At 43.5% G+C, this 288,358-nt stretch overlaps 3 protein-coding genes across 6 annotated transcripts in view; 2 read left to right on the top strand and 1 right to left on the bottom strand.

Moving 5' to 3' along the window:
• LDLRAD4 (low density lipoprotein receptor class A domain containing 4) overlaps positions 1-10,936 on the top strand; it is a 388,238-nt gene extending 377,302 nt beyond the window's left edge. Inside the window, exon 7 of the transcript XR_005779168.1 lies at positions 10,927-10,936. The gene's annotated coding sequence lies outside the window, so the exon portion shown is untranslated. The remainder of the gene's footprint in view (positions 1-10,926) is intronic.
• A 22,733-nt stretch (positions 10,937-33,669) lies between these two features.
• On the bottom strand, positions 33,670-112,813 carry FAM210A (family with sequence similarity 210 member A). Of its 3 annotated transcripts, none has more exons than XM_040431861.1 (5): positions 112,706-112,813; positions 79,055-79,165; positions 70,320-70,757; positions 63,811-63,922; positions 33,670-35,246 (listed from the first exon to the last, which is right to left on the bottom strand). In XM_040431861.1, exons 3-5 carry the CDS (start codon positions 70,742-70,744, stop codon positions 34,977-34,979), a joined length of 807 nt encoding a protein of 268 aa, XP_040287795.1. In that variant the 5' UTR covers positions 70,745-70,757; positions 79,055-79,165; positions 112,706-112,813; the 3' UTR covers positions 33,670-34,976. The 3 variants fall into 3 exon arrangements, with proteins under 3 accessions (XP_040287795.1, XP_040287793.1, XP_040287794.1); XM_040431859.1 differs by lacking the exon at positions 112,706-112,813 and adding an exon at positions 112,338-112,460; XM_040431860.1 differs by lacking the exon at positions 112,706-112,813 and adding an exon at positions 112,332-112,451.
• Positions 112,814-112,842: 29 nt separating this feature from the next.
• RNMT (RNA guanine-7 methyltransferase) lies at positions 112,843-192,529 on the top strand. Of its 2 annotated transcripts, none has more exons than XM_040431858.1 (12): positions 112,843-112,967; positions 114,905-115,012; positions 117,115-117,243; positions 129,929-130,064; positions 133,071-133,196; positions 160,697-160,809; positions 163,668-163,849; positions 170,857-171,021; positions 174,078-174,195; positions 188,632-188,733; positions 188,817-188,850; positions 192,030-192,529. In XM_040431858.1, exons 3-12 carry the CDS (start codon positions 117,169-117,171, stop codon positions 192,065-192,067), a joined length of 1,089 nt encoding a protein of 362 aa, XP_040287792.1. In that variant the 5' UTR covers positions 112,843-112,967; positions 114,905-115,012; positions 117,115-117,168; the 3' UTR covers positions 192,068-192,529. The 2 variants fall into 2 exon arrangements, with proteins under 2 accessions (XP_040287792.1, XP_040287790.1); XM_040431856.1 differs by having other exon boundaries at positions 117,144-117,243.
• The last annotated feature ends 95,829 nt before the right edge of the window (positions 192,530-288,358 follow it).

The raw sequence follows: 288,358 nt of genomic DNA on the forward strand, positions 1-288,358 counted from the left end.
ATTTTCCTCCCCTCTGTATTCCAACGGTCATAACGTTTTTCTTTTAATTTAGCTGTATGAGACCTTTTTTTTAATTTTGTGGGACAAGCTGTAGTTGTTTTTAGGAACCATTTTGAGGTACATATAGAGTATTAAATAACTTTTATTATTTTATTTTTAGGGGCAATGATAAAAAAACAAATTTTAACATTGTTTTGTGGGATTTATTTTTAAGAAGTTCACTGTGTGGTATAAATAACATGATAACGTCATTCTGTGGGTTACTACAATTATGATGATGCCAAATTTATATATTTTTTTAAAAATATTTTCTTCTTGTTTTTTTTTCCGCCTGCTGGCTGTCAGCTCCCCCAATGCCCCCTCCAGAGATTACAGCCAGCTGAAGGGGCAGGGCTGTTTTAACTCTACACATCTTCGGCTGGGTAGCAGCTAGAGATATGGGCCTGGTCAAGTTTGAATCATCTGAGCGTTAAAACAAGAATCGCAGCACTAGCTCCACGCCATCGGAAGATGGTGAAAGAAACTGAAACCTGCTTTCACTTTCTGCTGCTGTCACTCCCGACCTCATTACTAACAGCTAGAACTGCTGAAGTAGAAGAGATGCTGTGATTCTGGACTTGTTTTAAAGCTTAGATTGTCAGCTTTCAAAAAGGACCAGGCCCGTATCTCTAGTTGCCACTATTCCCCCTTACCCTGCCACGCAGCTTTGCTGTTAAGTCCTTTTCTCAAAGCCCGAGCAGAGCTCTGGCAAAAGTGTTAAGTGGTTAAAAGAATGTTTTTAAGATCTCCTACTCGCACTTTAATCTACTTTATACCCATTCCAATAGGCAATTCTTCATAATTAAATAAAATACTATGATTAGCATTTAGTCTGTAAGGGTTAAGTATTCCAGTGAAGTCTTAGAAGAAATGTATTAAATAAGATGGTGTAAGATGCGCCAAGTTTATTAAGAGGCGTTTGCTTCTTTGTCCGTGATCACTGTTATAACAGATGTTTTAAGGAGGCTCCATTTTAAGTTTCTTTTTGCCACATTAAAGAAGTTATTCAGAGATTTTCAATATGTGTGTGTCTGAGAGCTGAAGGAAGGGCTGGTGTCTGTTCCAGCTACCAAAGGAGAAGTGGCCGCGATGTGCTGTCCCTCTACCTTAAAATTGGTGTTACCCAAGCCCCTTATTTTGCACAGTGGGACCAGCCTTTATTTAGTATTACTGTTTCATCCCCTCAAAAAATTTACTATTCTAGCATGTTAATTTTACATATATATTCCATGCATTTCAATTCTAAAAACTATTACACTGTGACAGCAGACCAGCCCTGCATAAAACAATAAGTGAAGGGGCTGTACACCCACGGCTGCAATATATTAGGCTACTTTCACACCTGCGTTCGGGTGTCCGCTCGTGAGCTCCGTTTGAAGGGGCTCACAAGCGGCCCTGAACGCATCCGTACTGCCCTAATGCATTCTGAGTGGATGCGGATCCGCTCAGAATGCATCAGTCTGGCGGCGTTCAGCCTCCGCTCAGCAAGCGGACACCTGAACGCTGCTTGCAGCGTTCGGGTGTCCCCCTGGCCGTGCGGAGGCAAGCGGATCCGTCCAGACTTACAATGTAAGTCAATGGGGACGGATCCGTTTGAAGATGACACAATATGGCTCAATCTTCAAACGGATCCGCCCCCATTGACTTTCAATGTAAAGTCTGGACGGATCCGTTCAGGCTACTTTCACACTTAGAATTTTTTTCAAACTATAATGCAGACGGATCCGTTCTGAACGGATGCAAACGTCTGCATTATAGGAGCGGATCCGTCTGTGCAGACATCAGACGGACCCGCTCTGAACGCTAGTGTGAAAGTAGCCTTATGCTGTTTTCTACCTTCACTTCAATGTGTCCAGATGCGTTACAACTGCTCACCATGTTTCGTTGCTGTATATAATAGGAGGCAAATACTTGATCGCTAAGATTGTCCTTTCTTATATAACAAATGTAAAAACGAAAGCAAAAAAGTCTAAACGTGTTTGGCCATTGTATGTGCTACATTACAGCTGCTGCGTTTGCTGCCATATGTTGAAAGTGCGGGCTATGTACTAGATGTGACCTTAACACCAGATCGTCTAGTTCAGTGTGTAGAGAGACCTGCGCATGCGTTTCTCTGGAGCCAGGGAGACTCTCCGCTCGCCTCCACTTCTGCTGTGCCTCATTTGTAAAGGTGCTTATTTTCCACTTCATCTTCTTGTAAGTCTTATATTTTTTTTATTTTTTATTTGTAACTCTGTATAACTTGAATATTATGCACATATCCTACCCAATGGGTAGAACCGAAAACAAATATTCATTGTTAATACTGTAATATAATGTATAGTTGATATGAATTTTAACAAAAAATGGCATAGAATTTGTGAATGCCTAACCTGTCTAGTCCTTTTTTTGTAAGATTTGCAAATGAATGCAGAATACAGATGACAGAAATCTATGTATTTTATTTTCCTATTAAATATCAATATATCACATAAGGAAAAAAAAGAACAAATCTATGTTTTTAAGTAACCTCTTTATATTGTTGTTGGCGTGACTGTGCTGTCTGAGTGATCCCCTCCCCCCTTTAAGGTCAACGCTTGTTACGCTCTTGTTGTGTTGGACCAGTATTATTCTTGCACCATGTTCAAGAAATACTTTTTTAATTTATCTCTTGCCGGCCTAGTATTGACTAAAGAACCGGATGACCTGATATTTGTCATATATGAATATAAAGCACTGTATCTTTGCAGTATTTTAGATGCTTTTTTGTAGATTATCTCTTTATGCCACTGTAGTATGATTGTGCTGTTTGGTAGTTGAGATCTTAGAAGGTGAGCTCAGTTTTGGCTGTGATGCTCTATAACTTCCACCGTGCGGTCATTTTGATGTGTCTAGTTTTTATTTTTTTTCAACAGAGAAGTAGAAGTAATAAAAGTATTCTGGGTCAAACCGCTACCAGCATTCAGGAATTAACATCGATTTTTTTTTGGGCTATTACATCTATTGTACTTGTAAGACGGTTTACAAGGAGTAATGAAGGTTCAAGTGAAATTGACAACTGGATGACTAGTGGACATTGATCTGAAGTTTCTATTCACCAATATATTGTGTTAGGACGAGAACATGAACGAGTGTTCCTATCCCCAAAAAAAAATCCTGCATTTCCACTTTCAACTAGGATCATGGAGATAGAAATGATCTATGTAAGCTAATGATGGGCTCTGCCAGAACATTGTGACCATCTAAACTCACTTCATAGCTAGAGCCTTCTGAAAATGTAAACCCAGCCATTCATACACACATGCAGTTTATTACATTCTCATTTCATAAATGCCTTACACCATAGTCACCAAATGTTGTAGAAGGATGTATAGAAGTATAATTCCGCTTGTTATAAGGAACCTGTCATGTTGAATATGGTGTCTGAGCTGAAGACAGTATGTTATAGAGCAGGAGGAGCGGAGCAGGTTGAGATATATGGCTCTGTGGGAAAAGGTTCTGGAAAACTTGTATTTCATTATTTTAAATTCTTGCTCATTCTTGGCTTTGAAGTCCAGGAGGCGGCCCTATCAGTGATTGACAGGCTTCTCTCTATGACTGTGTATACAGATATAGCTGTCAATCACTGGTAGGACCGCCCCCTTGACTTCAAAGCAAAGAATGAGCAGGAATTTAAATGAATACAATACGGGTTATACTGAATCTTGTCCTATAAATCTATATATCAGTCTGCTCAGCTCCTTCTGCTCTATAACATGCTGCCTTCAGCTGAGACATCATGTTCAAAGTGACAGGTTCGCTTTAACATAGTCTCGGTTTTGTTTTCTGCTGACTCTGGGATCAAGTTATTCCATTTGTCTGTAATGCCATAACATGATAGAATTTAGGATTATACTTGAGAACCACTGCATATGCAGGCTCAATGACTATATTGGAGGTCTACTGTCCCCTCCATATTCTGAATTGACCTCTGAACCTGTTCTTGATGTCTCAGTAGGACATCACTCTCTGACACTTTACAGGATCAGAACATTACCTAAAAGACTGTGACCCGTTAATTGTGCTGATCACGACATGTAAACCACACTGCCCAGTACTTAGAAACTAGATGAAATAGATGGGAATTTGGCAAATTATTATCTAGTTCTGTGTCTACTGCCGGATTATTTGGCTTGCGCGTTCTGGATAATCCAGGAATCCACATTCTATGAAATACACAGACCTCACACAATCCAGACAAATGGCAGCCTCACATAAATATCTTCCAGACAAAATACATTTTCCCTCAATAATAACAAAAATCTGTTGCCCTATTCTCATTAGTGAAGCAATCTATGGCTACAAGCCCTGAGAAAATCGACGTCAAATCTTTCCAAGTACAATATGGAGAATGTTATATCTGTTTATCTGGGCATAGAGTAGTGAAAGCGGGTCTAATGGACATCCTCTATGGTCTCATGCAGATGGCTGTCCTCACTTATCACATGGATCCCAAATTTGCAACTCTGATGTTTACTTCACCAATGTATGCACTCTATAGGTGTACAGTGGAGTACTTCGTCCACTGGTTCTCATTGTAAAGGTCGCATACTGCACAATACACGTTTTTTATTGTGTCCCTCTGCATAGAAAAGTGTAGCAAACTATACTTCCTGTACAATGAAAAAAAATGGTATGCCAACATGTTGGCCCTGAATGTTTCAAAAGAACTAGTGTTGGCATCTGCTAGATGCATAGGGACCTTTTGGATAAGTCTGGAATGTGCATCGGGAGCTTTTCCAGCGCATATGCCAAATTCCAGATTATGGCAGCACCACATGGAATGCCTATGATTCTGTACTGCGCTTGAGGCCCTAAAGGCATTCATTAGCAGACTGACTACTCTGGATCACCCTATTATTGGACCTCCAGTGAGACGTCTTACCTCTAAAGCCTGGTACATTTTCATTCTCTTTAACCATAACAAATTAGAAGGATTGTGTTGTTCCCTGGCTGTATTGTTAGTTTGGACCTTAGACTAGGTCTATGTCTGATCAGCATTACCTTCAGCTCTGCTGATATTTTGATTATCAGACGTACATATAGGAATCACAGCTGAAGGGCTAGCTGTTCTCCTGCACTATTCATATCATCCTGTGTCCATTAGTCATATAGGATTGCATCAAGACCATATGATTTTCAGTTTAAGGAAAGGAGCATTTAAGTTCCTCGCATTACCCCTGACTTGTTTCGATGGGTTTGTAGATCAGTGTGTGTATAGGTGACTTCCCAGATGTCACCTTAAAGATGGCATGTTGAAGTAGTAGCTAGCCTGCTGCCTATCTGCATATTTATTGCTTAGTTGCCCAGTGGAATGGGTGTGAGAGTGGATGAGATGCGCCATATACCATTTTATAGCACTTACTAGAAGCACTTGACATGATATAACTTGGCACTTATAGGAGTTGGCTTTACCTTTGTTTAACCTTTTCAGTTTAGTACTGTGTTAATCTCTGTTTCTGTCATCCAGGTTTAGGAAAATATTCCTTCATTCAAAGCATTTTTGAAGTCAACACCCATTTTGTTGGTGGTACTTCATGGCGATTGCAATTTATACCAGCTAACCTGGTTGTAATCCCCTTCTAAATGATCTAAGCACTGTGGATACATCTGATAGAACTGATATCTGCTGTGTCGTTGCTGTAATATTTATTCCCATGCTTTGTGTATGATCTGGTGAGGTCCACAAAGCAGGTAATGCTTTCCATAGCTCTGCCGTTGTGCCAGCAGGTTTAGACCTGTAGACACACTTCATACTCCTTGCTCAATGTCTTTTGCTTGAGGGAACTTTTCTTAAACATTAAACTTGTTCTGTAATGATGGTAATTATGATACTGTTAATTAACACAATCGCTTCTTCCGTCTACTCTGTGTTGTTTATGAAGCTGTATCTCTGTGCGGACAAGATGGCCTCCACCTTGTCTTTAAATCAGTATTATTGTGTTTAGGATGCGGTGTAATATGTATCATTTACATTAAACTTAGGTTTCTGAAGACATGTGGACCAAAAAAGATCTCCCGTTAAGAGTCCTTGCATCTTATGGATGTACTAGTAACAACATTCAATGGGTTGCAGAACAGGACAGTATTCACAAGTTGTGGCACAAGCCTTTCAGAAAGAGCCCACATTGTATACCTGCATACCATACCACATTGCTTTATTTATATACTACCAGAAGCATTTCAAGGCAGGCTTACTGTATGTCATTTTTCTAAGCAGGGATGAAAGGCTTACACTACCGCTTTTAAAATTTTAGTTTTTATATTACCATCTAATTCCTAAAGTATCAGGGAATTAGATTACAATTACCCTCGTAGCAGGTTACAACAGCTCCTCTACTCTCTCAAATTTAGAAAAGAAGCCTCCAGAAGCCCTTAGACAAGATTGGGTATGGATCGTCCAATAGTCTAAATCATTCTTTATTACCAGTATCCCTTAGAGTAAAGAATAAAATCCTTCATGGGGCTTCATTTATCTGGTAGATGTTAGAGAAGACTATGATAATAACGATGGCCAAGGACCACCTAAGAACTTCCTACGGTATCAAGTGCAGTTAGAGATGAAAATATGCCCTTGAGTGAAATGTGTAAGTGTAGATCTGTCCCTAACTGAAATTGGTGTCTCTAGTCCCTGATGAAATTAGTGTCCTTGTTCCTTCTTTTAGGATCGGTTCTTATTTTTGGTAAGAACTAAACGATAGGAAGAACAGATCTTTCAAACCCTAAAGTGAAGCCAGTCTTGCCTATGGCTTTAGCCATCTAAAATTACATAATAAAATCTGTTACACACCATACATTACTTAGGCGACACTCTTCACATTGGTGTTAATGGGGTCTTTTGCAGTAGCCATCAGACATTCTGGTAAACGGAGGCCATGACACTAATGTGAACAGATCCTAAACATGACATGATTAACATCAGGTATGGTCAGCACAGTTGGTGCTGCCCACGGTTGGTATGAAGATTTGGTTCTATTTGTGTTTGCTAATGATCATGCCCTCTTTACTGCCATGACTGACTTAATTACGGTATATTACTGCAATGAATGAAATGTATCTGTATACCCATCTATCTCTTAATTGAAAAATGGTGGTCATTTTTTTATGAGTTTTGTTTAAAAGAAATCTGTTGTTCTAAGTGCTGTTGTTAGTTATAAAATAAAGGTTTTATGCTTGTTCTTAATTCCACTGTGGTCATACTACAGTGATAAAACAATAAAATTTGAGAATTACTTTTGCTTCCTGTTGTTTTTTAATTTTATTTCAATATTGTAAAATTATTGCTTAAAAAGTATGAACTCACAACGGCATCTCAATGAGATGAAGTGTAAATGGCGATTAAAAGGATTATAAGGGGAGGCAACCCAAAAATGACTTGCAATATTGACAAAAATAGAATAATAATGTCACATCCCCCGACGTTTTTGGTCTTCCATTCATTGCAAAACAAGAAAAAATGGGTGGAATTGCATAGTCTGCTTTATCTCCAGGGTAGAGGCAGAATCCTTTTACCAACTGCTTTTTGCCTTTTGCAGTCCACTACCTGCAGAGCCACAAAATATGGATACCGTATGTGTGCCATCCTAATTTTTTTGCTCACCCGTTGACTTCAATGGTTTCGTGGACCGCATTTTGCAGATCAGAATAGGACATGTTCTATCGTTTCTGAAACAGACATGATGATGATATCTATGTGCTGTCCACATCTGTATGTTTCACAAAATTAGAGAACGTGCCCTATTCTGGTCTGCGGGATGTGTGCATGAGGCCTAAATTGAACATTCCTCCTTTAGCTAAGTTTCCACAACTTTCAGCAAATAATAAAGGTGATGAGTAGGGATGAGCGAATTTACTTCGGATGAAACATCCAAAATCGATTCGCATATAACTTCATTCTAATACTGTACGGAGCAGGAGCTCTGTACAGTATTAGAATATTTTGGCTCCGATGAGCCGAAGTTATTGCTTCGTGAAGTCTCGTGAGACTTTGCGTAATAACTTCATAAATTAATATCTACTGTAAAAAAAATTTTTTCCTGAACTCTGGTTCGGTTCCACGGTACTTCGGGAAATGTTTTTTTTTTTTATACAGTAGAAATTAATTTATGAAGTTATTACGCGAAGTCTTGCGAGACTTCACGAAGCAATAACTTCGGCTCAACGGAGCCAATACATTCTAATACTGTACGGAGCAGGAGTTTCATCTAAAGTCGATTCAATCATCCCTAGTGATGAGGACTAGATGAACCCCATTTTTCAGAAGCTTGTATAAAGTCTGAATGAGTGATAATGAGTCGTTTGCCTTCCATGGTATATTTGTGAATTAATACTACATCTCAGGTATATGGGTAGCAGTGCATGAAGAAAACAGCTAAGGCAGTAGTTTCTATGTGACTGCTTTCCAGGCTGGTCTTATATTACCACCAGTGGGGTCTCTTGGTCCATTCGAAGCCCGGTTACTGTTGCTAGGCAACTACACAGGAAAAATTCACTGAGAACAGGAATACAGAGCTGTTCACTGATGACAAGGAAGACGCGTCTCCGTAAACTGGAAATATTCAGAAAAAGTAGAACATTTACATTCGCTGGAGAGTGGCTGCACGTGTGACCTAATAACAGTATAAATACATGAAAAGTCATTAACAATCTCTCTCATTATCTATTTATACCCAGGACTATAATGGTAACATGGGGACATCCTCTATGTCTAGAGGAAAGAAGGTTTCTACACCACCATAGAATGGGATTCTTTACTGTAAAAGCAGTGGTTGTGATGGTGAACTCACTAACAAGAGGGGCCTAGATGAATGTCTTGAGAGTCACAATACAAATTACAAATGACAATTACTAGATCTCTGGGGATGGGTTGCTGATCCAAGGTTTTATTCTGATAGGCCAGAATTCGGGTTGGTAAGAAATTGAGTGTTTTATGCCGTTCTCTGAATCAACTTTGCAGGATAATAAATGGAACTGTATGGATGTATGTCTTTTTCAGCCAATGTATATACAGATGTGTTCAAAATAATAGCAGTGTGTTTAAAATAGTGAATAAAGCTCAAAATCCTTCTAATAGCTTTTATTTCCACTCACACAAATGCATTGGGAACGCTACACATTGTATTCCAAATCAAAACATGAAGAAAAATATATCATATTTGTGTTGTTCCTCAAAAATTGAAGAAAAGTGAATATTAGACTGTTAAAAAAAAAAAGCAGTGTTTGTATTCTTTACAAACTTAAACATTCACTATATAAACTGAAAAATGTTTGAAGATTTTGCTTTCCTTTCGAATTACTGAACTAATATTTAGTTGTATAACCACAGTTTCTGAGAACTGCTGTAGATCTGTGTTGCATGGAGTCAACCAACTTCTGGCACCTGTGAACAGGTATTCCAGCCCAGGATGATTGGACTACATTCCACAGTTCTTCTCTATTTCTTGGTTTTGCCTCAAACTGCATTTTTATGTCACCCCACAAGTTTTCTATTGGATTAAGATCTGGGGATTGGGCTGGCCACTCCATAATGTCAATCTTGTTGGTCTGGAACCAAGATGTTGCATGTTTACCGATGTGTTTGGGGTCGTTGTCTTGTTGGAACACCCATTTCAAGGGCATTTCCTCTTCAGCATAAGGCAGCATGACCTCTTCAAGTATTCTGATGTATTCAAACTGATCCATGATCACTGGTATGCGATAAATGGGCCCAACACCGTAGTATGAGAAACATCCCCATATCATGATGCTTGTGCCACCTCGCTTCACTGTCTTCAAAGTGTACTGTGGCTTGAATTCAGTGTTTGGGGGTCGTTTGACCAACTAGACCCAAAAAGAACAATCTTATTTTCATCAGTCTACAAAATGTTGCGCCAATTCTCTTTAGGCCAGTCAATGTGCTCTTTGGCAAATTGTATCCTCTTCAGCACATGTCTTTTTTTCAACAGTGGGACTTTGCGGGGGCTTCTTGCAGATAGCTTGGCTTCACATAGGCATATTCTAATTGTAACAGTACTCACAGGTAACTTTAGACCTCCTTTGATCCTCCTGGAGCTGATTGTTGGCTGAGTCCTTGCCATTTTGGCTATTCTTCTATCCATTCGAATGGTAGTTTTTCGCATTCTTCCACGTCTTTCAGGTTTTGGTTGCCATTTTAAAGCATTTGCGATCATTTTAGCTGAGCAGCCTATCATTTTCTGCACTTCATTATATGTTTTCCCCTCTCCAATCAACTTTTTAATCAAGGTAGGCTGTTCTTCTGAACAATGTCTGGAACGACCCATTTTCCTCAGAATTTCAGAGAGAAATGCACTGTAACCAGCATGTACAACATTTGCTGCCTTCCTTCCTTAAATATGGGCAATAATTGCCACCTGTTTTTCAAAGAATGAATGACCTCACTCATTGAACTCTACCATAAACAGTGATTGATCAGGTTAGTGATGTCTGACTGCTATTATTTTGAACACAACTGTAATTTGTTGGGTATATAAAGCAATTGCTTTATATAAAGATAAAAATTTTACGGATCAAAAGAAAAATTATGCAAACGATATTGACCCGTGAGATGGACATAATCATCTCAAAAAGAGTTCGATCAAGAACCTGATTATTTTGTGTAATCAGTAAAACAGGGTACAAGCGTCTATGCAAAAATATAAATGGTTTATTATACAATACAAAGAAAAAGACACAAATGCAATGGCACTCTGCAACCAGCATTCTGCCCTGCCTCTATTCTGGATGAGGCATTGGTGTACATTTTGGCCAAAGCATAATAAGCCACTCACCACGTCAAGGTCGCCTCTATGGAGTGGTCCCTAACACTAGTTCCTACCTGTTTGTGGGCCATGACAGCCACACAAAGTCCAGGGAATGCAGGTGCAGCATGCACGCCAAGCACACTCTGCTGTTAACCCCGTCCGGTGCCATTACAGCTTTCATCGGATCCAGGGATGCAAGTACCAACATGCATGCTGGCTCCAGGAGAAGTATATAGTGGGCTCAGCATGCATGCTGGTTGCAGAGTGCCATTGCATTTGTGTCTTTTTCTTTGTATATGTATTTCGCCATAGCAATGTGCACCTACGTATAGGGTTGTGCTGATTGAATCCCCCACATTTTTCTTTATTATACAATAGTTTAAAATACAATCAAAAATGAATCAACATAAATTTCAATAATATACAATGATATGCAGTACCCAGAATTCACCACTATATGATGCCAACAAAACAATACTCAACCAACACAAGAATATTATGCAATACAGCTTTAAATTTGTGAGAGATATACAATCAATGGATTATGCAGGAAACTCAATCAAGAAGATGACAGATACGAGCCCTTGCTCCGCCCAAAAATGATGACCAATCTCAGATATGGGGTAGTATTGCAACAAAACTTATAAATTATTGGCTTGATATCAAACAAGGGAATATAAAAATTCCCAACAGAGAGTTTCTCCAATTTTATCCCCTTTATTCAGTTATATGCATCGTAACTGAAACAAGAGAGAATACTGATGCAGCTACTAACGTTACACATCCGCAAATGAGCGGGTATCTGGCTAAGTATCAAGCCAATTAATTTAGATCAATACTACATAAAACAAAAATATACATTACCCAAGGGTCAAGTGATGTGCAGAGTCTTGGGGCAGCCAGCTCTCAAGAGTTTTTCCCGATAATCCAAATGATTCTCCAGAGATCTATAATCCAAATGTTTCTTTGTTTGTTTGTTTTTTTTTTCTCCTTTTTTTTTCTTTCTCCTGGTAACTGGTTTCTTAACCCAAAACTTATCAGATGAACACGCCCTCCGAGTTTGGAACTTTCCAATCATTGTTGGATGGGTGTGTGCATTGATAAGGAGCATGACGTCATAATACTACCAATTATATTACTATACCTTTTGGCTTTTGTGGTGTAGTCCTGAGTTTGGATGAATACATTTTGCCTGTAGGCTAGAGTCAACGTTTTTTACGGCATTTTTGACAAAAAAATTTTGCGGAAAAACAGACTCCCTATATTAACTGAAAATCTATGGTAATTTTTAAAGGCAGGACACGCATGCATTTTTTTGTTTGTTACAACGGCCGGTGCCCAGGCCCCTGGGTCATTTTCATACGAAGGCACTCCCCCTCCGCCGCGTCTGTCCGCCCTTTGTCTCTGTTCTAACCTACCATCCGTAATTCCGCGCATGCGCACGCTAAACTGCGATGCCACGACCCGACAGTGCTCATTCAATGCGCACGCGCCAATATCTCGTTCATCGGCGCATGCGTGGGATTACGGACGGGAGGAGGGAGGTTAGAACAGAGACTAAGGGCGGGCAAACGCGGCGGAGGGGGAGTGCCTTCGTATCAAAATGACCCAGGGGCCTGGGCACCGGCCGTTGTAACGCCGCCCCTGGGGACCTTCACACACACATTTGCATGCGGATTAAAAGTGTTTTTCTCCACAACAATGCTAGCAAGGATCAAACTGTAAGCACCGTTTTAATAGGGGGGATGCCGTGGACATAACACTGTTTTTAGGTTAATAGGGTGAATCTGCGTGAAAGACTCCCTTTAACATTGAATTACCAGATGCTGAACTGTTTCATGGATCAGTTTTGTCTGGCATTGTTTTGGGATTAAAAATAGCAGTAAAAATCAGTGTTTTTTGTTTCTTTTTTTTGCATATTGTGTTTTTTTGTTTGTTTTTTTGTTTGTTTTTTTAAATACTTTTTGGTGGTCATTTTTAGTAGTGTTTTTTTTTAACACTTATCTATTTAATTTTTATTGCAGCCTTTTTTTTTTTTTTTTTTTACTATATACTGAATTGAAAGGAAAATGCCTGAAAAAAAGCTATCGCTACAATATGCTGCATTTAATTTTTTTTTACCCACAACAAACAAAAAAAAATGCATGCGTGTCCTGCCTTTCAAAATGACCATAGATCTTCAGTTAATATATGGAGTCTGTGTTTTTCCGAAAAAAAAATAAAAATGGTGTAAAAAAACGTTGACTCTAGCCTACAGGCAAAATGTATTCATCCAAACTTAGGTGTACACCACAAAAGCCAAAGGTATAGTAATATAGTTATATACTTTGGATGAAAAAGACCTACATCCATACAGTTCCATCTATATTATCCTGCAAAGTTGATTCAGAGAACGGCATAAAACACTCAATTTCTTCCCAACCCCAATTCTGGCATATCAGAATAAATCCTTGGATCTCCCCAGAGATCTAGTCTAAAATAAAACTAAAATGTAGGTGTTCGCGCTGCCAGAAATTGTCAAGTCCAATCAGGAATCGGTTCTCCAGGTCAAGAGTCCCTCACAATGCAACCGCACAATCAGAATCCAGACGTAGGGCGCTCTTTCAAACGCCCAAATGCTAGAAGGAAGTTAGGTGCACAATAGTGAAGTTCCACAAGGGAGCAATTCAAAAACGTATTTATTGTACTTACAAGATGGACAATTAAAACTACATAAAAAAATACATTTTCTTGTGCATCCACCCGACCTAGGTTTCGTCGTTCAGCTTCGTCAGGGGCGATAATACCACCCCTCTCAGGTGTGGTATTTAAAGGCAAGGCATCACATTAAACACCTGCCCTCTTACTGAGCGTGCGTCACTTCTCACTATTAAAACCTTTTCATAAAACAATCTCAATGCATAAACCATACTCTTTTTAAAAACATGTGCAGCATGAAACAACTTATTAATCATCTCCCTTGTATGCGCTTTCACGCTACAGTGGACCTACTAAGTATACCTCTTTTTCATTCATAAAATTCCCACATGACCCCAATTCCAGACTACAACTGCTTCATTCATTCATCGACTCAGCTCTTCACGTGGTATAAACATAAGTGACATGGCGAAACTCAACCAAATGCTTTCTACACCAGTTTAAAACAAGTAATGCCGTTTCAGCTAATCCAACTTTTCTTATTCAACCAACCAGACAAGGTTTCAAATCAAAATCTATGCTAAGCCCACTCGGTTTCAATGTGTCCATTTTATATATCCACCCCACTTCTGGTTGATGTTAAGTGTCGGGTCTCCACCCCTCCAATTTTCCTTAACCCTTTCAAGGCCACTGAACTTCAAGCCAGCGGGATTTTTACCATGTGCTATTTTGAAGTGAAGGGATACACTATGATCTTCCCGGCCCTTCTTAATATTACCAATGTGCTCCTGTATTCTAGTTTTCAATTTGCGCAAAGTTCTCCCCACATACTGGAGCCCTCAAGGGCATTTCAGTAAGTATACCACCCCCATTGTTTCACATGATGTTTCTCCTTTAACCTTATGGATCTGTCCTCCTCTCGATTTTACTTGTAGATTTTTTATCTTTTTATCTTCTCTGGAGCGGTTCCTGCAGGCAGTGCAGAAACCGCACCATGTGAACTGGTCTTTCTCTTTTTTCGCCACTTTAGTTGACAGATGACTGAGGACCAAAGAATCTCGTAGGTTTGGTGCTTTTTTTATACAACACTGTGGGGCGGTCTGGGAGAACCTGACCCAACACAAGATCATTCTTCAAGATGGACCAATTTTTATGCAAAGAATTTTTTAAAGGGCCGACCAATGTATTAAACTGAGTCAGGAACATAAATTTCTAATCTTTAGTTTCCTTTACTTTATTTCTGCTACTTTTATTGTCCCACACTTCCACTTCATTTCTCACCTTTTCTACATTATCTCGATCATAACCGTTTTCCACAAAGCGATTCTAGATCAATAAACTCTGTTCCCTATAGTCACTAAGTGAGGTACAGTTGATACGGATAAATTGTCCCTTAGGGATATTATTCTTCCAAGGGACATGATGACAACTAGCCATATCTATGTATCCATTAACATCTGTCGGTTTGAAGAATGTTTTTGTCTTTATTAGGTTGTCCTCTGCAAATATCGTGAGAGCCAAAAAATGTATACTAGTGGTCATCTAGTAACTGTCATTTGTAATTTGTATTGTGACTCTCAAGACATTCATCTAGGCCCCTCTTGTTAGTGAGTTCACCATCACAACCACTGCTCTTACAGTAAAGAATCCCATTCTGTGGTGGTGTAGAAACCTTCTTTCCTCTAGACATAGAGGATGTCCCCATGTTACCATTATAGTCCTGGGTATGAATAGATAATGAGAGAGATCGTTAATGACTTTTCATGTATTTATACTGTTATTAGGTCACACGAGCACCATGCAGCCACTCTCCAGCAAATGTAAACTTTTTCTGAATATTTCCAGTTTACGGAGACGCCTCTTCCTTGTCATCAGTGAACAGCTCTGTATTCCTGTTCTCAGTGAATTTTTCCTGTGTAGTTGCTTAGCAACAGTAACCGGGCTTCAAATGGACTAAGAGACCCCACTGGTGGTAATATAAGACCAGCCTGGAAAGCCGTCACATAGAAACTACTGCCTAAAAACTGCTACCCATATACCTGAGATGTAGTATTAATTCACAAATATACCATATTTGTTCCGTGGGCTCTAGGAGACAAGCGATACCAGCGTAAAACATACAAATCCCGTACTAAAATCTCTGGTACAATTCAGTGCTATGTTTGACACTTTGGGGAAGATTCATCACTCAAACTAGTGTAAGGAAAACTGGCTTAGTTGCCCATAGCAACTAGTGTTGAGTGAATCCGGTTTGGATTGCTGTATCCAAACCCGATTATTTGAAAACTTCCTTAACAATATAGCTTCTTACAACTGTAAAATGTATGGTTTCCGTGGAGGTCTTAGCGATCTTGAGGCACAAAGCTGAGTTTAGCTTCGGATTTTGACACTGTAATTTATGCGCATAACCGAAGTGTCATGCCATAGATGCAAGAGGAAACAAGTCTTGCAATATTTGCAGCAAGATCGCTAAGACCTCAGTAGAGCCCATACATGTTACGGTAGTAAGAGGCTATATTGTTAATGAAGTTTTCAAACTAATCAGGTTCGGATACGGCAATCCGAACCCAATTCACTTAAGGCCTCGTGCACACGGCCGTTGTGCGGCCGTGCCGTGCATTTGGGACTGCAATTTGCAGTCCCCAATGCACGGGTCCCATCCGTGCGGCAGCCGCCACGGATCCAGACCCATTCAACTTGAATGGGTCCATGATCCGTCTGCAATGTAAAAAATAGAACGAGTTCTATTTTTTTGCTGTGCGGATGCACAGACAGAAGCACGCCCTAGTGGTTCCGTGCCTCCGTTCCGCAACGCATCTCGGGATACGGACCCATTCAAGTGAATGAGTCCGCATCGGTGATGCGAGGAGCACACATCTGGTGCCCGCATTTTGCGGGCCGGCAACGGCCGTGTGCATGAAGCCTAACACTAATAGCAACCAATCAGATTCCACATTTCATTTTCTAAAGGAGCTCTGAAAAATGAACGTTGGAATCTGGTTGCTACTGGCAACTAAGCCAGTTTTCCTTACACCAGTTTTGATAAATCTTTCCCAAAGTGTCAAACATAGCACTGAATTGTTCCAGAGATTGTAGTAGGGGATGTGTATGATTTACACTGGCATTGCCTATTTTCTTGGACGATTATATGGATTTGTTTTAAAACTTTTTAAGCTGTCAAATATTTTACGCTTATTTTGAATCGCTTTATATCTCCTATCCGTCTTAATACCTGGAAGGTGTGGTCTATCATTAGATAAAATGAGTGATGTAATTTACTGACTTCCAAGAACCTTTTAGTATATAAAAGAGCATTGACATAATTGGGGGAAGACAATAAACCTATGTTTATTATACTACACTATAAATTGTGCAGTAAAAATTACGTCTATAATAAAATACTATTTTCATCTTATTGTCCCTTTAATCTAAACTTTGAAATCTGTGGTGAATTACAGCAAGCGTGGACCCTTGGTTGTTGCTCAAACCATAGACACCCACTCCACATACTTGTTTCATGCCCAATCACTGTCCCGGAAACTATTGTCTAACGTCCATTCAGGATCACTTATGATACAAAGCAGGAATCGTACACAAAATAATTGCACTAAAACAGCAAGAACGTGCCACTATCTTTATTCGAATATACTGGAAAGAGCTCACTTTATCTCTTGTCAAGGTCATAATTGTACCATTAAGAGTGAATACAGCAGGACTGGGCCTCTGTGCTTTGTCAGGCCTAATAGCAAACCGCTATTCTAGGTCTTTATTTCTTTTATGGGTTTTTGTTTGATAGCTTCTATATAAGCAACTAAAATAGAAAGTTAAGATAAAAAGCAAGAACAACAATAATGTCCAGAATGAGTTCATAAGTACATTGATACAGTATGAGATTAGAGATTGATCCTATACTTGTATTATTACACATACTGTATATGGACAGAAAAAGCACTTAAAAAAATTTGAAGAAATAAAGTTGTTCTGATGCTACATCGTATTATACACTGCTCAAAAAAATAAAGGGAACACAAAAATAACACATCCTAGATCTGAATTAATTAAATATTCTTCTGAAATACTTTGTTCTTTACATAGTTGAATGTGCTGACAACAAAATCACACAAAAATAAAAAAATTTAAATCAAATTTTTTTAACCCATGGAGGTCTGGATTTGGAGTCACACTCAAAATTAAAGTGGAAAAACACACTACAGGCTGATCCAACGTTGATGTAATGTTCTTAAAACAAGTCAGAAATGAGGCTCAGTAGTGTGTGTGGCCTCCACATGCCTGTATGACCTCCCTACAACGCCTGTGCATGCTCCTGATGAGGTGGCGTGTGCTCAGTGTGAACCTGCTTTCATCTGTGAAGAGCACAGGGCGCCAGTGGCGAAATTGCCAATCTTGGTGTTCTCTGGCAAATGCCAAACGTCCTGCACGGTGTTTGGCTGTAAGCTCAACCCCCACCTGTGGACGTCGGGCCCTCATATCACCCTCATGGAGTCTGTTTCTGACCGTTTAAGCAGACACATGCACATTTGTGGCTTGCTGGAGGTCATTTTGCAGCGCTCTGGCAGTGCTCCTCCTGTTCCTCCTTGCACAAAGGCGGAGGTAGCGGTCCTGCTGCTGGGTTGTTGCCCTCCTACGGCCTCCTCCACGTCTCCTGATGTACTGGCCTGTCTCCTGGTAGCGCCTCCATGCTCTGGACACTACGCTGACAGACACAGCAAACCTTCTTGCCACAGTTCGCATTGATGTGCCATCCTGGATAAGCTGCACTACCTGAGCCACTTGTGTGGGTTGTAGACTCCGTCTCATGCTACCACTAGAGTGAAAGCACCGCCAGCATTCAAAAGTGACCAAAACATCAGCCAGGAAGCATAGGAACTGAGAAGTGGTCACCACCTGCAGAACCACTACTTTATTGGGGGTGTCTTGCTAATTGCCTATAATTTCCACCTGTTGTCTATCCCATTTACACAACAGCATGTGAAATTGATTGTCACTCAGTGTTGCTTCCTAAGTGGACAGTTTGATTTCACAGAAGTGTGATTGACTTGGAGTTACATTGTTTTGTTTAAGTGTTCCCTTTATTTTTTTGAGCAGTGTATATTTTAAAACTACAAAACACAGTTTTTGTAAGGATTCAAGATATCTATGGACTCTAAGGAATGTATCCACACAAAGTGAGCGCTAATAGGGGTTGCCCAAAATGAAATAAAAAAAGGTTAACTTTTCCAGAAATAGTGTCACATATATTCCTGGTACTGCAGTTTACCAACATTTAGGCCTCATGCAAACGACTGTTGTATTGGTCCGCATCCGAGCCGCAGTTTTTGCGGCTTGGATGCGGACCCATTCACTTCAATGGGGCCGCACCGTTCCATGGTCCGCAAAAAAAAAAATAACCTGTCCTATTCTTGTCCGTTTTGCGGACAAGAATAGGCAGTGATAACAAAGGCTGTCCGTGCCGTGCCGTGTTTTGCGGATCCACAATTTGCGGACCACAAAACACACAACGGTCATGTGCATGAGGCCTTACTTGAATAGGGATGAGCCTCAATACTTGACACATCCCATGGACAGACATGGCATTGTTTCTGGAAAATCAGCAGACCCTTTTTGTAACCCCTTTACATTTAGGGTCCATTCACACGTCCGTTGTTTCTTTCCTGATCTGTTCCGTTTTTTGCGGAACAGATCTGGACTAGTTCTGTACCCATTCATCCTGACATTGAGCTGTCCGATTTTTTTCAGGACCCATTGAAAATTAATGGGTACAGAACTGGTCCAGATCTGTTCCGCAAAAAACGGAACAGATTAGTAAAGAAACAACGGACGTGTGAATGGACCCTTAAAACAATCTTCGGGGCTCCCGTTTACTAAAGGCCCCCATACACATTAGACTATGGTCTGCAGGACCAGCCTATAATCTACTGTGTATGGGGAGCACCTGACTCCACTAATATAAGATACAGTGGAAAGAAAGATCAGGCTTGTTGAGTTTCAATGCCCCGTCCTTTCCATCTACAGCCTCCCCACTGAAAACCTGTCAATGCTATTTTATTGATCTGTACTTTATAATCATTCTGCTCTTTTAATAGAAATCAGCTCTGTATGCCCTGACTTCCTGATGAGCCTGTGATAGACTTGTGTTTATACAAATCAGGCAATCTGAGGAGGCAGATCTGCAGGGGAGGGAAAGAACAAGAGCCTGAACCAATGATGAGACAGGGGTGTGTCTCAGCCTACCACAGACTCCCTGTAGGAACTGTAGCTGAGCTGTAGTCACAGATCACAGCTCTGCCCCAATGGAACTGAGCTCAAAATATCCCATCAGATTGAGAAATATAAAGAGCAGGTAATACTCTCTTATAGGTACTGACTTTCCTATCATTTTTGCCCTCAGTCACTTTAAAGTCTACAGCTAATTACAGCAGAGCACAAATCTCTTATGTCCTGGACGCCAGACTGATAACCCTGGCCTTCAGATTTGTTTCTATAATATAGGGCAACTCCTTTAATAAGAGCTAATGTAAGTCAACAGCAAAACAGAATTTATCTGGTCATATGCATTTCTGTTATGATCAACAAATGTAATCAACTGTAGCACATTCGCTGACTCCGTTTCATTCTTTTGGTTCACTAATCCTTACAATTGCACAGATCACTGTTCCACACACGTTGAAGCTGTGCACAGAACCTACACAGTCACACATGGAGTTCCAGAGATGATAATGTATTGCAGGATCAAACTGGTTTCCGTAATTTTGATGGAGCAATTAGCATTGTACAGTACACATCTACGTTGTTCCAATTAATTCTGCATCAAATATTTGAACAGAACCCCCAACTCAAATAAGAACATACCCTTATTCTGGGGGGAAACCTATGAAAAGCTGAAATTAATTTACTCGATCTCACTGATGCTCATCAAAACATTACTCTACCTCATTTCTACTCTAAACAGTTTAATCAAGCACATGGTATGATTCTTTCTGACCAGTGTATTCCAGCCTCAATTATTAATATACAAAAAATCAAGCCTTGGTGATTTTTTTCTTACTTTCTTAGTTTAGATTTTTAAAAACAGACTTGACAAATGAGGTGTTGAAGAGCATAAAGGAAGGCACACCTTCTATTCGTGACCCACTATCGACCGACTAAAAATTAGGATAACAAAGGCCAGGGGGAACCTCTCCATTAAACCCATCTTGAATGAATAGCATCTTTTATGAGTTAACCCATAACTATGAATTTGTTTACTCAATGGGTATATTTCAGCAGATTTCACCATTATAGGAAAATAAACGGAGCCCAGAGAGTTATGAAGGGCTACCAAGGTCAATCTATGAAGAACATGGCCTTTCTCAGCCTGTATCTCCTGCCGCCATGTCTAAAGATGAATAATTATTAACAGCACTGAAGGGAGCAGGACTCCCCATGCCCTAGCTCCAGATGCCCAATAGTCCCAGCTCTTATTAGAAATTCCATATCCCCGGCACTTACAAGGATCTTGCTTCATGTGTGTTCTAATGAGAGTTTATTCTGCTAAAATTCATTACGCATCTCTCATTATCGTTATATTCAAGCGCAGCATTTTACATTTTAATTAAAATGCACATTTTAAAACAGCCAAGTTGAATGTATTCCAGCCTTTTTCATAGTGTTTGCTTCCGCAGGATGATTTTATTAACAAAAGATTTTGCTGTTCCTTAGCTCCCACATGGCTTGAATGATAAATAATAGAATTTATGGGGAATTTCCAAGAATCGCTCTCTCATTACTAACCTGTTGCTTTTACTTGCAGCCTAACTAGAGGCTAATAATGTCTTGCCTCTATGGAGATACAATGAGGGCAGGTTGGTGCAATTATTGCAGTCCAGATTACATAATGAGATAGAAACAGGACTGAAATCCTTTCTCTTCTTGGAGGAGTCGTTTACAATGCTAGATGTATGGCATTGTACAGAAATTGTGAAACAAGACGGCAACAGCACGAACAGTTTTAATATATGAAATGGGATGAACTGAGGTTGTCTCACCTCTTTAGCACAGTCTTATCAAAGGCATTTCAATACAATGAGCATTATGCAAAAGGCAAAATAATATGGGGGGTAAAAAGTAGCCCTTGGGACCCTGGCTGACAAAATTTTCCTTATATGATACATATGGTATGGATTGGAAATTCAGTACAGGTGTTCCTGGTTATGGAGTGATGTAAACAATTAAGAGACCACATCACTCTTCTGAGCACCTTGGCCTCCTGGATCAGCTGGCTGGCAGGGGTACAGAGAGTTGGACCCCAGCAAATTACTGTTTATATTCTATGCTAAGCATAGGCCATCCATATTTTTTATCTTGAAAAAACCCTTTCAGTCCTATAACTTGTAAGTTCCCACAGATGCTTTAATGGATTGAGATCTGTGAAATTTGGAAACAAAGTCAAAAACTTAACCACTTCACATCCGGGCCATTTGCCCCCTTCCTGACCAGGCCTAATTTTGCAAATCTGACATATCTCACTTTATGTGGTAATAACTTTGGAACACTTTTACTTATCCAAGCCATTCAGAGATTGTTTTCTCGTGACACATTGTACTTCATGACATGCAATTTTCAACATTTCTATTTCTCTGCTTTTAAAACAGAAAGTGATACCTCATAAAATATTTATTACTTAACATTCCCCAATATGTCTACTATATGTTGGCATCATTTTGGAAATGTCATTTTATTTTTTTAGTACATTAGAAGGCTTAGAATTTTAGAAGCAATTCTTAAAATTTTTTAAATTGCCCAAACCCACTTTTTAAGGACCAGTTCAGATCTGAAGTCACTTTGTGGGGCTTACATAGTGGATACCCCCATAAATTACCCCATCGTAGAAACGACACCCCTCAAGGTACTTAAAACTGATTTTACAAACTTTGTTAACCCTTCAGGCGTTCCACAAGAATTAAAGGAAAATGGAGATCAAATTTTTAAATTTCACTTTTTTGGCAGATTTTCCATTTTAATCAATTTTTTTCTTTAACACATTGAGGGTTAACAGCCAAACAAAACTCAATATTTATTACCCTGATTCTGCGGTTTACAGAAACACCCCACATATGGTCATAAACTGCTGTATGGGCATACAGCAGGGCGCAGAAGAAAAGGAGCGCCACATGGTTTTTGGAAGGCAGATTTTGCTGAACTGGTTTTTAGATGCCATGTCCCATTTGAAGCCCCCCTGATGCACCCTTACAGTAGAAACTCCCAAAAAGTGACCCCATTTTGGAAACTAGGGGATAAGGTGCCAGTTTTATTGGTACTATTGTTGGGTACATATGATTTTTTGATCATTTATTATAGCACTTTATGGGGTAAGTCATGTGACATTTTTATAGAGCAGATCGTTACGGACGTGGCAAAATCTAATATGCATACTTTTTCTTATTTAAGTTTTACACAATAATAGCATTTTTGAAACAAAAAAAAATTACGTTTATGTGTCCATGTTCTGAGAGCTAAAGTTTTTTTATTTTTTTAATGATTTTCTTATGTTGGGGCTCATTTTTGGCGGGATGAGGTGACGGTTTTATTGGTACCATTTTGTGGCACATACACCTTTTTGATCACTTGATGTTGCACTTTTTGTGATGTAAGGTGACAAAAATGGCTTTTTTTGACAGTTTTTTTTGATGTGATGGCTTCTGTAGCACTGCTCCTACCCGGCTGTCAGCCAGCTATATGCTGGTAATGCCGCGAGGTGTGATGTGATAGCTGCCGACCACAGAGAGAACAGACTGCTGAGAAAGGGACAGAGGCAGGAAGAGTGTAAGCTGGGTAAACCCCTCTCTGGACCGAACTTGGCTGCCATTAATGCCAAATAAAGAACTATATATACAGTATATATACAGTGCAGGTGCCACTTTGTGCTGCAACAATACAGTGCTCTGGATTTTTTGTCATTGAAGCACAATTTCTGTTAGTGCCAAACCAGTTTGGTGAATTATAAACATATAAAAGTGTTATTTGTCCTGCAAGTAGCTGCACAAATTTATTCCTTGGAGTGTAAAAGTTCATTAACCCTCTGTTGACGCATTTATGTTATCCCTGAGAAATTAGCACGCTGGAGTTTTGTATGGCCCATGAACGATATTATAAATATCCAAATGGCCCTTGGCAGCAAAAAGGTTCCCCACTCCTGCTTTAGGCCTCATGCACACGACCGTTGTGTGCATCCGTGGCCGTTGTGTCGTTCTCCGTTTTTTTCGCGGACCCATTGACTTTCTATGGGTCCGTGGAAAAATCGGAAAATGCACCGTTTTGCAGCCGAGACCGTGATCCGGGTATCCTGTCCGTCAAAAAAATATGACCTGTCCTATTTTTTTGACGGACAACGGTTCACGGACCCATTCAAGTCAATAGGTCCGTGAAAGAACATGGATGCACACAAGATTGGCATCCGTGGCCGTGATCCGTGGCCGTAGGTTACTTTCATACAGACGGATCCGAAGATCCATCTGCATAAAAGCTTTTTCAGAGCTGAGTTTTCACTTTGTGAAAACTCAGATCCGACAGTATATTCTAACACAGAGGCGTTCCCATGGTGATGGGGACACTTCAGGTTAGAATATACTAAAAGAGCTGTGTACATGACTGCCCCCTGCTGCCTGGCAGGTGCTGCCAGGCAACAGGGGGCAGGCCCCCCGTTGCCTGGCAGGTGCTGCCAGGCAACAGGGGGCAGGCCCCCCCTCCCTCCCCTGTAGTTAACTCATTGGTGGCCAGTGGGCCCCCCTCTCTCCCCTGTAGTTAACTCTTTGTTGTCCAGTGTGAAAGGCCCCCCCCTCCCCTGTAGTTAACTCTTTGTTGTCCAGTGCGGCCGCCCCCCCCCCCCTCCCCTGTAGTTAACTCGTTGGTGGCCAGTGGGCCCTCCCTCCCCCTCCTAATTAAAATTTCCCCCCCTATCATTGGTGGCAGCGGAGAGTACCGATCGGAGTCCCAGTTTAATCGCTGGGGCTCCGATCGGTAACCATGGCAACCAGGATGCTACTGCAGTCCCAGTTGCCATGGTTACTTAGCAATTTGTAGAAGCATTATACTTACCTGCGAGCTGCGATGTCTGTGTCCGGCCGGGAGCTCCTCCTACTGGTAAGTGACAGATCATTAAGCAATGCGCCGCACAGACCTGTCACTTACCAGTAGGAGGAGCTCCCGGCCGGACACAGACATCGCAGCTCGCAGGTAAGTATAATGCTTCTACAAATTGCTAAGCAACCATGGCAACCGGGACTGCAGTAGCGTCCTGGTTGCCATGGTTACCGATCGGAGCCCCAGCGATTAAACTGGGACTCCGATCGGTACTCTCCGCTGCCACCAATGATGGAGGGGAGATTTTAATTAGGAGGGGGAGGGAGGGGGGAGGGCCCACTGGCCACCAACGAGTTAACTACAGGGGAGGGAGCGGCCGCACTGGACAACAAAGAGTTAACTACAGGGGAGGGAGGGGGCGGGGGGGGCGGCCGCACTGGACAACAAAGAGTTAACTACAGGGGAGGGAGGGGGCCCACTGGCCACCAATGAGTTAACTACAGGGGAGGGAGGGGGGCCCACTGGCCACCGATGAGTAAACTAGTTAACTACAGGGGAGTAGGGGGCAGTCATGTACACAGTTCTTTTAGTATATTCTAACCTGAAGCGTCCCCATCACCATGGGAACGCCTCTGTGTTAGAATATACTGTCGGATTTGAGTTTCACGATCTAACTCATATCCGACAGTATATTCTAACATAGAGGCGTTCCCATGGTGATGGGGACGCTTCAAGTTAAAATATACCATCGGATTGGAGAAAACTCCGATCCGATGGTATAAAAGGGACTCCTGACTTTACATTGAAAGTCAATGGGGGACGGATCCGTTTGCAATTGCACCATATTGTGTCAACGTCAAACGGATCTGTCCCCATTGACTTGCATTGTAATTCAGGACGGATCCGTTTGGCTCCGCACGGCCTGGCGGACACCAAAACGACTTTTTTTTCATGTCCGTGGATCCTCCAAAAATCAAGGAAGACCCACGGACGAAAAAACGGTCACGGATCACGGACCTACGGACCCCGTTTTTGCGGACCGTAAAAAAAACTGGTCGTGTGCATGAGGCCTTAGAGGAATAGTGGAATCCTCCCATCCAGCTGCATGTGCAATCTAGTTTTCCTTGTTTAATATGGCTATAACTCTGGTAGCTTTGGCCCTGCACTGCCCACTCCCTGTCCCACCCACTTTCTGGAAAAGTGGTGAGTAGAGTGCTTACCTACCAAAAAAGTTGCTAAATTTTTGAGACCAGAAACCCAGGAAAACCAGCAAAGGAGTATGATAAATGTGGGCCAGAAATGCACAAATGCATTATATATCATCATTATTAATGTATAGTATGGGGAGTCATAAGGGAGAGTATATTTAGGCAGGTGCTTTTTATGTAACTCTTAAAACCAAACCCCAGTGGGATAGATTTCAGGTGTAATCTTACAAAGATTAAAGAGGTTTTCCAACTGGTTTATGCTGATGACCTATCCTCAGGATAGATCATCAATATCTGATTGGTGGGAGTCCGACACTGGGGTCCTCCGCTGATCAACTGTCTGAAGAGGCTTTGGCACTCCGGTGAGCTTACCCTAGGCCAGTGATGTCACATTCATCAGTCACATGGCCTAAGCGCAGCTCAATCCTATTCAAGTGAATTGGGACGAGGTGCGATACCAAGCACTGCCACTATACAATGTACGGTGCTGTGCTTAGCAAGGTGATCATTGGGGGACACGGGTGTTGGACCACACCGATCAGTCTAAAAAAGTTGGAAAACTCCTTTAAAAAAAGACATAGGTCCATCGAGTCCAACCTTTGGATTTATGGTGCACATATTGGTCAATACCCCAAGGTGGCGAGGTTGGTGGAAAAGTGCAAAACGTATCATATTTTGGTGCAAAACAACCCTTGTGCCAAAATGTGTGACTTTCGTACGTTTCTGGCATACAGGAATGATATATCCCCCCCCTCCCCATTGTCATTTAGCCTCACCCTGGCTATTATTTGCTATGCCAATATCGTGCCTGCATTCAAGCCAACAGGATTTACCCCTCATGAGTAGAAAGAAGGGTACTGGACTTTCTTTTGAGAAACACTAAACCCCACTTTGGAAGATAAAAAAAAATCCCCCCCCCCAAAGCTGCATCTAAGGCATCTCTTCCAGAAGAACATGGAGAATCCCAAAACAGTGCTGTCTACAGTAGGTTGTATCTCTGGTTGGGGTGGTACGAGCTAATTTGCATATTGCCTGAAAAATTTGTGTTTCCTAAAAATCTTGACTTTTTATCTTCAATGAGAAACACTGCCTTCCTGAAATCCACCCAATCATAAGTGGCATGGTCTTCCTAGCAATCTAGATATAGGTACTATCTTAGGGTAATATTGTTTACTTATACAGTGCCATACTCCTCTCTGCAGGTACCTGCACACACATCCTATGGAGATGACATACTAGTGGACATGTGGACGCAAGTTTGAAGGTGATTGAAACCTTTAAAATACAGTAGGGCAAGTCTTAATTTTAGATTTACTTACAAACTTTGGATAATAAAACATAGGGTTTATAAAATAGGGTGGAGAGAACTATATGCAACAGATCTTTTAGATTTAATTACATACACTACTAGAAAATGAAAAAAGAACACCCAGAAGGAGTTAAGATAAAAAGCCCCTTTTACAATATAGCAATGTTGGAGGTTGTTACATTTAGTGATCAAAGTTCGAAGATCCTTACTTTACATACAGATGCTCCACAGACTTTTTTTTTTTAGTCTTGCATCATTGTTGTTGTTTTTTTGTCTGACAGCACTGTTTTTAGTCTTCTCTCTTACAGGACTGTTGATTTGCTGTTGTTGAAGTGTTCACTATGCCTGCTAGAGAAAGGCATGCAGCATTTGTGCAATTAACAGACTTTGAAAAGGGCTGAATAGTGGGACTTTGAGAAGCTGTATGGTCTATCCGTCAAATCTCAGAAAGAACTGGACAAGAAGTTTCTGTAGTGCATCTGTGTTGTCAACAGTGGTCAGAAGAGGGTACTCACACATGTATAGAGGGTCCTTGGATGGGCAAGACAGCCAGTTGCATGCCAAGATTGCCGTATAAGAAGAGCTGCTGTATCTCAAAGGACAGCTATAGCATCACATACTGGTTTTGTAGTAGCCCCTCCAGTGACCGTCTGGACCAAAAGAAACTGTCTACCTGAATTAGGACTGCATTCACACACTCCACTAGCTTGTTTGCCACTGATCTCTCATCATTGCCAAGAGTACACTGGTGTCCTGATAGAGCCCATTGGAGGCATGAATGGCAAATAATAGTGTTCAGTAATGTGGCCATTACTAGTACCGGGACCTGGTTTGGTACTAGTGGTGGCCATTAGAGTACGCAGGAGGGCTGGATAGTGTCTACTTCCATCATGCATAGTGCTGAGACACCCAGTACCAACAGAAGTTAAGATGTTGTGGAGCACCATTAGTTACCATGGTTGTTCCCATCAGGTATTCATGGAGAGAACATTGGCTGGCCTTCAGTATGTCTGTCTAGGACATTGTGAAACCAGTCATTTTTTGACTCAAGAGATGTGGGGTTTCTACAAGATAACACCCACAGACACACTGCCTGCGCTACACAATGTGCTCTTAAGGGTATCAAACATCAACTCTTGCCAGCTTGACCACCGGATCTCTTCCTCATCGAGATTGTCTGGGACAGATCTCCCATGCACACCAGCCCACAGCCACCTTGGCAGAATGGGTCCAAGTTGAAAGAACTTGGAATTTCATACCACAGGGGATGTCCAGCATCTGTATGACCGTTACTATACTAGAGTGGCAGCCTGTATCGCAGCAAGGGGAGATGCCACCTATATACTCTGCTGCAGAACCCAAAATAAAGGGTGCACCACCTTAATTGTGTGATTATTGATCAAGCACCACTAGCAGTTTATACTTTGTCAATCTCAGGTCAACCACAATAAATTTTCCAGGTGGTGTTTTTTTCATTTTCTGCCAGTGTATTATGGATGATAATATACAGTATATTGTCTATAAAACTGGGTCAGGAAACTATATGCAAAATATTTTATTCCTTGCATTTTCTCCATGGTTTAGTGATTGACACTGGGGAGCTGCCTGCTTAATATTCACATGGAAGAGCTGCAAACGCAAATGAGGAATTATCATATCAATATTATTTACGCATTCCACACCAGGATACTGCAATTCCATCATAATCATGCAGATCAGTACTTTCTAACTATATTTTATTTTTACTGAAATAAATGGTTAACACTTGATTTACTAATTTGCATTATTAACGTTAGTTTATAGTAGAGCGGAGAGTAGATAAATGAAGCAAACAAAAGTTCAAATTAATCAAATTAACAAAAGGTACAATTCTGAAAAGGCTAGCAAATGTACTCGCAGCATAAAATGATTAAGTTTGTACCCAGTAGGTCCCCATCCATTCCATTTTGGAATGAGTCATTCCAGCACGTCTAGTCCTTGGCTTGTGTCCAACCTATTTTGATACATGTCTTGAACTAGTCAACCCCAGGTTCAAATGCAACTGTTCAGATAAATTCCTTCTTCAACTGAATGAGCTGCGCTATTGGAAGTGAAGTGGGATGTGGGCTAGAAACATGCAGAAGGGTATTATTCACTGTCTTCAATCTATGAAAGCTGGAGACAATTCATCCCTCAGGGGGGATACCAGTGTGGAGGTCCAAGAATGTGGAGAAATGAATGATGTCACTCTATGTAATGACAGTTGGTATTTGTACCCCGGCTCGGTGTAAATGTGGCCACTGGTTCACGTGCAGGGGTTTGTGTACGATATCTGGTATAACATATCTTTCACCATTTCAAAGCAGAATTTTTATTTCATGGAGGTTTAATTAGTAGGGAAATGTACAAGACACTGGAGAAGTGACGCATCATTTTAATGTATGTTCCTTACGTGTGTTCTATTCTCTTATGTTCTTCATTTATTATATTTTATATATATTTTATATATACTTTATAATCATTATTATATAGCTGTACATTTCAGTTTTGCACTCATCAGATGTTTATCTGCTTCATTACTAGGTTATCTTTGGCATTAAAAGGGGTTTTCCTGCCTTGGACATTTATGTCTAATAGATGTAGGTCCAAACTCTGAGACCCTTACATATGTGAAAATGAGTGTCCACCAGCCTGCCAGCTGAGGCGGTCTCTGACAGTCACAACTAGCTGGATAATTAATGGAGAGATGGCTTTCTCCATTCATTATATGCGGGTTATGGGAAAAGCCGTGCTGCACGGTTCATATATAACGAGCATCATTTTGTTGGCCTTCAGTACCCACAGAAATTAATGCAAGCTGCATACAGGTCCCTCTTTTGAGATAAATTAATAGGGACCTTACTATGGACAGACTGTGCTACAAAAATCAGGTCCAGAAGACGTTACATTAAACCTCTCCATAAATAGTTATGGGGGACAACTTGGCGAGCTGTATGTACCATATCTCTGGAGTTCATGAGTTGTCATCTGTTAGAAATTTAATTAATTTCTGGGAAAGCTGGGTCATACATTTCTGAACTGCCCACTGGCCATGTTATGCAACGACGAAAAGTAAGAGATAAGTCATTGCATTAATAGGCAGATTTATCCTTTCAGAATCTGTGACAACCAATATATTTATAGGGGTAGTCAGCTAAAGGTTTTGAGTTACATGTATAATGAAAAATACATTTTTTTAGTACTATAGTTATAATACAGCATTTTGGTGATTTTGCCCAACAAGCTCACAAAATATATTCATATAAGCAATAATTAAGAATACAGAGGTTTGCTTACTAAGTGCCACTTGAGAAAATCTTCAGAAAAACACGCATAAAGATTGAGAGAAAACAAATCAACTTTGATTCCAATCTCTATGAAAACATAAAAGTTACTGCTGTCCAAGTAGGAACCAGGATAACTACATATCCCAATAGAAGAAAAAAAAAACTACAATGAGTAGGGACTGCTTAAGAAAGTCTGGGGCTGACATACAAGTAATGTACTATATTCCACTGGATAAACCACTTCTGTGCTCTTCATTGAGTGCCTTAAAGGGGTTTTCCTGTAAAAAAATAAAATAAATGTTTAACAAGTTCCTGCAGCATGGCCCCTGAAACAGAAGGTTCACGTCTATCTGCTCCATTCGTCCGCGCTGCCTTCACTCTCTCGATATTCTAGTCCTGGCACTGTTTACATCCAGCTGGCTATGGGCATGGTCACATGCACTGCTGCAACCAATGACTGGCTTCAGCAGTGACATGCTGCTTGTGGCCACATCAGCACTGAAGTGATTAGCTGGAGTGGTGCATGTGACCATGCTCTTAGCCAGCCGGATGTAAACAGTGCTGGGACCGGAAAATGGAGAGAACAGAAGTGGTGTGGGGCCGTTTTGAGATGGTAACTATGAATCTTCTGTTTCACGTGTCATGCTGCAGCAACTTGTTAAAACATATTTTTTACTGGAAAAACCCATTTAAAGAAGTTGTACCATAAAAATAGTCTACATTTTATTTCAAACCAGCACCTGGATCTGAATGCTTTTGTGATTGCATGTAATTTTGTAAAGCGCTGAGTTATTCTATAAAATGTATCTGTATAGCACCACCTGCTGTGTATTTCTTTTATTTTTCTGTCCACCTCCATAACATCGCTGAGCTGGTGGACATGCTCAGTTCCATTCTTCAACTACCACCAGCCAGATCTTCTTTTTGAACCTGTGACACCTATAGGGAGAGAGCTGCAGCAGAAAGGAAATGTGAACTACCAGCCTGAAATAAACCTAGCAAATAAGTGAGGGCAATGAATGGGGAGTGCTCTGGATCCATGTGAAATACAGGGTTGGTGCTAGCTTTCTTGGAATTGGACTGTCATGTACTAAATTTGAGTTCAGTTGTCCAAGTGGGCGGCCTTAGTCATTAACAGCTATCTATATATACACATACTTGGATAGGGATGGCTGCCAATAACTGATAAGACAACCCACTTGGCTACTGAGGTCAGAAATCACAGATATTTTAATGAATAAATTAAATTGGCAGAATCTTAAAAAAATAAATAAATAATAATAATAAATATATAAATATATATATATATATATATAGACTGTGTAGAATCAGGGCAGCACTCCTTGTAACAAACCGATGGGTGCCAGCGGTGTAAACACCTTACCAAGGTGTGTGATATAAAACAAGAAAAGACACCGCAGCACATCCGTTGGTGAAAAGTAGTGGATCTTTATTCACCCTTGCGACGTTTCAGTCCACTTGCTGGGACTATTATCAAGCCTTGATAATAGTCCCAGCAAGTGGACTGAAACGTCGCAAGGGTGAATAAAGATCCACTACTTTTCACCAACGGATGTGCTGCGGTGTCTTTTCTTGTTATATATATATATATATATATATATATATATATATATATATATATATATATATATATAATATATTAATCTGCTCGACTCCTTATAACATGTTAGCTGTAGATTGCATAGCATTTTGTAGTGACAGGTCCTCTTTAAATTGTCACTGTTGTTTCAATAAACTTTGCATAAATCATTACCACAGGTGAATATAAGAAATTTACAATATATCTTAATAGGAGAAAAATGCTTCTTTCTCTCCTGACCTAAACCTACACTCTCTGCTATCTTGAGAAACAACGGTTATTCACCAAAGAATCAGATTACATGCTGACCATAGAAGACTATGGAAAGGGGAGGGGTTAGGAGGAGAGAGCCGCAGAGAGAGCCAGCAAACATTGTGCCCATAAAAGACTATGGAGAGGGGAAGACGAATGAGCTACTAGATGGAGAAAAAGACAGACATTCTCTAATAAGCTATATTACAAATTTTTATATTCACCTGTAGTATTGATTTATGGAAAGCTTGTTGACACAGCAGGGACCCTTTCACTTTGGGGACAATATAAACTAAACACAACCAATAACAAAAGCAGTTTTTAAACGACTTTATTCACCTGTCAGCAGTAATAAGGAATTGAAATCATAATCATAGGCTAACAAATGCACACATTTAATTATTTTAGCAATAATAATTTGATCTGCACAAAATCTTCTAGGTCTGGACATGTCTGCTATACAATTAAACCTTTCCAAAAGTTCATCTCTTTATTACTCAGACCAGAGTTCCTCTAACAGATTGTCAGCCCCATTATATATTACTCAAACTAGCCATCTCCCCCTAAAAGACCCATTTTCAATGGTAATTCTGGGAGGTCGTCTCAGAGGTTTCACTGTATCTGTAAACCAGAGGATTCCAGGCAAGAACATAGTGAGTCAGTGTACTGGGAATATAATTGTGTGAAAGGTTAGTGCTTGTACATGGTCACAAGGTACAGCCAAGTATTCTGCAGAAAAGCTGGAGACGGGATACATAATCATGATTTACAGGTCTATAAGCAATGAAGACTAAGCTAGAACGCAACAGAAGCAAATACACACAGATTAAGGGTCCATTCACACATCCGCAGAATGGGTCCGCATCCGTTCCTCAAATTGCAGAACGGGTGCGGACCCATGCATTCTCTATAGAGCAGGAATGGACGCGGACAGCACACATAGTGTGCTATCCGTATTTCCGGAGCGCACCCTCAAATAGAACATGTCCAGCAATTCCAGACAAGAATAGGCAGTTCTATAGTGGTGCCGGCCGGGTGTATTGCGGATCCGCAATACACTACGGACGTGTGAAAGGACCCTAAAACTGGGTTTTGGTATTGAAATTTAATTAACAAAATTATGATTAACAATATAATAGAATCAGCACTAAGAAAACGTAAACACAACTTTCCCCAAAAGCTTTATAATAGAAATCTAATAATTTTGTCAAATTTTGGTAGCCATTTTGTGGCGATAAGTGTTTCGTACCATGCTATGAAAGATATCTATATGTACACATCTTACGCCATATATAACTAACTAGTCTTTTCTTGAAAAATGTCACTGCTTCAGTAGTGTTTTATGTCGTTTTTGGGAGTGTTGCCAACCTGAACCCACAGGATCTTAGGGCTCTATGATGCCCTTAGTTAAAGGCTATGGCCACCTTTGGGGCATTTTTATCATTGCATTTTACTCATTTTAAAAATATTTTGTTTTCACACTGAATCAGTCAGGGAGCTGCTCTGACAGTTCAATCTGTAGCCTTCTTCTTTGAACTCCTGACAGCTCATAAACACTCCTTATAAGAATTTAGCTTAAATGAATATTTATGAGTTTTCATGAGTTCAAAGAGGAGGGCTTCAGATCGAGCTGTCAGAGCAGCCCCTGGACAGATTCAGTCTGAGGTAGAGAAGAATAGTCCGTAGGGGCAGTGAAAGTGAAAGCTGTAGAAGAAAAATTATGGACCATTTTTAATAAAGACCAATTGAAAGAATGATTTTTTGCCCAAAAGAGTAAAATGTAATTATAAAAAATTGCCCCTAAAGATGTCCAAAGCCTTTAAACTTGTGATCAGGCTGCATCACATGCATGTAATACGAAAACACAGTATATCCAGGAACATGGAAATGTTCATTTGGTAAAGGCCAGAAATGGATCAGGTACAAAAGGAGATTTCCTTCATTCATATTTCACATTCCTTTTGCAGCTTTGGCTCAAAAAACACCACCAAATCGGTAGCATTTTTAGAAGAAAAAAAAAGGCTGGAAACTCCTCTTAGGGTGGAATCAGCAACCTTCAGCACTCCAGCTGCTATGAAACTACAACTCCCAGCATGCAAACATGCTCGGCTCTCATAAAAGTGAATGGAGCATTCTGGGAGTTGTAGTTTCACAGCAGCTGGAGTGCCGTAGGTTGCTGATCCCTGCTCTAATCAAAGCACTTTATAATGGACAATTAACAATTGCCACCAATATATCTATAAGTCATCAGTTATAATATTAAAACTTCTTTGTGCTTTCAGATTGCAAAGTACCTTAGAAAACTATGTAAAACAGTTTTCACAAAGTACCGGGTGATACTATGCTGGGTGAACAGAAATGGATTATATGTAAAATTGCAGTGATGGGGGGGGGTTCCTACTTTAAACCTCCCTCCCACCCCGACATGCTTCTGACCCATTACTAGGATGAACCAGCGGCTTGCCCGGTGTGTTATTACAATTTGCTGTAGACAATAGGAAAAGCTTCTAATATTACGTCTAACTTTACATGGATATGAAAATGTGCCAATAACTGTAAAAGCCATAGACAATGTTAACTTGTAATATATATGTGATTTCTAGGAACACGTTCCTGTGCAGACTAAACAAGTGTATCGATGTGTTCAGAGTACGGTAACTCCATGCAGACCTCATATAACAAAAACGGATAAAAACAAATGCAGTTTTCTCTGCACAATTCCAGGAAATAGATAGTCTGCAATGATGTTAAGATGCACTCATCATCTTCTCATTCCTCCTTCTTCTTCCTAAAAGTGAAGGACTCTTTGGTTTCTTGGAGCTTTCCGGAGATCCTGTCTTTTGTTACTTCCATCTTCTCACTAATAATGTCTCTGGTTTCCTCCATTTTCTCACTAAAACGTTCTTTAGTCTCCTCCATTTTGTCCTGTATATAGTCTTTCACTAATGGTGGTGTGGACAAGTAGCCATATTTTCGGAGATATTTAACACTTACAGAAGTCCCTCCTAATGTTACAGTATATCGGATTGGGGTGGCAATCTGAATGAGAAACAAAAACAGAGGAAAGAATATGGTTTATTGTAGTTATTTCTGCACTTCCACCTGTATTTGTACCGTTTGTACACCCCAAACAGCGCAGCGTTCCTCTCGCATTGAAGAGAACACCATTCAATGGAATGAATGGGAAAAATGCAGCTTGCATCACTGGAGAAAGAGCAACACAAGTCACACAAGAATGACTTCGCACCCATGTAATTTTTATTGTTTCCTTACACTCTAGAATGAAAACAAAATGGAAAATAGGAGACGTGGATTTCTATGGAGCCATTCAGGAAAAAGGGCGATAAGAATGTTCTTTGTGCCCAATTAATACAACTGTCAAGACCAATCTTCCCGCTAATGTCGCACAACACTGATCTATTAGGATGAAGTTCAAATATCCACTAGTGTTTAAAGGGTAATAAAAGATAGATGGTCCATGTATTGATCAAGGGTTCTGAACATGGACGCACTTGCAGGTCAGAGTAGTGCAGTTCTAGAGTGGGGGGGGGGGGGGCGGAAAAAAAAGCATAAAAGAAGCCTCAAATTAAAGTTATTTGAAAACATATACGTTTCAGACCATAAATGCTAGACTTAAGGTGCATTCACATGACCGTATCCATTTTGCGATCCGGACATGGATGGCATCCTTGTTCTGTCTTGATCTCGTATAAAGCTCGTCATACTCTGTGTGGTAATTTTTGAGCTTACACCACATATATGTACAATGAGGTTGATGTAGATTTCCTGCACCACTTATTTTCTGTGCTACTCTGCATAGACAAGATCCAACCTAACAGGCCATTATTTTATGAGGACAGAATAAACGCTAAGCTCTACTGGTATCTCCGGTACCTTGGATCTCTTCCATACCACGTATGAGGACCATTGAGCAATACTGATGAGGAGTCACTAGGTTCAGGGTTCTACAAGGATATTTTCCAAAATCCTACTTTCCTATTCCCACTGAACAGTTGGCGGTTTGTAGATGTCTCACTCTGACACCCCTGCCAATCAGCTGTTTGAAGGGGCTGTAGCGCCTGTGTCATCTACAATGGTCACCAGCATGCCGTTTACATTGTAGTGGCAGCGCAGGGTAATTAAAACTTCTCTTATTCAAATGATTTGGACGAAAAGCTGTAATTAGCCTGCACAACCGCTACAATTTAGATGGCGTACTGGTGAATGCTAAAGAGAACACACCGCTTGCCTCTTCAAACAGCTGATCTACAGTGGTGTGGCAAGTTGGACCCCCCAACAATCAGATACTGATGACCTGTCCTGAGGATGGGCCCTAAAATGTTAAAAGGACCTGCTAACTCTTTTATCCCATGTATTGTTAATTTTTACAGCTAACATCCCTCAATTCTTCAGAAATGTCCCATGTAAAGTATTTTAAAAGCTTGTTCGCACAACTGTCCAGTTAGCCAGTAATAGATTACGCTTTTACTGCAAAACATTTTTTTTTTACTTCCAGCCTTCCCACAGTCCTTTTTTTTTTTCCATTCACGTAGCCTTATGAGGGCTTACATTTTGAGGGACAAGTTGTAATTTCTAATGGCACCATTTACAGTTGCATACCATGTAGTAGGAAGCGGAAAAAAAATTCCAAATACGGTAGAATTGAGAAAAAACGCAATTCTGATAAAGTTTTTTTTTTTTTTACACTGTACACTATGCGGTAAAAATTAACCTGTTATCTTCATTCTCCAGGTCAGTACGGTTACAATGATACCACACTTGTATACTTTTTCTTGCGTTTTAATACTGAAAAAAAAAAATTGAAACCTTCTAATTTTTATAAACATATTCTGACCCCTATAACTTTTTTGTAGTTATATGTACTGGGCTGTGTGAGAGCTCATTTTTTCCGGGACGGTCTGTTCTTTTCAGTGATACCAATTTGAAGTGTGTGCGACTTTTTGATAACTTTTTATAAAATAATTATTGGGCAATTGAAGTGACAAAAAATGGCAAATTGGCATTTTTTTTTTCCTGTTACGCCATTTGCCGTATGCCATTAATATTGTTATATTTAAATTGTATGGGCATTTTCGCACACAGCGATGCCCATGATGTTTATTTTTATTATTGGTTAAGTATTTTTAGGAAAGGGGGGTGATTTGAACTTTATTTTAAATTTGTAAAAACTTTTTTTTCCTTTTAAGTCACCTTGGGTGACAATAACTGGCAATTAGAGTTGAGCGAACACCTGGATGTTCGGGTTCGAGAAGTTCGGCCGAACTTCCCGGAAATGTTCGGGTTCGGGATCCGAACTTCGTCCCGAACCCGAACCCCATTGAAGTCAATGGGGACCCGAACTTTTCGGCACTAAAAAGGCTGTAAAACAGCCCAGGAAAGAGCTAGAGGGCTGCAAAAGGCAGCAACATGTAGGTAAATCCCCTGCAAACAAATGTGGATAGGGAAATGAATTAAAATTAAAATAAAATATATAAAAATAAACCAATATCAATTGGAGAGAGGTCCCATAGCAGAGAATCTGGCTTCACGTCAGCAGAGAAACAGTCTTCATGCCATAGCAGAGAATCTGGCTTCACATCACCCACCACTGTAACAGTCCATTGTCATATATTTAGGCCCCGGCACCCAGGCAGAGGAGAGAGGTCCCGTAACAGAGAATCTGGCTTCATGTCAGCAGAGAATCAGTCTGCATGTCATAGCAGAGAATCAGGCTTTACGTCACCCAACACTGGAACAGTCCATTGTGAGATATTTAGGCCCAGGCAGAGGAGAGAGGTCCCGTAACAGAGAATCTGGCTTCATGTCAGCACAGAATCAGTCTTCATGTCATAGCAGAGAATCAGGCTTCACGTCACCCACCACTGGAACAGGCCACGGTCACATATTTAGGCCCAGGCACCCAGGCAGAGGAGAGAGGTCCCATAACAGAGATTCAGGCTTCATGTCAGCAGAGAATCAGTCTTCATGTCATAGCAGAGAATCAGGCTTCACGTCACCCACCACTGTAACAGGCCACTGTCACACATTTAGGCCCCGGCACCCAGACAGAGGAGAGGTTCATTCAACTTTGGGTTGCCCCGCAATATAATGGTAAAATGAAAATAAAAATAGGATTGAATGAGGAAGTGCCCTGGAGTACAATAATATATTGTTAAGGGGAGGTAGTTAATGTCTAATCTGCACAAGGGATGGACAGGTCCTGTGGGATCCATGCCTGGTTCATTTTTATGAACGTCAGCTTGTCCACATTGGCTGTAGACAGGCGGCTGCGTTTGTCTGTAATGACGCCCCCTGCCGTGCTGAATACACGTTCAGACAAAACGCTGGCCGCCGGGCAGGCCAGCACCTCCAAGGCACAAAAGGCTAGCTCTGGCCAAGTGGACAATTTGGAGACCCAGAAGTTGAATGGGGCCGAACCATCAGTCAGTACGTGGAGGGGTGTGCACAGGTACTGTTCCACCATGTTAGTGAAATGTTGCCTCCTGCTAACACGTTCCGTATCAGGTGGTGGTGCAGTTAGCTGTGGCGTGGTGACAAAACTTTTCCACATCTATGCCATGCTAACCCTGCCCTCAGAGGAGCTGGCCGTGACACAGCTGCGTTGGCGACCTCTTGCTCCTCCTCTGCCTTCGCCTTGGGCTTCCACTGGTTCCCCTGTGACATTTGGGAATGCTCTCAGTAGCGCGTCTACCAACGTGCGCTTGTACTCGCGCATTTCCCATCACGCTCCAGTGTAGGAAGTAAGGTGGGCACATTGTCTTTGTATCGGGGATCCAGCAGGGTGGCAACCCAGTAGTCCGCACACGTTAAAATGTGGGCAACTCTGCTGTCGTTGCGCAGGCACTGCAGCATGAAGTCGCTCATGTGTGCCAGGCTGCCCAGAGGTAAGGACAAGTTGTCCTCTGTGGGAGGCGTATCGTCATCGTCCTGTGTTTCCCCCCAGCCACGCACCAGTGATGGGCCCGAGCTGCTTTGGGTGCCACCCCGCTGTGAATATGCTTCATCCTCATCCTCCTCCACCTCCTCCTCCTCATCATCATCCTCGTCCTCCAGTTGTGGGCCCTGTCTGGCCACATTTGTACCTGGCCTCTGGTGTTGCAAAAAACCTCCCTCTGAGTCACTTCGAAGAGACTGGCCTGAAAGTGCTAAAAATGACCCCTCTTCCTCCTCTTCCTCCTGGGCCACCTCCTCTTCCATCATCGCCCTAAGTGTTTTCTCAAGGAGACATAGAAGTGGTATTGTAACGCTGATAACGGCGTCATCGCCACTGGCCATGTTGGTGGAGTACTCGAAACAGCGCAACAGGGCACACAGGTCTCGCATGGAGGCCCAGTCATTGGTGGTGAAGTGGTGCTGTTCCGCAGTGCGACTGACCCGTGCGTGCAGCAGCTGGAACTCCACTATGGCCTGCTGCTGCTCGCACAGTCTGTCCAGCATGTGCAAGGTGGAGTTCCACCTGGTGGGCACTTCGCATATGAGGCGGTGAGCGGGAAGGCCGAAGTTACGCTGTAGCGCAGACAGGCTTGCAGCAGCAGGGTGTGAACGCCGGAAACGCGAACAGACGGCCCGCACTTTATGCAGCAGCTCTGACATGTCGGGGTAGTTGCGAATGAACTTCTGCACCACCAAATTCAGCACATGCGCCAGGCAAGGGATGTGCGTCAAACCGGCTAGTCCCAGAGCTGCAACGAGATTTCGCCCATTATCGCATACCACCAGGCCGGGCTTGAGGCTCACCAGCAGCAACCACTCGTCGGTCTGTTGTTCTATACCCCGCCACAACTCCTGTGCGGTGTGGGGCCTGTCCCCCAAACATATGAGTTTCAGAACGGCCTGCTGACGTTTACCCCGGGCTGTGCTGAAGTTGGTGGTGAAGGTGTGTGGCTGACTGGATGAGCAGGTGGAAGAAGAGGATGAGGAAGCTGAGTAGGAGGAGGAGGAGACAGGAGGCAAAGAATGTTGCCCTGCGATCCTTGGTGGCGGAAGGACGTGCGCCAAACAGCTCTCCGCCTGGGGCCCAGCCGCCACTACATTTACCCAGTGTGCAGTTAGGGAGATATAGAGTCCCTGGCAGTGCTTACTGGTCCACGTATCTGTGGTTAGGTGGACCTTGCCACAGATGGCGTTGCGCAGTGCACACTTGATTTTATCGGACACTTGGTTGTGCAGGGAAGGCACGGCTCTCTTGGAGAAGTAGTGCCGGCTGGGAACAACATACTGTGGGACAGCAAGCGACATGAGCTGTTTGAAGCTGTCTGTGTCCACCAGCCTAAATGACAGCATTTCATAGGCCAGTAGTTTAGAAATGCTGGCATTCAGGGCCAGGGATCGAGGGTGGCTAGGTGGGAATTTACGCTTTCTCTCAAATGTTTGTGAGATGGAGAGCTAAACGCTGCCGTGTGACATGGTTGAGATGCTTGGTGACGCAGGTGGTGGTGTTGGTGGTACATCCCATGTTTGCTGGGCGGCAGGTGCAAACGTTCCTCCAGAGGCGGAGGAAGAGGCCGAGGCAGCGGCAGCAGCAGAAGAGGCCGAGGCGGCAGCAGCAGAAGAGGTAGCAGGGGGAGCCTGAGTGTTTTTAAGGTGTTTACTCCACTGCAGTTCATGCTTTGCATGCAGATGCCTGGTCATGGAGGTTGTGCTAAGGTTCAGAACGTTAATGCCTCGCTTCAGGCTCTGATGGCACAGCGTGCAAACCACTCGGGTCTTGTCGTCAGCACATTGTTTAACCACCTCAGCCCCCAGTGCTTAAACACCCTGAAAGACCAGGCCACTTTTTACACTTCTGACCTACACTACTTTCACCGTTTATTGCTCGGTCATGCAACTTACCACCCAAATGAATTTTACCTCCTTTTCTTCTCACTAATAGAGCTTTCATTTGGTGGTATTTCATTGCTGCTGACATTTTTACTTTTTTTGTTATTAATCGAAATTTAACGATTTTTTTTGCAAAAAAATGACATTTTTCACTTTCAGTTGTAAAATTTTGCAAAAAAAACGACATCCATATATAAATTTTGCTCTAAATTTATTGTTCTACATGTCTTTGATAAAAAAAAAATGTTTGGGTAAAAAAAAAATGGTTTGGGTAAAAGTTATAGCGTTTACAAACTATGGTACAAAAATGTGAATTTCCGCTTTTTGAAGCAGCTCTGACTTTCTGAGCACCTGTCATGTTTCCTGAGGTTCTACAATGGCCAGACAGTACAAACACCCCACAAATGACCCCATTTCGGAAAGTACACACCCTAAGGTATTCGCTGATGGGCATAGTGAGTTCATAGAACTTTTTATTTTTTGTCACAAGTTAGCGGAAAATGATGATTTTTTTCTTTTTTTTTTTTTTTCTTACAAAGTCTCATATTCCACTAACTTGTGACAAAAAATAAAAACTTCCATGAACTCACTATGCCCATCACAAAATACCTTGGGGTCTCTTCTTTCCAAAATGGGGTCACTTGTGGGGTAGTTATACTGCCCTGGCATTCTAGGGGCCCAAATGTGTGGTAAGGAGTTTGAAATCAAATTCTGTAAAAAATGACCTGTGAAATCCGAAAGGTGCTCTTTGGAATATGGGCCCCTTTGCCCACCTAGGCTGCAAAAAAGTGTCACACATCTGGTATCTCTGTACTCAGGAGAAGGTGGGGAATGTGTTTTGGGGTGTCATTTTACATATGCTGGGTGAGAGAAATATCTTGGCAAAATACAACTTTTCCCATTTTTTTATACAAAGTTGGCATTTGACCAAGATATTTATCTCACCCAGCATGGGTATATGTAAAAAGACACCCCAAAACACATTCCTCAACTTCTCCTGAATACAGAGATACCAGATGTGTGACACTTTTTTGCAGCCTAGGTGGGCAAAGGGGCCCATATTCCAAACAGCACCTTTCGGATTTCACTCGTCATTTTTTACAGAATTTGATTTCAAACTCCTTACCACACATTTGGGCCCCTAGAATGCCAGGGCAGTATAACTACCCCACAAGTGACCCCATTTTGGAAAGAAGAGACCCCAAGGTATTCGCTGATGGGCATAGTGAGTTCATGGAAGTTTTTATTTTTTGTCACAAGTTAGTGGAATATGAGACTTTGTATGAAAAAAAAAAAAAAAAAAAAAAAAAAAAAAAAATCATCATTTTCCACTAACTTGTGACAAAAAATAAAAAATTCTAGGAACTCGCCATGCCCCTCACGGAATACCTTGGGGTGTCTTCTTTCCAAAATGGGGTCACTTGTGGGGTAGTTATACTGCCCTGGCATTTTCCAGGGGCCCTAATGTGTGGTAAGTAGGTAAATGACCAGTGAAATCCGAAAGGTGCTCTTTGGAATGTGGGCCCCTTTGCCCACCTAGGCTGCAAAAAAGTGTCACACATCTGGTATCGCCGTATTCAGGAGACGTTGGGGAATGTGTTTTGGGGTGTCTTTTTACATATACCCATGCTGGGTGAGAGAAATATCTTGGCAAAAGACAACTTTTTCCATTTTTTTATACAAAGTTGGCATTTGACCAAGATATTTATCTCACCCAGCATGGGTATATGTAAAATGACACCCCAAAACACATTGCCCAACTTCTCCTGAGTACGGCGATACCAGATGTGTGACACTTTTTTGCAGCCTAGATGCGCAAAGGGGCCCAAATTCCTTTTAGGAGGGCATTTTTAGACATTTGGATACCAGACTTCTTCTCACGCTTTGGGGCCCCTAGAATGCCAGGGCAGTATAAATACCCCACATGTGACCCCATTTTGGAAAGAAGACACCCCAAGGTATTCAATGAGGGGCATGGCGAGTTCATAGAAATTTTTTTTTTTTGGCACAAGTTAGCGGAAATTGATATTTTTTATTTTTTTCTCACAAAGTCTCCCGTTCCGCTAACTTGGGACAAAAATTTCAATCTTTCATGGACTCAATATGCCCCTCACGGAATACCTGGGGGTGTCTTCTTTCCGAAATGGGGGTCACATGTGGGGTATTTATACTGCCCTGGCATTCTAGGGGCCCTAAAGCGTGAGAAGAAGTCTGGAATATAAATGTCTAAAAAATTTTACGCATTTGGATTCCGTGAGGGGTATGGTGAGTTCATGTGAGATTTTATTTTTTGTCACAAGTTAGTGGAATATGTGACTTTGTAAGAAAAAAAAAAAAATTCCGCTAACTTGGGCCAAAAAAAAGACTGAATGCAGCCTTACAGGGGGGGGGGGGGGGGGGGGGGGGGGGATCAATGACAGGGGGGTGATCAATGACAGGGGGGTGATCAGGGAGTCTATATGGGGTGATCACCCAACTGTCATTGATCACCCCCCTGTAAGGCTGCATTCAGACGTCCGTATGATTTTTACGGATCCGATCAGTCTATCAGTGGATCCGTAAAAATCATGCGGACATCTGAATGGAGCTTTACAGGGGGGTGATCAATGACAGAGGGGTAATCAATGACAGGGGGGTGATCAGGAAGTCTATATGGGGTGATCACCACAGTCATTGATCACTCCCCTGTAAGGCTGCATTCAGACGTCCGTATGATTTTTACGGATCCGATCAGTCTATCAGTGGATCCGTAAAAATCATGCGGACATCTGAATGGAGCTTTACAGGGGGGTGATCAATGACAGAGGGGTAATCAATGACAGGGGGGTGATCAGGGAGTCTATATGGGGTGATCACCACAGTCATTGATCACTCCCCTGTAAGGCTCCATTCAGACGTCCGTATGATTTTTACGGATCCGATCAGTCTATTAGTGGATCCGTAAAAATCATGCGGACATCTGAATGGAGCTTTACAGGGGGGTGATCAATGACAGAGGGGTAATCAATGACAGGGGGGTGATCAGGGAGTCTATATGGGGTGATCACCACAGTCATTGATCACTCCCCTGTAAGGCTGCATTCAGACGTCCGTATGATTTTTACGGATCCGATCAGTCTATCAGTGGATCCGTAAAAATCATGCGGACATCTGAATGGAGCTTTACAGGGGGGTGATCAATGACAGGGGGGTGATCAGGGAGTCTATATGGGGTGATCACCTCCGTCATTGATCACTCCCCTGTAAGGCTGCATTCAGACGTCCGTATGATTTTTACGGATCCGATCAGTCTATCAGTGGATCCGTAAAAATCATGCGGACATCTGAATGGAGCTTTACAGGGGGGTGATCAATGACAGGGGGGTAATCAATGACAGGGGGGTGATCAGGGAGTCTATATGGGGTGATCAGGGGTGATCAAGGGCTAATAAGGGGTTAATAAGTGACGGGGGGGGGGGGGGGGGGGGGGGTGTAGTGTAGTGGTGCTTGGTGCAACATATTACTGAGCTGCCTGTGTCCTCTGGTGGTCGATCCAAACAAAGTGGACCACCAGAGGACCAGGTAGCAGGTATATTAGACGCTGTTATCAAAACAGCGTCTAATATACCTGTTAGGGGTTAAAAAAATCACATCTCCAGCCTGCCAGCGAACGATCGACGCTGGCAGGCTGGAGATCCACTCGCTTACCTTCCGATCCTGTGAACGCGCGCGCCTGTGTGCGCGCGTTCACAGGAAATCTCGCGTCTCGCGTCTCGCGAGAGGACGCACCGGCGCGTCCACCCAGAACAACAGGACCGCCGCAAAGACGCAATCCTGCGTACGGCGGTCCTGAGGAGGTTAAAGAAGTGCCATGCCAGGGAACTCCTTGAAGCTGCCTTTGGGGTGCTCGGTCCCAGATGGCGGCGGTCAGTAGCAGGCGGAGTCTCTTGGCGGCGGGTGTTCTGATTTTGCCCACTGCTCTCTCTTTGTCTTTTGCTACGCTGTTGGCTCGGTCTCACCACTGCCTCTTCCTCCGAACTGTGAAAGTCAGTGGCACGACCTTCATTCCATGTGGGGTCTAGGACCTCATCGTCCCCTGCATCGTCTTCCACCCAGTCTTGATCCCTGACCTCCTGTTCAGTCTGCACACTGCGGAAAGACGCAGCAGTTGGCACCTGTGTTTCGTCATCATCAGAGACGTGCTGAGGTGGTATTCCCATGTCCTCATCATCAGGAAACATAAGTGGTTGTGCGTTAGTGCATTCTATCTCTTCCACCCCTGGGGAAGGGCTAGGTGGATGCGCTTGGGAAACCCTGGCAGCAGAGTCTTCAAACAGCATAAGAGACTGCTGCATAACTTGAGGCTCAGACAGTTTCCCTGATATGCATGGGGTGATGTGACAGACTGATGGGCTTGGTTTTCATGCGCCATCTGTGCGCTTTCTGCAGAAGACTGGGTGGGAGATAATGTGAACGTGCTGGATCCACTGTCGGCCACCCAATTGACTAATGCCTGTACCTGCTCAGGCCTTACCATCCTTAGAACGGCATTGGGCCCCACCAAATATCCCTGTAAATTCTGGCGGCTACTGGGACCTGAGGTAGTTGGTACACTAGGACGTGTGGCTATGGCAGAACGGCCACGTCCTCTCCCAGCACCAGAGGGTCCACTAACACCACCACGACCATGTCCACGTCCGCGTCCCTTACTAGTTGTTTTCCTCATTGTTACCGTTCACCACAATAAGAAAAATATTATTCGGGCCAATGTATTGAATTAAAATTCAAGCCTTTTTTTTTTACAGACACCTAACACTGTCTGGCTATCTATTTAGGTACCGTATTACACTAATACAGGCACACCAGTAATGACAGATTTGGTTGAATATAAATGTGAGGCCTATTTTTTACGCGCTGTGTGACAGATATACGTTTAATCACAGAATTAGACTTGTATCTGCACTGTAGCGTGTGTGTTAAGTTTTTCTGAATGACACTATCAGCACCTTCAATCTAAGATATCCTTTTTGGGATAGATTTAAAGTAGGCCTGATATAGCAGAAACTACTAATTTTGAGAATGGCAAATTTGGGAATAGTTTTTCAACCCAGAACAAAAACTGTGCTTTTACGGTCACTAAATATAACTTGACCAGCTAAAACAGTACTGATTTGGAGGAATAGAAATGTCAGGCCTATTTTTTAGGCGCTGGGTGACAGGCTCAACTTGCACCTGATGTAGTATATGGCCAAAAAATAACCACACTATTGATGGTTAAATGCACTTGGGTGACACAGGCTCAGACTGCACCTGATGTAGGATATAGCAAAAAATAACCACACTATTGATGGTTAAATGCACTTGGTGGTAGCTTGTGCTGGCGCACCACAAGCCACAAAATGGCCGCAGATCACCCCAGAAAAAAGTGATATAAAAACGCTCTGGGCAGCCTAAAAAAAGTGAGCAATTCAATATCAGCACTTCAATGATCCACAGCTGGAGATCGATCACTGAATTAAGTCTTTTGGAGGAGTTAATCTGCCTAATCTCGCCCTAACATCGCAGCAGCAACCTCTCCCTACGCTTGTATCAGCAGAGTGACGTGCAGCGCTACGTGACCCAAGCTTATATAGAGCCTCGGTCACATGCTGCACTGGCCAATCACAGCCATGCCAATAGTAGGCAAGGCTGTGATGGCCTCTTGGGGCAAGTAGTATGACGCTTGTTGATTGGCTGCTTTGCAGCCTTTCAAAAAGCGCCAAGAAAGCGCCGAACACCGAACCCGGACTTTTACGAAAATGTTCGGGTTCGGGTCCGTGTCACGGACACCCCAAAATTCGGTACGAACCCGAACTATACATTTCGGGTTCGCTCATCCCTACTGGCAATCATTAGATTGCCCATAGTGTTCATTGATGGCTATATAGCCATCATTGAACACTTCATTTTCAATATAACAATACAATGCTGCCACCTAGTGGCCTGTATTGGTATATACATGAAATAGGCACCAAAGCCTGCTTGAGACTTCGGGCTATTTCGGGAATGTAACAGGTTCCCTGATCTCAGTCGGGCAACGTTGTTACTGGAGCGGAAGTGCGCGACTTCTGCTTCCGAACTGATCAGATGTTGTGGTCACATTTGACCACGGCATCTGAAGGGTAAAATGTATGCGATCAGCCTTATGGCTGATCGCATACATGTGCCGCGGGTCTCTACTATTTAAAATAGCAGAAACCCGACGAACATCGCGCCCACTGCACCCGCGTGGGCGCCATGTTCAGGGTCCGGACTTCCGCTGTACATATACGGCAGAAGTCCTTAAAGGGTTAAAATATATATTTTTAGTGGTTTTGCATTGCTACACTTTTCAGTACTTAAAAAAAAAATAATAATCTAGATGCCATCCCGGCAAAATGGACGCTTTTGGCACACATCTGTCGCATAAAAACCGCAGGTGTATATGAGTAATATGTCATATATACCTGGTGTGAGACAGTGACAGGTCTCACTCAGGTTAGAGGCATGGAAGGGGTGGATAGTGTGGTCCACACCCCTGTTCCACCTCAGGTGAGACAAGCTGGAGGTAATCAGCCTGGCATAAGGCACCTCCCAGAGTGTCAGAAAGGGGGTAGTGTGTTACCTGTGGACAGAGGCCTGGAGGCTCTGTCTGTGTGGTCTCAGCTGGGCAAGGCTGAGGGACCACAAGGCTGGGAGATAGCCTGGAGTTGGGGGACGCAGCGACGCCTGGGAGGGTCGCAGGGCCATAGACAGGCAGACTACTGAGCCCCAATCCCCCACAAGAGACACTGAACTGGAGACAGTGGGCGTACTGTGCTCTGTACAGCCAGGAGGCTGTGGGACATTGGCTGACAAAGCCGCATGTGTTCACAGGGTGTGAACTGTGACTTTAGGTGAGTCAGGATATTATATGTTTAGTTAGAGCCCAGCCGGGCAGGTGTTTATTTTGTACCATTTATGTTTGGATTGCTGAGGAGCCAAATAAAGTGATGTTTGGACCAGAAACTTGGTGTCTGGCGACGATATTTGTGTGAATCACCCCCGGAGAAGAGCTAACCCCCCACAATTGGTGTCGGATGCGGGCAGGTGTCCCTGCTGATAAGTAAAAATGCTGGAAGCCTGCTAGTTTGCAGAGCAGAGACTGCTGGTGTTAAACTGGACATTTTTTTTTCTGTGGTGCAAACAGTGCAGGATTTAAAGGGCCAGAAGCCCAGTACAAGAGACTGAGCAGTGGAAATGGCTGCAAAATGGTATAGCCCGTGGGAGAAATCCTGCGAGTTAGTGATCGGCGGAATCCCGCTGGGGGTCAGTCTAGACTCCCGCCAGCAAGTGTCTCGGGTCCTGCCTGGAATTCTGGACTTTGTAACAAGGGGGCCAGAGACAAAAACTACGGTGTCACTGACCTTTGTGACGGACTATGGCTCTGTGCAATGGGAGCTGTTAAAATGTGAGACACTGGAAGTGGAATTTGTACTGGGCAAGGACTTTCCATTGTTTGGGCAGTTGTGGAGCGGAGTTCCTGATAAAAGGCAAAGATATGCCGTTGCCAAGGGCAACCGTCGGGAAGACAAAGAGGTGGAGAGCGGCGCGGTTCTCAGGAGTGCATATCTTCCCTGCGACTGTGTCTGGAGTCCTGGAGAGGAAGTGCGGAGGTGCAGTAAAGCTGTTGCTAGGAGCAACCACAACCTTGATGAGTCTGCGGGAGAGAATGTCACTGCTTTACCAGAATGGTTGATTATAAAGGGTAAGACTGTTCCTGTTATTAACTATGTGGCAGACCCAGTGACAGTGAGCCGGCGGCAGGGGATACCTGCTGGGCCGGTAGGTAATAAGTCTTTGTCTGGACAGGCGGATAAGCCTGCTGTGATTGCTCCCTCGCAGAAATCTACAGGGGAGAAGGTTTCTGTGTTCCCTCAGTTGCCCATGACCAAAGCTAGTTTTGGGATGACAAGGATCCGGGATCCCATGCTAGCCCGGGTAAGAGAGAGCACAATATTCAAACCTGAGACTGGTAAAATATTAAAGGTGCTGGACAGTCGTGCGGATAAGGACTATCCGCTGATTTTCACTGAGCGTGAGACTCCAATGAGAACAGAGACTGATGAATTTGATGTTACAGATACGCTCATGCATGAGGGAGTGTTGGGCCGTGATATCGGTCTGTTGCTGTGGGGTAAGGTAGACACTTCTGCAGATAGTGACGAAACTCCTGCAGAACCTGTACCTGTCCCTTTAAGTGAGGATCTAAGGGAGCTGCACTTTGACCTGCATGGGGAAAGAATATTGACCATTGGAAACAATGGTGCTGGTCAAGTGCAAAGTGATGGTAAAAAATGTGCGGAAATGCATAAGGAAAATATGATGTCATATGAAATATGTGGTGACAGTGATATAACTTTTCCGTTGCAGGTTGTGGTCAGGGGAGAAGCGCCCCCTGGTGGTAAAAATGTAAATGATAAAACTTTATTTTCTGCATCTGCTATGTTTCATGAAGCGCGATATGACGTAATCAAAAAGTTTGAAGACATGCCTATAACTAGTGTGGAGCAAAGCCCAGCTCCAGCTCAGTGTTTGAAGGTGCAGGAGAATATGATAGGGTTAGAGGGTGTACCGCACGTACCAGAGGGGGAAATGCAGTCTCCACAATGTTGGTTGGTTACTAAGGAAGTGTCCCAGGTGGGGATTAGCTCATCGGTGCCCCTAGAGGTCAGAATTAATAATGACACGAGCGGTATAGGTGACGTATGTGCTGTGACCGATAGCAACCCAGAGAGTGAAGCTACCATGTCAAGGTCCTGTGAAACAAAGGTGGTTACTAGTAGCGACCAGACAGTTATATCTGACGAGATGAGAATTAAGTCGGGTGACGTCAGCCTAGGGTCTGAAGCCCATATCCAGACAGTTGTAGGTGACCTGACACGACAGTACAGCTGCAAACAGGAGGATGATCTCTCTCTCTCCTCACGCTCCCTAGAAACGTTAGAGACGGGACTAGCTGTCTTCACAGAGCAACTGAAGAAGGCTTCAGAAAGGGCAAAGAAGGAGAGCCAGAAAGAGAATGGTGATACTCCTACATCTGCTGCAGCAGAGCCGAGCAAGGAGCAGCTGGAACCGGAGGCCAAAAAGCGGGGCACTTCCCACAAGCTTGTGCAAAAAGCTGAAAAGAAACTGCTGAAAAACATGGAGTTGGTGGTTCAGCGCCTGGAGAAACAGGGTGTGACATACAAAAAGGGGGAGAAAACCAAGAACAAACTTCAGCGAGGATTGGATGATCTGATGGTGGACCTGGACCACCAGAAGCAAGTTATGTCTAATCCAGCGAAGAAACAGGAGAAGTGTGACTGGCTCCTAGCTGAAGAGAAATACATCTCGGCTCGATATGGTGAAAAACGTGACCAAACAGAGACTGATGCTTGGGAAAAGGAGACCAAGGCCCTCTCCTTGGCTAAAGCCATGGAAGAAGCGCTTGAGGAGCATGCTGAATTGGAGAGGCTGAACAAGCAACTCAGAGCAGAGAATGAAAATCTCATGAGCTTAAAAGATGAGTTGGAGAAATCTAAGTGTGCTCTCAAACAGCAGGTGGAAGGTGAGAAACCTGAAGAGGAGAGTTCTCTGGAAGATGTCAAGAAGCCAGAGCCTGTTAAAAATGGGACTGGAGAGGGTGGCACTGTGGTGCTGGCTGTGGCAGAGAAGATGGAAGATGCTTCTGCTAAACCAGATGATGGGGCTGATGTGGATGCCGAAGACCACAGACCCGTGGTAGCGTGTAGCCTAGGCCTGGAAGACATCCCCTCTGCATACAAGGCCTTCCAAATAGCCAGCAGCCTGCTGGGGAAGAAGTACGAGGAGGTGAACGATCAGTTTACGGATCCGGGCTATTACAATGGGCTGTATCTCCTGAATCCTCCACAAAATGAGAACGGGGTCCTGGGTGAGCCTCTGGAGAAAATGACAGAAGACGAGGAGTCTGCTGAAGACCCTGGTGCCTCCTGCCTCGATGAGGGGGAGGGGTTAACAGGGCAAGTGTATGGTGCCATGTCCGAGAAGGATGAGAAGGCGGTCAAAGAGACTGGAGACTTCAAGAAGACAAAGACTGAAAAAGTTAAGGCCGATATGTTGGTTGACATGAAGTCCCCATGTTCTACAGAGACCAAAGTTAAGCCAAAGGGAGCCGCGGCCGAAGTGGAAAAAGCCGCTAAAGAAGCAGAGGTCTCTAAAACTGTCATAGTAGCTAGCGTAACTACTGTTGGAAAGAAGGTAGAAGTGACCCAGATGCACGTAAAAGAAGCGAGTAGAGGCAAGCATGCTCTGCAGAAGGAGCCCTGCAAAGCAAAGGAGAAAGTGTCGGGATATGACCATGACTCGGAACAGTTCAGGCAAGAGCTGCAGCAGTCCAAGAAAGGACGTGAGGTGCATGTACAGGAGCCAGAGGATCTAAAAAGAGAGAGAGATCAAAATATACGACAGCGCATCATTATCACTCGGGAAAGAGTAGGAAAAGAATATCTGGCCATGAGATGGGCACATGAGGCCTTTAGGCAGTTTCGGTTAGGCAAGATGTTGGTTTTGGTGATAAACCAAGCTCTGCTGGCGTGGATCTGGCAGAACAAAGGGAAGGTACGTGTCACTGAGGTTCCTGGCCTCGGTGAAATAAGAATCGGTAATTTTCTGTGTCAGCGGCAGCTAGTGCTCGCTGACACTGGGTTACTTAGTGTGGCTGTAAAGCCAATCTGGGCCGGTTCTTATTGGGAGCAGCCAAAGAGCAGGGTGGGTGGCTGTTCCCCACGTCCAGGCCAGGTCGATACCCTCTCACCAGCCTCCCGTGGTTATGCAGGTGTTCACCCTCACGGGCTTGAACAAAGGGGGGGGATATGTGAGACAGTGACAGGTCTCACTCAGGTTAGAGGCATGGAAGGGGTGGATAGTGTGGTCCACACCCCTGTTCCACCTCAGGTGAGACAAGCTGGAGGTAATCAGCCTGGCATAAGGCACCTCCCAGAGTGTCAGAAAGGGGGGTAGTGTGTTACCTGTGGACAGAGGCCTGGAGGCTCTGTCTGTGTGGTCTCAGCTGGGCAAGGCTGAGGGACCACAAGGCTGGGAGATAGCCTGGAGTTGGGGGACGCAGCGACGCCTGGGAGGGTCGCAGGGCCATAGACAGGCAGACTACTGAGCCCCAATCCCCCACAAGAGACACTGAACTGGAGACAGTGGGCGTACTGTGCTCTGTACAGCCAGGAGGCTGTGGGACATTGGCTGACAAAGCCGCATGAGTTCACAGGGTGTGAACTGTGACTTTAGGTGAGTCAGGATATTATATGTTTAGTTAGAGCCCAGCCGGGCAGGTGTTTATTTTGTACCATTTATGTTTGGATTGCTGAGGAGCCAAATAAAGTGATGTTTGGACCAGAAACTTGGTGTCTGGCGACGATATTTGTGTGAATCACCCCCGGAGAAGAGCTAACCCCCCACACTGGATACAGTTTTTTATCTACTTATGTATACAGCCATATACCATTGATTGTCCAGTGCCGTAAACCTACACTTCACCGCTTCTGGCTTGCATGCAAACAGCTGACCAGGGCTGCAGTGCAAACTGCACAACGCAGGAGGAAGTGGTGGGAATAGGATTTTTATTTTAAAGGCTTTTAGTTGGGGGGATTTTTAGGATAAATTTGGCGACCCCTTTAATGGCCAGATGTCTGAAATTACCCTTAGCTCGTTATTAGATGGCTCAATCTGCTGAATCCCTCATTTTTATTTCAGTGGGGAAAAGAGAACAAGTAGTTGCCAGAAAATAGACTGGGCATGTTACGCTGCCCATAAACGGATTAGATAATTAGGTGATCTCACCAGAACCACCATAGAGATGGCCAATTTAAATGGGTATTACAGGACTTAAAGGCTATGTATACCTTCGGATGCAATTTTTTTTTGATTGCATGTTACTTATTTTTGGCAAATTTTTTCTAGCCGTGTGACTGGTACTTTCACTTTGTGCAGGTTCATCTCATAAACCTTACTTCTAAACTACTGAGTTCATAAACACTTATTTAAGCCACACACTGAGCTATAATGAGTATTTATATTGTCAGAGAGCAGAGATAAGGAGTCCGCCTGCTCTTGGTCTGACGGAAAAGACACAAAATTCAAAAGGGGGCTACTAGAGCATGTCAGCTCCGTACTGAAAAAAAAAAACTTCATATTTTTAATAAATATCAATTTAAATATATATTTTTTTTGCTCAAAATGAGTACAATGCAATAATAAAAAAATTGCATCCAAAGATGTACATAGCCTTTAAATAGTGGCCAGGGTATGTGCTTCATACCCAGTCCCATTCACTTGTAAGGGGATATGCTAAGTTCTAGTGTGCTGCAGCTCCTTGTATCAGAAGATAGTGGGTGTTGGACCCTCACAGATGTATCCTAAAGAAAAAAAAACTTTTTAAAAACACCACTGAAGTAAATGTCCTGTAGAAAAACAGGCCATTTCAAAGCCAAATCCTAAACTTTTTATTTTTATGAATCTTTATTCTTCTTAAAAAATTAATTACAACTTCACAGTATTATTTATACATTATAAAGCAGAATAAGTACAGTTTACATATTGCCCAACCCAATTTTACCCCAATGCCTGTTGCTACCTTCCCAGAGGCAGAAGAAAAAAAATAAAAAATCCTAAACCTTACTTAGGAAATGTTTCATCAGCTCTAAAAGCCTTACACCACCCATCTGCTCCTGGACATATTGATCTGTTTCTTGAGTAATTTTATGATATTGGTTAAAAGGAAGACAGATGCAACAGGAGGAGGTAGTGACTAGTACTTGTAAGCATCCTACTGGAGCGGACATGTCAGTCACCAGGGTTTCCCATGAAATCTATAAAAGACTCCTATTTTCCTTTCATGGCAGCAAAACTTAGTCTCTGGCAAGGAAGAACTTGACACATTCCCTTCATTAAAGATTCAGTTGCTGCATTTGACATATACATTCTTCAATTCCCTTTACCACAATGGTCTAATTATCAAGGTATCCAAGTATCTAGTGGAGCGCCAAGGGAAAAATAATCACATCCTCTGTCAGAAATTTTGAAGCAGGATGTTATTCAGAGGAAGCTTAACAGAGACGTATTGTGACAGATTAAATATGATGTATGAGAAATTCAGTCACAAGATAACCATCGTAAACACCAACTGCAAAAGTAATAAAGAAATAATCAAACAGTAGCTCCCAAATATTCCAGTCCAGGGAACCTCCAAAGCACCAAACCCAGCAGAGGAACCCTTACATGTCCGTAGAGACATCAGATCCAGCTGGATATAGCCAGATAAGCTATGGAGAGTCCATAGGCAAGTAAAAAATAAATTGGCATTGGATGACGGCTATCTCTGAATTGAACTGCCCATTGGACTCTCAGGCCTCATGCACATGGCCGTATTTTTCATATCTGTGCTATCCGCATTTATCCCTTTAATTAAAGATTGCACGTGTTCCATCAAGCTTTTCCTCATCCATCTGCACTCAATCCCCCATAATGACAAAGTGAAAACAGAATGTTAGAAATCTCTGCTAATTTATTGAAAGGGAAAAACTAAAATCTTGGATTGACATAAGTCTTCAGACCCTTCACTCAGGATTTAGTTGAAGCACCTTTAGCAGTGATTACAGCCTCCAGTCTTCTTGAGTATGATGCTACAAGGTTTGGGATCTTCTGCCATTCTTCTTGGCGGATCCTCTCAAGCTCTGACAGGTTAGATGTGGACCGTCGGTGGACAGCCAGTTTCAGGTCTATCATGAGATGTTATAATGGATTCAGGTCAGGGCTTTGGCGGGGCCACTCAAGGATATTTACAGAGTTGTCCCTAAGCCACTCCTGTGTTGTCTTGACTGTGTGCTAAGGGTCATTATCTTGTTGGAAGGTGATTCTTCCATCCAGTGTGAGGTCTAACACTCTGGATCAGGTTTTATTAAAGGGTTTCTACCATCAGAATTACTGTTATGCAGCCGACTGACATTAGCGATGCGCTAATGTCAGCACTACATAACAATATGTTTTTTACATTTCTCCCTGCAGCCATTCTGATAAAATAAGCACTTTTATAATATGCTAATGAGCCTCTAGGTGCTATGTGGGCGTAGAATCAGCACCTAGAGGGTCCGTCTACTCACCCTTTATCCCGCCCAGGTCCTCCGTTCTGCCCGCCCCCGCTCCTCTTGATTGATGTCACGGTTCGCAGCATTGCTGACGAAATCCCGCGCCTGCGCCGTTCACTTCTGTCTTTGGCGCAGGCACAGTAAGTGAAGGCCGCTCTCCTGGTGCCGGCTTCCTCACTGTGACGTAGTTGGCGCAGGCGCAGTGAGGAATCCAGCACCAGGAGCGCATCATTCACTCACTGCGCCTGCGCCAAATACAGAAGTAAACGTCACAGGCGCGGGATTTCATCAGTGATGCTGCGAACCGTCACATCAATCAAGAGGAGAGGGGCGGGCAGAACGGAGGACCTGGGCGGGATAAAGGGTGAGTAGACGGAGCCTCTAGATGCTGATTCTACGCCCACATAGCACCTAGAGGCTCATTAGCATATTATAAAAGTGTGTATTTTATTAGAACGGCTGCAGGGAGAAATGTAAAAAACATATTGTTATGTAGTGCTGACATTAGCGCGTCACTAATGTCAGTCAGCTACATAACAGTAATTCTGATGGTAGAAACCCTTTACGAATATCCCTGTACTTTGCTTCATTCAGCTTTCCCTCAACCCTGACCAGTTATCCTGATCCAGCCGCTGGCAAACACCACCACAGCATGATGCCGACACCACCATGCTTCAGTGTAGGGGTGGTATTGGATAGGTGATGATTAGAGATGAGCAAATCAAAGCTGACGAAGTGGAATTTGATCCGAATTTCAGGAACAATTTGATTTGTACCAAAGCCGAATTTCCTTGAGATTAGTGGTAACGAATCGTATTTTTTCCTAAAATGGCTGCTGCACGTGTGTGGACATGGAGAAAGAAACTCTGGGAAGGCGGGATCACCCATAATGTCATGCATGCAGCCAATCAGCAGCCAGCAAGCCCTGTGATGTCACAGCCCTATAAATAGCGTCAGCCATCTTAGATTCTGCCATTTACCAGTGTACTTAGTGCAGGGAGAGATGTCAGAAGGCACTAGGGACTTCATTGTGCTAAAAAAACTATTTACAAGTTCAGGGAAAGATTATTCAAGGTGTAGGGAAAAGATAGGGAGGAATCATTCCACAGCTTTTATGTTGAAAATGGTTCAGTAGGGGAGGTTACAGCCTGGGTAATAGGAACAATCCTATTACACCTTGCTGCACTGACTGGGGACCCAAATTGCCATTATATAGTATATAGCTCTGTAATTCCAGCAAACCGTTCTTATTAGGGTGCAAGTGCTGTTTGATACAGGCATTAACAGGGTTTATTACGACAAACTATTGGTGCAGTTATGTTCTAAAGCATTTTTTGGACAGTATTAATGGGGAAAAAAGGGCTTATTAGTTAGTGTGTTGAAGTGCTAAAATTACAGTCCTTTTTGTCGTGTATTAGTGGCAAAAGTAAAATATATTTGCCACTCAGCGGTGCAGTTATCTGTTCTAAAGCCTTTTGTGGCGTGTATTAGTGGAAAAAGAAAAAATATATTTGCCGCTCAGCGGTGCAGTTGTGAGAGATAGGTTTTATTTATATATATGTACTGTATTACTCTTTTCTGTCCACAAGATGGCAGAAAACCAGATGTGTGAGCCTCATGTGCATTTCTTTGTCTTAATGTCACTGGGGAAGGGGGAGTTAGGTTGCCATTCTTGAATGTGCCAATGAAACTCAGGGATAAAATTAGCAAACTACTCCCATTTTGTCAAGAATGTTTCTTGAACAAAGCTCTCTTGCTCAGGTGGATGAGAAGATGCTTTCATGAAACCAACTTGTGTGTCTGGTCTCATTATGAAAGCAGTATGGTACGTACATTCTTATACTTCTAATTGATTTGGCACCACACAAAGAAGATGAGAAATCGCATGAATTGCGATAACACAGCCTTTTGTGGTGTGTATTACTGGAAAAAGAAAAAAATATATTTGCCGCTCAGCGGTGCAGTTATCTGTTGTAAAGCATTTTGTGGCATCTATGAGTGGTTGACTATCTTCGACTTCGTCGCAAGTGACATCAGACACCCCCAGCCAAGAGTCAGTGGGTTCATCAGACACAAACCTTAGTTGGCATGACGTGCCCTCACCTGTTTCTGTCCTTTTCTGTACCCAGAGCCAGAGAAGTATTGTATGCTGTGGGCTCAGCTCCACTATACAGTGAGGACGAGCTACTAGAAGACAGTCAGCAGCTACTGGCAGGCCAAGATGTGGAGGAGACATCCGCCGCTTCCTCCACTAGGCGGGCAAGTAGTGATGAGGAGAGTGGCAGGGGAGCTGGTGTAGCTGATCGCGCTTGGGAGCCGTTTGACAAAGGGGCTTCATTTTTTTTCCTTTATATAATAATGTAATATTATAATATCCGGTGTCTCCAAGATAAATCTGCAGCGTGGGGGCCCCGTGTAGCTTCTACACACTTTCAAAATAATCCTTAGATGCCGAATGGCCAGGACGCTCCATGACCTTCCCAGGAGCTTCTGTCGGGATCAGCAGTTCAATTCTGAGACGTCCGTATAGTGGGGGGGGAATCCGAAGACCCTCTCCATCTCCATGCACCACAGGATGTCCTCCTTTCCATCCATGATGACTGGGAGCTCGTGATTTTTTCCCTGACGAAGAGACCAGGGGCTGGTAGTTATGGTTTGAATCTTGATGAACTTCGCAACTCTTCCGGGGTCCAAGCAATCTTGAAACTTTGTCTTCACAATGTCTGTAGCTACTAGAGGCCTGTTCATGCCAGGCAGGTTCCCCCAGAAGTATCTGGCCCGATGAGCAGCCGACACCGCACTTGCATCAATCTTGACAGGATTCGTCTCCAGGTGGAGAGAAATTGTTTTTTGGAATGCTTTCTCCATCGCAACCACGTTCTCGAATAACCAGAAGACTGGACGATTCTCTCGTGTCTTAGGCAACACTTTATTTAATAATCGTGGAAAGTCAAAAAACAGTCGTCGACTGCCCCCATAAAGGCCTTTTCAGTGCGGGTTAACCACAGATTGAATTATCAAATCGAATTGTCCCTATTCTTCAATCTGTTAAATTAAATTAAAAATATTAAATGGAACCAAAACTTGATTAAAATTGTAAGAAACTAAACTTAAATTCGCCAATATATTATCCCAATCTTAGAGGGAAATTCCCGGACAATCAATTTGCCAAGCCTTCTGTCCTGGGGAACGTGTATTATTAAATCATGTTTTAGGCAACACTTTATAAGTGACGCCGCTTCCGCATCCACGTTGTCACGCCGTTGGTCGTGCGACAATGTCTGCCTCGTCCTCCTCATCCTCCACCATGTCCTCAGCCTGCACTGCAGGGACAATTCACAGTGCCCCTCCAGCATACCACATGTGCAGGGCATGGCGGTGTCACGCTGTTCTGCACCTCGTTTGCTCCACAGACAGGATCAGTTTTTTGGGGGTTATTGTTCTGACGGATCAGAGGAAGGGCAAAATAATCAGTGACGTCAACACAAACTTACTGCTGACACCCTCTCCACTCTGTCGGGGGGCTCTTCTTGTATAAGCGTTTAATAGAACACGTTCTGTAGACATCTATGTGGAATCAGCGACGCCATGTCATACTGACTCACAGTATAATTTCACTACCAAAGCAGACTCCCTATGCGTGTTACTGAAAGGCACAGTGTTCTACACCACTATAAAGGCTCTCTGCAGCCAGGAAATAGCAGTTTTTTTAACGCCCAAACCGAATTTTTTAAATTGTAAAAAAATTCGCTCATCCCTAGTGATGATCAGTGCCTGGTATCCTTAGAACTGAGGCCAAAAAGTTCAATATTGGTTTTATCATACCAGAGAATCTTGTTTCTCACAGTCAGAGTCCTTAAGGTGCTTTTTTTTGCAAACTTTCATGTGTCTTTTACTAAGGAGAGGCTTCTTTCTGGCCACTTTACCATAAAGCACAAATTGGTGGAGTGAGGCAGTGAGTGATGGTTGACCTTCTGGAAGTTTCTGCACACAGGATCTTAGGAGCTCAGCCAGCGACATTTGGGTTTTTGGTCACCTTTCTTACCAGGCTCTTGTGACTCTACATAGTTTGGTCGGGTGGAGAGCTGTAGTAAGAGTCCTGGTTTTTCCAAATGTTTTTCATTTAAGAATTATGAAGGCCACTGGGCTCCTAGGAACTTTGAATGCAGCAGAATTTTTTTTATGTACTCCAAATCTGTGTCTCCACACAATACTGTCTCTGAGCACTACAGGCAGTTCTTTTCTCCTCATGGCTTGGTTTTTGCTCTGATATGCATTGTGAGACCTCATAGACAGTAATGTATTTTTCCAAATCATGTCCAATCAATTGAATTTATCACAGGTGGACTCCAATCAAGATGTAGAAACATCTCAAAGATAATCAAGAGAATTAGAGGCCCCCAGAACTAAATTTGAAGTTTTGTAGTAAAGGGTCTGAATACTTACGTCCATACAAAATTTTAGTTTTTCCTTTTTAATAAATTTGCAAAGATTTCTAAAATTCAGTGCAGAATGATGGGGGAAAACTTGATTATTTTTTTCAACTTAGAAGAAGGCCACAACGTAACAAAATGTGAAAAAAGTTAAAGGGTCTGAAGACTTTGGAGGCTGTACGTCAATCTCATGGGCATAGGGGCCTATCACAGCAGTTGCAGTTTCTTAACCCCTTCCTAAAGCCCACTGACAAATTAACTGCTCTCCCCACCACCCAAGGTATAGGTTTTCTCTCTATGTCTGTAAAGGGAAACATACACATTTTGTAGACTCCTATAAACATCTAAGATCCAGACCTTTAGTGCACATTTTTTATTAGCTCTCTTTTTTTTTTTACAAATTAAATTGTTGTTAAAGGGATTGTCTGGTTTAGAAAAATGTGAGAGAGAATGCTACGTTAATAGGAAAGGACGTTCCCCATTCATGGCCATCATCTATTGGCCAGTGAGGATTTTGGCTAGAAAGACAGCCTCTCACAGTGGAGGACCCAGCAGGTGTAATGCTTATGTGTTTGGTGGTACTGCAAGTGAAATTAAAGGGGCTTTCCAGGCTCCTGATATTGATGACCTATGCTCAAGGTAGGTGATGACCTATGCTCATTAATATCCAGCTGGTGAAAGTCCGACAACCTGCACCCCCAATATTCAGCTGTACTCCGGGGCCGGAACTAGCATTTTGAATGGAATGGGAAGTGCAGCAGCCGTGCTGGGTTACTGCAGCTCAGCTATCACTGAAGTGAATGGGAGCAAAGCTGCATTAACCTGACATAGCCACTATACTGTGAACGGAGCTGCGCTTCCTTTTCCATTCAATGTGCTAGTTCCAGCGCCAGAGGATGCTGATCCGTGGAGGTGTGGGGCCCTCGCCGATCGGATGTTATTGACCTATGCTGAGGATAGGTTATCAATATTAGGAGCCTGGAAAACACCTTTAAGGCTATGGACACATACATACAGTAAAATTCGGAGCTTAAAAAAATAAAAAATAAATTAGATGCAGACTGGAATGAAAATCTGCCTCTGAGAACAGCTTGTTTTTGGTGCTGTAAATGCCCTAGTCCAAGGTGGCAGATCAGGCTTGGATGTCTCTGCTTGACCATTCTGCTATGGCTTAGGTCTTCTGGGATGGGTTCACAAGTTGTGCATACACAGTAACCAAAGTGCATCCATGATGTGACATGTAGATTGGCACTGACTGCAGCTAAAATGAGTTTCACTGTTTATGGCTCCATGGTGAACTTCCGTTTAGTTGTAAACCGAGCGATCATTAACAATGATTCAACTCTAGATGCAGTCTGTTTGAAATCGGGCACAGTTTTGGCCCCATGCTGCATCTGTAAATTGTGAACTCAGCCTAAGGTTTCAGCGTGGTATTTTACGATTACACACATCACTTACACCATACACATCCAGCAGCGGAGTGCAGTACATGGCTGTCATTTATGTTATGCCGGATAAATAAAGTGGTTGTTCCCATAAGACAACTTATCCTCTATCCATAGGAAAGGGAATAAGTGTCTAATTGGCAGGGGTCCAACCGCTGGGGCCCCTGCCGCTCACAAGGACGGAGGTGCGTGCTTCCTGTGTGAATGGCAGACATGCATGTGTGCCCAGGGCTCCATTTAACTCTACGGGACTGTCAGAGATAGCTATGTACAAGCCCCATACAGCTGCATGGAGCGGCAGCACGCATGCAAACTGGAGAACATGGGACCCCATTATTATGATCAGCGGGGGCCCCAATGGTCAGAACCCTGCCTTTAATGGCTAATACCCATTTTCAGCACTTTTACTTTTGCAAGGAACACACAGAGCGGATGTACCAAAATGAAATACTATAAAAGGGTAAGCAGCTTTGATCAAGCTGAAAAGCCTGCTTAACAGTCTAGACATGAGGAAAGCATGCTAGGACCGGTGGATAGCGTAGCTGCGAGCAACTACAAAAACCACTCAGTTCCAGACTAGTCCCGTGTCCTAGATTATAATCACACCTAAGCTGAACAGAGGAATGTGGCAGAAGCGAAAGAGGAGCTTTCATGGTTTTGTGTTAATGGAGATAAATACCTTTACTTGCTACCACCCTGCCTGATTTTTTTTAAATATCGCTCCTGCCCCCCGCGCAGTTTTTGTGCTCAGTATGCTAATACTGAGCATCGGAACAGGGAGCAGGAGACGCCAGGGTTTCTCAATGGGCGTCTCCTTCTCCTTGGCTGTGCCGCGATCCAATAACATCGGAGAGCCTCACAGCCAGGGAAAAGAGATTCAAAAAAAACTCAGCTTCTCCCTGCATTAATATTTTCTGGTATTGAGATCCGTCATAGGGTCTCAATACCGGAAAAAAACGCTTCCGTTTTGTCCCTATTCATTGTCAATGGGGACAAAACGTAATTGAACAGAACGGAATACTCCAAAATGCATTCTGTTCTGTTCTCATACCGGACAGCAAACCACAGCATGCTGCGGTTTGCTTTTCGTCCTGGAATGCGGAGCAAGACGGATCCGGCATGACCCACACTGCAAGTCAATGGGGACGAATCCGTTTTCTCTGACAATAGAAAACGGATCCGTCCCCCATTGACTTTCAATGGAGTTCATGACGGATCCGTCTTGGCCATGTTAAAGATAATACAACCGGATCCGTTCATAACAGATGCAGACGGTTGTATTATCAGTAACGGAAGAGTTTTTGCTGAACCCTGCCGGATCCAGTAAAAATGCTAGTGTGAAAATATCCTGAAAGGTGATCAAAAAATTATATCTACCCCAAAATGGTACCAATACAAACTACCGTTCTCCGTGCACAAAACAAGCGCACGTACAGCTCTGTAGATGGAAAGTTATCAGAAAATAGCGATGCAAAGGAAAAGTTTATTTTCTCAAAAGGTTAGTAAAACAAAATAAAAACTATACAAATTTGGTATCACCGTAGTCGTCCTGACCCACAGAATAAGTACTTCATGTTACTTTTGGTGCACAGTGAACGCCGCAATATCAAAACCCAAAAAACCTTGGTAGACTCTTTTTTTTTCAGTTTCACCCCACAAATTATTATTTTTACTGCTTTTTCCAATACAAGGCATGGTAAATTAAATGGTGTTTAAAAAATACCACTTGTGTTGCCCTTATATAGGTGAACGGAAAATGTAAAAAGTTAATGACGCTTGGAATGTGAGGAGGACAAAAAACAACAAAAAAAAAAAGAAAAAGGGCCTGGTCCTTAGGGGGCTAATTAACAATGAGCTGCTTGTGTAAAGTGTGGACCTAGCAGGTCATTCCCTATAACCAGAGACACTCTTTGTAACCGTTCTCAGCTCTGGCTAATAGATGAAAGTCCTGGATCAGGTTGGGGGGGGGGGGGGCACCCCTGAATCAATGCAGTATACCCTAAATGTGTATTTAAAATATATATTTTCATCTTATTGAACCATAAAATATATATTTTCTAACCAGCCAACTCTTATAATGCAGCTGCAATTCTATTTGCCATACGAGGGTCACATGCGATGGCGACGGGCCGTGGACTCTAAAAGATAAGGCAGCACTTTCTTCCAGAAAGAAGTCAATACTGTCACTGTTACAAGATGAAGCAGCATGTACCGTCTGCACAGTAATGTCGTTTTATTTTTTTCCGGTCCTGACAGGCTTGAGTTCTAGATGATGCAATCAGAGGGAATGTGTCAATGTCAAATTTTTGTGATCGAGACAATGAAGAAAGGTCCCTTCCGACCCCCCCAGCAGCCCGACTCTCATCACCATGACTCCTCTAGCACGGCGCTGTCAGACTTGCCAGTGTTATAATGAGCAGGCAATAATGTGGCTTTGTTATAGAAAAATATCACGACAAAAAGGGGATTTAGTATGTACTGGCCATGGGACAGAATGACTGAAGGGCATACTGAGATAATTGATGGCAAGTGAGCATTAATCCCAACTTTAATTGTGGAAGGGAATGAATACAGGTCACAGACGAGCAAGCCGGTGACTGAAGGTGGTCTGGACGTTCCTCCATATGTCATGTCCAGTCATTGAGGAGGGTGTCCTTCTGTACATGACATGCAGTGGAAGGCATTTACAGTAAAGAAGCCCTCCCCATATAAAAAAAGATCTCTACTTTACCTTATACAAGGCATAGGCTGTGAGCACATTCCCGCTCTCCGAATTCTTCAGAATATTCACTATACTTTCAGGCAATCCAATGAACTCCAGGAAAGGAACCACGTTTATTCCTCTAATTAAAGTGAAAAAAAGATATTAATAAAAAAATGATAATAACCTAAAACCTATATACACCGTTCCTGTGGTGCTCATCACATATCAATTCAGTAAATCACGCAGAGAACATATACCGTACAGCTGGATGAGGTTTGCATTACTTATGGGCATAGTGCGCCCTCTCCTGGAGCTTGGGAGCTACAGCAAGTCAGTAGGCCATGAAACCTCATCTAAATTTGATCAGATACAACTGTTACTGGATGTTATTTAATATCCGAGTCATGTCTCAAGGCCTATTTGAAGGGTTGAACAGTGACTTATAAGACTGTCTTACATCTGGTGGTATCAGAGGCAGAGCTTGTTAAGAGCTCCTTTGCATCCCTTCTTCCAGGAATTCCAGAGGAGCACGTATGGCCTATAAGTCTCCTCACGCCGACTAAGGCGCTCTCTCCCCAAGGAGAGATAGTACCCCCCAAATAATGGAGGGATTGTAAAATGATCAGCGCGTGATTTATATATAAAATATATATATATATATAATTATTTTTTATTAGAAAAAAATGGCTGATAACATTAGGCAAAGCATGCCAAATTAGCAGGCTAGGAATCGTAAAGAAGGCCACCTTGAGAGGGTTGGATGGCGCTAAAATTGCGCACATGATCGGCAAGATTTGTTAGAAGACTTGCTACACAGAATGGCACAAGTCCGATCCAAAAATCAAACAAATCTAAATGAAATGGAACGTTTTTACACAAGCACTAAAAAGCAACCATCAACAACAGCGCAGAACAGACACTTCGACAAAATGTGCCAGCTAGTGTCTATGGGGACCATCAGACTCTCCCCTGATAGCAAATGTAGGGAGAAAGAAGGACCGGTATGCCCGATGCTCACAGGAGATAAGCAGCAGACTGATGGGAGTGGATGAACAGTCAGGAGGAACGGCTGTTGGCAGAGCAAGTGCTCCTGCTGACAGGTGCCCTTTAAGCCAGTTGTCAATTGATCAACCCTGTTAAACCAGGCATATTGACTGTAAGGCTACGTCTACACGATGACATTTGTCGCGCAACATTTTGTTGCACTAATGTCGTGCGGCAATTTTTATAATGGCAGTCTATGGTGTCGCACTGCAACATACTGCGACGCAAGTCGCAGAAAATCCATTCGAGATGGATTTTTCTACGACTGTTGCGTCGCAGCATGTTGCATGTTGCAGTGCGACACCATAGACTGCCATTAAAAAAATTGTTGCGCGACATTAGTGCAACAAAATGTTGCGCGACAAATGTTGCAGTGTAGTTGTGCCCTATTTGTCTGTAGACGTAGCCTTAAGGCCTCTTTCACACTACCGTTTGTTTTTTTTCCCTTTTGCGGTCCATTTTTTGCGTTCCGTATACGGAACCATTCATTTCAATGGTTCCGCGAAAAAAACTGAATGTGTTCCGTATGCATTCCGTTTCCGTTTTTCCGTTCCGTTGAAAGATAGAACATGTCCTATATTTAGCGCAAATCACGTTCTGTGGCTCCATTAAAGTCAATGGGTCCGCAAAAAAAAACGGAACACAGTGCCCTCATTTACCGACAGAATAAAAATGGTTTTTTTCAGGAATGCTGCTACTGATTCTCATAAGGTTGATCCTGCTGATAGGCACTCTTTAATAGGGAATATTAAAAATGAGAAGTATTCAGAAGTCTTTTAGGCAAAAAAGAAAAATAAATGTTGAAAAACACAAAAACCACTAGCTGGCGTAGATTTCAGTCATCATGCATGGTTGAAAAATGGGATAAATAATGAATCAGCCTGAACGGCTGATTTGCAAAAAATTCCATTTGCACAATACTCTTTGCGCAAATGGCGTTTAAGAAGCCAAAATCCCGCAGTTTGCCACTTTTTAAAGCCAAATTCTAGCATAGGGGGTTGATAATTTCTACCCCACTGTGTGTGAAACCAGCCAAAGGATACGTCCACAGCTTATCTGCCGGCATTCTGGAGCGGCAAAATCTGACCCAAATGAATGGAGTCTGCCACAGATTGCAATACAGGGAGTGGGAATTCGTAGTCTAGTCAGATTCTGCTGCAGATGTTTTTTGCACAGCTTGTGGATGAATGAGATTTTGGAAAATGTCATCCACTTTGCTGGTACTTAAAGAGGACCTGTTGACATGAAATGCAGTGCAATCTGCAGGCAGCAGGTTATAGAGCAGGAGGAGCTGAGCAGACTGATATGTAGTTTTGCCGGAAATCTAAATCTTTGCTTATCCCACCTCCTGTGAACAGCTATTGGTACAGGGAGGAGGTGTTTTCAGTGACTGATAGCATCGTGTGCATAAGTGTGCTTAAAGGGGTTGTCTCACTTTTAGTAAGTGGCATTTCTCATGTCGAGAACATTAATACAAGGCACTTACTAATGTATTGTGATTCTCCATATTGCTTCCTTTGCTGGCTGGATTCATTTTTCCATCACATTATACACTGCTCGTTTCCATGGTTACAGACCACCCTACAATCCATCAGTGGTGGTCGTACTTGCACAATATAGGAAAAAGCACTAAACTATATGCACTCCTACAGTCCTGGCCACCAGAGAGGCTGATGCTTTTTCCTATAGTGTGCAAGAACGACCACCACCGATGGATTACAGGGTGGTCTGTAACCATGGAAACGAGCAGTGTATAATGCGATGAAAAAATGAATCCAGCCAGCAAAGGAAGCAATTTGGACAATCACTATACATTAGTAAGTGCCTTGTATTAACTTTCTCTACATGATCAATGGCACTTACTGAAGTGAGACAACCCCTTTAAGAGACAGCTGTCAGTCACTGATAACTCCTCCCCCCTGTACCGATAGCTGTTCACAGGAGGTGGAAAAAGCAGGAATATAAATGTATAACTTGCAGGTTTTACTTATCTTTTCCCATAGAACTATATGTCAATCTGCTCAGCTCCTCTTGCTCTATAACATTCTTCCTACAGATTGCATTACATTTCGCAGTCTCAGGAGGGGCCTGTATAGTAAAGATTCTATTTCTCGTCTTGAGTCCATTCCTTGCTTTGGCTTCAATCTGTATTATAACAGCACATGTGCATGCTAGACACAAAACCCAAGGAGCGGAAACATAAAGTGTGATTCAATCCGTATAAATCTACTGTCTGGCATACTTTGATAGTCTGGAACATATAATGCAAAGGAGGACGCTAAGTTTAGACTGACATTTGCGATCAGTAGCAGCTAGAAAGGGCAATGATGCCAGTTGGTTGGGGGGTAACTAAAACAAACACTTGTCCTGTAATCTGCGCTGATGTCAGGTGCCCGGCTCTCCAGCTGTAGACTGGCCATGTACGCAGCGGGCGGGGGTTACGCACAGGAAACTGTATCCCAGAAACAGATGTGGAGAACAGAGGTATGAGCCTTAACTGGAACAGGCACAAACCGTCTCTGAAATGGTAAATGACGTCCATATTTCAATAAAGAATTCTAGCTGAAAAATCTAAAGGTCCTTCGGGGTATGTCCACACTTCATATTTTCACCTCTGGATTTTGAGGCAGATTAGCCACAATCCCGTCCCCCCTCCCCCCCCTTTACCATGGCAAAGGGCGAAATCCACAGCATAAATGGCCATACTGAGGATAAGCCATCAATATTAGAATCCTGGAATGCCCCTTTAGGGCTCAAGCACACGACCGTATGTATTTTGCGGTGCGCAAAAAATACGGATGACATCCGTGTGCATTGCGAACAGTTGGCCCTTCATAGACCAGTACTATCCTTGTCCGTAATGCGGACAATAATAGGATATGTTCTATTTTTTTGCGGAACGGAAATAAGGACATACGGAAACTGAATGCACACGAAGTAACTTCCGTTAATTTTGCGGACCCATTGAAGTGAATGGGTCCGCAAAAAACCCCAGAACAGACACGGAAAGAAAATACGTTCGTGTGCATGAGCCCTTAATCAGTAAAAACTGATACAAACTTTATCAAGTTCTCAATTCTTCATTAATCTCCTTTCACACAGGCGTCGCAGTTTCCATTTTTACAAGAGATATGATGAACCCATCAGGATCACTTATTTAATTTTTTTCAAGGGTCCGTGTGTGTTTTGCGGATCCACAAAACAGACACCGGCAATGTGTGTTCCGCATTTTGCGGACTGCACATCGCCGGCACTAATAGAATATGCCTATTCTTGTCCGCAATTGCGGACAAGAATAGGACATGTTCTATTTTTTTCAGGAAAGGAAATGCGGACCCGGAAGTGCGGGTTCGCATTTCCGGATCTGGGCCGCACATAGTGTAGCCCCATAGAAATAAATGGGTCCGCAATTCCGTTCCGCAAAATGCGGAACAGAATTGCGGACGTGTGAATGGACCCTAAGGGTGGCTGCACATGGTACTGATTTATGCACAAAATTCCGCATAAAATCAGCACCAAAACGGCACTACTTATGTTTTTTTGGTGTGGTTTTTATGCGGCTTTGATTTTCCAAAGATCTCACCCTTTCATTCAAAAGGGTGAAATCCGCACAAGAGAAAAACAACAATTGACATGCTGCAGATTTCCAAATCTGCACAGCAGGTAAATTTCTGCGCCTAAGGCCTCCTGCGCCTCGTGGTTGTGATGTGGGCCGCAATGCACGAACACCGTCAGTGGGGCAGCCGCAGCAGATCGCGGACCCATTCATTTTAATGGGTCCGTGATCCGGCCGTTCCACAAAAAGATGGGACATGTTCTATCCTTTTGCGGAACGGAAGTACGGGACGAAACCCCACGGAAGCACTCCGTAGTGCTTCCGTTCCGCACCATTCTGGATCTCCGGACCCATTGAAGTGAATGGGTCCGCATCCGTGATATATGGCGACGGAGCGCACAGGTGCTTATTAGATTTGATCCTGCTGACAGGTGCTCTTTAAAGGGATTGTGTCACTTCAGCAAGTGGCATTTATCATGTAGAGAAAGTTAATACAAAGCACTTACTAATGTATAGTGATTGTCCATAGTGCTTCTGTTGCTGGCTGGATCCATTTTTCCATCACATTATACACTGCTGGTTTCCATGGTTATGACCACCCTGCAATCCATCAGTGGTGGTCGTGCTTACACACTATAGATAAAAGCACCAGCCTATTTGAGCTCCCATGGCCCAGGCCAACAATGAGGCTGGCACTTTGTCCTGTAGTGTGCAAGCACGACCACCAATGATGGATTGCAGGGTGGTCATAACCATGGAAACCAGCAGTGTATAATGTGATGGGAAAATTAATCCAGACAGCAAAGGAAGCAATATGGACATTCACAATACATTAGTAAGTGCCTTGTATTACCTTTCTCTACATGATAAATGCCATTTGCTGAAGTGACACAATCCCTTTAAAGAGCACCTGTCAGCAGGATCACATCTATCAAACTAGACAAACTATCTGGTAGGGTTGGTCCTACTGATTAAAATGACACCTGTCTTGTGAAAATCGGTTGCAGCATTTACAAGAAAGAATACTTTTATTCTTTATAAAAATGAGGGCTTCAGTGCACCAAAAGGGGTGGCTGCGCTGGAAAGCTGAGGCGCATTGAGGGTCTGTGCACCGCCCATCAGTGCACTGAAGCCCTAATTTGCATAAGGAATAGAAGTCTGTTTTCTCAGGAACGCTGCAACTGATTTTCACAAGACAGGTATTTTATTCAGCAGGATCAACCCTACCGGATAGTATGCCTGGTTTAACAGAGGTGATCCTGGTAACAGGTGCGCTTTAAATTGTCCCTGTGCTTTAAAATGTATATGTCATAGTGACATATCAAAGGTTTTGACTGGTGGGGGCTGAGGTGCCAAGACCCTTCACCGATCACTAGAACGAGGAGAATGAAGCATCCACAGAGGGCTGTGTCTCCTCGCTGCTGGAGATAGGATCAAAGAGGGTCCTTTAATAACATCCCTATGCCAGTTTTTGGCATAATAAAAAAAAAAAAAAAAGGCCCAAGACCCCTTTTTGTGACTTTTTAAATGCTTGCGCGACAATATTTGCATGGGCGTTTGTACTCCGTCCTCGCCACTTGGGAGCGGTGAAGACCGGAACACTGGCCCTGGGAAATTTACAATGAAGTAGTTTTTATCTCCAGGCCTACGGATTGCTGTAGATGCGCCTAATTTATGACGCGACACACACGTAACACTCTGGTCTTTGTAAAGGTCTCCCATAGACTTTCTACTGAGACAATCTCCAGCAGCGAGGAGAGACTGAACTCTGTGTGAACGGGTCTTGCTCCTCGTTCTGGCGATCCGTGGAAGTCCCAGCACTCAGACCCAAACCCATCATAAAATTTGATATATCAATACGACATATCAAATAAGTACAGGGACACTTTAACTAATGCAAACAAGAAAAATGGACACTTTCCCTGCAGACACTTACTGCACAGCCGCATAGTAAAAGGTCCCGAGCCATGCACTGGAGGTCAGCACATGGACGGTAACCATAACTTTTCCATACTGCTGAAAAGTCTTTTTGAACCTCTGTACCAGGCCAATGGACTTGTCTTGTAAAGGGTCCGTCTCCTCTTCGGTAACCGGAGCCTCAGTGGCAGAGGTGGTCTCTTTACTTTTCACTGGGTGACTGGCATCAAGAGAAGGGCTCTGGCCGTCTCTTTTGTCTTGAGATGATTCTAGTCTAGGGGCTGAATGGAAGCAATGGTTCTGTCCATGAAATGTGAAAACCTGACATCCAATCCTTGGTGAGAAGAAGCATCTCTGTTGTTGTCTACAAGCTCGTAACGGTAAGGTGGAAACAGATATTATACTGGAATGGCATCTCAGATATAAAGTCCTCAGTAGATGCATGCTGACGTCAAGCCTATGAGCAAAAGAAAGAAAAACAGTCACACCAGAAACTCACAAATGGATTAACCCTTTCAGGACATGGCCCATTTTATTTTTTCATTTTTCTTCCACCCCTTCCAAGAGCCACCATTATTTTAGTTTTCTGTTCACATAGCCGTATGAGGGCTTGTTTTTTTTCGGGACAGGTTGATTTTGTTTGATGGCGCTGCTTATTTTACCATAGCTTAGAAAGAAGGAAAAAAAGAAGGAATCTGAAAAAAAATATTAAATTCCACCAAGGTTCCATGTTCACTGTGCGCTAAAAATGAGATGACAACCTTATTCTGCAATACCAAATTTACATATATGGTAGGTAAAAAAAAAAAAATCTAAACTGTTGACAAAAACATTGTTTCTTTGCATTGCCATATTCCGACACCAATAGCTTTTTTATATTTCTGTCTACAGTACAGGACTGTGCAAGGGTATGGTTTTTTGTGGGGCAAACTGGAGTTTCTACTGGTCCCTTTTTGGGGTCCATATGACTTTTTGATCACTTTTTATCATATTTTTTTGGTTGAGATGACAAAAAAACTGAAAATAGGCCATTTTTATTTTTCCATTACAGCGTTCACTGCGCAGAAAAAGATTTTTTTATATTTTATTAGTTCAGACATTTTCTGATGTGGAGATACCTATGATGTTTATTTTTATATGGGAAAGTGGGGTTATTTGAATTTTAAATATTTTTGTGTTTGTTTTTTTAAACTTTTTTATTGTAATTTTAAGTCCTTTTAGGGGACTTGTACATGCAATCTTCTGACCACTTTTATAATAGACTGCAATAGAATACTACTGCAGTCGATGGGATTCTTACGGCTTCTTCTCAGGTCATGCTTAGGGCATGGCTCTGCAGACAACTTGCTATGACAGCGCTGGGAGCCTTCAGAGGGCCCCACGCGGTCATGGCAACCAATCAAAGCCCCATGATTTTGCTGTGGGAGCTCCGATCAGAGGACAGATAGAGCCCGCTCCCACTGTCAAACCCCTTAGATGCCGTGATCACTATTAACCGCAGCATCTGAGGGGTTAAAAGGGCTTTCTGATTCTTTCTAAATGATGACCTATCCCCTGAATAGCATAGCAGATAATCAACACCAGCATGCCCTCCATGGTTTCTTTATTCCAAACGGACCCATAAAAATGTACAAAGGGCAAAACATAGTGAACTTTGTACATTTTAATGGATCCGTTTTGAATAAAGAAACCATGGAGGACGTGCTACCGTCGATTATCTTTCGTGCTGTTAGACTGGAGCGACTGCTGTGGATTTACAGTGGCTGACGGACTGGTGCATTCCTGATGGCACGGCTTTAAATTTGCTCTCTATCCTCTGGATGGGTCATCAGTATCTGATCGGTGGGGGATTTGGGACCCCTGCTGATCAGCTGTTTGAGAAGGCAAAGGTGCTCCTGTGAGTGCCGCGGCCTTCTCGCAGCTTACCAAGCGCAGTATGGATTTTCTTGTGCTTTAATAATGAAAACATTTTTTTTTTTTTTTTCTTTCATCGCCATATTCTGATCCCCATAACTTTTTTATAGTTATGGTGTAGATATAATGGTTTGTAGTGGCTCACCTCACTATTGCATATGGAGTGGGTGCCCCAACTGATAGACACACCACGTCTATAAAAAAGAATCAATGTAGAATATAGAGTAGTTGTGCACACCTCATTTGGAAGAATACAACTGATGTATAAAACAAAAATATATTGATTACAATTTTAATCCAATAACTGTATGGCAGTATCCAATATGCAAGGAATCTCAGAGACATTCAAGGTCGGGTAAACCAATGGATGTCTCAGATAGTCCCCAAATGGTTATATAGACCTCTAACTGTTCAGAAAGAATAAAATAAGATTAAAAATATGGCAATTCTCTTCAGACGGGTATAATCATTAATCAGAATTCATCAATATAGTGATCGAAAATTCATCCACAATTCAACCAAGTGAAAGCAGTAAATGTTATCCACAATGGGACCACAAGATGAAAATAATAAAAACACAAACGTGAGGTATATAATAAAACGTGAATCCACCTAAATATTATAATAAATTCATAACGTGAGTCCACCTTTAAAAAAATTATAATAAATTCAAAAAATGAGTCAACCTATGGAAAGAAATCATTCACTTAAATATAGGATGTTTCCACCTATATATGGAAAGTTCCACCTGTAGAGAAAGGGGGGGGGGGGGGGAAAGAGGGGCGAATTCCACCTCTATATGATAGAAAACTGTGTGTGAGGATTCTTCCAATGATTACTTCATCCACTGCGGAATTGCACTGGTTAAAATGTAACAAAAAAAAATTAATAAAAAAGTTCATCCACTATGAAAAACGGCAATATCTATTGCAATAGATGGCTTTGAATGATTCCAATTATGTAACGAAGTATCACTTCAGTGTTGAAATGAGGTATCATACCTTGGAATACATTAGCGATTGTTCCTGCAATTATAGAAGTGATCGGGCTAAGAGACAATGCCCTTACTCACAGTTTGATGACTCGACTGGAACACAGCCTGGCAGTATCGCAGTACAGCGGAGGGTCAGCCAGTATACTACGTGTCTGCCGCAGGTGATATTTTTGTACTCCCGGTGTTTAGAGCAATAGGTTGGTGCTGTTTGTGCCTGTGGCCGCGGCGTCCCACGTGCCTACAGCGCTGACGATCTTCTGATCTTCCGGCGTCTCCTTCTGGTCAGGAGTAGTTATCAGAGTTGCAGGGTCCAAATGCTCGTAGCGTCGAATACCGCTTGAATAATAGTGAGAGCGCTCTAACAAAACCTCGATAATGATGAATAGCGTCTGGGGGTCCTCACCATACGCGTTTCAGAGATCTGTCTCCTTCCTCAGTGGTTAGGAGACCCCCAAATATAACAGACCTTATATAGTCTTATTCAATTAATGTCTTAACTGGCATGGAATCAGTATTCTATCAATCTTCCATTGGTATTAGTATAACGGAATCACCTTGCATTTTTCATGCGTCTTTTCAAATAGTGGATAATACTGCCGATTTTTTGGAATAGTTGACAGTCCTGCCGATTTTTTCAAATAATATTGCAGATTTTTCAGATAATAAACAACATGGGGGTCTATTTAACCATTTGGGGACTATCTGAGACATCCATTGGTTTACCCGACCTTGAATGTCTCTGAGATTCCTTGCATATTGGATACTGCCATACAGTTATTGGATTAAAATTGTAATCAATATATTTTTGTTTTATACGTCAGTTGTATTCTTCCAAATGAGGAGTGCACAACTACTCTATATTCTACATTGATTCTTTTTTATAGTTATGTCTACAGAGCTGTGTGATGGCTCATTTTTTGCAGGGTCATCTGTAGTTTTCAGTGATACCCTCTTGGGGTGTGTAAGACTTTTTGATCTTTTTTTACTCACTGTGGGTGTTGTGAAGGGGTTAATGACAGACTACATCCGCATTTAGTGGAATGCAGTGGACTTTCTGTACGAATCTGCAGAACTCAGAACAAAGTAGCGGCAAAGTGGATGAGATTTTAACTTAAAGGATAGGTCATCAATATGAGATTGGTGGAGGTCTGACACCTTGCAACTCCTCCGATCAGCTGCGGCGACGGAAACTAACAGGGTACGAAGCAGAATCAGAAGGCTTCGCACACAGTGTAATTTCTTACACTGGTGTACCGGAGCTCAGCGCCCATTCACTTGAATGGAAGCTAAGCTGCAGTACCCCGGCACGGCCACTACACAGTGTATGCAGCTTTCTGCCTCCAGCTCCGTACACTGTACAGTTATTGCCGACATGGCTGCCCGAAACAGCTGATCGGTGGGGGACCATGACGGACTTGATATTGATGACCTACCTGGAGATAATAACTAATAAAACCACATAAAGAACAAACCAGTATCGGGATATTAGTGCAAAAAAATGTTGTCTTCCTGTGGACACGGAGAGGAAAATGAAGAAAAGCAATCATTACCAGAATGTCTCTCTTCCCATGCCATGTAGACGCACACAATACTGTCACCAATGTCAAGTGTTACTGAGTTTTGGTAAAACTTTTGATATGTCATAGAGACAAAAAGTTTTGATAGGTGAGGACCTATGTGCTGAGACCCCCGCCGATCACTAGAATGAGGAGAGAAGTGTTCACATATCGCATTCTCTCTCTCATCACTGCGGAGGACATAATTGAGACTTCTATTGGCCCTGTCATCTCCAGTGAGGAGAGGGTGTGATATGTACCGGGTATGTGCCTCTCTCTCCTTGATATAGTGATCTGTGGGGGTCTCAGCTCTCAAACCCCCACCGATCAGAACTTTTTATTTGTCTCTATGACAAACAAAAAGTTTTACCTTTTCAGGACAGATTTACTTGTAGTCCACACAACTGATAATGTGGAGGCAGAGGTGGCAATAACGCCTGTACAAGAGTCATAGACGCCTGTTCAGGCCATTTTACTCCCTGGAAAAAGCCTAAGGCGTACCAATACACCTTAGACTTTTCCCTGCCATTCATCAGCGCAGTGAGCGCTGTCAACGGCGCAGGCAGCGCACCGATGCTGCTGCTTGAAACAACCAATAACAAAGCTCCTTACAGTAAGGAGCTTAGTGATTGGTCAGTTTGAGCGTGCTGCCGGAGCTTATGGCACACCGCTCTGAAGTAAGGAAGCAGGCGCACGATCCTCACTGGCGTGGTAAGTGGCCTTGCTGAGTAGTGAAATAGTGGGGGTCCCGGATCTAAGCGCCTTGTTTTTCCCTATAGTGATGAGTCTGCAACGCTCAGCCGAGCGCCGTCTCCCCTCCCTGCTGAGTGCGGTAGTGAAGACGGCCTCAATAGAAGGTCTAGGGGACTGTCTTCACTACTGTGCTTAGCAGTAAGGAAAAGTGGCTGAGCGCTTCAGACTCCTGCTTATAGAAGTCAGCGAGGGTCTCAGCGCTGGACACGCCAACAGGAGACCAGCAGCAAGCAACACCAACCTCAGACTTGGGTCTGACCGCCAGCTGCAAGACTGTGAGGACACGGGAGGGAAACCCTCAGGGCAGGTCATTCTATTGTCCCATAGCCATAAAAATAAAGGAGGAGCAGCTTATAGGTCCAGCAAACTGTGATGTGCCTGTGTACCCGGTGCGGGGACACAGATGTCACAGCATGACTGACTTACAGATACCCCTAGTCTCATTGCCAATGCACGTCCTGGAGATAACAGGGGAGAAGAGAGGAGGCTGCAAGCACCATGGAACAGGAGGCTGCATGAGCGTTAGGGTCGGGTTCACACACAGACAGTAGTGACCAAGGAAAAGCATCACTGTCCCACTATATACCGTACACTATTAAACAATGTGCACTATAGTCCATGACACTATCACACTGTATACCGTATCACTATGTACACTATAACAGTATATACAGTACATTATCACACTATGTACACTATAATAGTATAACAGTACCCAATCACACTACATCTCACTATGTGCACTACATACAGTACATTATCACACTGTGCTACCCTAAGCCTACATAGCCTCATACTGTGCCAACCTGACTCTGCAGAGCTCTCTGTGCTACCCTAAGCCTACATAGCCTCATACTGTGCCAACCTGACCCTGCAGAGCTCTGTGCAACCCTAAGCCTACATAGCCTCATACTGTGCCAACCTGACTCTGCAGAGCTCTCTGTGCCACCCTAAGCCTACATAGCCTCATACTGTGCCAACCTGACCCTGCAGAGCTCTCTGTGCCACTCTAAGCCTACATAGCCTCATACTGTGCCAACCTGACTCTGCAGAGCTCTCTGTGCAACCCTAAGCCTACATAGCCTCATACTGTGCCAACCTGACCCTGCAGAGCTCTCTGTGCCACTCTAAGCCTACATAGCCTCATACTGTGCCAACCTGACCCTGCAGAGCTCTCTGTGCCACCCTAAGCCTACATAGCCTCATACTGTGCCAACCTGACCCGGCAGAGCTCTCTGTGCCACTCTAAGCCTACATAGCCTCATACTGTGCCAACCTGACCCTGCAGAGCTCTCTGTGCCACCCTAAGCCTACATAGCCTCATACTGTGCCAACCTGACCCTGCAGAGCTCTCTGTGCAACCCTAAGCCTACATAGCCTCATACTGTGCCAACCTGACTCTGCAGAGCTCTCTGTGCCACACTAAGCCTACATAGCCTCATACTGTGCCAACCTGACCCTGCAGAGCTCTCTGTGCCACTCTAAGCCTACATAGCCTCATACTGTGCCAACCTGACCCTGCAGAGCTCTCTGTGCAACCCTAAGCCTACATAGCCTCATACTGTGCCAACCTGACTCTGCAGAGCTCTCTGTGCCACACTAAGCCTACATAGCCTCATACTGTGCCAACCTGACCCTGCAGAGCTCTCTGTGCCACCCTAAGCCTACATAGCCTCATACTGTGCCAACCTGACTCTGCAGAGCTCTCTGTGCCACCCTAAGACTACGTAGCATTAGCATCCAGTCTGAGACCACTATTAACTGCCTGAATAAGGTACGTTAAAAACAACTTTATTGTGTTCTTTTATAAAAAAAAATCGGTTCTCCACCAAATCTGGCGATCAGGCTAGTAGTGTGAACTGGTGTATAAAGGATATTTATAAATACTTCACTCTGGTGTGAGTTGAGGAGGAAGTATTTATAAATACCCTTTATACACCAGTTCACACTACTAGCCTGATCGCCAGATTTGGTGGAGAACCGATTTTTTTTTATAAAAGAACACAATAAAGTTATGTTTAACGTACCTTATTCAGGCAGTTAATAGTTTTCAATAGCAGTACGTCCATTTTCTATCAAAAAGCAGTTAACTACAATCTGAGACCACTGCAGAGGGGGAAGCTCTCATGTAACAGTGTCCGCAGCTTTAGGCGTTGGAGGAATGACTGTAATAAGGAGTCTACTGTTCGCGTCTATACCAGCAAAAACTGGTGGCCCTGTTTAGGTGGCAGTGGTCTTATGTTTAGTATATGATGTCAGCTAAATTTAAAATTGTCTAAATTTGCTATTTATGCATGGACGACAGTTCTAGAATACTAGTAATCGTTTCCCTGCATAAATAGCAAACCCTTAGGGCTCATTCAGACGGCCGTATGCTGTCCGCAAAAATACTGAATGCTATCCGTTTTTTTGCGGATCCGCAAAAAAAATTAAACATGTCCTATACTTGTCCGTGAAAATCAGGACATGGCCCCACTGAAGTCTATGGGTCCGCAAAAATACTGAATGCTATCCGTTTTTTTGCAGATCCGTTTTTTTGCGGATCCGCAAAAAAACGGATAGCATTCAGTATTTTTGCGGACAGCATACGGCCGTCTGAATGAGCCCTTAAAGAGGATCTTTCACTAGAATAAAAAATGTAAACTAGCTATACAGACATGGAGAGCGGCGCCCAGGGATCTCCCTGCACTTACTATTATCCCTGGGCGCCGCTCCGTTCTCCCGGTATAGGCTCCGGTATCTTCATATGTTCAGTTCAACTGGGTGGAGCCTGCCGGCGTCTCCTTCTCCCAGGCTGTAGCGCTGGCCAATCGCAGTGCTCAGCTCATAGCCTGAGAGAAAAAAAATAACTCTCAGACTATGAGCTGAGCGCTGCGATTGGCCAGCGCTACAGCCTGGGAGAAGGAGACGCCGGCAGGCTCCACCCAGTTGAACTGAACATTTGAAGATACCGGAGCCTATACCGGGAGAACGGAGCGGCGCCCAGGTATAACAGTAAGTGCAGGGGGATCCCTGGGCGCCGCTCTCCATGTCTGTATGCTTAGTTTACATTTTTTATTCTAGTGAAAGGTCCTCTTTAATGTTACGTAGGCCTTCGTATTAACTATTTGAATTACTGTAACTTTCGTACTCCTCATCGGCTAAAAATACTCCTCAAAAATGGTAAGAGGAGTATTTTTACTCTTCCAGAAAAAATGTAGCGCGACCTGTGTGTGGAGGATAAATCTGGTTTGGGTGAACGTGCCTCGTCTCATCAGACACAGTCCAATAGCATTAGTTCATCTGCTAGACTTCTCCTCTCTCCATTTACAGAACACAGACAACATAACCAAGATCTGACCTTGGGTCATGGCGCACGAGAAGGATCACATCTGCCGTCTCTCCATCCAACCCTGCTCAGGGCACACTATGGATGACCATTAAGTGAGGATTTATAGCGTACCTCTACCCTAAACAGATCCCATTCCCAACCCTAACATTTGAGTAGGAATCAGCAGCTTTGATATCTACAATCTGCACATGGACAGCATATCTTACCTGATCTGACCACATAGAGAAAACAGCCAGCCGAGGAACAGCAAGACCACAGAGCGCTGTCACAAACCCGCGGAACGCACGACCCGCATACTGTGCAATCAGCCGCAATGTCTGCAAAACAAAGGTGGAATTTAATTACCACATCGCACATTTGGGTGAATTAAAGAGTGCCGTACAGGCCATCAAATATCACTAAAACAAGGAGAAAGAAGCATCGACACCGGGAGCTGTCTCTCCTCGCTGCTGAAGACGGGCTCAAGAGAAAGTCTATGACCCCCGTCTCCAGTGCCGAGGAGAGATAGCGCTCTGTTGGAGCTCTTCTATCTCCTTGTTATAGCGATTGGCAGGGGTCTCGGCACTCAGACCGCTACCTATCAGAAGTTTGTTAAAAGTGCAAGAACACTTTAAACTTTCAACAAAATGACTTTCTGGAGGGTGTTATCAACGTGCCGAATTTCACTAGATATACGCAGAATCTAAATGGTTTCAGTCTTTCTAACAGACATAGGAAAATGGACTTAAAGGGGTTGGCCCATCTTGTCCGATAGGTGCAGGTCCCACCTAACTCTAGAACAGGGCCCCCAAAATGAAGAAGAGAGCACCACGCATCTCGGCTATGTCCAGAACTCCCATAGAAGTGAATGGACAGTGAACTATGCAAGCACGATCGCCTCTCCGATCACCTCTATGGAAGTTTCGGCACTCCCATAAAAGTGAATAGAGGGTGGGCGCGCATACATGGTGTGCCCTCATTCACTTTGTGGGCCGTACCTTTCTGACACTGGTGGCATAGAAGTGCGAGATGGGCCAACCCCTTTAAAAGGGTATTCTGGTAATGTAATAATCCGCAGGATACATTTATATGTCTGACCACTGGGACTGCCCCCATGCCCCGAAATGAATGGAGGGGCTGGTGGAGCATGCGCCTTGGCGCTACATTTATTCTCTACGCGACCGCTAGAAATAGCCAAGCACTGTCCTCAGCTATCCCCAGCAGTCCAATAGAGAATGAATGGGGTGGCAGGTACATACACTACCCGCTGCTGCATTTAATTCAGGGAGCTCCGTAGGGTATGGGGCCCACTGTTTTCATTATTGGAGGGGTTCCCAGTGTTCAGACACCTAACAGTCTATTAGTTATTCCCTATTCGAATGTGTAACCCTGAACTTCCCACTGCTCAGACGCAGTAGTCAGGGAGGGCATTGAACAGTAGCCCACAGGTAGGTTCTTTTCACTTTCCCTCGCTGGACACTATAGAGCGGTTTCATACATCTACTGTGATGGTAAAGAACAGACATGAGGGTCTGGTAAGTAACTAGACACAAGCTGCATCCAACCTCCGGTTAACTTCGTACTAAATTATCTCAAAGCTTTCAACATCTTGGAGTTTGTGTTGAGACCTGGTCTGAAGACTTCAGACAACACCTCTTTCTTATGAGAGGCGATACACTATTGTAAAAAATAGTAAGAGATAAGCAGGCACACTCATATATAGGGTACAAATAGTAATTTATTGATGGTCTATTTTAGTAAATAAAAGGGTAAAAATGAGGTTTAGTGAGGGTACGGGGTGTATAGAGTGATCACCAGTGAGTGAAAAGGTGATAGATGTCCTGTAGGGTAGCCCTTTGAAAAATTAGCGTGTATATACGGTTATGGTGAAGAGAACCCGGGTATGGGTCTTAGTTGAAATCCTTCAAAAGTGAAAAAATATATGGGAAGATGTATATTGTAATAGATGTGGGAAACAATAAAAATGTGGGAAACAATAAAAAAGGGGGTAAAAGCTTTGGAAAAATAGTCCTTCTTAAAAATGTGGAAAAATAAGAAATCAAAATTGATAATATTCATAAAAGTCTTTCATAAAAATAAAAATATGGTAATAGAGCTGTCTTGCAGTCTTTGATATAGTGACCACAGTGTGGTGGATAAAATCAATTATAGTAAAAGATCTTGCGATGAGGATGTTATCCTGTATTGCCCCTTTATATGATCAGTATATGGGGTATCAGGTAGCCAAATATGCAGAGTGCTGCGCAACAGAGGATGGTGCGTCTGTGCAAATATTACATGTAGATAATAGTTGCCATTTGTTGGAATCCATATAACATACTGTATGGGGGCAGAGGTGTTCTGTGCCTGAGTGCGGCGTCCCGCACTGTCTCTGGCTACAGAAATCACTTACCCTTCTTGACGTTTGTGGCTTGTATCCTTTCGGTCCTCTGGTGATGGTTCCCGATGGTCGGCTGTAGTGATCCGATCCTGCTCTGCAGAGTCAGCGGCGTAGCCTCGTGTTGCCTAGGACGCCGGGGGGCGTGGTTCGCGCGTCTAAGGAGTGACGTAGGTGGTCACGTGATCGCAGAATCTTGTTAGGCGTACTCGCAGTGCTTCTCCTGCTCTGTAGATAGCGGCGGATAATCCAATGATCCAATGAACCTCTTAATCCTCTTAAACGCGTTTCGGGACTTTATCCCTTCATCAGTAAGTGGAGGATTCTAGAGGATACTGTGGTTTTTATAGGGTGGTGTCAATCAATCAATTTATCAGTCAATTGAACTCAATGAGGAGTTTGATGTATTCAGAGGGTTATTTTATTTCAGTTCACACTGGCCAGTTCACTTGTGACTTAATAAAGTATGCAAATTATCAAGGGGATCAATAGATGGATAGAAGTGTATAGTAGAGATTATACACCTCCACATATTTGTGTCATTGTCTAAATGATGTTGATCAGTTTTTGAATAAAATTAGTATTATGCAGATTGATGGATCTGACCAATATTTGTGATTTGGATTTTTGTTTTTTCAAGGAGGATCCCTCATATGTTTTTGTTTTTTCAAGTGGATCTCTCATATGGCATCTATATATATTGCCTATATTGTATTGTATAGGGATAGTACTGCTAAGTATAGTTTAGCAATGTGGATTGCTTATTGGACAGTTATTTGGTATAGTGAACTTGTTGCTTTTGGGGAGTGGGGTATATTATCCTTTCTATAGATGTTGCCTCAAAATGTGAGGCGTATGGTACTTCTGATGTGCTCAAGCTGTGGATACATGCGGAAGATACGCCCATGATGTCACTGGTCCGTAATATAAAAGACCCAGCGAACATCTGGGTCCATCAATAGCACATGTATCAAAGGGGATGGGTCACCAAAGTATATTATATTTTCTATAGATGTTGCCTCAAAATGTGAGGCCTATGGTACTCCTGATGTGCTCAAGCTGTGGATACATGTGGAGGATACGCCCATGACGTCACTGGTCCGTAATATGAAAGACCCAGCGAACATCTGGGTCCATCAGTAGCACATGTACCAAAAGGGATGGGCCACCAAGGTATGTCCTTTAGTGTGGTCTTTGCGATATAGGGAGCTTGTTAGTCTAAAGGGGTGCACTTATGTTGTGATTTTTATGGTTTTCTTTCTTCATTTTCTAATTGTAAATGTTGTATCATTATGAAGAGCCTGTAGTAGTGCCAAGGTGATTCAACTGTTGTCACTGGTCCATAATGAAAAGGAACTAGCAGATCTTTGTGTCTGTTAGTTATGGAAGTATATCCAGAGGTCTTGATATACTTTAGTTACTGGCATCTTTTTGGTATAGTTACTGGCGTCTTTTTAGTATACAATGGGAGATGTTTGTTGTATAAGGGATATCTATTGTATCATTGGTCAGTGATGTGGAGGGACCAGAGACTATGTCGGTTAATCTTCCCTGTATGTATCCAAGGAGGATGAAGATAGGAGCACGGAAGAGACATGTTTGTGTGGATTGGTACATAGGTGTTGACGGCCCTAAGTTTGGGGGTTCATCCCATCTCAAATTGCGGGACCTAGTTGATGTGTTGATCTGTTTCAGCTTTATGTGGTTATCTTTTGTGTTGTTTTGATGGCCTAATTGTTGTCTGAGTCTTTTTATTTGGTATTTACTTGTGGTAGAAGTGGGTATCCGTGTGTGTGGTTGGTGAGGGGCAGCCGCTCGTCAAGGGGCAACCGGAAGGAATGAATAAACCATTCCGGTTACCCATCGGGGAGCGGCAACCCCCCAATCAAAGGAACCCAAAAATTTCCATTTCTGCATTCAATCCATTTGGTAGAACAGAGTTGAATTCAAAAATTCTTCTGGACTCAACTCTGGACAATTTTGTATGAAATTGCCCCCTCTCCAGTCTTTCTTTACCTTTTCCAATGCTGTGTATTTGAGTCCAGATGGGTCCTTATTGTGGATGATTCTGAAATGATTTGATACTGTGTGTTTATCGTAACCTTTCCTTATGTTTGCTATATGTTCTGATACCCGTTTTTGAAGTGTCCTTTTGGTGCGGCCTATATATAGTTTCTGGCATGGGCATTCTAAGGCGTAAATCACTTCTGTTGAGCTGCATGTTAGGAATTCTTTGATTTCTTGTTTGTGGGAATTGATTTTGGATGTGACGCAAGTGGTTTTCTTTGGAAATGATGTAGTACGGCAATTATTGCATTTTCCGCATCTAAAAAAGCCGGTGATGTCTGCCCATTTTTGGATTGATGTTATGTGCTCTTTGTTGTATTTGATGGTGGGTGCGATTTTTAGGCCTAGATTTGGAGCTTTGGTAAAGGTGATTAATGGAGTGTCGTTGATGATGGTCCCTATTATTTTATCCTGTTTTATATGATACCAATGACTATTGATAATTTTTTTGATTTTTTTGTACTGTGGGTTATATGGTATTATAATCCTGGGTGTGGCATCTCCTTCTTCTGGTTTTTTTGTTGACTTATTGAAAAATGTTGTTCTTTCCATTTTTTTGACTTTGTTTAGTGATGTATGTAATAGTTCAATGGGATATTTTTTGTCTATAAATTGTGTTTTCATCTTTTCAGCTTCTTTGTCAAAATCAGATTCTGTCGTACAGTTTCTCTTCACTCTGCGAAATTGTCCTTGTGGGATATTAGTAAGCCATGATGGTAAATGACAACTGTCGTATTGAATGAAGCTATTTTTGGATGTTGGTTTATGATAGGTGGTGCATATGAGTTTGTTGTTTTCTATTGTTATTTGTAGATCTAAGAATTCTATTTTTGATGTACTGATGGATGAGGTAAATTTTAGGCCGTATGGGTTTATATTGATGGTGGTTAGAAATATGTCTAGGTTATCTTTAGTGTCTTGCCAGATGAATATGATGTCGTCAATATATCTTTGCCAGAGCACCAGATCCGACCCCAGTCTGGGCGCTATGGTTTCGTCCTCCCACTGCGCCATGAATAGATTTGCGTAACTGGGGGCGAATCTGGTGCCCATGGCTGTTCCTTGGGTCTGGATGTAAAAATCCGAGTTCCAGTAAAAATAATTATGGTTGAGTATGAATTGTATGCCCTCTATTATATAGTCTATCTGTTCCGGTGGTAATGTGGCTTCTTTTGTTAGTTGTTTTTTAACTGCTTCTGTACCCTGTTGATGATTGATGCAGGTGTAGAGAGATTGGACATCTAATGTTCCTATATGCCAGTGTGTTTCAAATTTTAAGTTTTCAATTGTTTTAATAATTTGTGTTGTGTCTTTGACATATGAATGGATGTTTTTTACTCTTGGTTGTAGTAGTGTATCAATGTATTGTGATAAGTTACTGGTTAGTGATTGTATGCCGGAAATGATGGGACGGCCTGGTGGGTTGCTTTTGTTCTTGTGTATTTTCGGGAGGCAGTATAGTGCTGGCAGCCTTTGAGGCGTATTTATTATAAAGGTGTGTTCTGTTTCGGATATGATACCATTTTCTTTCCCTTTTTCACAGTATTGTATTAGTTCTTGATAATATTGTTCCGTTGGGTTATATTTAAGTTTTTTGTATGTGTTAGTGTCAGCTAGTTGTCTCATGCACTCGTTGTTGTAGTCAGAGACATTTTGGATGACGATCGCTCCTCCCTTATCTGCCGGATGTATTATTATATCTTTGTCCTTTTGTAGTTGTTTAATGGCCTCTGTTTCTTTTCTAGACAGGTTGTTCCATTTCCTTGGTTGTTCTTTCATTTTTCGTATGTCTCTTTCTACGCATTGTTTAAATGCTGCAATTTCTTGTCCTATTTCTTGTCGTGGGTATTTTTTGGAGATACTTTTTAGTGAGGTGTGTTCATATGTTTTATTGATTGTTGTTTCTTTCATTACAGGGTTCTTCATATGGTATTTTTTCAGACAGAGTTTGCGGATGAATTTTTCTATGCCTATGTATGTGTCAAATTTGTTATGTGTATTGGTAGGTGCGAATTTTAGTCCTTTATTTAAAAGGCTAACTTGGGCTTTATTAAGCGTGGCATTACTAAGGTTTATAATAGTGTCCTCATGGTGGTCTATCTGTTGTATTTTGGTCTTATATCCCCTTCCTCTACGTATCTTTTTCTTGCATCGTGTTGTCGTGTTTGATAGGTTTGGTGGTTGTCTCTCCTTTGTGGTGCTTGGTGTTTCTCTCCTGATTGTTGTGCCCTCTTTGGATGTTGTGAGTTGTGTTGATGATGCGGTCTGTAATCTTGTTCTGGTGATGGTTGTCTGTATCTTAGGTTGTATTTGTGGTTTTGGGGGGTAGGTGATGGGGAGCGGGGTGGTCTCTGTCTGGTGTGGGGTCTGTGGTGTGGAGGAGTCCGGTCTAAAAAATGGTTCTGTTCTTCCAACACTTCAAATCTGTTGCTTGTGGATATTGGATATTTGTTCAACTTTTGGGTTGCAATCTGTTGGGTGTTTTCAATTTCTTCTCTATGGTTGGATATCTCCTTATCAATGGGATTGGTGTTTTGATTATCCCTGTGTTCTTTTCTTTGGGTTATATTGTTTCTCAATTTTCTAACTTTTTTATTCATAATTTCTTGTTCTGCTCTGTCTAGATTGTTACAGAGTTTTTGTTGCCAATTGTTATAATTGTCGTTGATGGTAAACTTTTCCATTTTAATTTTAATTTCATCTATTTGTGCTGTGGTTTCTTTTAATATAGTGGTTCTCCTTTTTATAATTAAGTGCATCAGTGAGAGGGAATGTTCGTGTAATAGTGAGTCCCATTCCTCATTGAATTCTCTTTCCCATAAATCTTGGGCAGGTGTTTTGATTAATTGAAGTCCCTTGGGTACTTTTTTATGTTCAATGTATTGTTTTAATGATTTGATCTCCCACCTTTGTTTGAGTTGTTTTATTAGTAGGTATTCAGTTTTTTTGAAGGTTTCTAGCATGTCTGGTTCTTGGTCTATTGTGACTGTCGTTTCAAAACTATATGTCTCGGCTTTTAAGCGTTTGTTTTCTGCATGTTCCCAAATATTCATTTTACTTGAGTGGTGAGCTGACGTCTATTGGGTGATAAGTATTCAAGGTAAAAATGTGGAGTAGACGGCTCTACTGCTCAGGCAAATGGTAGAGGTGCAGGGCTGCTTGGTCTGACTCACCCAGTCAGAAGCATAAAGTAACAAATAGTAAGAGATAAGCAGGCACACTCATATATAGGGTACAAATAGTAATTTATTGATGGTCTATTTTAGTAAATAAAAGGGTAAAAATGAGGTTTAGTGAGGGTACGGGGTGTATAGAGTGATCACCAGTGAGTGAAAAGGTGATAGATGTCCTGTAGGGTAGCCCTTTGAAAAATTAGCGTGTATATACGGTTATGGTGAAGAGAACCCGGGTATGGGTCTTAGTTGAAATCCTTCAAAAGTGAAAAAATATATGGGAAGATGTATATTGTAATAGATGTGGGAAACAATAAAAATGTGGGAAACAATAAAAAAGGGGGTAAAAGCTTTGGAAAAATAGTCCTTCTTAAAAATGTGGAAAAATAAGAAATCAAAATTGATAATATTCATAAAAGTCTTTCATAAAAATAAAAATATGGTAATAGAGCTGTCTTGCAGTCTTTGATATAGTGACCACAGTGTGGTGGATAAAATCAATTATAGTAAAAGATCTTGCGATGAGGATGTTATCCTGTATTGCCCCTTTATATGATCAGTATATGGGGTATCAGGTAGCCAAATATGCAGAGTGCTGCGCAACAGAGGATGGTGCGTCTGTGCAAATATTACATGTAGATAATAGTTGCCATTTGTTGGAATCCATATAACATACTGTATGGGGGCAGAGGTGTTCTGTGCCTGAGTGCGGCGTCCCGCACTGTCTCTGGCTACAGAAATCACTTACCCTTCTTGACGTTTGTGGCTTGTATCCTTTCGGTCCTCTGGTGATGGTTCCCGATGGTCGGCTGTAGTGATCCGATCCTGCTCTGCAGAGTCAGCGGCGTAGCCTCGTGTTGCCTAGGACGCCGGGGGGCGTGGTTCGCGCGTCTAAGGAGTGACGTAGGTGGTCACGTGATCGCAGAATCTTGTTAGGCGTACTCGCAGTGCTTCTCCTGCTCTGTAGATAGCGGCGGATAATCCAATGATCCAATGAACCTCTTAATCCTCTTAAACGCGTTTCGGGACTTTATCCCTTCATCAGTAAGTGGAGGATTCTAGAGGATACTGTGGTTTTTATAGGGTGGTGTCAATCAATCAATTTATCAGTCAATTGAACTCAATGAGGAGTTTGATGTATTCAGAGGGTTATTTTATTTCAGTTCACACTGGCCAGTTCACTTGTGACTTAATAAAGTATGCAAATTATCAAGGGGATCAATAGATGGATAGAAGTGTATAGTAGAGATTATACACCTCCACATATTTGTGTCATTGTCTAAATGATGTTGATCAGTTTTTGAATAAAATTAGTATTATGCAGATTGATGGATCTGACCAATATTTGTGATTTGGATTTTTGTTTTTTCAAGGAGGATCCCTCATATGTTTTTGTTTTTTCAAGTGGATCTCTCATATGGCATCTATATATATTGCCTATATTGTATTGTATAGGGATAGTACTGCTAAGTATAGTTTAGCAATGTGGATTGCTTATTGGACAGTTATTTGGTATAGTGAACTTGTTGCTTTTGGGGAGTGGGGTATATTATCCTTTCTATAGATGTTGCCTCAAAATGTGAGGCGTATGGTACTTCTGATGTGCTCAAGCTGTGGATACATGCGGAAGATACGCCCATGATGTCACTGGTCCGTAATATAAAAGACCCAGCGAACATCTGGGTCCATCAATAGCACATGTATCAAAGGGGATGGGTCACCAAAGTATATTATATTTTCTATAGATGTTGCCTCAAAATGTGAGGCCTATGGTACTCCTGATGTGCTCAAGCTGTGGATACATGTGGAGGATACGCCCATGACGTCACTGGTCCGTAATATGAAAGACCCAGCGAACATCTGGGTCCATCAGTAGCACATGTACCAAAAGGGATGGGCCACCAAGGTATGTCCTTTAGTGTGGTCTTTGCGATATAGGGAGCTTGTTAGTCTAAAGGGGTGCACTTATGTTGTGATTTTTATGGTTTTCTTTCTTCATTTTCTAATTGTAAATGTTGTATCATTATGAAGAGCCTGTAGTAGTGCCAAGGTGATTCAACTGTTGTCACTGGTCCATAATGAAAAGGAACTAGCAGATCTTTGTGTCTGTTAGTTATGGAAGTATATCCAGAGGTCTTGATATACTTTAGTTACTGGCATCTTTTTGGTATAGTTACTGGCGTCTTTTTAGTATACAATGGGAGATGTTTGTTGTATAAGGGATATCTATTGTATCATTGGTCAGTGATGTGGAGGGACCAGAGACTATGTCGGTTAATCTTCCCTGTATGTATCCAAGGAGGATGAAGATAGGAGCACGGAAGAGACATGTTTGTGTGGATTGGTACATAGGTGTTGACGGCCCTAAGTTTGGGGGTTCATCCCATCTCAAATTGCGGGACCTAGTTGATGTGTTGATCTGTTTCAGCTTTATGTGGTTATCTTTTGTGTTGTTTTGATGGCCTAATTGTTGTCTGAGTCTTTTTATTTGGTTGCCCCTCACCAACCACACACACGGATACCCACTTCTACCACAAGTAAATACCAAATAAAAAGACTCAGACAACAATTAGGCCATCAAAACAACACAAAAGATAACCACATAAAGCTGAAACAGATCAACACATCAACTAGGTCCCGCAATTTGAGATGGGATGAACCCCCAAACTTAGGGCCGTCAACACCTATGTACCAATCCACACAAACATGTCTCTTCCGTGCTCCTATCTTCATCCTCCTTGGATACATACAGGGAAGATTAACCGACATAGTCTCTGGTCCCTCCACATCACTGACCAATGATACAATAGATATCCCTTATACAACAAACATCTCCCATTGTATACTAAAAAGACGCCAGTAACTATACCAAAAAGATGCCAGTAACTAAAGTATATCAAGACCTCTGGATATACTTCCATAACTAACAGACACAAAGATCTGCTAGTTCCTTTTCATTATGGACCAGTGACAACAGTTGAATCACCTTGGCACTACTACAGGCTCTTCATAATGATACAACATTTACAATTAGAAAATGAAGAAAGAAAACCATAAAAATCACAACATAAGTGCACCCCTTTAGACTAACAAGCTCCCTATATCGCAAAGACCACACTAAAGGACATACCTTGGTGGCCCATCCCTTTTGGTACATGTGCTACTGATGGACCCAGATGTTCGCTGGGTCTTTCATATTACGGACCAGTGACGTCATGGGCGTATCCTCCACATGTATCCACAGCTTGAGCACATCAGGAGTACCATAGGCCTCACATTTTGAGGCAACATCTATAGAAAATATAATATACTTTGGTGACCCATCCCCTTTGATACATGTGCTATTGATGGACCCAGATGTTCGCTGGGTCTTTTATATTACGGACCAGTGACATCATGGGCGTATCTTCCGCATGTATCCACAGCTTGAGCACATCAGAAGTACCATACGCCTCACATTTTGAGGCAACATCTATAGAAAGGATAATATACCCCACTCCCCAAAAGCAACAAGTTCACTATACCAAATAACTGTCCAATAAGCAATCCACATTGCTAAACTATACTTAGCAGTACTATCCCTATACAATACAATATAGGCAATATATATAGATGCCATATGAGAGATCCACTTGAAAAAACAAAAACATATGAGGGATCCTCCTTGAAAAAACAAAAATCCAAATCACAAATATTGGTCAGATCCATCAATCTGCATAATACTAATTTTATTCAAAAACTGATCAACATCATTTAGACAATGACACAAATATGTGGAGGTGTATAATCTCTACTATACACTTCTATCCATCTATTGATCCCCTTGATAATTTGCATACTTTATTAAGTCACAAGTGAACTGGCCAGTGTGAACTGAAATAAAATAACCCTCTGAATACATCAAACTCCTCATTGAGTTCAATTGACTGATAAATTGATTGATTGACACCACCCTATAAAAACCACAGTATCCTCTAGAATCCTCCACTTACTGATGAAGGGATAAAGTCCCGAAACGCGTTTAAGAGGATTAAGAGGTTCATTGGATCATTGGATTATCCGCCGCTATCTACAGAGCAGGAGAAGCACTGCGAGTACGCCTAACAAGATTCTGCGATCACGTGACCACCTACGTCACTCCTTAGACGCGCGAACCACGCCCCCCGGCGTCCTAGGCAACACGAGGCTACGCCGCTGACTCTGCAGAGCAGGATCGGATCACTACAGCCGACCATCGGGAACCATCACCAGAGGACCGAAAGGATACAAGCCACAAACGTCAAGAAGGGTAAGTGATTTCTGTAGCCAGAGACAGTGCGGGACGCCGCACTCAGGCACAGAACACCTCTGCCCCCATACAGTATGTTATATGGATTCCAACAAATGGCAACTATTATCTACATGTAATATTTGCACAGACGCACCATCCTCTGTTGCGCAGCACTCTGCATATTTGGCTACCTGATACCCCATATACTGATCATATAAAGGGGCAATACAGGATAACATCCTCATCGCAAGATCTTTTACTATAATTGATTTTATCCACCACACTGTGGTCACTATATCAAAGACTGCAAGACAGCTCTATTACCATATTTTTATTTTTATGAAAGACTTTTATGAATATTATCAATTTTGATTTCTTATTTTTCCACATTTTTAAGAAGGACTATTTTTCCAAAGCTTTTACCCCCTTTTTTATTGTTTCCCACATTTTTATTGTTTCCCACATCTATTACAATATACATCTTCCCATATATTTTTTCACTTTTGAAGGATTTCAACTAAGACCCATACCCGGGTTCTCTTCACCATAACCGTATATACACGCTAATTTTTCAAAGGGCTACCCTACAGGACATCTATCACCTTTTCACTCACTGGTGATCACTCTATACACCCCGTACCCTCACTAAACCTCATTTTTACCCTTTTATTTACTAAAATAGACCATCAATAAATTACTATTTGTACCCTATATATGAGTGTGCCTGCTTATCTCTTACTATTTGTTACTTTATGCTTCTGACTGGGTGAGTCAGACCAAGCAGCCCTGCACCTCTACCATTTGCCTGAGCAGTAGAGCCGTCTACTCCACATTTTTACCTTGAATACTTATCACCCAATAGACGTCAGCTCACCACTCAAGTAAAATGAATATTTGGGAACATGCAGAAAACAAACGCTTAAAAGCCGAGACATATAGTTTTGAAACGACAGTCACAATAGACCAAGAACCAGACATGCTAGAAACCTTCAAAAAAACTGAATACCTACTAATAAAACAACTCAAACAAAGGTGGGAGATCAAATCATTAAAACAATACATTGAACATAAAAAAGTACCCAAGGGACTTCAATTAATCAAAACACCTGCCCAAGATTTATGGGAAAGAGAATTCAATGAGGAATGGGACTCACTATTACACGAACATTCCCTCTCACTGATGCACTTAATTATAAAAAGGAGAACCACTATATTAAAAGAAACCACAGCACAAATAGATGAAATTAAAATTAAAATGGAAAAGTTTACCATCAACGACAATTATAACAATTGGCAACAAAAACTCTGTAACAATCTAGACAGAGCAGAACAAGAAATTATGAATAAAAAAGTTAGAAAATTGAGAAACAATATAACCCAAAGAAAAGAACACCGGGATAATCAAAACACCAATCCCATTGATAAGGAGATATCCAACCATAGAGAAGAAATTGAAAACACCCAACAGATTGCAACCCAAAAGTTGAACAAATATCCAATATCCACAAGCAACAGATTTGAAGTGTTGGAAGAACAGAACCATTTTTTAGACCGGACTCCTCCACACCACAGACCCCACACCAGACAGAGACCACCCCGCTCCCCATCACCTACCCCCCAAAACCACAAATACAACCTAAGATACAGACAACCATCACCAGAACAAGATTACAGACCGCATCATCAACACAACTCACAACATCCAAAGAGGGCACAACAATCAGGAGAGAAACACCAAGCACCACAAAGGAGAGACAACCACCAAACCTATCAAACACGACAACACGATGCAAGAAAAAGATACGTAGAGGAAGGGGATATAAGACCAAAATACAACAGATAGACCACCATGAGGACACTATTATAAACCTTAGTAATGCCACGCTTAATAAAGCCCAAGTTAGCCTTTTAAATAAAGGACTAAAATTCGCACCTACCAATACACATAACAAATTTGACACATACATAGGCATAGAAAAATTCATCCGCAAACTCTGTCTGAAAAAATACCATATGAAGAACCCTGTAATGAAAGAAACAACAATCAATAAAACATATGAACACACCTCACTAAAAAGTATCTCCAAAAAATACCCACGACAAGAAATAGGACAAGAAATTGCAGCATTTAAACAATGCGTAGAAAGAGACATACGAAAAATGAAAGAACAACCAAGGAAATGGAACAACCTGTCTAGAAAAGAAACAGAGGCCATTAAACAACTACAAAAGGACAAAGATATAATAATACATCCGGCAGATAAGGGAGGAGCGATCGTCATCCAAAATGTCTCTGACTACAACAACGAGTGCATGAGACAACTAGCTGACACTAACACATACAAAAAACTTAAATATAACCCAACGGAACAATATTATCAAGAACTAATACAATACTGTGAAAAAGGGAAAGAAAATGGTATCATATCCGAAACAGAACACACCTTTATAATAAATACGCCTCAAAGGCTGCCAGCACTATACTGCCTCCCGAAAATACACAAGAACAAAAGCAACCCACCAGGCCGTCCCATCATTTCCGGCATACAATCACTAACCAGTAACTTATCACAATACATTGATACACTACTACAACCAAGAGTAAAAAACATCCATTCATATGTCAAAGACACAACACAAATTATTAAAACAATTGAAAACTTAAAATTTGAAACACACTGGCATATAGGAACATTAGATGTCCAATCTCTCTACACCTGCATCAATCATCAACAGGGTACAGAAGCAGTTAAAAAACAACTAACAAAAGAAGCCACATTACCACCGGAACAGATAGACTATATAATAGAGGGCATACAATTCATACTCAACCATAATTATTTTTACTGGAACTCGGATTTTTACATCCAGACCCAAGGAACAGCCATGGGCACCAGATTCGCCCCCAGTTACGCAAATCTATTCATGGCGCAGTGGGAGGACGAAACCATAGCGCCCAGACTGGGGTCGGATCTGGTGCTCTGGCAAAGATATATTGACGACATCATATTCATCTGGCAAGACACTAAAGATAACCTAGACATATTTCTAACCACCATCAATATAAACCCATACGGCCTAAAATTTACCTCATCCATCAGTACATCAAAAATAGAATTCTTAGATCTACAAATAACAATAGAAAACAACAAACTCATATGCACCACCTATCATAAACCAACATCCAAAAATAGCTTCATTCAATACGACAGTTGTCATTTACCATCATGGCTTACTAATATCCCACAAGGACAATTTCGCAGAGTGAAGAGAAACTGTACGACAGAATCTGATTTTGACAAAGAAGCTGAAAAGATGAAAACACAATTTATAGACAAAAAATATCCCATTGAACTATTACATACATCACTAAACAAAGTCAAAAAAATGGAAAGAACAACATTTTTCAATAAGTCAACAAAAAAACCAGAAGAAGGAGATGCCACACCCAGGATTATAATACCATATAACCCACAGTACAAAAAAATCAAAAAAATTATCAATAGTCATTGGTATCATATAAAACAGGATAAAATAATAGGGACCATCATCAACGACACTCCATTAATCACCTTTACCAAAGCTCCAAATCTAGGCCTAAAAATCGCACCCACCATCAAATACAACAAAGAGCACATAACATCAATCCAAAAATGGGCAGACATCACCGGCTTTTTTAGATGCGGAAAATGCAATAATTGCCGTACTACATCATTTCCAAAGAAAACCACTTGCGTCACATCCAAAATCAATTCCCACAAACAAGAAATCAAAGAATTCCTAACATGCAGCTCAACAGAAGTGATTTACGCCTTAGAATGCCCATGCCAGAAACTATATATAGGCCGCACCAAAAGGACACTTCAAAAACGGGTATCAGAACATATAGCAAACATAAGGAAAGGTTACGATAAACACACAGTATCAAATCATTTCAGAATCATCCACAATAAGGACCCATCTGGACTCAAATACACAGCATTGGAAAAGGTAAAGAAAGACTGGAGAGGGGGCAATTTCATACAAAATTGTCCAGAGTTGAGTCCAGAAGAATTTTTGAATTCAACTCTGTTCTACCAAATGGATTGAATGCAGAAATGGAAATTTTTGGGTTCCTTTGATTGGGGGGTTGCCGCTCCCCGATGGGTAACCGGAATGGTTTATTCATTCCTTCCGGTTGCCCCTTGACGAGCGGCTGCCCCTCACCAACCACACACACGGATACCCACTTCTACCACAAGTAAATACCAAATAAAAAGACTCAGACAACAATTAGGCCATCAAAACAACACAAAAGATAACCACATAAAGCTGAAACAGATCAACACATCAACTAGGTCCCGCAATTTGAGATGGGATGAACCCCCAAACTTAGGGCCGTCAACACCTATGTACCAATCCACACAAACATGTCTCTTCCGTGCTCCTATCTTCATCCTCCTTGGATACATACAGGGAAGATTAACCGACATAGTCTCTGGTCCCTCCACATCACTGACCAATGATACAATAGATATCCCTTATACAACAAACATCTCCCATTGTATACTAAAAAGACGCCAGTAACTATACCAAAAAGATGCCAGTAACTAAAGTATATCAAGACCTCTGGATATACTTCCATAACTAACAGACACAAAGATCTGCTAGTTCCTTTTCATTATGGACCAGTGACAACAGTTGAATCACCTTGGCACTACTACAGGCTCTTCATAATGATACAACATTTACAATTAGAAAATGAAGAAAGAAAACCATAAAAATCACAACATAAGTGCACCCCTTTAGACTAACAAGCTCCCTATATCGCAAAGACCACACTAAAGGACATACCTTGGTGGCCCATCCCTTTTGGTACATGTGCTACTGATGGACCCAGATGTTCGCTGGGTCTTTCATATTACGGACCAGTGACGTCATGGGCGTATCCTCCACATGTATCCACAGCTTGAGCACATCAGGAGTACCATAGGCCTCACATTTTGAGGCAACATCTATAGAAAATATAATATACTTTGGTGACCCATCCCCTTTGATACATGTGCTATTGATGGACCCAGATGTTCGCTGGGTCTTTTATATTACGGACCAGTGACATCATGGGCGTATCTTCCGCATGTATCCACAGCTTGAGCACATCAGAAGTACCATACGCCTCACATTTTGAGGCAACATCTATAGAAAGGATAATATACCCCACTCCCCAAAAGCAACAAGTTCACTATACCAAATAACTGTCCAATAAGCAATCCACATTGCTAAACTATACTTAGCAGTACTATCCCTATACAATACAATATAGGCAATATATATAGATGCCATATGAGAGATCCACTTGAAAAAACAAAAACATATGAGGGATCCTCCTTGAAAAAACAAAAATCCAAATCACAAATATTGGTCAGATCCATCAATCTGCATAATACTAATTTTATTCAAAAACTGATCAACATCATTTAGACAATGACACAAATATGTGGAGGTGTATAATCTCTACTATACACTTCTATCCATCTATTGATCCCCTTGATAATTTGCATACTTTATTAAGTCACAAGTGAACTGGCCAGTGTGAACTGAAATAAAATAACCCTCTGAATACATCAAACTCCTCATTGAGTTCAATTGACTGATAAATTGATTGATTGACACCACCCTATAAAAACCACAGTATCCTCTAGAATCCTCCACTTACTGATGAAGGGATAAAGTCCCGAAACGCGTTTAAGAGGATTAAGAGGTTCATTGGATCATTGGATTATCCGCCGCTATCTACAGAGCAGGAGAAGCACTGCGAGTACGCCTAACAAGATTCTGCGATCACGTGACCACCTACGTCACTCCTTAGACGCGCGAACCACGCCCCCCGGCGTCCTAGGCAACACGAGGCTACGCCGCTGACTCTGCAGAGCAGGATCGGATCACTACAGCCGACCATCGGGAACCATCACCAGAGGACCGAAAGGATACAAGCCACAAACGTCAAGAAGGGTAAGTGATTTCTGTAGCCAGAGACAGTGCGGGACGCCGCACTCAGGCACAGAACACCTCTGCCCCCATACAGTATGTTATATGGATTCCAACAAATGGCAACTATTATCTACATGTAATATTTGCACAGACGCACCATCCTCTGTTGCGCAGCACTCTGCATATTTGGCTACCTGATACCCCATATACTGATCATATAAAGGGGCAATACAGGATAACATCCTCATCGCAAGATCTTTTACTATAATTGATTTTATCCACCACACTGTGGTCACTATATCAAAGACTGCAAGACAGCTCTATTACCATATTTTTATTTTTATGAAAGACTTTTATGAATATTATCAATTTTGATTTCTTATTTTTCCACATTTTTAAGAAGGACTATTTTTCCAAAGCTTTTACCCCCTTTTTTATTGTTTCCCACATTTTTATTGTTTCCCACATCTATTACAATATACATCTTCCCATATATTTTTTCACTTTTGAAGGATTTCAACTAAGACCCATACCCGGGTTCTCTTCACCATAACCGTATATACACGCTAATTTTTCAAAGGGCTACCCTACAGGACATCTATCACCTTTTCACTCACTGGTGATCACTCTATACACCCCGTACCCTCACTAAACCTCATTTTTACCCTTTTATTTACTAAAATAGACCATCAATAAATTACTATTTGTACCCTATATATGAGTGTGCCTGCTTATCTCTTACTATTTGTTACTTTATGCTTCTGACTGGGTGAGTCAGACCAAGCAGCCCTGCACCTCTACCATTTGCCTGAGCAGTAGAGCCGTCTACTCCACATTTTTACCTTGAATACTTATCACCCAATAGACGTCAGCTCACCACTCAAGTAAAATGAATATTTGGGAACATGCAGAAAACAAACGCTTAAAAGCCGAGACATATAGTTTTGAAACGACAGTCACAATAGACCAAGAACCAGACATGCTAGAAACCTTCAAAAAAACTGAATACCTACTAATAAAACAACTCAAACAAAGGTGGGAGATCAAATCATTAAAACAATACATTGAACATAAAAAAGTACCCAAGGGACTTCAATTAATCAAAACACCTGCCCAAGATTTATGGGAAAGAGAATTCAATGAGGAATGGGACTCACTATTACACGAACATTCCCTCTCACTGATGCACTTAATTATAAAAAGGAGAACCACTATATTAAAAGAAACCACAGCACAAATAGATGAAATTAAAATTAAAATGGAAAAGTTTACCATCAACGACAATTATAACAATTGGCAACAAAAACTCTGTAACAATCTAGACAGAGCAGAACAAGAAATTATGAATAAAAAAGTTAGAAAATTGAGAAACAATATAACCCAAAGAAAAGAACACAGGGATAATCAAAACACCAATCCCATTGATAAGGAGATATCCAACCATAGAGAAGAAATTGAAAACACCCAACAGATTGCAACCCAAAAGTTGAACAAATATCCAATATCCACAAGCAACAGATTTGAAGTGTTGGAAGAACAGAACCATTTTTTAGACCGGACTCCTCCACACCACAGACCCCACACCAGACAGAGACCACCCCGCTCCCCATCACCTACCCCCCAAAACCACAAATACAACCTAAGATACAGACAACCATCACCAGAACAAGATTACAGACCGCATCATCAACACAACTCACAACATCCAAAGAGGGCACAACAATCAGGAGAGAAACACCAAGCACCACAAAGGAGAGACAACCACCAAACCTATCAAACACGACAACACGATGCAAGAAAAAGATACGTAGAGGAAGGGGATATAAGACCAAAATACAACAGATAGACCACCATGAGGACACTATTATAAACCTTAGTAATGCCACGCTTAATAAAGCCCAAGTTAGCCTTTTAAATAAAGGACTAAAATTCGCACCTACCAATACACATAACAAATTTGACACATACATAGGCATAGAAAAATTCATCCGCAAACTCTGTCTGAAAAAATACCATATGAAGAACCCTGTAATGAAAGAAACAACAATCAATAAAACATATGAACACACCTCACTAAAAAGTATCTCCAAAAAATACCCACGACAAGAAATAGGACAAGAAATTGCAGCATTTAAACAATGCGTAGAAAGAGACATACGAAAAATGAAAGAACAACCAAGGAAATGGAACAACCTGTCTAGAAAAGAAACAGAGGCCATTAAACAACTACAAAAGGACAAAGATATAATAATACATCCGGCAGATAAGGGAGGAGCGATCGTCATCCAAAATGTCTCTGACTACAACAACGAGTGCATGAGACAACTAGCTGACACTAACACATACAAAAAACTTAAATATAACCCAACGGAACAATATTATCAAGAACTAATACAATACTGTGAAAAAGGGAAAGAAAATGGTATCATATCCGAAACAGAACACACCTTTATAATAAATACGCCTCAAAGGCTGCCAGCACTATACTGCCTCCCGAAAATACACAAGAACAAAAGCAACCCACCAGGCCGTCCCATCATTTCCGGCATACAATCACTAACCAGTAACTTATCACAATACATTGATACACTACTACAACCAAGAGTAAAAAACATCCATTCATATGTCAAAGACACAACACAAATTATTAAAACAATTGAAAACTTAAAATTTGAAACACACTGGCATATAGGAACATTAGATGTCCAATCTCTCTACACCTGCATCAATCATCAACAGGGTACAGAAGCAGTTAAAAAACAACTAACAAAAGAAGCCACATTACCACCGGAACAGATAGACTATATAATAGAGGGCATACAATTCATACTCAACCATAATTATTTTTACTGGAACTCGGATTTTTACATCCAGACCCAAGGAACAGCCATGGGCACCAGATTCGCCCCCAGTTACGCAAATCTATTCATGGCGCAGTGGGAGGACGAAACCATAGCGCCCAGACTGGGGTCGGATCTGGTGCTCTGGCAAAGATATATTGACGACATCATATTCATCTGGCAAGACACTAAAGATAACCTAGACATATTTCTAACCACCATCAATATAAACCCATACGGCCTAAAATTTACCTCATCCATCAGTACATCAAAAATAGAATTCTTAGATCTACAAATAACAATAGAAAACAACAAACTCATATGCACCACCTATCATAAACCAACATCCAAAAATAGCTTCATTCAATACGACAGTTGTCATTTACCATCATGGCTTACTAATATCCCACAAGGACAATTTCGCAGAGTGAAGAGAAACTGTACGACAGAATCTGATTTTGACAAAGAAGCTGAAAAGATGAAAACACAATTTATAGACAAAAAATATCCCATTGAACTATTACATACATCACTAAACAAAGTCAAAAAAATGGAAAGAACAACATTTTTCAATAAGTCAACAAAAAAACCAGAAGAAGGAGATGCCACACCCAGGATTATAATACCATATAACCCACAGTACAAAAAAATCAAAAAAATTATCAATAGTCATTGGTATCATATAAAACAGGATAAAATAATAGGGACCATCATCAACGACACTCCATTAATCACCTTTACCAAAGCTCCAAATCTAGGCCTAAAAATCGCACCCACCATCAAATACAACAAAGAGCACATAACATCAATCCAAAAATGGGCAGACATCACCGGCTTTTTTAGATGCGGAAAATGCAATAATTGCCGTACTACATCATTTCCAAAGAAAACCACTTGCGTCACATCCAAAATCAATTCCCACAAACAAGAAATCAAAGAATTCCTAACATGCAGCTCAACAGAAGTGATTTACGCCTTAGAATGCCCATGCCAGAAACTATATATAGGCCGCACCAAAAGGACACTTCAAAAACGGGTATCAGAACATATAGCAAACATAAGGAAAGGTTACGATAAACACACAGTATCAAATCATTTCAGAATCATCCACAATAAGGACCCATCTGGACTCAAATACACAGCATTGGAAAAGGTAAAGAAAGACTGGAGAGGGGGCAATTTCATACAAAATTGTCCAGAGTTGAGTCCAGAAGAATTTTTGAATTCAACTCTGTTCTACCAAATGGATTGAATGCAGAAATGGAAATTTTTGGGTTCCTTTGATTGGGGGGTTGCCGCTCCCCGATGGGTAACCGGAATGGTTTATTCATTCCTTCCGGTTGCCCCTTGACGAGCGGCTGCCCCTCACCAACCACACACACGGATACCCACTTCTACCACAAGTAAATACCAAATAAAAAGACTCAGACAACAATTAGGCCATCAAAACAACACAAAAGATAACCACATAAAGCTGAAACAGATCAACACATCAACTAGGTCCCGCAATTTGAGATGGGATGAACCCCCAAACTTAGGGCCGTCAACACCTATGTACCAATCCACACAAACATGTCTCTTCCGTGCTCCTATCTTCATCCTCCTTGGATACATACAGGGAAGATTAACCGACATAGTCTCTGGTCCCTCCACATCACTGACCAATGATACAATAGATATCCCTTATACAACAAACATCTCCCATTGTATACTAAAAAGACGCCAGTAACTATACCAAAAAGATGCCAGTAACTAAAGTATATCAAGACCTCTGGATATACTTCCATAACTAACAGACACAAAGATCTGCTAGTTCCTTTTCATTATGGACCAGTGACAACAGTTGAATCACCTTGGCACTACTACAGGCTCTTCATAATGATACAACATTTACAATTAGAAAATGAAGAAAGAAAACCATAAAAATCACAACATAAGTGCACCCCTTTAGACTAACAAGCTCCCTATATCGCAAAGACCACACTAAAGGACATACCTTGGTGGCCCATCCCTTTTGGTACATGTGCTACTGATGGACCCAGATGTTCGCTGGGTCTTTCATATTACGGACCAGTGACGTCATGGGCGTATCCTCCACATGTATCCACAGCTTGAGCACATCAGGAGTACCATAGGCCTCACATTTTGAGGCAACATCTATAGAAAATATAATATACTTTGGTGACCCATCCCCTTTGATACATGTGCTATTGATGGACCCAGATGTTCGCTGGGTCTTTTATATTACGGACCAGTGACATCATGGGCGTATCTTCCGCATGTATCCACAGCTTGAGCACATCAGAAGTACCATACGCCTCACATTTTGAGGCAACATCTATAGAAAGGATAATATACCCCACTCCCCAAAAGCAACAAGTTCACTATACCAAATAACTGTCCAATAAGCAATCCACATTGCTAAACTATACTTAGCAGTACTATCCCTATACAATACAATATAGGCAATATATATAGATGCCATATGAGAGATCCACTTGAAAAAACAAAAACATATGAGGGATCCTCCTTGAAAAAACAAAAATCCAAATCACAAATATTGGTCAGATCCATCAATCTGCATAATACTAATTTTATTCAAAAACTGATCAACATCATTTAGACAATGACACAAATATGTGGAGGTGTATAATCTCTACTATACACTTCTATCCATCTATTGATCCCCTTGATAATTTGCATACTTTATTAAGTCACAAGTGAACTGGCCAGTGTGAACTGAAATAAAATAACCCTCTGAATACATCAAACTCCTCATTGAGTTCAATTGACTGATAAATTGATTGATTGACACCACCCTATAAAAACCACAGTATCCTCTAGAATCCTCCACTTACTGATGAAGGGATAAAGTCCCGAAACGCGTTTAAGAGGATTAAGAGGTTCATTGGATCATTGGATTATCCGCCGCTATCTACAGAGCAGGAGAAGCACTGCGAGTACGCCTAACAAGATTCTGCGATCACGTGACCACCTACGTCACTCCTTAGACGCGCGAACCACGCCCCCCGGCGTCCTAGGCAACACGAGGCTACGCCGCTGACTCTGCAGAGCAGGATCGGATCACTACAGCCGACCATCGGGAACCATCACCAGAGGACCGAAAGGATACAAGCCACAAACGTCAAGAAGGGTAAGTGATTTCTGTAGCCAGAGACAGTGCGGGACGCCGCACTCAGGCACAGAACACCTCTGCCCCCATACAGTATGTTATATGGATTCCAACAAATGGCAACTATTATCTACATGTAATATTTGCACAGACGCACCATCCTCTGTTGCGCAGCACTCTGCATATTTGGCTACCTGATACCCCATATACTGATCATATAAAGGGGCAATACAGGATAACATCCTCATCGCAAGATCTTTTACTATAATTGATTTTATCCACCACACTGTGGTCACTATATCAAAGACTGCAAGACAGCTCTATTACCATATTTTTATTTTTATGAAAGACTTTTATGAATATTATCAATTTTGATTTCTTATTTTTCCACATTTTTAAGAAGGACTATTTTTCCAAAGCTTTTACCCCCTTTTTTATTGTTTCCCACATTTTTATTGTTTCCCACATCTATTACAATATACATCTTCCCATATATTTTTTCACTTTTGAAGGATTTCAACTAAGACCCATACCCGGGTTCTCTTCACCATAACCGTATATACACGCTAATTTTTCAAAGGGCTACCCTACAGGACATCTATCACCTTTTCACTCACTGGTGATCACTCTATACACCCCGTACCCTCACTAAACCTCATTTTTACCCTTTTATTTACTAAAATAGACCATCAATAAATTACTATTTGTACCCTATATATGAGTGTGCCTGCTTATCTCTTACTATTTGTTACTTTATGCTTCTGACTGGGTGAGTCAGACCAAGCAGCCCTGCACCTCTACCATTTGCCTGAGCAGTAGAGCCGTCTACTCCACATTTTTACCTTGAATACTTATCACCCAATAGACGTCAGCTCACCACTCAAGTAAAATGAATATTTGGGAACATGCAGAAAACAAACGCTTAAAAGCCGAGACATATAGTTTTGAAACGACAGTCACAATAGACCAAGAACCAGACATGCTAGAAACCTTCAAAAAAACTGAATACCTACTAATAAAACAACTCAAACAAAGGTGGGAGATCAAATCATTAAAACAATACATTGAACATAAAAAAGTACCCAAGGGACTTCAATTAATCAAAACACCTGCCCAAGATTTATGGGAAAGAGAATTCAATGAGGAATGGGACTCACTATTACACGAACATTCCCTCTCACTGATGCACTTAATTATAAAAAGGAGAACCACTATATTAAAAGAAACCACAGCACAAATAGATGAAATTAAAATTAAAATGGAAAAGTTTACCATCAACGACAATTATAACAATTGGCAACAAAAACTCTGTAACAATCTAGACAGAGCAGAACAAGAAATTATGAATAAAAAAGTTAGAAAATTGAGAAACAATATAACCCAAAGAAAAGAACACAGGGATAATCAAAACACCAATCCCATTGATAAGGAGATATCCAACCATAGAGAAGAAATTGAAAACACCCAACAGATTGCAACCCAAAAGTTGAACAAATATCCAATATCCACAAGCAACAGATTTGAAGTGTTGGAAGAACAGAACCATTTTTTAGACCGGACTCCTCCACACCACAGACCCCACACCAGACAGAGACCACCCCGCTCCCCATCACCTACCCCCCAAAACCACAAATACAACCTAAGATACAGACAACCATCACCAGAACAAGATTACAGACCGCATCATCAACACAACTCACAACATCCAAAGAGGGCACAACAATCAGGAGAGAAACACCAAGCACCACAAAGGAGAGACAACCACCAAACCTATCAAACACGACAACACGATGCAAGAAAAAGATACGTAGAGGAAGGGGATATAAGACCAAAATACAACAGATAGACCACCATGAGGACACTATTATAAACCTTAGTAATGCCACGCTTAATAAAGCCCAAGTTAGCCTTTTAAATAAAGGACTAAAATTCGCACCTACCAATACACATAACAAATTTGACACATACATAGGCATAGAAAAATTCATCCGCAAACTCTGTCTGAAAAAATACCATATGAAGAACCCTGTAATGAAAGAAACAACAATCAATAAAACATATGAACACACCTCACTAAAAAGTATCTCCAAAAAATACCCACGACAAGAAATAGGACAAGAAATTGCAGCATTTAAACAATGCGTAGAAAGAGACATACGAAAAATGAAAGAACAACCAAGGAAATGGAACAACCTGTCTAGAAAAGAAACAGAGGCCATTAAACAACTACAAAAGGACAAAGATATAATAATACATCCGGCAGATAAGGGAGGAGCGATCGTCATCCAAAATGTCTCTGACTACAACAACGAGTGCATGAGACAACTAGCTGACACTAACACATACAAAAAACTTAAATATAACCCAACGGAACAATATTATCAAGAACTAATACAATACTGTGAAAAAGGGAAAGAAAATGGTATCATATCCGAAACAGAACACACCTTTATAATAAATACGCCTCAAAGGCTGCCAGCACTATACTGCCTCCCGAAAATACACAAGAACAAAAGCAACCCACCAGGCCGTCCCATCATTTCCGGCATACAATCACTAACCAGTAACTTATCACAATACATTGATACACTACTACAACCAAGAGTAAAAAACATCCATTCATATGTCAAAGACACAACACAAATTATTAAAACAATTGAAAACTTAAAATTTGAAACACACTGGCATATAGGAACATTAGATGTCCAATCTCTCTACACCTGCATCAATCATCAACAGGGTACAGAAGCAGTTAAAAAACAACTAACAAAAGAAGCCACATTACCACCGGAACAGATAGACTATATAATAGAGGGCATACAATTCATACTCAACCATAATTATTTTTACTGGAACTCGGATTTTTACATCCAGACCCAAGGAACAGCCATGGGCACCAGATTCGCCCCCAGTTACGCAAATCTATTCATGGCGCAGTGGGAGGACGAAACCATAGCGCCCAGACTGGGGTCGGATCTGGTGCTCTGGCAAAGATATATTGACGACATCATATTCATCTGGCAAGACACTAAAGATAACCTAGACATATTTCTAACCACCATCAATATAAACCCATACGGCCTAAAATTTACCTCATCCATCAGTACATCAAAAATAGAATTCTTAGATCTACAAATAACAATAGAAAACAACAAACTCATATGCACCACCTATCATAAACCAACATCCAAAAATAGCTTCATTCAATACGACAGTTGTCATTTACCATCATGGCTTACTAATATCCCACAAGGACAATTTCGCAGAGTGAAGAGAAACTGTACGACAGAATCTGATTTTGACAAAGAAGCTGAAAAGATGAAAACACAATTTATAGACAAAAAATATCCCATTGAACTATTACATACATCACTAAACAAAGTCAAAAAAATGGAAAGAACAACATTTTTCAATAAGTCAACAAAAAAACCAGAAGAAGGAGATGCCACACCCAGGATTATAATACCATATAACCCACAGTACAAAAAAATCAAAAAAATTATCAATAGTCATTGGTATCATATAAAACAGGATAAAATAATAGGGACCATCATCAACGACACTCCATTAATCACCTTTACCAAAGCTCCAAATCTAGGCCTAAAAATCGCACCCACCATCAAATACAACAAAGAGCACATAACATCAATCCAAAAATGGGCAGACATCACCGGCTTTTTTAGATGCGGAAAATGCAATAATTGCCGTACTACATCATTTCCAAAGAAAACCACTTGCGTCACATCCAAAATCAATTCCCACAAACAAGAAATCAAAGAATTCCTAACATGCAGCTCAACAGAAGTGATTTACGCCTTAGAATGCCCATGCCAGAAACTATATATAGGCCGCACCAAAAGGACACTTCAAAAACGGGTATCAGAACATATAGCAAACATAAGGAAAGGTTACGATAAACACACAGTATCAAATCATTTCAGAATCATCCACAATAAGGACCCATCTGGACTCAAATACACAGCATTGGAAAAGGTAAAGAAAGACTGGAGAGGGGGCAATTTCATACAAAATTGTCCAGAGTTGAGTCCAGAAGAATTTTTGAATTCAACTCTGTTCTACCAAATGGATTGAATGCAGAAATGGAAATTTTTGGGTTCCTTTGATTGGGGGGTTGCCGCTCCCCGATGGGTAACCGGAATGGTTTATTCATTCCTTCCGGTTGCCCCTTGACGAGCGGCTGCCCCTCACCAACCACACACACGGATACCCACTTCTACCACAAGTAAATACCAAATAAAAAGACTCAGACAACAATTAGGCCATCAAAACAACACAAAAGATAACCACATAAAGCTGAAACAGATCAACACATCAACTAGGTCCCGCAATTTGAGATGGGATGAACCCCCAAACTTAGGGCCGTCAACACCTATGTACCAATCCACACAAACATGTCTCTTCCGTGCTCCTATCTTCATCCTCCTTGGATACATACAGGGAAGATTAACCGACATAGTCTCTGGTCCCTCCACATCACTGACCAATGATACAATAGATATCCCTTATACAACAAACATCTCCCATTGTATACTAAAAAGACGCCAGTAACTATACCAAAAAGATGCCAGTAACTAAAGTATATCAAGACCTCTGGATATACTTCCATAACTAACAGACACAAAGATCTGCTAGTTCCTTTTCATTATGGACCAGTGACAACAGTTGAATCACCTTGGCACTACTACAGGCTCTTCATAATGATACAACATTTACAATTAGAAAATGAAGAAAGAAAACCATAAAAATCACAACATAAGTGCACCCCTTTAGACTAACAAGCTCCCTATATCGCAAAGACCACACTAAAGGACATACCTTGGTGGCCCATCCCTTTTGGTACATGTGCTACTGATGGACCCAGATGTTCGCTGGGTCTTTCATATTACGGACCAGTGACGTCATGGGCGTATCCTCCACATGTATCCACAGCTTGAGCACATCAGGAGTACCATAGGCCTCACATTTTGAGGCAACATCTATAGAAAATATAATATACTTTGGTGACCCATCCCCTTTGATACATGTGCTATTGATGGACCCAGATGTTCGCTGGGTCTTTTATATTACGGACCAGTGACATCATGGGCGTATCTTCCGCATGTATCCACAGCTTGAGCACATCAGAAGTACCATACGCCTCACATTTTGAGGCAACATCTATAGAAAGGATAATATACCCCACTCCCCAAAAGCAACAAGTTCACTATACCAAATAACTGTCCAATAAGCAATCCACATTGCTAAACTATACTTAGCAGTACTATCCCTATACAATACAATATAGGCAATATATATAGATGCCATATGAGAGATCCACTTGAAAAAACAAAAACATATGAGGGATCCTCCTTGAAAAAACAAAAATCCAAATCACAAATATTGGTCAGATCCATCAATCTGCATAATACTAATTTTATTCAAAAACTGATCAACATCATTTAGACAATGACACAAATATGTGGAGGTGTATAATCTCTACTATACACTTCTATCCATCTATTGATCCCCTTGATAATTTGCATACTTTATTAAGTCACAAGTGAACTGGCCAGTGTGAACTGAAATAAAATAACCCTCTGAATACATCAAACTCCTCATTGAGTTCAATTGACTGATAAATTGATTGATTGACACCACCCTATAAAAACCACAGTATCCTCTAGAATCCTCCACTTACTGATGAAGGGATAAAGTCCCGAAACGCGTTTAAGAGGATTAAGAGGTTCATTGGATCATTGGATTATCCGCCGCTATCTACAGAGCAGGAGAAGCACTGCGAGTACGCCTAACAAGATTCCGCGATCACGTGACCACCTACGTCACTCCTTAGACGCGCGAACCACGCCCCCCGGCGTCCTAGGCAACACGAGGCTACGCCGCTGACTCTGCAGAGCAGGATCGGATCACTACAGCCGACCATCGGGAACCATCACCAGAGGACCGAAAGGATACAAGCCACAAACGTCAAGAAGGGTAAGTGATTTCTGTAGCCAGAGACAGTGCGGGACGCCGCACTCAGGCACAGAACACCTCTGCCCCCATACAGTATGTTATATGGATTCCAACAAATGGCAACTATTATCTACATGTAATATTTGCACAGACGCACCATCCTCTGTTGCGCAGCACTCTGCATATTTGGCTACCTGATACCCCATATACTGATCATATAAAGGGGCAATACAGGATAACATCCTCATCGCAAGATCTTTTACTATAATTGATTTTATCCACCACACTGTGGTCACTATATCAAAGACTGCAAGACAGCTCTATTACCATATTTTTATTTTTATGAAAGACTTTTATGAATATTATCAATTTTGATTTCTTATTTTTCCACATTTTTAAGAAGGACTATTTTTCCAAAGCTTTTACCCCCTTTTTTATTGTTTCCCACATTTTTATTGTTTCCCACATCTATTACAATATACATCTTCCCATATATTTTTTCACTTTTGAAGGATTTCAACTAAGACCCATACCCGGGTTCTCTTCACCATAACCGTATATACACGCTAATTTTTCAAAGGGCTACCCTACAGGACATCTATCACCTTTTCACTCACTGGTGATCACTCTATACACCCCGTACCCTCACTAAACCTCATTTTTACCCTTTTATTTACTAAAATAGACCATCAATAAATTACTATTTGTACCCTATATATGAGTGTGCCTGCTTATCTCTTACTATTTGTTACTTTATGCTTCTGACTGGGTGAGTCAGACCAAGCAGCCCTGCACCTCTACCATTTGCCTGAGCAGTAGAGCCGTCTACTCCACATTTTTACCTTGAATACTATTGTAAAAAAGCTCAAATTATAGACTCCTATAGCCGCGCCCTGGATACTGTCCCTTACTTATCGTACAGGATGACCTCATGGGGGCCAAAAGTGTAAAATAAAAAATAAAGAGAGTTTGGAAGGCTGAAAAAAGTTCAGCCTGTTATCCTGCAGGTTGATCCAGAAAATAGAAGATAAAATAATAATAAACGCTTCTAGCCCTGCCCCTGGTCACAACACCAAAAGGCGACATACTGGTCATTTACACAAATATTTTAGTTGCACACTGTGCTATTAACGAGAAAAATGAAAGAAAAAATGCGAAATGCTATTTTTTTTTCCTGGGCATAAAAATATAAACAATATAATACTAAAATAAAAATGACAAAAATAAAGCCCCGTATGTCACCGAAAATAGACCAAAAATTATTTATGTAACTGAACAGAAAAAAGTTACGGCTTTCACAGATGTAGGTACTTCGTTGGAGGCCCTGGTGGTCGGACCAAAATCAAAACCGATTGATCCGATATTTATCACCTATCTTGGGGCTAGATGATAAATACTTCCTGTGGGACAACCCCTTGAACGACTTAGACCAGACACCTGTACTGGAAGATGTATCAATGTGTGACCTTGTAGTGGCCGTCACACTGGTGTGTCACCCAGCTTTTCCACAAACGGATATACATGAAGATATCTTCACCAGTCCTTCAATGGGGCATTCCTACGGTGGGGGGTCAGTGGCAGGTGGTCTGTGACTGGCAGGAGCCCCTCTACTAGGCACATTGCCCCCGTGGCTTCTCTATAATAAGGTATACAGTAGTTAGTGGCGGCACAAGTGTGTGTGTGTGGGGGGGGGGGGTGGGGGGGTCAGTGCCAGGTGGTCTGTGACTGGCAGGAGCCCCTCTACTAGGCACAGTACCCCCGTGGCTTCTCTATAATAAGGTATACAGTAGTTAGTGGCGGCACAAGTGGGGTGGGTGTCAGTGCCAGGTGGTCTGTGACTGGCAGGAGCCCCTCCACTAGGCACATTGCCCCCGTGGCTTCTCTATAATAAGGTATACAGTAGTTAGTGGCGGCACAAGTGGGGTGGGTGTCAGTGCCAGGTGGTCTGTGACTGGCAGGAGCCCCTCCACTAGGCACATTGCCCCCATGGCTTCTCTATAATAAGGTATACAGTAGTTAGTGGCGGCACAAGTGGGGTGGGGGTCAGTGCCAGGTGGTCTATGACTGGCAGGAGTCCCTCCACTAGGCACATTGCCCCCATGGCTTCTCTATAATAAGGTATACAGTAGTTAGTGGCGGCACAAGTGGAGTGGGGGTCAGTGCCAGGTGGTCTGTGACTGGCAGGAGCCCCTCTACTAGGCACATTACCCCCATGGCTTCTCTATAATAAGGTGTACAGTAGTTAGTGGCGGCACAAGCGGGGTGGGGGTCAGTGCCAGGTGGTCTGTGACTGGCAGGAGCCCCTCTACTAGGCACAGTACCCCCGTGGCTTCTCTATAATAAGGTATACAGTAGTTAGTGGCGGCACAAGTGGGGTGGGTGTCAGTGCCAGGTGGTCTGTGACTGGCAGGAGCCCCTCCACTAGGCACATTGCCCCCGTGGCTTCTCTATAATAAGGTATACAGTAGTTAGTGGCGGCACAAGTGGGGTGGGTGTCAGTGCCAGGTGGTCTGTGACTGGCAGGAGCCCCTCCACTAGGCACATTGCCCCCGTGGCTTCTCTATAATAAGGTATACAGTAGTTAGTGGCGGCACAAGTGGGGTGGGTGTCAGTGCCAGGTGGTCTGTGACTGGCAGGAGCCCCTCCACTAGGCACATTGCCCCCGTGGCTTCTCTATAATAAGGTATACAGTAGTTAGTGGCGGCACAAGTGGGGTGGGGGTCAGTGCCAGGTGGTCTATGACTGGCAGGAGTCCCTCCACTAGGCACATTACCCCCATGGCTTCTCTATAATAAGGTGTACAGTAGTTAGTGGCGGCACAAGCGGGGTGGGGGTCAGTGCCAGGTGGTCTGTGACTGGCAGGAGCCCCTCCACTAGGCACATTGCCCCCGTGGCTTCTCTATAATAAGGTATACAGTAGTTAGTGGCGGCACAAGTGGGGTGGGTGTCAGTGCCAGGTGGTCTGTGACTGGCAGGAGCCCCTCCACTAGGCACATTGCCCCCGTGGCTTCTCTATAATAAGGTATACAGTAGTTAGTGGCGGCACAAGTGGGGTGGGTGTCAGTGCCAGGTGGTCTGTGACTGGCAGGAGCCCCTCCACTAGGCACATTACCCCCCATGGCTTCTCTATAATAAGGTATACAGTAGTTAGTGGCGGCACAAGTGGGGTGGGGGTCAGTGCCAGGTGGTCTGTGACTGCCAGGAGCCCCTCCACTAGGCACATTGCCCCCGTGGCTTCTCTATAATAAGGTATACAGTAGTTAGTGGCGGCACATCTGTACAGACGTGGAGCTGGGCGTGTGATGGAACATTAGGGCAATGACATACTTCGGAGTGGCGGCTCTCCATACAAGGCCAGGGCAATGTGACTCACTCCCTGACATATTGCAGATGATTTCCCTGAGCTTTCCTCCCCGCCTGCTTGTCCAGTACAAGTCACACTGAGGCAGAGGACTGGCCATCAGATTGGTCACTGTTCACACAATGAAGACGCAGGCTGCTACTGCAGCAGCCTCAGAGCCTGCTCACACAGATACATAATCCTACCCCCAGCACGCCATGAAAGTGCCAGGTGAATATACCCTTCAATGACCCCTGCCATGGTGACTGGGCAGACATGAGCTGCCACTACAGGCCCGCTGCCCACCCCCTGCACAGGGCACTGCCCAGGAGAACACTACCTGTACCTGCACCAACCACCGACTGCCTTGCTTTCATTCAGAGGCTGCAAATGACAAGGAAGTTTCCGCATGGGAACAAGCACCGTGCTCCGTCCAAACCCGCCGCCCACTCCAGGCACTGAGAGCCCAGAAGCGCATGCGCGATCAGCCAGCATCATGGGAAATGTAGTTTACAGCCATACAGAAAGACGCTGCGGTCTGTACCGTTATCAACCTGGGTATAAAATACTGTGGTCGTTTTATTAATCGGAAGCGAGTGAATAGAAATACTGTACATAGGGAACATTGTGCATTCTATAATGTGACTCCTCCCGCTCTGAATCCAACACTTCTAACTACAGTTCTAGTAGCAATAATACCACAAGAAAACGAACCCTCAAGCGTTAACGCAGCGTTTTTCTTCATCCAGAGCCTACTGTTCACACATCCCGCTGGAACTGAAACGCACGTCTGAGAGAACCCTTAGCAAGGTGTAATCCCTCCTCCCCGCCACACGTGGCGCTGTGACTCCCAGGCCGGCGCTGTTTTAGGACGTCAGTCTGTAGCAGTGGAGTTCCGGTTGTTGTAGCGCTGAGGTTGCCGCATTGTCTGCAGCGCAGTACTAGCCCTCAGCTGCGTCTCGTCTCTCCCAGGCAGGTAAGCAGAGGTTGGTGGCGGTGCTGCTTGTTCAGTGACTGCGCGCTCACAGTGAGAGTCAGAGCAGGATGTGTAGACGGGGCACACAGAGGAGCAGCATTGTGCCTGCGGTACCTGATGCTCCAAGACGCCAGTTCTGAACACCAGCCCTCACCCCATAGAGAGGGCAGTCAGTACCTGATGCGTTGTCCATGCGGTCAGCAGGTTTTGTAGGAAAAGAGTCAGTAAACCCATTTCTATCCCTGCAGGTTCAGTCTCAGGATTGCCGGCTATCTCTGTATACGTAGCCTTTAGAGCTCATGCCCACCAACCTGTGATCGCTGGCCTGTGTTGTGGGCCACCGTATACGGCCACCGGCCATGCGTGCACCATATCACAGAATTACTATTATTTATTATTCAAGCGCCATTCATTCCATAGCGCTGTACATATGATGAGGGGCGCACATACATAATACAGACAATTGCACTAATCATAAACAAGGCGAGTTACAAACTGGTACAGAAGGAGAGAGGGCCCTGCCCGTGAGGGCTTACAATCTACATGGTGCGGGTGAAGCTGGTCATGGCGGTATACAGGCAGCAGGGTCACTGGTTGTAGGCTTGTCTGAAGAGGTGGGTTTTCAGGTTTCTTTTGAAGGATTCCAGTGTAGGTGAGAGTCTGATATGTTGGGGTAGCGAGTTCCAGAGTATGGGGGATGCACGGGAGAAATCTTGGAGGCGATTGTGGGAAGAAGCGATAAGAGGAGAGAAGGAGGTCTTGTGAGGATCGGAGAGTGCGTGTGGGGATGTATCGGGAAAGTAGCTCAGAGATGTAGGGAGGGGACAGGTTATGGACGGCCTTGTATGTATTTGTTAGTACTTTGAAGTGAATTCACTGGGCAATGGGGAGCCAGTAAAGGGAGAGGCAGAGGAGTAATGGGGTGAGAGGTGGATTAGTCGGGCAGCGGAGTTGAGGATAGATTGGAGGGGTGCGAGATGGAAGGCCACAGAGAAGAGTGTTGCAGTAGTCTAGGCGGGAGATGATGAGGGCATGTACAAGCATTTTCGCAGATTCAAAGTTAAGGAAAGCACGGATGCGGGAGATGTTTTTGCGTTGGAGGCGGCAGGTGGTGGAAAGGGCTTGGATGTGCGGTCAGAAGGAGAGGGCTTGGTTGACCGGGGAGAGTGTGCAGCCATTGATCGTGATATAGGTCTGTTGATAGAATGATGCCCTAGTGATGAATGGAAGTGCTTAAGTTGGCAACTATCCTTCTATCTACATGCAGCGATCTCCTCTGCAGCATTGGGGGTGGGGGGGTGGGCGGTGCGGTGATCGCACTGCCCCATACTGTCTTGTTGCTGGCGGCAGATCGTTATTTAGACAGCACAATCTGCTGCCTGCAAACAATACGTTTTCAACAAGGCAAAAGATTTTGATTGCCCGATTGAGCTCGTTCATTGGGCAATCGGCGGCAGTATTACACTGCCAGATAATCACTAACGAGCGTTCATGTGAAGGCTCCTTAACAATTATCTGCCGAAAAGTCGGGCAGTGTAATACAGGCTTTAGAACAGCTAGTTGTGACTTGACTAGATCAACACCACTTCTAGTGAAGGTGTTCCATGGAGATAGTGACCACTAGGGAGCTGTCGGAGGAACTTAGTAGACTAGTAATAGTCAGCTTAGACATCCGCATGGTTGTTTCCATTACAAACCGCACGTGACGGACCTCGGCAGTGACAGTCCGCTATGACTTACAGTAGGGGCATCAGGTTCTGCTGTGGTGTCCATCTATTAGACTGAAAAGGCTACTTGCTGGGCATCCTTTTTCCGTCAGACTATGGAATCTGCCGCAGAGGCTCCTAAAGGATTTGATTCTTATGTCGTTTTAAATGTTGTTGGCTTCTATGCAAGTTTTTGTAATAAAATGTTTTTTTTTTATCCCCCCCATTCAGATAACAAGTATGGATTCCTGCAATTCATAAATTGTATGGACTGAAACAATAGGACTGCAGACAGAAAATTGAAGACGGATCTAAAAACAGAGCAGCAGCTCTCGGAATGTACGTCCTTGCGTCTTTCTTAAGGCCTCTTTACATGGCCCGATGGGCGTTGCTTGCTCGTCAGGGACGAAGAACATTTCATTTACATGTGATCTCCTCCACAGTATGTGGACAAGCGATCACTAATGCCATCACTCGTCCCCATGCAGAATCATTGTTTGCCGGCAGCAGATGGCTTGATCTGCTGCCCACAAACGATAATTAAGGTGTATGCGGGAACCCCCCTATTATCCGATGAACGAGTGTTTCACTCATTCATCGGGTAATTGGTAGGGGTGCACCGAAATGAAAATTCTGGTCCGAAACCGAAAATTCAGGATGCCCTTGACCGAAAACCGAAACCGAAACTGCCTTTTTGCCCAAATACTTTTAAAATACTTTTTTTTTTAATGATTGGCGCTGTTATGGAGAGGGGGATCTGTGGGTGGCTCTGTTATGGAGAGGGGGATCTGTGGGTGGCTCTGTTATGGAGAGGGGGATCTGTGGGTGGCGCTGTTATGGAGAGGGGGATCTGTGGGTGGCGCTGTTATGGAGAGGGGGATCTGTGGGTGGCGCTGTTATGGAGAGGGGGATCTGTGGGTGGCGCTGTTATGGAGAGGGGGATCTGTGGGTGGCGCTGTTATGGAGAGGGGGATCTGTGGGTGGCGCTGTTATGGAGAGGGGGATCTGTGGGTGGCGCTGTTATGGAGAGGGGGATCTGTGGGTGGCGCTGTTATGGAGAGGGGGATCTGTGGGTGGCGCTGTTATGGAGAGGGGGATCTGTGGGTGGCGCTGTTATGGAGAGGGGGATCTGTGGGTGGCGCTGTTATGGAGAGGGGGATCTGTGGGTGGCGCTGTTATGGAGAGGGGGATCTGTGGGTGGCGCTGTTATGGAGAGGGGGATCTGTGGGTGGCGCTGTTATGGGCAGGGGGATCTGTGGGTGGCGCTGTTATGGGCAGGGGGATCTGTGGGTGGCGCTGTTATGGGCAGGGGGATCTGTGGGTGGCGCTGTTATGGGCAGGGGGATCTGTGGGTGGCGCTGTTATGGGCAGGGGGATCTGTGGGTGGCGCTGTTATGGGCAGGGGGATCTGTGGGTGGCGCTGTTATGGGCATAACAGTGCACAGATCCCCCCTCCCCATAGCAGTGCCATAGACCGATCCCCCTACCCATAACAGCCCCGGCCCTGCTGCTCACAGCATCACTCACTGCATCTTTATTTTACCTTACAATCGTGACGCTGCAGTAAGAACTCTGCAGGCAGAGCGGAGGGCGCGTAACGTCACTTACTCACGTGACGCACCTGCTCCGCCCACTTTATGAATGAAGGAGGCGGAGCAGGCGCGTCACGTGAGTAAGTGACGTTACGCCGCCCTCCGCTCTGCCTGCAGAGTTCTTACTGGAGCGTCACGATTGTAAGGTAAAATAAAGATGCAGTAAACCGCCCGCCCGCAGATGGTGGGTGACAAATCCCACACCCCATATTTTCGGCCGATATGTAACAATATCGGCCGAAATGGATTAGGTACATTTTCGGCCGATATTTTCGGCTGCCGGAATTTCGGTGCACCCCTAGTAATTGGCGTTACGTTTACATCAAAGTGAGGCCAATTACAGTCCTGGATTTGTTGCAGATTGGTACAGTGTAAAAAAATATATAAAATCACAGAAAAAGGTGCCATTGTCTTAGTAAGGGTCCATTCACATGTCCGTGTGTGTTTTGCGGATCCGCAAAACACGGACATCAGCGATGTGCAGAACCGCAAAACGGATACGGTTGTGTGAATGGACCCTTAATCAAGTGGAAAGGGGAACATCCAGAGGCTGAAAACCTATTCCTAATAACTACAATTGTATCAGGTCTAAGCAATCGGGTCTCATGAAAACAGCCTTTGGTTATGTGCAGATAATGAACTTTCTGTTAGGACAATCCACCACTGAGTCCATGCAGAAATCTGAGGCTGACACTCGGATTTCTGTCAGTTCTTCTTTACTGGTGAGACAGATTTGATATCTGTGGACCTTGAACTATAGCGTGGATTCCCATTGAAAATGTATGGCTTTTCCTATCATGAACTCTGATGTGTTGATTTCATCTTCTTTACATTAGCCTTTACCTACAGGCTCTAATCCGGTTGTTGTCTGGTTCCAGCTCTCCGGGTCCTCAGTCACGTGATATGGAGGCGCCTAGTATAACAGTGTCTCCTCAGAAGAGGAAGTCTGATGCTTTAGATCCACCTGCAAAGAAAACTGTACGTATTTGCTTTGACTTTTAAGTATAATGTTTTATATTTCTTTTACTAATTTAAACCAGTGACATGGACCACAAGCACAATGGACATGAGGTGTTCATTGACTTCGATGAGTCTTCTGAGCATGTTCTGTGACTTGTGCAGGGAGGGGGAGCAGATAAGCTGTGACAATCGACTATTGTAACTTGTGACTCGTGGATTCTGTCATATATATATATACACACACATACAGACATACTATATCTAATATATATGTGTATATATTGTGAATGGTGGCAATTTGTTGATTCTGGTAGTTGTAATTTTGACTATTAACAATTTATATCGAGTCTGTGGTCGAGTCGGCAGTACGTTCCGCTTTATGCTGTGCTCGCATCTATGGAAAGCATTCTGATTCCACTTTTATACAAAAATACCAGCGCTCGCTCTATGCAATGGAACTCTTTTTTTTTTTTTTTTTTATCATCAGTGTAGATACATGCAAAGCGTTTTGGATCAGCCGCAAGCCTTTTTCAAATATACACACTTCCTCAATGAAATGAAACCACTTATACAGGGTGGCCCATGAAAAAGTAGCCGGCCTCCAGCGATAGTATGACAAGATGAAAGAGCATGTGTGTGTGTTTTTTTTTTTTTTTTTTTTTTTTTTTTTTTTAAATTACCTACAAGTCACTAAAGATGCTGAAAGTGGTCTCCGGTCACGTCTATGCATCTTTGGGTGTGTGGGATTATGTCGCCTGATACGGCTTGTGATGCTGCAGATAGTGTTTGTGATGTTTTCTTTGAGGTCATCCAGGGGATCTGGATTGTAAGTGGACACTTTCTGTTTTAAATTTCCCCACAGATAAAAATCTCATGTGGACAAGTCTGGGGAACGTTGCATACAGCCAGGTCCATAAATATTGGGACATCGACACAATTTTAACATTGCTGTCTCTATAAATCACCACAATGGATTTGAAATGAAACGAACAAGATGTGCTTTAACTGCAGACAGTCAGCTTTAATTTGAGGGTATTTACATCCAAATCAGGTGAACGGTGTAGGAATTACAACAGTTTGCATATGTGCCTCCCACTTGTTAAGGAACCAAAAGTAAGGGGACAATTGGCTTCTCAGCTGTTCCATAGCCAGGTGTGTGTTATTCCCTCATTATCCCAATTACAATGAGCAGATAAAAGATCCAGAGTTCATTTCAAGTGTGCTATTTGCATTTGGAATCTGTTGCTGTCAACTCTCAAGATGAGACCCAAAGAGCTGTCGCTATCAGTGAAGGAAGCCATCATTAGGCTGAAAAAAAAAAAAAAAAAAAAACCATCAGAGAGATAGCAAAAACATTAGGCGTGGCCAAAACAACTGTTTGGAACATTCTTAAAAAGAAGGAACACACTGGTGAGCTCAGCAACACCAAAAGACCCGGAAGACCACAGTAAACAACTGTGGTGGATGACTGAAGAAAACAACCTTCACAACAGTTTGCCAGATGAAGAACACTCTCCAGGAGGTAGGTGTATGTGTGTCAAAGTCAACAATCAATGGAAGACATCACCAGAGTGAATACAGAGGGTTCACCACAAGGTGTAAACCATTGGTGAGCCTCAAAAACAGGAAGGCCAGATTAGAGTTTGCCAAACGACATCTAAAGCCTTCACAGTTCTGGAACAACATCCTATGGACAGATGAGACCAAGATCAACTTGTAAACTTGTACCAGAGTGATGAGAAGAGTATGGAGAAGGAAAGGAACTGCTCATGATCCTAAGCATACCACCTCATCAGTGAAGCATGGTGGTGGTAGTGTCATGGCTTTGTCATGTATGGCTGCCAATGGAACTGGTTCTCTTGTATTTATTGATGATGTGACTGCTGACAAAAAGCAGCAGGATGAATTCTGAAGTGTTTCGGGCAATATTATCTGCTCATATTCAGCCAAATGCTTCAGAACTCATTGGACGGCGCTTCACAGTTCAGATGGACAATGACCCAAAGAGTTTAAGGGAAAGAAGTGGAATGTTATGTAATGTCCAAGTCAATCACCTGACCTGAATCCGATTGAGCATGCATTTCACTTGCTGAAGACAAAACTGAAGGGAAAATGCCCCAAGAACAAGCAGGAACTGAAGACAGTTGCAGTAGAGGCCTGGCAGAGCATCACCAGGGATGAAACCCAGCGTCTGGTGATGTCTATGCGTTCCAGACTTCAGGCTGTAATTGACTGCAAAGGATTTGCAACCAAGTATTAAAAAGTGAAAGTTTGATTTTATGATTAGTATTCTGTCCCATTACTTTTGGTTCCTTAACAAGTGGGAGGCACATATGAAAACTGTTGTAATTCCTACACCGTTCACCTGATTTGGATGTAAATACCCTCAAATTAAAGCTGACAGTCTGCAGTTAAAGCACATCTTGTTCGTTTCATTTCAAGTCCATTGTGGTGTATAGAGCCAAAAATGTTAGAATTGTCTGTCACAATATTTATGGACCTGACTGTACGTTTGCTAAAATATGTAATGGAGTATCCCGCCTCCCCATTATGGTGAAATGCCATCCCTGGATGAATAAAATGAGGACAACGATTAATCTCCTTTGGAGTACACTGAAATATGCATACCCACAGACAGTGGAATTTCAAATCTCACCTATGATTTTGTTAGAAAAGATCGGGTAAAATTAGAGACCAAGGTGGTGCAGGCAGATGTGGGACGTGAAAAGAGATTGTCACAACAGCGCTTTTTATCAACACCTAAGATGGGAACATTCCCATGTCTGCAATGCGTTCATTGTTCTAGTGTCATTAACCGCCTCCGGACCGCCTAACGCAGGATCGTGTTCCGGAGGCGTCAGCCCTGCGCACAGTCACGCATATATGCGTCATCTCGCGAGACGCGAGATTTCGCTCAAAGCCGGCCCACGCATGCGCATCGCGGGCCGGCAAAAGTTAAAGAAGTATTTTGTCACCAATGATCGTCGCTGGCAGGCTGGCGATTTTCAAAAAATCAAATCACAAGCCAGTTAACACATTATATTTGTAAATATGATGTGTTAAATGGCTTCTGTGCTCCTCTGCTGGTCCTTTTCGTCGGTTGGTTCCAGCAGAGGAGCAGACATCACTGTGAGTAGCACCAAACACTTCACTTAGCCCCAGATCACCTCCCATCACCCCAATTAACCCCTTGATCGCCCCTGTCAATCACCTAGTGAAAGGAAAAAAGTGATCAGTGTAAACTGTCACTTTTTTTTTTAACTGGTATTGACTGATAGTTTAGGTCCCTTGGTTAGGTAGTTGGCGTCGGTTAGCGCCCAGCCCACCGCACCGCAGTCACTGATTCGCTGATTAGCGTATCGCTAATCAGCATTTGTACTTTTATAGTATCTGTAAGTGATCAAAACTGATCAGTCAGATCTATAATTGTATTAGTGTCACCTTAGCTCGCCCTCTACCCAAAACGCAGTGTTTGCCCGATCAGGCCTGATCGGTCGCCCACACGTGCGTTCACCCACACCCGCCCCACCACAGTGACAAAAAAAAACATATTTTTTTGATCACTGCACAATCACTTTCCAAGCGCTGCGGCGATAAAAAAATCAGTTTTGATATTTTTTATCAACCGCAGCGGCCTCCGGTACTTCGCTAGCCTCCCCTTTGTAAGACAGGCTTGCTTTTTTTCTTGGGTAGTCTCAGGGAATACCCCTAAATTTAGTAGTCCAAATGTCAAACAGGGGGTATTCTTCTGAAGAGGCCTACAGGATTCTGACCCAGTCGGATGAGGAATGGGAACCCTCATCTGACGAATCTAGTGGGTCAGAATATGAACCTGTAGAAAGCAGTGGCAGTCTGACCCAAAGTTTGGACGAGGAGGTTGAGGTCCCTGATAGCACCAGGCGTACCCGGCCTGTGTCGCTAGACAACAGGTTGCGCAGGATCCGCTTCAAGAGCAGCAGAGTGGGGCTGGCGCTGTCGGATCACGTGGTGAGGCATACACCAGCAGCGCAGCCTTCCCTGGACCTAGTACCAGCACTGCCGTACAACATGGTGAAGTGGCGAGCACCAGAAGGGCAGTTGAAGCTGGTACGGTGGCACGTGCAATAGTTACCCCGTCGCAGCCACAGACAGGCCCGTAGAGTCCCTGAGGTGCTGGCAAATCCTGATTGCCAGTCCCCAACTTCAGCCGCACCATTAGTTCCCCCTTTCACCGCCCAGTCTGGAGTTCGGGTTGAGACAGCTCAGATCGGTTCGGCCCTGGGATTTTTTTGAGCTGTTCTTGACTGCGGAGCTCTTGGACTTAGTCGTGGCAGAAACAAATCGGTATGCCACTCAATTTATATCCGCCAACCCGGGAAGCTTTTATGCCCAGCCTTTCCGGTGGAAACCAGTCCAAGTTTCCGAAATTAAAATTTTTCTGGGCCTTCTCCTGAACATGGGTCTAACCAGAAAGCATGGATTGCGGTCATATTGGTCCACGAACCCGATTCATCACATGCCCATGTTCTCTGCTGCTATGTCCAGGGCACGATTTGAGGCCATCCTGCGTTTCCTGCACTTTAGCGACAACACCACCTCCCGTTCCTAGAGGCCACCCAGCTTTTGACCGGCTCCACAAAATTCGGCCCCTCATAGACCACTTCAACCAGAAATTTGCAGATTTGTATACCCCAGAGCAAAACATCTGCATAGACGAGTCCCTAATACATTTTACCGGGCGCCTTGGCTTCAAACAATACATCCCAAGCAAGCGCGTCCGGTATGGGGTCAAATTGTATAAGCTCTGTGAAAGGGCCACAGGCTATACCCACAAATTTCGGACCTATGAGGGAAAAGATCAGACCCTGGAGCCGGTCGGTTGCCCTGACTACCTGGGGAGCACTGGGAAGTCAGTCTGGGACTTGGTGTCACCCTTATTTGGCAAGGGGTACCATCTTTATGTGGACAATTTCTACACAAGTGTGCCCCTCTTCAGGCATTTGTTCCTAGAACAGATTGGCTGCTGTGGCACCGCGCGAACTAGTCGCGTGGGCTTCCCCCAACGGCTTGTTACCACCCGTCTTGCAAGGGGGGGAGAGGGCTGCCTTATGTAACCAAGAACTGCTCGCGGTGAAATGGAGAGACAAGCGTGACGTTTACATGCTCTCCTCCATTCACGCAGACACGACAATACAAATTGAGCGAGCAACCCGTGTCATTGAAAAGCCCTTCTGTGTCCACGACTATAATTTGCTCATGGGAGGGGTGGACTTCAATGACCAGATGTTGTCTCCGTATTTAGTTTCCCGACGCACCAGACGCTGGTATAAGAAGGTGTCTGTATATTTAATTCAATTGGCTGCATATAAAAGTTTTGTTCTCTACAGTAAGGCTATGAGAACACTATCCTTCCTCAAATTTCAGGAAGAGATCATCGAGAACCTCCTGTATCCAGAAGGTTCCGTGGCCCCATCCACCAGTGTAGTTAGCAGACTACACGAGCGACATTTCCCCAGTGTCGTTGCCGGTACCTCAACCCAACCATCACCCCGAAAAAGATGTTGTGTCTGTAGCAGGAGTGGAATAAGGCGTGACACCCGCTATTTCTGTCCTGACTGCCCTGACCACCCTGCCCTATGCTTTGGGGAGTGTTTCCGGAAGTACCACACACAGGTACACTTAGCATAGGGATTGCATCTCACAGGACAGGCACACAGGGCTATTAGGGCCCTTTTACTCACAGCTACTGCAAACCTCTCCTTTCACTTGGGATAAAGTGCATAATGTACTTCGCCACATCTTTGGGCGATTTGCGCTTTGCACATTGTCCCATGGGGAAGGAGAGGTTTGTCCTATAAAGGTAAAAAAAAAACACCCAGTAAGCAAAAAAGTTCAGTCATACACACCCCAGAATGGTATCAATGAAAAGTTCAGATTGACCCACAAAACATGAGCCCCCATACAGCTCCGTACACATAATTGCAAAAACGTTATAGGGGTCAAAATATGGCGACATAAAAATAAAACAAATTGTTTGTTTTTCCCCAATTTTTTTTTTTTTTCACTATCAAAACGTAAGACAAAAACCTATACATATAAGTTGTTGCCGGTTTCATACTGACCTGTAGAATAAAAGTAACTGGTCGGTTTTATCGAACGTCGTAAATAAAATAAAATAAAAAAAGTTGTGTGGAATAGCTTTTTTTCCCTCACCTCCATGACAGCACCTTACTTTACTTTAAAATTATCCTCCTCCTACCAGACAGGGACAGGAAGCTTCAAAAAGGGCCCACCTTCTTACCATCCTCAGTGTCTTCCTGTTCCTGCCAGGCGGAGAAGCAGGAGGAATCCCAGTGCCTCAGTTCAGGGGCCATAAAGAAGGGACGAAGCTGGAGCTGCATTTGCGGTTGCTGGGGGGTTTACTTTGGGCAAGTAAGCTCATGTGCCTGCCACGGTCTGTATTTTCCCCACATATGCGCCAGTAGAGGGGGCATATGGAGTTCCTCTGGATTCTATTGGCCACCCATTTAGAGAGAAAGAGGGTGTTCACGATACATAAAAAGAATGGAAAAACCCGGATAGGAAATTTTTTATTTTATTTTTTTGCCTAGAACCATTAAAAAGAGACTGCCTTTTTGATGAGGATTTAAATCTATTTTTGTATTGTCCTAAAATTGATGTTTCCCTTTCCAAATTGACGAAAGGTACATCATTTTCTCCAAACCCTTGGTTGATAAATGTTCTTTGTCAGGGTTACAGGATTCCTTTTCTCAGTGTTCCTCCCACAACTTTTGTGATCACTCCGTTCCAAAGCTCAGGTATTCATGGTATCCAAACCCAGCTGGAAAATGTGTTTTAATCATAAATCAAAAAAAATTAAACAAGTCAATAAAATACAAAAAGTTCAAAATGGAGTCGACCTAAAAGATGCATATTTCCATGCACCCATTCATCAGAATTCCCAACAATGCCGAATAGTGGTGTGGATTCCAGGTCAGTTAAAACACTTACTTCCAATTTCAAGCTCTTCCCTTCGGTATAACGACAGCGCCCAGACTCTTTACAAAAATTATGTTGGAGATAACGCCTCTGAGGAAAGAGAACGTCCAAATATACGGTATTTCTAGGACTATCTTTTAATAGTAGGCGATTTCCAAAACAGACCTCGAAAACAATCACCAGAGACAGATTCAGGGACCTGGGGTGGATTATAAATTGGGAGAAATCTCAGATTCTTCCCACACAAGATTGTGTTCCTGGACATACTTATAGATTTGGTCAATCAGATGTGTTTTCTGCCAGAGAACCAGATACAAAAGATTCAATCTCAAAAAAGAAGTTTCAGGTGGAAAAAAATCCCATACTATCCGTAAAACTATGGCCCTTATCGTATCCCTAACAGTGTGTATCCCAGCGGTAAATTGGGCCCAACTAAACTCTCCGACCCCTTCAGAGACACGTTTCAACATTGGGATTAAACTCAAGAATCATTAGACAAGCTGATTCTAATCCCAGATGATATCTTAATTTCCTAAAAATGGTGGGAAGTAAGACAGAATTTACAGACAGGAGTTCCTTGGGTTGTGAGGAATCGGTTAATTCTCACTACCAACGCCAGTCTATGGGTTTGGGGGGCTCATCTACTGAGTATGTCAGCCCAAGGGGAATGATCTCAGACCCAGAGGAGACAGTCATCAAATTACCAGGAGCTACGAGCATTTTAGGAAGCTGTCGTATTTCTCGGTGGAGTTGAGGGGTTCCAACCTACAGGTCAGATCAGACAACAAAACAGTTGTGGCATACATAAACCATCAGGGGGGATCAAAAAGCAAAATTTTACTACTCCCTAACCAGCAGGTTTTTCTTCTGGGTGGAAAAGAATGTCATCTGTCAGCAGTTTTTTTTTAAAAGGGACACAAAATACAAGGGTGGATTTTCTAGGTCACTAAAAATTGGATCCAGGAGAGTGGAGTCTAAAAAAGGAGATATTAACTCTCTTGTCCAGCGATAGGGTCCTCCACAAATAGATTTACTTGCAAACAAAAACAATGCAAAGTTACCAATTTACTTCTCCCTGGATCCAAGGGACAAAGCGTGCAGTAACAGAATTGCTCTCGCGATCCGGTGTAATTTTCATTTAGCTTAAGAAAATTAAGAGGACAGAGCGAATGTAATTCTGATCGTACCAAACTGACCGAGGAGGTCTTGGTATCTGCTTCTGTCAAAAATGACCAAGGAAAAACCCTGGGTTCTACCGTGGTCCCAGGACCTTTTTAACGCAAGGCCCGGTTTTCCATCCCAAAGCAGAAAGTTTACACCTGTCAGCCTGGATCCTGAGAGGTTAATTTTAAAATCTAAAGTCTTATCTGACTCTGTAGTCAACACCATGTTAGCCAGCAAGAAAAGAGTGACTAGTAGAATCTACCAGAAAGGCTACATGCACACAAACGTTGTTTGTTTCCGTGTCCGTTCCACCGTGTGCTGTCCGCATCAGTATGTCCGTTCCGTTGCCCCGCAAAAAAAAAAATAGTGCATGTCCTATTTTTTTCTAGTTTGCGGACAAGGATAGGCATTATTACAATGAATCCGCAAAAAAACAACGGATAACATACGGAACGTCATCAGTTTATTTTTTTTTTGCGAATCCGCAATTTGCGGACCGCAAAACCCATACTGTCTTGTGCATGTAGCCAAAATCTGGAACAAATTATTCTTGGTGCTCTGAGAATCCTTCAGTTAAAGTGGGCAACATTCCCTCAATTTTAGATTTTTTTTTTATTTTTTTTATTTTTACAAGAAGGATTTAACAAAGGGTTAAATCCCAGCACCCTCAGAGTGCAGATTTCGGACTTTGGATGAAAGGTTGGCCTCTAACCCATGGATCATACGATTCATGAAAGGTGCTGACAGACAGACCTAGAATAAGACCGCTAGTTGCTCCTTGGGATTTGAACTTGGTTGTTTCAGGGCTCACTAATCCCTCCCATTTGAACCTTTGGACGTAGCAAACATTAAATACTTGACGCTCAAGACTGTATTTCTTGTTGCAATTACTTCAGCTCGCAGAGTTAACTAAATACAAGCTTTTTCTGTTAGAGAACCCTTCTGAACTGTTAGAAATGACAGAATTATCTTGAGGTTTAATAACTCTTTCTTACCCAAGGTAGTCTCAGATTTTCACAGGATGGACGAAGTTATCCTTCCCTCATTTTGTGAAAACCCCAAGTCTGAAGCGGAAAAAGCTTTCCACAGTTTGGACGTCAAAAGATGTGTCTTGAAATATTTATCTGATATTAAGTCCTGGAGAAAATCCAATAACCTCTTTATTCAGTTTCAGTTGGCTATAGTTGGCCATTTGTGAAGCCTACAGAGTAATGGAGAAGGAACCTCCCTCGAATCTGAAAGCCCATTATGCCAGGGCAGTATCGACATCCTAGGCAGAAAAGGCATCTGCCTCGTTAGATAAAATATGTAAAGCTGCAACTTGGTCCAATCCCCATACTTTGATCAAACACTACAGGGTGGATATTGATGCTAAGATGGACCTCTCATACGGGAGAAAGTTTCAAGTGGTTGTCCCACCCTAAGTTATTTATCGGTTAGTTCTCAAGGTAAGGTGCTGTCATGGAGGTGAGGGGAAAAACGGAAAAACTGCTGCGATCTGCGGCAGTTAACCCCACAGTCCCCCGTATTAAAAACATTGGTGTGTCTCCCCCCCCCCCCCCCCCCTTCCACAGTATTAAAAACATTGGTGACAGTGGCCAGAGTCCCCTCACCTACTCTCATTGGTGGTACACTGGCAGCTTATGATCGGAGCCCCAACAGTGTAATCCATGGCAGCCAGGACGCTACTGAAGCCCTGGCTGCCATGGTCAGCTCCCTGCTGCCGTGAGCACAAAGCCCAGGGCAGCAGGAGAGTGAGATCCTATTCACCCTAATAGATCTCTATTAGAGTGAATAGGACAAGGGATTAAAAGATCCCAGGTTCTAGCCCCTAAGGGGGGAAATAGTTATTAAATAAACTGTAAAAAAACAAACAAACCAAAATATTAACTATAAATCACCCCCTATCCCAATTTTACATATAAAATATTACTTATCACCACGTCCGAAAAGTCCAAACTATTAAAATATAAAAAAATATCTCCTATGCGGCGAACGCCATAAAAGGAAAAAAAGAAAAGAAAAACTGTGCGATTCGCCCTTTTTAGTCACTTTGTACCCCCAAAAAATAGGATAGGACTGTTCAATTATGGGCCGGATGTTCCATAAAATGCTGAATGCACGCTGCTTTTTCTTTGGCGTTTAATTTTTTCCGCCTGGTATAGAGTAAGGCAATACTTTTTTTATGGTTTCGAAACTGAATCAAAATTTTATCAAAACAACCCTAGAAGGCAAGGAGGTGAGCACTTTCGAAGCCTCCTGTCCCCTGCCTGGTAGGAGGAGGATAATCTCAAAGTAAGGTGCCGTCATGGAGGCTTCGTGAGAAGGGAATTACCGGTAAGACTAATTCAGTGTTGTTTTTTTTTTTGCAATTTCACCCCATTTGGAATGGTTTTTCCCACTACATCATATGCAATATTAAATGGTGGCGTTGGAAAGTACAACTTGTCCAGTAAAAAAAACAAGCCCCCATATGGCTATGTGAACAAATATAAAAGTTATGGCTTTGGGAAGGCAGGGAGCGCAAAACGAAAACGCAAAAAAAAAACATCTGGTGCTCAGCACTCTCCAGTCCTCTCCGTTTGAGCCTTTGCAGCAGGTGTCACGTCGCTTCCTGTCCTACAAGGTGGCATTTTTGGTGGCATTAACTTCCATCTGTAGGGTGTCAGAACTAGCGGCTCTTGAAATATCTCGCTTTGCATGTAATGAGTCTATCTCGTATATTAGTTTCACCTTTTAAGGCCTCATGCACACGACCGTGCCGTTTTTTTACGGCCCATTCTAGAAATGCCTATTAATAGGACATGCTATTTATTTTTTATTTTTTTTATGGTGCAATGGATGCGGACAGCATACGGAGTGCTGTCTCCATCTTTTGCGGCCCCATTGAAGTGAATGCGGCTCGGATGCGGACCACAAAAACGGTTGTGTTCATGAGGCCTAAGTTGCATTACTGAAATAAATGAACTTTTGCACAATATTCTAACTTTTCGAGTTTCACCTGTGTGCTGGCAGCGTTCACCTTTCTCTGCTCTGAGAGCAGAGGAGGATGGAAGGAAGGGGGGGGGGGGGGGGGGGGTGGTGATAAATGCATACACAGCTCTTCCACATGGTACCCACTGTGTGCATACAGTTTTGCCACATGGTGCTGATGGCATACACAGCACTGCAAACACAGCTCTACTACATGGTGCTGACTGCAAACACAGCTCTACATGATGCCCATTACAAACAAAGCTTTGCAACAGCGCTGCCACATGGGGAGGTGTTGAATGCATACACAGCTCTACCACATGGTACCCAATGTGCGCATACTGCATACTGCACACACACAGCGCTGCCACACGCCGCTGACTGCACACACACTGCGCTGCCACTCACTGCGCGCGCACACACAGCGCTGCTACATTGGGGGGGGGGGGGTGATGAATGCATACACAGCTCTGCCACATGGTACCCACTGTGCACATTCAGCTCTGCTACATGGTGCAGAAAGTGAGCAATAGATCTGATTACAGGCTGTAGCATACTGTAAGACTCGCCATGTTGTGGATTGGGATGAAATCTTGCAAGTTACAGCAGCCTATATGTAAGTGGCTGATGGCTGTGCTGTGTAACAGGATGTGGGGGCGGGGCAACAGAGCTTGTGCTGGTGTATGTGAAAGCAACAGGAACACCCACAGAGCCTGATGAGACATCCGAACAGTGAGTGAATCTCATAGAAGAGCATTTCTTAGTGGATATGAAGCTGAGACCAGAAAACAAACGAGCAATTTTATTATGTGCTGCATTACGATAAGATATGGGGTTATAGATTTTTAGTGCACAAAGGTGTCCATAGCCTTTCAAAGGAATCTGTCACCAGTTTTATGCTGCCCTAACTCACTGGCCCCTTTACACTTCCAGATTAGCTTCCGAGGGTTCATATGAGCACTCGTTGGCAATAACCTTCCTGGTAAAAGCCCCTCCGATTACCATTGGTGGCGACACCTTAAACCGTCGTCTGCCGGCAGGCACAATTCAGTATAGGGGCAAACAATGACTCCTCCCCATACTGCATGTAATAGCAGTAGTCTCCTTCACTGAGGAGCCTTGTCAGGAAGGAATGCTTCCCTCCCGACAATCATCTGCTCAATTGAGAAGTGTAAAGGGGCCTTTTAGACCTAACGGCTCAAGTGCAAGCGATGAGTCCTGATTTCCATGAGGTCCCGGCTATTCAGCAGCAGGATTTCCTGAATATCAAGTCTCTTCAGCATGTGTTGGAGCGGTTCAATATAGGATTTTAGCAAAACTGGGACTAGTTTATGCCGCCCTTAGTGAGGACACCATGAAACTGGAGTCAGATTCCCTTTAAACTGGACAACCTTATTGCGCTAAGCAGCTGAACCATGTTGAAGAGGATAACACGGGTGGGTGGCATTCCTTGCACATACATGTGGAATGAGATGTTTTCCTTGACAGCAGACTTTAGTGTCTCCTTCATAATTCACAAGGCATGTGGTATAGAAATTGTATTGTGCTTTTGCCTTTGTTACCTTTTTTCTCTTCTTTTTATGGACAGTGTACATCAGAGGGTCACGGCTCGGCAGTTGCGGCACACTATAATGAGCTTCAGGAGTCTGGCCTGAAGGAACGGAGCCAGTCCCGAATCTTTTATCTAAGGAACTTCAATAACTGGATGAAAAGCGCTCTGATAGGTAGTACATTTGTGTACTTTATGTATGAATGTTTGAGACGTCAGACAGCCTTTTATTTTATTTTTTAAGTGTCAATAGTGTTTCCTAACAATGCTAAACGTTTGGGCACTCCATCTTGAGTGGAACGACAGTATGTAAAACAGCGTATCCATTTTGCTTATAGGCTAGAACATCACTTAACCAGATCAGACTGGGTGCCTGAACTAGCAAGGGTACCCTTACCTGGCAATCAGCAAGTTGGGTGCACTGGTTTGCTTACTGTGTGCATCTCCCTTCTTTTAAGAGGCCACTCTGAGTGTTGATGCACCCGCTAATTTACTGTAGTGCTTGTTAAAAGTTGTGTCTATTGTGTTTAAAAGGGACCTGTCATCCACTTTATGCTGTCCATACTTACGGCAGTATAAAGTAGAGACAGGTGAGTTGATTTCAACGGTCTGTTATTTACAAGTTAAAAGTAAGTGGTTGCCGAGAACTAACATCACAACCATTGCAGACTGGGCCTGGAAAAGAGTCCCGGCCACCTGAGAAGAGTCCTGGTTATTCATGAATTCCTGCTCTCCCGCCCACCTGCTGATGACTGACCGTCTTCTACCTAGTTTTCTCCCTTTCTCTCTAGGAGAGAACTGCCAATCATCAGCAGATGGGCGGAGAGAGCAGGAGATTATGGATAACCAGGACTCTTCTCAAGTAGATGTGACTCTTTTTTCAAAGCCTGGGCTGCAATGATTATGATGCTGGTTCTCCGCAACCCTCAGTGAGGTCAGCATAAAGTTGAAGACAGGTTCCCTTTTAAGTTTCTGTCAATAGTGGGATCAATTTAGCTTGGACCAACTGTCAGGAAAGGAAAGAGATTTGGTCTCTGCACACTGTCGGGGCTTTTCGTTGGAGGTACGTAGATGTCCGGATGACTTTTGACTTGTACCCCTGATGGAAGGCTCCAAGGTGCTAGTATACTGACACAGTGGATTGTGTCACCCACTGACATCCATTGAGATAAAAAAAAATATATATATATATATATATATATATATATATGAAAAATGGCGGCACTGGCTCCAATGAGAGAAGGCGGGTGCACGTCCCAAAGGGAATAGACAGGTTTCCCTGGTGGATATATTCAGAAAAATGAGCGGCACTCCAGAAATAAAAGCAGTGAACCCTTTATTCACACCAGTGGTGCAACGTTTCGGCTCTAGTCACGAGAAAGGCTTGAGAAAGGCTCGTGACTAGAGCCGAAACGTTGCACCACTGGTGTGAATAAAGGGTTCACTGCTTTTATTTCTGGAGTGCCGCTCATTTTTCTGAATATATATATATAAATTTTAGTTTCGCTCTGGTAGATGGGGTAAGCGGAGACAGAGGCAAAATACAAGTTCTTAACTCAAACTTCAGTGTTCATTCACACTTGCGGCAGTTGCATAAAACAACACGTAAATTTGCAATCTTTGGTGTTAATTCACGCACAATGGAAAGTTCATATTGCACAAGTCACCTTGTTGGCAATAGTCCACAGCAGGCTTCAGGGGGCCTGTTCCCCCTGCACATGGGTCTCAGCCCTCCAGTCCAGCACAAAACCTATTTAAGGACAGCCAGGTGCTGCCCAAACCCGGGCCGCCACTTAAACTCTGGTCCGGTATTTGACCTCACCTGGCTGGAAACCAGCCCAGCCGCACATGTTGGGACGAAAATACCTTCCTTCCCAGACAAAACCCCTCGCTGTTTTTTTTTTTTTGTTTTTTTTGTATACATTATTTCGCAGTGGTTGTCTGTATGGAAAAGTGCAGTGTGCTATGCTTTCTTATACAGTAGAAAAAAGGTATGCCGTTACTTACCACCTCAGAGACCAAAAAGCACCAACCTCTGGATACAATGGGGGAGATTTCTCAAAACTGGTGTAAAGTGTCTTAGTTACCCACAGCAACCAATCACATTCCACCTTTCATTTTCCAGAGAGTACAAATGCCTTGTAGGGCTCCATGGCATCCTTTTGAAGGAAAGTGCCTTTTTTCTATATGTAAAGTTAAGTGCACCGTGGGTGGACCTGAGTCACTTTGTGCACCCTTTCTCCTCCTTTTTCCTCTGCCAGCCCCTTTTTCCCTTCTTGATTGACAGGGCCAGGTTCCTGCATAGTTGTCTAGCCTGGCCCTGTTAATCAAGAATGAGATTGAGGGCTGGCAGAGGAAGAAGCAGGGGTGCTCACCCTCAGTGCACTTTACTGATCATTTGCATATGACTTAAAAGCTTTTTCTCCAGATTGAAGCAACAGATCGCAAAGTTAAAGTTCTCATTACATTCAGCTGAGCTAGCCCTACAAGGCACTGTACCTGGTTGAACTTACAGGTGACAATCCCTTTTAAAGAGGACCTTTCATGGGTCCGAACATTGTAAGATCACTATCTGGAAATGTAGAGCGACACCCAGGGATCTCACTGCACTTACGGTTATCCCTGGGTGCCTCTCCGTTCGCCTGCTGTGGCCCTGTTACCTTCTCCTGCGCAAACTACCCAGGCTGTGAGCTCTGCGCTGCGATTGGACAGCGCTACAGCCAGGGAGAAGGAACGCCCAGGGAGAAACAGGGCAGACTCCTCCCTGGTGAACCGATAATAGTAATCACCATACAGTGCGGGAGAAGGTAACGGGGCCACAGCGGGCTAACGGAGCGGCGACCAGGGGTAATAAGTGCAGTGAGATCACTGGGCGCTGCTCTACATGTCCAGATAGTTATCTTACAATGTTCGGACCCATGAAAGGTCCTCTAACGTCACCAGATTAGGTGATAAATGTTGTTAGATCAATGGAGGTCTGAGCACTGTTTATTGGAAGGAACAAGCCTCTAAGTAATGGGAAATACAGACAAAGCTGTGCTAGCTTGGACCTCCACTGCTGTAAAATCAATTTGTGTGAAAACCTCTTACCACAAGCTAGGTAAAGAAGAGACACTTGTCAGTGATTATTATTGAGAGGTTGTATGTATCCTTTTTTTTTTTTTTTTTTTTTTCCTTTTAGGTGAGTTTTTGGATCGAGTACGGCAGAAGAATCGTCGAAATATTACAGTACTTGATCTGGGATGTGGAAAAGGTGGAGATCTTCTAAAGTGGAAGAAAGGCAGAATAGATAAACTTGTTTGTACAGGTATGATCTGATGAAAGCATCTTTTACCTTCTCCAGTGATTACTTTGCTCAGCACTGTTCTATGTTGCTTTAGGTTTTTAACTATAGAGCCACCTGTGATGTCCTTCTGGAAATATTTTTGGGGTGCGTTCACACGACCATCTGTTTTGCATTCTGCAAACTGTAACATAGTAACAGTTTATAAGGCTGAAAAAAGACATCTGTCCATCCAGTTCAGCCTGTTATCCTTCAAGTTGATCCAGAGGAAGGCAAAAAAAAAAACTGGGGTAGAAGCCAATTTTTCCCCATTTAAGGGGAAAAAAATTCCCTCCCGACTCCAGTCAGGCAATCGGATAACTCCCTGGATCAACTAACCATCTCTAGTAGCTATAGCCTGTAATATTATTACACTCCAGAAATGCATCCAAGCCCCTCTTGAACTCTTTTAGTGAACTCGTCATCACCACCTCCTCAGGCAGAGAGTTCCATAGTCTCACTGCTCTTACCGTAAAGAATCCTCTTCTATGTTTGTGTACAAACCTTCTTTCTTCCAGACGCAGATGATGTCCCCTCGTCACAGTCACAGTCCTGGGGATAAATAGATGATGGGAGAGATCTCTGTACTGACCCCTGATATATTTATACATAGTTATTAGATCTCCCCTCAGTCGTCTTTTTTTCTAAAGTGAATAACCCTAATTTTGATCATCTTTCAGGGTACTGTAGTCCAACCATTCAAGTTATTACTTTAGTTGCCCTCCTCTGAACCCTCTCCAGCTCTGCTATGTCTACCTTGTTCACAGGAGCCCAGAACTGTACACAGTACGCCATGTGTGGTCTGACTAGTGATTTGTAAAGTGGTAGGACTATGTTCTCATCACGGGCATCTATGCCCCTTTTGATGCAACCCATTATTTATTGGCCTTGGCAGCAGCTGCCTGACACTGGTTTCTACAGCTTAGTTTCCGGTTCACTAAAATCCCTAGATCCTTTTCCATGTCGTTGTTACCCAGTGTTTTACCATTTAGTATGTATGGGTGACTTGCATTATTCCTTCCCATGTGCATAACCTTACATTTGTCAGTGTTAAACGTCATCTGCCACTTCTCCGCCCAAGCCTCCAATCTATCCAGATCCATCTGTAGCAGTATACTGTCCTCTTCAGTGTAAATTACTTTACACAGTTTAGTGTCATCTGCAAAAATTGATACTTTACTATGCAAGCCTTCTACAAGATCATTAATAAATATATTGAAGAGAATAGGGCCCAATACTGACCCCTGAGGTACTCCACTAGTGACAGTGACCCAATCTGAGTGTGTACCTATAATAACCACCCTCTGTTTTCTATCACTGAGCCAGTTACTTATGACATACAGACATTTTCTCCCAGTTCAAGCATTCTCATTTTATATACTAATCTTTTGTGGTACAGTGTCAAATGTAGGGATCGACCGATATTGATTTTTTAGGGCCGATACCGATAATTTGGGAACTTTCAGGCCTATAGCCGATAATTTATACCGATATTCTGGGAATTTTCATTTTTGAGAAGAAAATAAATTCCTACACAAATCTGCTGAAAATGAATATGTTTATTGTTAATGTGTATTTTTTTTATTTATTTTTTGTAAATCTTTTTCATTTATACTTAATATTTTTTTTTTTTTTTTTTTTACTAACTTTTAGCCCCCTTAGGGACTAGAACCCTTGTCCTATTCACCCTGAATAGGACCTCACACTGTCTCTGCTGCCCTGTGCTTTGTGCACACAGCAGCAGGGAGCTGAACATGGCAGCCAGGGCTTCAATAGCGTCCTGGCTGCCATGGTTACCGAGGATTACACTGCTGGGGCTCCGATCGGAGGAGCGATAGCTGCGTTCTGCGGCACCTAAGGGGTTAACTACCGCGGACCGCAGCTATTGCTCATAGAGGTCGGGAGCCGGCTATGTGATTCTGCAGCCAGCTCCCGCCTCCTGTATATGAATTAATGAAAGGCTTATCTTCATTGGTGGAGCGGTGGCCATAGCCCCTCCCCTCCTCTTATCTTCTGTCCTCTCATTGGCGGCAGCAGCAGCACGGGGGGAGGGAGACACTGCTTCCTTCTCCCCTGTGCTGCTGAGGGAACACGGAGAGCGCTGAGAGCAGCGCGTTCTGTGTTCCCCATACGTTATCGGTATATCGGCAAAATAGATACCGATAACGTTCAAAATCCTGAATATCGGCCGATAATATCGGTCAAACCGATAATCGGTCGATCCCTAGTCAAATGCTTTGGAGAAGTCCAGATATGCGACATCCATTGATTCGCTGCTGTCAAGTCTAAAACGTACCTCCTCATAGAAACTGATTTAATTAGTTTATGACCAATCCCTCATGAAGCCATGCTGATATGGCGTTATTTGCTTATTTTTATCTATACGAGTGTATTACTGTACAGCGGCGGCGGCATGAAGCGCACGGCATCATAGCAACCAATGACGCCGTGCGCTCCTGCTCTGAACAGGAATCCAGCCCGGCATACCACGGACCGCTCTCGGCCGCGGAACACGGCCGTGTGCATTCGGCCAAATACTGTGTCAAACACCTTCTAACATCAAGACAATGATAAGCCTCTTCCTCTTCTGTAGATGGTGACTGATAGAAGGTTGGAAGCACAATCTCCTGAGATCTGTGAAACTTGGAAGCTACCTTAGGAAGGCTGGATCAGGTTGAATGATCACCCAATCTTCTAATATGGTAGTATAAGGAGGATTGGAAATACTCTGGAGTTCACTAATCCTAGGAGCTTAGGTTAGAGCTACTAAGAGGCATAGTTTAGATGATAGACACCTTATAGAAATGTCTTCAATAGGTTCAAAGGGATTCTTTATTAAGACGTTTAGGACCAATGCAAATCCCAAGGCGCTACCCGGGCGAAAGATTAAGGGAAGAATGGGAAACTGATCTAAAGAACCTAGATATCTATGGATCTGAAGACAAATTTTCATTAAACAGGGCCGAGAGAGCCGAAACTTAAACTTTTTAAGGTGCTAGGAGATGACCCTAACTGTAACCCCTTCTGAAGGAATTCTAAAATTTGGAACGTGTCAGAATATTTATACTGCATCTGAAAAATTATTTTATTTATGTAAACAAGTCGGGATCTATAATCAAGGAGTTTCCAACTTATTTTCATAAACAAAACAAGAGCTAAGTAGAGCTCTTTTCTGCGCTGAGTTGAATATAAAAGGAAACAGATATACAAAATATATAAATAATAATTCAGTGCAAATAGAATAAAATATAAAATCTGTGACAATAAAATGGTAATAAACCATGACATCCAATTAAGAAAAATGCAATAACCTATAGAATATAAAGATAATAGATACATATATCGGAATAGTAACTGGAAACAAATATTTTTATATATAAATATTATAGTAAATTATATAGATAGAGATATGGATTTGTGGACGCAGTATAGAGGCGACGACTATGTCTTTAACTTAAACAGTTCAGTGTTTTATTCACACATAAGGAAAGTGACAACAAAAAGTCAGTTTCAAGGAAAAAACAGTCACCTTGAGTCTGGTGTTTGTTCACACCAGGCAGCAACACATAAGTCCTTGGGTGAAACAGAAGTCCATGTGCTTTCATCCAAACAGGATAGCACGCCTTAATCCCGGCCCAAACTCTCAGGCCCTAACACAGAGACTGGCAAAGCTCCATGTCAGATGGAGGATAATCCACCTCAGCTGAGACTGCTGGCTGGGTTTGATATCCCTAACCAAAACCTGGCCTGGAATATTGGGAACAGCCACCCACCCTGCACTTTGGCTGCTCCCAGTAAGAGCTGACCCGGATCGGCTTTACAGCCACACTAAATAACCAATAGTGTCAGTCAGCACTAGCTTTTTTTTTTTTTTTTAACCATATAAATGACTAGAAGTGAAATCAGTTCTTCGGAGATGATACAGTGATATGTAAATATATATCAACAGTATATATCTATCTCCCTAGACTAAAGAGGGTACCATTGATACTGCAGGTACAATCACCCCAATTCAGTCTAGATCCTACACACAGGATATTATTTTTATATATATATATATATATATATATATATATATATATATATATATATATATATATATATATATATAATTTATTTCCCTAAAATACATATAGAACTTTATACTATACCTGGAAGAAATCGGGGTCAAGGTTCAGGAATGTAGTATAGTCAGGTCCTATTCCCTCCTCTTATTCTCCTTGGTGACTTGTTCCTTGGATGGATTGATGAAATGAGGATTATCATGATGAGGACAGTAGTATATTATAAATTAATAAAGCCCTTAGTTGGTGGTCCATTTAAAATTTACATTTATAATATACTGGTGCCAAATGCCAATTTCCACACCATCACCCCCCCCCCCCCCAATCTCACTGACTTTATTAACCCCTATCAGACCTCGGATCAGACCATTATTAACCCCTATTAGACCTCGGAGGAATAAAAAAAAAAAAAACTCCTCCCCTCTCCTGGGGACTACGTCCTGATGCTGTACGGGGTCAGGACAGTGCAGCGCGGGCCCCATCAAAAGACCAGGGAGGGTGAGTATCGGAAGCGCTTGCTGCGCTTCTTCCCTGCTCCCGGCACCCGATGCATACTAGTGCAAGCTTCCATAATGGAGGCGCTGACTAGTATTCTCTTTATATGCATTATCGGTATATGGGCAAGGTTAGATGCCGATACCGATGATGTACAAAATCCTGAATATCGAACGATAATATCGTTACTTCCGATAATCAGTCAATCCCTACAACTCATGTCTGTCTTCGACCCCACCAATAGATGGCAGTGGAGGTCTATGTAAAAAGTTTTGCAACCATGACTAATTCTTATATTTTTCTATTAATTTGAAGTAGGGATAATCTTTAACTCTAGTCCCCTCCGGGATGGCACCAGCCCCGACGCGCGTTTCGGTGGACCTTCGTCTGGCGCCATCCCAGAGGGGAGACATAATGGGTAAATGGACTCTGTTCATTGTATGTATGAGATACTTATATGTATGTTGTGTCTCCTGATGTGGATGTCACCTTTTCCTGCACTTGGTTTTGTGTATGAATTGTTAATTTATAAATTGTGTTAATAAATTATATTTACATTTCATGCGGTCTGGTAATTTTTCTTGGCATAGACTTAAAAAATCTGCCTGCATATTTTACATGCCTTTTTAATGTGGACTGCTGAGATGGAAATGCAATTTCTTTCTGCCGACTGAAAAATCTCACTCGCCATCAACATTAAGGTTTTACTTCTGGTACCCCCCCCCCTGCTTGTTTATATAGGAAACTACAGTGCTGCTGTCTGACATGATTCTGAGATGTCTGATATTAACAGAAAAACTTCTAACATAGCAAATTTCACCACCATAAGTTCCTTCATATTTGAGGAAGCTGACTTCTGACAGCCTCGCCATAAGCCCTGGACTGAATGTTCTAGAATATGGGACCCCAAACCCAAGGGCATACATTTGTAGTCAAGCATAAGATTCTTCCTTATCCAAGGGGTTAGATTGTCTCTTATCAACCACCACCTTAATTCCTCTAGAGTCTGATCTGTAATAAGTAAGCAAGATTCTAAGGGTTCCTTTCCCCCTTCCCAAGCTGTCAACAGGTCCCACTGCAGGCCTCTGGAATGGAACTGGGCCCATACAACAGCTGGAATACATGATGTCAAACTTCCCAGAATCGACATGCCTTTTCTCAAGGATATTCTTGGGCTCTGGGCTAGATCTTGTATCCTTTCTTCCATCAGGAAGCACTTCTGCACCCTTGAATCCAGCAGCAATCCTAGAAATTGCTGACTTTGCGAGGTTTCTGATGTCGATTTTTCTTTGTTCAGGACCCATCCCATTTCCTCCAGAATCTGAGATACGTTCTGTACTGCTTCCCTGCAGGCCTCCCGTGAATCTCCCACTATCAAAAAGTCATCCAGATAAGGGATAAAAAGAATATCCTTCTCCCTGATAAGAGCTGCCATCTCCGAGATTACTTTTGTGAACACTATATTGACAGGCCAAAGGGAAGCGCCTGAAATTGTACATGTCTGACAATTCCTCCTAGTTCTATGGCCACTCGGAGGAACTTCTGATAGTCTTGATGGATAGGGACATGAAAATACGTATAAAGGCAAGTTGTTTACTGTGTAAACAAAAGAGAGAGGGCGCACCATAGGGTAAAAACGTTTGGAAATTCAGATTAAATCCCAATTTGGGAGGCTCACCTTGCAGGGTTGCGCAATTATAGGCACAACGCTAATGTAGGCATGTGGGAGATGATTTAATCCCCAATATGAAGGTTGGTATGCAGCCACGGATGTAGATGTCCTCGGATAAGCGTGCCTAGGCCCACACGGAGGATTAAAATGACAGGAAGAAAAGGAACATCTCTCGGCGCAAGGAACCAACCAGAGGTAGACGGTGAATCTTCAAGAGTTTTATTGCAATCACAATGCGTTTCGGGGAAAGGGTCCCCTTCATCAGGTGAAGAAAATTGCAAGATAATGAGAGGTTTTCTAACCAAGTGGGATCTAAAGCTTCCTTAGTAAATGCCTTTATATAACCTCTACAAGTGATGGTCAAATCTCTTATAGCTAGCGAGTTCCTAAAGGATCTCAGGATTTTCTCCCACAATTCTTGTATGAAGGAGTCAATATCCGTTGATTTGCGCAAGTTTGAGATTCTCATCTCTGTGAGATTGTACCAACACTGTTGACTTAGACTCCTCTTACCTCTCATAAAGTAAGGTAGGACGGAAAGAGGGGCTAATGGGGAAAGTTTATTTTGATGCATCAGGAGTCCTGATGTTTTCTGACAATAGGAAAACATAGTGTTAGACATTTCAGATGTGAACAAGGGCTTCTTTCTATTTTTGCTTGCTACCCACATATACCTTGTGGCATTTGTACCCATAAGACTGCGCTCAATGTCTACATGTAACTTGTTATTGGACAAGTCTGCTAATTCGGTCCATCTTTCCAAATGTATTGCATGATGGTAAGTCCTCAAGTCAGGGAAAGAGACCTCCCTCTGTCCTCTTCTTAATAAGAAGAAGATATTAGAGACGTGGCCTTCCGCTAGCCCACAAGAATTTAGTAAAGAGTCTCCTAAAGTCTGCAAAAAGCCTGTCAGGAATTTTTATGGGCAGACATCTTAGTATATATAATATCTGTGGTAGAGCATATGTAGACAGTATGTTTTTCCTACCTAACCAAGACAGGAATGGGATTTTAATAGAATTGAGATAGGTCTTAATCTTCGCAAATAAGGGGGGATAGTTCAAACTATAGAACTGCTGGGTATCGGATGGCACTTGGATTCCCAGGAATTTTATAGCTCGTCCTGGCCATTGAAATGGCGAGAGTGGGATTAGATCTTTTGTTTTTTTCTTTTCTATGGAAACATTAAGTATTTCAGATTTCTCATGGTTTATTTTGAAATTGGAGATTTCTCCATAACTTTCAAGTAATACCATAATTTCCGTTAAAGCTTCTTCTGGGTTAGTGACCAATAGTAAGAGGTCATCGGCAAAGGCTGCTACTGAGTGTGTGTAGCTTCCTACTTGTAAACCCTTAATTTTGTCTGACGCTCTTATTTTATTTAGAAAAATCTCCAGAGCTAGCACAAAGAGAGTAGGTGACAGGGGGCACCCCTGACGCGTCCCATTTTTGATTCCAAAGGGAGCAGAGAGATATCCATTAGCTAAGACTTTTGCTGAAGGACTTCCATAAAGAGTGAAGATTGCAGTGACTAACGCGGAGGGGAAGCCAAAGTGTAGGAGAGCATCTCTCATAAATGTCCAGCTTACCCTATCAAAGGCCTTCTCCGCGTCCGTCCCTACAAGTATCAAGGGAGTCTTCTCCTGTCTAGCATTATGGACAGCATGATAAATCCTGCTTACATTATGTCTACCCTCTCTGCCCCCCACGAATCCCACCTGCTCCTCTCCAAGTAGACGAGGCAGAAACTTGGCTATCCTTTGGCTAAGAATTTTAGCCCATAACTTCACGTCCGCATTCAAGAGCGAGATGGGCCTATAACTACCACATCTACTTGGATCCTTCCCCTCTTATGAAGAACTACTATATGGGCCATCAGGGACTGTGATGGAAGAGAAGAACCTCCCAATAGTGAATTGCAAAGTTTAGTGAGTTGGGGTATTAATATCTTTTGAAGTTTTTTATAATATATTATGGGGAGACCATCTGGCCCCGGACTTTTACCACTGGGGATACTCAATAGACATTCCCTCACCTCTTCTTCCATGATGGGAGTCATTAAGCTATTTACCTCTTCAGGACCAAGTTTGGGAACCACCACTGAATTGATGAAAGCCGCAGTTTTCTTTTGTTTATCCTCAGGACCTATTGTTTGTAAGTTGTACAATGAGGAATAAAAGGATGCAAATTAATTTGCTATTGCTGGTGTTGAGGTCACCCTTATTGTTTTGGATGCGTGCAATGTGTTTTTTCCCTTTGACCCTTTATTAATTGCGTCAGCAATTTTGAGCCTCTATTACCATGAATATAAGTCTGAAACTTCGACATCTTGAGCATCTTTGCTGATCTAATATTTAGATCTTTAAGCCGAAGACGTAATTTGATTATGTCTTCATGAGTAGTTCTGGAGGGATGTCTTTTATTAAGGTTTTCAAGTACGGATATTTGAGCTATCACTGAATCTACCTCCTTCGTCCTCTTTTTACGGACCTACGACCCTAAGGCAATCAGCTCCCCTCTAACAAAAGCTTTGTGTGCCTCCCATGTGATAGGAGTGGCTATCTGTGGATCGTTATTGATCTCAAAAAACATATTTACTTTCTCCTCTATCTGTGTTCTGTGCTTAACATCTTCTAAGAGGGTCTCGTTGAGCCTCCAAGTCCAGGATTTGGGAGGAGCACCCATGAAGTGAATTCTCATTGAGACTGGTGCGTGATCCGTGACAGTGATTGGTCCTATGCTCGCTGTCTCAATTCTATCTAGAAGGTGGTTTGAAAGGTACATGTAATCTAATCTCCTATACGTGCCATGCATTGCCGAATAAAAAGTATAATCTTTTCCCTGAGGATGAAGCACTCTCCATACATCTGATACCTGGTGAGCATCTAAAGCTTCCCTCAGTTTTTTGACTTGGGGAGCAGTGTGTCTTGGAAGAAGAGATGTGGAATCTAAAGGATGGTCCAGAGCCAAATTAAAGTCCCCTCCCAGCAATAGAGCGCCTTCTCTAAATTCGTGTAACTTCTGTAAAACCTCCACTCACCATTTGACCTGATTCATATTGGGAGCATACACGTTCGCCACCGTAATCTTGTTACCAAAGAGTGTCCCCTTTACAAATACAAAACGCCCTGTTGGATCAACTGATTGTGCCTGTATCTGAAAAGGGAGACCTTTCCTAAACCCTATAGAGACTCCCTTGGAGGCTGATGTATGTGTACTATGCGTCCAAATGGAAAACATATTAGTGAAAAGTGGGGGTATTCTATTATGCCTGAAATGAGTTTCTTGCAAAAGTAGGATATCTACTTTCTCCTTTTTTTATCATCTGAAAAACTCTACTTCTTTTTTGTGGCCCGTTTAAACCATTCACATTAAGTGATGTAACTTTCAGGGGATCCATACCACTATCATATGACTTATCTCTCAATAAAGGCCATGTTTCTACAACCAATACAAATTTTGCATCTTGCCGGGTATAACCATTAACATGTGGATAAAACACAGGAACATAAAGTATTTTTACGGAACAAAGGTTCCGAGCAACACCCACTCCCACTCTCCCCCATGTAGAGTACAAATCTCCACTATCAAGGCATGTGAGAGAGCAAGAGCGGGCGAGCCAATCCTCCATCACTAGAGGTATAGAACCCATCCTCCAGATAGAAGATGGCTCTTGTGGGTGGGGGTAGTCTGTCTAAGAACCGACAGAGAAGGTCGGGCAGTTAATGTAACATGGAAAAGTTGTTCTCTAAGGACACTTGAAAATTGTCTCTCTATATAGTAAATCAGTACCAATAGTAACGATATGCTACGATCATGACCATTTACCTAAATATCTCTAGTACTCAAACATTTTGTCTGAATGCTATATTAATATTTCAACAACTGATAAATATAATCAGCACTAAACTCAGCGCATATTATATCCTTTGAAATAAGATAAGCTCACCAGCAGTTGTACTCTTATACACCACTCTGTGACAATACAGTGATCCTGCAGCATGCAAGATTGTGAGGTGAGAGGATGGGAAATGAAAAGTAAGGATGGGGAGGGGGGGGGAGGGGAAAGGCAAAGAAAAATGGGGAAAACAATGCAGAGATCATTCTTAATTTATAAGCGACTCTATAACCTCTCACCCCTTGTACTTATGACATTAAAGTCCTTGACTTAACATCTTAGAAGAGGGTAAAACTTCAGGTATCACCACCGAACTCCTTCCTCGTGGTTCCATTCCCGCTCTTCTTTCTCTGCCTCTGCGACTTATTCTGTCTTCCTGGTATCCACGATGCAGGTAATGGCAGCGGTGGAACTTCTGTGATCTCCTGAACAATGTTCCAATCCTGGATCTCTTGGTCACCTATACCTAAGTGATCATAGATTCGTCGTAAGTCACTGTAGGATCTGAGAATTAACTTCTTGTTGTCTGGCACGTTTATGAGAAGCCCAAATGGAAACAGCCAGCGATATAGTAGTTTCTTCTCCTTTAAAACCTCCAGCAGTGGCTACAGCGCTCTTCTCTTGCGCAGTGTGACTGGGGAGAGATCTTTGAAAAATGGCTACCGTAGCTCCCTCAAACTTCAAAGAAGGTTTGCCGCGGGCTGCTTTAAGGATACACTCCTTAGCCTGGTGGCTCACAAGCTTACATATAATGTCCCTAGGTGGGTCTGCAGGACCTGGTGGTGGTCTCAGTGACCGATGAGCTCTCTCCAGAGAGAAATCTTGAGTCGCATCTTGTCCAACAAGGGTGGTGAAGAAGGTAAGTAATGCGGCTTCAATGGCGTCCGGCAAAATGCTTTCAGGGAAGCCTTTGAGTTGGAGGTCGTTCCGGCGGCCACGATTATCTTTATCTTCCAGCTGTGTGTACAGCGTATTTAGATGGGCTTGAGTATAGTCCAGAGAGTGAGCTACCGCTGAACCAAATTCTATGATGGCGGACTGCGCAGTTTCCACTGCTTCCATCCGCTACCCCATATGTTGGAGATCCTTATATTCCTTCAATTCCTGCACTATTGGATCTAGTGCTTCTGCTAGAAGTTTCCTCATAAAAGGTCTGGAGACCGGGAGGTGTTCTTTCAGAGACGGAGCAGTTGCTTCGCTGCTATCACCATCTTCTGAGTCTGAGGCCTCAGGCTGTTGTTCAGGCTCGTCCAGCGGTGCCATCTTCTCTGGCTTCTTAGCCTGCAGCGCCGACGTCTTTTTGACAAATTTATCCAGGTCTCCCTGGCTTGAGGAAGGCTTAGTGTGTGCTGAGTTGTCCCTGGACTTTTCTCTCAAGGGTTTACCCATGTTTGCTAGTGAATATTGCTTATAATGCCCTCTTCTCTCTCAGCCTGCAACAGAGCGATCTAACTTGCGGCCATTCAGCTCTGCTGCCAGGCTCCGCCCCCCCCCCCCCTGCTGCTTTCTTAATGGTGGGAAGACATGCTAGAATTTCCTCCCTAGGACATTTGTTTTTTAACTGATCTTCTAACTCTGAGAGCCAAACAATTAAGGAACGTGCTGTACAAGTAGACGCGATAGAGGGCCTAAAAGATGATGTAGCCTCCTCCCAAGCACCCTTTAGGAACCCATCTGCTTTATCTAATGGGTCCTTAAGGGAGCCCATATCTTTAAAGGGGAGACATGACCTCTTAGTTACTTTAGAAATAGCAACGTCTATTTTGGGTGCTTTGTTCCAAGGGGCACAATCTACTTTTGAAAAGGGTTATTTTCTTTTAATATTTTTAGAAATAAAACTCTCCTACTAGGCTTATTCCATTCCCCCTTAATTAAAGATGTTACGTTTTTACGTATAGGAAAACATCTCTGATGCTTAATTTCAAGCCCCCCAAACATCATACCCTGCACGGATTTTGGCTCCTTAGAATCTTCAATGCCCATGGTCGATTTTTACTGCTTTTAATAAACTATCAATATCTTCCACTGGAATAAAGGGTCTTCCAATTTCTTTTTCCTCTTCTCCAGAAGAATAAGATGATTGGTCAGAACATAGATCTTCAATTGAATGAAAATCCTGTTCCTGCTCTGAGTCAGAGGAGCTCGCCAAATCAAGACACTGTATTTGCTTAGATTTCTGCTCTTTCTGACCCCCAGACTTCCTTATGGACATAGAAGAGCTGACCTCAGACCTGACTAAAGGTTCTTATAAAAAGACAGTGATTCTTCTGCCTCCGTCTTGTCAATGCAGATGTGACGCAGCTTCAAATATTCAGAAGATAGAGGGTATCTGCATAGGGCACACTCCTTATTCTTCCTTTTAGACAAAACTTTCTTAGGTTTTCCCTGTGTAAAAAAAAAAAATATTTTATATACACACACCATTAATATAGGACTCATTGAAAGAAAAAATTGGCCAGAGGCTGCTCACCAAGGTACCAGAGCTGGAGTGGAAGCAGAATAGTCAGGAATATCCTTTGTCTTCCTCCATAGTCGCCTGCCACGGGATATCAGCCCTCCTAATCCGGGTTATGAAAGGAACACAGTCCAGGAGACTATTCACATGTGTCTTGCAGTAACTCCCATGAACCTGCTGGCAACTACAGTCGGGTTACGCGCTCTGTAAGTGCCTCCCATGACTTAAAGGGAACCTGTCACCGGGATTTTGTGTATAGAGCTGAGGACATGGGTTGCTATATGGCCACTAGCACATCCGCAATACCCAGTCCCCATAGCTCGGTGTGCTTTTATTGTCTGAAAAAAACGATTTGATACATATGCAAATTACTCTGAGATGAGTCCTGTGTGTGACTCATCTCAGGTTAATTTGCATATGTATCAAATCGTTTTTTTTTAAAACAATAAAAGCACACAGAGCTATGGGGACTGGGTATTGCGGATGTGCTAGCGGCCATCTAGCAACCCATGTCCTCAGCTCTATACACAAAATCCCGGTGACAGGTTCCCTTTAACCACCTCCGGACCGCTGTACGCACAGACGCGTCCTGGAGGTGGTTGATTCATTCCGCCTGGACGCATATACGCGTCATCTCGCGAGACGCGAGATTTCCTGTGAACGCGCGCACACAGGCGCGCGCGCGCGCTCACAGGAACGGAAGGTAAGAGAGTTGATCTCCAGCCTGCCAGCGGCGATCGTTCGCTGGCAGGCTGGAGATGTGTTTTTTTTAACCCCTAACAGGTATATTAGACGCTGTTTTGATAACGGCGTCTAATATACCTGCTACCTGGTCCTCTGGTGGTCCCCTTTGTTTGGATCGACCACCAGAGGACACAGGTAGCTCAGTAAAGTAGCACCAAGCACCACTACACTACACTATACCCCCCCCCCGCCCCCCCCCGTCACTTATTAACCCCTTATTAGGCCCCTGATCACCCCATATAGACTCCCTGATCTCCCCCCTGTCATTGATCACCCCCCCTGTCATTGATTACCCCCCTGTAAAGCTCCATTCAGACGTCCGCATGATTTTTACGGATCCACTGATAGATGGATCGGATCCGCAAAACGCATCCGGACGTCTGAATGAAGCCTTACAGGGGCATGATGAATGACTGTGGTGATCACCCCATATAGACTCCCTGATCACCCCCCTGTAAAGCTCCATTCAGATGTCCGCATGATTTTTACGGATGCACTGATAGATGGATCGGATCCGCAAAACGCATCCGGACGTCTGAATGAAGCCTTACAGGGGCATGATGAATGACTGTGGTGATCACCCCATATAGACTCTCTGATCACCCCCCTGTAAAGCTCCATTCAGATGTCTGCATGATTTTTACGGATGCACTGATAGATGGATCGGATCCGCAAAACGCATCCGGACGTCTGAATGAAGCCTTACAGGGGCATGATCAATGACTGTGGTGATCACCCCATATAGACTCCCTGATCACCCCCCTGTCATTGATCACCCCCCTGTCATTGATCACCCCCCTGTCATTGATCACCCCCCCTGTCATTGATCACCCCTCTGTAAGGCTCCATTCAGACATTTTTTTTGGCCCAAGTTAGCGGAATTTTTTTTTTTTTTTCTTACAAAGTCTCATATTCCACTAACTTGTGTCAAAAAATAAAATCTCACATGAACTCCCCATACCCCTCACGGAATCCAAATGCGTAAAATTTTTTAGACATTTATATTCCAGACTTCTTCTCACGCTTTAGGGCCCCTAGAATGCCAGGGCAGTATAAATACCCCACATGTGACCCCATTTCGGAAAGAAAACACCCCCAGGTATTCCGTGAGGGGCATATTGAGTCCATGAAAGATTGAAATTTTTGTCCCAAGTTAGCGGAACGGGAGACTTTGTGAGAAAAAAATTAAAAATATCAATTTCCGCTAACTTGTGCCAAAAAAAAAAAAATTCTATGAAATCGCCATGCCCCTCATTGAATACCTTGGGGTGTCTTCTTTCCAAAATGGGGTCACATGTGGGGTATTTATACTGCCCTGGCATTCTAGGGGCCCCAAAGCGTGAGAAGAAGTCTGGTATCCAAATGTCTAAAAATGCCCTCCTAAAAGGAATTTGGGCACCTTTGCGCATCTAGGCTGCAAAAAAGTGTCACACATCTGGTATCGCCGTACTCAGGAGAAGTTGGGGAATGTGTTTTGGGGTGTCATTTTACATATACCCATGCTGGGTGAGAGAAATATCTTGGTCAAATGCCAACTTTGTATAAAAAAATGGGAAAAGTTGTCTTTTGTCAAGATATTTCTCTCACCCAGCAAGGGTATATGTAAAATGACACCCCAAAACACATTCCCCAACTTCTCCTGAATACGGCGATACCACATGTGTGACACTTTTTTGCAGCCTAGGTGGGCAAAGGGGCTGGGGGAGGAATGGAAGGAGGGACTAGAACAGCTCAGAAGGAGAGGTGTAGGGTAGAAAATATACATAAACCTCTAAGGCTACTTTCACACTTGCGTTCAGAGCGGATCCGTCTGATGTCTGCACAGACGGATCCGCTCCTATAATGCAGACGTTTGGATCCGTTCAGAACGGATCCGTCTGCATTATAGCTTAGAAAAAATTCTAAGTGTGAAAGTAGTTCAGACGGATCCGTCCAGACTTTACATTGAAAGTCAATGGGGACGGATCAGTTTGAAAATTGAGCCATATTGTGTCATCTTCAAACAGATCCGTCCTCATTGACTTACATTGTAAGTCTGGACGGATCCGTTTGCCTCTGCACGGCCAGACGGACACCCGAACGCTGCAAGCAGCGTTCGGGTGTCCGCCTGCTGAGCGGAGCGGAGGCTGAACGCTGCCAGACTGATGCATTCTCAGCGGATCCGCATCCACTCAGAATGCATTGGGGCAGTACGGATGCGTTCGGGGCCGCTTGTGAGCCCCTTCAAACGGAGCTCACAAGCGGAGCCCCTAACGCTAGTGTGAAAGTAGCCTTAATTGTATGTATACTAATGCCAGAAGCCTGACTAATAAAATTGATGAACTAGAATTAGTGATGTGTGAGGAGGACTGACATAGTGGGAATAACCGAGACATGGCTGGATGATAGCCATGACTGGGCAGTTAAAGGCAGACTGTAACCCTGTATGTTATGTAAAGTCCTGTCTAAAGCCCACACTCCGAGAAGATATAAGTGAGGGACATGAACATGTGGAGCCACTGTGGGTAGAAATACATTGAGGCAAAAACAATAATAAAATACTAATAGGAGTTTATTATAAACCACCTAATATACCAAGTCCACAGAAAATCTACTACTAAACGAGATAGACGAGGCGGCAAATCATAATGAGGTCGTCATTATGGGGGACTTCAACTACCCAAATAGACTGGGAAACTAAAACCTGTACATCTCATAAAGGAAACAGGTTCTTGGCAATAACCAAAGACTATTATCTCTCCCAACTGGTCCAGGACCCGACTAGAGGGACGGCCATACTGGACTTAGTATTAACCAATAGACCTGACAGAATAGAAGTGCAGGTTGTGGGACACCTGGGAAATAGTGACCATAAAGTAATAACCTTCCAATTGTCATTCAAAAGAGCGTTTCTACAAGGAGGAACAAAAATACCAAACTTCAAAAAAGCTAAAATTTAGCTAAGAGGTCATAGGCCTAACTCTCAGTGCGCCTGTGCAGATTGAAGACAGGTACGGCCGCGGAGCAGGCACCAGATTTTAAATGCTAACAGGCAGGGCCAGCAGAGAACGATTCCGTTCCCTGGCCCTGTCAATCACAATGCGGAGGGGGCGTCTTTAGGATCGGAGGATGCGGCTGCTACCAGCAAGTAGCCGCCCTACTTGCTGGTAGCAAGGTAATTTGCATAGTTTAAAAATAGCTTTTTATCAAATTCTGCTGATCCAAAATGATTATTTAACTTATGTATGCAGAGCTCGCAGTGTAGGGATTATTAGTAAACAAAAAAAAAAAAACTGTTTAGTGGGCTGACAGAAGCCCTTTAATAGAGAATCACATTAATCTATTTTTTCCAGGTAAATGCAGGCATATTTTTTTTTAAATGATTTAGTCATGGCCACTAGGGGTCTCACTTCCACCTTATTTGCAGTCCACTGCCTGTTGTCAGGCAAGATCCATCCCTAGTAATAGACACAAGACGGCTCACAGGCCATAGGAGCATGTCCTAGCTAGCTGAGACCCTGAGCCTGATGAAAGAACTGCTTTTACACAGCTTTTGAAGATTACAGGAGCCTCCTGTGTCTAAATCGTTGGTGACGGATCCGTCATCCATTGATTTTCAATGTATTTAATGACGGATCGTTTTTTTTTATCCCCTGACGTCAGAGTTGAAGCGCTTTAATCTCGCGAGTATGTCGCATGTGAGTGCTGGCATCAGCCTCAGTGAATAAACTGCTCATGCAACATGGCTCCCTGTCCATAGTAGGTCGGTTGCCATAGCTGCCCTGTTTTTGTTGTCTCGCACACCAGACACCTGGGGCTAATTTCTGTGATCGGCATCTGAGGTGGCTTTTCCCGGGAGTGTTGCGCTCCCAGGGCCTGAACGGCTTCCCCTTGCTAAGATCTGGGAAGCCATTAGTTGGTGGTGATAGGCTGGAGCCTGCTGAAGGCTACTAGGCCTATCACAGGTATACTCTTATGTATGCCTGGAATATACTGAATTTCCCATACGCTACTATATTAAATCACAGTAGTGTACGTTCCCTGGAGGAGTTTATATAAAAAAATATATATTTATCGATGCTGTTGTCTTCATTGCCTCTTTAATCAGCACTACTTTATTCCTCTATTGATTTCTCATTCTACAGCTAGATCTCCTCTCACTTGTACTGATCGTTACTGATGAGTGAAGGATTTCCTCTGCTAAAGCAAAATGTTAGGAAATGAATGAAGACTATTTAGAAAGTTTGTTTAAAGGGGTTGTCTCACCTCAGCAAATGGCATTTATCATGTAGAGAAAGTTAATACAAGGCACTTACTAATGTATTGTGATTGTCAATAATGCTTCCTTTGCTGGCTGGATTAATTTTTCCATCACAATATATGCTGCTCGTTTCCATCGTTACGACCACCATACAATCCAGCAGTGGTGGTCGTGCTTGCACACTAGGAAAGCACTAGCATCTCTGGTGGCCAGGACCATGGAAGCGCGCATAGGACAGATCTTTTTCCTGTAGTGTGCAAGCATGGCCACTGTTGCTGGACTTCAGGATGGTCATAACCATGGAGACAAGAATTGTATAATGAAATGGAAAAATGAATCCAGACAACAAAGGAAGCAATATGGACAATTGCAATACATTAGTAAATGCCTTTTATTAACTTTCTCTACATGATCAATGCAATTTGCTGAGGTGAGAACCCATTTAACCACTTAAGGACCACAGGTTTATACCCCCCTAGTGACCAGGCCCTTTTTTACAAATCGGCACTTCACAACGTTAACTGTTTATTGCTCGGTCATGCAACTTGGCACTCAAATGAATTTTACCTCCTTTTCTTCTCACAAATGCAGCTTTATTTTGGTGGTATTTGATTGCTGCTGAGATTTTTTGTTTTTCCGATATTAATCAAAATAGGCCGCAATTTTCTGTAAAAAAGTGTGTTTTTAACTTTCTCTGGTTAAATTGTTCAAATATAATTACATTTCTATACAAGTTTGTCTGAATTTATTGTGCTACATATCTTTGATAAAAAAAAAATCCAATAAGTGTATATTTATTGGTTTGTGCAAAAGTTATAGCGTTTACAAACTATGGTACAAAAATGTAAATTTCCGCATTTTGAAGCAGCTCTGACTTTCTGAGCACCTGTCATGTTTCTTGAGGTGCTAGAATGCCAGGATAGTATAAATACCCCCCAAATGACCCCATTTTAGAGACACCCCAAAGTATTCGCGGAGGGGAATGGTGAGTTCATGTATGATTTAATTTTTTTTCGCAAGTTAGAGGAAAATTACACTTTATGAGAAAAAAAAATAATAAAGTTTCCATTTCTGCTAACTTCTGGCAAAAAAATAAAAAATCTCCCACGGACTCACTATGCCCCTCAGTGAATACCTTGGGGTGTCTACTTTCCGAAATGGGGTCATTTGTAGGGGGTGTTTACTGTTCTGGCATTTTGGGCGGGGCTAAATTGTGAGCAACCCTGTAAAGCCTAAAGGTACTTGTTGGACTTTCGGCCCCTTTACGCACCTAGGCTGCAAAAAAGTGTCACACGTGGAATCGCCGTACTCAGAAGTAGGGCAATGTGTTTTGGGGTGTATTTTTACATATACCCATGCTGGGTGAGGTCAATTTACAGAGATATTTCTAACTTGTGACAAAAAATAAAATTTTACATGAACTCTCCATGCCCCTCACGAAATACCTTGGGGTGTCTTATTTCCAAAATGGGGTCACATGTGGGGTATTTATACTGCCCTGGCATTTTAGGGGCCCTAAAGCGTGAGAAGTAGTTTGGAATCCAAATGCGTAAAAAATGCCCTGTGAAATCTTAAAGGTACTCATTGGAATTTGGGCCCCTTTACGCACCTAGGCTGCAAAAAAGTGTCACACGTGGAATCGCCGTACTCAGAAGAAGTAGGGCAATGTGTTTAGGGGTGTATTTTTACATATACCCATGCTGGGTGAGAGAAATATCTCTGTAAATGACAACTTTTCCCATTTTTTTTTTTTATTTTTATTTTTTTTATACAAAGTTGTCAATTTACAGAGATATTTCTCTCACCCAGCATGGGTATATGTAAAAAGACACCCCAAAACACATTGCCCTTCTTCTCCTGAGTACGGCGATACCACATGTTACACTTTTTTGCAGCCTAGGTGCGCAAAGGGGCCCAAATACCAATGAGTACCTTTTTAGGAGGGCATTTTTAGACTTTTGGATTCCAGACTTCTCACGCTTTAGGGCCCCTAAAATGCCAGGGCAGTATAAATACCCCACATGTGACCCCATTTTGGAAAGAAAACACCCCAAGGTATTCCGTGAGGGGCATGGCGAGTTCATAGAAGATTTTTTTTATTTTTTTTTTGGCACAAGTTAGCAGAAATAGATTTTTTTTTTTTTCTCACAAAGTCTCCCTTTCCGCTAACTTGGGACAAAAAGTTAAATCTTTCATGGACTCAATATGCCCCTCAGCGAATACCTTGGGGTGTCTTCTTTCCAAAATGGGGTCATTTGTGGGGTGTTTGTACTGCCCTGGCATTTGAGGGTTTCCACAATCATTACATGTATGGCCAGCATTAGGAGTTTCTGCTATTCTCCTTATATTGAGCATACGGGTAATGAGATTTTTTTTTTCGTTCAGCCTCTGGGCTGAAAGAAAAAATTAACGGCACAGATTTCTTCATTCGCATCGATCAATGTGGATGAAAAAATCTCTGCAAAAAAAAAAGGGGAAAGGCGTCTGCCAGGACATAGGAGCTCCGCCCAACATCCATACCCACTTAGCTCGTATGCCCTGGCAAACCCGATTTCTCCATTCACATCAATCTATGTGGATGAATAAATCATTGCCGGAATTTTTTTTTTTATACAAAGTGTTTGCCAAAGCATATGAACACCGCCCCTCAGCTCATAAGCCTCGGCAAACGTATCTTTTTTACTGCAGAGGAGAAATCTCGTCTTGCAGCGCCGCATACACCGACTTTTGTGTAATCTGACAGCAGCGCAATGCTTCTGTCAGAATGCACATCAGTGCTGCAGCTGGTTGATCGCTTCATCCACCTAGAAGGTAAAAAAAATTAAAAAAAACAGGCCGCAACGCAATTTATTAACGTTATATAACATTTGAAACAGAACATTAACTTTTTTCCTTAGGGCTCTTTCACACTTGCGTTGTTCTGTTCCGGCATAGAGTTCCGTCGTCGGGGCTCTATACCGGAAGAATCCTGATCAGGATTATCCCCATGCATTCTGAATGGAGAGAAATCCGTTCAGGATGTCTTCAGTTCCGGAACGGAACGTTTTTTGGCCGGAGAAAATACTGCAGCATGCTGCGCTTTTTGCTCCGGTCAAAAATCCTGAACACTTACCGCAAGGCCGGATCCGGAATTAATGCCCATTGAAAGGCATTAATCCGGATCCGGCCTTAAACTAAACATCGTTTCGGCGCATTACCGGATCCGACGTTTAGCTTTTTCTTAATGGTTACCATGGCTGCCAGGACGCTAAAGTCCTGTTTGCTATGGTAAAGTGTAGTGGGGAGCAGTATACTTACCGTCCGTGCGGCTCCCGGGGCGCTTCAGAGTGACATCAGGGCGCCCCACACGCATGGATGACGTGATTGCATGGATCACGTCATCCATGCGCATGGGGCGCTCTGACGTCATTCTGGAGCGCCCCGGGAGCCGCACGGACGGTAAGTATACTGCTCCCCACTACTACTATGTCAACCAGGACTTTAATAGCGTCCTGGCTGCCATAGTAACACTGAACGCATTTTGAAGACGGATCAGTCTTCAAATGCTTTCAGTTCACTTGCGGTGTTACGGATCCGGCGGGCACTTCCGGCAAATGGAGTACACGACGGATCCGGACAACGCAAGTGTGAAAGAGGCCTTACCTGTGGTTTTTTTTTTTCTTTTCTTTTCTTCTCCTCCCCCTTTAGAGGATAAACCTCTCCTTCCCCATGGGACAATGTGCAAATCGCCCAGAGATGTGGCGAAGTACATTATGCACTTTGTCCCAGGTGAAAGGAGAGGTTTGTGGCAGCTCTATGTGAAAGGGCCCTAAGACCCCTGTGTGCCTGTGCTGTGTCACGCAATCCCCACACTAATAGTGTACCTGTGTGTGGTACTTGCGGAAACACTCCCCTAAGCATAGGGCTGGGTGGTCAGGACAAAAAAAGGTGGTGTCAGGCCTTATTCCAGCCCTGCTACAGACACAACATCTTTTTCTTGGGGAACGTTGAGTTGGGGTACCAGGATAGACACTCGGGAAGTGTCTGCCATGTAGCCGGCTAACTACATCAGGGACTTGGGGCACGGACCCTCCTGGATACAGGATTTCCGAAATGATCTCTTCCTGGAATTTTAGGAAGGATCCTGTTCTCCCAGCATTACTGTAGAGAACAAAACTATTATAGACAGCCAATTGAATTAAATAAACAGACACCTTCTTATACCAGCGTCTGGTGCGGCGGGACACTAAATAGGGAAACAACATCTGGTCATTGAAGTCCACCCCTCCCATGTGAAGGTTATAGTCGTGGACAGAGAGGGGTTTCTCAATGACTCTAGTTGCCCTTTCAATTTGGACAGTCGTGTCTGGGTGAATGGTGGACAGAAGGTAAACGTCCCTCTACTTCACCGTGAGCAGTTCTTGGTCACACAAGGCAGCCCTCTCCCCCCCGTGCAAGTCGGGTATTAACGATCCATTGGGGGAAGACCCGGCCACTAGGTCACGCGGTGCCACTGCATTGAATTCCGACTAGATGTAAGTGCCGAAAGAGGGCCATGCTTGAGTAAAAATTGTCCACATATAAGTGGTACCCCTTGTGGAGTAAGGGTGACACCAAGTCCCAGACAATCTTGCCTCCCCACGTAGTCAGGACATCCGACTGGCTCCAGTTTTGAGTCTTTTCCCTCATAGACCCTAAAACGATATGTATAGCCTGTGGCCCTTTCACAGAGCTTATACAGTTTGACCCCATACCGGGCGCGCTTGCTGGGGATGTACTGTTTGATGCCAAGGCGCCCAGTAAAATGTACTAGGGACTCGTCTATGCAGATGTTCTGATTGGGAGTATACGCATTTGCAAATCTGGATGACAAATGGTCTATGAGGGGCCAAATTTTGTGGAGCCGGTCATAAGCAGGGTGGCCTCTTGGATGACAGGTTTTATTGTCAGCGAAATGCATAAAGCACATGATGTTCTCAAAACATGCCCTGGACATTGCAGCAGAGAACATGGGCATGTAATGTATTGGGTTTTTAGACCAATAGGACCGCAATACATTTTTTTTTTTTTTTTTTTTTTTTTTTTTTTTTTTTGTTAGACCCATGCTGAGGAGAAGGCCCAAAAAAAAATTTCATTCGGAAACTGTGACTGGTTTCCACCGGTAAGGCTGGGCATAGAAGCTTTCCGGATTGGCGGTTATATAGTCTGTGGCGTAGCGGTTGGTTTCTGCCACAACTAAGTCATAGAGATCCGCGGTGAAGAACAGCTCAAAAAACTCAAGGGCCGATCCTAAATGAGCTGTCTCCATGTGAACTCCAGACTGGGCGGTGAAAGGGGGCAATACGGGTGCGGCGGAAGCAGGGGAGTGCCAATTAGGGTTTGCCAGCACCTCTGGGAGACTAAGGGCTCTACGGGCCTGTGAACGGGGCGGCTGCGACGGGGGAGTTACTGCAGGTGCCACCGTACCAGCTTGAACTGCCCTTCTGGTGCTCGCCACTTCACTAGGGAATACGGCAGTGCTGGTAGAAGGTCCAGGATGTGCTGCGCTGCTGGTGTGTGCCGCACCATAAAAAAGATCAGCGCTAGCACCACTCTGCTGCAAATGAGGCTCATCACACGGGGTATGCAGAACACTGACATGGGATCTGGTGCGCCTGACCGTTGCAGGGACCTCAACCTCGTCATCTTCACTAGTGGTTAGAGTGCCACTGCTGTCTACAGGTTCATATTCTGAACCACTTGATTCAGCGGGTGAGGCGTCCCCATCGCTTTCATCCATCACGGCCAGAATCCTGTAGGCCTCTTCAGCGGAATACTCCTTGTTTGACATTTTGGACTAACTAAATTTAGGGGGTATTCCTCTGAGACTACCCAGGAAAAAGAGCAAACCTGCCTAGTAAAAAGGAGTGCTTGGGAAGTAAAGCTGCGATTGCTAATAAAGATCCAAAAGCTCAAAAGTGATCTTTATAGCGGCGCAGCGATTTTACGGTGTTTTTGCAGTGATCAGAAAAAAATATATTCTGACACTGCGGCGGGGCGGACTGAACGCAAGTGTGCTCACAATATCGGGCGAACACTGCGTTTTTTGTAGAGCCTAAGGTGACCCTAATGTACTTATATAGATCTGATTGCGATCAGTCTTGATCACTTACAGATACTTTGTAGTACTAGTGCTGATTAGCGACAGCGATGACGCTAATCGGCGACTAATCAGTGACTGCGGTAGGCTGGGCGCTAACTACCTAACAAGTAGCTAACTACCTGGCAGTGATGAGGGACCCTTACAGGGGGGTGATCAGGGAGTTTATATGGGGTGATCAGGGGTTAATAAGTGACAGGGGGGTGTGTGTGGTGTTTAGTGCTACTTACATATCTGCCTGTGTCCTCTGGTGGTCGATCCAAGCAAAAGGGACCACCAGAGGACCAGGTAGCAGGTATATCAGACGCTATTTACAAAATAGTGTCTGACATACCTCTTTGATTGGATCTTTTAAAAAATCTACAGCCTGCCAGCCAATGATCGCTGCCGGCAGGCTGTAGATGATCTTCTGAACTGCGCGTTCACAGGAAATCTCGGGTCTCATGAGATGACGCCTATTGGCGTCATCGAGACCTCAGAGAGCCGCCACACTCACGCCTTTCGGCATTAGTGTGACTGCAAGCTGTTAAAGGGTTTCTACCACTTCGTTTGGACATATTTAGCTGTCAGACACTAGCGATCTGCTAGTGTCTGCTCTACCAAACAATGCTATTATAATAGCTTTTTGTGCAGCCGTTTCCATAAAAAACTAACTTTTATCGATCTGCTAATGAGCCTCTAGGTGCTATGCGGGCGTCTTTAAGCACCTAGAGGCTCGGTCTACCTTCACAAAATGCCGCCCAGCGCGTCCCTCCAGCCCGCCCATCTCCTCTGGAATGTGATCCTCCCTCTGAGTCAGCTGACGAATTCTGTCTTCGGCGCAGTTAATGTCTGACCGCTTTCTGCACAGACATCTCCACTGCGCCTGTTCCTCGGAGCACTATGACTTCATCAGCGCAGTGGAGATGTCTGTGCAGAAAGCGGTCAGACATTAACTGCGCCGAAGACAGACGCGCACGGCGCATGCGCGAGAATTCGTCCGCTGACTCAGAGGGAAGATCGCATTCCAGAGGAGATGGGCGGGCTGGAGGGATGCGCTGGGCGGCATTTTGTGAAGGTAGACCGAGCCTCTAGGTGCTTAAAAAGACGGCCGCATAGCACCTAGAGGCTCATTAGCATATCGATAAAAGTTAGTTTTTTATGGAAACGGCAGGACAAAAAGCTATTATAATAGCATTGTTTGGTAGAGCGGATCGCTAGTGTCTGATAGCTAATTATGTCCAAACGAAGTGGTAGAAACCCTTTAAACAACTTTCTAAATAGTCTTCATTCATTTCCTAACATTTTGCTTTAGCAGAGAAAATCCTCCACTCAAGTGCTACAGTCCCTTTTAATTTTGCAACACTAAAGTGGATGTATCCACAGCTTTTAAATTGGTAATGGGTTCAAAAGCTCACATAATAAGGGAAAAATGAATATTATAGAAAAATAAGCACATAACTACTAAAAACGTGTAAAGATTTGGGCAAGTTTTTTACCTTTAACTTATTTTGGGACAGTTATCGAGGAAAAAAACAATTCTGCCATTGTGTTTTGCACTTTAAATTTACTACTTTCACAGAGTGGTGTAACTTTTTTGTTCTGTGGCTCAGTAGGATTATGGAAATACCAGATATGAATAGTTTAATTTCTTTTTTGTACTTTTTACACTAATTGCACACGTCCTACAAAAAAACAACAGCATTCTAAGAGTCATAACTTAATAATCATTCTGCCAATGTATGCGAGCTGGTCTTTTGCAGAACAATTTTTGGGTACATAAGACTTGATTTAACATTTATTTTAATTAGCATTATCTTTGTTATATTGGTTGTGGTAAAGGCAGCAATACGACATACGTGTGCATTTGTCTTTTACTTTGTAAAAAAATAAAATAAAAATAAGCTAATTTTTATTGAAAATATTTTTTCTTTTACTTCTAAACTTTGTTAAAAGCGTTTTCCACTCTTTATATATTGATAATCTCCTCTCCCTTTCACTTAAATGGGATGTAAGCTGCATTAGGCTACTTTCACACTAGCGGTGAACATGTCGTAGTTTTATTCCGACTGTCTCTCAGCATGCTTGCCGTGCTGCCGCGGGAACTCTTCCCCCATTATAGTCAATGTGGCCTGAGCTGACCTCCGGCGGCACGTGTGCACTAGCGGCAGCACGGATCCGGCAGGCTGTTCACCCGCTGGAACAGCCTGCCGGAGAATGCTGCCGCTAGAGTGGAACTAGCCTTATGCCAGCGTGACCACTAGGCAGTGGCTGCTGCCTTCTCCTTGTGACTCCATCCAGTGCTTTACTTCCTGTGTCGGCAGCAGCTGAAAACTTGCACCCCCACCGATCAGCTGTTGTCAGACCTCACCGAACTGGTATAGAATCTATATCTAAAGAGTGGAAAACCTTCAGCATTGTTAGATATTATTTTTTTTGTCCAGGTAGGTGACAATTTGATTGTTTACATTATCACCATGGCTCCCATTGTCTTACTGCCTAGATGCCGCTGTTGCTATTGACCATGAAATCTAAGAGATGCAGTTCTGGGATTAGAGGTCTCAGATGCCAGCCATTACAGCCGGAGCCCGGATGTCATCCAGTGCTGGGCTCCCGTGGTGTTTGAGTTCCCCACTATTCGCCCCACCTGCATTTGAAAGGCTAATATTGATTTCACAATTCTGATTAAATCAGAATTGTGCTTCTTTGAAATGGCAATTATTTGAATAAAGTTGATTAATCTCCCAGTCCTACTTTTTTGTCACTGTGGTTGATCATATGTTATTGTTTAAACGGTTATACCCATCTAAGACGCTGATGGAATATTGCTAGGAAATGCTATCAATATCACATAACTGTGGGTCCCACCTCTAGGACCCACACCTATCTCCACAGCTAGGCCCCCGATTTGCGGTGTGCCTTCCGTTCACTTCCATCGGCGTTCCAAAAATAGTGGAGTGACCACGGAAGTCCCATAGTGGTGAATGGAGCACACACCACACATGCACGCCCACCTCTCCATTCAACACTATAGGAGAGCCGGAAATGCCCAAACCAACACTCTGCTATTTTTCCGGAACTCCCATAGTGTGAGTTCACTTGCATGGTGCGCTCTCATTCACTTTGGGAGTCCGTTGTGGAAATAGGAGCAGGTCCCAGAGGTGTTCGTGATATACCATCAATAGCTGAGGTATGAATACCCCTTTAAAAATGCATATGCTGACTGGCTGATCCTTCCCGACAGTTATTTCTCACAGATTGGCGCTGCCCTTGGCATTGTGTGGTGTCTCAGGAAAAGTCATTATAAATCCAAAGATATTTCAGCTTGAGGCCATTGTAACGTGTGTTAGTGCGTAAGATATATCCCTTCTGATGTTACGGATACAGAATAGTGAAGTGCTCGATGAGCTGTTAAGCTTTTGTTGTACAGCTTCACAAGCCGCCGTGGACATGCTTTTTACTTGCAATTGCTTTGGATATTTGAAGCTTTTCATATTTGTGTTCCTTTTGTATGTCGCCCCCATCCTTCATTTATTAGAGACTGTTATAGTGCTCCTCTATTTGGAGGTCGAATAGATGGAGCACATTATCCAGCACGTGGTTTTTGTGTGAAAAGCCTTCATTGTTTATGGTAGCCCACTGGGAATCTTAATTATCTAAGGTTTGATTCTCACACCCCTTCGCAAAAGCAGCAGTTATCGTTCCAACACCTAATAGCGTCTGCCGCTAATTGACCGGTCCAGCTCTGCATTAGAACTAGACACGTGCTGCTGTCGCCTGTGCTGAGGTTCAATATATTTATCTTCTTATTTTTTTTCAGATATTGCAGAAGTTTCTGTGCAGCAGTGTGAACAGCGGTACTCTGATATGAAAGCACGGAACCACCGAGAGTATATTTTTGAAGCCGAGTTTGTGACTGCAGATGCTACAAAGGTACATCTTGTGTTAATTACGTACGGACTGTTAAAAACGTTGAATTCAATCACTTAAAGGGTTAAACTCATCGCAGACATTGGTGGCGTATCATTAGGGTATGCTGCCAATAGGTGGGGGTCCCACCTCTGGGACCCACTCCTATCTCCAGAATGCTGTATCTGAAGCAAAGCATCCTGCGCATGTGCAGCATGCTCTCCATTCACTTTTATGGGAGTTCTGAAAAAAGCCAAGCTAGCACACTAGGCTTTTTTCGAAACTCCCATGGCGGTGAACGGAGGCTGTCCGCGCTTGCGCTGTGCACTCTCATTCACTCCTGGGGAGAGAGAAGTGCAGGTCTAACCTCTGGGATCCGCTCCTACCTGACATTGATAATATATTCTATCGATATACTTTGTGTTTGAGAAGAGAATACCCCTTTAACGATTGTATTTAAGAATTTAGTAGGTTAAATTTGTAATACAGCAGAGATGAAGGCTTGAACCTCTGAATCAGAGAATTAGTGCTCTATTATGTTTAGCTAGGGATAGATATAAAAATAGATGTAATATATAGTTATATAGGTAGATTTATTAGCTTTATCAAATATAAAAATATTTGGCAGCTAATTTTTCATTTACTGTATAGTTAAAGCGGTTGTCCGGGTTCACAGCTGAACCTGGCCATATCCCCATTTTCACCCAGGCAGCCCCTCTGAGATGAACATTGTAGCATTTCATGCTCCCATGCTTTCCCTAGTCCTGCATTGAATTGTGCAGGGCAAGGGCTTTTTCATTCGATTTGGTGATGTACTGGGTCTCTGCTAGGCGGAGGCTTCTGCCTAGCAGTGAGCCTGGTGACGTCACCGGCACTGATGGGCGGAAGTCTCCACCTAGCAGTGAAAAATGTAAACAAAAAAGCCCTTGCTCTGTGCCATACAGCTCTCCACCCCCGGACAACCCCTTTTAAGTCGTGTACGGGTGAGACTTGCGGCACTATGATGTTGCGGGCTCAGAAGCCCACATCAGCCAAAGGGTTCAGCAGTAGCATTCAGTTGACACCCTGCTGCAATGGCTGGGATTGGTTCAGTAGTGAGAGGCACTGTTAGGGTCCATTCACACGTCCGTTGTTTCTTTCCTGATCTGTTCCGTTTTTTGCTGAACAGATCAGGACCAGATCTGGACCCATTCATTTTCAATGGGTCCTGAAAAAAAATCTGACATTGAGCTGTCCGTTTTTTTTCAGGACCCATTGAAAATGAATGGGTCCAGATCTGGTACAGATCTGTTCAGCAAAAAACGGAACAGATCAGGAAAGAAACAACGGACGTGTGAATGGACCCTTACCCTCATAAGCAGCCTTGTAACGCGATTACTGCGTGAATTGTCGTGACCTAATGAAGGCTCTCTCATCTGTCGTAATGCCGTCAGTATAATTCCGTAAATGCAAAGTTGGACAGAGACGCAAAACTTTATAAATCATTATAATGCCATGCGGTCCTGTGAAACGATTTGTGTCCATAATTGGAAGTCGCGTCCCCAAACTGTGCCTGTTTTCCGTACTGGATACACTTGTCTAAAATTGCCCTTAGAAACATGGTCTAATAGGATGTCACTATCTATCCTGCAAGGTGACTGGTGTATTTAAAAAATAAAATAAAGTCACTTTGCCTCCAAAGAAAATGGAACAAAAAGTGATATAAAAAAAAAAGATACATGGCACCAAAAAACAGCCTGAAACAATATAAATTAACTATATAAACTTGAGCTTGGCGGTGGCGACTGAGATAGCTGGTAGGGCTGCCTTAATAAGCCGAAGGCACAGCACCTTTTGTACGTGAAACACACTGTTTTCACAATTGAGTAAAAATACAACTAACTTGACAATTTTTCATTAACACACCCCCACCAATCCCAGGGTAATTGACAATTTCTGTGTTTCCAGATCAGGAAATTAAGAAGGCATCGATGGGTAGGGTTTCATGGAGACACTGGTTGCGGCCAGGATTGCAAGGGCATCTAGTGTAGCGGTGATCCCATAGAAACAAAAAAAGGGGATGCAGCGAAAGTCAGATGTGCCGCTACTGCAACCCCTGAATCTCCAAAAAAATCCAGCAGAGTTGGATTTTTTGGTGATTCAGGGGTCACAGTCACGGCACATGTGCGACTCGTGCTGCGACCCTATTCATTTCTATGAGATCACCACTACACTACAATGCCCCTGCGACCACGGACGCCGTGTAGTTAAATCCTAAAGATAGGTCCAATAAGAATAGGTCCTAATCATGTAATTTTATAAAGCTGTCAGCAAATCTTTCCTGTTTCCCTTTTGTTACCTCTCTCTTTCTCCTTCCTTAGTCCTTTTGAATTGCCTTTAGAGATTACGTAGCATTATCGTCATATGGGGACTCTTATTGGCATAATTGCTTGGAAGGAAGATCAGTTTCTGCGGTTTGATTGTATCGGGAGCACTGTAGGAGTTGTCATGGGGGACCCTTGCTTTCGGGATGTGCTATAATGATTTAGAATCTCCTTTGTATAGATTTTTATGAAATAAGGCTGATTTTGCCCTTCCTGAGGGAGGCGGTTTGGGTTGTGATTGCCCTGTGATTAGACTCCTCTGTGGATTAAAGCTTATTTGTACCGCATGCAGTCACTGAGTCAGATGACAATTTCCTGTGCTCAAAACATTTCTTGCCTTTTCTACATTTTTTGCAGGCAGCGTTCTACAGAAAACCCTCTGAGACTATACAATGATATGCATTTGCTTGGCTTTAGTGCTACAGAAATCAAATTTTAGGATTGTAACAGAGGCCTTTAAATGCGCAAAATCTGTAATGCAATAGAACATCTCCCTAAATTCTGTTTTATTTACTCTAGGAACTTTTATTCGAGAAGTTGAAGAATCCAGACCTCACCTTTGACATTTGCAGCTGTCAGTTTGTGTATCATTACTCGTTTGAGACCTATGAGCAGGCGGACACGATGCTGAGAAACGCTTGTGAACGAATTGGCCCCGGAGGCTATTTCATTGGCACAAGTCCAGATGGCTTTGAGCTGGTGTACGTATTCTTGATTCTTTTCATTGCTACTTAAACTGCTCTGAAAAATGTAATGGTCGGTTTCATGACGCTGCCAAATGCTGGTAAGCAGGCATCCTCTGGTAAGGAGAGTTTGGATCATCAGCACTTGGCAGGTCTAGAAAGTGAGCTAAATTGATGGCTTCTGGTGCATTAGTAATGTCAGATATAATAACCTGCACAGTCACTGTTATTTTTAGCCATTAGATAATACCTGCACTCTGCCGCTCTATTCTTCACCAATTATATGTGAATTGCTTCTTCTCATATTCAGTTTGATTACCGAGAGAGGTGGTGTCAGAAGTGAGAAATCAAAATCACCGTGCCCGCTGAAGATTCTGAGTGTTTCAAACCATACTTTCCGTATGCAGCACTGTCGTGTATAATGTATTCATTGCATAGCCACACTGTAGTCAGTGTCCGACCTTGCTCCTGAACAGAGCAGTCTGCTTAGTTGGCAAGGTGACAGGTTTTAGATGTAGGCCTCTAGGGGGTAAGGGGGCTCATTCTGCAGCCAGCTACCTTACAGTTAGGGTTTTCACGATACCAAAATTTTTATTTTTATTTCGATACCATAAAAAAGTGTTGCGATACTTGATACCATTCGAAACCACGCGGAAAAAAATAAAGCGCCAATAAAGCCGCGTGCATTCCGCATTTTATGGAACGTCCGGCCCATAATGGAACAGTCTGATCCTATTTTTTGGGGGGACAAGGTGACAAAAAAATGGCGAATCGTGCAGTTTTTTTTTATTTTTTATTAATTTTTTCTGTTATGGCGTTCACCGCATAGATATTTAATAGTTCGCACTTTTTCAAGCTTGGCGCTTTGTAATATGTTTATTTATATATTTTATATGTAAAATTGGGAAAGGGGGTGATTTATACTTAATATATTGGTGTTTGTTTTTTTTTAAGCTTTTTTACTTTTTATTTATTTCCTTCCTTAGGGGCTAGAACCTGGGATCTTTTCATTCCTTGTCCTATTCGCCCCAATAGAGATCTATTGGGGTGAATAGGACCTTCTCTTCCCGCCACATCGCTCAGGAAGCTCCTCTTAGGCGGGCATCCTCCTACGGCTGCGCTCGCTCCTGGCTCTGGTAGGAACTATTGTCTCCTCTCTTCAGGTCACTGTACCCTCTCAAGCCTCGAGGTGTTTTTTTTTTCCCCTGGGTAACCATCATGTCTGATCCCACGGGTGCTCATCCTAAGCTGCCCATAGCTGTCCATTATGCCTGCTCCATGTATCAGGCAAAATTCCATTGTGGGCAACCAGATTCGGTCTGCACTGCTTGTCAGGTACCCAGGCAGGGCCCCCCTTCAGCCCGTACTTATGCATTCCCCTCTGGGGTAGAAAACCTCTCAAAAATCTCCCAATTCACCCTATCTATAGTGTCGCTTGGTTGAGAATCCGCCTCCAGCACAGGCTGCACTTCCCTCGGATGCACCCTCTAGAGCTTCTTGCTCGGGTGACACCCCCCCCATCCCTACCCCAGGTCACTTCCCTCTGGTGAATCCGTCAGTACACGGCAATCGCAAAAGCGTCCCAGAGCAGAAAACGTTTCCTCCTCAGACGCATCTCCCTCTCCACCCCGTGTAAGATCTCACTCAGGTTTTTATTCTCCTGGGGACATGCAGTCTGAAGGAGTGGTAGAGAATTCTGATTTGTACATGGGTACGGAGCAGCCTTCCAAGTTGGCCTCCACTGTAGATAGCCTCATTGCTGCCATCCGTGACACCTTCCAGGTGCAGGATGATTCCCCCCCTCCCCCCACTGACCAACAGAGGGTATCTTTTTTCCGTCCAAAACATGCCTCAAAGGTGTTTCCTCGCCATAATGATTTTTCTGCTGTGGTTTCTAAGGCTTGGGATCATTCAGACATGCGATTTTTTCACCCCTAAAAAGCTGGATGTTCTATATCCATTCCCAGCGGATTGTCTCCACATGGGCATCCCTTCATAAGGTCGACCCACCAGTGGCACGGCTAGCCAAAAATACGGCTATTCCTGTAGACGATGGGTCCTCCCTGAAGACCGTCGGATGGAATCCTTGACGAAGTCCCTCTTTGCAGCTACAGGGTCAGCCCTTAGGCCCATGTTCGCCTCCGCATGGGTGGCAAAGGCAATCTCTGAGTGGGGCAGCCAGCTTAACCAGGACCTGGTATCTGAAGTCCCTGCTCAGGATCTTCTCTGCCTGGGTGATCAGCTGTGCCAAGAATCGAAGATCCTCTGCGAAGCGTCCTTGGACGTAGGTGCCCTCATTGCGCGCTCTTCAGCTCTTGCAGTCACCTTATGCCGCAAGCTCTGGCTAAAGGTGTGGGCAGCGGGCGCGACTTCCAAGCGTTCTCTAACCGGACTTCCCTTCACCAGGGCCCGTCTCTTTGGGAGGTAAGAGCACCCATCTCCCACAACCTCGATCGAAGTGTGCCTCTCACGCTAGGTCAGGTTCCTCCCATGGTAGGCCCTTTCGTCTATTCGCTAGTTCCCAGCCCCGCGGTGAGCTCTTTCGCAGAGCGGGGGGTTACTTCCCAGGATCTGCGCAAAATGCCGTCCTTTCGGGCGCATCCATCCTGTCGTCCCAGGACTCAGGCCGCTCGACCTTCCGCGGCTAAGCAATCCTCAGCCTAAGGTCTCCGACGCTTGGGCACTCGAGATTGTATCCTCAGGGTATGCGATCGAGTTCTCGTCCCTCCCCCAGACAGGTTTTTTCAATCCCGTCCTCCACGGGACCCCGAGCGGTCGGCCGCCTTCTCCCAGGCCATTCAGTCCCTCCTGGGCCAAGGAGTCATCTCTCATGTTCCGCCAGCAAGAGAGGTTCAAGGGGTTCTACTCAAACCTTTTTGTGGTCCCCAAAAAGGAGGGCTCTGTGCACCCAATCCTGGACCTCAAACTTCTGAACAGGTTCCTCCGTCTCCAGCGGTTTCGGATGGAATCCCTTTGTTCTGTAATTGCTTCTCTAGAACGGGGGGAATTCCTTTCGGCTGTAGATATCCAGGACGCATACCTTCACGTCCACATCGCACGGAGCCATCAGCGCTTCCTAAAGGTTTGCAATTGGAGACTATCATTACCAGTTTGTTGCCCTCCCGTTCGGGCTCTGGCGACTGCGCCTCGGGTCTTCACAAAAATTCTGGCCCCTCTTCTCACCCTGCTTCGTTCCATAGGCATCTTCCTTATGCCTTTTCTGGACGACATCCTCATCAAGGCTCCCTCTTTCGCTCAAGCGTTGAGCAGCGTAAAGATCACGCTGGAAGCCCTTGTGACTGGTCAATCTTCAGATATCATCTCTGACTCCCTCCAGACAACTTGTGTTTCTGGGTATGCTTCTGGACACGGAAGCGGCACAAGTTCGCCTTGGCCTTACACCGCTCGGTGAGAGTTCTTATTAACTGCAGGCTCCCGTCCATTCGCCACTGCATGAAGACGTTAGGGAAGATGGTCGCCTGTTTCGAGGCGATTCCCTTTGCCTAGTTCCACTCTCGCACGTTCCAGAGAGCGATCCTGTGCTCCTGGGACAAATCGTCCGAGTCTGGACTATCCCATCCACCTCTCTCCTCAGGTGAGGTCGTCCCTCTGTTTGTGGCTGTGTGTTTCAGTTCTGAGAAGGTCCTTCCTTCCAATATCCTGGACGGTTGTTACCACCGACGCCAGTCTGCAAGGTTGGGGAGGAGTTTTCCCTCCCAGGACAGTCAAAGGCACATGGTCTCGAATGGAGTCCAAGCTTCCGATTAATGTCCTGGAGCCCAGGGCGATTCCTCTATCCCTCCAGCACTGGACCCATCTCCTGAGGGGTCGCCCGGTCAGAGTCCAGTCGGACAACGCCACGATGGTGGCGTACATCAACTACCAGGAATCTGCCAAGATCTCGCGTTTGGCGGAGGCCCACGTACCGGCAATTTCAGCAATCTACATCCTGGGTGTGGAGAACTGGACTGTGGATTTCATCAGGACGACAATAGATCCGGGCGAGTGGTCCCTGCACCTGGAGGTGTTTGAGGCGATCTGTCTACGTTGGGGTCGCCTGGACGTGGACTTGATGGCCTCAAGACTCATTCGAAAACTTCCCACCTTCCTCTCCCGAGCAAGAGATCCGGAAGCTTGCGGCGTGGATGCCCTGATCTCCCCTTTGTGTTCCCCCCCCTTTACCCTCCTACCCAGGGTTCTATGGAAGATCAGGATGGAGGGCATTCCGACGATCCTAGTCGCCCCAGATTGGCCCTGTCGCGCGTGGTACGCCAACCTCTTTCTCCTTCTAGGAGACGTCCCTTGGTCAGTGCCACTCAGAGACTACCTTCTTTCGCAGGGTCTGGTCTTTTACCAGCATTTAAGGTCTCTTCGTTTGACGGCGTGGCTATTGAAACCGCCTTTCTGAAGCGGTCGGTTTTCGGTGGATGTCATCCGCACTATGATTCAGGCCAGGAAGCCTGCATCGTCCAGGATCTATTACAGGACCTGGAGGTCCTTCCTGGGTTTCTGTGAAAGCCTGAACATTTCCCCACTTTGTTTTTCTCTCCCCACGGTCCTGTCCTGTCGGCACTTTCGTTCCCCTTCCAGCGCCCTCTGGCCCCTCTGGGGCCTGTAAAAACCTTCCTTCAGGGCGTGGCACATACGGTTCCGCCGTACCTTCCTCCTTTACCGCCTTGGGATCTGAATTTAGTGCTCTCAGCGCTCCAGGCTTCTCCCTCTGAGCCCTTGCGGGAGATTTCGCTCTGAATCCTGTCCTGGAAGGTAGTTTTTCTTGTATCTATCACATCCATCAGACGGGTATCCGAGTTGGCGGCGGTTTCTTGCAGAGAACCCTTCCTGGTTCTTCATAAGGATAAAGCGGTTCTCCGGCCCGTTCCTTCCTTTCTCCCGAAGGTGGTCACTGACTTCCATATCAACGAAGAAATGGTCCGTCCTTCACTGTGTGTCCCTCTCCTGCACACCTTAAGGAAAGGGAGTTACACCATTTGGATGTTGTCAGGGCTCTGAAGATTTATTTAGCAGCCTCCGGTCCCTTCCGGCGTACAGACTCCCTTTTTGTCATTCTGGAGGGTCCTCGCAAGGGATTGGCGGCCTCCAAGGTGGCAATCGCACATTGGATTCGGTCTGCAATTGCGGAGGCATACCGGGGCAGGGTTTTGCCATTAGGTGTCACGGCTCACTCCACCAGAGCGGTGGGCGCATCTTGGGCTCAAAAGAATCACGCTTCGGCCTCTAAGTTGTGTAAGGCGGCTACTTGGTCCTCCTTACACACATTCACAACATTTTTACCAGGTGCATACTTATGCATCAGCGGACGCTGCCTTGGGCCGCATGGTCTTGCAGGCGGCAGTTTCTTAGATGCCTGCAGGGATGCTTGCTTCCATTTTGCAGTGTGTTTTTTTTTTTTTTTTTTCCTTCCCCTCCCTGTGGACTGCTTTTGAAAGTCCCACGGTTCCTTTGTTCTCCAATGAATATTGAGAAAACGAGATTTTTGTAAAACTTACCAGTAAAATCTCTTTCTCGCTCTTCTTTGGGGGGGACAGCACCCACCCAGTATTGTTGTTCGGCCACAGTTGTGGCAGTTGCTGGTTAGTACCCTGTTGGGTCCTTTGGCATGGTTGGTGTTCCACGTTTTTTTTTTCGTTGGTTGGCTTGCTTCTCCTGCTGCTTGTGCACAAACTGAAGCGCTCTCTCCAGGCTGGAGGGGGTATAGCTGCCATGGGAGGGGCTAACAGCTTCTACCTAGTGTCAACACCTTCTAGAGGACATAGCTATACCCACGGTTCCGGTGTCCCCCAATGAAGAGCGAGAGAGATTTTACTGGTAAGTTTTACAAAAATCTCGTTTTTTGTTTTAGGGGCTGAATGCCCGAAAAAAATGTCATTAACGGTTTCATTGTTTTAATTCTTAATGGTGTCAAATCACAGTGAAAACTGTTCCCCCTCCGTTTAGTCATTTTGAGGCTTAATCATGTGTTTTTTGGAACGAAAATGTTAGAGGTTGGCCAGATTGCAGTGTAAGGCTACTTTCACACCTGCGTTAGGTGCGGATCTGTCTGGTATCTGCACCTATAATGCAAACGCTTAGATCCGTTCAGAACGGATCCGTTTGCATTACCATGAACAAAAAAAAATTATATATATATATATATATATATATATATATATATATATATATATATATATATATATATATATATATATAAATTTTTTATTTTATTTTTTTTCATGATAATGCAAACGGATCCGTTTTGACTTTACATTGAAAGTCAATGGGGGACGGATCCGTTTGAAAATTGAGCCATATTGTGTCAACTTCAAACGGATCCGTCCCCATTGACTTACATTGTAAGTCTGGACGGATCCGTTTGCCTCCGCACGGCCAGGCGGACACCCAAACGCTGCAAGCTGCGTTCAGGGGTCCGCCTGCTGAGCGGAGGACAAACGGTGCCAAACTGATGCATTCTGAGCAGATCCGCATCCACTCAGAATGCATTAGGGCTGGACGGATCCGTTCGGGGCCGCTTGTGAGAGCCTTCAAACGGAACTCACAAGTGGAACCCCGAACGCTAGTGTGAAAGTAGCCTAATTAGGGAAAAAGTCATATACAGTCATATATGCTCCATACAAGCATAGGACCGCTACGGGAGAGTATACAATCATCTAATAGAGGCACCAGCTGGCCCAATGTCAGCGAAGTAAACCTACTCCACTGTCATCCTCCACATCCACGGGCTGCAATATGCCAGCCACTGCTTCCTCTGGCTACTCGCTTTTATTCTGCGCAGGTGCTGATTGTCAAATGGACATGTCCAACTCCTGCGTAGCTACAAGCAGCAGAATCCACTGTAAATCCATTCCATGTCCAATAAATTTATTTTTCTTTCTGGGTTTAGTTCACGCACAGAGTCTTGCAGTTATGCTTTTGCCATGCTATTTAAAAGGTATAAAGTGATCAATTTTTACGTCTTGTGGCTACATAAGGTAAATGGCTTTTATTTAATTGCTTTTTTTTTTCTACAGAAAACGTCTTGAAGCTTCTGATACAAATTCATTTGGGAATGATGTGTATAGTGTGACTTTTCAAGATAAGGGAAATTACCCACTGTTTGGATGCCAGTATGACTTTAAGTTAGAAGGTGTGGTTAATGTCCCTGAATTTCTAGTGTACTTTCCAGTACTCGTAGAGTAAGTTCTTTTTTTTTTATTTCAAGCTATATTTATTGTGGACTAGCACTTTAGAGGAAGAATTAAAAGCTATACCTTTTATGTTTGATCAATATGTAATACTTAAAATGTCCCTTTAGCAAAATGTTTGATATGTCCTAGCTTGCGGATGCTTGCGATTTTCACGCAACCCCATTCACTTCTATGGGGCCTGCGTTGCGTGAAAAACGCACAATATAGAGCATGCTGCGATTTTCACGTAATGCATAATTGATGCGTGAAAATCACCGCTCATGTGAACAGCCCCATAGAAATGAATGGGTCGGTATTCAGTGCGGGTGCAATGCGTTCACCTCACGCATCGCATCCGCGCAGGATACTCGCCCGTGTGAAAGGGGCCTAAGAGTTTTGAGGTCTTTGTGATGAGACCCCCACCAAATGCTAAAACCAGGAGAAAAGCTTTTAAAGGGATGTTCTGGTTGTAATAAGTTATCCCCTATCTACAGGATGGAGTATAGCTATTAGATTACCTACCATTGAGACCTCCACTGATCACGAGAACAGAGACCCTGTACCCCTCTGGGCACCCAGAAATGAACAACAGGTCACATAAGCACTACTGCGAAGAGTCCTGCAGACAGCCGAGTACAGTGCTAGGCTTTTTCTAGAAGCGAAGAGAGACATATCAAAAGTTTTGCTAAAGTAGAGGTTGAATTAAATTGGTTGTTCAGGCTTTTACTACGGATCGACCAGTATAGATTTTTTTAGAGCCGATACCGATAACCTGTGAACTGTCAGCCTGATAGCCGATAACTTCTACCAATATTCTGTGCATTTTAATTTTTGCATTTTTTCTGTTACGATGTTCACCACATAGGAGATTTATTTTATTTATATATTTTTTTAATGGTTTGGACTTTTCGGACGTGGCAATATGTGATTATATTTGTTTATATATTTTATATGTAAAATTGGGAAAGGGGGTGATTTTTATACTAAATAATTTTTTTTAATTTTTTTTTTACTTTTTATTTAATAACTATTCCCCCCCCCCCCTTAGGGGCTAGAACCTGGGATCTTTTAATCCCTTGTCCTATTCACCCTGATAGCGCTCTATTAGGGTGAATAGGACTTCACACTCTCCCTGCTGCCCTGTGTATAGTACACAGCAGCAGGGAGATTACCATGGCAGCCAGGACACTACTCAAGCCCTGGCTGCCATGGTAACCAATCGGAGCCCCAGGATTACACTGCTGGGGCTCCAATCAGAAGCTGCCACCAATGGAGGGGAGGGGACCCTGTGGCCACTGCCGCCAATGACTTTAATACTGAGGGGGTTGGGGATGGGCCACACTTCACCACCAATGATTTTAATACTAAGGGGGTTGGGGGTGGGCCGCACTGCACCACCAATGATTTTAATACTGAGGGGGTTGCGGGGAGGGCGCACTGCGCCACCAATGTTTTGAATACTGGGGAGGGCGCACTGTGCCACCAATGATTAACGTTTAATACAGGAGGCGGGTCTGTCGGCGCAGAATCACATAGCTGGCACCCTGCCTCTGACAGGGAGCTGCGATCAGTGGCAGCAGTTAAACCCCTCAGGTGCGGCACCTAAGGGGTTAACTGCCACTGAACGCAGCTTCCTGTCATATAGGCTGGGCACTGCCTCCTGTATTTGTATTAGATGTTAATTATCATTGGTGGCGCAGTGCGCCCGCCCCTCCTGCTCCCGTCTCTCCTCATTGGTAGTGCGGCACAAGGGGGAGGGGGAGAGTGACTCCTTCTCCCCTGTGCTGCTGAGGAAACATGAGTGCGCTGACAGCAGCACGCTCATGTTATGGGATGGCGCGCTGGATGCATTATCGGCATATCGGAAAGGTTAGATACCGATAACTTTAAAAATCATGAATATCGGCTGATAATATCGGTAACTTCGATAATCGGTCGATCCCTAGCTTTTACTATTGATCATCAATATCAGCTGTATGAGGAGACAGTGCGCACGGTGGCAAAGCAGCAGCAGAGCAGGAAGAGAAAAGGCACGTGCGCACTGCTCACGCTGTCTCCTCATACAGCTGTTCGGAGGGGGTGCTGGGTGTCGGACCCCGACCAATCTGATATTGATGACCTATCCTGAGAATAGGTCATCTGTAGTAAAAGCCCGGACAACCCCTTTTAATTACAGACCAGTCATTCATAACTCTAAAACCACCTGCGTAACATTGTGTTGGACCCCTTTGTGCCGCCAAAACAACTCTGACCTGTCCAGGCACAGGCTCCACAATACATTGAGGGTGTTCTGTGGCATCTGACGCGATGACAGCAAGTAGCGACAACCTTTTTATATATACAACGTAAGCCAAATGTAAAGTTGACAACATTGTCATTTTTCCAGCATGTTCAAAGTTGTTGAAATCTTAATTACACGTGACAACTAATGGACTGCAGAACACCTTAACGGTGCTGACAGACTATGATTTATTTTATTTTTTTTCATTTGTAATAAAAAAAAAAAAATTGGAGGCTGTGATGGCATTTTTTGTTACTTTTTTTGAAACTCCCCACTCTGAGCATGCTGTGATTTGATAAGATTGGCAAGGGACAAAAATGCCAAGAAACTGTCTTAAAATGTCACTGTAAGACAAATGATTTTAAGGCATTGTGTAGTTTTCTAATTTCTCAGCATGTAGCGTCTCTCCAAAAAAAGGCGTGATAACAAAAGTGTTTTTTTTGGGGGAAAGAAAAGTGTGTATCTTCCCTAACAAAGTATTAAAATGCTGTCTCTTTAAGTAAAGTAAATAATTCCTAGCTAACAAAGCTTTGGCTGTAAGTCCCTTTTAGAAGTTTCTGGTGCTGTCCCTGAAGGTGCCCATATATTTGGGGTTTTAAACATTTGCCAATGTCAGAATGACCTGAAAATAAAAGCTCGTAGTTAAGCAATTGTCCAGGAGGTGGCACTGTGCTTGTTTCAAATGCTTGAAAAAGGACACAAAGTCGAGAGCAGAAGAATAGGCACATGATGGATTCGAATTTTGAGAGCGTGGGAGGAAATAACACATCTATTTATTTTGCAGAATGGCCAAGAAGTATAAAATGAAACTCATTTACAAGAGGACCTTTAAAGAATTTTTTGAAGAGAAGGTTAAAAATGATGAACAGAAAATGTTGCTGAGAAAAATGCAGGCTTTGGAGGTAATTTGTTAAGTCCGTTTAATGGCGAGGACTGTGGTTGTGTGCCATATCCTGTACGCCATTAGATTAGTAATGTAAAGTGTGAAAAACTAAGGGATGCATTCAAATGAAATTATTTTCTTTCTGGAGTTTTCTCATTAATTTCCAGTTTTGTGCTCCTCAAGAAAAGCGGCGGTTAGCTCTAGCCTACGTGTTTGCTGCTGCAGACAATGAATCGTAAAGGAAATGGCTCTTCACGTGAAGATCCAGTTACTATAGCTTGAATATAATTGCAATATATAATTACATCCGCCTACAGACATGATTAGCCAGATACACAGTGTAATTTGCAAACTATTTAGAAACAACTGATGCATCTCCTTCCCAAGTAACTGAACTTGGATGGTCTTTGTGTTGACGAGTGTCCTGTCTGTCCTCCAGAGCTTAGTTTCACAGCGTTATGATACAGTGGAAATATATCACAAATCCACAGCGCCGGTGTTCTGTCATTCTGGTGGACCTTATCAAGATGTGTAAGGTCCACCAGAAGGACAGGACACCGGCTTTGGATGTTTCACATTCCTCCTCAATGTGCTTGTGCAGTGAGGTGGAGCGAGTGGCTCAGACCCCTGTTTCAGTGATTAGTTAAGCCCCCAAAATAGGTGATTCATGTCCATTGCAGGAAAACTCTTTAGACCGGGTACTTGTGGTTGTAAATATAGTCAACCAACTTTAAGGCAATTGAAAACTGATATTGGCCACACATATACACACATTTTGTTGAACTTACTGTAACTTGCTTTTGGGAGGATTTCATGTACAGTCGTGGCCAAAAGTTTTGAGAATGACACAAACATTCGTTTTCACAAAGTTAGCTGCTAAACTGCTTTTAGATCTTTGTTTCAGTTGTTTCTGTGATGTAGTGAAATATAATTACACGCACTTCATACGTTTCAAAGGCTTTTATCGACAATTACATGACATTTATGCAAAGAGTCAGTATTTGCAGTGTTGGCCCTTCTTTTTCAGGACCTCTGCAATTCGACTGGGCATGCTCTCAATCAACTTCTGGGCCAATTCCTGACAGCAACCCATTCTTTCATAATCCCTTCTTGGAGTTTGTCAGAATTAGTGGGTTTTTGTTTGTCCACCCGCCTCTTGAGGATTGACCACAAGTTCTCAATGGGATTAAGATCTGGGGAGTTTCCAGGCCATGGACCCAAAATGTCAACGTTTTGGTCCCCGAGCCACTTAGTTATCACTTTTGCCTTATGGCACGGTGCTCCATCGTGCTGGAAAATGCATTGTTCTTCACCAAACTGTTGTTGGATTGTTGGAAGAAGTTGCTGTTGGAGGGTGTTTTGGTACCATTCTTTATTCATGGCTGTGTTTTTGGGCAAAATTGTGAGTGAGCCCACTCCCTTGGATGAGAAGCAACCCCACACATGAACGGTCTCAGGATGCTTTACTGTTGGCATGACACAGGACTGATGGTAGCGCTCACCTTTTCTTCTCCGGACAAGCCTTTTTCCAGATGCCCCAAACAATCGGAAAGAGGCTTCATCGGAGAATATGACTTTGCCCCAGTCCTCAGCAGTCCATTCACCAAACTTTCTGCAGAAGATCAATCTGTCCCTGATGTTTTTTTTTTTGAGAGAAGTGGCTTCTTTGCTTCCCTTCTTGACACCAGGCCATCTTCCAAAAGTCTTCGCCTCACTGTACGTGCAGATGCGCTCACACCTGCCTGCTGCCATTCCTGAGCAAGCTCTGCACTGGTGGCACTCCGATCCCGCAGCTGAATCCTTTTTAGGAGACGATCCTGGCGCTTGCTGGACTTTCTTGGACGCCCTGAAGCCTTCTTAACAAGAATTGAACCTCTTTCCTTGAAGTTCTTGATTATCCTATAAATTGTTGATTGAGGTGCAATCTTAGTAGCCACAATATCCTTGCCTGTGAAGCCATTTTTATGCAACGCAATGATGGCTGCACGCGTTTCTTTGCAGGTCACCATGGTTAACAATGGAAGAACAATGATTTCAAGCATCACCCTCCTTTTAACATGTCAAGTCTGCCATTTTAACCCAATTAGCCTGACATAATGATCTCCAGCCTTGTGCTCGTCAACATTCTCACCTGAGTTAACAAGACGATTACTGAAATGATCTCAGCAGGTCCTTTAATGACAGCAATGAAATGCAGTGGAAAGTTTTTTTTTTTTGTTTGTTTGTTTTTGGGATTAAGTTAATTTTCATGGCAAAGAAGGACTATGCAATTCATCTGATCAGTCTTCATAACATTCTGGAGTATATGCAAATTGCTATTATAAAAACTTAAGCAGCAACTTTTCCAATATTAATGTAATTCTCAAAACTTTTGGCCACGACTGTAGATTTTGTTGTGGAATATTCAACAAAATGTGGCACTAAGACTACAAGACTAAGGTTGTGTTACTTATTCAGTTCCTGAAAGAACTAGTATGCTGTTTCTGTCCTGAGGAAAGAATATTCTCCTAACCTCGATGGGGGAAACTTGAGAGTAACTTAGTAAAAAAAATAATAATAATTGGTGTGTGTGTGTGTATAATATATATATATATATATGTGTGTGTGTGTGTGTGTATATATTTTATAATATATATGAAAAAGAGGGCAGCACAGCCTAAAAGTGGAAATGGGTGCACGGCCCACTTGGAATCCCACAACAATAGGTAGGAAAAAGGCAGCACTCCAAAAAATTTAATTACAAAAATACTTTATTCACCTCAGTGGTGACGTTTCGGCTCTATATCAGAGCCTTTCTCAAGCAAAGTAACAGGACACAGTGAACAATATACACTCACCTAAAGAATTATTAGGAACACCTGTTCTATTTCTCATTAATGCAATTATCTAGTCAACCAATCACATGGCAGTTGCTTCAATGCATTTAGGGGGGTGGTCCTGGTCAAGACAATCTCCTGAACTCCAAACTGAATGTCAGAATGGGAAAGAAAGGTGATTTAAGCAATTTTGAGCGTTGCATGGTTGTTGGTGCCAGACGGGCCGGTCTGAGTATTTCACAATCTGCTCAGTTACTGGGATTTTCATGCACAACCATTTCTAGGGTTTACAAAGAATGGTGTGAAAAGGGAAAAACATCCAGTATGCGGCAGTCCTGTGGGCAAAAATGCCTTGTGGATGCTAGAGGTCAGAGGAGAATGGGCCGACTGATTCAAGCTGATAGAGCAACGTTGACTGAAATAACCACTCGTTACAACCGAGGTATGCAGCAAAGCATTTGTGAAGCCACAACATGCACAACCTTGAGGCGGATGGGCTACAACAGCAGAAGACCCCACCGGGTACCACTCATCGCCACTACAAATAGGAAAAAGAGGCTACAATTTGCACGAGCTCACCAAAATTGGACTGTTGAAGACTGGAAAAATGTTGCCTGGTCTGATGAGTCTCGATTTCTGTTGAGACATTCAAATGGTAGAGTCTGAATTTGGCGTAAACAGAATGAGAACATGTATCCATCATGCCTTGTTAGCACTGTGCAGGCTGGTGGTGGTGGTGTAATGGTGTGGGGGATGTTTTCTGGGCACACTTTAGGCCCCTTAGTGCCAATTGGGCATTGTTAAAATGCCACGGGCTACCTGAGCATTGTTTCTGACCATGTCCATCCCTTCATGACCACCATGTACCCATCCTCTGATGGCTACTTCCAGCAGGATAATGCACCATGTCGCAAAGCTCGAATCATTTCAAATTGGTTTCTTGAACATGACAATGAGTTCACTGTACTAAAATGGCCCCCACAGTCACCAGATCTCAACCCAATAGAGCATCTTTGGGATGTGGTGAAACGGGAGCTTCGTGCCCTGGATGTGCATCCCTCAAATCTCCATCAACTGCAAGATGCTATCCTATCAATATGGGCCAACATTTCTAAAGAATGCTATCAGCACCTTGTTGAATCAATGCCACGTAGAATTAAGGCAGTTCTGAAGGCAAAAGGGGGTCCAACACCGTATTAGTATGGTGTTCCTAATAATTCTTTAGGTGAGTGTATATACACCCACAGCTAATTGCGTCATATCACGTGATCGATACATAATTAGTGCATTAACTCCTTAACATCTGAATACAGAAATTAAAAACCTATCTTGATTTCAAAACATACATAATAGTGTTAATAAATACATTCCAACTATTACAAACATGATCAATAAAGTTACATATAACGTATGTGTACATGTGCAAAATTCATACTCTTAAATAGCTTTCAGAGCTTCTTAGTCTTGTATAAGTAAAGTGCTGTAATGGTTAAAAAGTGACGTGTGCATTAAACAGTGAGATCGATGACGAATAACATGATAAATAGGAAAATATATAATTTATTTAGAATTTTTTTTGTAGCTTTCAGAAATAAATGATGTGCCAATAAAGCCCAGTCTGTCATGAAAGTCACAATTGCTTGGCAAGCTCAACAAGTAAGAAAAAGGTTCAAACAAGCCCATAGTTAAAATCACAGGCCTGCCCTGCTTCATAAAGCGACCCTCCAGTTCCAGAAAAAAATTCCCTAGAACTGGGGAACTCACAGAACACTTACATGGAGACCTCCTTTTTGTATGTTTAAGGCTTTTTTGCAGGGCCGCGAAATGGACATACAAACCTTTGCAGGCCCCTTTGAAATGAGCAGGTCTGCATTCGACCCTCTAAAAATGCGGATGTGATGTGGACTGAAATTACAGTCGTGTGCATGATGCCTAATGGCAGATCAGCTGATTACCAGACTCCTCCACTTTCATCCTAGATGGCCAGAGCGGTTCTCGGGCTACCTGATGCATAGTATATGCTTTGCTTTTTTTTTTTTTTTTTGCGGGTACGGTCATGTGAACGGACCCTTAGGCCTCATGCACAAGACCGTATTTTCGGTTTCGCATCCGACCCTCATTTCAATGGGGCTGCAGAACATGTGGACAGCAGACCATATGCTATCTGCATCCATATGTCCGTTCGGCAGCCCTGCATAAAAGATAGAACATGTCCTATTGTCCGTTTTGCTGACAAGGATAGGAAATTCCTACAGGAGCTTGAAAATAAATGATAGCAAGTACACGGCCGAGATCTGTGTTTTTTGCGGAACCGCAATTTGCAGACCACAAAATGGATACGGTCGTATTCATGAGACCTTAGAAACATTAGAAATGAGATTGGTCACTGACATGGTCTTTGAATTAGTAGCGCTCCCTCCTAGGGACTGGTGTACAACACACCTTACAATGTAGACTCGGAAAGCCACAGTATAGACCTAGGATTAATGGTGCGGTATTGACACAGCGGGAGATGCAGGCTTTTACCATTTTATTCTTACTCATTCAATAAATCCTTTTTATGGGCTGAAACTATTATATGGTAGAACTGACACCGGTGTGATGCTTTCCTACAGTTCACCAAGTGGAAAGACTAGGCTTTTATTTTAGCAGCTTTCATTATGCTGCACTAGGAAAGAATTGATATGTACTTGTTCTTTTTTTCCAATATGTCTTTTTATTTATTTTTAACCTGATTCTGTTCAGCCTTTCTCTGTAGAGGTGTCCTTCAGTTGCCTTGTGCCATGCAGGACCCATCATTGTCATCTATTGTTAATAGCGGGAAGCTGTGGTTTCCACCTCCAGCTCTATATCAAAGGTGTTACCTTTCATTGTAACTCTGCCCTGAGCTGATAATGAGATGACTGCAGGCCCTATCCATTGTGCACACAACCCAAGCTGAAAAGTGATGTCTATAAAACAGCAAGGATTAGCCTTTTGTGAGGACTTAGTGGAAACGAGCAGGATGTCAGGATTTTTCTTGTAGATTGTGACATAGTTAAAAACATTCTGGACGAGTTGTTTCCTCCCTTAGCGCTCTGATTTAAACGTACTTCACGGATTGCCTCACAAAGGCACCATCATGTACATTTAACCCTTTCTACCCCGGAAGTTTATTTTTGTTTGTGTTTAAATTTTTCATCTCTGCCTTTTCCAGAGCCATAATTCTTTTGGGGTTTTTCTGTTTACATAGCTGTGTGAGGGCTTGTTTTTTGCAAGTTTTACTTTCCAATGTCACCATTTTAATATTGCAGATGATGGGAATTCCGCCAGTACTGTGTTTTTTTTTTTTTTTTTTTTTCTTTACAACGTTTGTTACTTTCATTCATTTATACAGGTCAATGCGAATTCCGGGATACCTTTTTTTTATCGTTCATTCCATTGGGGGACACAGACCATGGGTATAGCTTAGAGATATTACTAGGAGGGACACTATGCAAAAAAAGAAGCTCCTCCTTCTCGGGCTATACCCCCAGGCACCTCCAGGAGAACTTCAGTCTTTGCTTAGTGTCCGTCCAAGGAGGTTGACTCTTACTCTTCTCCTGTTTGTTATTTTCTGTTTTCAGATGGGGACGCAGGTCAGCATTGCGCTTTCCTGGCCCCTGTGGAGTGTCTGCCACGGTCTTCTGAAGGTTCCTGGCTACCTCCCATTCCCCCACAGAAGAAAAGTGGATCCAGGCTCGACATGTAAGCTCTGGCTTCCCACCAGCTGCTGGGACACCTGCTGCCTACCCTTCCCAAAGCACTGCCCTCCCTTGGAGTCAGATGTCTGAAGAGGTGACTCCCTGCTGGTCTGGACATCGAGGGAGCATGCTGAGCAGATAAGTATTGCCTGCTTCAATCTCCCTTCTCTCTCTTTCCTCCCCCCTATCTTCATGTCGTTTGTCTGGCACTCTGAGGCCGCCTGGGTGAGCTGGAAAAGGACCTGCTGGGGGCATTTTTTCCTAGGGGAGGGGGCCTTCCGGGTAGGGCTGATGATTCCCTATCTTCATTTTTCCTACCTGCCTACAACTCAAACGGCAGCTTAAGATCGGCAGAGACAGGACGCCTCTGCATATGATTATTTCTGTTCCTTTAGACTGCGGCCGCTGCGCTCTCTGCAGCTCCCTGCCGGACCGCTCCGTCATTCATTAACCCCCGCTGCGCCGTACGGCTATGGGGTGTAGTTTGAATCGCGCGCGCGCGCTTTTTTCGCGCCGCAATGACGCGCTCAAGGGGGCGGAGCTTCGGCGTCCGGCCTGTTTTCTCCTTACTCCGGAGACTCTGCTGGATTGTGGCCGTGCAGCTCCTCAGTGACCGGAGACTTCTGCTGTTTGCCTGGGTAGTAGGAATTGCAGCAACCTGGTAGGAAATCTGATTTACATTGGAATCCATCATGCCTAAACCTGGGGCCCCTAAGCCTTCCAAGGCTCCCTCTCAGGCTCCACTGGAGTCATGTAAGATATGCCTTAGGCCTTTTTCTGTCACTGGTTCCTGTGACTCATGCCCTGCTCCTGGACAGGATCAGCCTCCTTCTCTTGCTCAGCCCGGTCCTCCCTCTGCCCCTGCGGATCCAGCGGTACCCGCCTGGGCCTCCGCCATGTCTAATGCGGCAGCTGATCTGGCCTTAGTTGCCAAGGCAGCCATGTCCTTCATGGAGCGCATGGCGGCTACTACCCCTGTGGCAGCCACCACTCCATCTCCTCTCAGTGACTCTCACAGAGGGCGTCTGACTTCTAAAAGGCAGCGTGAGCGGCAGCATTCCTCCTCGGATGACTCCGCTTCTCCCCCTCGCCTTGAGGCATGCCCGGTTGACTCTCCCCCCCGCAGGGAACGCAAATCCGAAGGGGAATTGTCCGGATCGGACGAAGTCACGGAGCGGGTACCCCTGCCTAAGCTTTCCACCATGGTAACCGAGTTGGTGGCAGCCGTCCGTGACACTTTTAATATACAAGGGGATTCTCCTCCCTCCACTAGTCGGGAGTTCTCCCTTTTTCCACCTAAGAAGCAGGAGTCCGCTGTGTTCCCTATTCATGAGGAATTCACTGCGGTCATATCAAAAGCTTGGGATCGTCCTAATCAAAAGTTTTCGGCCACCAAGCGTATGGATACACTGTATCCTTTTCCAGCTGACACAGTGGAAAAGTGGACTTCTTCCCCTAAGGTAGATCCTCCGGTGGCCAGGTTAGCCAAGAACACGGCCCTTCCCGTCCTAGACGGTTCCTCTCTGCAGGATGCGGTGGACAGACGTTTGGATTCACTTTCCAAGTCTATCTTCTCCCTGGCGGGCGCTTCCCTGCGACCGGCCTTCGCGTCAGCTTGGGTTCGCCAGAGCCCTTACAATGTGGTTGCAGCGCCACCACCAGGATCTGTCAGAGCAGGACGCCTCTGCAGATACTCTGGATTTTATCATTCAGATGTCTCAAGCTTCCAAATATCTCTGAGGCTTCAATGGACATCGGCTCCCTCTTTGCCCGTATTTCGCCCCTCTCTGTCATTCAGCGCAGGGAGGTCTGGCTGAAGGTGTGGGATGCTGATGCCTCATCTAAGCGTTCACTCACTAACCTTCCCTTTGAAGGGTCCAGGCTCTTTGGGGCTCAACTAGATGAATTTATTTCGGCCGCAACTGGGGGCAAGAGCACTCATCTACCTCAGCCCAGGACCAAGCGTCCCTTTCGGTCTCGGCTTTCAGGTTTCCGGGGCCAGTCCTTTCGTCGCTTCTCCACTGCCAGGACGCCGTCGTCCTCATCGGCAGGGGGGTCCCAGGACTCCCGCATGAAGCCTTTCTTCAAGCCCCAGCCTTCTTGGCGGCCTCGGGCGCAGTCAGCCCGTCCTCCTGCTCCCAAGCAACCCTCCGCATGAAGGGGTGCCCCCACCCCTCGTGGTGGGGGGACGTCTGCTCTCCTTTCAACAAGTTTGGAGGGCTCACGTTCTGGACGCCTGGGCTCTGGAAGTGGTGACGTCCGGTTACAAGTTGGAGTTTGCGTCCAGTCCGCCGGAACGTTTTTTCCCTTCTCGCGTTCCGGGGGATCCGGCCAAGGCCTCGGATCTCTTTTTTGCGGTCTCCTCTCTTCTGGACCGTGGTGTCATTTCCCCCGTTCCCCCAGAAGAGCAAGGGACAGGTTTTTACTCAAACCTGTTCGTTGTTCCAAAGAAGGAGGGGTCAGTGCGTCCGATCTTGGATCTAAAACTTCTCAACAAGTTTCTACGGGTGCGGAAGTTTCGCATGGAGTCCCTTCGCTCCGTTATTGCTTCTCTGAGTCCAGGAGAATTCCTCGCGTCTGTGGACATTCAAGACGCCTACTTGCACGTCCCTATTGCAGAGTCCCACCATCGTTTTCTGCGCTTTGCCATAGGGGGGCGTCATTACCAGTTCGTCGCCCTACCTTTTGGGTTGGCGACCGCCCCTCGTGTTTTTACGAAGATTCTGGCGCCTCTCATGGCGCTTCTTCGCACCAGGGGCATCTCTTTGTTACCATACCTAGACGACATCTTGATAAAAGCTCCGTCTCTTCCACAGGCCGAGGACAGCGTCCGAATCACCGTTCAATCCCTGGAACGGTTCGGGTGGCTGATCAATCTTCCCAAGTCCTCTCTTCACCCCTCCCAGAGACTCTCGTTCCTGGGGATCATCTTGGACACCTCGATTTCTCGGGTGTTTCTTCCGGATTCCAAGGTTTCCCAGATTCGACTGGCAGTGGTGTTTCTTCTACGCTCTCCACGTCCCACCATTCGGGAGTGCATGCGGGTGCTGGGCCTTATGGTCTCCTCTTTCGAGGCGATTCCGTACGCCCAATTTCACACTCGTCCGCTACAACAGATGATCCTTGCCCTCTGGAACAAGAGCCCTCGGGGTCTAGACACTCCTGTTCTTCTGTCCCGGCAAGTTCGAGCTTCTCTCCCTTGGTGGCAGTCTTCCCTCAACCTATCGTCAGGAAGGTCCTTCCTTCCGTTCTCCTGGACGGTAGTCACCACCGACGCCAGCCTCATCGGTTGGGGAGGTGTTCTCCGGAACCTCACAGTTCAGGGTGTCTGGTCGACGGAGGAGTCCCGTCTCCCGATAAACGTCTTGGAACTAAGGGCGATTTTCCACTCCCTCTCCCACTGGACTCCTCTCCTTGCAACTCGCCCGGTGCGTGTTCAGTCGGACAATGCCACGGCTGTGGCTTATGTCAACCATCAGGGCGGGACCCGCAGTCGGGCAGTAATGCAGGAAGTAGCGAGGATCCTCTTATGGGCGGAGTCGCATGTTCCAGTATTGTCGGCAGTGTATATCCCGGGAGTCGACAATTGGACGGCGGATTTTCTGAGTCGCACCAGGGTGGATCCGGGAGAATGGTCTCTCCATCCGGAGGTTTTCGAGGACATCTGCAACCGATGGGGCCGTCCGGACGTAGATTTGATGGCTTCCCGGCTCAACCACAAGGTGCCGGTGTATCTAGCCCGCGCTCGAGACCCTCGGGCGGACGGTTAGACGCGCTGGTAGCTCCATGGCAGCTGTTCAGCCTCCTTTACGTCTTCCCTCCGATTCCTCTGTTGCCGAAGGTGCTGCGCAAGATAGAGGCGGAGGGGATACCAACCATTCTCGTCGCCCCGGATTGGCCTCGCCGCGCCTGGTTCTCCAGCGTCGCTCGTATGTTGGTCGACGTTCCGTGACCGCTACCCGACAGAGAGGATCTCCTGTCTCAGGGGCCACTCTTCCACCAGAATTCACGGCAGCTGCGTTTAACGGCGTGGCTGTTGAGACCTCCATCCTAAGGAAGAGAGGCTTCTCTGAGGCGGTGGTGAGAACCATGATCAGGGCTCGGAAGCCAGCTTCTTCACGGATCTATTATCGCACCTGGAAGGCCTTCCTGTTTTTTTGTGAGAAGTCGGGCTACCCGCCCCTACGTTTCTCTGTCCCAGTGGTGCTGTCCTTTCTCCAATCCGGCCTTGACATGGGTCTGTCGCTCAGTTCTTTGAAGGGTCAGGTTTCTGCTTTGGCTATCTTTTTTCAGAAGTCCATTGCCTTTTTGAGACCTGTGAAAACCTTCCTGCAGGGGGTGGCGCATTCTGTTCCCCAGTATGTGCCTCCCTTGCCCCCCTGGGATCTCAACTTGGTTCTGCGCGCCCTTCAGTCGGCGCCTTTTGAGCCTCTGAGGGAGATCTCTCTGGTTTTACTCACCTGGAAGGTAGTTTTTCTGGTGGCCATAACCTCCATCAGGCGAGTTTCGGAGCTGGCCGCACTTTCCTGCCGAGAACCTTTTCTGGTCTTTCACCAGGATAAGGTGGTGCTCAGACCGGTGCCGCCTTTTTTGCCCAAGGTGGTTTCTCCCTTCCACCTTAACGAAGATCTTGTCCTGCCCTCTTTTTGTCCTTCTCCGGCGAACCCCAAGGAATGCGCTCTCCACTCTCTGGACGTCGTCAGGGCTCTGAAGGTGTACCTGGGGGCTACTGCCTCCTTCCGGCGTTCAGACTCTCTCTTTGTGATTCCTGAAGGGTCTCGTAAGGGCCTGGCGGATTCCAAGGTCACCGTGGCGCGGTGGATCCGTTCCGCTATTGCTGCGGCCTATCGCGCTCGTGGCCAGGTTCCGCCGTCACGGATTACTGCTCACTCCACAAGGGCAGTGGGAGCTTCCTGGGCTAGACGCAATCGCGCATCCGTTTCCCAGTTGTGTAAGGCGGCCACTTGGTCGTCCTTACATACTTTCACAAAGTTTTATCAGCTACACTCTCTGGCTTCGGCTGATGCTGTTTTTGGGCGCAGGGTATTGCAGGCTGTGGTTCCTGTTTAACTGCGGGACGTTTATTCCAGGCGGTGTTGGGTTTGTTTCTTGTTCCCACCCCATGGACTGCTTTGGGACGTCCCATGGTCTGTGTCCCCCAATGGAATGAACGAGAAAAGGAGATTTTTGTGAAACTCACCTGTAAAATCTTTTTCTCGTCTTTTCCATTGGGGGACACAGCTCCCGCCCCTTTTTTTATGGTTTTCGCCTTATGGTGTGCGGTGTGATGGTTTCCATTGTGTTTTATTTCCGTTCTCCTTCTCCTACTGCTTTTGCAACGACTGAAGTTCTCCTGGAGGTGCCTGGGGGTATAGCCCGAGGAGGAGGAGCTTCTTTTTTTGCATAGTGTCCCTCCTAGTAATATCTCTAAGCTATACCCATGGTCTGTGTCCCCCAATAGAAAAGACGAGAAAAAGATTTTACAGGTGAGTTTCACAAAAATCTCCTTATATGTATCGTTTTTCTTGCATTTTGATACTGATAAAACCTTTTTTAAAAACCTTTTTTTTTATAAACCTTGGGGGAAAAAAATCCGTTTATATTCGTCACCATATGCTGACCCCTATAACTTTTTTGTAGTTGTGTGAGTGTTCATTTTTTGAGGGGCATACTTTACTTTTCATTGATACCTTTCTGTGGTGTGTACAACTTTTTAATCACTTTAAATTTTTTTTGTGGGAAATGAAGTGACCAAAACTGTGAATTAGCCATTTTTACATTTTGTTCTTTTTCTATGTTTGACTTATGGGAAAAATGTTTTTATAATTTTTTTTTTTATAGTATTTCCATTTTCGCATGTGGCGATACCCATGATGTGTATTTATTTTATTTTGGGGAAGGGTGATTTGAATGTGTGTGTGTATGTATGTGTAAAATATATATATATATATATATATATATATATATATATATATATATATATATATATATATATATATATATATATATATATATATATATATATGGCACTGGCTATAAATAAATAAAAAATAGGGTGCACGATCCTAGGGTATAGACTTCTCACCCCACAAGTAGAATCCAGAAGAAGGACGGCACTCCAGTAAGGTGAAAAAAATGATGATGCTTTTATTCAACCATCTGGTGCAACGTTTCGGCTCTAAATGGGCCTTTTTCATATATATAATTTATTTATTAGATTGCTATTCTCATAGACTCCAATGCATTAGGTACGTGTTCCAATGCCGTGGCCAAGATTGACCACGACATCTGAAGTGTTAAAAGACAGTGACCGGCATTATCCCCAGTTGCAGGTGTCTGCTGTATGAAACGGTCGGGAAGGGGTTGCTAAGATAATTAAAAATCTTGGACAACGTTTAGTGTCTAAAAATAAATAAAATAAGATGATAGTAATAGATTCCACAGCACCGTTCCCTGCAGCGCTGATATAATATTCCCCGTGCTGTTTGCCGGTAAATAGCATGTGACAACTGCAGCCAATCACTGTTCTCAGCGGTCTACATGGAGAGTAAAGTTGGTGCATACAGGAGATTTCAGGGACAGGCCTCTGAACGATGAGGATGCCTGGCCCTATCAGTGGCGGAGGGAGAAGTGGCAAAGGTGAGGTGGTGCTCCAAAAAAGCTAGGCCCGTCCCTTAGTGCGAAGAGTACCTCATTAGCATAAAAATGACATTCTCAGAAACTACATCCTATTGCTGTAAGAGAGGGGTTGTTGCACTACTTGGCATGATCAACCCTAAAAGGCAGTGTGCCTGGTTTACTAGGGTTCATCATGCTGACAGATGCAGTTTAAATAATAAACTGCTCTGGAGCCGGACAACCCCTTTAATTATCTGATATTAATATAATAGTCCAAAATGTGCCAAATTTATTAAGATGCACTTGCTTTGTAATTGGTGCGGTTCACTCCAATGATCTCTTTTTATTTTCACTGTGAAATGTTGTGTTGTATGCAATACAGTAAAAACGCCAGTGTAACGGCTGTTTCACTGACATTTTTTTTTTTTTTTTTTTTTTTTTTTTTCTTTACGACCAGTGAATAGAGGCCATAAAAAAAATAGCACATTTCCTATTTTTCACGCTCAGACAGACCCCATTGAAATTATTGGGCCCGTTTTTAATGGCTATATAGCCAGGAGTGCACCTGTAAAATGGCTGATAAAAATGGATTAAAGTGCCTTTGCGGCATTACGATAAAAAAAAGTCTCCCCTCATCCACTTGTGTGCTTTGCGTGCACTGGAAGGACCTGATCCTCCTAGCATGGTGGCGTCACAATGCTGGCAGCGTCAGGTACTTCCAGTGCAGAGCGGATGTCAAAACATTCAAGTGGATTAGGTGACTTTTTTTTTTTCGTACCCAGTAAAATTGGCTCCACTGTGGGAGGGCATTATTTACACTGGGGGGATCTATTGATGGGCCTTTTTATTCTAGGGGAACACTAGTGGGGCAGCATTTTATATACAAAAGGGTACTGTGGTTGGCATTTTATATATGGGGGGCCCTTGTATATACTGAGACTACAATGGCGGGCATTATAGTCACTGGGGAACTACAGCAGGCCATTATAGATACCGGGGGTATACTAGGGGCATTGCAGGGTTTGGGATACTTAAGGAAAAAAAAGTAATTGTTCCGTTTTTCATGGCTGTTTTTAACGGCCATGCAAAAAGGCTATTAAACGGAGTCTGTTTTTAATGACCCTTTTTCTTTCACTTTGCACCATGCACAGTTGCGGTTTGTGACGGCCACCTGCAGCGATGATCATGGACTGCGAGTTGAACCACATTTATCATGCGCTGCTCATGATTTTATGCCTCTTTTATGTATTAATTGGTCTTGGGCATAACTGACTGTGGCATGTCACACTTTGATTTCAGCAATATCCTTCAACTCCTAACTCCAGTTTAGTTTCAAATAATGAAGAGGATTATGAACATGCTAGAAATCTTAAGGAAAGTGGCAAAGCGAAGCTACCGCTGGTAAGTAGTTCTTTGGGTTCTTGTTGTCCAAAAGAACAGAGCCTCTGTATCTCTAACAAGTTTTTCTTTTTCCCCCCCTTAAGGGCACTCTAAGCAAATCGGAATGGGATGCTACAAGTAAGTTATTCTATAAATCCTGTTGCAAATCGAACAGTACCCACTTCACGAATGCATACTTTGCCTTCCACCAGTTTAGCCAGATTGTAGCCTCTCTAATGCAATAGTTCTTATTTTGCATTCAGTCTGTCATCTTTCACTACATTTTTGGATTATCACCAAAAAAATGAATAAAACTAACTTACATATGTATGAAGATCCAAAAAACTTTATTGTAAGTATATATAAACATATAAACAATACATACATATATAATAAAACAGGCAGCACAAGGCGGGGAAGCCAGATCTACTGGCGAAACGGCGTTGGGTCAGGAGTCGGCCGAGAGATCTTTGCACCAGTCAGGGTATGTTTATACTTTGTCCTTTTCATTCCAACCTCAATCTCCACAATCGCCTCCTTTGCACTTTGTTTGGGGCGTTGCTGCTATGAGGTTTTGAGGTATGCTCTTTCAGCTAGCATTCTTTTTTCCCTGTTTTTTCGTGCACTGATCTCCCGGCCTCTCCTTGGGTCCTGCTACTCATCTGTGTGTCCCGCCTTGTGCTGTGTGTTTTATTATATATGTATGTATTGTTTATATATACTTACAATAAAGTTTTTTGGATCTTCATACATATGTAAGTTAGTTTTATTCATTTTTTTTGGTGATTATCATGACTCCTTGGGGGTCCGATGTTTTTGATATTATTCTGTCCGGTTAATATTGGTTGACTACATTTTTGGATTGTGAATCTAGGATTAACAGGGTTTGGCTGGTGCCAAATTGGCAGAAATTATAGATTCTAATCAAAAAATATAAAAAAGTACATGTCCAAGGTTTTAATATAGATGGCTTATCCTCAGGGTTGGTCATCAGTATCTGATCGGTGGGGTTCCCACTTCCAGCACCCCTTCCAATCGGAGTGAAGAGGCTGTGGCACTCCAGTGAGCGATGTGGCTTTCTTGTAGTTTACGAAGCACAGCGCCGTACATTGTATAGCGACTGTGCTTGGTATTGCCGCTCTCACCCATTCACTTGAATGGGACTGAACTGTACCTATGACAAATGAACATGACATCACCAGTCTAGGAAGAGGCCGCAACACTCAACGGAGCTGCTCCACAGCTTACCTTGAATCGGCTGTGCTGTTTTTTTATTGTAATCCGTCCAGCAGTTTTGCAGAAAAACGACTTTTATAAAACCCTGAAGGTGCCCAGAGGGGCGTTAAGTTCCCCTTTGTGTGCCCAGTAACGAACCTCTTACAGTGCCCAAAACGCCTTCCTCCAGAATCCCTAACCGCCCACAGCGTCTCATCCCTCTCCTCCCCCTCCCTGACGGCCGAGCAAAGTCTCGCGCAGACGCAGTACCCACTGAGGGCTGCGCCAGTGCGATTTGCTGGAGACTGAGGGCAGGGGCGTTACTGGGCACACAAAGGAGAACATAACGCCCCTCTGGGCACCTTCAGGGTTTTATAAAAGTCGTTTTTCTGCAAAACTGCTGGACGGATTACAATAAAAAACGGCACAGCCGATTCAAGGTAACCTGTGGAGCATGACTGGTTTAAAATCAGAATTTGTGTTATACGAGGTGACAGAATCCCTTTAAGTTGTCCTCCTATTCTGATAATTGGGCACGTCCTCATGGCTATGAAAGGCTATGGGAGATATAAATACAAGAACAATTGGTGCAGATATTAATTTCTACAATCAATATGGTAGGCAGAAATCTGATTATCCTGTCCAAAAAAGTTAGTTGTTGCTTAGGTTAGCTGTTTGAGTAATTTTTTGTCTAGTTTTTAATTTTTAAATAGTTTTTAAAAACTGTTTGTTTTAATTTAAATTTTTTATGCCATATTTCACACCCATAATAATTCTATTTTTCCATTGAGGGAGCTGTAGGACTTTTTTGTGGGGGTGAGCTGTAGATTTATTGGTACAATTTTTTGTTTTGAGAGTAAAGGTGACTAAGGGTACTTTCACACTAGCGTTGTTAAAATCCGGCAGGCAGTTCCGGCAAGCCGTATACAAATGGAAAGCTTTTTTTTTTTTTTTTCGGATCCGTTTTTTTCCCCGCATAGCCACTTAGTTATTCAATAATATGTCTGTGTAGCGCCACCTGCAGTTTCTGTTTTTCTTATTTCTTTGACCTGCTCACTGAGAAGGTCGCACATGCTCAGTTCTTCACCTGCCTCCTGAGTTGTGATAGGAAGAGCTGAGACACGCCCCCTGAGCTGCAGCAGAAAAGACACTCCCCCTGAGCTTTCAGCTTGATATAAATCTAGCAGAGTAATGAATGTGGAGATCTCTGGATCCATGTGAGGTACAGGGCTGGTTCTAGCTTTTGTAGAAAGAGATTGTCATGTACTATATGATGTCTGATTTTCATGTTTTTAAATTAGTCATGGGAAAACCCCTGTAAGTATGTTTTTATAGTCTCATGCTGTGGGTGGAATTAAAAAGCACTCCGGTAATGTACATAATTATGCCAACTTGAAGTACTTTCATGCCGTTCTACATTGCTGCCTGCTTGGTTTAATCCAGGGCTTTTAAATATTTAAGAGATTTCTTAAGTGACACTTTAGTATCTTGTAAGGTTATTTTTATTACAAACTAAGGCCTCTTTCACACAACCGTATGGCTTTTTCAGTGTTTTGCGGGCCGTTTTTTCCGGATCCATTATTCCAATTTTTGGTTCAGTTCCGTTTTTCCGTATGGCATATACAGTATACAGTAATTACATAGAAAAAATTGGGCTGGGCATAAAAAAAAATTTAATAGATGGTTCTGCAAAAAACGGAACGGATACAGAAGACATACGGATGCATTTCCGTATTCAGTTTTTTTTTTTTTTTTTTTTGCGAACACATTGACTTCAATGGAGCCACGGAACGTGATTTGCGGAAAATAATAGGACAAGACTTAAAATGTAGCGGAACGGAAATGCGGACATACGGAAACGGAATGCTCACGGAGTACATTCCGTTTTTTTGCAGACCCATTGAAATAAACGGCCCGTATACGGAACGCAAAAAACGTTCGTGTGAATGAGACCTAATACGCAAGAGGGATTTTCACCTACATTTCTTTAGTGATTGTTTTTATTCTAGATGTTTGCGATCTGTACGTAGAGCTTTCCTTGCTGTGGTGCAGGATTTTAATGAATTTGTGTTTTCTAATGGGCTTTTATTTTTATTTTACAGGTATATATTTATTATTCGCCTTTGAAAAAGAGACTTGAATGAAGACACTTCTGAAAGATTCAGATGGACTTTTTTTTTTTTTTTTTTTTTTGAAGCTTGTGAATGTTATGTACATACAGTTAGCTGTAGTTCTTTTGCACGTATATGTGAAGTCTGTTCAAGTCGAAGTGCCTGTTGCAATCTCTTGTTTGTGACAGGCTGGAGTGTAAATATGAAAAGATCATAGACATTTTGTACAAATGTTTTGTCAGATTTCGTGTTTTTTTTTTTTTTTTTTCTCCCAGGGGTATTCTGGGGAAAAGTCTTGCGTGCACAGAGTATATTTTTTATCCTTTATAGACATTCAACAAACATTAAATCTCTTGTATTTTAAGGTCAATTTATTTAACATTGTAGTTTAACTATAAAGAATACCTATAAATGTAATCCTATTTCACCGGACCTCTGGTAAATTACAGTGAATGACTTTGCAATGTATTCCCTTCTACAAGTTTTTTGCAGCTTTAGGTCGAATGCACACGGCCGTATTCCGCAGCCGAGAGCGGTCCGTGGTTTGTCGGGCTGGATTCCTGTTCAGAGCAGGAGCGCACGGCGTCATTGGTTGCTATGACGCCATGCGCTTCATGTGGCCGCTGCACTACAGTAATACACTATACGAGTGTATTACTGTAGTGCGGCGGCATGAAGCGCACGGCGTTGAGGCAACCAATGACGCCGTGCGCTCCTGCTCTGAACAGGAATCTGCCTTACAGATACTTTTCGTTGTTTTGATACACTTATTTAATGCATTGTACTTTAGATCTACAGTGGATACTTGTTAGTCTACATCCACACAAGTGTATCCGTTTTGCCAGTCTGCAAATCTGCAAAATACGGGAACGGTCTATAAAATTGCTTATTCTTGTCCACAAAACAGAAGATTGGGACATGTTCTAAAATTTGCCATCCAGATGCGGACAGCACATGGACACATTTTTTCCACCCCGTAGATAAGAATGAGTCAGTGTGCAATCTGCAAAAACTGCGATCAGCGTGGACCAAAAATACAGTTGTGTGAATGCAGCCTTACCGTGATACAAGGCAGGGGGAGTCTACATTCAGAGCTTCGTATGGTTTTTGAGGCTCTGTGGATTTGAGGTTTTCAATGCATGCGTCTCAGACGATGCATAGACCTCCAAATGCTGTGCCCAGTTTTCAGCAATAGCTTTCTAGACTTTACGGGAAGTGAGGGCATCGGGTGCTAGGCTTAGGCCGCCCGCTCACGGCTGCTGTTCGGCCAGTTCATGCATTGGGGACCAATTTGCGGTCCCCAATGTACGGGCACTATCCGTGCGGCTGCCAAAACGGATCCAGACCCATTTAACTTGAATGGGTTTGTGAACTGTCCGCACCGCAAAAAAATAGAATGTGCATGAGGCGTTTGAACAGGGTTTCTCAACTCCGGTCCTTGGGACCCACCTACCAGTCAGGATTTCCTTAGTATTGAGCAGGTGATAGTGTCCATGCATCAGGACTTACCACAGGTATTCATTCTGTGGGATATTCTCAGATCCTGACCGGTAGGTGGATCCCGAGGACCGGAGTTGAGAAGCCCTGCCTTAGGAGGAGGTTGTATGTTGTAGCATTATGCAGATTTGAGAAGATAGAAGCAGCATCTTGGAATTAATAAAGTATAGAATGGTGCTGCATATGCAGAATCGCAATGATATAGCCAACTGGAGAGCTGTACTTGTTTTAACCATTATAATTGGAGGTATAGTTTTAGTGTGTGTCCAAGGTTTGCTGTTTACATATAGAATGAATATACATTAGTTGAGTAACTTTGTACATGTGGTGCGTTATTTATTAGAAACTGGTTCTGAAGTACCGCCTGCATTAAGATGGGTTTACACAGTGCGTTTTTGATACATTTTTGAGGAACTGGAAACACCGCATGCTTTTTTACAACTGCATTACCAGCCACAATTTTCTGCGGAGTGGTAATGGTGGTTTAAAACTTTTTATATATGCATGTGGTTTCTCTGATGGCTCAAAAATGCCCTGTGTAAACCTAGCCTTGGGCATCTTTCACATGAGCAAAATGGAATACGTCAGGGTCTGTCCAGTGGTTTTGGGATGCAGGATGAATCTGTTTTATCTGCAGTTATGCGCATGAAGAAAAACTGAAGAACACTAGCAGCAACCATCATTGTGAAACATATTGCATCCAGATGCCTTCAGCTTTTCACACCGCTCCATTTATATCTATGTGGCCAGGGCTGCGTAAAAAACAGACGATATATAACACTACTACAGGGATCAGCAACCTTTGGCACTCCAGCCACTGTGAAACTACAACCCCCAGCATGCAAACATGCTCAGCTGTCCCATAGAAGTGAATGGAGCACCCTAGGAGTTGTAGTTTCTGAACAGCTGGAGTGCCTGCTGATCCCTGCACTAGTAGTCTGTCCCAGGATGGTGACTGTAATAGAAATGTATCCACTTAAGGGAAGAGTCTCTGTATAGAAATATCCATGCTTCTGAAAATTACTTGGTGCAATTAGGAATAATAGTTGTAATTCAAAGGTTATTTTGAATACACAAAATACCCAGGACAAACCAATATGAAGGTCCATTTGTGTGTTGCCAAACAGGCCATCCATAATTGGCGAACCCTAATGTTGAATAGCAGAGCGAGTGGCAGATTGATATTACTGCATATGTGGGGTCATCAACATCTGCACATGCAGTAATATTAATCTGCCACTTGCTCTGATATTGAACAATAAGGTTCACTAATTATAGGATGTATTTCTTTGTGATCTTTGAGCTGCAGATGTGGAGAGAGGTTACTACATTATGGAGATAGAGGTTATTTTCATTTTCTTCTAAATAAATGGAAACCTATATCTTGCGGATTTGTCTGAAAGTGCAGGATGTGAGTCATGTGATGGTTGCTACAGCAACGTAAACAAACATGCCCCTTGTGATTCTAGCATCCCGGTCACCTGATCTTCCGGTCATCTGACCTGTGGGTCATGTGACACATCCGCTCATAGAAGACTGCTTACACCGGAATGATTGCGGAAGTAGCGCCACGCAGGCGCAGCTGTCTCCGCACCACGCCAGCTCTCCATGTGCCGCTTGGATCCGAATCAGGTTGCAAATGTTCAACTATTGGTTTTAATCATGTTATTTATTATATCACCTGGCTTTTAATAAGTGGTCTAATTTGTATGTAATATGACTTAGGCCGAATGCACACGGCAGTGTTCCGCGGCCGAGAGCGGTCTGTGGTCTGCCGGGCTGGATTCCTGTTCAGAACAGGAGTGCACGGCGTCATTGGTTGCTATGAGGCCGTGCGCTTCTTGTCGCCGCTGCGCTACAGTAATACACTATACAAGTGTATTACTGTAGTGCAGCGGCGGCATAAAGCGCACGGTGTCATAGCAACCAATGACGCCGTGTGCGCTTGCTCTGAATAGGAATCCAGCCCGGCATACCACGGACCTCTCTCGGCCGAGGAACACTGCCGTGTGCATTCGGCCTTTGTAGTCTCTTATGTATATGTATTTTTTTAGGATGCATTCATTTATATCACTGATTTGGAATCATGTAAAATTGCTTTTTGATATACACTTTTATGAATATTATCACAATTTTCACTTAATTATGTTATTGATTGATTGACATTGAATATGCTATATACCAATTATGGCGAACCTATGGCACGGGTGCCAGAGGCGGCACTCAGAGCCCTCTTTGTGGGCACCCGCACCCTGGAAAAAGTCTCTAAGGTGTACCAATATGCCTTAGACCTTTCCTACCATTCATCAGTGCAGGGCGCACTATGAACAGCACAGACATCTCATTGAATGCAGGCTGGCTATTATAGCTACTACATGATAAAGTACATGGAAAATATACTATATTGGACTGTAGTATTTAGATTAAAGGGGTTATCCCCATTTTCACCAAGGTAGCCCCCCTGACTTGAGCATCGGAGCAGTTCATGCTCCTCTGCTCTCCTTTTCCCTGCACGATTGAGCGCAGGGCAAAGGCATTTTGTGGAGTTCCAGTGACGAACAGAGCTCTCCATAGGGCTGCCAGGCGGAGGCTTCCACCCAGCAGTGGGCCTGGTGAAGTAACCGGCACTGATGGGCTGGCTTAAGCGCTGCCCTAGCTTGTAAAACGGTTAGGGCAGCGCTAAAGCCCGCCCATCAGAGCCGGTGACGTCACCGAACACACTGCTGGGCGGAAGCCTCCGCCCGGCAGTGTGTTGTTGTAAATAAAAGAGCCCTTGCCCTGCGCAGGGCAAGGGAAAGCATCGGAGCATGAACTGCTCCAATGCTCAAGTCAGGGGGGCTGCCTTGGTGAAATTATGGGTATGTCCAGGTTCAGCTCTGAACTCGGACAACCCCTTTAAATTGCCGTGTTGGCACTTTGCGATAAATAAGGGGGTTTTGGGCACTCAGTCTCTAAAAGGTTCGCCACCACTGCTATATACAGTTGCAAGAACCCTTTGGAATGATATGGATTCCTGCACAAATTGGTCATAAAATGTGATGTGATCTTGATCTAAGTCACCACTATAGACAATCACAGTCTGCTTAAACTAATAACACACAAAGAATTAAATGTTACCATGTTTTTATTGAACACACCATGTAAACATTTACAGTGCAGGTGGAAAATGTAAGTGAACCCTTGGATTTAATAACTGGTTGAACCTCTTTTGGCAGCAATAACTTCAACCAAACGTTTCCTGTAGTTGCAGATCAGACATGCATAACGGTCAGGAGTAATTCTTGACCATTCCTCTTTACAGAACTGTTTCAGTTCAGGAATATTTTTGAGATGTCTGGTGTGAATCGCTTTCTTGAGGTCATGCCACTGCATCTCAATCGGGTTGAGGTCAGGACACTGACTGGGCCACTCCAGAAGGCGTATTTCCATAGCATCATCACGACGGCATACAAGGAGATTGACCCCTGACCTCTGTAGGGGCAGGAACAGAGAAAGGTTAAATACCCTCCTCCCACCACCAACACCAGTGTTTCTGGTCTCTTTTTTTCTTCTTTTTTTAAGTTACCTTGGAAAAATCGCCGGCTGCAGGTGCCCCCCTGCCCTCCCACGGTCTGGTACTAACGCTGGGCAGGGGGTGTGGGGCTCTATCTCGTCCCGGTAATTCCGGGGCCTGTTCCCTTGGCGCGGACTCCCTCCTGCCCTACTGAGGCTGCAGCTGGGTTGTGCGCCGGCGCCTGAGGCGCATAGTTATGACGTCACGGCCGGTGTCCTGGAAGTGATGTGGACGGCGTTCAGCGTGGAGCCCGGCTTAAAGCTGAGGCCGGAACTCTAGGGAGACGCTTCCAAGGATCGGTCCCCCTATTTGCGGAACCCTTACCTGCCAGGAAGAGGACGAAGTATCCGATACTATGTCTGGGACAGAGCGGTCCCCTAGAGCTGAACCGACGATGCCTCCATCCGCGAGTCCCCTTCGGGGGTATTATAAGTAGTGGGTCAGGGAGTCGTCTTGATCCCCCCTCTCCTGCTGTAGAAGAGTGAGGGGGGGGGGGTAGAGTGACAGAGAGAGAGAGTTTAAACACCAGTTTTACTGTGGGTTTTGTCTCTGCTTGGGGGAAGCTCGCCTTAGCCAGCCCCCTTCCCCCCCCCCCCCATCTCTCTTGCGCTCTCTCTAGTTGTCCATTCCCTTATAGCTGCCTTCTCCTTTCTTTTAGGTATCTAAAGAAACCCCAAGAAAAATCAGGAAATCCCTTAAGTGTATCTCCTGTAGTGGCAGACTTCCTGACAACTATCCCAAAAAATTGTGCAAGCATTGTATATCAAATATTGTACGGGATGAAGCACCCTCTCTAAAAGAGGAATTGAAATATATGATTCAGGAAGAGATTTGTTCATCTTTGGCCCACCTGTCCACTAATCCCCCCGATTTGCCTCCACCTAAGAGAAAGCGGGTTAGATCTCCGTCCCCTTCTGACCTAGAAGTTATAGTGGACGAGAGTGTCCACTCCGTCAGGTCATGGGAAGAGGGGGAAAGAGTCTCTGATTCGGACTCAGTGGATAATGGTTGTAGATATTACTTTTCTACTGAAGATATGTCCGACCTACTGAGGGCGGTCATGTCTACCATGGGAGTGGAGGAGGTACAACGTACCCATTCTGTACAAGAAGAAATGTTTGAGGGTTTGAGAGTTAAAAAAAACTTGTGTATTCCCCATTAATGAGAGTATTAAAGATATGGTCCTTGACGAATGGGCAGACCCAGAAAGACGGCTAGGAGTCTCTGCTTCGTTCAAAAATAGATTGGTATTTGATCCTGAGGAGTCTAAAATTTTCAATGAGATCCCCAAAATAGATGTACAAGTCGCCAAAGTGAACAAAAAGACATCCCTTCCATTTGAGGATGCCTCCCAACTTAAGGATTCGATGGATCGTAAAGCGGACAGTCTTCTCAGGAAATCCTGGGAGGCATCCATGTTTAATATTAAAACCAATATTGCGGCTACCTCAGTCGCCAGATCCATGTATCTTTGGTTGGGAGAATTAGAAACCCATATAAAAGATAAAACATCTAGGGAGGGAATTCTCAATTCTCTCCCTCACTTAAAATCCGCCACGGCCTTCCTGGCGGATGCCTCAGCCGAGTCAGTCCGATTCTCCACCAGAGATGCGTCACTTTCCAACGCAGCCAGAAGAGCCCTTTGGATGAAGTGCTGGTCTGGGGACAAGACATCTAAATTAAAGCTCTGCTCTATACCCTTTTCTGGAGAATGTGTTTGGCCCGGTCCTAGATAAAATTCTAGAGAAGGCCGCGGACAAAAAGAAGGGGTTTCCGGAAGATCGTCCCTTCAGACGTCTGTATCCTTTTCGCTCCTCCTCGAATCAAGAGAAAAGCTACAGGGGGAAAGGGAAATCGGGGTGCTGGAGTTATCCAAAAGGGGGAAGAGGAAGAGGCCAATCCTCCTCCCACCAAAGATCCTCCGATAAGCAATGACGCCGGAGTAGGGGGAAGACTCTCAAAGTTCCTGGGGACATGGGAATCTAACTCCCAGAATCCCTGGATCTCCAATGTAGTCTGCGCAGGCTATCAAATAGAGTGTTCTTCAAGACCCCCAAACAAATTTTCACTAGCACGGTTCCAAACAAACCTTTGGCAAGGAGTCCAGAAACTTCATCAGATGAATGTAATCTCACCAGTTCCGCCTCCAGAAAGAGGCAGGGGTTACTATTCAACTTTATTTCTAATCAAGAAAAAAGAAGGCACATTTCGGACTATCATAAACCTGAAACCATTAAACAAGTTTATTCGTTATCAGAAATTCAGGATGGAAACCCTGGCATCTACAATCCCACTGCTAAGCAAAGACGTCTTCATGTGCACAATAGACCTGCGAGATGCTTATTACGACATTCCCGTTCACACCAATTCACAAAGTTTTCTCCGGTTTGCAATCCAGGATATATCAGGGAACATCCATCACTTCCAGTTCAGAGCCCTTCCCTTCGGGATTTCATCAGCCCCGAGAATATTTACCAAGGTAGTGGTAGAGATGGTCGTCTTCGTCCGGAGGAAGGGACTTATGATAATTCCTTATTTGGACGATTTCCTTCTGATCAGCGAAGACCTCAGCCAAATCAATTCAAATCTGAGGTACTTTCTCTCCATCCTAGACAATGTCGGGTGGATCGTGAACAATGAAAAGTCCGTCCTTACCCCCTCAAGGGAAGTTCGGTTCTTAGGCATGATTCTGGACTCCCAAAAGCAAGCGGTATTCCTACCTCTAGACAAAATATTGGTTCTTCAACAAAAGATCAGATCCTTTCAGAAAAGAAGATCTTGCTCTATCAGAGAGGCGATGAGTATGCTAGGTCTGCTAACATCTTGTATTCCGGCAGTCCCCTGGTGTCAAATACACTTCAGACCTCTTCAGTCCTGGATCCTGAGTGTCTGGAACAGGTGCCAATCCTCTCTAGATCATCAAGTGGTTCCGCCAACCCGGATACTGCAGTCCCTAAATTGGTGGAAAAACCACGGAAACTTATCCCGGGGAACTCCCTGGCAGAAAACTCCCCAAGTACAGGTAGTAACAGACGCAAGTCTGTCCGGCTGGGGCGCAAAGGTGGGGGATCATCTATTCCAGTGCACGGCCAAATTCAATCAGATCCCAGTCATCAAATTTCAGGGAACTGAAAGCAGTCTGGGAGGCGTTGAAGGTAGCAGAGAGAATGCTGTGTCATCATCACATAAAAGTGCTATCAGACAACACTATGGCCATTGCCTACCTTTCCCATCAAGGGGGAACACTGTCAACAACCCTCCAAGCACTGACAACAAAAATCTTTGCATGGGCAGAGCAGAAGGTGGCCTCTATCGGCAGTTCATCTGAAAGGAATACTAAATCAGGAAGCGGATTTTCTCAGCCGCCACAGGATCGATCATACAGAATGGTCCCTAAGCCCAGAAATATTCAGGCTAGTGGTAAGGAAGTGGGGGATGCCCGACGTGGACCTGTTTGCCACCAGGGCAAACTCAATGGTGGAGACATTCTGTTCTCTAAACCCCAGGGACAGACCTCATGCTTTAGACGCCTTCGCCATCCGTTGGCATTGGAAACTGTGCTATGCTTTCCCACCACTTCCCTTAATTCCGAAGGTGATACAAAAAATTCACCAGGACAAGGCCACGGTAATTGTGATCGCTCCCCTATGGCCAAAGAGGAGTTGGTTCTCATCTCTCCAGAAATACTCCCTCCAGGATCCGTGGCCCCTTCCTGTGCGGGGGGGATCTACTCCAGCAGGGTCCGGTTCTGCACCCAAATCCGCAGTTTTTGAAATTGGCAGCTTGGATCCCGAGTCCCAAACCCTGAAGCTTCAGGGCCTGTCGGACAAAGTTATTACTACTTTGAAAGCCTCCAGAAAGAATATAACGTCAGCAATCTACCTTAAGATCTGGAAACGTTTCTGTTCCTGGAGTGGGGACAAATCTCCACATTTGCATAAACCCAACATCCAAAGAATTCTGGATTTCCTACAGCAAGGTCTAGACCTGGGACTTAGACCCTCTACCCTGAAGGTCCAGATCTCAGCCCTAAGTTGTTTCTTTGACCAAGATATAGCTAGCCATCGTTGGATCAAAAGATTCATTAGGGCAGCGACGAGGCTCCGCCCAACGATCACCGCCCGTGTCCCTTCCTGGGATTTGAACATCGTTCTTACAGGGCTTACTCTACCACCTTTTGAGCCCATGTCCGACTGTCCAATAAAATTATTGTCCCTGAAGACGGCCTTCCTAATTGCAATAACTTCGGCCCGCAGACTAGGAGAGTTGCAAGCTCTATCGATCAGGGAACCCTACCTCCGTATTCTAGATGATAGAATTATTCTCCGACTGGACCCTGGTTTTCTCCCTAAAGTTGTATCCAATTTTCATCGGAGCCAGGAAGTTACCCTACCTTCTTTTTGTCAACACCCCTCTAATGAAAAAGAATCCTCATTTCACTCTCTGGACGTTAGACGGGCAGTCCTAAAATATATCGCTGTGACGGAAAAGTTTAGAAAATCCGACAATTTGCTAGTTCTCTTTGGAGGAAGATTTAAGGGCCAAAAAGCCTCCCGGTCCTCTATAGCTAGATGGCTCAAAGAAACCATTAGTCTGTGTTACCAAATACAAAATCTTACATGTCCAGTCAACATTAAGGCCCATTCCACTAGGGTCATGTCTTCCTCTCAGGCAGAGAGAGCGGGGGCTTCTCTGGAGGAAATCTGTCGTGCTGCCACTTGGTCCAGCATCCATACTTTTATAAAGCACTATCGCCTGGATCTTTCCAGATCATCTGATCTGTCCTTTTGGGCGGAAAGTCCTCCAGGCTGTAGCCCCCCCTTAACTGATATATTTTTTATATCTCCTTGTATGCCGTCGTGATGATGCTATGGAAAAACCGGAATTAGTCTTACCGTTAATTCTGTTTCCATGAGATCATCATGACGGCACGTTATTCCCTCCCTATGATTTAAAATTTTTGTGACCTAGTGGGTCTCTAGAAAGTATGAAGTAATACCTTTTTTCACTGTTTGCCACCACCGGGTTACTCTGTGTGATTTTGGAAGCACTGGTGTTGGTGGTGGGAGGAGGGTATTTAACCTTTCTCTGTTCCTGCCCCTACAGAGGTCAGGGGTCAATCTCCTTGTATGCCGTCATGATGATCTCATGGAAACAGAATTACCGGTAAGACTAATTCCGTTTTTTTCTTCTGTTTAAGCCACTTGATCTACTTCTATGCTTTTGGGTCCTGTTGCAACACCCATCTTCTGTTGAGCTTCAGCTGGTGGACAGATGGCCTTAAGTTCTTCTGCAAAATGTCTTAATAAACTTGGGATTTCATTTTTCCTTCGATGATGGCAAAGCAGCCCCAAACCATGATGCCTCCAGTGTTGTGTGTTTCATCCAAACAACTCCACTTTGGTTTCATCGGTCCACAGAATATTTTGCCAGTACTGCTGTGGAACATCCAGGTGCTCTTGTGCAAACTGTAAACGTGCAGCAATATTTTTTTTGGACAGCAGTGGCTTCGTCTGTGTCATCCTCCCATGAAATCCATTCTTGTTTAGTGTTTTACGTATCGTAGATTCGCTAACAGGGATGTTAGCATATGCCAGAGACTTTAGTTCACACTCTAGGATTCTTCTTCACCTCATTGAGCAGTCTGCGCTGTGCTCTTGCAGTCATCTTTACAGGACGGACACTCTTAGGGAGAGTAGCAGCAGTGCTGAACTTTCTCCATTTATAGACAATTTGTATTACCGTGGACTGACGAACAGCAAAGCTTTTGGAGATACTTTTTTAACCCTTTCCAGCTTTATGCAAGTCAACAATTCTTAATCGTAGGTCTTCTGAGAGCTCTTTTGTGCGAGGCATCATTCACACCAGGCAATGCTTCTTGTGAAAAGCAAACCCAGAACTTTTTTTTTTTAGCAGCTGTAACCAACACCTCCAATCTCATCTCATTGATTGGACTCCAGTTGGCTGACACCTCACTCCAATTCGCTCTTGGATATGTCATTAGTCTAGGGGTTCACATACTTTTTATACCTGTACTGTGAATGTTTACATAGTGTGTTCAATAAAAACATGGTAAAATTTAATTATTTGTGTTATTAGTTTAAGCAGACTGATTGTCTATTGTTGTGACTTAGATGATCAGATCACATTTTATGACCAATTTGTGCACAAATCCATACCATTCCAAAGGGTTCACATACTCTTTCTTGCAACTGTATATGTTGTGTGCACTCCCTTTTTGTATCACTGCTTGAGAGAGGTTCGAGTGTGTGAACCGATCCATGGCTATTGATGTAAAAAAAAACGACACGTTTTACTGAAGGAAGTGCTGTGGATTTAAGCTGTGATCAGAATGCAAAGATGATCCATGTAAAATGATGCTTGTATACACATTCAAGGGGGGAACTAACTCTCCTTAGGGAGAGAGCACCTTAATCAGTGTGAGGAGACTTATAGGCCATACATGCTCCTCTGGAATTCTGGGAGGTAAGAAATGCAAATGAGCTCTTAACAAGCTTTGCCTCTAATGCCGCCAGATGTAAGGCAGCTATCCTATAAGTCAATTTAAAGATTTGAAGGTGCGGGAACGGTTGGCGGTCTGGCCCTCGCCTAAGAAGATTTCGAACTGAATCAGCAGCACCAACCAGTTACTTCTCCAGTTGGCCTTCATTGTGGTTGCGCCCAATATTGGTTCAACCTGAACAGGTGAGCACAATTAACCCACCTATGTTTGGAGGACACTGTTTATTTGACATACTTACCCTATGAGCTCCTTTCTCTCCCCGTGGCCATTTTTTGATATTCTCATGATTGGCAGAGGCCCCAGCAGTCGCCAATCAGACATTCATCAATTAATCTGTGGAGAGGTGATATGTCATAATGGGGATAAGCCATTTTAAAGGATTGTCCTGGATTTTGATGCTGTCAGACCCTAGTGTTCTGCAGTTAGTAACCAGTGCTTGGAGAGGAAGACTGCCAGTCTGCATGAGGAACCAGAAGAAGACACTGATATGTCGCCACTGGGTGCTGGAGAAGCCTGGTTGCCAGGATTATGGGCCCTCTCATCAGCCCATGCTAAACTTAAACCCCATGGCGATTTGACTGTGTTTGTGGCATCTGAGCGCTGTTCGAATATATTGAGTGCTCAGATCCAAGCCATCTGGGGATAAGTTGAATGTGGGGGTTCTGTTCAGTTTGATAGCAGTTATGTATTTTTGTGTAGTTTTGCTGTTGTGAATAGAGGTATTTTCTGTACCCAGTTAAGCTAATTATCTCACACAGCCTAAGGCCTCATGCACACAACCGTTTTTTTTTTTTTTAAGGTCTGCAAAAACGGGGTTCGTAGGTCCGTGATCCGTGACTGTTTTGGTGTCCGCCTGGCCGTGCGGAGCCAAACGGATCCGTCCTGAATTACAATGCAAGTCAATGGGGACGGATCCGTTTGACGTTGATACAATATGGTGCAATTGCAAACGGATCCGTCCCCCATTGACTTTCAATGTAAAGTCAGGAGTCCCTTTTATACCATCGGATCGGAGTTTTCTTCAATCCGATGGTATATTTTAACTTGAAGCGTCCCCATCACCATGGGAACGTCTCTGTTAGAATATACCATTTGATTTGAGTTAGATCGTGAAACTCAGATCCGACAGTATATTCCAACACAGAGGCGTTCCCATGGTGATGGGGACCCTTCAGGTTAGAATATACTAAAAGAACTGTGTACATGACTGCTGCCTGGCAGGTGCTGCCAGGCAGCAGGGGGCAGACCTCCCCCCCCCCCGTATTTAACTCATTGGTGGCCAGTGCGGCCGGCCCCCCTCCCTCCCCTGTAGTTAACACATCGGTGGCCAGTGCGGCCGGCCCCCCCTCCCTCCCCTGTAGTACTGTAGATTCATTGGTGGCCAGTAGGCTCCCCCTCGAAATTAAAATCTCCCCCCCCCCTATCATTGGTGGCAGCGGAGAGTACCGATCGGAGTCCCAGTTTAATTGCTGGGCCTCCGATCGGTAACCATGGCAACTAGGACGCTACTGCAGCCCTGGTTGCCATGGTTACTTAGCAATTTTTAGAAGCATTATACTTACCTGCGAGCTGCGATGTCTTTGACCGGCCGGGCGCTCCTCCTACTGGTAAGTGAAAGGTCTGTGCGGCGCATTGCTTATAGCACAGACCTGTCACTTACCAGTAGGAGGAGCGCCCGGACGGTCACAGAAATCGCAGCTCGCAGGTAAGTATAATGCTTCTAAAAATTGCTAAGTAACCATGGCAACCAGGACTGCAGTAGCGTCCTGGTTGCCATGGTTACCGATCGGAGCCCCAGCGATTAAACTGGGACTCCGTTCGGTACTCTCCGCTGCCACCAATGATGGGGAGATTTTAGTTAGGAGGGGGAGGGAGGAGGGGGCCCACTGGCCACCAATGAATCTACAGTACTACAGGGGAGGGAGGGGGGCCAGTCGCACTGGCCACCAATGTGTTAAATACAATGGAGGCAGGGGGGGCCCACTGGCCACCAATGAATTTAAAACTGGGGAGGGAGGGGGGTGTGCCCCCTCCTGCCTGGCAGCACATGATCTCTTACAGGGGGCTATGATACGCACAAGAGATTGGGTGCTGCCAGGCAGCAGGGGGCAGTCATGTACACAGTTCAAAGTATATTCTAACTAGAAGCGTCCCCATCACAATGGGAACGCCTCTGTGTTAGAATATACTGTCGGATCTGAGTTTTCACGGACCCATTGACTTGAAAGGGTCCGTGAACCGTTGTACGTCAAAAAAATAGGACAGGTCATATTTTTTTTGACTGACAGGAAACACAGATCACGGATGCGGCTGCAAAACGGTGCATTTTCCGATTTTTCCACGGACCCATTGAAAGTCAATGGGTCCGCGAAAAAAAACGGCACAACGGCCACGGATGCACACAACGGTCGTGTGCATAAGGCCTAACTCTGTAAAAACTGGTTTTGGGCAGAAAAACCCATGCTTCCTTTGTTCACAAAGGACTTTTACTAACTTTTGAACCCCTGGTCTAATTCGTGCCATTTTTCGATATGTTAAATGTCTATGTTTACTGTAATGGTAATATATGACATTGTCTATTTGAATAGTGATTTCTGTCCTATTGTCCCCACGTGTGTATTGGCGATTTTCCCTTTGTCCTGAGAGATAATTGAATTACTCCTCGGTTGTCTCAAGGACAGAAGACATCGTGTAACGCTGTGTATTCTCCTGCCTGTGATGATTACATTAACCCATTGTGTAAGGTAATTGTATCACAGGCAGAGGTGAGGATTTTGTGTGGGAGTGTCTGAGTGTATTGTACGTGTTTATTGGTTGTTTTTACAAAACCCTGTGGGTGGTACTAATGTGTAACAATGTTATATAAGAACAATAAACACACAGCTCTGGCTGTCCACTGCTTTACCCTCAACACAGAGCTTGGTCTCATTCTTGGGGGGATTCACTGTATGCTGTTAAAGACTGATTGCTAGGAGTGTAAGCCGCTTGGGTGCGTTTCCTATTTGTCTGCTAGCAGCTATTCGTGAGGTTCCATTCGGGAGTTTGGAGCATTCCCTTGTATGCCGTTACAATTGGTGGCAAGCTGCGGGATCATTCTCACAGCCCAGAAGGACAGCTACAAAGTAACATCATTCCCTGGAATTGCAATTTGAGGTTAACTCATGTCCCAGTACAGCGACTCTGACAGCAGCAGGATGGAACCAGCAGTGGCATACGATGAGGAAGACCTGGAAGGCTGGGATGCATTAAGGAAAGGCATCTGGTACCAGGCTCTGGATAATGTATAATACCAGCGAGGCAAGAGTCTCCCCAGTGAAGAGCAGCGATTGCAGAAGCAAGTGGCCCTGCGGATGCCCTTCCTGGGAGAGCAGCCCCTGTAGGAATGGGTGAAGGATCTAGAGCACCGGGTATGGCAGGAGCTATGGCTGGAGGATGCCTACCAGGCGCTTTGGTGGTATATGGCACAGTATATAACCTGGACAGCTGAGCATGACAAGCCAGAGGGAGAGGAGTTTGATGGTCCTGCCTTGTTATGGGAGTCCTTTGCAGAGCCTGACTTCGGGAGCCCTGCACAGTCCAGACTTCAGGACATTTTCTATGAGAGGGAGGCTAGGCAGGATTGGGATGACCCCCATGAGGTAGAGAAAGACCTGGCTCACCTAGCAACCCTGGAGTGGGAACTGGAGCAGGACTACCGAGATCTCTTCCACTCCATTGGGAAGGCTCAGCAGGACACCAAGATGACAGATCCAGATCCAGCCCCATTCAGCTGGGCAGATATTGTGGAGTGTTACTGGGAAGAACACCAGGTGGGCCGGTGGAGATGGGACCGAGGTCTCTTTTCCAGTCGTGCAGGGAATTGGGAGCCCAGTCTCCATTCACCAGCGGCAGAGTGTCCTACAGGGAATAGAGAGCCCAGTCTCCTTTCCCCAGCAACAGGACACTGTATTGGGAGCGGAGACAGTCGGTCTTCCTCCCCAAAGGCTAGAGGTATGTATGGGAGAGGAGCTTGTTACCCCCTCTCCCCATTGGCAGTGTGATTTGCAGGGAATTGGGAGCATAGTCTCCATCTCCCAGCGGCAGGCTGAGTTACAGGGGGCAGAGACAGTCGGTCCTGTCCCCCAGCAGCAGATTGAGTTGTTGGGAATTGGGAGCCCAGTCTCCATTCCCCAGCGGTGGTGGTTTATCTAAAGGGGAGACAGTCGGTCTCCCCCTCCAACAACCAGGCTTCTTTGGTAGCGCTGGCATTAGGGCAAAGTACCGCTGGTCTCTGCCCACTCAGCAACCCACCAAGGCAGTCTACCAGTCCCCCACACAGCCGTAGTGAGGCACATGGACAAGTTTATCCCTTGCTCAGGTGTAGTAACCATTTATTGTGGGTGGGCTGTACTGCTGTTTGTTTTGTGGGTGGGCTGCTGGACTAACAAGGGCACTGACCGGCAGAAGGTCAGATACCCTGTTAGTCTGTTTGGAAAAGGGGAGAAATGTGGCGAAACCAACCTCGCCAATGGGTGCTGGAGAAGCCTGGTTGCCAGCCACTTGCACCAGGATTATGGGCCCTCTCATCAGCCCATGTTAAACTTAAACCCCATGGCGATTTGACTGTGTTTTGTGGCATCTGAGCACTGTTCGGAGATATTGAGCGCTCAGATCCAAGCCATCTGGGGATAAGTTGAATGTGGGGGTTCTGTTCAGTTTGACAGGAGTTATGTATTTTTGTGTAGTTTTGAATAGAGGTATTTTCTGTACCTAGTTGGCTTACCACACCCAGTTAAGCTAATTATCTCACACAGCCTTACTCTGTAAAAACTGGTTTTGGGCAGAAAAGCCATGCTTCCTTTGTTCACAAAGGACTTTTACTAACTTTTGAACCCCTGGTCTAATTCGTGCCATTTTTGGATATGTTAAATGTCTATGTTTACTGTAATGGTTGTGACATTGTATATTTGAATAGTGATTTCTGTCCTATTGTATATTGGCGATTTCCCTTTGTCCTGAGAGATAATTGAATTACTCCTTGGTTGTCTCAAGGATAGAAGACATTGTGTAACACTGTGTATTCTCCTGCCTGTGATAATTAATTACATTAACCCATTGTGTAAGGTAATTGTATCACAGGCAGAGGGGAGGATTTTGTGTGGGAGTGTCTGATTGTATTGTACATGTTTATTGGTTGTTTTTACAAAACCCTGTGGGTGGTACTAATGTGTAACAATGTTATATAAGAACAATAAACACACAGCTGTCCACTGCTTTACCCACAGAGCTTGGTCTCGTTCTTGGGATTCACTGTATGCTGTTAAAGACTGATTGCTAGGAGTGTAAGCCACTTGGGTGCGTTTCCTATTCGTCTGCTAGCAGCTATTCGTGAGGTTCCGTTCGGGAGTTTGGAGCATTCCCTTGTATGCCGTTACAGGGACGCTGAGCCACAGACCATGGGTCACCAGCCCTGTGACCAAGTAGCCACCCGGACTACTGAGCTACAGACCGTGGGCTTCCAGCCTTTGACCAGGGTACCAGCCTTCTGAGAGAGCTATAGCTAGCCCAGACCTTTCCTCAGCAACAAACACTTCTGCTGCCAGGGAGGATACTGGAGAGGCCAGCCCTATGGCTCGCCTGTATTATTTTGCACCTGAATTCCTCAAATAAAGAAGCACACTGGTTTACTGCAGACCCTTACTCTCTGGACTTATTTCTCATTGGGGTGCACCACGCCTTACCATCCCTTCCAGAGAGCAGCAACTCATGGTGACAACTCGACGGTGTCCGGGGGGACTCGGCGTAGTGCTGGGGCCACCCCAATCCTGGCCACTGCAATTGCTCTCCCCAAATCACTTTCCCCAAATACCACCATTTATAAAAACTGCCTTATTCTAAAACTATTAGCCTACCATTGTGCCCTATGACAAATCAGGTTAGGTTTTCAGTTGCTGTTGGTCAAGTCCTGTAGGGGAGCCTTGTAATACAGGACGCACATGCTCACTGCACTTCTTTTCCTTCCCTTCAATAATAACTGTGCAGTGTCCGTTATAGATGGACGGACAGAAAATAGAAAGGTAGATAAAACTGAGGGTGAATTTTGCTGTAACAAATGATAGACAATAGCACAAGTTGTGTCTGTTATAAATCCAGTTACACAGAGCCTTTATAATATGTGGAGTGTATGAGATGGCTTCTTACTATTCAAGTGAATAGGACGGGGCCATCCCATTGAAGTGAATGGGATGGCACAGTTGTAATTACACCTGCTCACGGCTGTGATGTCGACGACGAGCAGATAAACAGCCAAGAGAACATAATGTCCATTTGAGCTCTGCATTCTCTTCAAACAGCTGAACAGTGGGAGTGCCAGCAGTCTGTCCCCCACCGAACTGATATTGATGACCTATCCTGAGGATAGGTCATCAGACTTATAAAAGCGGACAACCCCTTTAAGTTCTATCTAAGCCTTTACTACAGTAAATTTGTTATTACTAAATTATCATCCATTTATGAAGGATTAAGAACTTTGGCTTACTGACTCCATATCCCTGCTCTGTGTGAAGGAATCCTAAAGCAGCAAAAAAAAAAATCTGTGTCTATACATTATGACTTGGCATGCTGTGTCTGCATTTTAGAGCCGTATTGCAGTTTTGTTTAAGACTCCGAAAGCTAGTACTGTGAAGTGTTTTTGTTCCCTTGACTTTCAGTAATACATTTCAGTAAATCTTGATTGATGCTTCCTTTGTTTGTTTATAAGAAAACTTATTAGCAACTGAACAAGCAAAATAATCAGGCTTTATGTAAGGATCTCTAATGGAAAATAACAATGATAATTACCAAAACTGTGATATCACTTAACCCCTTGCTGACAGAATGTTTTTGCGTTTTAATTTTTTACTCCCTGCTTTCCTGGAGCTCTATGTGTCCATTCAAATAGCTGTATGAAGACTTGTTTTTTGCAGGACAAGTTGTACTTTTTAATGGCACCATTTAGTATTGCAAAGGATGTTGTTGGAAGCTGGAAAAAAAATTGTGGTGGAATAGAAAAAGAAATGTAACTCTGCCACAGTTTTATGGGTTTTGTTTTTATGTTCACTATATGCAGTAAATGGCCTTGTGCTCTTCATTCTCCGGGTCAGAACGATTATGGTGATACCACATTTGTATTGTTTTTCTTGTATTTTTAAAACTTGGAAAAAAAAAAATTTTCATCACCATATTCTGATTCCTAGGACTTTTATGTAGTTGTGTGTACAGAGCTGTGTACTTTTCATTGATACCATTGTGAGGAGTGTATGACTTTGTAATCCCTTTTTATAAATTTTTTTATGTAGGATTTGAAGTGAACAAAAGGTGACTTTTTTTGTTTTGCTGTTTGCCGTATGAGATAAATATTTATTTTTATAGTATGTGTTTTCACAGGCGATGATGCCCATGATGTTTATATTTTTTATTGTTTATTTTAAGGCACTTGCTAATAGTGTCAATAGATTGTATCAGATTGCTTCTTTCATAGACCCCAATGCATAGTCTATAAGACTTATACTATATTCCTATGGAGCCCTGCTAACAGGTATGTTTGGTAGAATCCATTGAAGACATCAACCTAGGTAGGATGTAAGTATTGATTTGCCCTATCTCTTGTACACCCAGGGGTGTTGGTCATGTGTTATAACATGGTAGACAGCAATGGGTTATAGCATGATCAACTGAGTCTCCATCCCATTTAGGCTAGTGATGTTTATTTACTTTTTATTATACAAACTGAAAAGAATGGCATGTTATTAAACAAGCAGGAAGTGCTTAAACCCACATGCAGTTGTGTGTATGTGTATATATATATATATATATATATATATATATATACAGGGGAGCAAATCCTGCACTTGTGGCCCGTTGCTAATGACGATCCCCAGCAAAAATGCATACAGTGGAGGATGCCCGCAGCGAACCACAAGTACCACAATAGACATCCTACACAAGATAGCAATTATGTGGATGTGATAATCAATATAACAAAATAATAGCAAAGACAAGTGCACTCTGCGGTCTTACTAAACCCTCAAACTGATTTTAAAATTGAGAGATTAGCCAACAAGTCCTACGGTGTAGGACATGTCGGGTCCCGAGCTACTTGAGAAACCTTGGCGTGGTGCTCCGGCTCAAACACTCACCTACCTGTGCCATGTGGGCAATACCAGGAGCCAGTGGGCAAATTACAGGAGCATGAGGCCGACTCACAAACAACTCACCAGTTACCTCCAGCACGTAATCATGCTAGCAATGGGAGGAGGGAGGAGTCTGCTATTATTTTGTTACTTTTTATTATTCAGTATATGATTTATCTGTTATCGTATATTTAATCACACTTAAATATATTAGTAAATATATTTATTCACTTAGCCTGCATTAGCTTATTCATTCTTAAATTTTTGAAATTTCACGTTACGTTACACTTGGTGTCAGAAAAGGTGGGATTTGAATTATGGATATGCTTATTGTTGATGGGGTGATGGTAGTTTGGACCCGCCACTCCAAATGGGAACACGGGCACTCGTTTGAAATACTAATCAGCGGGCAGATTATTAGGGTTGCACGTGTTGTGAGTGGAGCTGTTGTAGGCTTGGTAGAATCTGGCAGCGTTCTTTTTGAAATTGTAGAACTGAGCAGATTCAAATGAAAATCTGTAAGACACTGTGAAGTTAGAGCTTGCAGATCATCACATCAGAGCTCCTGTGATGTTGAGCGCGGTTCTGATGAGTTGGAAAACAGCAGTGTCAACATGTTAATTTTTGGCACCAGTAAAATAGAAGGGGCCTAAGTGTCTACAATGAGTAGAATGTTCATAAATTTTGGTGCCCTAATGCTGTAGCGTTAGTATTAGATTTATTTGTTTGTAAGAAACAAGAGCTGTAATGGACGGTAAGTGTGATATATCAGGGACTGTGTCAGTTAATTAATAAGTATTGTACCCAGTGTGTGCCAGTAGATCTGTTGCTAGCACTAGGAATATAAAGATGAAGTTGTTAGGAAATTATCTCTGTTGATTTCTAGTGTGTGAGAAGATATGTTGATCAGAAAGATTATGTATTGACTGGTATATGTATAAAGTTGAATAAGGTTAGAGAAGAAATGTGTCCTTGAAAAATGCCCTATCTTTAAACAAGGGTTGGGGTGTCTGGACTATTAAGGGATATAGACTCTCACTAGTATTTTATGGCCCCATCCATCCCCCTTCTAATCTGATTGTATAGCTCTGTTTTTCTCTCTCTTTGCTCAAGTCTTGGGAAAGTTGGATGAGCTCTTGAGAGAGAAGAGTCAGGAAAGGGGGGCTGACTGCTGCCGTGGGCTGATCCCACCTCCCCTTCCCCCCCCCCCACCTTAACAGAGAAGATTTGTTAAGAGATATATAGTTTGCTAAACTCAAACATTCCTTAGATAGGCAGTTTGTATTATGTGCAATGCAAAAGAGACTATGAAGAACAGAGTCTAAGATTGTTGAAATGTAGGATGTGTTTTACAAGACACAGAAAGTGAAGCTGTTTTAATAATTTTTTCCCAAGCAGCTATTTGTAATGTGTGAACCCAGCCTTAAAAAATGTATCTCATATGTGCACCACCAATTGATTTATACCATGTGGCATAAAAATGACTTGGTTTATCAAAAATTGTTTTACTATTATAAACTTATAACAAGACCACATACAAGTAATATATATAAGATTTTTATTATAGATTGGAGACCAGTAGGCAGAATGGCTATAGAGATTATTAGTAATTCTGTGTGTGTTGTGTTATCTGTTTCTAGAAAAGCTGTGTAGCTGAGAGTCCTAAATCATTCAGTGGAATGTGAATGGGTGTGGCTTTAACTTGCAGTTGTGTTAAAGTGGTGACTGATGGAGGCTTAGCAGAGCTGTGTGTGCGCAGTCTGTACTTCAAGTATAAGGACGTGGTTATGAGCTGTGTGTTGATATTAATAAATTATGCTGCAGCAAGAAATTAACAAATTAAAATGTTTCCATCTTTGTGTTGTACGTTGACTGACATGTTTGTTCTGTTAACAGAGATCTGTCCTCATTAACAGTAGACTGACTGAAAAAGGGAGTATTGCAGCGGCCGACCGGAGGATGACCTAGAGGGGAGTGAGGAGGACACGGTGGATGTGACAGACACAAAGACAGCGCTTGTGTCCATCCCCTTGTTACAAGACAGCCCCGTGAAAGACGAGAAGTCCTGTATTCCTTCATAAAAAAAAGTCCAATTTCAACATCAAAGAAAGGCAAAGGGTATTAAGTGCAGAATACACAATACAACACATTAGTAAACCACAAAACAACATTGGGTTCACGAATAAATGTGATTTTAATGGTGTTGCGTTTTATTATCTCCAAGTGACACTGAAAAAGATACCCATGAATTGCTATTTTTAATGTGTTGAAGGATGAGGATCTCTATTAGGTGTAAAAATGATATGTATGTTTGGTTTGATATATTATTATTCTTAACACCTTTGCGCATTATGAAAAAAATAGAAAAAAACATCAATATATTAAAAGTTTAAATCACCCCCCCTTTCCCAATTTTTCATATAAAAATATATAAACAATAAAAAAATAAACATATTCGGTATCACCATGTCCGAAAATGTCTAAACTATTTTTTGTCATCTTGTCTTCCAAAAAATTTAATAACAGTGATCAAAAAGTCATACATATTACAAAAATGATATCAATAAAAAATACAGTTCCTTATACAAAAAACTGCTCTGTAGACCGAAATATAAAAAAAGTTATGGTTGTCAGAATATGGCAATGCAAAGAAAATGTAGATTTTTTTTCAAAGGTGTTTTTTTTTTTTTTAAAGGTAAAAAAAAAAAAAATATATAAGTTTGATATCACCACATTCATATTGAGCCACAGAATAAGGACGTCAGGTTGTTTTTAGTGCACAGTGAACACTGTGATGTCAAAACCCCAAAAACCTTGGTGGCATTCTGTTTTATTTTTTGCCACACACAGAATTTTTTTCACGTTTTCCAATAATGTCCCGCAAAAAAATAAGCACTCATATAGCTATGTGAATGGAAAAATAAAAAATATTATGGTTATTGGAACATGGGCAGGTAAAATGAAAATAGGACTTGACATTAAAGGGTTAATATACAGCTAATTAGATGAGGTTTAGGGTTAATCAAAGTTTAATTTGCTTTGGCAGAGGACCGCTATGGTACCATTGGAGAGTGTTATTTAAATACAGTTTTGGACCGACAAAAGTTCAAGTATTTTTGTTTGTTTTATTTTATCCATTTGATGCAGGGGTGGAGAGGAAACCACCCCATCAATGGCTTTTCCTGACATGGACTTATGTTCCAAGTATATCTTCCCTAAGTGCAGGTTGTGTCAGCTGTTAAACAGATCCAGGACAGGAAACCTCAGTAGTGTCCAGGGGCTGCCCAAGTAAATGACACCAGGTGTGGTAAGAGAGTTTTCGGTGACCTGACTGTCTCCAAACAAGAAAATACTTCACCCACTGGTCTGCCATGCTGAACAAGGCCTTGCTGCTCGTACTACAGCTATTCAGGGGTGGATCTCAAAGGTAATCATCTGCCCAAGATCTCCTGACGAACCAGCAGGGCTGATGCAACGATCTGCAGACCAGTGAGGGGAGGAGGTCTTGGTGTCAAAGCTCCTCCCATAGACACGGTAATTGACTGTCTAACACTCACTTGTAAGAGGGTCTGAGACCAGTACTGTCATTACACCTGCAAAATCCCTTCACATCAACACAGAGAAAATAAGGAGGGGTAATAGACAACTTTGGAACAACACAAAAAAGGTCCAGGCAGGTGCACAGAACATCACGATTGGATAATTGACTTTGCACCAGAGACTTTGTTATCCAAGAAGATCTGAAGTGAAGAAGACACTTCTTGTTAGTCCGACACACACTTTTTTTTTTATATATATATATTTTTTTTTAAGAGAGATCCAATGGTTCAAATGTAGTTTTCTGTCAAATGACTAGGCTATATACTGTACATACAGTATCTCACAAAGGTGAGTACACCCCTAACATTTTTGTAAATATTTTATTACATCTTTTCATGTAACAAAGAAAATATGACATTTTCATACAATGTAAAGTAGTCTGTGTTCAGTGTATAATGGTGTAAATTTGGTGTGCCCTCAAAATAACTTAAAACACAGCCACTAATGTCTAAACTGCTGGCAGAAAAAGTAAGTATACCCCTGAGTAAAATTGTGCCCAAGTAGCCATTTTCCCTTCCTGGTGTCATGTGGCTCGTTAGTCCCGAGGTTGTCTTTTCAAAATAGACGTATGAGTGCTGCCAACATTGCTGCAGAAGTTAAAGGGGTGGGGCGTCAGCCTGTCAGTGCTCAGACCATACGCAGCACACTTCATCAAATTGGTCTGCATGGCTGTCATCCCATAAGGAAGATGATGCACAAGAAAGCTCGCAAACAGTTTGCTAAAGATAAGCAGACTAAGGATTACTGGAACCAACTCCTGTGGTCTGCTGAGACCAAGATAAGCCTATTTGGTTCAAATGGTGTTAAGCATGTGTGGCGGCAACCAGGTAAAGAGTACAAAGACAAGTATGTCTTGCCTACAGTCAAGCATGGTGGTGGGAGTGTCATGGTTTGGGCTGCATGAGTGCTGCCAGCTGTATTGATCTACAGTTCATTGAGGGAACACTGAATGCCAACATGTACTGTGACATACTGAAGCAGAGCATGATCTCCTCCCTTCGGAAACTTGGCCCCAGGGCAGTATTCCAACATAACGACCCCAAACACACCTCCAAAAAGACTACTTCCTTGCCAAAGAAACTGAGGGTAAAGATGCTGTACTTGCCAAGCATGTTTCCAGATCTAAACCATATTGAACACCTGTGGGGCATCCTCAAATGGAAGGTGGAGGAGCGCAAGGTCTCTAACATCCACCAGCTCTGTGATGTCGTCATGGAGGAGTGAAAGAGGATTCCAGTGGCAACCTCTGAAGCTCTAGTGAACTCAATGTCTAAGAGAGTTGAGGCAGTGCTGGAAAATATTGGTGGCCACACAAAATATTGACACTTTGGACACAATTTGTCCATTTTAACTTAGCTGAGTACTCACTTTTGTTGCCAGCGGTTTAGACATTAATGGCTGTATATTGAGTTATTTTGAGGGCACACCAAATTTACACTGTTATACAAGCTGTACGCTGACTACTACATTGTTACAAAGTGTCATATCTTCAGTGTTGTCCAATAAAAATATATAATAAACTAGTTACAAAAATATGAGGGGTGTACTCACTTTTGTGAAATACTGTAGAATAGGTCCTGATGTTGGTTATTGAAAATTAATTAAAGTTGAAGAACCGGTGTGGAATGCATTGTAAGGGTATTTTTAAGTACTGATTGGTTCTGTCCCTTTAATTCTGTTCTCTTTTATTATTACCATTCTGTGTAATGATGTGCCTTGTAATGTAGTGGGTTAGAGAAATACCCATCCCCTATTGTGCTGATAAGACCACATTCCTGAGTGATCTCAGAGACATGTGTGCTGCACATTAGAGGAGGGGCTAACAGGTTTAAACTCTGTGACACACATATGTTCAGGAGACTATTGAAGACTTCATCCTAGGTAGGATGTAAGTATTGATTTTCCCTATCTCTTGTACACCCTGGGGTGTTGGTCATGTGTTATAATGTGGAAGACGTGTAATAGCGTGATCGACAAAGTCTCCGCCCCATTTAGGCTATGTTCATTTACTTTTTATTATTCAGTATGTGATTTGTTTGCGTTATCGTATATTTAATCACACTTAGTAAATATATTTATTCACTTAGCCTACATAAGCTTATTCATTCTCAAATCTTTTGAATTCATGTTGTATTACAATGAAATTTTTTTTTTCAACTGTTTATTGATGTTCTCTAGTTTGTATTTTTAAAATACAGACTTAAAATACAGATAAAAAAACAAAACAAAAAAAACAGGCCAGTAAATGTAAAAAATAAAGAAGCATTTCTCCCATTCACACATCCCTTGCTGTTGTTCTTTAGCTGAGAGGGTCTTTCTACTGCACTGTGGGATTTGTTATGCTTTTGGTATGCTTTTTTTAAATAAAATAAAAAATTACAGCAATGATCCCCTTTTGGGGGCAGATGCATGCCAATATATTTATATTGTAGGAAGGCGCAAGGGGCCGTCATTGATGGAAGGTATGTGTCACCAAGATTCCTGGCCTCGGTGAGGTAGTTTTAAGTGTCAGCGGTAGCTAGTGCTGACTGACACAGTTTTGTTGTTAGCATGGCTGTAAAGCCGATCCGGGCTGGCTCTAACTGGGAGTTGCCAAAGTGCTGGGTGAGTGGCTTCTCCCCACGCTCCAATAAACACCGAACTGTTTAAGTTAACCCCTTTAACCCCGGACCTGTTTTCACCTTCCTGCCCAGGCTATTTTTTGCAAATCTGACGTGTCACTTTATGTGGTGATAACTTTAAAACTCTTTTACTTATACAGGCCATTCTGAGATTGTACTTCATGAAAGTGGTAAAAATAAGTAAAAAAAAAAAACATTTCTATTCATAAAAAAATTACCAAAAAGTTAGAAAAATTTCCAAATTTCAATTTCTCTACTTTTATAATAGATAGTAATACCTTCAAAAATAGTAATTACTTTACATTCCCAATATGTCTACTTCATGTTTGGATCATGTTGAAAACTACATTTTATTTTTTGGGGACGTTAGAAGGCTTAGAAGTTCGTAAGCAAATCTTGAAATTTTTCAGAAAAATTTCCAAAACCCACTTTTTAACCCCTTAAGGACACAGGACGTACCGGTACGCCCTATTTCCCGAGTCCTTAAGGACACAGGACGTACCGGTACGTCCTGACTTAAAAATCGGGATTCCGGCGCCGCAGGGGTTAATCGGAACGGGATGCCGGCTGAAATCATTCAGCCGGCATCCCGTAACAACGCAGGGGGTGGTCATTTGACCCCCCCGTATCGGCGATCGCAGAAAACCGCAGGTCAATTCAGACCTGCGGTTTTCTGCGTTTCCGGTGCATTCGGGTGTCCTGTGACCCAATGAATCGGAAAAAGACTGCAATCGGTGGCGTAATTATACACCACCTATCGCAGTCCGAGGATTTGGAGAGGCGGTGCTGGCCCTGGTGCTGAACACTGCTGTCCAGGGTGCTGATTGGTGCAGGGGAGAGAGGCGCGAGATTCAAACTTCCTGCGCTCCTCTCTCCCCGTTCTGCACGAGCACCCAGCAGCATCGTCCAGCACCAGCTCCTGAGTCCCCCCTAATCGCCATTTATCACCCTCCTGCACCCATTGCCACCCAGGTAGGTTAGGGTCAGTGAGGGAGAGGCATCGTTAGGCAGGGAAAAAAGGGAAAAGTTAGTTAGGAAAAAAAAAAGAAAAAGTACTTTTATTCAAAACTTTTTTTGATCCATCTATCAGACCCCAGACCCCCCCCCCCCCCCAAAATAACTTTTGACCAAACGCCTCGGATGAACGGTGTTAAAAATATAAAATAAAAACTGTGCCAAAACACCCATTTTTGGGCAAAATTTCAATTTTAATCCATTTTGCCGGTAATAAAGCAAGGGTTAACAGCCAAACAAAACTATAAATATTTATTGCCCCGATTCTGTAGTTTGCAGAAACACCCCATATGTGGTCGTAAATGGCTATATAGCCGCACGGCAGGGCATAGAACGAAGGGAACTCCATACGGTTTCTGGAAGGCAGATTTTGATGGGGTTTTTTTGACACCATGTCCCATTAGAAGCCCCCCCTGATGTAGCCTAGACTAGAAACTCCAAAAAAGCGACCCCATCTAAGAAACTACACCCCTCAAGGTATTCAAAAGTTACTTTACAAACTATGTTAACCCTTTAGGTGTTCCGCAAAACTAAATAGCGAATGTAGAAACAATTTTAGAATTTTATTTTTTTGTTACATTGCCTCAAAAAGAGTAATATAGAGCAACCAAAAATCAAATTTACCCCTAAAATAGTCCCAAAACAACAACCACCTTATCCCGTAGTTTCCTAGATGGGGTCACTTTTATGGAGTTTCTACTCTAGGGGTGCATCAGGGGGCTTGAAAGGGTACATGTTGTAAATAAACCAGTCCAGCAAAATCTGCCTTCCAAAAACCATATGACATTCCCCTTCTTCTATGTCCTGCCGTTTAGCCAAATAGTAGTTTACGTCCACATATGGGGTGTTTCTGCAAACTACAGAATCAGGGCAACCCATTTTGAGTTTTGTTTGGCTGTTAACCCATTTTTTCCAGTAATAAAGTAAGGGTTAAAATGGAAAATTTTCCAAAAAATAGAAATTTCAAAATTGTTTCTCCATCTGCCATTAACTCTTGTGGAACACCTAAAGGGTTAACAAAGTTTGTAAACCCAGTTTTGAATACTTTGAGGGGTGTACTTTCTTAGATGGAGTCACTTTTTTGACATTTCTATTCTAGGTGTGCAACAGGGGGCTTCAAATGGGACATGGTATAAACAAAACCAGTCCTGCAAAATCTGCCTTCCAAAACCCATATGGCGTTCCCCTCCTTCTATGTGCTCCCGTTCGGCCAAACAGTAGTTTACGACCACATATGGGGTGTTTTTGCAAACTACAGAATCAGGGCAACCCATATTGAGTTTTGTTTGGCAGTTAACGCTTGTTTTACTCCTGGAAAAAAATGATTATATTGGAAAATCTTCCAAAAAAATAGAAATTTCGAAATTGTTTCTCCATCTGCCATTAACTCTTGTGGAACACCTAAAGGGTTAACAAAGTTTGTAAACCCAGTTTTAAATACCTTGAGGGGTGTACTTTCTTAGATGGAGTAACTTTTTTGAAATTTCTATTCTAGGGGTACAACAGGGGGCTTCAAATTGGACATGGTATAAACAAAACCAGTCCTGCAAAATCTAGTTTCTAGAATGGGGTCATTTTTGGGAGGTTTCTATTATCTAAGCCTCACAATATGACTTCAAACCTGAACTGGTCCATAAAAAGAGGGATTTTGAAGATTTCTGAAAAATTTCAAAATTTGCTTCTAAACTTCTAAGCCTTGTAACATCCCCAAAAAATAAAATATAATTCCCAAAATGCTACAAACATGAAGTAGACATATGGGGAATGTAAAGTCATCACAATTTTTGGGGGTATTACTGTGTATTACAGAAGTAGAGAAACTGAAACTTTGAAATTTGCTAATTTTTCAAAATTTTTGGTAAAAATGTTATTTTTTTATGCAAAAAAATTTACTTTTTTGACCCAATTTTAGCAGTGTCATGAAGTACAATATGTGACGAAAAAACAATTTCAGAACGGCCTGGGTAAGTCAAAGCGTTTTAAAGTTATCAGGACTTAAAGTGACACTGGTCAGATTTGCAAAAAATGGCCTGGTCCTTAAGGTGAAATAGGGCTGTGTCCTTAAGGGGTTAAGGACCAGTTCAGGTCTGAAGTCTCTTTGTGAGGCTTACATAAAAGAAACAACCCAAAAATGACCCCATTTTAGAAACTACACCCACTCAAGGTATACAAAACTGATTTTACAAACTGTTAACCCTTTAGGTGTTCCACAAGAATTGATGGAAAATGGAGATGAAATTTCTGAATTTCACTTTTTGGGCAGATTTTACATTTTAATCCATTTTTTCCAGTAGCAAAGCAAGGGTTAACATCCAAATAAAATTAAATATTTATTACCCTGATTCTGCAGTTTACAGAAACACCCCACATGTGATCGTAAACTGCTGTACGGGCACACGGCAGGGCGCAGAAGGAAAGGAACGCCATATGGTTTTTGGAAGGCAAATTTAGCTGAACTGGTTTTTATATGACATGTCCCATTTGATGCACCCCTACAGTAGAAACTCAAAAAAGTTGACCACATTTTGGAAACTATGGGATAAGGTGCCAGTTTTATTGGTCCTATTTTGGGTACATATGATTTTTTTATTGCTCTATATAAAGTTTTTTGTGAGGCAAGGTAACCAAAAAATTTATGTTTTGGCACCGTTTTTATTTTTACAGCATTTACCTGAGGGATTAGGTCATGTGATATTTTTATAGAGCTGGTTGTTACGGACGTGGCGATACCTAATATGTATACTTTTTTTTATTTTTCACTTTAGCACAATAATAGCAGTTTTGAAGCAAAAAATTATCATATTTTAGTGTCTCCATAGTCTGAGAGCCATAGCTTTTTTATTTTTTGACCGATGGTTTTATTGATACCATTTTGGGGGGCATGCGCCTTTTTGATAGCTTGATGTTGCACTTTTTGTGATGTAAGGTGACAAAAATGGCATTTTTTTTAGACTTTTTATTTTATTTTATTTTTATGGTGTTTATCGGACAGGGTGGATCATGTGATATATTTATAGAGCCGGTCATTGCGGACGCGGCGATACCTAATATGTGTGGGTTTTTTTTTCTTTCTGTTTTTTATTATGAAATAAGGGGAAAGGGGCGTTTTTTTTCTTTTTTACCTTATTATTTTTTTAACTTTATTAATTTTATTAAAAACTCATATTTTTTTTACTTTACTTTATTTATGACATTAACTTTTGGGGGTCTGATCCCCTCTGCAATGCATTATAATACATCTGTATTGTAATGCATTGCCTGTTAGTGCATGACACTGAGTCATACACTAACAGGTTGCTCCCGTAGAAGGCAGTTCCGGATGCCGTGCAAGGCATTGGGCAGCTTCTGCACGGCTGCCTTGTGTCGCATCGGGTCCCTGCCACAGCAGCGCGGGGACTCAATGCGATTGTTCACCCGACACAAACCTCTTCTATGTCGCGGTCAGCGGCATAGAAGGGGTTAATCCGCCAGCATCGGCTTTTACAGCGATGCCGGTGGATACAGCAGGGGCCCGGCTACCACAGACTGCCTGGCCCCTGCAGTGATCGCGCGTGCACCGCTCCGGTGCCCGCAATCACTATGACGTACTATTACGTCAAATTGCGAGAACTCAGTGGTTCCCATGACGTAACAGTACGTCAAAGGTCGGGAAGGGGTTAAAGACTTTGTGATTGCCTCTATACTGCGTCCGCTAGCCTGTCTGCCAGAGCAAAACCCCACAATATATAACACATATTTTTTTATAAAGAAAATCTATTTCATCCTGGAAAGTGAAGAAGCAATGGTGATCATACTGTGTATAGAATTCCCAGCACCAGCACAGTATGAAACATGATGGACAAGGAAGGAGATGTGCGGCTGTGGGGAACTAGTACAGGCAGCAGAAGGAAGTGTGGAACATATTCAGTCGGACAGAGTCCACTATAAGATAGTCTGTAACTGTGACTCACACCAATATGTCAGGCAACACATTTATCAGCACCAGGATTGATATTGTGAAAGATTTGTCGTGATTGTGAATTTTGTGATGAAGATTGTGGTGATTCATGTTATTCATATGTTTAGTTTTATATCTTTAAATACTGCATACAATTTTAAATAATATCATCGTTGCAGGAGTCCCTAAGATTGAGTAGTATAGCTTTAAATACTGCACAGTAACATAGGCAGTCTGACAAATAACTGTCAAAACCAGCCTCCCTGAGGCAGCCTGAATAAGTTCCACAATATGGTACACTGATTCCTGTATATAAAACCTATCTCTCTGTGAAATAATGATAAAACGCTCTAGTTTTTGTGTCCTCTTGTCTTCACTATGAACCAGATCACATAAATGTCGAGGAGCTCACTGCACACTATGCAAGTACATGTTTAAAACTAGGGAGATTCAGTGTAGTACGAAATGTATTTATCCTATCAAATCTTTTATTAACTGTGTATCGTCTCCTGTCATATACTTGTACCAGTGAAACAGATCCCAGTGAGTGCTTGTAAGCGAACTTCAAGGTTTTATAATTTTACATTATATCCAATAAATACATGGACGTGTTTCAGCATATCCAGCTTTCATCAGCATAAAAATAGAAGTGAATCTCCATCTTTATATAACAATATAATTAACATAATCAATGATATCAGACGCCCATCTGCGGGCGGTAGATCACATGATTCCATAGCAACCAAACAGCATTTCCTAGTTACTAAGTAACAACTCACCATGTTACACCTGAGCAATACTCAATATATAAATCCATGAATAGAATAAACAAATCAATCAATAAAATGAATCGAAGCTTAACTTGATACAGTTCAAAATGTATCTTTGATTTGCTTTCTGTAAAAAAAAGAGATATGCATAAGAAAGATATTCCATAAGAAAAAATTCCATAAATTTTTTTTTTTATATCATAAAGCAAATGAATACATAAGAAAAAATTCATAAAATCAATCCATATTGCAATCTATAACCTCATCACCTCATATTCCCTATTGAGTCCCTTTGGATGTAACGTGCTTAAGGTATGGATCTAGTAGGCCTCTTCGCAATAGATGGGATTTAATATCCCCACCTCTCCTGTGTCCAAAAAGTAAACTACTAGTTCATTGGACCCTGAGGAAAAATAACAAATTCACTTATCATAACACTAACCTGGTACAAAAGTCTTATTAAATTACACCTAAGGATGGTCTAGCTACAGTAGAATCTCATTAGAGCGCAAACCTTGCAGAATGTTAAATATTAACATTAAATAAATTATTATTCATTAAAAATATACATAATATAAAAAAAATGGCACAATATATCCACCCTCCTCATTTTGAAAAAAAAATTGTCAAAAACTGCAACAAAAAGCAATAAAAATGCCACAAGCAAAAAAGCATTGGATGTACCTTGTGTTATACTTCACTGTACACATTCAGTTAACATCTCACCATGCATTTTTACTATGATGTGTCTGAAACCACCCTTAAAGGGAACCTGTCATAAACTTTGTGCTGTCCATACTAATGGCAGAATAAAGTAGAGACAGGTGAGTTGATTTCAGCGGTCTGTCATTTGAAAGTTAAAAGTAAGTGGTTGCCGAGAACCAACATCACAATCATTGCAGACTGGGCCTTGAAAAGAGTCATGGCCTCCTGAGAAGAGTCATGGTTATTCATAAATTCCTGCTCTCCCTGCCCACCTGCTGATGATTGACAGTCTTCTACCTAGTTTTCTCCCTTTCTCATTAGGAGAGAACTACCAATCATCAGCAGATAGGTGAGATTGAAGGAGATTATGAATAACCATGACTCTTCTCAAGTAGATTTGACTCTTTTCAAGGCCTGTGCTACAATGATTATGATGCTGGTTCTTAGCAACCACTTACTTTTAGCTCATTAGTAACACCGCTGAAATCCGCATTTCTGTCACTATTTTATGCTGCCCTCAGTGAGGTCAGCATAAAGTTGATGACAGGTTCCCTTTAGGCTGGTTTCACAGATAGGTTTGTAGGGGTGTTTTAGGCATGTTTTTCCATTTTTAAGGGTTTTTTTTTTTTTTTGCACATACAGTTGCAAGAAAAAGTATGTGAACCCTTTGGAATGATATGGATTTCTGCACAAATTGGTTATAAAATGAGATCTGATTTTCATCTAAGTCACAACAATAGACAATCACAGTCTGCTTAAACTAATAACACACAAAGAATTAAATGTTACCATGTTTTTATTGAACACACCATATAAACATTCACAGTGCAGGTAGAAAAAGTATGTGAACCCCTAGACTAATGACATCTTCAAGAGCTAATTGGAGTTAGGTGTCAGCTAACTGGAGTCCAATCAATGAGATGAGATTGGAGGTGTTGGTTACAGCTGCCCTCCCCTATAAAAAACACACACCAGTTCTTGGTTTGCTTTTCACAAGAAGCATTGCCTGATGTGAATGATGCCTCGCACAAAAGAGCTCTCAGAAGACCTACGATTAAGAATTGTTGACTTGCATAAAGCTGGAAAGGGATATAAAAGTATCTCCAAAAGCCTTGCTGTTCATCAGTCCACGGTAAGACAAATTGTCTATAAATGGAGAAAGTTCAGCACTGCTGCTACTCTCCCTAGGAGTGGCCGTCCTGTAAAGATGACTGCAAGAGCACAGTGCAGACTGCTCAATGAGGTGAAGAAGAATCCTAGAGTGTCAGCTAAAGTCTCTGGCATATGCTAACATCCCTGTTAGCGAATCTACGATACATAAAACACTAAACAAGAATGGATTTCATGGGAGGATACCACAGAGGAAGCCACTGCTGTCCAAAAAAAACATTGCTGCACGTTTACAGTTTGCACAAGAGCACCTGGATGTTCCACAGCAGTACTGGCAAAATATTCTGTGGACCGATGAAACCAAAGTTGAGTTGTTTGGAAGAAACGCACAACACTATGTGTGGAGAGAAAGAGGCACAGCACACCAACATCAAAACCTCATCCCAACTGTGAAGTATGGTGGTGGGGGGCATCATGGTTTGGGGCTGCTTTGCTGGAGGATTGCTATCATCGAAGGAAAGATGAATTCCCAAGTTTATCAAGACATTTTGCAGGAGAACCTAAGGCCATCTGTCCACCAGCTGAAGCTCAACAGAAGATGGGTGTTGCAAAAGGACAACGACCCAAAGCATAGAAGTAAATCAACAACAGAATGGCTTAAACAGAAGAAAATACGCCTTCTCGAGTGGCCCAGTCAGAGTCCTGACCTCAACCCGATTAAGATGCTGTGGCATGACCTCAAGAAAGCGATTCACACCAGACATCTCAAGAATATTGCTGAACTGAAACAGTTCTGTAAAGAGGAATGGTCAAGAATTACTCCTAACCGTTGTGCACGTCTGATCTGCAACTACAGGAAACGTTTGGTTGAAGTTATTGCTGCCAAAGGAGGTTCAACCAGTTATTAAATCCAAGGGTTCACATACTTTTTCCACCTGCACTGTGAATGTTTACATGGTGTGTTCAATAAAAACATGGTAACATTTAATTCTTTGTGTGTTATTAGTTTAAGCAGACTGTGATTGTCTATTGTTGTGACTTAGATGAAGATCAGATCACATTTTATGACCAATTTGTGCAGAAATCCATATCATTCCAAAGGGTTCACATACTTTTTCTTGCAACTGTACATTTTTTACTAAAACACCTGTTGCACATGGTAACGGAAAGTCTAAGGGGAAATATACAGTGTAGGACATTTTTTCAGCAACGGGTATTTTTTTTCAATTTGGTGTTTTGTTTTTTTGTGTCTCTGGCTTTTTTAAATTTAAAGTATCTCGGGGGCTGAGCCTAACCGCTGAACAAGACAGAGGTCTGAGTGAGAGCTCCTTCCTCAATAACCCGTGCTTCACAGCCTTTGCACACTAGAGATATCCCCAAAATGGTCAAGATCGGGAGAGAGAGGCCCAGAAATGCTCCTGACACCCCCAGGAAAAAGAAAAAACAATCTGACATGGACAGATTTCTGAACAAGAAGCTGGTGCTGTCCCTAGCCCGCTTGGACAAGATGGTGCCGAGGGCCGCCGGGCGGGAGTTTGAAGCAGAGGAAGAAGAGGAAGATGATTATGCTACGTACCAAGGAGATAAGTCGCAAGCAGAAGAAAGCGGCACCCTCACAAAATCTTTCTTTAAGTCCACCCTGTCCCAAGCCCTGGCGCCGCTGATTCAGAAGATAAGGGAATTGCGACAAGATACGCACAGCCTTGGGCAACGCGTAGAAGCGCTTGAAAACAACTAGAGCCTGGTCGTGGTGCACAATACAGCCATAGTACAAGTCTTAGAAGCACAGATTTCCTCGCTAAACAACTCTCACCTCATGATTGAGGACCAAGAGAACAGAAGCCAAAGTAAAAACATCAGGTTGAAAGGCCTGTCTGAGGAGCTGGAAGCAGTCGCCAGAAAACTATTCACGGACCTGTTGGGAGTTGAGAGAGCTGCAGATATCACCATCGAAATAATACACAGCTCCCTGCGCCCCTTTCCTAAGAATGGAGATTTACCCAGAAATGTAATTTGGGGATTACTAAGCTACAATGACATGGCTGCCATATTAGAAGCCTCCCGCACAAAGAAAGAACTAAGGTACTGTAACTCACTTGTTCTAATGTTCCAAGATATATCCCCCTTAACCCTAGCCAAACGCCATACCCTGTGGCCACTTACAGATCACCTCAGAAGCCAAAAGATACTTTAGGAATGGCTATACCCCTTTGGGCTTTCTTTTGCAAGAAATGGCCGCCGCTGTTCAATGCGCACACCACAGGATCTGGCCTCGGCCTGGAATATTCTGGAGATAGCGCCGCTGACCATAGAACCCTCGCTGCCCATGGATATTTCAGTCTCGGACTTGCTCTAGCTCCCTACCATGAGGCCATGGGAAGAAATCACCAAACAGAGATCCTTCAACAATAAGAGGAGTGAGGGAAGGTACTTTTCTGGGCCTAATTCCTGATGAAGCTGCGATGAAGGATTTCTCGCCTTCACAACATTAGATGGGATGTCAAACCGTTTCTCACTAAGGATAATATCACCCCAAGGAACTTACCCAGTGCCTACACTCTAACTTTCTTCATCAGTTGCATCCATCCATGGACAGGCTCCCCAACGCTTGATATTTTGCTATACTCAGCACACAGCTACCACTGAAGAAATAGCGCTGGGTCAAAGTATTCGGTTGGGAGACGATACTCTCAAAAAGGGTTTGTTTGTTGTGCATCATTATGCTGTATGTTTTATTCCTACTTTGTTTAGCAGGCGTATTCGTTAAGAGAAGCACGGGCATGAGGGTTTATATTGGCGAAATGCTCCGATATTTCCTTCCCCCACATGTCCCTGCTATGCGGTTTTTCACTAGGGACACAGTTAATTTTGCTCTTTGTGCTATATGATCTGCTAAGTGTGACAGTGACTGGCACAACCAGCAACTTACCTAATTACCAATCGCACAATGTTCATATTTGTTCTCTTGTTTTATGCTCACTTGAGGTCTTGCTTGCTATTTTACCGTGTTTGTATTGTCAGAGAACTGAACTGATTGCTATTTATACCTAACCATGTCAGAAGTTAATATAACTACCTTTAATGTAAGATGCCTCAACACGCCCCCAAAAAGGTCTCAGATCCTCACTTTAATGAAGAAGAATAAGAGCGACATTTGTTTTCTACAGGAGACCCACTTCAAAGTAGACAAGATCCCTAATTTCCCCCACCCACAATACACACAGTGGTTCCACAGCCCTTACCAATCAGCTTCTAGAGGTGTTAGTATTGTAATCAGTAAAAACATACCCTTTACGCCTATAGTAATACAACAGGATCCTGAGGGTAGATTTATATTTGTCAAAGGAAAAATTGGGCAGTTAATGGCCTCCCTGGCGAGTGTCTATGCTCCTAACACTCACCAACATACAGTCAGGTCCATAAATATTGGGACATCGACACAATTCTAACATTTTTGGCTCTATACACCACCACAATGGATTTGAAATGAAACGAACAAGATGTGCTTTAACCGCAGACTGTCAGCATTAATTTGAGGGTATTTACATCCAAATCAGGTGATCGGTGTAGGAATTACAACAGTTTGCATATGTGCCTCCCACTGGTTAAGGGACCAAAAGTAATGGGACAATTGGCTACTCAGCTGTTCCATGGCCAGGTGTGTGTTATTCCCTCAGTATCCCAATTACAATGAACAGATAAAAGGTCCAGAGTTCATTTCAAGTGTGCTATTTGCATTTGGAATCTGTTGCTGTCAACTGTCAAGATGATATCCAAAGAGCTGTCGCTATCAGTGAAGCAAGCCATCATTAGGCTGAAAAAACAAAATAAACCCATCAGAGAGATAGCAAAAACATTAGGCGTAGCCAAAACAACTGTTTGGAACATTCTTAAAAAGAAGGAACGCACCGGTGAGCTCAGCCACACCAAAAGACCCGGAAGACCATGGAAAACAACTGTGGTGGATGACCGAAGAATTCTTTCCCTGGTGAAGAAAACAGTATTCACAACAGTTGGCCAGATCAAGAACACTCTCCAGGAGGTAGGTGTATGTGTGTCAAAGTCAAAAATCAAGAGAATACTTCACCAGAGTTAATACTGAGGGTTCACCACAAGATGTAAAAACCATTGGTGAGCCTCAAAAACAGGAAGGCCGGATTAGAGTTTGCCAAACGACATCTAAAAAAGCCTTCACAGTTCTGGAACAACATCCTATGGACAGATGAGACCAAGATCAACTTGTACCAGAGTGATGGGAAGAGAAGAGTATGGAGAAGGAAAGGAACTGCTCATGATCCTAAGCATACCACCTCATCAGTGAAGCATGGTGGTGGTAGTGTCATGGCGTGGGCATGGTATGGCTGCCAATGGAACTGGTTCTCTTGTATTTATTGATGATGTGAATGCTGACAAATGCAGCAGGATGAATTCTGAAGTGTTTCGGGCAATATTATCTGCTCATATACAGCTAAATGCTTCAGAACTCATTGGGCGGCGCTTCACAGTGCAGATGGACAATGACCCAAAGCATACTGCATAGGCAACTAAAGAGTTTAAGGGAAAGAAGTGGAATGTTATGCAATGGCCAAGTTAATCACCTGACCTGAATACGATTGAGCATGAATTTCACTTGCTGAAGAAAAAACTGAAAGCAAAATGCCCCAAGAACAAGCAGGAACTGATGGCAATTGCAGTAGACGCCTGGCAGAGCATCACCAGGGATGAAACCCAGCGTCTGGTGATGTCTATGCGTTCCAGACTTCAGGCTGTAATTGACTGCAAAGGATTTGCAACCAAGTATTAAAAAGTGAAAGTTTGATTTATGATTATTATTCTGTCCCATTACTTTTGGTCCCTTAACAAGTGGGAGGCACAGATGCAAACTGTTGTAATTCCTACACCGTTCACCTGATTTGGATGTAAATACCCTCAAATTAAATCTTACAGTCTGCAGTTAAAGCACATCTTGTTTGTTTAATTTCAAATCCATTGTGGTGGTGTTTAGAGCCAAAAATGTTATAATTGTGTTGATGTCCCAATATTTATGGACCTGACTGTAAGTGGATCAAAATGACCCTATCCAGGTTTCGCGACTTTGCCGAAGGTTTAATGATAATGGGAGGTGCCCTTAATGTAGCACTTAACCACACCTTAGATACCTCAACAGGTAGTTCCATCAAATCACAGAAAACATTAGGTTGAATACAAAAGACATTGAGCGCTAGCCATTTGATAGACACGTGGAGAACATTCAATGCTTCAGATAAAGACTACTCATTCTTTTCAGAGGTGCACCGCTCTTTTCAACGATTAGATTACATATTGATCTCGGAAACATACCTAGAGATAATACACAACTCTAAAATTAGTCCCATCACGGTCTCAGATCACACTCCAGTAACAACTACACTCAACTTCACTAACCTTCCTATAAAGGAAGGGATTTGGCGCCTAAACGAGACTTTACTAGACAAACATGTATCGGACATCGCCTGTAAACTAACACACTATTTTAGAGATAATAAACCATCTGATACCTCACAAACTATAGTCTGGGAGCCCCACAAAGCCTTCATACGCGGTGAGTTCATCGCCCTAGGATCCAAACTCAAAGAAAAGACAGAAAAAACTCAACTCACTGCTGGGCCAAATCTCAGCCATAGAATCTATCCAGAAACAATCTAAAAAACATCTAGCTCACTGAGAAGTCAACTGAAAGAACTTCTCAAAGGCTTACCACTGTGCCAAATTCAAACAATATATGCATGGTGACAAGGGAAATAAACTTGTCTCCTACCTGATCAAAAAACGGATAGATGCACAATACGTCTCAGCCATTAAATCAAGTAGTGGAGCTTTGGTCTCCTCTACTAAAGAGATAGCGGAAGAATTCCGCTCCTTCTACACAAAACTATACAACCTTGACACCACTCTTGTTACCTCGGAAAGCCACCTAAATGTAGAGAAGAGTCAAAATATTGACAGATTTTTAAACAAGCTGAATCTCCCTAAACTTAGTGTTGAGGAGTGTTCCCCTCTACTGAAACCTTTTTCATAAGATGAGATTGTCAGAGTTATCAAAAGCATGCCCCTGGGCAAGGCCCCAGGACCTGACGGCTTGCCGATAGGATACTATAGAAACCTGTTACCTATCCTAGCCCCTCATATAACTGCATAGTGCCAAGCTTTAGCCGCTGGAATAAGTCCCCCAAAACAATCACTTTTAGCAATTATTTCCATAATCCCCAAAGAAGGTAAAGATGATAAGAATGTGGCAGTTACAGGCATCCAGGCTTAACATCCTTATCCCCAAAATTATCAACCAAGAACAAGCTGGATTTGTCCTAGGCCGTGAGGGAAACTTCCACTCATCCAGACTCATTAACGCAATCACATGGGCCAAGAAGAAAGCCCAACCCCTTGTTCTACAGATGCTGAAAAGGCCTTTGACAGGGTTGACTGGCTTTATACACATGCTGGAGATGCAAAACACAAAAGGGCACACTTGGACATATCTTCTGGTTCTGCCCCATCATACGCCCATATTGGGAACAGATTGAACAAAAAACAAACGAGATCTGCGAGTCCTCAATTAAGCTCTCCCCCCTTTCGGTACTACTGTGGCTTCCCTCAAATCCCTGGCAACCGTCTTCTACGGATCTACCGACTCTGTTGATACAGATGGCCAGATTACTGATCCCACATTACTGAAGGATACTCCCCCCACCCTGGAGCAGTGGTTTACGAAACTAGACCAGCTAGTTGGGCGACTAGGACTCACGCTAAATTTATGGAAATGTGGAAACCTTGGAAAGATTTACGAGACACCTACACACGAGGGTCAGACTATTACCTACTTATTCCCCTTAACCACTGTAAAAGGCCAATAACTAAAATTCATGTGCAACCTTATACAATAGCAATCACTATCTCAAAGATTCTCCCCACACACGATTTTATACATATGTTTCACCCTTTATCTCTTTGTTATACTTATTAGTCAAAACTAGTTGTTGGAACAACCATACTGTCGAGTGATGTCATAACGTTCACTGTACTTGATATATTGTACTATGTCCCTCTCTCCCCCCACCGCTCACACCCTCTCCCCACTCTGTAACAAGTATCTACTGTTTGTCAACCATTCAGATTGATCTATATTCAGAGTGTATGTTATATTGAAAATATTTTACTAAAAAGAGATTTAATAAAAGAATAAAAATAATAATCTGAAGTATCTCGAAGAAATGGCATTTTCCTATCGCCTTCTGTAATAAGAAAAATGCCATAAAAATCCTTTGCTCTATTGGGAAAAAAGGCAAGCTGTTTCTATGGCCTTGTTTAGTGGTAAAAAAAAAAAAAGCCAGAACATATTTGTGTGGGAAGGAACTCTAACGTCATACATACCATTGTTACAAATAAAGAAAATAAGGGGAAATGACATTTTATAACCCATAGAGCTCACATAAGATCTTTTGATCTGTGAAGCCATACATGCTACTAAGTAATGTTTTCTTTGGATGCTGAACATATGGCACTATCCTCCCCTTGAATCAATGTATCTAGGAGAGAATACCTCCATGTGCAATGGAACATGCCACAAGTTTTTTGGTTGGATTTGTATGTAATCTGACATAAAAAAACAAATTATCCTTGTGCATTAAATTGGCGGCATACAGAGGTTCAGTAGAGGCCCTGTACACTCAGATAATGGCACCTATCTCACCTTCTCTTTATTAATCCTTTGTCTCCAGTTGCCCTGTCTATGAATAAGAAAAATATGAAACAGGGCAGAAGGAAGAACTTACTGATCAGCAGTTCTGTAGTAGCACTGCTCCCCTTCACTGCACTTTATTGAGGATAGGTCATTGTTGTAAAAGGAGTGGGCAACCCCTTTGACTTTATTATTGAGAGGCAGGTCAACGAAGTGGCCAAGTAAGGAGTGGTACTCCCATCACTTTTAGATAGGCATCAATTTGTCTCACAGGAGAATAAAGTTTTTAAACACTGGAACTGTCCGAAGCACAATATAGCTGTAGTATTTCCCATGTGGCGTAGATGCAATGCTTGAGGTTTTTCCCTGATACAGGGGTGTGTGTCTGTGAGGTATCCATATTCTGCAGTGTCTCCCTAAGACCTGCTTTTGTCCTGCTTTGACAACTACATGGCTGGCACTGCCATAAGTGCGACATGGAATCTGACCAAACACACTCTGAGCTCCTTGGCTGTGGCCTCCACCAGAATCTGGCTTACCACATCGGGGTATATTAATGACATGGGAACACAGCCAACAGAAAACTGTAAAGGTGAGAAGGACAACCCCTTTCCACTGACCCATGTGAAGAGTGTGGAGTCCCTACACACACCTATGCAATCTCACATTGCAGTGGGCCACTACTGTGTACCAATGCATTCCCCATCAATTATGGTATCTGAGACCGAATTTTATCCCAGTGCCATATTGGAAAGGACACTGCAAATATTAGAAGGGTTGTTCCATGAAAACTTATCCCCTAAAGTGTCTGGACAGAGGAGGTTTGAGTGCTGTGGTCCCTGCCAGTCACTAGAATGTGTGTCTATATTCCCTGTCTGAATAGAGTGTCAGATATGAATGCAACTCTATGGGACTGCCAGTACAAGAATGTTATGTGCTGAGAGCCACATGTTTTTACTATAAGTAATAGAGCAGATATGGAACAAGTATATAGTGCTAACACTATTGAAGGCATAGTCCAAGACATATTTCCACACCAGCAGTAACTGTCTCTTCTGTGGACCTGTAATGACAAAGGAAAATGTGTAAACACAATTCATACATGGAATACCAAAATATAAACCATATAAGAACACCTAAAGCAGTTCTAGTAGTTTCTGGAGGGGGTCTCCTTCACACCTTTCAAATAGATGCAAATTCTTGATGGTTGCATAGCTCAGTGTCAATTTTGAACACTCCATGTATACACTACATTGTCCTATATATCTAAATACACTTCAATAAAAAGTCTCTACTGACATATGTCATACATGAGATAACATTCCTATAGTATATTATAAAAAGGAGTTCTCTGATCATATAAGGGCAGAAAGCCGCAGACCAAGTGCATTTCTCTAGGTCATAGAACCCTAGTGATGCAGTTTATAGTAGGGGTGTACATAACATGATACACATCTCACCTGCTACATAACTTCTTTTGGAAGGGTATGTTGAAGGTTCATATCAGTCACTGGTTGTATAACATAAAAATAATTTCTTTTAAAAAAGGTCCTTCTGCATCTGAAGTACCTTGAAGTATAATGCTGTGTGCTCCTGTAAGTCCAGAACACACGATTCCTCTCTCACACGGAGCGTGATTCCCACAAGGATTTTGGTGTGTCAGGTGAGGAACAGCAGAGAACAAACACCCTGCAACTATTGCTGGAAGAAAAAAAGCTGGTGGTGGCAGCATTATGGTCTAGGGAATGTTTTTGTGGCATTCTCTGGGCCCACTTATTCATGCGGAAGGCCCTCTCAACCAATTTGGGTATCAATCTATCCTTGCAGATCATGCACGCACACACCATGCTGATTGTCTTCTCTGGAGCCGATGGGATCTTCCAGCAAGACATTGTGACGTCACACAGTTAGAAATGTCTGACATTGGTTGAAAGAGCATGACCAAGACTTCCAAATACTACCCTGACCCCCTAATTCCTTACACTTGAACCCAAGTTAACATCTGTGGGACCACCTAAATCATTGTGTTCATTCTATAGATCGTCCCCAACGCACCCTTCAGTAGCTGTGGGATACACTGCAGTCAGCATGGCTCTAGATACCTGTAACAACCCACTAGGACATTATTGAGTCACTCCTGGCCCATCTAGCTTCTGTCTGTGCTTTACACGGCTTCACTGTGTATATTCCTTAGATTAAAAGATACACTTCCATCAGTGTCATGCAAACCTGTTTATTCTACAGTCCTCCATCCCCCTGCCACTTAAAGTCCTAGACTAGTAGACCACTACAATTACGTATATATTTAACCATTATTTATAAAATCTGAATTCTTTCTATGAAAATAAAATGATTTATTTATTAATTATCCCTTTCTCAATAATTTAACTATATTTTGTACATCTTTTGCATTACATTGTGTGCACAATTATTAGGCATGTGGGGATTTTTCAACTCCAAGCTGTATACATTTAAATGCTTATAAGATTGAAGCATATAAGGTGATATTTAACGGACTCTGAAAAGTCAAAAGTTGTTAAAAGTCTTTCAAAGAGAAGCAGCACTCTTGAAATTGCTAAGATATTGGGGCGTGATCACAGAACCATCAAACATTTAGTTGCAAATAGCCAACAAGTTCGTAAGAAATGTGTTGAGAAAAAAGACACAAAATTGCAAAATTTTGGAGAAGAATCAAACATGAAGCAACCAGGAACCCATTATCCTTCAGTGCTGTCATATTCCAGAACTGAAACCTTCCTGGAGTGCCCAGAAGTGGAAGGTGTTCAGTGCTCAGAGACATAACCAAGCTAAGGAAGCCTGAAACCCGACCACCACTGAACAAGACACATAAGTTGAAACGTCAAGACTGGACCAAGAAATATCTGAAGACAGATTTTTTTTTAAAGGTTTTTATGGACTGATGAGATGGGAGTGACTCTTGATGGACCAGATGGATGGGCCTGTAGCTGGATCAGTAAGAGGCACAGAGCTTCACTTTGACTGAGACTCCAGCAAAGTGGAGGTGGGGTACTGCGATGGGCTGGTATTAACTAAAGATGAGCTAGTTGGACCTTTTCGTATTGAACATGGACTCAAAATCAACTCCCAAATCTACTGACAGTTTTAGAAGGCAATATCTAGCACGAAATCTAGCGTGAACTTGTGGGCCTTTCTTGTTGTAAAATTATTTATTTATTTTTTTCGCTTAGACAATACACTAAGACACATAAGTTGATAATTCCAACATTGCAGCAATCAAGTGCTCAGTGTTGCCATTAGGAATGTGTACAGTAAAGTATCAGAGTGCATTAACAGATTACAATTACAGAAATCTGTACATAATTATATTACATCACAAAATTGCAATACAGTAACATGAACAATTCTGAACAATGTCAGGCGAAGTCTAGGGGTAAGAGGGAGGGAGGGGTATGGAACAGATCAGACGCAGGTGTGAGGGGTCCAAAGGCAAGTTTTGATTGAATGTAAATTACTACCATAGGTACGGCACTACATAGGTCAAATCACAAGTGGAAATAGACAGTGTAAAAAAGTGATTTTGTTAGAATAGAGAGAGTCGCTTAATATTTTTACTAGCAATCGGAAGGGAGATCTATCTTTACACCCAAAAAGCCTACATAGTGTTGGAAACCATCTAATCTTTATGATCTCTGCCCTTAGTTGTTGGAGAATTTCCTGTAATTTTTTCAGGGTCCCTATATATTTTCAAATCTATGAGTAGCACGGGAGTCCCAGTGTGCTATTTGTTCAAGGTGGTATAATTGATCACACTTCTGTATCCACTGTGGCTTCGTGGGCGGATCAATAGATTTCCAATTCACCGCAATTAATAACCTAGCTGCCGCAAACAGAATATTGCAAAGGGTGGAGGGTGCTTTGAGCACTGAACGTCACTGTATATCCCAAAAAGGCACAATTTCGGGGATGGCGTAATGTGGGCCTTTCTTAAAAGGGAGATTTACGTTGAAGGAAAATAGTACACATCTCTGAACAGAGCTGTGCTTGCTGCTGCACAAAAAGTTGATAGTCAACATATTAAGAAATTGACAGACTACATGGGTGGAAAGTTTATGACCGTTATTGAAAAATGGGTGGCTCTATTAGTCACTGATTTTCTTTCTAAATGTCAAAAAATGTTTATTTGTAAATTTTGAGTTATTTTGATATTATTCTCACATTAACAGATGAAAATAAACAGGAGGGTAACATTTTCCCTTTTCATTTAGTTATATAATAATTCTGCACACTAATAGTTGCCCAATAATTATGCACATGTAGATATTCTCCTAAGAAAGTCAAAACCTCAATTTTACTTTCTTAAATATTCATGTTTGAGGCTTAATAACTTTTTGGATTGACCAGTAGTAGTTGTTCAATAATGAAATGAATCCTCAAAAATACAACTTGCCTAATAATTTTGCTCACAGTGTATATGCAGTTCCTAATGGGATCATCTGTAGCCTAAGCCTATAGTTCATTATCATATGACTTTCAAACATGCATAGTAATGAGCTACGATAGGCACATAATTAGCTTATTCAGATGGATGTGTTGAGAATTTGTGATGTACATTACTAATTCCCAGGAAATGAGTTAAAAAAATGAATCAACTAATTATCTTGTTGTTTGTACTATGCTTTATTAAACAGCATTAATGTAGATGACAATTATGTACCCTTAACAGACGTAATTGATCCTGGCTGTACACAGAACTCCGAGCTCAAAGGGGTTTTTTGAGATAATTTTTTAAATTAAAGTTTTTCATTTTTTTCCAGATTTAGAACAATGCATCGTTGCAATACTGGGCAAAGTCTATGAACGAGGATGATTTGTTTTTGGAGAAGATTTAAAAAAAAATTCTAACGTCAGGTAACCTTTTTAATGTCCTGTATATCCACTTCAAGGTCAAGTGTTGCAGGAACTTAATAGGCTGGAATCTATATTCTACACAATAAAAGGTCTGAAGTTTAAAAATGACAGTGAATGTTATAAAAGATAAACACAATACTCACATGATAAAGAGGTTGATCAGGTTCTATGTTTCAAAAAAGTATTTATTGGCAAAACAGCATAATTAAAATACCAGAGAGTGTGCTTAAGATGACAGACGTAAAGCAATATAAGCATCCAATAGTAATGGGTAAAGCCAAATTTGACTTGAAAAATAATAACGTATGATGACAAAACTGTTTCAAAACAGTAGGAACATAACAGATAATAAGAGTAATATGGTATCTATAAAGGCTCAGCTCCCATAGCTTCTGGTCCTAGAGAAAAAGACTTAGGCCTCTTTCACACGGGCAAGATTTCCGCGCGGGTGCAATGTGTGAGGTGAATGCATTGCACCCGCACTGAACTTGGACCAATTAATTTCTATGGGGCTGTGCACATGACCGGTGATCTTCACGCATCACTTGTGCGTTGCGTGAAAATCGCAGCATGCTCTATTTTGTGCGTTTTTCACGCAACGCAGGCCCCATAGAAGTGAATGGGGCTGCGTGAAAATCGCAAGCATCCGCAAGCAAGTGCGGATGCGGTGTGATTTTCGCGCATGGTCGCTAGGTGACGATCGGGATGGGGACCCGATCTTTATTATTTTCCCTTATAACATTGTTATAAGGGAAAATAATAGCATTCTTAATACAGAATGCTTAGTAAAATGGGGATTGAGGGATTAAAAAAATAAATAAAATTAACTCACCTCCTCCTCTTGATGGCGTAGTTGCCGATCTCTTCTTACTTCTTTAATCATGAGCTGCCGGCTAAAGGACCTGTGGTGACGTCACATCACATGGTCCAATCACATGGGGATGGACCATGTGATTGGACCATGTAATTAGCTCAGTGGCATCACCACAGGTCCTGAAGAAAGAGCAGAGACCAGCAGCTATGGAGGAGGTGAGTTAATTATTATTATTTTTTTTAACCCTCAATTGACCTTCTACTAAGCATTCTGTATTAAAGAATTCTATTATTTTCCCTTATAACCATGTTATAAGGGAAAATAATAAATTCTACACTACAACTAACCCAAACCCGAACTTCATTGAAGAAGTTCGGGTCTGGGTACCACATTCAGTTTTTTCTCACGCGCGTGCAAAACGCATTGCACTCGCGCGGAAAAAACTGAACCACGCAACGCAATCGCAGTCAAAACTGACTGAAATTGTGTGCTCACTCGCACGATTTCCCCACCACGCACCCGCATCCTATCCGGCCCCAATCCGTTACGCCCGTGTGAAAGAGGCCTTACAGTCTAATCGATTAGGTAAGATCGTTAAGGGTCTTGTAATACAGTCCTGATCAAAAGTTTAAGACCACTTGAAAAATGGCAAAAAATCATATTTAGCATGGCTGGATCTTAACAAGGTTCCAAGTAGAGCTTCAACATGCAACAAGAAGAAATGGGAGTGAGAGAAAACATTTTTTGAGCATTCAATTAATTGAAAATAACGATTAAACTGAAACAGGCTGTTTTTCAGCTGATCAAAATTTTAGGACCACATGTCTTTAAAAGGCCAAATCTGTGCAAAGATGTGGATTCATTGTCATTTTCTGTCAGGTAGTCACACATTGTGATGGCAAAGGCAAAAAAACTCTCCCTTTTTGAACGTGGTCGGGTTGTTGAACTGCATAAGCAGGGTCTCTCACAGTTCGCCATCGCTGCTGAGGTGGGACGCAGTAAGACAGTCATTTAGAATTTCTTAAATGATCCTGATGGTTATGGAACAAAAAAGTCAAGTAGAAGACCCAACAAAAATATGGGTCGGAGGATCCAATTGGATGTCCGTCAAGACACTGGACGATCCTCGACCCAAATTAAGGCCCTTACTGGTGCTGACTGCAGCCCCATAACCATCACATGGCATCGGAGACTGAAGGGCTTCAAAAAAAGAAAAAGTCTTCAAAGACCTTGTCTCCTTGAACGCCACAGAACTGCTCGTTTGGACTTTGCAAGAGAGCACCAAACATGGGACATTCAAAGGTGGAAGAAAGTTTTATTCTCTGATGAGAATTTTTTTTACCTTGATGGTCCTGATGGTTTCCAACGTTACTGGCATGACAAGCAGATCCCACCTGAGATGTTTTCTACGCACCACAGTGGAGGGGGCGCCATAATGGTCTGGGGTGCTTTTTTTCTTCAGTGGAACAATGGAGCTTCAGGAAGTTTAGGGGCGTCAAATGGCCGCTGGCTATGTCCAGATGTTGCAGAGAAGATTCCTCATGACTGAGGGCCCTCGTCTGTGTGGTAACGACTGGGTTTTTCAACAGGACAACGCTACAGTACACAGGGACTTCTTCCAGGAGAATAACATCACTCTTTTGGCCCATCCTGCGTGTTCCCCTGATCTAAATCCAATTAAGAACCTTTGGGGATGGATGGCAAGGGAAGTTTACAAAAATGGACGACAGTTCCAGACAGTAGATGGCCTTCGTGCAGCCGTCTTCACCACTTGGAGAAATGTTCCCATTCACCTCATGGAAACGCTTGCATCAAGCATGCCGAAACTAATTTTTGAAGTGATAAACAATAATGGCGGAGCTACTCATTACTGAGTTCATGTTTGGAAGTTGGATTTCTGTTTTGGGGGGGTTTAGGGGTTTTTCGGAGGTCTGGTCCTAAACTTTTGATCAGCTGAAAAACAGCCTGTTTCAGTTTATTCGTTGTTTTCATTAAATTGAATGCTCAAAAAAATGTTTTGTCTCACTCCCATTTCTTCTTGTTGCATGTTGAAGCTCTAATTGGAACCTTGTTAAGATCCAGCCATGCTAAATATGATTTTTTGCCATTTTTCAAGTGGTCTTAAACTTTTGATCAGGACTGTAGTAAGAAGCATATCATCTGCAAAAATATTCATTTTATATTCACGAACCCCAATCTTTACACCTGCAATTAGTACAGATCATAATGGCCAAAGTCTCAATAGCCAAAGCAAAAAGGGCAAGGCAGAGGGGACAACTTTGCTCAGTGCTTAAGTTAATGTTAATAGGAACCAGAGTATCTGTGGGTAACTTAAGATATGCAGCAGTTGTGGAATAAAGGGGTTGTGAAGAAAAGCCCCCAATATTCCCATAGTAACATTTGTCCATCCAGATCGGTCTGTTATCCTGCAAGTTGATCCAGAGGAAGGCCAAAAAACCCCTGTGAGGTAGAAGCCAATTTTCCCCAATTAAGGGGAAAATAATTCCTTCCCGACTCCAATCAGGCAATCAAAATAACTCCCTGGATCAACGACCCATCTCTAGTAGCTATAGTCTGTAATATTATTAGACTCCAGAAATACATCCAAGCCCCTCTTGAACTCTTTTAGTGAACTCACCATCACCACCTCCTCAGGCAGAGAGTTCCATAGTCTCACTGCTCTTACCATAAAGAATCCTCTTCTATGTTTGTGTACAAACCTTCTTTCCTCCAGATGCAGAGAATGTCCCCTTGTCACAGTCACAGTCCTGGGGATAAATAGATGATGGGAGAGATCTCTGTACTGGCCCCTGATATATTGATACATAGTTATTAGATCTCCCTTCAGTCGTCTTTTTTCTAAAGTGAATAACCCTAATTTTGATCATCTTTCAGGGTACTGTAGTCCCCCCATTCCAGTTATTACTTTAGTTGCCCTCCTCTGAACCCTCTCCAGCTCTGCTATGTCTGCTTTGTTGACAGGAGCCCAGAACTGTACACAGTACTCCATGAGTGGTCTGACTAGTGATTTGTAAAGTGGTAGGACTATGTTCTCATCATGGGCATTTATGCCCCTTTTGATGCAATACATTATTTTATTGGCCTTGACAGCAGCTGCCTGACACTGGTTTCTACAGCTTAGTTTGCTGTTCACTAAAATTTCTAGGTCCTTTTCCATGTCAGTGTTACCTAGTGTTTTACCATTTAGTATGTATGGGTGACTTGCATTATTCCTTCCCATGTGCATAATCTTACATTTGTCAGTGTTAAACCTCATCTACCACTTCTCTACCCAAGCCTCCAATCTATTCAGATCCATCTGTAGCCATATACTGTCCTCTTCCTCAATTACTTTACACAGTTTAGTGTCATCTGCAAAAATTGATATTTTACTGTGCAAGCCTTCTACAAGATCATTAATAAATATATTGAAGGGAATACGGCCAAATACTGACCCCTGAGGTACTCCACTAGTCACAGTGACCCAATATGAGTGTGTACCATTAATAACCACCCTCTGTTTTCTATCACTGAGCCACATAAAAACATTTTCTCCCAGTCCAAGCATTCCCATTTGATATACTAACCTTTCATGCGGTACAGTGTCAAATGCTTTGGAGAAGTCCAGATATACGACATCGATTGATTCGCCGCTGTCAAATCTAGAGCTTACCTCCTCATAGAAACTGATTAAATTAGTTTGACATGTCACATGACCGATCCCTAATAAAGCCATGCTGATATGGCGTGAGGTACTCCAAGAGTGTATCTCTTAGAAAACCTTCAAAAAGTTTACCCACGACAGATGTTAAGCTTACCAGCCTATAGTTTCTGGGCTCTGTTTTTGGACCCTTTTTGAATATTGGCACCACATTTGCTATGCGCCAATCCTGTGGAACACTCCCTGTCAGTATAGAGTCCAGAAATAAGGGTCTGGCTATGACATTACTTTATTCTCTTAGGATATAGGGGTGTATGCCATCTGGTCCTGGCGATTTGTCTATTAAAATATTTTTAAGACGCCGCTGTACCTCTTCCTGGGTCAGACAGGGCACTTTTAATGGGGAATTAACTTTTACATTCTGCATTTTATCTGACAGTTTATTTTCCTCAGTGAATACAGTAGAGAAAAAAATATTTAATAGCTTTGCTTTCTCCTCATCGCTTTCTGCAACTCCCCCCTCATTACTCTGTAGAGGGCCGACACCTTCAGATTTATACTTTTAGTATAGTCGTCATTACTTGGTAGAGATAAGACCAAGAAAGGCTATCAACAGCCTTTCTCGATATCAAAGGTCAACAAGGAAATAGGCTAAGATTTTGTTTTGACCGACTGAGGTTGATCAGGTTCTAGATATTGATGACCTGTCCTTAAAACAGATCCATTGGGCCCAACACCCGGTATCTTCATCATCAGTTTTTCTCATCAACTAACACAGAGGACGCAGCCAGATGCAGAACGTTGCCATTTGGTAGATTGTGGTGGATTGTGGATATTGGACCCCCAAAGGACTGATATTGATGACTTATCCTAAGGTTACTTGTAAAAAAAGATTTTTTCATGGCCTTTTGCAAACGTTTTATAGATTTTTTTTATGGAGTTTAAATACTATATATAAGTCTTAAAATGTCAAAAAAGCCATACCTAGAGCATTCTACATTTTGAAAACATTAAAATAACACCAAAGATGGCAAATCCCCTAATACAGAATGAATACAAAACAGGGTGAATACAGAACAGTAAAATTACGCAAAGTGATATGCCATCATAAAAAGGCTGTTTTTAAGGAATGCCTCTGGTTGCTGGGAGTAACTGAATTGTCTTGAGTAGTGCATTTCAGACAACTGGGCAGCACAGTGGCTCAGTGATTAGCACCAGTGGCGTCTCTAGCTTTCACATTTTGGGGGGGCACACTGGGGGCCAGGACAAAAGTAGGGGGGGCAGCTATAACAACGATACATTTACACAAGTACGCTTAGAAATGCTGCGATACTTTACCCAATACCTAAAACCGCAACAGGGAAGAAAATTCCTGCTGTCTGTGGTTTAAAAAATAAAAAATAAAAATCACTCAGATTTCAACATGTCCTAGCTGCCTGTGGATGACACTTTTATAGGGAGGGGGATCTGTGGATGACACTGCTATGGGGGGAAGGGGATCTGTGAATGACACTGCTATGGGGGGGAGGGATCTGTGGATGACACAGATCCACCCCATGACAGTGTCATCCCCATTTCCCCCTCTATAACAGTGTCATCCACAGATCCCCCTCCTCGCCTCTCACAGGAGTGTACATTTGACATTTCTAAACTGTAATCCATATCCTGCAGTAACTTTAAATCCGGATTCAGCGGCCGCTCATCTCTACTAGTACCTTAACCTTACACCACTCGGCTAGCTTCGGTAACAGGGCCAGGCTACAGCCTTCAGGTACTGCCTGTTAGTTGTTACCGAGCGAGTGCTGATTTCTGCAGGTCAGAGGATACAGATTACAGTTTAGAAGAAATGTACACTCCTGTGAGCGGTCCAGTGGCGGATCCAGAGCCTGGTCTCCGGAGGGGCACTTCTAGATTATTTTCTGTCCGCCGCCACAGAACAATGGTGCTTATAGAACAGACTACACAGTGTAGTGGTATACTGTATATTGTGTGGCACAGTGTAGAGGTATACTGTATATTGTGGGGCACAGTGTAGAGGTATACTGTATATTGTGTGGCACAGTGTAGAGGTATACTGTACATTGTGAGGCACAGTGTAGAGGTATACTTAATATTGTGTGGCACAGTGTAGAGGTATATACTGTACATTGTGTGGCACAGTGTAGAGGTATACTGTACATTGTGTGGCACAGTGTAGAGGTATACTGTACATTGTGGCACAGTGTAGAGGTATACTGTACATTGTGTGGCTCAGTGTAGAGGTATACTGTACATTGTGTGGCTCAGTGTAGAGGTATACTGTACATTGTGTGGCACAGTGTAGAGGTATACTGTACATTGTGTGGCACAGTGTAGAGGTATACTGTATATTGTGTGGCACAGTGTAGAGGTATACTGTATATTGTGTGGCACAGTGTATGTTATATGTGTATAACATAAACATATTTCACATGAAAACTTACAGTTACTTGGCTTGGCCCTTGGGGATCTCGGACACCACTTCAACACTTTGGCCGGGGGCTCTGCGGAGCTGATGTGTTTTATCCTAATGAGAAAGATTTCATAATAAGGATTTGGAGAAGGGGCAGAGGGATAGCAGAGCGGGGAGAGGCTGGTGCTGCTACTAGGGGGTCATACCATGGGGGAGTAATAAAGCCCACCATAATGCCCCCCCAGTAGAAATAATTCTCCTTATAATGTGACAGTGCAAAAAATACCCCCTTGTAATGCCCCTAGTTGAGCTAATGTCCCCCATAATGTGCCAGTATAAAATTCCCCTATATAGTGCCCCCAGTAAATGCCCCCATAGTGCTCCTCTCCCCCCTTCCTCCTAGTGCCCCCCATAATGTACCAGTATAAAATGCCCCATATATCGTGCCCCAGTAGATGCCCTCAGTGTCCCCCATAATTTGCAAGTATAAAATACCCCTTCTTAGTGCCCCCCGTAGATGACTCCATGGTACTCCTCTCCCCCTTCCCCATAGTACCCACCATAATGTGTCCCAGTATAAAATGCTACTGTACAGAGCCCCCCATATAAAATACCTCTTCTTTGTGGCGTCAGTAGATGCCCCTATAGTGCCCACCAATAACGTGCCAGTAATAAGTGCCCCCCATCACGTGCCAGTAATAAGTGCCCCATCACGTGCCAGTAACAAGAACCCCCATCACGTGCCAGTAACAAGAGCCCCCCAATACGTGCCAGTAACAAGAGCCCCCCAATACGTGCCAGTAATAAGCCCCCCATCACTTGGCAGTAATAAGCCCCCCATCATGTGCCAGTAATAAGCCCCCCATCACGTGCCACTAATAAGGCCCCCCATCATGTGCCAGTAATAAGCCCCCCTAATGAGCCAGTAATAAGCCATGCCCCTTAATGTGCCAGTAATAAGCCATGCCCCCCAATGTGCCAGTAATAAGCCATGCCCCCAAATGTGCCAGTAATAAGCCCCCCCAATGTGCCAGTAATAAGCCCCCCCAATGTGCCAGTTATAAGCCCCCCCAATGTGCCAGTAATAAGCCGCCCCCTCCCCAATATGCCAGTAATAAGCCGCCCCCCAATGTGCCACTAATAAGCCCCCCAATGTGCCAGTAATAAGTCCCCCCAATGTGCCAGTAATAAGCCCCCCAATGTGCCAGTAATAAGCCCCCCCAATGTTCCAGTAATAAGACCCCCCAATGTGCCAGTAATAAGCCCCCCCAATGTGCCAGTAATGAGCCCCCCATTGTGCCAGTAATAAGCCCCCCCAATGTGCCAGTAGTAAGCCCCCCATGTGCCAGTAATAAGCCCCCCCAATGTGCCAGTAATAAGCCGCCCCCCATGTGCCAGTATTAAGCCCCCCAATGTGCCAGTAATAAGCCGCCCCCAATGTGCCAGTAATAAGCCGCCCCCCCAATGTGCCAGTAATAAGCCACCCCCCCAATGTGCCAGTAATAAGCCTCCGCCCCAATGTGCCAGTAATAAGCCATGCCCCCCAATGTGCCAGTAATAAACCCCCCCAATGTGCCAGTAACAAGCCCCCTCCCTTCCCTGCACCGCCGCAGCACAAGCCGGCAGATGACTATGGAGATGAGCGCAATGGAAGCGCTCATCTCCCTGTGCCCGGCGGCGGCAGCTCACTTGTGGGGGGCATTTTAGTTGGGGGGGCACATGGGGGGCACAGCATGATGTAGGGGGGGCCGTGGCCCCCCCTGGCGACGCCACTAATTAGCACTGGTGCCTTGCAGCGCTGGGGTCCTAAATTTGAATCTGACTAAGAACAACATCTGTGTGGAGATTGCATGTTCTTCCTGTGTTTGTGTGGGTTTCCTCCCACACTTTAAAAACATACTGATAGGGAACTTAGATTGTGAACTCTATTGTTGACACCGTGTGATGATAATCTCTGTAAAGTGCTGTGGAAGATGTCCGCACTATATTAGTGAGTAAAATAAATGGAGGATTTTAGTTGCAACTAATTGTCAGAACTGAGAGCACGGGTAAAGTGGTAGATGAAGATGAGGGAGGAGATGTAGGGGGTTGCAGCATTATGGAGAGCTTTGTGCATAACCAGTGCCGTGACTGGCACAGGGTGGAGCCATCGGTGTAGCAGTTGGACAGATAGATGACCCTGGCTACTGCATTGAGGATAGATTGGAGAGAGCTTAGTGTGAGGAAGACTGATTAGTAATGTGTTACATTAATCCAGATGAGTGGATCGTGGCAACAGCATTTCAAATGTTTCCACAGTAATAAATGGTGGCATGAGTGGGTAAGTGACTGAATATAGGGGAAAAGGAAAGCTATGAATCAAACATAAGCTCATGACCCCCAAGCAGGCGTGCTGCTTAGGAGTATGGTAGACCAACATACTAAAGGTGAATTTTCAGGTTTAGATAGGTTAGTAGGTGGAAAAAATACACTGATAGATAGACAGAGAGACAGGATGTCCATGATGTTTATTTTTTATTGTGTATCTATTTTTACTTTGGGTAAAGGGGGAGTGAATTTTTAAAACATTTTTCTTTACACTAGGGAACATAAACATGTAATCATTAGATTGCTTTAGCATTGCATTAGTATTGGAGTCTATGAAAATTACACTCTGTTCCTATGGAGCCCTGCCACTGTGGCAGCCTCAGATCATACAGGAGGACTGAGGCTGCCACAGACAGTATCCAGCTCTCCAAATCCCAACTAGGGGGAGCTGTTGCAGGCCTAGGAGCATGCACTCCTAGAGACCATGTCATTTGAGGAGTTAAAGTTATCCCTGAGAGTCTGCTGTATAAAACAGCAGTCAACCACTGCACTCACGGGTGGGAGTCATCTTTAGAGATTTGCCCCGTAGCGTACATGTACAGTACATCGCTGGTCGGGAAGGGGTTAAACATGCTCACAGCTCATGTGCTGAGCTGGATGCACACCAAACTTATTAAAATATGTATAACTTTATTGGATCACTTAAAAACAATTAAAAACGCTTTAAAAAAAACTGGAGGCCTAACAACCATGTATAGGGAAAGTCTCCACCCACAGAACAGTTCATGTTAAAACCAGTGAAAAGAGGTCCATGGTTAATTCAAAAAATAAAATCGAAAAATAACATTATTATAGTTAAAATAAATAAGACATTTTCACATAACATCACATGTGCAAATTTAAGTGCTAGTGCAGAAAAATAAACAATAAATTCAGTATGTCTACAATTTTGAGTCGTAAGGAATTAGAATGGATTTATAAACGAAATACACTCAAACCCCATGGTTTAAATGTAGATTTCAGATTGGGTGTGTTGTTATGAATAGTTTGCCCGGGCCCTTGCCTGATTCCCTTTAACTTATTCCTGTGTGTAGTTGGTCAACTATGTGAGATATTTCCTATTTTGACAGTATTTCCTATTTTTACAGTGCCTCGTCTGAGAAATGGGTGGAATATATGACTCGCCGGGGGAACAATTCTTTTGCTTCATTGTTTTTTTTTTATATTTGATTCCATTTAATATGTTTTATTTTTTATATATTGTCCTTTAATGACACCTTGAGGAAACTGATTTATGTTATTTGGGGGAATGGTAATTGGGGGGCTATCTAGCAAATCCCTCCCTGTGGGAGTGATTTTCCAGTGCCTTCTCATGGGCAAGGTTGCATTCTTCCCGTTTGGTGATACGTAGATGCTCCCTATGCTCCCACTCCGTATTTGGTACCTGCAATATGAATATTTGGCCGTTATATATTTCTGAACATTGCAGGAGAACCCTGCTTTCCCCATCTTTAAGATTCTGACATGATAGGTCACATTATATTCCATTTGTCACTTTTATGTTTGTTTCTGCTGATATCTCTGATTTCCTGGTTATTTCCCTTACTCAATATGGTGGCTGAGGGTATGCTGAACACAGTGCACCTGTGCGTGAGGTTTCCTCCTTTGCCCCTTTACAACATGGCCACTTACCGGTTCCTTTGCGTTGTGCGCATGTCGCGCATGCGCTTTGAACACTGTGGCTTCTCCACTTCCTCTTGGTTACAGAGGATGTAGTTCTCTATGTTGAACGCCGTACTGTGGCAAAAATTTTTGATTCTCTTTCTGCTCTTAGTGAGTCATCTTCTCCTTATCATTACTGAGCCCGGCACTATTTTCACATTTGACACTCGTCTCATTAATTATGATGATTAATTGTATTATGAATTTGCAGTTTTTTTTTGTTTGTACACTGTTGAATAATCATGGATGGTATTATATGATGTAATCATATTCACTGCATATTTTTTACACTTTATTTCAGTTACAGTATATGTATATTTACATTTATTGATTCATTATAATTAGAGATGAGAAAATTTATCAAAAATTCGATTCGGTCGGTTCACCGAATTTTCCAAAAAGATTTGATTTGATCCGAATTTATTCGCGGTGAATTGCGTTAAAAAACCCTGCTATTTCCTGGATGCAGAGAGCCTGTATAATGGTGTAGAACACTGTGCCTTGTAGTAAGGTGCATAGGGAGTCTGCTGTGGTACTGAAACAATACTGTGAGTCAGTATGACACGCAGATGACAGGCGTCGCTCTTAGAATCACTGCACACTTCACTTATTTGGGCAGTTATGGGGCCAAAACTAAACCAAATAGCTCAAGTGTAAACAGGTCGATGTTAGCGTCAAGAAGAAGCACACTCTTTTACACCGTCATGAGCTGATTCCAAATAGACTTCTACAGAACCTTTTTCTATTAAACCCTTATACAAGTAGAGCCCCCCTGACAGAGTGGAGAGGGTGTCAGCAGTAAGTTTGTGTTGGCGTTACTCATTATTTTGCCATTCCTCTGATTCGTCAGAACAATAACTCCCAAAAAACGGATCCTGTCTGTTGAGCATCCATTAGGTCAGTAGTCCATCAGTATTGCTAAAGCCAAAAAAACAGGAGTGGATCCAAAACAGAAATGACACGTGAATGGAATATTTGCATGGATTCTATGTTTTGTACCTACTCCTGCTTTTGGCTACCAAATCATGAGCCAATTCTGATGCAAAATAGGGACCATATCATACAGGCCTTACAGCTGCTTCATAGACAGGATTCATTGTGCGAAAGAACCGGCACTCCTTGTGATATAGTCGTGAATATTTTATTCGCCACTCATAGATAAAAGTGACGCGCGTTTCGGCACATGCAAGTGCCTTTGTCAAACTCAAACAAACAGCAAGTGGCATTGAAATGAACATAATCATATATTTAAATAGCCCGCCCCTAATCAAGTGATAGAAGCCTTCAAGTCATGTGATTCTGACGTCATGTTGGCAAGGTAACCAAAATTGTTTACTAACATCTAGTCTAAAAAAAAATAAGCGAATGCGATCCTTTTGTTTCATCGAAGATCGCAATTAGTCAATTACACTGCGGAGACACATAACAGAAAAAGGTTACATAATTCGATCACGGATGATTATTATATTTAGGGTTAATAGAATTGTTAGCAATCCTTCTACCCGTAGAATTCGTCTCCACGAGATGACCAATAAGTTTAGGCAGAGAGGATACCCGGAATGGTTACTTGCACAACAGCGAAATAAATGTGAAACATTACCAATAGGCAAAGTAAACCCACCACAGAAAAGACTCCCCCTAGTTGTACAGTACCATCTATCATGTTACACATGCATGGTTTGCCTTTTCATTATGTGTGTCCCTTCTCTCTTCGCCTAACTTCTGCTCTCTCTCTCTTGTCTCCTCCCCTCTTCTTCATTCTGGCTTCACCCCTCATCTCAGCTACTTGCTCTGTTAGCTGCTCACAGCATGATTTTTTGACCTATCCATTTGTTCATCGGTGTATGATCTGCACAGTTTGGAATAAACTTCTTCACGATCTACAAGGTGTCGTTTGGATCGAGTCACTGTCAGCCAATTCACCTAAGATTGATGGTTACCGCTATCTCAGCAGAACTGTAAGTTCAGAGATCACATTGTAATGCTTAGACTGGAAAGGCAGAACAGTCAAAAAATCAGTGAAGGGATCTTACAAGATCTGCAAAATATCTTTCAAGGGATCCTTGCTAGCTATGCATGTATAGTGAGATGTACAGTACAGACCAAAAGTTTGGACACACCTTCTCATTCAAAGAGTTTTCTTTATTTTCATGACTATGAAAATTGTAGATTCACACTGAAGGCATCAAAACGATGAATTAACACATGTGGAATTATATACATAACAAACAAGTGTGAAACAACTGAAAATATGTCATATTCTAGGTTCTTCAAAGTAGCCACCTTTTGCTTTGATTACTGCTTTGCACACTCTTGGCATTCTCTTGATGAGCTTCAAGAGGTAGTCCCCTGAAATGGTTTTCACTTCACAGGTGTGCCCTGTCAGGTTTAATAAGTGGATTTTCTTGCCTTACAAATGGGGTTGGGACCATCAGTTGCGTTGAGAAGTCAGGTGGATACACAGCTGATAGTCCTACTGAATAGACTGTTAGAATTTGTATTATGGCAAGAAAAAAGCAGCTAAGTAAAGAAAAAAGAGTGGCCATCATTACTTTAAGAAATGAAGGTCAGTCAGTCAGCCGAAAAATTGGGAAAACTTTGAAAGTAAGGGCTATTTGACCATGAAGGAGAGTGATGGGGTGCTGCGCCAGATGACCTGGCCGCCACAGTCATCGGACCTGAACCCAATCGAGATGGTTTGGGGTGAGTTGGACCGCAGAGTGAAGGCAAAAGGACCAACAAGTGCTAAGCATCTTTGGGAACTCCTTCAAGACTGTTGGAAGACCATTTCAGGGGACTACCTCTTGAAGCTCATCAAGAGAATGCCAAGAGTGTGCAAAGCAGTAATCAAAGCAAAAGGTGGCTACTTTGAAGAACCTAGAATATGACATATTTTCAGTTGTTTCACACTTGTTTGTTATGCATATAATTCCACATGTGTTAATTCATAGTTTTGATGCCTTCATAGTCATGAAAATAAAGAAAACTCTTTGAATGAGAAGGTGTGTCCAAACTTTTGGTCTGTACTGTATATGGATACTGGAATATAGCAGAATATATGTACAAGCCTGTATACTCCAGCCAGCAAGTAAATCTCAGCATAAGATTCATCAGTTTTCTGCACAGTTTATTGAAGAAACTGTTCATGCAACTGTTATTTAATCAGCTCCTAGACTGTCTGTATTGTCACATGCATTCTGCCTGCAAGTCAAAGCTCTGTATGCAATCAAAACTAACTTTGCAGCAGCCATTGCTAAACTTCTCTCTGACTCCCCCTCCCACTGGTTGCCTAGGAAACCCTCTCCCAGAGCCAGAAGATTGATACATTTCTATGCAAACACATACCTTGTGATTTAACCCTCTGCTTGCCATCACAATGCACCAGCAAGGCAATGTACAATCTGAGGAACCTAATACACAGAAAGAACCTGAACTTCCAACAGATCAGGAGTCAGATCCTCAAGGCCACATAAAACAAAAACGTTTAGTGAAGCCAACCTGGAAAGTCCAAGAGAACTATGAGGCTGACAAAGAAGAACTGCTGCAGAACATCAGCCACTCATGGTCTAAAACTATTGAATGCATGTCAGCTCTGTCTCAACCAACTCATAAGGTATTGCACCTAGAGGGCGCTGTTAAGCAGTTGAATGCTGCCTATGAGAACTATCAAAGACTGTCTGCTAAATATGCTGATCTCAACACAGAAAATTCCTTAAAGGGCTTCTGTCACCCCACTAAACCTTTTTTTTTTTGCTTACTTATAATCCCCACACTGCGATTTATGCCTACATAATCTAATTAATCATTTTGGTCCTGTAGATTTTGTTTAAAACATGCTTTTAAAATATGCAAATTACCTTGCTACCAGCAAGTAGGGCAGCTACTTGCTGGTAGCAGCCGCATCCTCCGATCCTAAAGACGCCCCCTCCATATTGTGATTGACAGGGCCAGGGAACGGAATCGTTCTCTGCTGGCCCTGCCTGTTTGCATTCAAAATCTGGCGCCTGCGCCACGGCCGTACCCGTCTTCAATCGGCGCAGGCGCACTGAGATGCGGCCGCTCGCTCGGCCGCTCCATCCTCAATGCGCCTGCGCCGGGTGTAGATGTGACGTCATCGGCGCAGGCGCATTGAGGATGGAGCGGCCGAGCGGGCGGCCGCCTCTCAGTGCGCCTGCGCCGATTGAAGACAGGTACGGCCGCGGCGCAGGGGCCAGATTTTGAATGCAAACAGGCAGGGCCAGCAGAGAACGATTCCGTTCCCTGGCCCTGTCAATCACAATGCGGAAGGGGCGTCTTTAGGATTGGAGGATGCGGCTGCTACCAGCAAGTAGCCGCCCTACTTGCTGGTAGCAAGGTAATTTGCATATTTTAAAAGCATGTTTTAAACAAAATCTACAGGACCAAAATGATTAATTAGATTATGTAGGCATAAATCGCAGTGTGGAAATTATAAGTAAGCAAAAAAAAAGGTTTAGTGGGGTGACAGAAGCCCTTTAAAAGAATTACAGGAATTGAATGAGCTCAATCTTGAAAGAGACGATCTAGTAATACAAACAAGTACAAAAACAGATGTAAAAATCGCACATCTCCATGAATCTAGATCCCATCTCTCCACAACTTCTAAGCGCTCCACACGATCTTCCCAATCCTTAAGATCAACATCTTCTACTCTCAGCCAACGACTCATCAAAGCCCGCGCTGATGTAGAAGTCTCTAAAATCCAGGCAGTTTTCGCCCAAGAGGCTGCACAGAAGAAAGCAGAAATGGAAGCTGAGGCTGCACAGAAGAAAGCAGAAATGGAAGCTGAGGCTGCACAGAAGAAAAGCAGAAATGGAAGCTGAGGCTGCACGGAAGAGAGCAGAAATAGAAGTCTTAGAAAAACAATGTGAGCATGCCAAAGACATGGCAAGACTAAGAGTCTTAGAGCAGGTTGTATGTGACAATGAAAGAAGTGTCAGTAGCCATCACTCTGTTATATCCTATGCATCAGTGTCATCACAGACCTCATCAAAACTCCATCACTCTGTCATAGCAGCCAAAGAACTCAACCAAGGTGTGGTCTCTACATCTATTACACCTTCTCAAGTGGCAGAAACGGGTACGAATAGAAATGACCTACCACACTATCGCACTAACCTGCCACCCTCTAACCAATCCACTATTATACGGCTACAAACCAACACACCTTTGGACCGTACACCAGCTCCAGTGTTAAACGCCTCAGTACCATCTTATGTTTCGAAGTCACCCAACGTCAATGTACCAACTACTGCAACTAACTTTCTTCCGCCTGCAATTGTATACCCAAAGTCTGAAAACACAGACATGTCGCAGTTTGCCAAGTACATCCTTCGCAGAGAACTCACTAGGACGGGCCTCACCATGTTTGATGACAAACCTGAAAATTACTGAGGCTGGAAATTCACCTTTAAAGCAACAATCAGCGAATTAGATATCACTGTTGGAGAAGAATTGGATCTACTCATCAGGTGGCTAGGTCCTCAGTCAGCTGAACGTATCAAGAGACTTAAAACCGTTTACATTTCCAATCCTGCTGCAGGTCTCGACGCTGCTTGGGACAGACTTGATCATAGCTTTGGCAGCTCTGAGGCCATCGAAGATGCCTTACTCAAAAGGTTGCAAGGCTTCCCAAGGATGACAGCTAAAGACAATCTAAAGCTTCAAGAACTTAGTGATCTACTAGAGCTTCAACTAGCTAAGGCTGACACCCACCTACCCGGTCTTAGTTACCTTGACACCCCTCGTGGCATCAACCCTATTGTCCTTAAGCTACCATATGGCATCCAAGAAAAATGGGTTAGTCAAGGATCTACTTACAAGAAAAGGTATGGAGTAGCCTTTCCTCCCTTTTCCTACTTCTGTACCTTCATAAAGGAAATTGCAGACTCTAAGAATGACCCAAGTTTCTTCTACGATGACTGTAACCCTCTTAGTCCACCTTCTCCAGGACTTGCAAACAAGCACTTAACGCACAGAGACCGCAGGGGTCCAGTGTCAGTGAAAAGGACTGATGTTCAACCTGCACCTGCTACGGTTCTTCCGAAGACTGGATAAAACAAGAAACTTGAGGATCCGAATCGTCAATGTCCCATACATAACAAGCCACACCCACTTAAGAAGTGCATCGGCTTTTAGAAAGAAACCTCTACAGGAACGCAAGGAACTTTTAAAGGAATTTGGAGTTTGTTTCAGATGCTGTGCTTCCACAGAACACCTGGCAAAAGACTGTAAGGCCATTATTAAGTGCATATAATGCGGTAGGGGGCGTCACCCAGGTGCGTCTTTTTGGCGTTTTTTTTTATATGTTTTATCTATAAATGTCTACCCTTTTGTTATATTCACTGTATCATTATGAAACCTGATGAAGGGGAGTTTGTAATCCCCGAAACGCGTTGTTTCTATTAAACCAAGAAGATTTCTTGCACTAAGATCGTCTTCTCCAGTGATTTTGCGCCGAGGCAGAAACCTTTTCTTTCTCTACTACAATGAAAGACAAGGAATTCTTGAGAACCATGAGTAAAGAGTTCTATCAAGATGATTCTAACAGCTGGGTGGCGCCGCTACCATTCCGCACTCCAAGGAATTCCAAATAATAGGCAACACGCAGATTCACGGTTCATCTCTTTAGAGCGCAACCTGAACCGGAAACTGGAGATGAAGAAACATTTTGTCGACTTTATGCAGAAGGTGTTTGAGAGAGATCATGCTGAACCTGCACCCCTTATTATACAAGGAGAAGAATGCTGGTACTTACCGTGTTTTGGTGTCTATCATCCTCGTAAGCCTGACCAGATTAGAGTGGTCTTTGACTCAAGCGCTCGCTATGAAGGCGTTTCTCTCAATGACAATCTTCTCTCTGGACCCAATCTGAACAACAACCTCTTGGGAGTCCTACTCCGCTTTAGACAAGAGCCAATTGCCATTATGGCCGACATTCAACAAATGTTTCATTGTTTCATCGTCCGTGAAGATAACAGAAACTTCCTTAGGTTCCGATGGTATCGCAATAATGATGTCAACAATGGGGTCATAGACTATCGGATGAAAGTTCACGTGTTCGGCAATAGCCCTTCCCCCGCAGTTGCCATTTATGGACTGAGAAAAACTGCCCAAGAAGGCAAACAGGAGTTCGGGACGGATGCACGTCAGTTTGTGGAAAGGAACTTCTACGTGGATGACGGTCTTAAGTCCCTACCTACGGAAGAAGAGGCCATTGACCTTCTCACCAGAACCCAGAACATGCTCGCCACTGCCAACCTCAGACTACACAAAATCATCTCCAACAGCAATAAGGTAATGGGAGCATTTCCTTCTGATGATCATGCTGTCAGTGCCAAGGAATTCCAACCAGAGTCTGACCTTTCCCTCACACAACGCAGCCTTGGATTGCTGTGGGATGTTAAGCAAGATACGTTCACATTTCAAACATCAGCTTGCGACAAGCCCTTCACAAAAAGAGGAGTACTGTCTGCAGTGAACAGTATCTATGACCCTTTGGGATTCATAGCACCCTTTACTATTCAGGGTAAGATATTACTCAGACAACTCACTACAGAGAACACTGACTGGGAAACCCCTTTACCCAAGGAGAAACAACAAAGGTGGGAATCCTGGAAGCAGTCCCTCCAGGCATTGGAACAGTTCAAGATACCACGTTCTTACACTCCTGCGTCCTTGAAGAATGCCACCAGACTAGAGATCCATGTCTTTTCGGATGCATCCATGGAAGCCATAGCTGCTGTAGCTTATCTCCGAGCTGTACACTCTAACGGTGGAATAGGAGTAGGATTCGTCATGGGCAAAACCAATCTAACTCCAATGCCTGCACATACCATCCCAAGGCTTGAACTCTGTGCAGCCATGTTAGCTGTTGAAATTGCTGAGCTTATAGAGCACGAAACAGACCTTGACATTGATTCGTTTGACTTTTACACAGATAGCAAAATCGTGCTAGGATACATACATAATCAAACAAGACAATTCCATGTGTATGTCGGCAATCGAGTGGAACGCATCAGGAAATTCTCCACGCCAGAGCAATGGCACTATGTACCCACCGACCTTAACCCTGCCGACTTAGGCAGTTGTGTAGTGCCTGCTGTTACATTTCTGGATATATCATGGATATCTCCACCAGTACTCTTGAATGAAGAATTCTTCTCAAGGCCTGTAGAGTCTATCTTTGAACTTGTTCATCCAGACTCTGATAAGGAAATCAAGACCATTACAGTTACACTTAACACCTCTGTGGAAGCAAAGGTAAAAATGAAATCTCGTCGATTTGAGCGGTTTTCTAAGTGGTCTTCGGCTGTGCGAGCGACTGCACGTCTTATTCACATTGCTTGTCACTTGGCAAACATGGATGGCGCAAATCAAGAGTGTCGTAAGTGGCACATTTGTAAAGAACTCCTCACACCAGGTTGATACAAAGGGAGGTAAGAAGGACTGGTGCTGTTGCTGCCTTCCCCTCTGAAGACAGACCTTCAAGGCAACCTGTTAAAGGGAGGTAAGAAGGACTGGTGCTGTTGCTGCCTTCTCCTCTGAAGATGGACTCAAGGAACTATCTACTCCCTACCATTCCACGCTTCAAGAGCTTTTCTACAAGTATTGAAGTAATGTTTTCTTGTTTATGTTCTTTTTTTTCTTTTGTTGCAGGTGTTCCAGTAGAAAAACATCAATTTTTCATGGACTTGAACAAGATTATTATTGTTATAAATGTTATTAGAAATCATAGATTTCGACGGGGAGTATCATGTTACACATGCATGGTTTGCCTTTTTATTATGTGTGTCCCTTCTCTCTTCCCCTAGCTTCTGCTCTCTCTCTTGTCTCCTCCCCTCTTCTTCATTCTGGCTTCACCCCTCATCTCAGCTACTTGCTCTGTTAGCTGCTCACAGCATGATTTTTTGACCTATCCATTTGATCATCGGTGTATGATCTGCACAGTTTGGAATAAACTTCTTCACGATCTACAAGGTGTCGTTTGGATCGAGTCACTGTCCGCCAATTCACCTAAGATTATGGTTATCGCCATCTCAGCAGAACTGTAAGTTCAGAGATCACATGGTAATTCTTAGACTGGAAAGGCAGAACACCATCCTTGGATTAATCGCATAAGGGCAGTTATTAATAAACATTGAAATGTAGTGACTAGGTCTTATCCCCAGATTGCAGAATTTCAAAGCCCCCCCATGTTATGTTACAAGCGGGCAGGCAATTTAAAAGATAAAATCATTAGAGCGGATATAGGTACCAACAAAAAGGGCCCCCGACAAATGGTATTGTCTACCGTCAGGAAGGGCACCTTCTCTTGTTTAAGTTGCATCCACTGTTCTAGTATAATAAAAAGCCCCTATATTTCACACCCACATAGTGGGGAACAGATTCCAATAAAGGGCCATTTCACCTGCAATAGTACTTTCATTATATACCTGCTGAAATGTCCATGTGGACTTTGTTATTTAGGTGAGACCACGATGCGAATGAAAGATCGCTTTGCGAAACATAAGTCGACAATTCGCAATGAAAATTTACTATTGCCAATCCCTCAGCATTTCCATCAACAGAGACACAATGTGTCACAACTTCGATTTCAAATTATCGAAGAGGTACTGCCACCTCGAAGGGGAGGCAATAGAGTGGAGTTATTACTTAAACGTGAAGCCTATTGGATTCCCCGCCTACAAACGATGACACCCAAAGGGTTGAATCGGGAGTACGCGGTGAGCAGTTTCTTATAAAGTTTTAGACTCCTATGGGAGATGATTATTAAATATAGTAATCATCCGTGATCGAATTGCAGTAACCGAATGTAACCTTTTTCTGTTATGTGTCTCCGCAGTGTAATTGACTCATTGCGATCTTCGATGAAACAAAAGAATCGCATTCGCTTCAAATTTTTTCCGAGACTAGATGTTAGTAAACAATTTTGGTTACCTTGCCAACATGACATCAGAATCACATGACTTGAAGGCTTCTATCACGTGATTAGGGGCAAGCTATTTAAACACATGATTATGTTCATTTTAATGCCACTTGCTGTTTGTTTGAGTTTGACAAAGGCACTTGCATGTGCCGAAACGCGCGTCACTTTTATCTATGAGTGGCTAATAAAATATTCACGACTATATCGCAAGGAGTGCCGGTTCTTTCTTTCATTGAAGTACCTGGGGCGACGCCCGCGGACCGTGTACCCTAACCCACGCAGTGCTGCCCGATATTCATAACAGGATCCATTGTGCGTCTCATTTTTCCTTCCTCTTGACCGATCAGAAGATGGGTCAAATAAATAATGTTGTTAACCAGGCCAAAAATGCTAAATAGTGGCCCAGTCATGGAGTGGTGAGGTGGCAGCAGCATGAGGAAACCACAGAGTGGAGAAGTGGCAGCAGCATGAGGAGACCACAGAGTAGTGATGTGGCAGCAGCATGAGGAGACCACAGAGTGGCCAGTGACAGAGTGCTAAGTAATCAGCAGCATGAGGAGACCACAGAGTGTCCCAGTGACAGAGTGGGGAGGTGGCAGCAGCATGAGGAGACCACATAGAGGCCCAGTGACATAGTGTTGAGTTAGCAGCAGCATGGGGAGACCACAGAGTGGTAAGGTGGCAGCAGCATGAGGAGACCACAGAGAATTGAGGTGGCAGCAGCATGAGACCACAGAGTATTGAAGTGGCAGCAGCATGAGTAGACCACAGACTAGTGATGTGGCAGCAGCATGAGGAGACCACAGAGTAGTGATGTGGCAGCAGCATGTGGAGACCACAGAGTGGCCCAGCAACATAGTGTTGAGGTGGAAGCAGCATGAGGAGACCACAGAGTGGTGAGGTGACAGCAGCATGCGGAGACCACAGAGTGGCACAGTGACAGAGTGGGGAGGTGGGGGCCAATACCAGTACCAGCTGAAGATGGTTGCTGGCAGTAGGAGCAACTGGCATCAGGTGTGGCATCAGGCGGGTGGCAGCATCAGAATAGTAGCTAAAGAAGGTAGCCAGAAGAGACAGGCCTCTTTTGTCAAACTGTAGGTTTGGCACCATGGATGATCTAGTCTGATGTATCAGGCACTGGTGTTTGAAAATCCTGGCTGATCCATGCCTGATTTATCTTCACAAAGGTCAGTTTCTCCACATTTTGGGTGGACAGGCGAGTTCTCCTTGGGGTAACTATGGCCCCCTCCGCACTAAACACACTGCTGGCCAGGCAGGAAAGCTTGTCCAGGGCAAACTCGGCCAGTTGCCACCACAAATCGAGTTTGACTGCCCAGTAGTCCAGAGGATCTTCGATGTGGGGTGGCAGGGTGCACTCCAAGTATGCCACAACCTGCTGGTTCAGTTTCTGCTCTATGTCTACGTGCTGCTGCTGGTGAGTAGTTTCTTCAGTAGGAGGGTGAAGAAAATTGCTCATCAGCGACGCTAGACTTAATTTGCTGCTGATGGAGCTGTTACTGCTCCTGCTTCCCCAGCAGCCATGGCAGTGGAACGCTAGTGCAGAGGGGCCCCCCAGTCAGACCTGCGTGAGGATGGGCGATGGCGCACATAGGCAGCGGCCAACTGACTACATTGGATGATTCGATAGTAGTTCAGTTTGTCCTCCCTCTCAGCGGGTGTAAAAAAGGCCCCCATTTTGGACCGGTAGTGAGGATCTAACAAGGTGGAGAGCCAGTAGTCAACCCTCTGGTGAATGGTGACAATTTGGTTGTCACTACGCAAGCAAGTGAGCATGCACCGGGTCATTTGCGCAAGGGACTCGGAGGGATTCCCTCCCTCCATCTCCACTGCATACTGCCACAGTGTGTCTAGGTCCTCTGCTTCATCTTCCTCATCGCTCTGTAGCTCCTCTGGTTGCTACTGCCCCTCCTCTCCTGTCACCTGTGTAGAAAAACCACCCATTTCTCAGCACATTGCTTATGCTCGAATGTCCTCCTCCTCCTCCTCTAGTTCAGCCCCCACAGGGCTCATGCGGCCATGAGATGTAGTCGCCACGTCTCCTTTCCCCTTGCCAGCTAGATTTAGCAGCATGTGTTCCAGGACATGAATCAGTGGAATGACGTTGTTCATCCCGTAGTCCTGGCGACTGACAAATAAAGTGGCCTCCTTAAAGGGCCTGAGCAAACAGCAGGTGTCACGCATGAGCTGCCACATGGCTAACATTGAAGTTACACAGGGGAGTACCTCTGTCCGCTTGTTTCATCAAGAAATCGTTTACATCCTTTTACACCGTTGTCAGCTGATTCCACATAGATGTCTACAGAGCCTGTTCTATTAAATGCTTATACAAGTAGAGCCCCTCTGACAGAGAGGAGAGGGTTTCAGCAATAAGTTTGTGTTGACGTCACCGATTATTTTGCCTTTCCTCTGATCCGTCAGAACAATAACCCCCAAAAAACGGATCCTGTCTGTTGAGCATCCGCCTTCACTCGGTCAGCATTTGGTCAGTAATCCGTCAATATTGCAAAAGCCCAAAAAAAAACAGTAGTGGATCCAAAATAGAGATAAAGTGAATGGAATATTTGCATGTCTTCTGTGTTTTTGTACCCACTCCTGCTTTTGGCTACCAAATCATAAGCCAATTCTGATGGGGACCATACAGGCCTTACAGCTGCTACACAAACAGGATCCTTTTGCCCCCTCCGCATAAACACCTGCTCTGATGCCACACTACTGGCCGGGCAGGACAGCACTTCCATGACGAACAGCCGGATGCACCTGGTAGACTGTGTCACATGGCCTGTTATAGGTGGGGCTTACAGCCTTATCATCTCTCCCACTACCTGAGTGATTTCACTATGGAGGTATGTGGGAGCTTGGCTGTAAGTTGTATCTTAGCACCTCTCAGACCGTGTTCACTTACCATAGGTAGTCTAGTGGTAGGAACCCATGCCACACTGAGATACCTTGATGGTGGTGCAAAAAGGCTCCAATGTGTTCCTGACAGGAATACATTGGCTAAAGTCTCAGTTCTTAACATCAGCTTGAGGGATTAGCCAGTGTTGTCAGTTGCATATCATTGTTGTGCACCTTTCGCAGTAAATTATGTATTTTTATATTTGCATTCAAACATTATCCCATCTTGTGTAGGATGCTTTTGTGGTGCATATGGTACGCTGCCGACATCCTCCATTGTATGCATTTTTGCTGGGGATTGCCGTTAGCAATGGATCACATGCGGTGGAATTGCTCCCCCAGTTATAAACAATCCACAGTGTTTGGGGTCTTTGAGCATTTCCTCCCATTTAGGCCACTTTATTTCAGTTATTTTTCTACCAGTGCGATATAACCTATCACTGTAACAGGGGCAGGCAGTCTATTAGACATCACTTGTGGCACAGCCTGATAGGCATATTGTCATGTCAGGCCTGAGGGATTTCTTTAGGCCCCTGGCTGCCATGCTAATGCGTCGGCATACTTTTATTATGTTCCTGGGGTTGCTGATGGCGAGCACCCTACATCTGTCTTACTGCCTAGATTTTGCGACTGCAATTAACCCCTTCCCGACCGCAATCTGTATATATACGTGATAGCTGCACATACCCCGTGCTGCAAAGCGCTTGTATTAAAGCTTCTGCCCCTGCCCTGCTGCTGTCACGGACAGCATACAGTCTAGTAATGTCAGCAAGGGACCAATCAGAGTGGCCCCTTGCCGGCAATCGATCCGATTGGTTAGTCTGTGCAGACTAACCAATCGGATCGCGGCAGTGTTAAAATGCCGGTTTCAGGCTCTGATCTGCGCTCTGCAGATCAGAGCCTGAAATCAGGTAATATGTAATGAAGCCCCCCATCTGTGCCCTGATCTTTGCCCCCTTCCTGTGCGCCTCCAACCTCCCCACCCCTCCTGTGAGCCCTGCCACCGATGCAATCCCCGCCCCCCATCCATTTTTTGTACCCCTGATGCGGTCCGCCTCCCCCCCCATGCATGAGACCCCCAAATGTGCCCCCTCCTGCTGGCCATGCCCCCCCTTTACAGCGCTGCCCCTATCTGTGCCTCCTGCCCCCGATGTGGTCCCCCTGCTTTATTTGATGTCGGCGGCTCCATTCCTGAGCCGCCGACATCAGCAGCGAGTGTCAGCTGTATGCTCCCTCTCTCCACCATCGGGGCTGCTGCGCTGTGATTGCAGCGCCCGATGGTTGCCATGGCAACCGGACGCTTTGCAAAAGCGCCCGGTGTTGCCATCTACAGGACATTTGATAGTATTGTACTTTGCAATGCAAAAGCATTGCAAAGTATAATACAGCCATCAGCCCCACTGGATCTTCAAGATCCAAGAGGGACTTGATTTAAAAAAAAGTAAAAATAATAAAAGTAAAAATAAATAAATAAATAAAAATGTAATTTAAAAAAATAAATTGCCTTTTCCTATAAAAAATGAAAAAGAAAAAAAAAACTAGACATATTAGGTATCACCGCGTCCGAAACGACAGTCTTTATAAATATATCACATGATCGACCCCGTACGATAAACACCATAAAAAATATATTAAAAAACTGTAAAAAAAGCCATTTTTGTCACCTTACACCACAAAAAGTGCAACACCGAGCGATCAAAAAAGGGTATGTCCCACAAAATGGTGCCAATAAAACCGTCATCTCATCCCGCAAAAAATGAGACCCTACATAAGAAAGTTGCTCAAATTAAAAAAAAACTATAGCTCTCAAAACACGGAGACACTAAAACATCATTTTTTTTTTTCAAATATGCCATTATTGTGTTAAAGTGAAATAAAAAAAAAAAGTGTACATATTAGGTATTGGCGCGTCCGTAACAACATGCTCGATAAAAATATCACATGACCTAACCCCTCAGGTGAACACCGTAAAAAAGAAAAAAGAAAAACAGTGCCAAAAAAGAATTTTTTTCACCTTACATCACAAAAAGTCCAACACCAAGCGATCAAAAAGGCATATGCCCCCAAAAATAGTACCAATAAATATGGCACCTTATCCCCCAGTTTCCAAAATGGGGTCACTTTTTGGGAGTTTCTACTGGATGGGTGCATCAGGGGGGCTTTAAATGGGACATGGCATCTAAAACCAGTCCAGCAAAATCTGCCTTCCAAAAACCATACGGTGTTCCTTTTCTTCTGCGCCCTGCCGTGTGCCTGTACAGCAGTTTACGATCACATGTGGGGTGTTTCTGTAAACCGCAGAATCAGGGTAATAAATATTGAGTTTTGTTTGGCCGTTAACCCTCGATGTGTTAAAGAAAATAATGTAATAAAATGGAAAATCTGGCAAAAAAGTGAAATTTAGAAATTTATTCTCCATTTTCCTTTAATTCTTGTGGAACACCTAAAGGGTTAACAAAGTTTGTAAAATCAGTTTTGAGTAACTTGAGGGGTGTAGTTTCTACAATGGGGTCGTTTATGGGGGTATCCACTATGTAATCCCCACAAAGTGACTTCAGACCTGAACTGGTCCTTAAAAAGTGGGTTTTAGAAATTTTCGTAAAAATTTTAAGAATTGCTTCTAAACTTCTAAGCCTTGTAACATCCCCAAAAAATAAAATGATATTTCCAAAATGATGCCAACATAAAGTAGACATATGGGAAATGTAAAATAATAAAAATTTTATGAGGTATCACTTTCTGTTTTAGAAGCAGAGAAATAGAAATTTTGAAAATTGCTAATTTTTTGAACTTTTTGGTAAATTTGGGATTTTTTCATAAATAAAGGTGAAATATATTGACTCAAATTTATGACTATCATGAAGTACAATGTGTCACGAGAAAACAATCTCAGAATGGCTTGGATAAATAAAAGTGTTCCAAAGTTATTACCACATAAAGTGACACATGTCAGTTTTATAAAATTTGACCTGGACACTGGGGCATCAATGACCCTTGGTCATGAAAGGGTTAACCATGGCATCAAGGGGAGGGTTAACTGGCCGGAGTCCAGCTGTAAGTCAGGGCTCTTGCGATCACCTTGGCGTAACTGTAAGTCATAGAGGTTTAATACAAGCCTATCCATGACTTGCAATTACATCATGGTTGTTTAATGGGTTAAGGGTCATGATTTCATGATTAAAAGAGACTGTGCAAAAATGGTACATTTGTATGGCGAAAACAACTGCTAACCTATACACTTTAGCTCTTGTCCAAATGATTGTGTTCATTGGTGAGGGGAGAATAAGCTGCTGCAAGACTTTTCACACATCATCTTATCTCCACCTGGAATATAAGATAGAGCATGCTGAAGCTTGGTTTACAGACAAGAAAAGCACTGACGTAGCTATCGCTGTTGTAAGGGCCACTTCAGATAAACATACTCATTACGTTGCACAGTATGAAGTATCTGCAAAAGAGCAGCTTCAGCTTCATTCATCAAAAAAGTAGAAAAAGTAGAAAATTCTGTAGGACCTAAATAGTGAAAAGACTGCAGGATACATGTATTGCAGGCTATTTTATTAACCTGACCTTCAGTCACAGAAAAAAAAAGTGTGATATCCTGGCTCAATTGAAAAAAAGTTTATAATGAAAGCCAACCAGCGTAATAATTAAACCCCTTGAGTAACAGGCTACATTTGGCCTTGAGAACATGAACAATTTTTTTTATTTTATTTTATTTTTTTGCATTCTGGCCTAACTTTTATTTTATTTTTCGTTTGATGTAGCTGCATGGACCTTGTTTTTTTTGCTGGATAAAATTATTTTGTTTATGTGCCATATGTTGGTACATATGCATACGAATTTAATTTAGTTTATTTAAATTTTTAATTTGAGAAAATTAGGAAAAAACAATCACACTGCAGTTATTTATTTTAGAGTTTGTTAAGATTGTGGGGATAAAAAATATTTAATATATCTGTATTGCTGATTTTGAACTTAAGCTCAAGAGTACATGTGAATGTAAGGCTAGCTTTACTTCTGCGTATTTCATTCCAGCAGGCTGTTCCATTAGAGAACTGCCTGCCGGAATGAACCGGATCTGGCGTTGGCGGAGGTGAACAGAATGTCTGCCAACCCCAGTAAAATATTATGGGGTCCAGCAGACATTCTGTTCATATTCGGTTGACAAGTGGAGAATCCGCCGGACACAAACCGCTGCATGCTGCGGTTTGTGTCCGGACGATCCTCCGCATGCCTGCTGGAACAGGCTACCAGAACATTGCTACCGCAGATGTGAAGGTAGCCTAAGGAACTTTTTAATACAGGTGCATCTGAATACATTTGAATGTCATCAAAAAGTTAATTTATTTCAGTAATTCAATTAAAAAAGTAAAACACCTATACATGAATGATATGGATTCATTACACACAGTGTGATCTATTTCAAGCCTTTATTTCTTTTAATGTTGATGATTATGGCTTACAGCTAATGAAAAGTAACTCAAATCTCAGAAAATTTTAATACTGTGAAAAAGTTCAATATTGTAGACTCATGGGGGAGGGGGTGATTTATCAAAACTGGAGTAAAGGAAAACAGGCTTAGTTGCCTATAGCAACCATTCCACCTGTTTTCAGAGCTCCTTTTGAAAATGAAAGGTGGAATCTGATTTGTTGGTATGGGCATCTAAGCCAGTTTCCCTTTACACCAATTTTGATAAATCTTCCCCCTGGTGTCAACTGCAATCAGCTAATTAGCACAAAACAACTGTAAAGGTCTCCTAAATCGTGGGGAAGACTGCTGACTTGGCAGTTGTTCAGAAGACAGTTATTGACATCTTCCAAAAGGAGGGTAAGCCACAAAAGGTCATTGCTAAAGAATCTGGCTGTTCACAGATAGCTGTATCCAAGCATATTAATGTAAAGTTGAGTGGAAGGAAAAAGTGTGATAACCACAGCATTGAAAGCATTGTCAAAAGTCCTGTTTTTCAGATGAAAGTAAATTTTGAATTTTGTTTGGAAATCAAGGTCCCAGAGTCCAGAGCAAGAGTGGAGAGGTACACACTCCAAGTTGCTTGAGGTCCAGTTCGTAGTTTCCACAGTCAGTGATGGTTGGGGGAGGCATGGCATCTGCTGGTGTTGATCCACTAAGTTATATCAAGTTCAAAGTCAGCATAGATGTCTAATATTGTTTATTTACAGCAGGGATGCTCAACCTGCGGCCCTTCAGCTGTTGTAAAACTGCAACTCCCACAATGCCCTGCTGTAGGTTGATAGCTGTAGGCTGTCCGAGAATGCTGGGAGTTGTAGTTTTGCAACAGCTGGAGGGCCGCAGGTTGAGCATGCCTGATTTACAGTGTCAGTGTACACTCACCTAAAGAATTATTAGGAACACCTGTTCTATTTCTCATTAATGCAATTATCTAGTCAACCAATCACATGGCAGTTTCTTCAATGCATTTAGGGGTGTGGTCCTGGTCAAGACAATCTCCTGAACTCCAAACTGAATGTCAGAATGGGAAAGAAAGGTGATTTAAGCAATTTTGAGCGTGGCATGGTTGTTGGTGCCAGACGGGCCGGTCTGAGTATTTCACAATCTGCTCAGTTACTGGGATTTTCACGCACAACCATTTCTAGGGTTTACAAAGAATGGTGTGAAAAGGGAAAAACATCCAGTATGCGGCAGTCCTGTGGGCAAAAATGCCTTGTGGATGCTCGAGGTCAGAGGAGAATGGGCCGACTGATTCAAGCTGATAGAAAAGCAACGTTGACTGAAATAACCACTCATTACAACCGAGGTATGCAGCAAAGCATTTGTGAAGCCACAACACGCACAACTTTGAGGCGGATGGGCTACAACAGCAGAAGACCCCACCGGGTACCACTCGTCTCCACTACAAATAGGAAAAAGAGGCTACAATTTGCACGAGCTCACCAAAATTGGACTGTTGAAGACTGGAAAAATGTTGCCTGGTCTGATGAGTCTCCATTTCTGTTGAGACATTCAAATGGTAGAGTCCGAATTTGGCGTAAACAGAATGAGAACATGTATCCATCCTCTGATGGCTACTTCTAGCAGGATAATGCACCATGTCACAAAGCTCGAATCATTTCAAATTGGTTTCTTGAACATGACAATGAGTTCACTGTACTAAAATGGCCCCCACAGTCACCAATAGAGCATCTTTGGGATGTGGTGGAATGGGAGCTTCGTGCCCTGGATGTGCATCCCTCAAATCTCCATCAACTGCAAAATGCTATCCTATCAATATGGCCCAACATTTCTAAAGAATGCTATCAGCACCTTGTTGAATCAATGCCACTTAGAATTAAGGCAGTTCTGAAGGCAAAAGGGGGTCCAACACCGTATTAGTATGGTGTTCCTAATAATTCTTTAGGTGAGTGTATATCAACACACAATGTATCACTTTCCCTTTAAAGTGGTGTCTATAAGGTACAATGGGATGTTGTCCCAGGATCACTCATTCATATGCAAGCGCTATTGTTTTATGTGCCAAATCTGGCCACCAGCACCATACATCCAGGATGTGACCAGGGATCTAATAACATATGGTGCTGGTGGCCAGATTTGGCACATAAAACAATAGCGCTTGCATATGAATGAGTGATCCTGGGACAACATCCCATTGTATCTTATAGACACCACTTTAAAGGGAAAGTGATACATTGTGTGTTGATGTACATTGAGACTGTAAATAAACAATATTGGCACACATCTCCCACAGTGGACAACTATATACTAATGTGTGAGAGGTAACAGTGAAATGGTTGCTGTGTCCTTATAATTTGTGGACAAACACCGACCTCTCACATTGAGCCTGTTTTTGTAAATCTAGTGGAGAGCCACAAGTTTTTAATAAGTAGTATTTAATAAAATAGTATTTTAAGCATTCTATTTATTCAGGCAGTTAATGGTATTAAAAAATAATAAAATAATTACTCACCTCATCCGCTTGATCGCGCAGCCGTTATCGACTTCTTTCTTCTTCTTGCAGGACCTGCAAAAGGACCTTCGATGACATCATCATAATACAATACATAATACATCATACAAGATCCTTCTATCTTCATTCAGCAGGACCAGCGCTGACGTCACCGTGCTCACCACGTGGTGAGCGTGATGACATCATCGAAGGTCCTTTTGCAGGTCCTGCAAGAAAAAGAAAGAAGACGATAACGGCTGCGCGATCAAGCGGATGAGGTAAGTAATTATTTTATTATTTTTTAACCCTCAATGGACATTTTACTTAGAATTCTGTATTAAAGAAGGCTATTAAACGATGTAATTGAATTTGTGGGCAGTGGCCAGCGGGGCTCAAGAGGCAGCTGCCTTGGGCCCCCCAGGAGCAACTGGGCCCGGGGCAGCTGCCCCTTTTGCCCCGCGATAAAGATGGCCTTGGCCATAGTCATTGCATTAATCCAGTGAAAAACATGAGCTAAGCTCTAGACATCAGGTCTAGAATACACCCACTGAAACATCATGGAAGTTGTAAGCAAGATGCTCTTCATTATAGATGTGGGTGTGGAGCTGGGTCGCATGGATGACAAGATTTGAAAGTATATTTCTAGTGACACTTTGACAAAGTGTGGTTTGCAATTGCTTCGCTTGCTGTGGTGTCAAGGCTTGCCATAAACAGGGTTTATTGAAATATATATTTCTAAGATATTTTAATATCCTCACTAAAAGGAGCTTACAGGGAGAACAGTATGAAGGGAGGAAATTCCTGCAAGTGATCTCAGATGAGAATCACATTTACATTTAATTTTTTTTTATAAAGCTAAGATAACCTTTAACCTTTTGCTTACTGCTGCATGACCATATACATTGTGTGAGGTTACATTATGATCTGCCGGCGTCCCATGGCAGATCTCTGTGACTGCTCTGTCATTACACATCTACAGGTGACTACTGTTAACCTGATGAAGGGGACATTTTGAGCCCCGAAACGCGTTGTTCTACACATCTTCATCTTTTATGCAATTAAAGAAGATTCACCATTAAGAGACGTATTGGAGCCTGTGATTTTGCGCCTGATCAGAATTTTGTATTTCTATTACACATCTGCGGTCACAGTATTTATCCCGGAGACCAGCCAAAGTGGTCGCTCTGTGTGGCATCACTGTAAAGTCAAAAAGCCAGCAAGGGAGAACTCTTCTTGATGTGAAACCGCACCCCTGCTGGCTGTAAAATTAACTGAGAGTTGGCAGTTTGTGAATTAACCCTTTCCTTCTTTAAGTGTAGTAGGAAGGGATTATGTCACGGTCTCTCCTTTGACAGGGCTCAGAAGATCTAAGAAACTGGCTGCACGTGATGTGATCTGACAGCCTTGTTGGTTTCACTTGTTTCTGTGACACCTCTTGTCTCGGGTGTAGCTGAAGTGGTAATTCCAACTCCTCCATTTAGTCTGGTCTCATCCATCATGCTATGCGGTTGATAGCTCCTTTCTGGTGTTGAAGTGCTGGTGTCTGGTTCTCCTCTGAGTTCCTGCTCGTCCGCGTACTTTGGAGTTAAGTGTCTTTTCCCTATTTCTTGTTCGTTGTATTCCCCTACCTTTTGGTATTGGGACTGAGGGAGTCTTCTGTTCCTTCAGCTGGGAAGGAACAGGTCATCTCTTGTCCTGACACTATTTCCAGGGCCCTTTAGGGTCAGATAGGGCTCTAGGTTCCAGTGTATGAACATTCCTACCATCGAAGTCTGTTCATACTGATAGTAGTCAGGGCTCGGTTTAGGTGTTCACTAGGTGGTGACCTTTCCCCTTTCCCTAGTTTCCAGGCCTAGTACCTTTTCCCTTCCCTTTTGTGGTCGGTGGGGAGTTTACTCCCCACACCGTGCCGTGACATTATCAACCGCCGAAAACCATCATTTTTTGTTTGTGTCAGTAAGGCTATGGATCCAATCACTGCACTGGCTGGACAATTGCAGGGTCTGTCTATAGAGGTAGCTGACCTCCGCACGCAGATCCAGGGATCACAAGCTGCTGGTGCCGGTAGTAGTTACCAGGCCTGTCCTGCACTTCCAGACAGATTTTCAGGGGGAAGCGATAATTTCATTCGGTTCAGAGTCGTGTAAATTGAACTTTAAGTGACGTCCGCTCTCATCTGGGTATGAGAGTCAAAGCATGCGTATTATCATGTTGTTGCTTAAAGGGGACGCTCAGTCTTGTGATTTTTCTCTACCAACTGGATCACAGTCCCTCCGGTTGGTAGATGAATTTTTCAGAGCGCTAGGTCTTATCTACGATGATCCGGATTGGATCTCCCTGGCCGAGACCAAGTTACGGTGTTTACGGCAGGGAGAGCGTTCTGAGGAGATCTTGTTCTGGTTCTGGCCAAGCTGCCAGTTCGGTTGATGTACTGCTCCAAATTAATTAATGTACGTGCACGGAGAGATCAAATCTGAGACAACCCACAGCTAGGAGTTAAAACAGTATCTCTGGTTTATTTTCTGAAAAAAGCAGACAATACATAGGTTTTACAACAGGAAGAAGTGGGGGGGGGGGGGGGGGGGAAAGATAGAGTATATCTTTTCTATTGGCTACGAACTCTATACTTTTCTGTAACCTTGACGGCCAGAAGAAATTCCTCCCCCCTCCCCCCTTGCTCGTGGGTGAAACCGTTACTTCTTCTTTCTTTGTAACTGCTTGCTTGAGCTGAACGGTAACCACAAAGAAACACATGATAAAACACAAAGTAAGATTCTAGTTTATAGGTGTTGGCTGAATGCCTGGCTGCCATCTTAGCTAAACATAGTCCTCAACAAGCAAGTATCCATTTTGTATCAATAGTCCATAACAGTCCCCCCTTGGAAACTTGATTGTAGACTTTCCCTTCGCCTAGCGAATCCCCTGGGCATACCATTCGTATCCTCTTCACCCGCAGTGGCGACAACCTACCCCTTATAGGTAGGCTCCCGGTTGCTCGGACTTGTGGTAATACCCTGGGATTCATCTCACCCTATCTCAGCCAGGCATCATTGTGAGGAGGGGGAGCTGTGTTGAACGATGTTTCCTTCTGTCCTTCCTCATCGTAGAGGAGCATAATAGGTCGTTCATCAGTTTTCTTCATTCTTTTTGAAAAGCGGGTCACACAAATAAGAATGAGCTTAATCACTACATATATCACCAATATTATTAGGGCTACCTGCAATATTACTTGGACAATTCCCATGAGCCAACCCCCAATACCTTTTGACTGACTTTCGGTGTCGTTAGCTAATATACCTGTCCGGAGATCCTGTACAGTACGGTTGTTACAGGGCAGATCCTTTCCGTTCTCAGCATCTACACCAATACACTGCACGTGGCTGTCTGTTTTTGAATCATTGCAACCTGAGTGTATGTGTGGACTAAATGTCATACCTTTGGTTTGTACTTGGAGACAATAACAGTGTGTCCAGCTAGGAAAACATGTGACATTAGCCCAGTGTCCCTCTTGCCAAGGAGTAGAGCTATAATCTACCGAGGGTCCTGATCTGTTTATCATGAGCCATGGGGCATCTGCCCACCCTGCAACAGGTAAGGCTACTTCCTTGTCCTTGTTTGTACTGGATTTAACTTGGTGTATACTAGTGAGAAAGATGGTAGAATTAGACAGGTCAATCAGTTCAGAAAGGTCCAGGGGTATTGCAAAATAAGGCATACTGGTTGAACTCACGGGACTGTGGGTACAGATCCAACAATCTCTCAGAGTTTCAGTCTCCTTCAACCCCTGGACTAAAATTTGATGGTGCCGTATCAGTGAATTGTCCCATTCATCACCCAGTGGCGTGAATACTGCAGATATGCCCACTGTCAAAGTCATGATCAGTATGTGAATCCTCATGGCTTATGGTTCCTGGGACGGTGGGACAGCCTTCACTCTTTTACAATGTGAAGCGTGGATCCAGGTGGGTCTCCCTTCGAGTTTCACAGAGGTTGGGGTGGTCAGCAACACCTGGTAAGGTCCCTCGTATCGTGGTTCGAGGGTGCTTCTGACGTGTTTCTTGACCACCACCCACTCTCCAGGTTTGAGAGTGTGGCTTCCCTCCAGGGAGTTAGGATCTGGAATGGAAGAGAAAACTTGTGCATGTATATTAGACAATTGCTTGCTCAAGGCTATCACATATTTTGCAACAGATTCATAATGCATTTGTAACTGTTGTGGGAAATACTGTCCCATTCTTGGCCCTGTTCCAAATAAGATCTCATATGGGGTTAGTTTGTGTGGGGGCCTTGGTGTATGCCTAACTGAAAAGAGGGTTATAGGCAAACACTGAACCCAATTAAGCCCTGTCTCCCTGGTCATCTTCAGCATTTTAGATTTTAACACCCCGTTCAATCTTTCGACTTTGCCGCTGCTTTGGGGCCTGTATGGGGTATGATACGCCAGGTGTGACCCTACCATCTTCCAGACCTCTTGGGTTAGACTAGCAGTGAATGCTGGGCCCTGATCACTCTCAATGACCTCAGGTACTCCGAACCTACAGACAAGCTCCTGCATCAGTTTTTTTGCAGTAGTGGTTGCTGTCTGGTTTCGGACGGGGTAGGCTTCTGGCCACCCAGAGAACAAGTCCATCACTACTAGCACATATTGAAACCCTTGGCACATTGGCATCTGGATATGATCGATTTGTATCCTCTGAAAGGGATATAAGACTTTCGGGAGACATTTTCTGGGAGTGGGCTCGGTTCTGCCGGGGTTACACTCTGCACAGATGAGACACGCTTGAGTATGTCTCACCAGGACAGGGGTTATCCCTGGGGCCACCCATATTTTGTCAATTAGTTCTTTTATGATGGTTTTGGATTGGTGGGTGGGCCCATGGGCCACTGAGTCTATTAGGGGATAAAGAGCTCTGGGTAGGCAGACTCTCTTTCCTTGTGTCCAGAGTCCAGATTCTTCTTCGAGGGCTGATTCTTTCAGCCAGATTTCCTTTTCCCTGGGAGTGGCCTGTTTCTGCATTTGTTTCAGTAAGTCCCATGTGATTTCTTCTTGTTCCAGGTCTTCCTGTGTTATCATAATCTGGTCTGACTGGACTCTTTCCTCTTTCACTGCTGCTTCCTTGGCCGCTTGGTCAGCTAGGGCGTTTCCTCTGGCCTCAGGGGTGTCAGCTCGAGTATGGGCCTTTACTTTGAACACTGCCACTTGGTTGGGCAGGAGTACTGCTGCCATTAGGGCTGCTACTGCTGCAGCATTCTTAATCGGGGTTCCTGCAGCTGTGATGTAATCCCGGGCCTTCCATATTAGTCCAAAGTCATGAACCACTCCAAAGGCATATCTAGAATCTGTGTAGATATTGGCGGTAGAGTCTTTTGCCATGAGGCAGGCTTCAGTGAGGGCAATGAGTTCAGCTTCTCGTGCTGACTGGTCTGGGCGCAATTGTCTTGCACACAGCACTTCATGTTCACTTGTGACTGCCATGCCTGTATGGAACTTCCCCTTGTCATCGGCGTACCTTGAGCCGTCCACAAAGAGAATCCAATGAGGGTTTGTCAGAGGAGTGTCTTGGACTGATGGTGGTGTCCCTACTTCAGCTTCCATCATTGTGATGCAATCATGTTCTTGCTCCTTGTAAAGAGAGTCGGTTGAGGCCCATAGTTCTTCTTCCTGAAGATCCTCTTCAGCATGTAGATCAATAAAATCTTCAGAATCTCCATTATACTCCCCCCTTGGAAGAGGAAGGAGTGCAGCAGGATTGAGGATGTGGCACCTCTGAATGGTGACATTATCTGGCAGAAGCAAACTACACTGTAGCCGGAGGTGGCGCTGTGCAGTGAGGTGTTTAGGTTGAGTCTGCTGGAGGATGGCAGAAATGTCATGGGGAGCCAGAATAGTGAGGGGATGACCCAGCACAACGTCAGATGTGACGTTTAGAAGAGAGCTGGCAGCATGGATAGCTCTGACACAGGAAGGGGCAGCTCTGGCTACCGGGTCAAGACGCTTAGAATAGTAACCCAAGGGTCGATTGCGGCCACCATGAGTTTGAGTGAGGACTCCAGTGGCGTGACCTTGGCGTTCCATGACATACAGCCGGAAAGGAAGGCTGTAGTTGGGGATGCCAAGAGCAGGGGCAGATGCAATGGCGGCCTTCAATGACTGAAAAGCTTCTCCGGCCTCCATTGTCATCTGGAAAGGAGTAGCAGCATTACGAGGTATACAGTCATATAAGGGCTGCATGAGGACAGAAGCATCAGATATCCAAGGCCTGCAGTAGGAGATGAGTCCCAGAAAGGTTTGCAGCTGATGAGGAGTGTCCGGGAGTTGGATGTCAGAGATAGCCTTCTTCCTCGCCTCAGTTAGGTGCTTGTGACCTTAAGAGATGCAATGACCTAGGAAGACAACTTTGGGGAGACACAGTTGTAGTTTGGCTTGTGAGACTCGACATCCAGCAGAGGCTAAAAACTGGAGAAGTGAGACAGATTTTGTCATGCAGATTTGGGGAGAGACCGCACAGAGGAGAAGGTTATCCACATACTGGAGGAGTTCCACATCCGGGTGATCTGCTTGCCAGGGTTGCAGAACAGAGGACATAGCCTTGCTGAAGCAGGAAGGGCTGTTTTGAGCCCCTTGAGGCATAACAGTCCAGGTGTAGTGTTTGCCTGCATGTGTGAAAGCAAAAAGAAACTGACATTTCTCATGTAAGGGAACAGAAAAGAATGCATTGGCCAGATCAATGACAGTGAAAGTAGTGGCAGTGGGTGGAATGCCAGCAAGGAGTGTGTGCGGATTGGGGACAATAGGTGTCTCAAGAACAGTAGCCTCATTGACAGCTCGGAGGTCCTGCACCATGCGGTACGTTGGAGGCTGTCCTTTCTCCCTTTTCTTCTGTACTGGGTAAAGGGGTGAGTTACAGGGAGAGGTAGTGATCTTGATTGCCCCATTCTGCAGGAGGGCCTGCACCTGGAGGGTAATAGCATCCTGTTGTGAGATAGAAAGCGGATATTGCGCTTTGTATGGCAGAACCTTGGGATCCTTCAGGGTCACACTGACCGGTGGGACATTGAGGCGTCCGATATCATGGGGTCCTTTGGTCCAGAGAGTATCGGGGATGAGGTGCAAAATGGTTTGCACCGAATCCCCTTGTTCATATGAGTCAGCGTCCTGAAGTGTGGTTAATGCCATAAGGAGGCAAGTATCTTCCGGGTGTAGGGCTGTACCGAGGGTGACTGTTCCATCCTCTTTGAACTGTATGTTAGCCTGGATTTTCTGAAGAAAATCAGAGCCTAACAGATTGAAGGGGCATGTTTGGCTGACAACAAACTGCGACATGACTCCTGCAGGGAGGTGGAGTTGGGGGGTTTTAGTCCGGGAGAATCTAGGGGAAGTGACTGTGAGTGGCTTGGTCACGGAGTTATGTTGCACAACCCCCTCTAGTCCAGAACAAGGTAATTGAATGTCAGTGAGCCAAGAATGAGGTACGGCAGTCTCACATAATACACTGCGGGCTGCACCAGTGTCCACAAGAAATGAAAGTTCCTTCCCTGCAACCTCGAGAGTCACTCGAGGGGTGGGACCGGTAGGAGGGGTAGAGACTGTCATATATGGAATGTACCCTCCCTGCACTGGTTTGCCAGCGTCCTATTGCGATGAAGGGGCCTGAGTGCCCCCCTGTCGTCGTTGATTGGTTGGCCACAGATGTTTGCTACGGCAGTGCCGTTTTATGTGTCCGGGCTTGCCGCACCCATAACAGACATAAGGGGGTGGGTGTTCTCCACCATCTTCTCCATGACTATCACAGCAGCACGGGTTTTCTTTGTGTTACTCTCTAGACCCTTTGTAATCTGCTCCAACATATCTAGTGTCAAGGATTTCCACTCGGGGCGACAGGTCACAAGGGCTTTGTTTATCTCTGGTCGTAGACCATCGACAAACGAGCGGGCCAAGAGTCTGAGATGAACAGGCTCATTCTGACTAAAACCCATGTCTTTGTAATTTTGTTTAATCCTCTGAGCAAATTTCTCGACAGTTTCAACTTTTTCCTGTGTCATATCCTGTAATGTCGTGGATTGGTCTGCTAATCTTGCTTTTGCCCATTTCTGTAGTTGTTCTATAAAGAATTCTCCAGACTCATGATCCCGGGGGTCAAAGTTAGCACCTTTAAGTTCAGGGATGTGGATTTGATCCATTATCAGTGTGGAGTATTCACCTGTCTTGTTTTCCACTATACTTTGCAGGTCTGACCATGTGCACCCATAGGTTTGATGCACTTGGGACAGTTTCCTGAAAAGGGGCATGGGATGGGTCTCAGGGTCAGGCAGTAAATTCACTATGGTGAATAACTGTTGTGGGGTGAAAGACACATATTTTGGTGGTCCCTGTGGCCGGTTAAGTGCTAGGGCTTCTTTCAGTGTCTCAAGGTTTCCCTGCTCAATTTTCTGTAAGTTCTTTTGTAACTCTGTAATCTGACCCTGCAGTATTTGATCTTGTGAACGTCGTGATGGGCGCACGACCATGGGCACAGTCCACTGTGGTGCCAGGGATAAAGTTGGCGGATCACCGTAGTCTGTCGGGGTACCCCGCGAAGGAGTCTGCATATTACCCAGTGCATTTTGTATGCCCATTGTGGATTCTGCAGCACCGTCTGCATCCCCCTGTTCTGCTTCATCAGGTTGCCCCCCTACCATTATAGGAGTAAGGGTGGCAGGTGAGTGGGGTAGCATGAATGTACCGTCCGGGTTAACCATGGGGTACAAGGTAGTAGGAAGGGGCAAGGGTGACATAGGAGTGACGGGGGGGTCCGGACCGAATGATATTAAAGGTCCGTTCATGGGCGTTGCCTGGGGACAAGATGGCGCTGTAGCTAACACGGGAAGTGATGGGACGTGCCGGGGAGTAGTTACCAAGGTGTGGTTTTGTGGGTGGGGAACCCCACAGGGAAGGCACGTATCACGGGAGGAGGGATTCTGTTGACCACATGTTTTGCAGGTCCATCCACCTGCTTTCTTCCAGGAGCCATTATAGGGTGGTGGCAAGTCATGTATCAATGCAACACCAGGCTTACAGAAATATCTCTGTCTTTTCTCATCAAAATTTAGTTCCCCCCCGGTCTGTTCAAATTCTTTACTACAGTCCAACCACACACGGACCATGTCTGTCAATTTATCATCTTCTAACTTTCCCCTCTTCTCGTTTAACAACACTTGCCAGGTGGCACTACATAGGATGCCTCCTTTACAGACACTATAACTCTTCTCCAACTTAGTTAATCCTTTTATGAAACGTTTGCCTCTCCTGTCCGCCACGTACTGTTCAGGTGAACAGTAGCCCTTCGGGACACTTTCCTCGTTTCCCATTATCTCTCGTACCTACTGAAGCCGCCTAAAGACCTCTGTATAGAGTAATCACTGGACTTGAAGACCTTTGAGTCCCGGTCAGCACACTCTGGGCTACCGCGAACCTCTCTCCACCCATCTGTGATCGTCCCCTTTATGGAGATTCGAGTCAGACACCGGGCTGAACTCCGATACAGGCACACAGGAGAACTCCGTGTCTCAGTCAGTGATACTTGTCAACAGGGTCTTCACAACTTATAGGCACAACACAGTACATCAAGACTTTAAAAAAAACATATGGGGTTCTTACTTTCATGCCCTCGAGGACGTCCCAGACTGCTTCCGCACCCCTCCCTCAGACGAACACCAAGAGGCTACACCAGGGGACACTTTATGGGCAAGATGACTCAATTTTCTTACCTCATATCACGGGTTGCGATCCCGGTGTCCGTTAGTGCGCCTCTCCTCGTCTGGTCTCTGGGGGTACGGGAACAGAGGGTCCAATTCTCGAGCCCCACGATTGGGCGTTAAAATTGTTCTGGTTCTGGCCAAGCTGCCAGTTCGGTTGATGTACTGCTCCAAATTAATTAATGTATGTGCACGGAGAGATCAAATCTGAGACAACCCACAGCTAGGAGTTAAAACAGTATCTCTGGTTTATTTTCTGAAAAAAGCAGACAATACATAGGTTTTACGACAGGAAGAAGTGGGAGGGGTGAAAAGATAGAGTATATCTTTTCTATTGGCTACGAACTCTATACTTTTCTGTAACCTTGACGGCCAGAAGAAATTCCTCCCCCCTCCCCCCTTGCTCGTGGTTGAAACCGTTACTTCTTCTTTCTTTGTAACTGCTTGCTTGAGCTGAACGGAAACCACAAAGAAACACATGATAAAACACAAATTAAGATTCTAGTTTATAGGTGTTGGCTGAATGCCTGGCCGCCATCTTAGCTAAACATAGTCCTCAACAAGCAAGTATCCATTTTGTATCAATAGTCCATAACAATCTATTACTCTGAATTGAGGAGATAGGCTACGGATACGAAGTGGAATGATCCAGCTCTCCGTAGCCAATTCTCTCAGGGATTATCCGAGAGGGTAAAGGATGCGTTGGCCTTTCACGAAAATCCTGAGTAATTGGAAGCGGCTATGTCCCTTGCTGTACGTATGGATAGAAGCCTGAGAGAGAGATCTAAGGTCCCCCACTCTCAGGATGAACTATCATATAACGCGGCGGCTTCCTCTGATTCTCTGACCCCTTTGGTGGAGAGACTCCTTTATGCCTGGTGACGAACCAATGCAGTTAGAGGGAGCTACCCCTGGGCCTTCTTGCAAGAGTTTTAGTCATAAGAAGGAAGTATGTTTTTTTCTGTGGGAAAAGGGGACAGGTTGTTAATGTTTGACCTTACGTTCAGCGTCAAGGTGAAAACAAAAAAAGATGTTTACTTCCAATCTTACTCTTAATGGTTTGGGTGGGGAGTCAGAGAACTTACTTTTGTAATTTACTGTCTGCCGAGGTGGCACCAGAGTACAAAACTGTGAGAATTGAGGTGTTTATTGACAGTGGGGCAGGGGTTAACCTAGTTGATGGTCAGTTTGTCCGTTTGCATGGATTGACGACAAGTGCATTAGAGAAAAATAGTTTGTGTTTTCAATAGACTCCGCATCACTTACTCAGAGATGTTTGTCACAGATGTTGCAGGACAAGAGTAGGTGATTTTCATCAGGAATCCATTTTGTGTTTTGTACTGGAGGGTCTGCCTGCTCCGTTGGTTCTGGGTTTGCCATGGTTGAGCAAACATAATCCTACTATTGACTGGCAAGCAAGACAGATTCTCGATTGGAGTGATTAGGGCATGGACAACTGTCTTAATACATCTCTTTCAGTCTTGACCACTAAAGCTGTTCCCTCTTTCATTTCAGATTTTTCTGATGTATTTTCTGAGAGTGATTGCCAGGTTTTACCCCACACCGGGAATATGATTGTCCTATCAATCTTATTCCCGCAGCAAAGTTGCCCAAATCTAGGTTATATAACCTTTCTGAACCCAAAAGAGCTGCCATGCGAGAGTATATTGCTGAAAGTTTGGCTAAGGGACATATAAGACCTTTCAAGTCCCCAGTGGCTGCAGGGTTTTTCTTTGTAAAGAAGAAAGACGAAAATCTTAGGCCATATGTGGACTCAATTGGATTACGGTCCGTGATCCGTACCCCCTTCCTTTGATTCCTGACTTGTTTAATCAGATTGTTGGTGCCAAGGTGTTCTCCAAGTTGGACCTAAGGGGGGCATATAATCTGCTCAGGATCAAGTAAGGGGATGAATGGAAGACGGCGTTTAATACCTCAGAGGGTCATTTTGAGAGTCTGGTCATGCCATTTGGGTTAACTAATGCTCCTGTGGTTTTCCAGCATTTTGCTAATGATATCTTTCATCATCTGGTGGGGAGGTTTGTTGTTGCGTATCTGGATGACATACTAATTTATTCTCCAGACATGAAGACTCATCAGGATCACGTGAGACAGGTGTTACAGATCCTAAGAGAGAATAAATTATATGCTAAGATGGAGAAGTGTGTATTTGCAGTTCAGGAAGTGCAATTCCTGGGTTACCTACTCTCACCTTCGAAGTTTTCGTATGGATCCAGAGAAGGTCCGTGCTGTGTTGGACTGGGATCGACCCGAAAATCTGAAAGCGCTTATGCGGTTTTTGGGGTTAACCAACTACTACCGTAAATTAATTTTGAACTACTCGACTGTGGATAAACCTTTGATGGACATGACTAGGAAAGGTTCGGATGTCTCACTACATTACATGCCTTTTCTGCAGTAATGGAATGTTTTGCTTCTGCTCCTATACTGGTGCAACCGGATGTGTCACAGCCATTCATTGTGGAAGTTGACGCATCTGTGGTAGCGGTAGGAGCAGTCTTGTCGCAGGGTCCTTCACCTAGTAAATAGCGCCCATGTGCATTCTTCTCTAAAAAACTCTATGCTGCAGAAAGGACGTGGGTAGTAGAGAGTTGTAGGCCATTAAGTAGGCTTTTGAGGAGTGGTGTCATTGGTTGGAAGGAGCAATTCATCCTATTACTGTGCTTACTGATCACAAAAATCTGGCTAAACGACTGAATCCAAGGCAGGCCAGATGGTCGTTGTTTTTTTACCAGATTTTATTTAATTGTTACCTATCACCCTGGGGTTAAGAACATCAAGGCTGATGCTTTGTCGCATAGCTCTCCTGGGGGGGGGGGGGATTCCAGAAGATCCGATATTGTCTGAAGGGGTAGTTATATCCACCCTATATCCCGACCTTGAGGCAGAGGTGTTGGAGGCCCAGGAAGATGCACAGGATTCTTGTCCGCCGGGGAAGTTGTTTGTTCCTTCTGAATTACGTCACAAGGTGTTCGAGGAACATCACTGTACGGTTCTCATAAGACACCCTGGGAGCAGATCCACTGTCGATCTCATCTCTCATAGATTCTGGTGGCCGGGGTTGTGTAAGTGTGTTAACGACTATGTGTCTGCTTGCAGTACTTGTGGGTACACATACTCGGCCTTCTGGATCTTTACTTCCATTGCCCATCCCGTCACGACCTTGGGCAACAGTGATTTTGGTGGTTGTTGATCGCTTTAGTAAGATGGCGCACTTTATAGCATTGCCGGGTCTGCCTAATGCTAAAACAATTGCACAAGTGTTTATCGATAACATCATGAAATTACATGGTATTCCTTCTGATGTGGTGTCTGATAGGGGGACTCAGTTTGTTTCCAAATTCTGGAAGGCGTTCTGTACTTGTCTGGGGGTAAAATTGTCCTTGTCTTCGGCCTTTCATCCTCAGTCGAACGGACAGACTGAACACACTAATCAGAATCTGGAGACTTATTTGAGATGTTTTGTCTCGGAGAACCAGGAGGAGTGGTCTTCATTTTAGTCTTTGGCCAAGTTTGCCATGAATAACCGTAGACAGAAGTCCACTGATAAGTCGCCGTTGTTTGGGCATATGAGTTCCACCCGCAATTTGGCACATTTTCTGGTATACCTGAAGAGGAATGATTTTCCTCTTCTTTGTCTTATATTTGGCTGAAAATTCTAAATAATCTGGAAAAAAAAAAGAGCAAGAAGTATAAACGTATGGCTGACAAGAGACGTATGAATGGTCTGGACCTGAGAGTGGGTAATTCTGTGTGGCTGTCCACAATAAACATTAAGTTGAAAGTACTTCTTGGAAGTTGGGTCCAAGGTTTATTGGTCCATATAAGATCACTGCTATTATTAACCCGGTAGCCTTTCGTCTTGAACTTCCTCAGGCTTTGAAGAATTATAATGTGTTCCATAAGTCATTGTTGAAGAGATGTGTCGAACCTGTTGAACCGTCATCCTTGCCTCCTGCTCCTGTCATGGTGGACGGTAATCTGGAATTTCAGATCTCCAGGATAGTTGATTACAGAATTCTCTGTAGATCTCTCCAGTATCTCGTTCACTGGAGGGTTTATGGACCAGAGGAGAGGATGTGGGTTTCAGCAGCCGAAGTTAATGCTAGTCGTCTGGTGAAAGCCTTTCACAGAGCTCATCTGTATAAAGTCGGTCCTGGGTGTACAAGGGCCACCCATAGAAGGGGGGGGGGGGGGGGGTACTGTCACGGTCTCTCCTGTGACAGGGCTCAGAAGATCTAAGAGACTGGCTGCACGTGATGTGATCTGACAGCCTCGTTGGTTTCACTTGTTTCTATGTTGTTGCTGGGTATGACCACACCTCTTGTCTCAGGTGTAGCTTAAGTGGTCATTCCGACTCCTCTATTTAGTCTGGTCTCACCCATCATGCTATGCGGTTGATAGCTCCTTTCTGGTGTTGAAGTGCTGGTGTCTGGTCTCCTCTGAGTTCCTGCTCGTCTGCCTACTTTGGAGTTGTGTCTTTTACCTATTTCTTGTTCGTTGTATTCCCCTCATTTTTGGTATTAGCCCTGAGGGAGTCTGCCATTTCTTCAGCTGGGAAGGAAAAGGTCATCTCTTGTCCTGACACTATTTCCAGGGCCCTTTAGGGTCAGATAGGGCTCTAGGTTTCAGTGTATGAACATTCCTACCATCAAGGTCTTGTCACACAAAGGAGTGGGGAAGGGTGCACGACTAACTCCACCCACACATCTGTCCCTGCCTACTTTCACCTACCTGTCTTAGGTAACGGAGTGCAACTGGGCGGCGGTCCCTGACCTGAGTAAGTGCAAGGGGAACACACAAGACAAACAAACACAAAGAAGTCAAACTAGCAATGACTATATCAGGAGATCACCGCGGTACCAGGAAGGTTGCAGAAGCCAAACCATACAAGCAAAGGGTTAGTATCAGAAGATGCAAACACGACCAGGGAGCAGGCGAAGATGAGTCAAAATACGAACCAGGGGCCAATACCAGGAGATGCAAACACGACCATGGAACTGTCACGCCTTGCCCTGGGAATGTGCGGAGGTCTGTCAGACTGGCTGCACATGTCTGACTTCTCTGTTTGTTTTGGTTTGGGTTTGAGCTGGATCCACCTTCCCTCTGGTGTACTGGGTTTGATTGTTGGTGAGGCTATTTATCCCTCCTTCCCCCAGTGGCCTGTGCGGGTTTATGGTTCTTTCCTGTGAGCTCTGGATGTGTGGTGGATCGTCTGCTCCAGCTCTGCTTTAGATAAGTCCCCTTTGTTATTTCCCATTTTGTCTTTTATCTAGGCCTCTAGGGAGATGCTTGCTTCCTCCTGGTTTGAAGAAGCAGGTTGCCTCTTCCCTTTTCCCTACAGCTTAGGGTTTGCCCAGGGTTTATAGGTTTAGGCACGAGGGCATGTGCATATCCATCTTTAGGGTATGCACATGGGCACAGCAGTTAAGCGAAAACTTTTAGGGATCGCTAGGAGGTGACCCTTTTCTCACTAGCTTTTGGGCCTAGTCATTTGTTCTGTTTGTTTTCCTGTGTTTGGTTATTTCCCCATTTACCTACCTATCATGACAGGAACAGGTGAAGACGAAAACGAGAAATGGGCTGGGAGTCAAATACCAATACCAGGAATTTCTCAGGATAGATACACCAAGTAATGGACCTTAATCACAGGCAACCTGTGGCCAGCAGGTTGCCTGTTTAAATAGTGGAGGAGAGGAGTCATGTGACGGGGCCTGCATACAGCTGAGTGCCGAATGCCCAGCTTGGCTCTCAGTCTTATTCAGGGCCGGTGCAAGGATTTTTGCACACACAAGCGAAGCTACATTTTGGCGCCCCCCCCCCACAACTCGGAGGGGTGATGTAAAAAGGAGGGCGTGATGTGACATGGAGGGGGATGAGAAATGTGACATGGAGGGGGATGAGAAATGTGACATGGAAGGGGATGAGAAATGTGACATGGAGGGGGATGAGAAATGTGACATGGAGGGGGGAGAAATGTGACATGGAGGGGGGAGAAATGTGACATAGGGGGGTGATGTGACATGGAGGGGGAGAAATGTGACATGGAGACATTTCTCCCCCTCCATGTCACATTTCTCCCCCTCCATGTCACATCACCCCCTGCTTTTTATATCACCCCCTTTGTGTCACATTTCTCCCCCATGTCACATTTCTCCCCCTCCATGACACATTTCAACCCCTCCATGTCACATTTCAACCCCTCCATGGCACATTTCTCCCCCCATGTCACATTTCTCCCCCCTCATGGCACATTTCACCCCCCCATGTCACATTTCTCTCCCCTCCATGGCACATTTCAACCCCTCCATGTCACATTTCTTCCCCTCCATGGCACATTTCTCCCCCCATGTCACATTTCTCCCCCTCCATGGCACATTTTTCCCCCCTATGTCACATTTCTCCCCCTCCATGTCACATTTCCCCCCTCTATTAATGTTGTGTAAAAATAAACATTATGCTCCTCCCCTGGCCCTGGTCGTCTGCAGCAGCTCCCCTTCTCCTCTGTGTGGTCCTGGTATCTTCTCTCTGTGCTCCCGACAAGACTTTGAGGACCTTTCCCACTCTGCCAATCAGTGGCTGCAGCTGTGTCCTCAAACAACTTGTCAGGACTCGGGAGCCCAGAGAGAAGATATGAGGACCACCACACAGAGGAGAACAGCCGCAGGAGGCCGGCGGCATGCAAGTGATTAATGGAAAAAAAAAAAAAGTTGCATTTTTCCGCCCCCCCCTTCTCAGCGCCCTAAGGCGGCCGCTTGGTCTGCCTTATTATAGCACTGGGCCTGGACTTACTGCCATCACCATGGGAGCGGAGAACGTGGGCCACGCTGATGAGGTGTGCGCGGCCGGGTCCTCCCCGCTCCCTGTTGCTCTGAAGATGAGGACGCAGCGCACGTCCTCGCTCCACACTCCCTGCAGGACGCCGGCGGCACAGAGGAGAAGCGGTGCAACCCTGGCATGTAACAGTACCCCCCTTCTACGAGGGGCCACCGGACCCAAAGTGGCTGGAAAAAGTCTCTCCGGATGAGCAAGATGAAAGTTTTTAATCAACTTAGTAGCATGAATCCTATTCGCTGGCACCCAGGATCTCTCCTCGGGTCCATAACCCCTCCAATGAAAAAGGTATTGAAATTAGTTTTTTAGATATGATAAACTCATCTTGACCGTCCACCAGTACCTGGGAAGGGACTGCCTGTGACGAAAGTATGGGCGGAATATATTTCTTATGCAAAGATTTATGAAATACGTCGTGAATGCGAAACGAGTCTGGTAGCTTCAACCTGAACGATACAGGATTAATAATGTCGAGAATTTCATATGGTCCAACAAATTGTGGCGGAATTTTTTTTAGAAGACCTTTTAATTGACAAATTTTTTGTGGACAACCAAACCTTCTCCCCAACCTTAAAATCCACGCCTTTGGAACGCTTCCTATTAGCATTAATTTTCTGAGTCTCCTGGGCCTTTACCAGGTTCGATTGAACCCGAGCCGAAACTGTGCACAGTTCTGAAATATCACAATCAGCTTCAGGGTTAGGTGAGGAAGCAGATGAACAGGAATAAAATCGAGGATGGAAACCTAAATTACAGAAAAACAGAGATACTCCTGTGGAAGAGTATACACGGTTATTGATGGCGAACTCTGCCAAAGGAAGGTATTTCACCCACAATTGCTGATTATCAGAGATATAAGACCTTTAAAATTGTTCAACAACCTGATTCATACGTTCAGTCTGTCCAATAGTCTCGGGATGAAAAGCTGATGAAAAGGACAGTGATATATTACATCTCTGACAAAAGGCTCTCCAAAATTTCAAAACGAACTGGACACCCCTGTCAGATACAATGCTCTCAGGAACTCCATGCAATCGCACCACTTGCTCAATAAAAACAGAAGCCAGTGTCTTGGCATTAGGAAGCTTGGCTAGAGGAACGAAGTGTACCATTTTACTAAACCTATCGACCACTACCCAAACCACTGACTTACCCTCAGAGGGTAGAAATATGTAATTCACCGGAAGGACGTGTTCTAGGAGTCTTAGACCTGGCACATACTTCACAAGCAGAGACATACGAGCTGACATTCCTCGATAGAGTGGGCCACCAATAAGACCTGGACACAAGCTCCCTGGTGGCCTCAATACCGGGATGACCACATAAAACAGAATCATGACACTCAGCCCGCAGCTAGAGACGAAAATGCCCAGGGACAAATAACTTATCTGATGGTGTCTGCGCCGGAGCTAAGTGTTATGCTGCCTCAATATCAGACGTAAGATCCGAAGATAATGATGCCACAATGATGTTAGCAGGTAAGATGGGTTCAGGAGGAGTATCAGGTGGTTGGAATGCACAAAAGCTTCGAAACAAGGCATCAGCCTTCACATTCTTACTTCCTGGCCTAAAAGTGATAGAGAAGTTAAAACGAGTGAAGAATAATGCCCACCTGGCTTAGAGAGGATTCAGACGCTTTGCTGATTCAAGAAATAATAATTTCTTATGGTCAGTAAGAACAGTGACGCAATGCTTGGCCCCCTCTAAAAAATTTCTCCATTCTTCAAATGCTCACTTATTGGCTAACAATTCACGATTACCAATATCATAATTTCTTTCAGTAGAAGAGAACTTTCGTGAAAAGAATGCACAGGGTCTTAGGTTAGTGAGATTAGAGTATCCCTGAGAAAGAACTGCCCCCACCCTGTCTTCAGAGGCATCTATCTCCACTATAAAAGGTCTCTCCTGATCCGGTTGAACCAGAACTGGGGCGTTCCTAATGGATTTTTTAAGGGTTTCGAAGGCTTCAATTGCCTCCCAAGGCCAGTTAATAAGATCCGCTCCTTTCTTAGTAAGATCGGTCAGGGGTTTAGCAATTACTGACATTTTTTAAATAAATTTAAGGTAATAATTGGAGAACCCTAAAAAGCGCTGTAAGGCTTTAGGGAAGGGGTGTTCTCACCCAGTCCAGAATAGCTTGTACCTTACCCGGATCCATCTTAAACGAGTGTGGAGTGAGGATATATCCTAGATACAAAACTTCTTGCACCCCGAACATACATTTCTCTAACTTGACAGATAATTGATTTTTTCTTAAAATATCAAGTACTTTGTTTGATCTGTATAACTTGAGACTCCCAATCAGAAGAAAAAAAACAAAAAGATATACAATCATAAATTTACCAATAAATTCTCTGAAAATACAGTTGCAAGAAAAAGTATGTGAACCCTTTGGAATAATATGGATTTCTGCACAACTTGGTCATAAAATGTGATCTGATCTTCATCTAAGTCACAACAACAGACAATCACAGTCTGCTTAAACTAATAACATACAAAGAATTAAATCTTACCATGTTTTTATTGAACACACCATGTAAACATTCACAGTGCAGGTGGAAAAAGTATGTGAACCCCTAGACTAATGACCTCTCCAAGAGCTAATTGGAGTCCAATCAATGAGATGAGATTGGAGGTGTTGGTTACAGCTGCCCTGCCATATAAAAAACACACACCAGTTCTGGGTTTGCTTTTCACAAGAAGCATTGCCTGATGTGAATGATGCCTCGCACAAAAGAGCTCTCAGAAGACCTACGATTAAGAATTGTTGACTTGCATAAAGCTGGAAAGGGTTATAAAAGTATCTCCAAAAGCCTTGCTGTTCATCAGTCCACGGTAAGACAAATTGTCTATAAATGGAGAAAGTTCAGCACAGCTGATACTCTCCCTAGGAGTGGCCATCCTGTAAAGATGACTGTAAGAGCCC

Source organism: Bufo bufo, chromosome 5, assembly GCF_905171765.1.
Source record: "Bufo bufo chromosome 5, aBufBuf1.1, whole genome shotgun sequence".
Lineage (NCBI taxonomy): Eukaryota > Metazoa > Chordata > Amphibia > Anura > Bufonidae > Bufo > Bufo bufo.

Excerpts from the sequence above, each read along its gene's own strand:
- FAM210A (XM_040431861.1), bottom strand. The coding sequence starts at position 70,744 with ATGCATCTACTGAGGACTTTATATCTGAGATGCCATTCCAGTATAATA. Across the intron at positions 63,923-70,319 it reads TTTTACTATGCGGCTGTGCA|AGGAATAAACGTGGTTCCTT; the intron begins GTAAGTGTCTGC and ends CACTTTAATTAG. Across the intron at positions 35,247-63,810 it reads CAGCCTATGCCTTGTATAAG|ATTGCCACCCCAATCCGATA; the intron begins GTAAAGTAGAGA and ends TTTCTCATTCAG.
- RNMT (XM_040431858.1), top strand. The coding sequence starts at position 117,169 with ATGGAGGCGCCTAGTATAACAGTGTCTCCTCAGAAGAGGAAGTCTGAT. Across the intron at positions 188,734-188,816 it reads GCAAAGCGAAGCTACCGCTG|GGCACTCTAAGCAAATCGGA; the intron begins GTAAGTAGTTCT and ends CCCCCCCTTAAG. Across the intron at positions 188,851-192,029 it reads ATCGGAATGGGATGCTACAA|GTATATATTTATTATTCGCC; the intron begins GTAAGTTATTCT and ends TTTATTTTACAG.